The following is a 288,358-nucleotide window of genomic DNA, read 5'->3' as shown; positions in this document are numbered from 1 at the left end:
CTTTAATTTGAAGGCTCAATAGCACTAATTTTAATGAGGTTCACTATATCTAATTTCTAATGAGGTTGGCTATCTCTAATTTCATAAAGTCATGTTCTCTTCCATTACTCTACCCTTAAAAGGTCCATGTTCTCTTCCATTACTCTGCCCTTAAAAGGTCCATGTTCTCTTCCATTACTCTACCCTTAAAAGGTCCATGTTCTCTTCCATTACTCTGCCCTTTATAAAGGTCCATGTTTTCGTCCATTACTCTGCCCTTAAAAGATCCATGTTCTCTTCCATTACTCTGCCCTTAAAACAAATGAGGCATCACAATGTGCAGAACAAAACTGGGTTTCTTTTTGTTATTATCTCGTAATTGGATAGGGTCATTTTTTCTCATTGAACTAGTTGATTGGAAATATTGCCATCGGCAGGGCTGCAGTGAGATAAAAAAAACATTGGGTGAGGGGGCAAATAAGATTTTGTGTCAAAATTAATATCATGGTATAAAGAAATATATAACAAATTACTCAAAAATTGGTGGAAGGTCACCCACTTGCTACAGCTCTGAACATCTGATTTGCTGAGCAATATATCTATTTGATACATTGGATGTGCAAGTGTCTTAAGTAAGTGCCAAATTCCTGGGAATTATCATGGATAAGAGTGTAAATCAAGTTCCTTCTTGAATTCGCAAACAATTAAATACTATCACACAATACATTGCAACAAGTATGCTTGTAATGAACTTTACTTATACTCGCTACTTGTCTCGCAACATGAAGTGAATGACCCCTTAACAGAATGCGGGCAGAACGCGCACGATGTAGTTTAGTTTGAAAACAACCAACACAAACCCTGGGATAATTAATCACATGCACGAAATCGATTATATCCCGCGATAAGACTCGCTTTTGGGTAATCTGATTGCAAATCGGGCTCAAAGTGTGTTTCATGGATTTGAGGTTGCAGGGTACTCACGATTGCAAGTGCCCTAGACATACCTATAAAGTCTGTTTGGGAGTTTGAGCTGCAGGGCGCAGACATGCTTATACCAGACTAGTGTGTTAGGTCAGTTTAAGGTATTTAAGCTGATAGGATCTATATTATGATTCACATTGGCACAAAATGAATGAGAGGATCTATAATTATGATACACATTGGCACAAAATGAATGGATTGTGTGTTATGCCTTCCATTATTGACAGCCATTATGAACTTGAATTGCCTGCTTATGTAATGTTATGTAACAATTTTTTACTGTAGATTTATAAACATATAGCACTAGCCCCACACGCTTCGTGCTTGGTCTTGCGCACACAATCGGGGCATCGAGATCAGTTCTAGTGAATATCATCACTTGCATTATGTTCTGATGAGGGTAGGTCGGCCTAGCCTGCTTGGTTGGCCTTCATGAAACAATGTTATAAACAACAATGCTTTAATAAACCACCAAGTTCATTTTAAATATAATACAATTTACTTCACGGACTATTAAATTTCAAACATTTTGCCGTAAAATGTGCATTGTATTGTGAATTAAAAAAAACCGAAATGATTTGATATCAGATGGACATTCCTCGTATTCAAAATGCAATTCGGTATGTCTGATGTGCTCTCAGATCCCACAAAATATATGTGAAAACGTCGCTATCCGAGCCCTTAACCAGTGTAAATTCTCAGATTCATAATTGAATTGGATTTAACAGAAGCATGCTATTAAAGCTATATTATGTGATGTAAAGTCTCACTATTACTTGATGTCAATGGCCAGAATAGAGTACAACTGAGTTGCCTTCCTCATATAGGTGCATGCAACACAACCAGATGAGGTGGATGTTGGCAAATGTGGCTTTTACGTCAAGGCGGAAATTTGCATGATAGATGCAAAATAATATCCCTTTTGTGGGGTAGGAGGGGAAACACATACCATGATACATCCTGATTCATGCTCAATATCTTGTTGTTCTTTTTAAAACTGATAATAAATTGTGGTTTAAGTTTGTGACATAAATAACTTTTATGTTTTTGCACTAGAAAAAAAAATTAACTTAGATTTCATAAAATATAACCTCAGCCCATAGATCCTGGAAATTGAGCTCAGCCTCATTTACTTGCATCATGTATGTCAAGAACTGGTTTAAAAAAAAAAGGATTGAATTGTCTACAACGAGATGTGATGAATGTTAAGGTGGTGAATTTTAGCAAGAAATATTGAATGTGGATCAACTGGACTTGGCAGCTTTGGAGTGGCTATCACATCCTGTCCTGAATGCATCAGTTACAGGATGCGATATTTCACCAAGATGTCTAGAAAACTGTCATAAATATTTTGACCTTCAGCGTATGACTCCAAGTCGTTTTGCTTGATTGTATTTCAAATCTACATTTCAAAATACATTTGTATGGTTCTTGCGCCTGCTGCTGCCACTGCTTCAGTATCTGATAACTTGACCAGAAAGGTCAACAGTCGGGTAGCTGGTGAAGCATGGTACCAAATATCATTTTTATAATTGCAAAAGTGAAAATCTGCCACCGTCAACTCACTGAATCAGCAGTAATTGGGTATGGTAAGTGATTGAAAGTACTAGGCAATAAGGTGAGCTACTTGTAAAAATATGGTTTAACTGTGAAAATATGGGTTTTGAGGTGTGAAATTATGATTTTGTATTTTTCAAAGTTGACATGTCTGAAATTGTATTCATTTGAATCCAGTGCGAAGATAATGGCAGGTTTTACATGTCACAATGCTTGTGTAATAACCATTCATAATAATTGCTGTAAAATGAAACATCAAAATTTAGATATTTTTCTTTAAAAACACTCACAGTGTTGCTAACATTGAACAACATTAGACGAATAGGATTATCAAAATGCGCGTAGGTAAACCATCATTCTTTTTTGGTTAATTAATGTGAATGCAATTTATAGTTCTGAAGCTATAGGCATATATATAACGGCTTCGTTACTAAAAAGAATTAATTGATTTTTCCACAATACCAAAAGTGTTTCAATTTCTAATTTAATCATTGATAACTATATAATAATAATAATATGGAAAAAAAAATCTTTTTTGAAAAGCTGTAGCTCTCTGCAGTAAATTCGAATACAGTTACAACCTCTTGTTTTCAAATTTGTCATCTGCACACATAAAGTGCCAATTGCAAACAATTATATGAAATAGTTTTCATATGATGGAGAAATAATTATTCAAAGAGACAGGTTGGGTATTATATCATATAGTCTATATTGTCAGCATTAATAGCACCTTAGTAAGAGCGTAAACCATCAAATTTTATTTACTTAATGCACAGAAAGTTCTTTCTTACAACTGCATTTTCGCCAGAGGGTGAAAGTACAAGAAATTAATCTTATGAAGTTCAGATTCTGATGAGAAGGCACATCTGTATGAACAATTTTGATAAAAATGCAAACTTGAGGTAACACAATCAAGGTAGTTTTAGATTGGAATTTTGACAAAGAAAACGGACATATATATTTTCGTCTTCCCTATCGCCTCTTCTCTTAATTTTAATTTCAAACAAGCTCATGAATGAAATGTATTATTGTGTGTGCCCTGGGTGAAGCACCATTTATTCATTTTATACAATTTATATTTCTGAGCTTTCATTTGGCATTAGCACCCTCAATGTCAACACACTAAGTTCCAATTTGTACAAAAATCTAGCTTGACGTAACACAATGCTTTGTATTTTTACACCCATCTTCTTCCCAATCATACATTACTCTTGCTTGTAATTTTTAAACAAGTTCATGGATACAATGTACTATTGTACTAGAGCCTTTCAGATACAATGACTCTACTAATACCATGAGCAATTAAGTTGTAAGAAATTGCTAAACTTGCCAGAAAGATATTTGTTTTGATGGCATTTGTTTTGATAGCATTTTGTTTTGATAAGGTATTTTTTGATGGCATTTGTTTGATAGCATTTTGTTTTGATGGCATTTGTTTTGATGGCATTTTGTTTTGATAAGGTAGTTTTTGATGGCATTTGTTTGATAGCATTTTGTAAATTGTAGCTTGAAATATCACCTCAGCCCATTAATCCTGGAAATTGAGCTCAGCCTCATTTACTTGTATCATGTAGCACAAGAAATTGTTAAACTTGCCAGAAGGTGGTTTGTTTTGATGGCATTTGTTTTGATAGCATTTTGTTTTGATAAGGTATTTTTTGATGGCATTTGTTTGATAGCATTTTGTAAATTGTAGCTTGAAATATCACCTCAGCCCATATATCCTGGAAATTGAGCTCAGCCTCATTTACTTGTATCATAGAGCACAAGAAATTGTTAAACTTGCCAGAAAGACATTTGTTTTGATGGCATTTGTTTGGATAGCATTTTGTTTTGATAAGGTATTTTTTGATGGCGTTTGTTTGATAGCATTTTGTAAATTGTAGCTTGAAATATCACCTCAGCCCATAGATCCTGGAAATTGAGCTCAGCCTCATTTACTTGTATCATGTAGCACAAGAAATTGTTAAACTTGCCAGAAAGATATTTGTTTTGATGGCATTTCTTTTGATAGCATTTTGTTTTGATAAGGTATTTTTTGATGGCATTTGTTTGATAGCATTTTGTAAATTATAGCTTGAAATATCACCTCAGCCCATAGATCCTGGAAATTGAGCTCAGCCTCATTTACTTGTATCATGTAGCACAAGAAATTGTTAAACTTGCCAGAAAGATGTTTGTTTTGATGGCATTTGTTTTGATAGCATTTTGTTTTGATAAGGTATTTTTGATGGCATTTGTTTTGATAGCATTTTATTTTGATACGGTATTTGTTTTCATGGCATTTGTTTTGATAGCATTTTGTTTTGATGGCATTTGTTTTGATAGTAGTTTGTAAATTGTAGCTTAAAAGTATTGAGTACCATTCTGGGTATAGTATTGAGTAATGAGTATCATTCTGGGTATAATGTGTGTTCGATGAAAAGTATTATAAAAGGTTAAATTCGATTTTTGTTGATGTAAATAAAAATAAATATTTATATTTTATATCTTGATGTTTGATATACCATACTTTTTATTTTTGTTATATTCAGGTGTGAATGTTTTACTTGCATAGTGTAATATTCATGCAATTAAGATATTGCTGATGGTGATTTTGTTTAAAATTGATTGAAGTTTGAAGTTTTAGTCCTTGAAAGATCCTTGGAGTTAGAGTCTTGCTACGGTGTTCATTATTTGTTAAGTTCATATCCTTGTGAATAATTAACTGCATACAATCCAATCGTATTTTTTTTATTTGTAAAGATGCAAATGCAGGTTATGGATATCTTATAATGATGGGGTTATGTGATGGGATACATTAAGGAATTGGATAGCAACGTTTTCACAGTATTTTTGTGGGACCTGAGAGCACATCAGACATGTTGAATTGCATTCTGAATGCTAGGAATGTCCTGATGATATCAGATAATTTTAATTATTTTGCAATTCACGTTATAATATCAATTTTATGGCAAATTATATGAGTCTCCATTCTGCATTAACATGCTTTTTCAAATTCAAAATATATATCAGCATGTAACTGTCTTCTAACTTTTTACAGATTACAGCATCAGTTACAGCAGCGAGCCAGTATGCAGCAGGTACAGCAGACAGTGAACCAACCGGGTATGCCAGGTGGACCTCAAGGTGGACAGCCATATATGACCCATCAGCTAACTCCCCAGCAACAACAGGATAGACACAGACAGTTACTGCAACAACAGAGATATATATGGGCATGCAAAGACAACATCCAAATAACCAGGTGGGTTGATAGATAAATTATTGCATGGCAATGATAGATAAATCACCATTACCGCATTTAGAAGCTTTCTGAGAATTGTTTGCTTCCAAATATTAGTTATAGGTTACAAATGGTGTTGCATTTGCTTGCTGAGAAAAAATTAATTATATAAATATATGTGTAGTGTACCATGGGTGGAGCTTGTGCATTTATCATCAACAAATAGTACCAAGGCATTTATTTCTCAAGCAACAAGTAATAGCCTAGTTAACAAATACCACAGAAAACCACACTGTCAATTTTATTGCCAAATTATCACTGAAAATATATTTGAAAATAAAAGCAATATAAATGCATCCACTTTTTAAAGTGGAATCGATCGTATGCCATGGGCACACTTTGAAAACACTCCACATAATATAGAGAATGCAATTAGACATTTTCAATACTCTCTTGAAATACTTGACTTGATTCTAGGTGTATTAATGTTAGTAAATCTACCCGATTGTGTTATTGCACCTGATATAGATCTACTTGGTTCTTCTTCATTTAGTGCTTATAATCAGGTGATGGTAAATAAATTGGATTGATAGAGGAGTTGAAGATATTAGTAATTAACTATGTTACTTGTGATAATTAACACCTCAAGTTGTTGCTTTAGTTTATACATGAAGCTCTATGGATTCATTGGTTAATGTATTAAACCACTGTAAACAGTATTTTACTGTAACTTTCTTTCATGAATAAAAAGAGCAAGACAATATTAATTACCTTGGAGACAATTTCTTGTGTAGCCTAATTAATGTTCCTATTTCCAGACTTGTCTGCAACATTACTTATTTTGTATACATATTTGAGATACATGACATTATATCAATTGAGAAAATCATAAGTGTGCCTTCATGATGTGGAAAAATATAAGTTAAAAATCAATGAATAGCTACAGGCTGAAAAGTGAGCTAATAATACTTTTCCATTGAGTTTTTTGAAACACCCTTTTACAACCATTCGCAAATAAAAATATGAGTTAATGAAATTTGATTATGCTGCTTTTTAAAGGTCACTAGTGGGTGTCTGGCTCTTACAGGTGTCTGTCCATGACAAATAATTATGTAGTATGCTATTGGGGAATTGGAACTTCCAGTGAAATTAAAATGAAAAGTCTGTGGCCGTAATGGGATTTGAACTTCAAAGATGGTAATGCGTTTTATTCGCTCTTGATTTATGGTTGGAAATGAGTTTTAACACTATTGCCACATGAAACAGACACTTTCATGCTAGTGTTGAATCAGTCCCTTCCAAACAAAACAAATCGGTTATGTGGAAACAAGCAGCATAACAGATACTGGATGGCAGGTGTTTTTTTTAAAGTAAAAATCAGTTGAGTACAAGTAAATAACATCAAGGTAAACTCAATATCTGCCAATGATTATGAGATACTACATTTTACTTGGAAAAGCATTTGAGGGTCTATCAGTCATGCAAGGCTTGGATAACTGATGAATATGCTTGTTACTATCCTTCCTGAGAAAAGTGATTTCTTCTGTTGGTCGAAAGAACGTGAGACTAAGGATATGTAATGCACCCACCACAATATCTATGCTTACTATGTTGTACAAAATATAAAACTGAAGTAACATAAGGCAAATTTATATAAAATATTAGACAAATCACATTATATGATATGATCTGATTTAATAAGAAAATTAACTTATAAAAATTCATAACATTACAAGCAAGTATGAACAATGGGATTTCGGTATCAGTAAGCATTGGTACTGAGCAAGTTAGAAATAGCAAAACTCAATTTTTATGCATCCACCTGGAGGCATACTGTTTTTGTAATGTCCATCCTTCAGTGCTTCCGTCCTTCAGTCTGGATACTGTATCTCGTGAATGGATGGGCGGATTGACTTCAGATTTTCGGGATAGGTGGGTCATGGTCAGAAACTCTGGCTACTATTTTTTGGGTGATGTTCAAGGCCATACTGAGATCAAAGGTCATTGAGGTTAACAAATTTGTAAGTTAAAATTTGGTCTCATATTGGTAAAATACTGTTATTTAAAACTTGTGGTTAAAATCTGGTCTCATATAAACAGTTTAAATCTTAATGCAATCAAATTTGGGTCATACCTGCATTTATGGGCACCTTCATGTGTTGGTAGTATCCAAGGCCACATACGGAGGTTAAAGGTCATTTGAAGTTATGTTTGTTTGTTTACACTCAAACAGTGTGATATTTAAATTTCTCTGAATTTAAATCGCCCCATGGTGGAGGCATCCCAATTGACGCCTTGCATTGAAAACCGCGATATTTCTCGTTAAATTTTTGACTTTGGTGGGAGTGGATCAGATCATGTCATATGAGAAAATAGCAAAGTATCGTATTCTTTTATAATCAAGTTATATATTTTGATAAGGAAATTCTAATGGTGTTTTCAACATATATAATTTAAATGTATTCAGGTGATATTAGACATTCTCATCATCTAAAGATGGCAAATTTATGAGCTAGCTACTGGGGCTGGCTATAAGTACTATATTGTGACCGACCACCACCTGGTGCTTGATCAATTAACTTCTTGATTACTGTCTTTTAGATTTATATTGAGAAAACAATAAAATCTTATATCCCTTGGTAGGAACACATTAAAACACTTTTAGGGAAAGCACTTTTTATACTTTTTTACATTCCTCTTAATATCTGTCTGATTTCTCTTAAGAACCATGCCTACTTTGCGAAGAATTATGTTTCTGCATTTATTGAGTGGAGACAATCAATTGTTTATAAGTAGTTATCAGAAAGTTATTAAATTTTGTGCTATTCTTTTTTCGCTACAGGCATAACAACACCACCAGCAACAGCAAACAGCAGATCTGGTTCGTCAGCTACAAAGTCAGATGTCCAGGGGCCCTTCAATGGGTCAAGCAGGACCACAACCACATCAACACAACCCATATCAGCATTAAATCTAAAATTGATGATATAACAGGAAAGAAAGAAACAATATCGTAAGATGAGAAACTTGCACCTACGCATGTTATTAAATATGAAGAAGGAATATCTTCTTCGGGACTACTACTAGGTGTCATTTTCTTATCCTATTTATATTTGGGTCATAGAAATGCAAGTGCTTGGCTCTCTAGGGAAGTGACAGTTTGTTACACAGTTTTACAAGAACATTATTGGAGGAAACTTTTATATATATTGGTGTAAAACTATAAGAGAGATATACTATTGCCCATGTATGTGTGAATATTAAATAAATAATCTGCCATATACATAATGCATCTTATACTTCAATATTGATAACAAGATGAGAATAACCAACTTATTAAAAGAATTAACACAAACCAACAAACAGATAACATTCTGACAAATATACAGCAATCATTCAGTGGCATTCGCTATGCAAGACTACTGTACCTAGCTACAATAAGTGTCTTTGGATATCTTCATCACACGTAAAAACACACACTTTTTGTAGTGGTTCTGTCTGAAACTCAATAATTTGGGGAATCATATGATAAAGTACTTCATAAGAAACAACTCTTATTGTCAAAGGTCATTTTGAGATCATTTCCCAAAATTGTAAAATGCTCCTTGGTCCACAGAATCAGATAGATGATTGGCCATGTCTGCTTCCAACAAAATTATGCCAACCAAATTTAATGATAATAATCTGTAAGTAGGGGGCCATTCAAGGTCAAAGGTCATCTGGGCTCCGATTGGGCTCCAAGTTGTGGACACGACCCGGGGACACGAACCTGGAAAGGATGGAAACTTCTTGAAATAAAACCCACCTACAAATATTCTGTGAATATAATAATCAATCACAACCCAAGAATTGTGAAATTCTAGTTATTAATTCTTTATTGAATCCTTGATTGCATGATATTATAAATCAAGTCTCTGCCACTAGGTCTCTCCTCGTCTGTTGTTTCTTGTAAAAGCGCACACAGAAGTGTTTACAGAATGTGTGTAGTGAAAGGAAAGTAGGTTATTTTTATTGGAAACTTTATGGATAGTAGTTTTTACCCTTGTTTTATTATTCATATCCTTTTAGCAAGTGTTTTTGTACAGCATTGACACTTTTGGGGGTCTGAGGAGGTGAGCGAATGCCAGAATAAAAGTAGCACTTAAACTAATAAGAAGCTTTACCGTAAAAATATTAACACTCCATTGTGATTCATACACACTTGGATATCATGCATATTGAAAAATGTACCTTTATGTCTATCCAGGAATTCATGAATGTGCACTTTTATGTTGTTAAAACAAGTTGGAAACAAATTATAACTGCTATTATGTTTGCTAAAAGCCATATTATAACATTTGCTGAAAAGAACGCCCTCAAAAAAATTTTTAATTAGTTTAAATTAAAATTATTTAAAAGAAAACCTGTGTCTTGTGAAAGTCTTTTCAAACATTGATTTTAAAGGTGAATGTTTCAGCTGGCATGTAAATGTGCAAACATTTGTCCAATCCTGTTTTCTTTGACCTAATTTTGTGCTTCATTAATGCTATAGAGAGTTGTGAGCATATTTTCTTAATAAATGGATTGATTAGACAATTGTGGCATAGACTTTAATTTATTTGAAATTCAAGCATAACTGATTTTTCATATTGCAAAGAAAGCAGTATATAATTAGAGCAAGAGTTGCATGTATATCATGTTACACGATGGCAGACAGATGGCCATTGGACAATTTGGATCTCATCATTCATAGCTGTCTCTACACTTCCTTGACCTACAGAAACAAAATCCACTACTAGAAATGTTGAGATAAATTGTACCTTGCATGCACGGAAGTGGTAAGTGCAATAGCAGCTGGGAGTGCTGTGTGCTGAAATATTGTGGAAGATTGTTTTTATAAGTTGTTTGGTTCTGTGATTTGTTTTCAATCCCTTTGTTTTTACAAATTGACTGTTAAAATATACAAGTGTTTCGGGTTGCATTTAGAAGTAAAAGTAATCACTATCAGGTATTTAACAATCCCTTTCTTGAATGTAAATTAGTTTGTCACGCTGCAAACGGAATTTGGTTATCGGAGGGGCTTGGGAGATTTTTGACAATTTCTGATACTAAATTGACAATCGTAAATGTGTATATAGAAGGCGGCGATTTTACTTACAGGTTTTTTCTATCTCAAGCAAATTTTAAGGCCAGCAGTAGTCATATTATCGTCTATCTACATATATAGCAAATTGAAGTTCATGATTGGGGATCAATAGCTGTGTGAGTAACGTATCTTGTTTTATTGAATTGATGTTATGATGTTTGTCAAAGACTTTGTTACCCATATCAATGGAGTTATCACCTTCTGGATGAGTGACAAACACTACAATGTACATTCGTGTCTAGTTGTTACAGATTTAAGTTAGACTTATGCAAGTAATGTGATCGGAAAATCATTTGAAGATAATCCATTACATGTGGTAATATTGATTTTCTTGACTTAATACAGGGAAAAGGTCAAAATGGTTTTCTGGAGCAAACAGATATTGGGTGAAGCTGTGGTATACCGTATTGCATTTTAAGAAAACATAATACATGAAAATGTAAGGTTGATTCAGATACACGGTCACCTTACCCAACCGTTATCTCTGTGTAGTGACTATGGGATGTCTGCTTGTCTGGAAGGGTATAACTGAGACAATTAATTGGACAATAGATATATTGCAAATTTCAGGTGTTCTGTTTAATATTCTGCACGTACATGCATTAGTCTCGCCAAGCAACTCTGAAAGCATTCAAAGATGTGGTTTTAACTATAAGTTTAGTTAAATTGTAATTTAAATTTGTTGTCGATAAGTTGATGTATAATTTATGTTCTTTCAACTGTTAGACCAGTTTGGATAGGGAGAGTATGCTTAAGGGCTCGGATAGCAACGTTTGCATAGTATTTTTTCTGGGACATGAGAGCACCTCAGACATATCGAATTGCATGCTGAATACGAAGGCTGTCCTTCTTATGTCAAATACTTTGGATTTAAAAAAAATTGTGATATAATACAAATTTTATGGCAAATTATTAAAGATTGATATTTTGATATTTAACATTCCTCGAAGTAAACTTTATAAATCTAATGATATGTACTTAAAGTGTATGTAGCTGGGAGGAAAAGCCAGCAATCATTTAATTAATAATTTTCAACAGAAAAGTATTAACTCAATCTGCCTGTGCAAGTAGTTTTGCTGCAAAAAGGCAGCATATATGATTACTACAGTCTATGGTCATGATCTATTTGTACTGTTATCCTGTTTAACCTCAAATCACTAGTCATGCTTTTAGTATCATTGTATGCTTGGGACAACACCACAGCACCACAGCTAGCTCAATTTATTGAAAACCAGTCATGTTCCATAAAAGAAAGCTTTGTAAATTAATACTGTGAGGAAACAGTAGTGTTTACTCAATTATGAATATGGCGGTGTGCAAGATACAAGATATTGAAGTAATATGATTTACATTTATCTAATATAAACTAAATGTACTGTAACTGGAAAAAATTAAGTTTGTCCCAAGACAAATCATGTTCTGTTGTAACTAATAACCTTGGACCATGTAAATGGAACTGTAGCTGTAAAATGTCACAGTGAAAGTGTACAACAATCTATTGTTTTGTTTGAGCATGCATAGTACAGGTTCAGGATAAAGTGCAAGTTATTCATTTTTCATTGGTAAGTGCTTAAACTGCTCAAACTTGTTTGAAGTACTTTGTTGAATGGAACACTCAATTTTTCGCCTCGTGGAAATATTCTTACCACTGTACTCATAAACATTCAATATTGTATTGTTAAATGGTAAAACTTTTTTATTGTAAGTATAATGACACATATAAATTGACAAATTAAATAAAATACTGGAACAGACCTTTACTTGAAGATGTTGTATCCTCTACCATTGGAAATCAGATGAAATGGTGTATGTGTGTGACTTCCCATATGACTCAAGTATGTTCCTGTATTTGATTCAATTTTTTCCATATGCATCACCTACACCGAGTGAACAATATAAACCAATATATTGTAAGATGTAGGTGTCATCGATGTGACTATAACTATTTGTATTAAATGATGCAAACTTTCACACTATTTAATTTCTTTTGTTTCTCAAGCATAGAATGACACAAGCTCCAGCATAAATAAGGGACAAGCAGTCATTGTAATGCACTTTATTTGGTTCTGATTAGTTTTACCTTTTCAAAGCTGTCCAGGGCAGGTTATATGTGGTGTGTAGAGGGGTACTGTTTAACAAGTTATGTTGAATTTACTATCATCCTCTTTAAATGCCAACTTTAATGTGCACTCATCGTATGTTTGAGACTCCCATCCACAAAGATTTGATCGTTCTCAACTTTACTGGTGTAGCTTCAAGTTCTCCCTCGTAACTACATACTACAGTATGACATTACCACTTCCCTGACCAAAGTTTGGGTATCCCTTAATTGCTTTATGTGTGATGGTCAACTGAAATATTTTAAATTGGTAAATTTATGTCTTATTATTTATGAAATTTAATATTTGTTTCCATTTACTTAAATTATGCACGATATCCTTGTACAAATATGCAGGCAGTGTATGAAATAAAAAACTTTATTATTTAGAGTTTTTATTATCGATTTTTAGAAGTTATGAAGGCCAGAAGGATATACAGCTTTGCTGAAGTTTGCAATAACCGCTAGTGTTGTCAAAATCTATCAATACTTCGAATACTTGCTATATAGAAATTGCTATGGGTATATTTCCAAAGAAAAATAGTCTACGGGTGTTTCAGATAACAAACAATATCACCTGTAGGTGACAAAGATTTTGTTGTAATAGAAGTATGGAAAAACAAATATCGAGCTCATCGATTTGCACTCTGCATGTTTTGAAAGAAAAAGCTTCAATGTTTTCTTTCAAGAATCATGATTTAATTTCAATGTTTTGAGTAGAATTGAACACAAGTGAAATTGAAGCTGGAATTCAAGGTCATCATAGATTATCTGTGGTCAAAGGAGTAAGTGTGTTAGGTTTGATTTCGATGCTTTTATTCATATTTAACCATAATAATCAGAATTCCTTGCGTAACATTCAAACTTACATAGGCGAGTCTTGTATTCCCAGAACTGCTTTGTTTCTTACATTGTTGGCAGGTGTCATACACTTGGATTTTTATTATATATCAGTATAAATGTTATTGATAATCCGAATCATGATGAAATGTGATAATATCATTATAATATTTTGAATTGAATAAAAACACAGACCAATGAAACACTGGAAATAAGTAAATAAATAACCATGAAAATATGTATGATTGTACAGCCTTTTTTATTGTGTATGTGGTGGTGTAGGGTGCGTACAACAGTGTCAGTGTGCGTATGCTTGTTACCCTAACCCTAATAATAATCTAAATCCTAATCCTAACCCATAAAACCTAAACCTAATCCTAAATCCTAATCACTTGGATTTTCAAGTTCTAAAGTCTTGATGATATTACATATTGCTTTTATATAGCAAATTTTGATTTTGATATCCTTCCAGGTACCTGATTGTACCATTTACTGCTAGTAAAACTAGCAGTACTAACAATTAGTAGGTTTTTAGCGGGTTCGCCGTCGGACAAGTTTAGAACTGCCAAGCTTTCGTCAGGAGTAGCTCTGACTTCTTCAGGACAAAGTACCTAAGAATGAGACATGTAGACCGCCCCTTGTCTACTGATGACTCTGAAAAGAGCCGTTTGCTGAAGACTGCCCCTTGTCAACAGAAACTAGCAGATCTCGCCTATCTGCTGATTTTGTAAGTTTTGGTGGCTCTGAAAAGAGCCGTTCAATGAAGACTGCCCTTGTCTACAGAGAACTAGCAGATCTCGCCTATCTGCTAATATAAAGGTTTTGGTGGCTCTGAAAAGAGCCGTTTGCTGAAGACTGCCCCTTGTCTACAGAAACAAGCAGATCTCGCCTATCTGCTGAATTTGTAAGTTTTGGTGGCTCTGAAAAGAGCCGTTTGCTGAAGACTGCCACTTGTCAACAGAAACAAGCAGATCTCGCCTATCTGCTGATTTTGTAAGTTTTGGTGGCTCTGAAAAGAGCCGTTCACTGAAGACTGCCCCTTGTCAACAGAAAACAAGCAGACCTCGCCTATCTGCTAAATTAAAGGTTTGTTCGCTCTGAGGAAGAGCTGTTCAATGAAGACTGCCCCTTGTCAACAGAGAACATGTAGACTGCATATACTGTAATAGAAGTATACGGCTTACCAGGAATCGTTTGGCCACTCATGGACCGTAAAAGCCCATGGAACGTAAAAGCCTATCCCACAATTAGCAGTACTAAATTTAAGGTTATTAATTATTTTAAACTGTTGTGATTTATGTCACAGCATATTACGAATGGTAGTGAGCTATAGCAAAAACTGCATTGCTCAATTCATAGCGAGCGTGTAGAAGAATTCAAATATAACAGATATACTTTTAAAGGTGCTGCGGTTCTTGAGGTACGTTTTAAAGAGGGCTGAAACAACAACACTTTTGTAAAACGTACATAACTCATTAACAACAATAAATTAAGCAAGTTTGCAAAGTATACGATCTGTAGAATGAACTTTTGCAAAACATCAGGTGTTAATTTTCAATAATATATTGATCTAGATAATGAAAATAGATTTTTAGGTTGCTTCGACCAACAATACCTCATCTACCCTTAAACATGCATGTGAACCTGGTCAAAATCCAAGATCCCTTGGTTTTGCATATTTATTGATTATACCTCCAATGTTTATTCCAATTCATAGCAGTAGCATTCCTAGATCATATTGAATGCATTTGCTGCCATAAATCCTCTGTTTGGTCTGATATTTATTTAAAGATTAAAAAGAAAAACACAGGTTTGATTTGAATGTACAAACTGCACCCTTTGAAGTGAGATATGGGCATTATAGGATACCAAGCCAAGCGAGAACAATGTCACAATAGTTGTTTTTGAGTTCTGAGGTGATTTCTCATTCAAATCTTAATGTTTGTTATTGCTTAAATTCCTATCACTTTCAATGATATACTTCATTAATATAGTCTTGTTCATCGATTGGTTAAAAATGGATCACATAACCAAAATAGTTACCGTAAGTAAATAGTACTTTTAACAATGACTTGCGTGTGTGTGCTTTCTATGTGGCGGAAGAGTTCACACACTCACAACTACCGTATTTGGACATATAGTTTGGCTTGTATTCGATGGGCCGTATAACATCACAGATTAATATCAATATATTTCATTTCGAGAATTGTCTTGTGACATCTTGGCAGAAGCATCACAAATTAATAATTCCCATAAGTCCCATACTTAATCTTCTTGATTTAAGACACACAATATAAACCAGACAGGTCAACTATATCACTCTTAATGAAGTATATATGAAACAAATATACAGTAAGCCAAATAATTAAGGTGCCAGTTTCATTCACCACCTGTAGCCTATATCCTAAACAAAGGCATATAATGTCATAATTGGAACTCGAATTTAAGACCTCATTTGTTGAAATTGTTCAAGAAATAAAGACACGACGATCCAAAAACCCAAGGAAGATGCAAATTTAAAAGTTACAGTTTGCCACATTGCATGCCCTATTGATTTGTACACAAAGCGTTCGCGAACAAGAGAACAAACGCCGTGTTTTCATTGATTAACACGAAAAACTAGCGTCGTGCTTTCATTGATTAGAACAGAAAAGTGCAACTTTTTATTTCGTATCTTTATTAGGTTTTTGATCACCGTGTCTTTACTCAACCAATTTCAACAAAAAGGTCTTTTAAGACCTTTTTTAAAAATCAGAGCTAAAGAGTACAGGCATTGACTGCTTGTTTTAATTTTGACATATGTGACGTGTCATGTCAAAAGGAGACACTTTTGGGCAGGATCGTAAATGGAGAAATAGCCAAAAATCTGCCCGGGTTGATTTTTTTCACAATTTGGGTTTGTTGCGAATTTGTGATGTTATTAATGTTCACAATATTGTCTGATATTTTCAGACCGGAATATAACTGGCATCTTGTATTTTTTTTTTTTTTTTAATTCCTACTGTCAACATTGTCAATGAAATTTTTAAAGGCCGATTTCTCAATTTCCAATTTTATAATACCATAACTTACGAACTCAATATATTCACTTAGGAATGCCCGATTTCATTAGAGAAAACGGTGTTGTGGAGCAAAATATCTCTATATTTAATATATGTAAAAACCTCAAAATTGATAACCTGCCCAAAAGTGTCTCCTTTTGACATGACACGTCACATATTTGTCTTTATTTAGGATATACAGGGGTGAATACAACTGGTACCATAATTCTTTTCCTTACTGTATACTGTCTTTATTTGAGGTTCTGGTTAAAGCTATGAGTCCCTCGGTGAGATCAATAGTACTATTTGCCTTTACGGTTGCGCCCCTCAAGTAAATAGTACTCATTATTGATCTCACCGATGGACCATAATTTAAAGCAAAAACCTCTCATGACAGTATATATATATACACTATAACCTTTCCTTTTTTGTCACGGTAGCATATAAATGGTCATCAAACAAAAGCTGATTAAAGTTCTGATGCAAATATATATGAAAATGGGCTTTTCATGACATTTTCCTCAATCTACTTGTTCAGGTCAAATCACAAAGGTTTAGTAAGATGGTGTACGCCTCTGATACGATACCATCCAGACAGAGTTTAATCTTTGAGGGCATGGTGGTGGGTGTAATTAGTATTTGTTAGGTAGGTTGTGACCATGGGTTCAAATCAAATGTAAAGTGCTTCACATTGCTTGCCTCACCCTAACATATGTATATCACCATGTAAATATACTTGCAATAGCCTGTGGTGAAATGTTCGCTCATACTTCAAATCAATCATCTATATTTTGATCTATTATACCCTTTAAGTTAACACACCAAGGTAAAGTAGCCTCCAGGTCATACCTGCTATTTTTATAATTTTCCACACCAATAGGGTGACATGTTCTTTGAATCCCTTGTTGTTGCAATATTCTCCCTATGGGCACAACCTGCTGCACTGCCACACAGATGATGAATTCTGATCTGTTTTTCCTGAAAGATGAAAGTTGCAGACAATATTTAACTCTTTCCATACAAATCTATCGCAAGAATTTCGATTTTTGTAAAAACAAACTTTGCGTAGATTTTGCAGGTGGAGTATAATGTTCTGACAAGTACTAACATACCTACCTGGTATTTTAATCTAAAACATACTTTGAGTAGTACATTTAGATTCTATATTCCCGGCCTATATGATTGCTACAAGGATGTATTGTTGATACAAATGGGCGCACCATTAGATTTCAGGGGTGACATGGGAGTTTTTGAAGGAAAAAAAATTAAATTTTGCCTACTAGTAGGGATGACCAGCACAACAGCCCACTCATTTGGACATCTTTTGTGTTTACCATGCAGCACTGGACGCACACATATTTCAATGGGGTTGTCCATGCAGAGACTATATTACTGAACTGACCAATGGATCTCGCTTGAGTGCACACACAATGCATCCAGTATTATTATTATCAGGCTGTTTGTCAGATAGGCAAAAACATGTTTTGAAAAAGTCCAAATATGCACCCCTAAATATCAATCAATATATCTATAACTTGGCCAATCAGCTGACAGGAAGTCCCCCTCTGGTAAAACCGAGTTTCTGGTTTCAACTCCCCATAATTTTTCGTCCACAGCTAGCTAAAGTGAAATCTACAGGTTATTTGTATAAAAGAGTGATTTTACTGTGAATTTTCTCAAAATTCCAAGAAATATTAGGTGAGTAAACTTTTTGTATACTATACTATATATATTTATCTAATTCCATGTGCAATTTCATAAAATTTCATTACTATTTAGGGGTGCATATTGGATGATGAAATATGCACAATGTACTCTGCAATGACCATGGTAATATCTTAATATTGCACATGAAATTGGTTTAATATTATTATAATATACAAAACTTGACTCATCCAATATAACTTGTAATTTAGAGAAAATTTGCAGTAAAATCAAATTTTGATGCAGATATACTGTAGATTTCACTTCAGCTAGCGGTCATTAACATTCACATAGTTCATATGTCTAACACTCCATGAGAAACTGAGCGCATGGATGAGTCTCATGTGTAAAAAATGTATCCCCAAATTTTGAAAACTTTTTATTTAAGTAAAAAAACATGTAATTAAGTTGATCTGTAGTGACGAATTTTTATGCAAGGTTTCCGAATTTTGCACTTTTTTGGACTGATAATTCTTGGGCCTTGGATGCAAAATTCGGAAACCTCGCACAAAAAAATCGTCACTACAAATCAACTTTATTACATGTTTTGTGCCTTAAATAACAAGTTATCAAAATTTGGTGATACATTATTTTCGTCAAATTTGTTCATAATTTTTCTTCCATGACTGCCATCTTGGATTTGTACAAAGAAATATAGAACAAAAAGGCAATTTCACAAGACCAGATCTCCGAATGCATTCATGAAAACCCGTATTTATAAACGATTTCTTCTTGTGAGTATTTTTATAAATCATGTAATCCATTTTCAAGGGTTACTGAAAAGGTGTGTTTTGAAAATACTTAATTTGAAACTGGAAATTATTAAATTTTGTGCCATTTTTCCTTGGTGTCCATAATCTGTCCAAACTGCCTATTCAAAACATGCATATAAAATTGGCCATAACTTCAGAACCATTTATCCTATTGAGGTCATTTAAAGACTGAAATGCTCCATTTAATGAGCTCTTTAATATAAGGTATGATTCTACAATACAGGAGAAACTACACATTTTCATGGTCATCCCTACTACTAGTGAGATGAAAAAAAAAATTGCCTCCCTGATTAGTAAAAAAATTCTCCACCCAAATCTGTATAAAGGTATACATTGAAATTTAAAAAAAAAAGATTCGCCGCCATAGGCGACGAAAAATAAATTCCTCCAAAGGTAGCAAAAAAAACCAAACTTGTTGTTAAGTTGGTAAGTCAATATATTCGATCAATTGATGATAATTTGATTAATAGCGCTATTTAAAGTAAATTAATTGCTTCTGCATTAACACATTGGAACTGTATTTAATACTCCTGAAAAAACTGACATGTACTTCCTGCCGACACTTTATGCTGTAAACTGTGGCTAAGAAAATATGAGGAGGAGAGTAAGAGCAAAATTGAACCGTTCACAATTATATGTTCATATCTTAGAAAACTCAGCTGTAGGTGGTTCAGTGATGCTGTTCTGGCCTGTAGGGTGGGGGTAATGCACCCCATAAATCAGGAAGGCTGCAAAAATAGTAAACTTGTTGCAACAAAGTCAACATTTTAGATAGGCTATAAAATGTACCCCAAATCATGTAGGCTCCAAAAATCAATTGTAGAGGGGTAAAGGTCTGCTTTTTGGATATGTGGGGGCAAAGATATCTTCGAGATTTGAGATTAAACATGTGCAGGGTCTTTCAGAGCCAATTAGTTTCCTCTTTGTACAAGTAAGCAACAAATAGTAATGTGGGATGTACCCAAATTCTTTTTATTCATGTAAGCAATCATTGGGATCACCAGACTTCCTTTCTAACTGAAATTGTCACTGGTGTCAGACAGTGACATATGGTCTCTACTACTTTTTGGCTAAAAGCAACAGTTGTAATCCTTCTATGCAAGTTCAAGATATCCTGAGGTAAAAACGGTCTGATCTAGACTATGCTGATGATGTAGCCCTCCTAGAAGATGACAACTAAAGCCATCCCACAAGAAACGAGTGGAAAGTTTGGGCTTTAAATGAGCATCAAGAATAGAATTGAGGCTTGCAGCAACTTGGTCAACTAACCTTGATCACCTCTGTTCCAGTTAGAAATGTAGGTTACATCAATCAATGTTATGAATAAGTTTGAAGTTTTTATGAATATATTGTTGCATCAACCATAGAATTGGCAAAGCATCAGGTACACCATTCATGAAAAGAAATTGAGGAAGTCTAAATGTTTCATCAGTTGATACTCCAAGATAAAATTGTAAAACCCTAGATTCCTTTCACCCTCCATTATGCCTCTGAATGATGGGCTCTTAGATGAGACCATATTGATGCTTTTGATTGATATGAGGTACCAGAGGAAATTACTCAGCATCACATGGACACAACACATTACTACTGCATCAGGTCAAAGACAAAACATTCCATCATTTAGAAAGATCACAGTGCTTAGCCATCTGTTAACAATGGATATCTTTGGAAACACACTCACGTCATGGAAACAGGAGACACCATAATAGAGGACAACCTGCAGGGATGTCATTCAAAGAAGTTGTAAAGATTGTGTTTAAAAATGCCCGTCACAGTGTTGTGAGACTTTTTTTCTAAGTGCAATGCCCGAAGTATGAGGTATGGACTATAGCTGCAGATTGTTTTGTTTGCTACGGGCATGCATTCAAAGCTCTGCTACCATTTATTGAGCACTTAAAAAGGCCAAGTTTACATGAGTACCTTTTGAAAATTGATATCAAGATTCATGTTCTGATGTCATTGTATGCATGTTCATGCCTTAGGTTGTATGAAGATAACCACACATCAATTTTGAATTCTTGCTGTCTTTTTTAATGTAAAATAAATGTTTGATGCATCTTTTGAGTATTGGGTTTTGATAGTGAAAGACTGCCAGGTAGAAAAACATCTTTCTTTGTGTGAGAGTTGTCAAAACAAATGATGGAATGCATCTACATGAATCCTGTTAAGTAAACCTTGAGATGTTCAATGGCATGTCATTGCATCTGGACGCATAGTATTATTTTAAAGGAGTAGGGGGATTTGTTCATAGGGCTTTCTAATGTTATTTCTTCACTTTACCCTTGATAAAGTGCCTTTTCCTAGGGATTTCAAAGCGTTATAAAAGAAATAAATACACGGCAAACAAACAATTGTATGCTTTTAAGAAATGTCTTGAAGCTCACCACAGTGGAAACACTGCATATGTGACTTGGGAGCTCTTGGGAGAGTGTTCCATAATATAGGGCCATCCACTTAAATGGCTATCACCAGCACAATTACATGTCTGAAAGTTCAGACCGTGACTAGAACGGGTGGTTACTGAGCTAAGACGCGGCCTGTTCAGACGCTTAGACACTTTGTAATACACACCGGTGAGTTTTGTTTGAACCATCTTTAAGTTGGGCAATACTAGTCCACCAAGAGTGGATGCACAAAGATATATATAGTTAAATATCACCAGGTCATATTCTTAAGTTGCAGCTACATTCAGTAATCGCGATTACAATTGCAATGAACTTTGTCATACAAATCCAGATCAACAATACACTCCCTATATTTTCTAAACTCTTTTCTGATTGACTGCGTGGTTTTAGAGTGTATTTATTTTTTGTTTCATTGTTATGCAATAAAACATCTGTATAAGAAAAGCATCCGTTTAGGTATCGGTAAAACAGCCTATACCTAAATATTGACAAGGAGGTGAAGAACACAATTTCCTTAAACATAGGACAAGGTAACTTGGCTTACTTTATATCAACCAGCTTGTGCTAAAGCTGTTAGTTTAGTGGTGCAAAATTAGCCAATGCCCACGGCTTGGGTGCCAAATGGCTCAGAAACTACTTTCGCTTGCTTTTTTTATGAAGCTATTGATGATTTTACCTTTTTGTTTTTAAATCTCGTCATGGACTTGCCCAGCATATTTGTCTGATCTCATTCAAATTTACAATCCTCAAAGCTCTAGAATCTACTCTGCCAATCTCCACTTGCTTCATGAACCCACATCTCACAACTCACTTGGTTAAAGAGCATTTGCTATCTGTTTACCTGGAACAATCTCCAAAATTACATATCTTTTTAAGTACTTAATAAGACTACCTGGTTCAGATACATTGATCACCTCTGCTTTAAATTTGATTTGCAGTTGACTAAAGTATATCATTATGTTTCTGTTTATATTTTGGTATCGTGTCCTTGCTCATTGTGGTAGCTTGTTCAGTGTACATTACAATGAGCAGCTTTGATGGATGTCTGTGCTGAAGGTTCCATATTTATTTTATTTTATTCATTTTTTACAAGTGGCCGGCTGCTGCAGTATTTTTATGTAATTTTCCCTTTGTGAATCTCCTTTTTTCAAGGCTCTGAATTGCCATAACACACCATGGTAAAGTAGCCAATAGGGTGACATTGCTCACTAATCACCTGAAGTGTTCTTTTGTAATATTCCTTTGCTGGATTTAGTAAAACCTCTCAAAATCCATTTGGGTTGCTTTTTTGGATTTGGTAATTTTTTTTCTCTACTTGAGAAGCTTCGATATTCATTTACTACTCCCTGGCAATGCCGATTCCGTGTGCCCTTGTTGCTCAAGACCTTTAGCAATACCTTTTAGTCTTTGGTTAAGGTATTTTGATAACAGAGGATGATCCCATAGAAGTTTTTGTGTGGGAAATCTTCAAATCTCCAAGGGGGGAGATATGAAGTCAGCTGCTTTCAAGTACAATCATTATGGTTTGTAAAAGACAGGACAAGTAGCATGGCAGATGTGTGCTAAAATGAGCAGTTTCAGAAAAGCTCCAAATTTGATATTCCATGCCATTTTTTTCGTCCACCATAACAAATTACCCTAGTTTTTATTGATTTTTTTCTGTTAACCATGAAAAAAAAACCCAATTCTAATAAGTTTTCTAGGTACTGAAGTCTAAATTTGAATAAATATTACAATTGATTCATTTTTTGGTAAATTGTGCAAGAGATTAGCTCCTCAATGTTCTGCACTAGTTATAGTGGTGTATGGTCACTGGACCTGGTCCTGGGTTCAATGTTTTCAAATTAAAATAAAGCAGGGTGAAATTAAATAGGAATTTTACTGCTGTCAAGGAAAAAAAAAATCGCAAAATGGTTTGGCATAAATTTAAAACACTTTTCTTTCAAGATATTTTAAATAAAACTCCATTTTCAATAAAACAATTGAACCAAGCATGGAAGTTAATTGAAGAACAAATATTAGTTTTCTTTGCGTGTAACGTACTTATGATTTTACACTTTCATTTCTATAATGTCAATCCCAGAATAGACATAAGTTGTTTTCTGCTGCGAGGTTGAAAGTGTATACTATTGTCAGTTGAAATGGCTGTTTTTGTCTTATTGGATTCCTTTCATGTTGATCATTTACAAAATGTGCCAGCATGTGTATACTTGTGCCAATACTACCAAAATCTGAATTTTGATTATAAAAACTATGTGTGATTCTAACCATTTCGATGAATGATATTACATGTATGTGTATTTTTATTTTTCAATCAGTCAGCAGTTTAAAACCATTTCATGTTCTGATTTCTCTCTTACAACAACTTTCCAATGAATAACTTTCATTCTCATACAAATCTGATTTTCTCCTTTTATACAGTATAACATATGATTTTCCCAATTTAGTGTTAATAATAGTAGCATAATTTCGCTGGTTGCACTATCAAATCGTGCAAACCTAATCCCACAGAGCCTATGCACACACATACAAAGGTTGATTAGTCGGCCTGCTAGCGGCGCAAAAACGTAAAAGCACCAACATTGCTACCAAATTCAAGTTGAAAGGAAGTATAAAATCACAGAGTTGTCATGATTTGTGATATATTCAAACTCCTCAATGCCTTCCTGCTGTGTTTTTGTTCTCTTTAAAACTTGAATATTGACAAGTTTGAATGCATTAGCTAAAATTAACATGAATTGTCATGATTGGCGATACATTGGAACTCCCTACTGTTTTCCTACTATGTATCTTTTTACTCTTGCAGAAATACAAATTTGTGTCACTTTAACAAGTTTAACAATGCATTGACTCAGAAGTCACAGAAATATAAAAAGCAGCTGCTAAACTTGGTAATACATTATACATAGAAATCCACACTGCTATCGGACTATTTTAACTAATTCTGAGTTGTGATACAATCTTCCTTCCTTTCTACACTTTGATGTCTTCAATTTATGTTCCAAGACACCAGCAGTACTTTCATCAACATCAAGTCAGTCAGTTTGTGATGATTGAGCCCAGTAAACACCCCAAAGTTGTATTTTCTGTAATTGTTGCTTGTGAAATGGGAAATGAAATCCTGAAATTTCACCAACAAATACTGTAATTAAGGGCAATGACATGCATCAAAGAAACCCAGGGACACAATCACGTGCATCCAAAACCCATGCCAATACTGTAATTCTGAATAATGCTAGCTATTCAAACTAACCTGTAAAAGTTATTGGATATATTCCTGGGATTGAATTTGCCTAGATAGCGCTGCAAGCATACAAAGCTCATGGCACAATATGCTTTCTATGTACCAGGGATATGAGACATCCCTGTATGTACTAAGGATATGTTGAGAGATTGCTGTAGGCAGGTTGTATTATGAACAGAAATAAAGAAGGAGAGAACCCAGGCTCTGTATACTGCCGTTGAATACTGCCAGCTATGGGGGAATAATTGCAAGGTCCTTGCCGACAACATGCAGATACAAACCAAAACATTTCTATGTCAAATCTTATGATAAAAACATGTTTGTGCCACATCTTCGATGCTATCAGTGCGTCGCGCCAAACGCATTCATGACTGTGAGTGTTGCGCAGAAGCAGTGATTAGATCTGAATTCAATTTAGGTGAGCCCATTCCAAATACCTCCAATTATTCCTCAATGCCTGAATATAGGTGGCAGTCAGTCTTGATTCTTCTCAGTTTTTGTGGTATGAAAAATCTGCACAAAGTACCACACTTCAAATATATAGACCTACCTATTTCATAGATAGGGTTTCAGATTGCTGTGTAGAGCTTCTAATAATTCGGTGAAGTTTTGCAAAACTTGACAAATGTTCGCAAATATAGTAATATTCCAATAATTCTTTTGTATTTTCTTTATTTTGGAATAGCACACATTTCTTTATAGCAAGGACCAGGCTTCCTGAATTTCTCACTATCTGAAGTTGTGAATAAAAGTTTCAACATGTGATTCAGAATTCATGAAATCTATTTCCAACCGAAAAGGTATTTCGGCAGAATTGTCATCTCGCATTTTGGTATTCAAATTGATATAATAATTATGGAGAAGATTTATGTGAACGTCAGTTTCCTTACTTTGAATAATCCATAAATATGTAAGTTTGAACAAAGTTAAATTCAGTGTTACATTGTCAGATTAAATATCTAAGGTACATTGTGTGAAGACTCTCCAAAAATACAGTTTATATATCTTCAACATTTCATAATGTAACTGAATGATGGGATTGGTATTCATAAATTCATAGCACTAACTCGATGTAATCTAAGTTTCTAGATTACCAATGCCCAAATCGAATACACCCGTGCAATTCAAATCACTCAAGGAGAACTATTGAATTCTTAAACACTCAAATTATGCACTATTCAATTCTTTATTTTGCAAAATGTAGTACAGATACATGACAAAAACCCACACATAAAGAAATGTAATGGATATGACCAGAAGGCCTGAAAAAACCCACTATCATAATATATCATGATATAGCGGGCCACCCTCATAATACGCTAAAGGAGATCTCATGTCTCTGAGATTTTTTGTACAAAATTTGTCTAACTGAAATGATCAATAGGCCCTAATTATGTATATTCCAATTTGGTCATAATATCTCATGCTTATTTCATAAAACATTGCCAATAACTTGCTCTGTAAGTATAAATTGCAATCACCAGTGTGTACCGCTATAGTTTGATCAGCTCGTAATCGGCAGGCCTTCTAACATTGGAGATTAATATCGATATCTTTTATTTTGATAATTGTCTTGTGACATCTCGCCAGAAGCATCACAAATTCAAGTAATTCAAGTCCTATACTTTGTCTATTTTCTGAAACATGCACAATATAGCATGATAGGTCAACTATCTATAATAATAAACATTATTACGAAGAGCCTCAATGCGCTTTACAACAAAATAAACAAGCAAACATTAACAGAACCAACACGATTAAAATACAGTCAGAAGGAGAGCAGAAACAAGGGAAAAGACTGAACCTCAAACGTGTTGATATTGTAAAGCATGCAAGCAATAAATTACAAGTACAGAAACATAAAATATATGCAAGCAATAGAACATGATATATGAATGGTAAAATACAAAAATATCAGAGCAAAAATATTAGATCTACTTATCGGGTGTAGTGGTAAAAGCCTAACAATTCCTACCAATTACAAGATGATCAAGCAAGCTATAGTGTGTGTAGGTTAACCATGGTTTCCAAGTTCGACAGCCTCACTCACACAATAATAAAAGTACCCATACTTCATGTATTTTGATATCAGATTCTGTCTTCATCAGAAAAGTGTGAATTTTGAAGAATTTTAGGGTGCTCTGGTTTTGCAAATCACAGATAATATCTATAATACAAGAGATAGGAAATGGTCAAATGATGCAGCAAAAACATCAACAACCATGCCGCAGGAAGCTGGTGTTATGGACATTTCATTTGTAATCGGGGATAAGTTGGTTTTTTTTGTAATTTTAAGTCTTGCTTCAATTCATGGCAAAGCATTAATCCTTCCCAGTGCCATGGATAAAATTGTTCATCTATAGAGAATGTGCTCAGCTGGATGAAGATTTAGATTTTGATACCCCAGATGCAGGTATCTGATATGAGCGCAAGATGAGCAGGATTTATACTTGTAAGTGATTGATTATGGTTGGAACTATGACAGAAGTGGATGTAACATAGAATTACAGAAAGTGGTAGCAGGTAAACTTGTAAATCTACATGGGATTGTCCAGATACAGGAAGTTTGCAATCACACTACTGTTAAAGTGTTTATTTTGGTGCATGTAATCTTTTGCGCTTGACCCATTGCTTGTTTTTGTTTAATTTACAATTTTCAGTGTTCTTACATAGAGCTTTACATAAAGAACATATTCGTACACGTTTATAGACTTATGCAATAGAGGTAGTGCAAATGTAGTGTTAAAGTGGGGTGAAATTTGTATCTTCTCCAATTACACACAAGTCCACACTTGTTTCGGTGGTCAAAATATTGAATAGAATTGATAACAAACAATAAAATTGATATGATGAGGTGGGTACCGGTTTTTGTAGTATTATTACTGTGTAAAAGATGCGATGTGATGGGCACCCACAATGCACCCACAATACCTTGGCCAGAGCAGGTTCTTAACAAATGATGACATGTTAATGACTCATTTCAGGCGAGTAAAACATCTTCAGCAAAGCAATTTTAATGTACACTGGCACACTGATGATCTGATTGAACTTTCAGATCACACCAATTTTGACAAAAATTAGTACTATCTGGACGATTTGGATTTCATTGAAGGTATCAGGCTGCAGCTAATAATACTCTTTGCACATTCATATCAAGTTTAATGCCCTTAATCTTTTTGTTTGGTGTGTATTTCGTAGTTCGTTAATATGAATGGATGCAAGCATACCTTCCCCCTCTAGTTATTATTTACCACTGCTAATTTTGTGAGTAGATCGATATGCTACTTAACAGCAGTAAGTGTGTTGCTATAGTGTTGGAAATTCAGTACTATTTTAAGTTCAAAAGATTTGTGACTTTTCAAAGAACAAACCTAGTTTTTCCTGAAAACTGAGACGATAAAATAATTCAAATAAGTGCAAGATTGATGAATCAATAGTGGCACCTTTGTTTTGAGCACGTTTTATTGTTCAATATTGAATAATAATATCAAACACTTTCATGTGACTATGTATTCAGTTGCACATACCACATTTTCTTGTACATGAAACATGACTACGGAATCCTGCTTTGTGTATCATAATGTGGAATGGCAGTTTGGCACATACCTGTTTGCTGCATACGTGACACAATCAAGGTAGCCGAGTCTGATGTTTTAATACTGATTTTGAATTATAGATAGAAAGATGCTAAAATTCTTTTGTTTCTTACTGTTTTCTGCAACTGATAAATTGCTTATAACATGGTAAAGAGAAATTCATTATCCATGTTATTTGCATCCAATTGTAGCATTTTTGATGGATTAGTAACTGATGTAAACACATTTCATATTCAATTCATTCCTGGGGAGTAATTTTTCCCTTGATCATGTTACACCAGAAAAGATATCTTATACTTCCCATAATGCATTTCTCCCATTCCAATTGTCTGTACTGAAGCAGGCATGAGAATTTTCAGGTTATTGCCTGAGTTCAGGCGGTTTTGTTGTCCAAATTTACGCATTGTTATGTTTTCAGCCTGTTTTGGGACTTTTAAGGCCGAATTCACACACTTTTTCAGGCAGATTTTTAAAAGCCATTCCCATGCCTGACTGAAGTGCTATCTAGTGTGACATGGGTCAACAGCAACGAAATGTACCTCAATGAACAGAGCACATCCCATGTTTGTTTGTTTGTTTAAACGGTTGCTTTGTGCGGAGACACACTTAGGTCCTGATGGAACAAAATACTAAAGCCAATCTAAAAACCTATATACATAAAGCATGTTGACATATGTGGAAAGAAAAGAGAATCAGATTGGAAAAAAAATATATGGGAACAGAAGGCCATTCCCAACAATCAAGTGAACAATTCTACTGTCAGCCTCTGGGTCAAGAGAAAGGAAACTTCTTAATCCAAACTGAACTGCCATTTCGCCAGTATATTCTCAAAATGAAAAGAAAGGGAACTTGTACAATGGGGTGTGTCATTTGATGAAATGAGGTGATGTATCATGTTGCTGAGGATTCTGGGAAAGGTAATATAACTTCTTTGATGTTACATAATGCTGTAGATGTTCCCTTTTAAAGTGACTTGTACGACTGGTACCATTCATACAAGTCAATACAAATCAAAGTGAGGTGTTATGCAGTGGCAGAGGTTGTATGAGATCAGGGTTGCCAACACAATTTCAGCACAAATTGCCAACAATTCACCCAATAATTGAAAACATGGTTGTTTTCCGTGGGTATATATGACTTAGGCTGATTGTGTTATAACATATCATGAGATGCATGCATACGCAACAGTTTTCCTAGTGAGCTTTAGTGAGATTTAGTGTTGTTAAGGTTAACCATTGGTTTTATGGTATAGAAAATGGTAAAAGCCGCAGCTTCTTCTTTCTTAACTTTGGGACAGGAAAATGGTCCAAAGTAGTAGGAAAAAGCTTCAAAATCACCCAATTGGGCTACCAAATCGCAGGTTTGGTAATTGTGCATGAGATATGTTGTATGGTTGTCTAATTTTGTTACATTGATTTACTCTGCTGTATGTCACTTAACATGACAAGGAATTTATGAGATGGGTAACTCTTTTGTCATCATGTGATTTCCTTCAAGGTCTTATCACTTGTAACATTCATTGAAGAAAGGATCTGTACAGGCAGCACTGAAAAAAACCCATTTTCATTCACCCTAGAGCCCGGTCCTATAGCTCATCAAAAGCACTTTCCAATCTCTTAATTTACTCCTGGGAAATGTTACAATTTTACGCTTACCAGTTACATACAAAATGTTTGCAGACAACCCAAAAAACTGTTTCAGAGAAATACTAACCCACTTGCAGCCCTTGAAAAGGTATCTCGAAGCACATTTTGTACAAGTTTTGATCAAAGTAATTAACTTTGTTTATCAGAGGGGCTCACTTTTGTCAACTGAAAGAGTGGAAATGTTTTCATAATGATAGTAATGTGTCAAATGGCATAGGTTTAATGTTCAGGAAGTAGTTTAATATAGTCTCTACTTCAAGCATATCGTAGGATATACTATTTTTTATGAAACCAGATTTTGCACATTTGCACATACAAAGGTTATTAGTTTATCCTGTAAAATAGTCCCTGGTGTCTGCATTAGTTCAATAGAAATGTCAACCCTGAGGCTGAAAGTTTCTGGCTTTTAGGTATAAACATGATGCAGTCATGTCTACAGTAGAATTCATCTCGACCTTTGCAGGACTTAACCCCATTAAAAGCTATTAAACCAAGATAACACTCATTGAAACAGCTCAACTGATGAAATCGGATCTTCTCTGGCTGTGCACATGTGACTGTTTTCATGTGCGATATCGCAATAAAGTTTGCGTATTATAGCTTCAGTTGGGTAACCGATTATAAAGGAAACGAAAGGAAACAATGGTATGTGTACTTTTGTTCACGAAATGAGACAATGGCGTGCTTTTTGCAAACCAGCATTCTTGAAAATGAGCAACATAATGATTGTTGACTTAACACGGTTTGGAAATAATTTCTTCATATTTTTGGTGTTATCTGTCGTTTACATATCCTACCTAAAACACAAAAGTACGACCCTCTCCAAACACCTAAATTAGCTAAAAATTTAGGACATGTTACAAAACTATATTGTCTAGAATTTTAGAAGAGTACTTTTAATATTGGCCGGTTATTTTTCACACAGCGACGTTAACTAGGCAATGTACTATTACCTATAACATTAACTAAAACACCAAAGTACGAATATTTCCAAACATCTAAATTAGCTAAAAATTTAGGACATGTTAAAAACTATATTTTCTAGAACTTTAGAAGAGTACTTTTAATATTGGCCGGTTATTTTTCACACAGCGACGTTAACTAGTCATATCCCCATACTTTTAACGTAGGGCTATTTGTAGAGGTCACGCGTCAATGGGAAAGAGCACTGTGTATTGTGTATAGGAAAACGGACAGTAACTGCAGTATGAGAAGAAGAAAATGAATTAAAAAAGAGCACAAAGTAGACATAAATCTGTATGAACAAAGATGTTATCAGTCAATAATATGTGGCTTTATGAATCATTAATATAGAACATATAATAATGAGTAATGGTACTCCTTAACGCAGTGTACACCTGGGGGCTGCAACATATATATTTGTGTGTAAGACTACCAAATATGTTTCAAAGGATCTTCATTGTATGCTGATTGGTGGTGATTTATCTTGCATTGACAATCTGTTTCTGCTGCCTCATACAAGTTTGCATTATTATTGGCCTGGTTTTACAAAAGCTAAGTCATTGAAAATAATTGGGACATTTTGTCTTGGTGACAGTGAAGCCTTGCATAAAACTAAACATGTTTTAGCCCTTATAAGAATATTGACGAATCTGGTCAAATCAAATCACATGGATATACAAATATTTCTGAACAATCTTCTAGTCTACAACAGGATTCAATGTTACCTTGGTTACTGTTTGACATCTCGGAGAATGGCCCAATTGATGCTTTAAACTAACATTTGCTTCTTCTGTGACTGCATCTAGCAAGATTTAACATACACATGGGTCTAAATAAGTTTCTTCTCATAATATTCTAATATTCTATCTTGAAAGAATCTAAAAGAATGCTCCAGGTGCTTCTACAAATTTGGTAAGAAGTCTACCTGCTGCAAGATTCGTCTATAAATCTATATTACTGTATAAATTGATTTTTAAGTACTCTGACATTGCCAATGTCAATCTGTAAGCGTTATCAAAATATAATAGTGATATAAAGTGGAAAAGATATTTGAAATTTGCGGTTATACACAGCGGCAGTTTGCTAGCACTTTCAAAACATAAAGCCCTTAGATAAACATACACCTTTCACAGCCATTGCAAATCAAATCGCTATTACTTGTAACAAAATGACAATATGGTTATGGCAATCCCCAATTCCCAAGTTTATGGCCCTAGTTAAAATTATTTCTTTTATCAAATGTATTCTTTACCAAATGTCACACAAAGGCAACAAATTTACTGGTGAACATGCTGAAAATTACCTTTTAAGTACAATTTTACATGATACAAATGTGAAGTTAATAAGCTTACTATTAAACTATGGACGTTTTTCGGCCCTTGTCCATCTTTTTTACAAATGTGATTCAAAGTAGCTCATTAGCTATAAGTGTCTGTTCAGACAAACACCTTCAATGGTGACTACAATGGCAAATTACACCCTTATTGGTTCGACTTGAGTGTTTTCAATTACAGAGTATGTTGGCACTCCTTACTCCTTTAATGATTTTTTTTAGATTTTATGATTTGGTAAATTACAGATAGTGCCCTATCGTAGGACAAAACTGGAGTAGCAGCATGGAGAAAAAACGCGACTAGACAGGTTTATATGGATCATCAGCCGTGCTCACTACAAGCCAAGGGAAATCAACTCTGCATGGCTAAAATAGTGAGAAATGAGATCTCAAGTACAGCAGGGAATCACTGAATTGATCATGGATATAGATCCATATGCAATGATACAGAAAAACTTAGATTTCAAGATGATGTTTTTATTTTCAAATGCTATGTCACATGCTTGCATGTGCTCCAGTGCTCACTCCCTTAATTGTTGCTGTGCCTAATGTAGCAGGCATCTTGGTTTTGGAACACCTGCAACAGGAAATAAATATGTCAATTTTAACCTTGTAGTTTCTGTTGTTTATAGATCGCCTTCAATATAGTGATGTAAATGTGTATTTTTGCTGGTATGGAATTGTGCCCACAAAGTTAACTGCACAGAGCTTACATTCATACATCCAAAGAGTATTATCTTCACTACCAAACTTGAGGTGTACTAAAGTATAGTGAAAATATAGTCATATTTACTGATAGCAGTTTTTATAATAATATCACAGTCGCCAGACATATCTATATTTTGCTTGAAGATTCAATATAAATCCCGATAATCCTAGGTAGAAGGACATTTCATTTAACCAGTCTCTTTCCTAATTATCTTTTATTGAGTGCATGGGTGAAATCCCTTGCGGTTGTGATATTTTTTTCACTCAATTTGTTATATATGACACGATCTGATCCAATCAGGCCAAAGGAGGTCATTTAGAAAATTGAGTTATCATGACCAACATGCCCAGCAACCATGTGTATTATTCAGCATATTTGGAGGCAAAGTTAAAAGCTTTTTTCATTCCAATTTCTTATCTTTTGTTTTTATTTGCCCCATATTTTATTCTGTATCTCAGTCTGACAATTGTTGCCTAAAGCCTGATTGTATCAGAGTGCCACATAAGTCAGTTTGCCGGAGCTCACTTATTTATTTTGTTGTATAAAAAAAAGCAATTTCCTTTTCAACAATGGTCAACCAATTTTGTATTGCTTTGTTTCATTTGTATTGTACATTCTATGCTTTTGACTCGTGATATATTAATAAATACACCATACACATGATAATTTACTTACCATTATGTTCTTTTCATTTTATTCTTTGTCATTCCAGTACCAATTGATGCAAAAACGGTTAATAAAGGAGCACCTGAGACAGCGTACAGCCAATATGTGACCGTACAGCACGAATGAGCCGTAAATGTCCTCAATTGTATTTTGAGTTACAGTGTAAAATGGGCATGAAGGTCATATTCATAGGTATTTCAATTTGGTGCTACGTGTATCTCATTAAATGAGGTACACGTAGCACCAAATTGAGGTACCTATGAATACGACCTTCATCCCCTTTTTACACTGTAATTCAGAATACAATTGAGGACATTTACGGCTCATTCGTGCTGCACGGTCACATATGGAAGGCGGTAATCCAGGAATGTTTCAAGGTGGTTATAACCCAAGACAACAGGAAGGACCACCAATGAATCACATGCAGCCTGGTGGACAACCTCCAGTACGTAGCTATTCAAGGGGTTTATTAAGAGGGCTGTTGTTTGAGTGCAACAATATCTTAATGTACATAAACAAGCAATAGCTGCTGTTTGCATTATAGGAATGGTATCGCTTATTATGTATAATGGACCTCGTCATTTATCAGTTACAGGAAAATGGTCTGATTTCATTTCATGCCATCACCTTCATGATCTGGATTCCCATTCTAAGCTTGTGAGAAACTACTTGAGTTTATCCCACTCATGTATCCCACTCATGTTTATGATCGTTAATTCCCTATTAATATGCTGAGACAGCCCTGTTGGTGTTTAGTACTACTGTAACAAACAAAACATATTTCATTTCCATTATGTAACATGAATAATAAGAAAAAATACAAAAAAGTCCCTATTTTGATGGGGAAATGGAAGTGATGGTGTAGATCCAGGATGTAGAGTCTATTGACGATGCTTGTTGCCGCAGTGAAGGGAGGGATGTCAGACACTAATGGCTTAATTCATATGAAATATTGAAAGGAAATATAAGACATTTAAGATCATATTTTATTCATAACTAGTATCTATTTAAAGCTTATTTTTCTTTATGCATGCCCTGCCAACCCAGGGAAATTACTTGAGTTACATACAAGTTGTCAACAGGTGTGCAAAGACCTCTTTTTTTTTTATTAGTGGTTACTTGAGTAGTCAGTTCTAGAGTTTACTACAGTAACTTCATTCCAATAATTACTGAAGACCCACATATTTATAACTGATTAGTTGTTGAGGATTCCAGGGTTGTGTGTAGAAAAGCCTATGTAGAAAAGTGCAACTGTTTTTGGCCGAAAATTTCATAAATGGCTGTATTTCTCAGTGAAGATGGTAAAACATAGCAACAAAAACCCACTCACTTGATGCATAACTAACCAGTCTATATTCCAAACTTTAAAACAAGAGAATTGTTCAAGTTTTTTGTGGATTACACCAAAATGTCTGGGGGGCCTTATTATTTTGGAACCGTTTACTAGTGTTAGTAATTTTTATTGTTAAAGATAGCTTTTGACAGCCCAAAGAAAAGTGCACAGAACCAATAGCTTCAAAAGTCTCCCACCAAGGGTTCTTCATAATCTCCCCACCAACAAGGGGCTCTGCCTCATGGATCCCAAGACTCATTTCATCACCTCTTACCAACCCTAAGAATATACCACAGTATCCACACAGTTGTGACCATTTATTAATTTTTTCTAACAAAACATTATAATGTTCAATTCTAGACTTGAATAATACCAACAACTATCACACTAATAAACTGTATATGCACATATTAGGAAGCAATTTTAACATATATTTTGTTTCTGTATCAAATTATTCATCTTTTTCTGCTTGTTTGTGATAAATTTATTCTATAAACCGTACCTTTGTGTGAAAATTGAAGGCGCTATTTACATACGTATTTTTTAAATTTGAATTAGCCAAATAATATGAGTTGTACTTTACGTTTCATGATAAAAAGTTTTTCTGAAAATTCCCTTGTCATTTGTTAGTTTGCTGATGTTCTAATACTATTTTACAAGTGCCTTCCCCTTGTAAAGATGCAAACAAAATTTTAGATAAATAGTACTACCATTGTTCAACTTTTCTTCAAAATGACTCAGTTTTACATGCCATCAAACAACCGTGAGCACCACCAGTGTTCCTGCACCAGGCTAACTCTATCCTCCTACCCTCAAATTATCTTAATAAAATCCACAATGTTTATTTCTTAATATCATAGACGTCAAGCGGTTACAGTGGCTATGGCAACCAGCAGATGATGCAGCAGCAACCTCCAATGCAAGAACCAAGTGGTGCCATGATGTCTTCTAACTACAACCAACATTATGCCAGCCATCCACAGGAAGGACAAGGGGGCATGATGCAGCCAATGGCAGGCCAACCCCAACCAGGATATATGCAATCACAACAACATAGACCTATGGCTGCTTCGGCAAGGTAGGATATTCATCCCTTATTCTTAATCAAATATTTCTTCAAGCCAAGTTCAGTTGAAACACTTACAATATGGGACATTTCAATTTCAGGAGCTAACAGGTCGGCTCTCTTCCTCAGCCACGCTGTTGACGTACTGATCAACTTCAAGCTACTGCCAGCTGACAGTGATGTACAGCAGACTCAACACTAGAGGGCTTTGATATCGATATTGATTAAAGTACCTCTCTCTTCCATGGTATCATACATTAAATATCAATGGTATCATACATTAAATATCAACGGTATCATACATTAAATATCAATAGCATCATACATTAAATATCAATGGTATCATACATTAAATATCAATGGTATCATACATTAAATATCAATGGTATAATACAATAAATATCAATAGCATCATACATTAAATATCAACGGTATCATACATTAAATATCAACGGTATCATATCATACATTAAATATCAATAGTATCATACATTAAATATCAATGGTATCATACATTAAATATCAATGGTATCATACATTAAATATCAATGGTATCATACAATCAATATCAATAGTATCATACATTAAATATCAACGGTATCATACATTAAATATCAATAGCATCATACATTAAATATCAATGGTATCATACATTAAATATCAATGGTATCATACATTAAATATACAGTGCACAAGTTCCCCCTAATACTTTTTAAAATAAATCGAAAATTATTTAACGAAATGTAAAATTGTAAAAAGTTATGAGTAACCTTATTTGTTTTACAAATCTGGGCCAATTTGTAGTGTCATACATCATTGCGTTTGGCCACAATGGTTCATTATGTAAAAAAAGAGGGAGTTTTAAAAGTTGCACCTGAGTCCATAGGAGTCAATTGTCAAACAATACAGTATGTTAGGCCTGTCCATGTGTTTGTAATGGAAATAAAACTTAAAGTCTAGATGTTTAGTAGGGATGTGTCCTCCTGCACTATTAACAAGTGCATTGCAACGTTGCCACATGCTGTTTATTAAATTCCGAACCCGTTGCTGGTCCATGTTGTTCCATATATGTTGGATTGCTCGGGTTAGCTCTTGCAGTGTTGTGTTTTCATTGATAAGGTTTTTTTCTCAATTTTCGAATTGCATTAGGCGCAACTCCCATACGCCGAGCAATTTCTTTCACCGGTACATTTTTATCCAGCAAACCTCTCTACCGCGAAGAAATTCGGGCAAACGCGGCATTATTAAAATGTGACTTTTCACATGTGATGAACTACTGGCGATGTGGTCTATTCTCACCGCAGTACATATCCCTTCCATCTCAGACATTTATCATTAAAAAGAAAAGAATAAAACCGGGAATAAAACACCTGCTTTGCTTTTCAAGAAGAAGAAGAAGAATACCAAAGATTAAGTTTTCTTTTACAAACACATGAATATCCCTGGCCTACTGTATTGTTTGAGAATTGAGTCCTATGGACTCAGATGCAACTTTTAACACTGTTTAAAACGGTCTCCTTTTTTTACATAATGAACCATTGTGACTGAACGCAATGACGTGTGACGCTAAAATTTGGTCCACATGTGTAAAACAAATAAGGCTACCCATATCATATTACAGGTTTGCATTTCGTCAAATAATTTATTATAGATAGAAACAAAAAAATATATAGGGCTAAAATGATTTACTAAAATAGTTTAAAAGCACTTTGTAATTGTATGTAGAGATATTTTATAAGTTCAGGACATGAGGTGATGAACATATTTATGTACTTCATCAATTTGCAACAAAAAAAAGAAGAGGGGTACTGATGAAAATCAGGGTATTATACACCCTTAACCAATCTCGAGATTTTCAATTACTTTTTAAATGACCTTTTCAAGAATACTTAATTCTAGACACAAAATACACACCAAGGCTGCAATCAAAAACAATTGTATGGTATATTTGTCATGTGATACCATTTGAATTCACCTTTTAAGCATAGTAGAGGTTTTTGCACTTTCAATTTAATATGAAAGTACAGTACAATTGTTCTTACTGGGTATGCCCTAAAGTAAATTTGAGTTAGATGCCGTACATCGAACCTGGAACTTTGATGAACAATTTATTGTGAACTTTTATTTAGTACTGTAAAATAGGAACCATAATTAATTCTTTTTAAATATTTTTGAATGATTTTTGCTCCAATTCATGCACAGCAGCACATTTCTACACAAAATTGTGAGAACCAGTGCAAGGATATTTTAAGATATTTTTTATATAAAAGTATGCTATTCACACATTTTATACAAGATTACTTTTTCAAATCTGGGGGGGGAGAAACTCAGTACAAATGACCATACAGGAACGTGCCACAAACATGGATATCACTTTCATCTTTTGGTAAATCAGTGACACCTCTTTCTAAGCCAACTTTGGTATTGATGAGAGAAAAATTGGGGGAAAACTTGTGAAAATTACGACAAATTTGTGTTAAATTTGGCAGAAAATTTTGAGTTTTTTTATTATATCCATGGGTCCAAATTCCAAATTTGTATATTGATGTGTCCACTTTCAAATTCTCAGCAGCACACCCATACCCAAACCAAACTTGAGTATCCCCAGGCTTCAAATACCACTATTTTGTATGATGTTGTGGTCTGATGTGATCTCTGTGAAAAACACCCTCTGTAATGTCTTGTATGGGTGAAACTACTAAAATAGAGCTACTTTGGCGTGTCCAATTTTGATAATACATGTGCTTTAAATCAGAAAAAAGAATGATTAAATAAAAATAATAATAGCGCTAGCTACCATACGAATTAGCTTTACTTAAGCTTATGTTAATGGCTATTTAGTAAAAGAGGTTATCCATATTCTATAAGCTGCATATCCTATCAACGACTCCTATACCTTCAGGACATTTTAAAGAAGTACCTGCATGTGCAACCATGACTGTTTCAAAATAGCACGCCAAAGTCATGCAGGTAACTCCGAGGTTGTGCATTGAATAAGTTTGAATGAGGAATACTACGGGAACCAGTGCCTTTTGTTAGAAGTCACACATTAGTGAAGTGGATAACCTCTATTGGTCATATTGATCCTGAAAGCCGAAAAATGCCAAATATTATCACATAACTTTTTTGTTGTATTTCTAGTTACTTGATCCCATTTGTTGTTGTTTTGTAATGTGTACATCTTGTGTAAATTTTAAATAATTATGATGTTTGTATATAATGTACTTTGTATGAGGGCCTGCTTGGAAAGCAGTACTTGTCACTGAAGCTGTTTTACCCTCAATAAAGAAAGATTTCTATCTATCTATCTATCTAGTTCAATCTTCTTTTATGCAGATCTTTCAATTGTCTCTTTTGCTCTATCTCTGTAAAGGCATTGTGGCTTAGCCATGTCCCTTTAAATTCCCCATGGCTCCTAGCAATAATTTTGATATGATATTATTATTTGCTGAATAAACTCATGACTGATGAGTATTTCATTACCAGAAGCACCCCATACATGGAAGGCTCAAATGATGAAACCGTTGCATGGACAATCTTCTAAAAAGTATAATATTAGACATCACATTGTTTATTCAAGTCATCCTCCCCTGGTGTGTAATCTGCAAAATGAAACTAGTAAAAGTAATAGATGCACAGTCCATGAGTTCAATGACTTTCTACATAAACATGTCACAAAAAGTCAATTACTGCCCTTTATTTTGCAACAATAACTCAAAATCTATTTCTGCACATTTTGATACCTCATTTATTTGGATAGCTTAAAATTTAATATCATGGTATAAAGAAAAATATAATAGATTACTCAAAAATTGGTGGAAGGTCACCCACTTGCTATAGCTCTGAACATCTGATTTGCTGCGCAAGCAAAATGGCATCATGCGACCCAACTAGTTGATACATTGGATGTGCAAGTGTCTGATGTGCTCTCAGACCCCACAAAATATATGTGAAAACGTCGCTACATGATGCAGTCATGTCTACAGTAGAATTCATCTCGACCTTTGCAGGACTTAAACCCCATTAAAAGCTATTAAACCAAGATAACACTCATTGAAGCAGCTCAACTGATTAAATCAGATCTTCTCTGGTTGTGTACAAGTGTCTGTTTTCAATGTGCGACATCGCAATAAAGCTGGTATTACAGCTTCAGTTGGGTAACCGATTATAAAGGAAACGAAAGGAAACAATGGTATGTGTACCATTGTTCACGAAATGAGACAAAGACCTGCGTTTTGTTAACCAGCATTCTTCAAAATGAGCAACATAATGATTGTTGACTTAACACAGTTTGGAAATAATTTCTTCATATTTTTGGTGTTATCTGTCGTTTACATATCCTTCCTAAAACACAAAAGTGCGACCCTCTCCAAACATCTGAATTAGCTAAAAATTTAGGACATGTTACAAAACTTTATTTTCTAGAACCTATTTAGAATAATTTAAATGTAGCTTTTACCGTTTTTTTGTGGCATCCTTCAGAAGTGAGCGGTCCGATACCAATATTTTCGGTCAAATCTCCATTCAATTAACACGGGGAGTTGGCTAGCTATGCCTTGCCCTCACTCATATTTTACAAAAGTGCGACCATTTCTGAACATCTAACCTAGCTGTAATTTTAGGTCATGTTAGAGAAATATATTTGCTAGAAGTTTTGGAGAATAAATAAAATATTGGCTGGTTATTTTTCACACAGTGATGTTAACTAGGCAAGTGTCCATTCTCCCAACATACATCATTTGTTGAGGTCACACGTCAATGGTGAGAGCACTGTGTATTGTGTATAGGAAAACGGACAGTAACTGCAGTATGATCCGATTCATAATTGAATTGGATTTAAAAGAAGCATGCAATTAAAACTATATTATGCATGTGATATAAAGTCTCACTATTACTTGATGTCAATGGCCAGAATAGAGTACAACTGACTTGCCTTCCTCATTATAGGTGATGCAAGTTCATGCAACACGACCAGATGCTTTTACGTCAAGGCGGAAATTTGCATGACAGATGCAAAATGACATCACTTTTTGTGGGGTAGGAGGGGAAAAAACATACCATGATACATCCTGATTTATGCTCAATATCTTGTTGTTCTTTTCAAAACTGATAATAGATTGTGGTTTAAGTTTGTGACATAAATTACTTTTATGTTTTTGCACTAGAAAGGAAAATTAACTTAGATTTCATAAAATATAACCTCAGCCCATAGATCGTGGAAATTCAGCTCAGCCTCATTTACTTGTATCTTGTATGTCAAGAATCGGTTTAAAAAATAGATTTCTCATCAGGATTGAATATTATTGTCTACAACGAGATATGATGAATGTTGACAAGCATGTGGTGGTGAATTTTAGCTGGCAAGCAAGAAATATTGAATGTGGCTCAACTGGACTTGGCAGCTTTAGAGTGGCTATCACATCCTGTCCTGAATGCATCAGTTACAGGATGTGATATTTCACCAAGATGTCTAGGAAACTGTCATAAATATTTTGATTTGACCTTCAGTTTATGACTCCAAGTCATTTACTTGATTGTATTTCAAATCTACATTTCAAAATACATTTGTATGGTTCTTGCGCCTGCTGCTGCCACTGCTTCACTATCTGATAACTTGACCAGAAAGGTCAACAGTCGGGTAGCTGGTGAAGCATGGTACCAAATATCATTTTTATCATTGCAAAAGTCAAAATCTGCCACCGTCAACTCACTGAATCAGCAGTAATTGGGTATGGTAAGTGATTGAAAGTACTAGGCAATAAGGTGAGCTACTTGTAAAAAAAATGGTTTAACTGTGAAAATATGGGTTTTGAGGTGTGAAATTATGATTTTGTATTTTTCAAAGTTGGCATGTCTGCAATTGTATTCATTTGAATCCAGTGCGAAGATAATGACAGGTTTTACATGTCACAATGCTTGCCTAATAACCATTCATAATTATTGCTGTAAAATGTAACTTCTAAATTTAGATATTGTTCTTTAAAACACTCACAGTGTTGGTAGGCAAATGTTCTCAACACAGATCCAAATAGTAAATTAGGTACTTACTAGAAATATTTCGATTCCTATCAGGAATCTTGTTCACTCTGGTGTGGTGAGTGGTAGTGTTTCTAGATTTTATCGGCAGACTTTGTGACGGATTTTGATGACGTCACCTGGGTTGCTTGCCGATTGATGATCTGATCGTAGATCCGATCAAGTCTGTACGCCCCCTCGTCCTTGTTCATGGTGGTGTTGCCTCTGCTCCTAATCCAGATGGCCTCTTTGAGCCAACGAGTTGTTTTGTTAGCTTCTTGGTCAATGACTTTGGCCTCCTCCCACCCAATCACGTGATTATTTGTTGCAGTATGCTCTGCTATGGCAGACTTGAATGTTTCTGTAGTTGACGCTTTCCTCTGTGCTCTTGTGAAGGTTTTCTCACTAGCTTTTTCTGATTCAGTCTTGTGTTCTTTTAGCCTAGTGGACAGTAAGCGACCTGTTTCCCCTATATATGTTTTAGGGCAGCTCTTGCAAGGGATTTCATACACTGATTCGGCTGTTTGGAGGGGGTCTCGCTTGTCCTTCGGGTGAACAAGGGCTTTTCGGATGGTGGAATGAGGTTTTAATGTTGTTGCAAAACCGTGCTTTTTAAAAATTCTGGACACACGTTCCGATAAGCCTTCCACGTACGGTAGCACTACAAGGCCTTTGCTCTTTTCTTGACCGTCGCTAGGTTTGGATTGCTTTGGTTTCGGAAGATCTTTTTCCTCAACAACTTTCTTGATAGACCACTGAGGATAGCCGCATTGATTAAGTGCCTGTTCTATATGGCTTGTTTCTTTCTGGCGATCAATTTCTTCAGAAACAATGGAATCTTTTCTGTCGATGAGGGTCCTTACAACACCTAACTTGTGGTGTAACGGATGGTGCGATTGTAATTGCAAGTACTGATCCGTGTGCGTTGGTTTTCTGTAAATGCAAATTTTAAGGGACCCGTCATCTTTTTTGGTGATTAAAGTGTCCAGGAAAGGGATACTATTGTCTGATTCTTCCTCGTATGTAAATTTGATGCTATTTGTGGGATCGACTTGGTTCAAATGTGTAGTTAGATTCTCCGCTTCTCCTTTCTTGATTACTTCTAAGACATCGTCGACGTATCTTTTCCAGATTCTGGGTTTGCAGTTGTCAGGTGCTGTGGCTATGGCTTCATTCTCAAACCATTAAGATTTTGCCTAATTATGTCAGCCAGCGATCTCGACACATTGTAACCAATAGAACCTGTGTAGTCGATGATTGGACGTAACGGGGTGTCTTTCTTATGGATCTTGGGGCTGCCATATATGCGCACAGGGGGACTCACAGTGTTGTTAACATTGAACAACATTAGACGAATAGGATTATCAAAATGCGCGTAGGTAAACCATCATTCTTTTTTGGTTAATTCATAAGAATGCAATTGATAGTTCTGAAGCTGTAGGCATATATATAACGGCTGCGTTACTAAAAAGAATTAATTGATTTTTCCACAATACCAAAAGTGTTTCAATTTCTAATTTAATCATTGATAACTATATAATATAATAATATGGAAAAAAAATCTTTTTGAAAAGCTGTAGCTCTCTGTGGTAAATTTGAATACAGTTACAACCTCTTGTTTTCAAATTTGTCATCTGCACACATTAAGTGCCAATTTCAAATAATTCTATGAAATAGTTTTCATATGATGGAGAAATAATTATTCAAAGAGACAGGTTAGGTATTATATCATTATTTAGTTTTTTAATGTCAATCTATACTGTCCGCATTATAGCACCTTAGTAACAGCGTAAACCATCAACCTTTATTAACTTAATGCACAGAAAGTTCTTTCTTACAACTGCATTTTCGCCAGAGGGTGAAAGTACAAGAAATTAATCTGATGAGAAGGCACATCTGTATGAAAAATTTTGATAAAAATGCAAGCTTGAGGTAACACAATCAAGGTAGTTTTAGATTGGAATTTTGACAAAGAAAAAGGACACTTATATTTTCGTCTTCCCTATCGCTTCTTCTCTTAAGTTTAATTTCAAACAAGCTCATGAATGAAATGTATTATTGTGTGTGCCCTGAGTGAAGGAACATTGATTCATTTTATACAATTTATATTTCTGAGCTTTCATTTTGCATGGTAGCACCCTCAATGTCAACACACTACTAAGTTCCAATTTGTACAAAATATAGCTTGACGTAACACAATGCTTTGTATTTTTACACCCATCTTCTTCCCAATCACTATTACTCTTGGTGGTAATTTTTAAGCAAGTTCATGGGTACAATTTACCATTGTGTGGGGTCTGGGTTAAGCATTATTTATTCTATTTATATATTTGAGTTTTCTTTAGGCAGGGTAGCTCAATCAATGACAAAGCACTGATTTACAAGCAGGTTTTACAATACGCAAATGTTACAATGAAATACTCTTATGATTAAATAATTACAATATCATATACAGTTTCATACACAGCAAACAAGCAAGAACCCTACACAATAGAACTTTATCAAGATCTATGTTGCCTATACTCTAGTAATTCCTAAACAAGTTTTATCTTTTTAGAGTTTTTGCATTTAAATTACAGTTAAAATGTGTAGTAAAGTTGCTGGGTAGACGATTATAGTGGCATGGGTGGTTAATGGAATGAATACGGTACATTAAGGAACACAATAGAACTTTATCAAGATCTATGTTGCCTATACTCTAGTAATTCCTAAACAAGTTTGATCTTTTTAGAGTTTTTGCATTTAAATTACAGTTAAAATGTGTAGTAAAGTTGCTGGGTAGACGATTATAGTGGCATGGGTGGTTAATGGAATGAATACGGCACATTAAGGGTAGATGAGGTATTGTTTGTCGAAGCAACCAACATCTACTTCATCTACAAATCATATATTTTGAAAACTTGCTTGATTTATTGTTGTTAATGAGTTATATACGTTTTACAAAAAAAGTATTGTTGTTTCAGCCGTCTTTACAACATAACTCAAGAACCACAGGACCTACAAAAGTATATCTGTGATATTTGAATTCTTCTACACGCTTGCTATGAAATGATCCATGCACTTTTTGCCAATGCTCATTACCATTCGAAAATGATGTGAACTACCAAATCGCAAAAGTTTAAAATAGTTGCTAACCTTAAAGTACTTATCTCTGATGGGAAATGATGCAAAGGATTCTGGGTACATAATGAAATCAATATGGTACTTTCATATTATTCTTGTCTTGATTACTGTAAAAGATATGGTGAAAATTAAATTTCCTGACAAAGGGGATCCTGAGTGCATCCTTTACACCTAAATGAGCTGTTGATAATGATAAAAAGATGAAATAAATGTAAAGGAAATGAAATGTATACAAAAGTTGCCATTTGCAGGGAAATACCTGACTTTGAATCTATTGATTCAGCTGTCAGTCTTTTTTTGTGAGCAGCATGTCGATTATAATCGGCTCATATAACTCAAATAGGAACCAATGAGAATTTCACAAGGTTATAGATTATAACACATCCTGATGAGTGACAGGTACTAGAGCCTTTCAGATACACTGACTCTTTACTTATTAATACCATGAGCAATTACGTAATAAGAAGGTAGCACAAGAAATAATGCTAAACTTGCCAGAAAGATATTTGTTTTGATAGCATTTTGTAAATTGTAGCTTAAAAGTATTGAATACCATTCCCAGTGGGCACACCTGACATTGAAATCACATTCAAATTTCGACATCGAAATCAATTTCAACGTTGAAATCCGGTTGAAATCATGTTGTATTTGCAAATGGACTTCAACCTGATGGACTTCAACCTAATTTCAACCTGATTTCAACTAGATATTAGTTGAAATCAGGTTGAAATTTCAACGTTGTATCAAGATGAAATTTCAACCTGATTTCAACTAACCTCTAGGTTGAAATCAGGTTAGGTTGAAACTTCGACGTTGTATCAACGTTGATTCAACGTCGAAATCCTAACCTGTGCCCACTGGGAATTCTGGGTATAGTATTGAGTACCATTCTGCATATAATGTGTGTGATTAGATTAAGGGTTATAAAAGTTTTAACTTCAACTTTTGTTAATGTTGTAAATATATATAGTTTGTTTCTGACATAAATATTTATATTTTATATTTTGATGTTTGATATACCATACTTTCAATTTTTTATTCAGGTGTGAGATATATTTGAAATGTTGACTTGCATAATGTAATATTCATGCAATTCAGATATTGCTGATTGTGATTTCGTTCAAAATCCTTGAGAGATCCTTTAAGTTAGAGTCGTGCTTCATTATTCATTATTTCCTTGTGAAGTATGAAATGCATACAATCCAATCATATTTTTTTATTGGTAAAGATGCACATGCAGGTTATTAATCTCTTATAATGATGGCGTTATGTGATACATAAATGTACTTTATAATGACCTCTGCTTGTGACTTATGTGGTATTATTGATGTGCTCTAACCATTTACATACTAGTACATGCTGGTAGCTATGTACATGTATGGACTTTTATGATTGTGCTAGTGTAATTGATTGCTAGGGGTATGTCCCTCATCGGCTATTCAATTTTACAAGGAAACTGAAAAATCATGTTTAACTTGTGAAAAAAAAGTGAAAATGAGATTAATGATTTGCAACAATTATCTTACAGGTATCATGAAACATTTATAACTTGGCATATTCCTTGAATATCCCTAGGTTGCAAACCAAAATGTTTAGGTGTTTCACAATACCTTCAAAACAGCAGGTGTGCACACATTAAACTCTATGAGTCTCCATTCTGCATTAATGTGATTTTTCAAATTCAAAATATATAACACCATTATAACTCTTTTCCAACTTTTTACAGACTACAACATCAGCTACAGCAGCGAGCCAGTATGCAGCAGGTACAGCAGACAGTGAACCAACCGGGTATGCCAGGTGGACCTCAAGGTGGACAGCCATATATGACCCATCAGCTAACTCCCCAGCAACAACAGGATAGACACAGACAGTTACTGCAACAACAGAGATATATGGGCATGTAAAGACAACATCCAAATAACCAGGTGGATTGATAGATAAATTATTGCATAGCAATAATAGATAAATCACCATTACCGCATTTAGAAGATTTCTAAGAATTGTTTGCTTCCAAATATTAGTTATAGGTTACAAATGTTACAATTTGCTCGTTGAGAAAGAAATTAATTATATAAAATTTCCAGCCGCATTCTTCATTAACTTGTGGAATTCATCTCTTTTGATGTATTCCACAAGTTAATGAAGAATGCAGCGGGAAATTTGATTAATTATGGGTTTACTACTCAGAAAATCAAAATTGCAAATGAGAAACATGTAGTAATGACTTAAGCACTTTGGTTATGAGGGTGACGATATGTAGTGTTCCATGGGTGGAACTTGTGCAATAGATTTTCATCAGCGCATTCAGTGCAAACACATTTATTTCTCAAGTAATATCCTAGTTAAGAAATACCACAGAAAAACACAATGTCAATTTTATTGCTAAATTATATTTGAAAATGAAAGCAATATAAATGCATCCTTTTTAAGAAAAATAAATCAATCGTATGCCATGGGCACACTTTGAAAACACTTCACATAATATAGAGAATGCAATTAGACACTTTCAATACGCCCTGGAAATACTATGTTTGTTAATATCAGTAAATTTACCCGATTGTGTTATTGCACCTGATATAGATCTGCTTGGTTGTGCTTCATTTAGTGCTTATAATCAGGTGATGGTAAATACATGGATTGATAGATGAGTTAAAGATATTTGTAATTAACTATGTTACTTGTGATGATTAACACCCCTTTAGTTTATAGCATTAGATGCATGGTATATGAAGCTCTATGGATTCATAGGTTAATGTACTACACCACTGTAAAACAGTATTTTTATGTAACTTTCTTTCATGAATAAAAAGATCAAGACAATTACCTTGGAGACAATTTCCCGTGTAGTCTAATTAATGTTCCTATTTCCATACTTGTCTGCAACATTACTTGGTTTTGTATACATATTTGAGATATATGACATATATCAATTGAGAAAACCAAAAGTGTGCCTTTATGATGTGGAAAAATATAAGTTAAAAATCAATGACTAGCTACAGGCTGGAAAGTGTTGAAAAGTGAGCTAATAATACTTTTCCATTGAGTTGCCTTTTTAAAACACCTTTTTACAACCATTCGCAAATAAAAATATGAGTTAATGAAATTTGATTATGCTGCTTTTTAAAGGTCATTAGTGGTTGTCTGTCCATGACAAATAATTATGTAGTATGCTATTGGGGAATTGGAACTTCCAATGAATTTGAAATGAATAGTCTGTGGCCGTAATGGGATTTGAATTTCCAGTGAAATTAAAATGAAAAGTCTGTGGTCGAAATGGGATTTGAACTTCAAAGATGGTAATGCATTGTATTCTCTCTTGATTCATGGTTGGAAATGAGTTTTAACACCATAGCCACATGAAACAGACACTTTCATGCTAGAATTGCATCAGTCCCTTCAAAACAAACAACAAATCAGTATGTGGAAACAAGTAGCATAACATATACTGGATTTCTACTTGTGAGGCAGGTGTGTTTTAATCGGTCTGCTCTCCCCAAAGTGAAAATCAGTTGAGTACAAGTAAATAACATAGCACATACTGCATATTGATTTGGAGACATCAAGGTAAACTCAATATCTCCTCATGATTATGAGATACTACATTTTGCTTGGAAAAGCATGCACAGTAGAAAACAAGATTTGAGGGTCTATCGGTCATGCAAGGCTTGGATAACTAATGAATATGCTTGTTACTTTCCTTCCTGAGAAAAGTGATTTCTTCTGTTAGTCGAAAGAACGTGAGACTAAGGATGTACAATGCACCCACCACAATATCTACTTCAACATGTTGTACAAAATAAAAAACTGAAGTAACATAAGGCAAATTTATATAAAATATTAGACAAAATCACATTATATGATATGATCTGATTTAATAAGAAAATTAACTTATAAAAATTCATAACATTACAACCAAGTATGAACGATGGGATTTCGGTATCAGTAAGCATTGGTACTGAGCAAGTTAGAAATAGTAAAACTCAATTTTTATGCGTCCACCGCGAGGCATACTGTTTTTCAATCCTTCAGTGCTTCCGTCCTTCAGTCTGGATACTGCATCTCGTGAATGGATGGGCGGATTGACTTCAGATTTTCGGGATAGGTGGGTCATGGTCAGAAACTCTGGCTACTATTTTTTGGGTGATGTTCAAGGCCATACTGAGGTCAAAGGTCATTGTGTAAGTTAAAATTTGGTCTCATGTGGGTAAAATACTGTTATTTAAAACTTGTGGTTAAAATCTGGTCTCATATAAACAGTTTAAATCTTAATGCAATCAAATTTGGGTCATACCTGCATTTATGGGCACCTTCATGTGTTGGTAGTATCCAAGGTCACATACGGAGGTTAAAGGTCATTTGAAGTTATGTTAGTTTGTTTACCACTCAAACAGTGTGATATTTAAATTTCTCTGAATTTAAATCGCCCCATGGTGGAGGCATCCCAATTGACGCCTTGCATTGAAAACCGCGATATTTCTCGTTAAATTTTTGACTTTGGTGGGAGTGGATCAGATCATGTCATATGAGAAAATAGCAAAGTATGGTATTTTTTTATAATCAAGTTATATATTTTGATAAGGAAATTCTAATGGTGTTTTCAACATATATAATTTAAATGTATTCAGGTGATATTAGACATTCTCATCATCTAAAGATGGCAAATTTATGAGCTAGCTACTGGGGCTGGCTATAAGTACTATATTGTGACCGACCACCACCTGGTGCTTGATCAATTAACTTCTTGATTACTGTCTTTTAGATTTATATTGAGAAAACAATAAAATCTTATATCCCTTGGTAGGAACACATTAAAACACTTTTAGGGAAAGCACTTTTTTATACTTTTTTACATTCCTCTTAATATCTGTCTGATTTCTCTTAAGAACCATGCCTACTTTGCGAAGAATTATGTTTCTGCATTTATTGAGTGGAGACAATCAATTGTTTATAAGTAGTTATCAGAAAGTTATTAAATTTTGTGCTATTCTTTTTTCGCTACAGGCACAACAACACCACCAGCAACAGCAAACAGCAGATCTGGTTCGTCAGCTACAAAGTCAGATGTCCAGGGGCCCTTCAATGGGTCAAGCAGGACCACAACCACGTCAACACAACCCATATCAGCATTAAATCTAAAATTGATGATATAACAGGAAAGAAAGAAACAATATCGTAAGATGAGAAACTTGCACCTACGCATGTTATTAAATATGAAGAAGGAATATCTTCTTCGGGACTACTACTAGGTGTCATTTTCTTATCCTATTTATATTTGGGTCATAGAAATGCAAGTGCTTGGCTCTCTAGGGAAGTTATTGGAGGAAACTTTTATATATATTGGTGTAAAACTATAAGAGAGATATACTATTGCCCATGTATGTGTGAATATTAAATAAATAATCTGCCATATACATAATGCATCTTATACTTCAATATTGATAACAAGATGAGAATAACCAACTTATTAAAAGAATTAACACAAACCAACAAACAGATAACATTCTGACAAATATACAGCAATCATTCAGTGGCATTCGCTATGCAAGACTACTGTACCTAGCTACAATAAGTGTCTTTGGATATCTTCATCACACGTAAAACACACACTTTTTTGTAGTGGTTCTGTCTGAAACTCAATAATTTGGGGAATCATATGATAAAGTACTTCATAAGAAACAACTCTTATTGTCAAAGGTCATTTTGAGATCATTTCCCAAAATTGTAAAATGCTCCTTGGTCCACAGAATCAGATAGATGATTGGCCATGTCTGCTTCCAACAAAAGTATGCCAACCAAATTTAATGATAATAATCTGTAAGTAGGGGCCATTCAAGGTCAAAGGTCATCTGGGCTCCGATTGGGCTCCAAGTTGTGGACACGACCCGGGGACACGAACCTGGAAAGGATGGAAACTTCTTGAAATAAAACCCACCTACAAATATTCTGTGAATATAATAATCAATCACAACCCAAGAATTGTGAAATTCTAGTTATTAATTCTTTATTGAATCCTTGATTGCATAATATTATAAATCAAGTCTCTGCCACTAGGTCTCTCCTCGTCTGTTGTTTCTTGTAAAAGCGCACACAGAAGTGTTTACAGAATGTGTGTAGTGAAAGGAAAGTAGGTTATTTTTATTGGAAACTTTATGGATAGTAGTTTTTACCCTTGTTTTATTATTCATATCCTTTTAGCAAGTGTTTTTGTACAGCATTGATACTTTTGGGGTCTGAGGAGGTGAGCGAATGCCAGAATAAAAGTAGCACTTAAACTAATAAGAAGCTTTACCGTAAAAATATTAACACTCCATTGTGATTCATACACACTTGGATATCATGCATATTGAAAAATGTACCTTTATGTCTATCCAGGAATTCATGAATGTGCACTTTTATGTTGTTAAAACAAGTTGGAAACAAATTATAACTGCTATTATGTTTGCTTACAGCCATATTATAACATTTGCTGAAAAGAACGCCCTCAAAAATTTGTTTAATTAGTTTAAATTAAAATTATTTAAAAGAAAACCTGTGTCTTGTGAAAGTCTTTTCAAACATTGATTTTAAAGGTGAATGTTTCAGCTGGCATGTAAATGTGCAAACATTTGTCCAATTCTGTTTTCTTTGACCTAATTTTGTGCTTCATTAATGCTATAGAGAGTTGTGAGCATATTTTCTTAATAAATGGATTGATTAGACAATTGTGGCATAGACTTTAATTTATTTGAAATTCAAGCATAACTGATTTTTCATATTGCAAAGAAAGCAGTATATAATTAGAGCAAGAGTTGCATGTATATCATGTTACACGATGGCAGACAGATGGCCATTGGACAATTTGGATCTCATCATTCATAGCTGTCTCTACACTTCCTTGACCTACAGAAACAAAATCCACTACTAGAAATGTTGAGATAAATTGTACCTTGCATGCACGGAAGTGGTAAGTGCAATAGCAGCTGGGAGTGCTGTGTGCTGAAATATTGTGGAAGATTGTTTTTATAAGTTGTTTGGTTCTGTGATTTGTTTTCAATCCCTTTGTTTTTACAAATTGACTGTTAATATATTCTTGTTCATCGATTGGTTAAAAATGGATCACATAACCAAAATAGTTACCGCAAGTACTCCTAGCAGATGAGCCGTTAAGAGGGAGTTCCAGGCCATGTGTGCTTTCTATGTGATGTGGTGGAAGAATTCACGCACGCGCAACTACCGTATTTGGACATATAATTTGGCTTGTATTCGATGGACCATATGAGGACATATATATATAGGGTCCACAAGTTATAAGTTCCCCACAAATACTTTTTAGAATAAATCGAAAAATATTTGACGAAATGCAAACATGTAAAAGGGTATGGGTAGCCTTATTTGTTTTACACATATACGGACCAAATTATAGCGTCACACGTCATTGCGTTCAGTCACAATGGTTCATTGTGTAAAAAAATAAAACCATTTTAAACAGTGCTAAAAGTTGCACCTGAGTCCATAGGATTCAACTCTCAAATAATACAGTTAGGCAGGTCTATTCATGCATTTCGTAAAATATTTTTTGACTTATTTTAAAAAGTATTAGGGGAAACTTATAAGTTGGCTTGTATTCGATGGACCGTATAACATCACAGATTAATATCGATATATTTCATTTCGAGAATTGTCTTGTGACATCTTGGCAGAAGCATCACAAATTAATAATTCAAGTCCTTTACTTTATCTACTTTATTTAAGACACACAATATAAGCCAGACAGGTCAACTTTATCACTGTTAATGAAGTATATGAAACAAATATATACTGACTTTGTTTGAGATTCTGGTTAAAGCCATGGTCCCTCGGTGAGATCAATAGTACTATTTTCCGTTACAGTTGCGCCCCTCAAGTAAATAGTACTATTGATCTCACAGAGGACCCATAATATAAACCAAAAACCTCTCATGACAGTATATATATTAATTATTATATATTTATATATATTTGCCTTCTTTTTGTCACGGTGGCAGATAAATGTTCATCAAACTAAAGCCGATTAAAGTTCTTATCATACTAAAGCGCATCCCCCAGGAAATTCCAGGTGGTGATTGGACCAGGTGTAGCCTGAATGCTTGTCGGGGTTTCCAGGTTATTGGAATATAACTGGTATATCGATGTAAGTTTTCTGTTGTTTCAAATAACGATATAATCCTATGTTCTAATAGTCTTACTATATGTTCTAACATGTATATCACCATGTAAATATACATACAATAGCCTGTGGGGAAATGTTCACTCAATACTTCAAATCAATCTTCTTTATTTTGATCTATTATACCCTTTAAGTTAACACACCATGGTAAAGTAGCCCCCAGGTCCTACCTGCTATTTGTATCATTTTCCACACCAATAGGGTGACATGTTCTTTGAATCCCTCGTTGTTGCAATATTCACCCTATGGGCACTACCTGCTGCACTGCCACACAGATGATGAATCCTGATCTGTTTTTCCTGAAAGATGAAAGTTGCAGACAATCTTTAACCCTTTCCATACAAATCTATCGTAAGAAAATCGATTTTTGTAAAAACAAACTTTTGCGGGTGGATAATGTTCTGACAAGTACTGCTATACTTACCTTGTACTTCAGTCTTAAAAATGCTTTGAGTACCGTAGTACATTTAGATCCTATATGATCAGAGCTGTAGCCAGGGGGTGCAGAGGGTGCGACAAACCCTCCCCCCATTTTGCAAAAGTAAACAAAAGTCCCAAAATATAAGAATCTGCGAGCGTAGCAAGCATTTTTAAAGCTTTTTGGTCAAAAAAGGTCCAAATTTGGGGAAGAAAGTCCACTTTTCACAAAATTGCCCTCCCCCTTCAATGCCCTTGGAAAAAGTCCCCTTTTTCAAAATCAGCACCCCACAAAAAATCCTTGCTACCGGCATGTATATGATTGCTACAAGGATGTATTGTTGATCCTAATGGCTCATTGCATATGTCAAAACCAGTCCAGGAAAACAGATGGAAATTATTGCAAATATTGACTTGTTGTTAAGTTGCTAAGTCAATATATTCCATCAATTATGTATAAGCTTAAATGACAAAATGATAATTTGATTAGCAGCATTATTTAAAATGACATTATTGCTTCTGCTTTAACTCATTGGAACTGTTCGCTCGTATTGAATACTCCTAAAACTGACTTGTACGTCCTGCCGACACTTTATGCTGTATACTGTGGCTAAGAAAATAGGAGAGGGAGAGAAAGAGCAAAATTGAGCCGTTCACAATAACATATGTTCATATCTTAGAAAACTCAGCTGTAGGTGGTTCAGTTATGCTGTTCTGGCCTGTGGGGTGAGGGAAATGGATCCCCATAACTCAGGAAGGCTGCAACACTACACTATTTTTCGCTCACCTGGAACGTTTCCACTAGTTCGACTAGCGTCTTCAGCTGTTGCAACAAAGTCAACATTTTAGGCTATAAATATAAAATGTACCCCAAATCATAAACTTTTTGTGAAAGTTGTCGAAAATATAGGCTCCAAAAATCAATTGTACAGGGGTTTAAGGTTTGCTTTTGGCTAGAATAAAGATATTTCTGGGAAAGTCCTGCATTTGGAAATCCGCACCCACATGAAAAAATCCTGGTTACGGGGCTGATGTTGTATCTTTTTGATATTGATATGCACCAGAATCATAATAAGCACAGTGCAAATCTGCTCTTGTGTTGGGTGTCATTTTTAGGTATGAGAATAGATCTGCTCTTTGGATATATACCCTCCATTATGCCTCTGAATGATGGACTCTTAGATGAGATCATATTGATGCTTTCATCACATGACTACATTACTATTGCATCAGGTCAAAGACAAAAAAACATCATTTAGAAAGGCTTAGCCATCTGTTAACAATGGATATCTTTGGAAACTCACCTAAGACACCATGATAGAGGACAACCTGCAGGGTTGTCATTCAAAGAAGTTGTAAAGATAAAAGTATGGTGAAAACAATATTCTTATATGATTTTGATTTAAACTTTTGATCCAAATTAATTCCTACCTCGGAATTTTCAGATGGTAGTCCATCTTTCATCAGCGAGTGAGTGACTGTGTCAGGTCGTGATCTTTTTGACCTTTGACCTGATACCAGACTCGTAGACTCCTGAGAGTTTGAACCGGCCCCGTCTTTGTTGAGAGATGGTTGGTTGGCTTTGATGTGAACTGCTTCCTTGACTCCACGTTGAAACCACCAACTTTATCTAAGTCCAAGAAATGTCCACCTATCGGGTATGTGAACTTTATCTAAGTCCACGAAATGTCCAGGAAACTCGATGTGATTGTGGTTTGAGACCTCTGATGCTGTACTACTGGGCCTACTATGTTCTTGAAACCGTGTTTTTAAGGAGCGTTCAGTTTCACCAATATAAGCTAATATATAAGTGTTAACTTGAAATCATGACAAATTATCCGTCTGATGATCGGTATACCCAATGATCGTAAGTGAGGGTATGCTGTGAAACTAGTAGTAACGGTTGCCTTTTCCAGAGGTCTATACTTTGAATTTGTTTCTACGCTCACCTGTAATGGGTTTGAGCACTTTTAATTCCAAAGTTAGTCACCTGAAAAATAATACTTATATTACGCCCCCACTATTTATAGTGGTTGAGCACTTTCGACTACTTTTGGAGTAGAGACTGTGCTGGAATGGCTCAGTTTGTCCTGGTTTTGACACCACAGAATGTATATACCTGTATATGCATTTGTGTTAACTTGAAATCATGACAAATTATCCGTCTGATGATCGGTATACCCAATGATCGTAAGTGAGGGTATGCTGTGAAACTAGTAGTAACGGTTGCCTTTTCCAGAGGTCTATACTTTGAATTTGTGTATATATATATATATATATATATATATATATATATATATATATATATATATATATATTTACTATATATATATATATATATATATATATATACCTGTATAGTACATTATAGTTTTGTGTTTGAAAATGTCCGTCACAGTGTTGTGAGATATTTTTCCAAGTGCAATGCCCGCAGTATGAGGTAGGGATAATAGCTACAGATTGTTTTGTTTGCTATGGGCAAGCATTCAAAGCTCTGCTACCATTTATTGAACACCTAAAAGGTCAAGTTTAGATGAGTACCGTTTAAAATGTATATAAAGATTCATGTTCTGATATCATGTATGCATGTTAATGCCCTTAGGTTGTATGAAGATAACCATACATCAATTTTGAATTCTTGCTGTCTTTTTTAAATGTAAAATGAATGTTTGATGCATCTTTTGAGTAATTGGGTTTTCATAGTGAAAGACTGCCAGGTAGAAAAACATGTAGTTTGATTCATCTTTCTTTTGTGTGAGAGTAGAAGTTATCAAAACAAATGATGGAATGCATCTACAAGAATCCTGTTAAATAAACCTTGAAATATTCAATGGCATGTCACTGCATCTGGACGCATAGTATTATTTTAAAGGAGTAGGGGGATTTGTCCATAGGGGTTTATAATGTTATTTCTTCACTTTACATTAATTTACCCTTGATAAAATGCCTTTTCCTGGGGATTCAAAGCGTTATAAACGAAATAAATACACGGCAAACAAACAATTGTATGCTTTTAAGAAATGTCTTGAAGCTAACCACAGTGGAAACACTGCATATGTGACTTGGGAGAATGTTCCATAACCTAGGGCCATCCACTGAAAAGGCTGTCTCCAGCACATATTTACTTACGTCTGAAAGTTCAGACCGTGGCTAGAATGGGTGGTTACCGAGCCAAGACGCGGCCTGTTCAGACACTTTGTAATACACACCGGTGAGTTTTATTTGTACCATCTTTAAGATAGACAATAAGTGCACCAAGAGTGGATGCACAAAGATATATAGTTAAATATCACCAGGTCATATTCGTAAGTTACATTCAGTACTTGTGACTACAATTTCAGTACTATAATTACTGTGAACTTTGTCATGCAAATCCAGATCAATGATACACTCCCTGTATAAGTCTTTTCTGTTTGGCTGTATGTTATTTTAAGAAAAGCATCCATTTAGGTATCGGTAAAACAGCTTATACCGAAATAATGACAAAAGAGATAAAGAACACAATTTCTTATAACATAGGGCAAGGAAACTTGGCTTACTTTATATCATGATTTATATCTTGTGCTGAAGCTGTTAGTTTAGTGGTGCAAAAAACCTAACCAATGCCACGCCTTGGGTGCCAAATGGCTCGGAGAATCCTTTCTTATGAAGCTATTTTTTTTTCGTTTTTAAATCTCACCATGGACTTGCCCAGCATATTTGTCTGATCTCGTTCAAATTTACAATCCTCAAAGCTCTTGACTCAGCTCTGCCAATATCCACTTGCTTCATGAACCCATATCTCACAACTCATTTGGTTAAAGAGCATTCGCTATCTGTGTACCTGGAACAATCTCCCAAATCACATCTTTTTAAGAGAGTTTATCCGATAGACTCAGATGGTAGGTGGAAGATGGGGGTCAGCAAATTTTGTTCATATTTTGTCAATCAAACATGTGTCCATGAGTATTAACAGTGGAGGTATTAAAAAATTTTGAGGGCCCCCCACTGGGAGATACTGGACCCCCCTCAAAATGAACCCCTGGGATTGTCTTTTCAGACACAAAAACTTCGAAATTTGCGCTAACTTTCGACTAGAGCCACGTAATAACACCAATTTGCAGACAATTTATTTATACTTCACAGTAATTATGCACATTTTGTCTCGACAGAGCAATTACAAATTCTTTAGAAAAAGTTTGGATTGTTCCATTTTCAGAGAGGGGTGTAATGGCCTTTTCAGCAATTTTATAAATGTTAAAAATCCCAATTTTGAAGCCAAGTTTACAAGATGATTGTGAGAGTTCCCCAATATTTTTGTAAAAGTTATTGATATGTTGGATAAAGTAAATATAGGCCAAACAATTGAGCAAATAAAAATCATGGAGACTTTTTCTGTTTTAAAATGAGCACATCTTATTTTATGCCCTTTTTCAGAAAATGCAACCGCGATATTTCTAAGCTATAAACTCATGTTCGGTGATTTTCCATGTTTGAAAGAAATTGGATAAAAAGTGAGCATATTAGAAGTAAACAACATCAACAATACTGTTGCCTAATAAGTTTGGGGCCTACATTTTGCTGTAGAAATGCTTAGAAAAGGACTATTCCATTATTTGTTGGGTGTCAATACCCCGTGTTAGTACTAAAATTCCCTTTGTTTTGATTTAAAAATTGCATCATGCTTATATGCATCCTCAAATGAATATTATCTCTTTCTTCAAAGGTAGATATAGCCTACAATCATTTTCTATCACATGTAGTGAACAACAAAGACAATAGTAATATTGGAATGATACATTCATCAAGTAGGTGTGTTATTATGATTAACATGAAAATGCTTATCTATCTATGATTTTTAATTTTTGAAATACCAATCATGCTGTTGACATTCAATTGATTTTGGGATTTGTATTGAGGTTCCTATGAGTGCTCTCTCTCTCTCTCTCTCTCTCCTCCTCCTCTCTCCCTCCTCTCTCTCTCCATCATATTGCATAAAATCAACATTTTTAAGTGGCATTTTCTACCATGCGTGGCAATATTTTTCAATTTTTACATCCTCTCTAGTTGTATTAAATAAAGAATACCTTTTCATTTAAGGGCTCGGATTTTTCCCAAAAAGACCTAACCTGCTTTGGTGTTTTGGGAAAAAAATCTATATCAGATTAAGGTCAAAATTGTCAATTGATTGTCGGCCTTAAGGTGGTACTACACCCTTGGCCAATTTTGTGCCTATTTTTGCATTTTTCTCACAAATTATAGCGCATTGGTGACAAGTAAGATATGTATATTATAGGGGCAAGGAGTACTAACTACTGCACTGAAAATTTTATTTCAGCACAGACAACAGTTGTGGAGTTACAGTCAAAAATGAGGGAAACCAATATTTGATCAATAAATCAATAACTACTTATCTTGAGTCACTGAAATTCCAGTGTAGTAACTGGATTCCTTGCCCCTATAATATACATAACTTTTGTTACCAGTGTTTTATTAGTTTTTGAGAAAAATGCAAAAATAGTCACAAATTTATCAAGAGGTGTAGTACCACCTTAAGTACATATCATCATATTTATACACTTTACTTTGAGGACTGTTAAATTTTAAAAAAATGTATAAACTTTTAATAATTTGCCATAAAATGTGTATTATATTGCGAATTTAATTTATATATTTTACATTATTTAATATCAGAAGGACATTCCTCGTATTCAAAATGTTCTAAGGTCCCAAAAAATAATTAAAAACATCCCTATCCGAGCCCTTAAGCTTTAATTTCATGGATATCTTTACAGAATCAGATTTTTTATTGAAACTGTTGAAAAGTGACGCTACTATTTTGATACCAAAAGTATTATCAAAACTGGCTCCGTTCGCAGTAATTCGGAGAAGGTCTACCTTTCTTGTATTAAATAATTTCATATTCATATCCAATCCATTTGAGTGATTAATAAAATAGCATGTTTTATTTACCGGGACATTTGCTCAATTCACTGGGGAATTAAAATTAGTATAAATGGCTGTTGCCATGGAAACTGTCTTCTCTTTGAATTCTCCTAATATATGTAGCCTAAAATTAAAGAATCCATGTATATCAATAACATAAAGTGTAATACAAACGTTTGTAATGCAAGTAATATGAAAATGGGTCAAAATTCCCCAAATTACTAAAAACATGCATTTTATGCCTAAAGAGTACTTATGAATTTCAAGAGGTCATAGGGCACAGAAAAATATTGTTGCTGTCATCTGGAATAAGGGAGGCAACAAAAGATGGCATAGTGGGGTTTATCTTGATGATAATGGGGATGGAACCTTCCGAGTGGATCGAGCAGCAGATTATGCCTGCGCCTGTAGCAGTTTCCAGTTTCCATGGCAACAGCCATTTATATCCAAAGGGCAATTTTTTGGAAAATTTTAAAAGAAAATTTACCAAATGTTACTGGGGGAAATTCGCTTAAAAATGACTGAATGAGTATAAATGGTTGTTGCCATGGAAACTGCCTTCCTTTTATTATTATTCGAATAGCTTACACTGTATATCAAAATATAGAATAAACCAAAATATAAAATGTAAAAAAGAGCAAACAATTTATCTACATGTTTCATTTTTAACAGTATGTTATTTTTCTATTTCATCATTAATATCAATATTGTTATGTAATTTTAAAACTGTTGTCTAGCTTTTTTCTATAATATGAGGTTTACGGGCATGGTTCAAAGTGTAGAGTAAAAAAGGGTAAATTTGGTCAAAATGGATTTTTGCCCGGTAGGCCCACCCTTTTTGTGGACCCCAGACCATTTTTTCATTTCATGTTGAGATAGGCCTAAGTCAAATAAAACACATACACGCACACCCCCACACCTGCCCTAAGAAAAACAAGACATGACCAATTAAAACCCACTACTAGTATTATGATCCCCCCCTCCTCCCAAGTGTCATGGGCCCTTTGTAGGCCTAGTTCCAATACCCAAAGTGCTGATACATGTAAAATGATTAAAAGTCAGAATAGGAGCTTGTGATCATCATAATAATCGTGATAACGCTAAAATATAGGCCTATATTTTCATGGAGCATTATTTACTGGTGATTTTACCAATATGCTGTAAAAAAAGAAGCACCCATGTACTTTGTTTGTATTCTTAATGTGGTGCTCAACTCATCAAAGCAATAACTGACTCAAGATAACTGACTCGAGATAAAGGACTGATCAACAGTGAAAAGATCATACGTTTGATGTTTGTGTAATATACAGCATCATTATACCAATGCCATACCGGTTTATGGGGAAAATATATGTTTGTGTTTTCTGAAAAGTAAAGAAGTCTCCATAATTTTTATTGCATGATATAAATAATCTATGTACAGAGCTTCTTTCCTGTAATGAACAATATGAAAAAAATTGGGGAACTCTTACAATGACGTCACAAAGTAGAGGGATATTTCACTTATTTTTTCAAAAGTTGTAAAATGTGAAATATGGCCCTCCCCTGTAAATAAATGGAATATCCCGATATAAATATTTGTTGTTTTATACTTTTTTAAGAAGACGAAGGATGAAAGATTTGGTGTACAAAAATTTACTTTCATAAATGCTCGTCTTAGGTGCAAAAATATTGTTCAAAAATGGTATAAAACCGCATTTTACAAGTCAGGGAAATGCGCGTTTGGGAGTTCATGGAGCATTATTTACTGGCGATTTTACCAATTTGCTGTAAAAGAGAAGCACCCAGTTACTTGGTTTGTATTAGAGAGCTTGCGAAATGACGTTACTTTAACTTTAACTTTAACGTCTAGAGGATTATAGAGGATTATGTATTCAAAACCATTGTGGTGATCACCTCTTCAAAGCAATAACTGACTATTGACTCAAGGTAAGGGACTGATACAGTGAAAAGATCATACATTTTGATGTTGGTGTAATATACAGCATCATTATACCAATGCCATATATTGGGGAAATACATGTTTGTGTTTTCTGAAAAGTAAAGAAGTCTCCATGATTTTTATTGCATCATATGAATAACCTATGTACAGAGCTTCTCTCCTATAATGAACAATTTGAAAAAGATTGGGGAACTCTTACAATGACGTCACAAAGTAGAGGGATATTTCAGTTTTTTTCAAAAGTTGTAAAATGTGAAATATTGGCCCCCTCCCCTGTAAATAAATGGAACATCCCAATATAAATATTTATTGTTTTATATTTTTTCAAGAAGATGAAGGATGAAAGATTTCGTGTACAAAAATTTAATTTCATTAATGGTCGTCTTAGGCGCCAAACTATTGCTCATTTATGGTTTTTTTTGGTATTGTACAAGTTAGGGAAATATGTGTTAGGGGCATATTTTAGGGGGTCCCATATTTCCTAGGAGGGGTATACCAGATTTTTAAACCTGATTACTGTGAACACTTATCCAAACTTACTAAATTGCCAAAATATGGTTGAAATTTGCTGACCCCCATCTTCCGCCTTTTTCCCATTTCATCGGTATTTCTCAGAAAATCTCTCTTAAGTACTTAATAAGACTACCTGGTTTAGATACATTGATCACCTCCGCTTTAAATTTGATTTGCAGTTGAATTAGACTATGCCATAGTCGAATTTGGATTTAAATAAAAATATGTTATTATTAATCATGATGAACGCATCCTGTTGGAGCTCAAAATTATACTGATGTGTAATATAATTAATAGTCAAATGGTCATAAAGAGTTTATATAATTAGTGACAAAAAAGGTAAGTATACTATGTTATTGAATGAAACATATATCTTGAATAATGGCTCACTTTAATACTGAACAATTCTGATTTTGGAATCTACCAGTTTATTCGCACAAATTAATTAAATCAGAGTTTTAAGCTCTTTATTGCTCACTAATCACCTGAATTGTATTCATTTAAGTGTTGGTATAATTCCTTTGCTGGATTTAGTAAAACCTCTCAAAATCCATTTTGGCTGCTTTTTTGGATGTGGTAAAATTTTTCTCTACTTGAGATAGTCATTTACTACTCCCTGGCAATGCCGATTCCTTGTGCCCTTGTTGCCCAATACTTTAGCAATACCTTTTAGTCTTTGGTTATACAAGGTATTTTGATAACAGAGGTTGATCCCATAGAAGTTTTTGTGTGGGAAATCTTCAAATCTCCAAGGGGTGAAGATATGAAGTCAGCTGCTTTCAAGTACAATCATTATGGTTTGTAAAAGACAGGACAAGTAGTATGGCAGATTTTTGCTAAAATGAGCTTCAAATTTGATATTCCATGCCAATTTTTTTCGTCCACCATAACAAATTACCCTAGCTTTTATTGATTTTTTAAAAGCTAAAATTTGATTTTCCTGATAACCATGAAAAAAATACTAATTCTGATAGGTTTTCTAGGTAATGAAGTCTAAATTTGAATATAAATATTTCAATTGATTCATTATTTGGTAAATTGTGCAAGAGATTAGCTCCTCAATGTTCTGCACTAGTTATAGTGGTGTATGGTCACTGGACCTGGGTCCTGGGTTTAATGTTTTCAAACTAAAATACAGAAGGGTGAAATTAAATAGAAATTTTACTGCTGTCAAGGGAAAAAAATAGCTAAATGGTTTGGCATAAATTAACGCTTTTCTTTCAAGATATTTTAAATAAAAAGCCCGTTTCAATAAAACAATTGAAACCAAGCATGGAAGTTAGTTGACGAACAAATATTAGTTTTCTTTGCATGTGACGTACTTATGACTTTACACTTTCATTTCTATTATGTCAATCCCAGAATAGACACCTAAGGTGTTTTTGCTGCAAAGATGAAAGTGTACACTATTGTCAGATGAAATGGCTGTTTTTGTCTTATTAGATTACTTTCATGTGTATCATTTACAGAGTGTGCCAGCATATGTATACTTGTGCCAATACTACCGAAATCTGAATTTTAATGATAAAAACTATGCGTGATTTTAACCATTTCAATGAATGATATATGTTTATTTTTATTTTTCAATCAGTCAGCAGTTTAAAACCATTTCATTTTCTGATTTCTATTTTACAAGAACTTTCCAATGAATAACGGATACTAAATGAAAGTGTTATAGTGGTTAGAAAAACATGTTGTATTGTGGAAGCACTTAGTCTATCAGGGATAAATATGAAAAAATGTTGTTCACAGCATTGCTTGCAATCAGTCATTCTCATACAAATCTGATTTTCTCCTTTTATACAGTATAACATATGATGTTCCCAATTCAGTGTTAATAATAGTAGCATAATTTCGCTGGTTGCACTATCAAATCATGTTAACCTAATCCCACAAAGACTATGCACACACATACAACGGTTGATTAGTCGGCCTGCTAGCGGCGCAAACACGTAAAAGCATCAACATTGCTACCAAATTCAAGTTGAAAGGAAGTATAAATTGCAGAGTTGTCATGATTTGCGATATATACAAACTCCTCACTGCCTTCCTGCTGTGTTTTTGTTCTCTTTAAACTTGAATATTGACAAGTTTGAATGCATTAGCTAAAAATAACATGAATTGTCATGATTTGCGATACATTGGAACTCCTTACCGTCTTCTTGCTCATGTTTCTTCTTTACTCTTTCAGAAATACAAAAACAATTTGTGTCACTTTCTAACAAGTTTAACAATGCATTGACTCAGAAGTCTCAGAAAAATAAAAAGCAACTGCTATACTTGGTTATACATAGAAATCCACACTGCTATCAGACTATTTCAACTAATTCTGAGTTGTGATACAATCTTCCTTCCTTTCCACACTTTGATGTTTTCAATTTATGTTCCAAGACACCAGCAGTACTTTCATCAACATCAGGTCAGTCAGTTTGTGATGATTGAGTCCAGTAAACACCCAAAGTTTGGCGATATTGTATTTTCTGTAATATTATTGTTGCTTGTGAAATGGGAAATGAAATCCTGAAATTTGACCAACAAATACTGTAATTAACTTCCCGAAGGGCAATGACATGCATCAAAGAAACCCAGGGACATAACCACTCGCATCCAAAAACCCATGCCAATACTCTAAGTCTGATTAATGTATAGCTTGCTATTCAAACTAACCTGTAAAAGTTATTGGATATAGTCCTGGGATTGAATTTGCCTTCATATAGCGCTGCCAGTATACAAAGCTCATGGCGCAATATACTTTCTATATATTAAGGATATGTGGAGAGATTGCAGCTTACTTACGTGTGGAAGTAGGCGGGTTGTATAGACAAGGAGAGAATCGAAGCTCCGTATACTGCCCATTAATGCTGCCAGCTATTGGGGAATAATTGCAAGCAATCAGGTCCTTGCCGACAACATGCAGAAAGAAAAACAAAATCCGTTGTCAAATCTTTGCATTTATGACTGTGAATGTTGTTCAGTAGCAATGATTAGATCTGAATACAATTTAGGTGAGCCCATTCCAAATACGTCCAATTATTCCTGAATATAGGTGGCAGTTAGTCTTGATTCTTCTCTGTTTTTGTGGTATGAGAAATCTGTACAAAGTACCACACTTCATTATATAGACCTACCTATTTCATAGGTCATAGTTTTGCAGAACTTGAAAATTTTTCGCAAATATTCTTTTTTATTTTCTTTATTTGGAAAAGCACACATTTCTTAGCGAGGATCAAGCTTCCTGGATTTCCCACTATTTGAAGTTGTGAATAAGAGTTTCAACATGTAATTCAGAATCCAAGGAATTGATTTCCAACCGAAAAGTTATTTTGGCAGAATTGTCATCTCACATTTTGCTATTCAAATTGATATAATATGAAGAAGATTAATGTGACCTTTAGTTTCCTTACTTTCTTGGGTATAATCCATGAATGTGTAAGTTTGAACCAAGTTACATTCAGTGTTAATTGTCAGATTAAATATCTAAGGCGCATTGTGTGAAGACTCTCGAAAATTATTTTATTTACTAGCTTCAACATTTCATAATGTAACTGAATGATGGGATTTGTATTCATAAATTCATAGCACTAACTCGATGTAATCTAAGTTTCTAGATTACCAATGCCCAAATCGAATACACCCGTGCAATTTAAACAACTCGAGGAGAACTATTGAATTCTTAAACACTCACATTATACACTATTCAATTCTTTATTTCTCAAAATGTAGTACAGATACATGACAAAAACCCACACAAAAAGAAATGTAATGGACATGACCAGAAGGCCTGAAAAAACCACCATCATAATATGTTAAAGCAAATCTCATGTCTCTGGGATATTTTGTACAAAGTTTGTCTAACTGAAATGATCAATAATTATGTATATTCCAATTTGGTCATAATATCTCATGCTTATTTCATAAAACATTGCCAATAAGTCCTATACTTTGTCTACTGTCTGAAACATGCACAATATAGAGCAGATAGGCCAACTATATCACTCTTGATGTGAGTCTACTTTTCGGCGTGGTGGTAACAGCCTAACAATTCCCGCCAATTTAATACAAGCTGATAAAACTATAGTGTATGTAGGTTATACCATGGTTTTGAAGTTCGACAGCCTCCCTCACACAATAATAAAAGTACACATACTTAATGTTTGTTGATATCAGATTTTGTCACAATGAAAATGTAAAGTGTGAATTTTGATGAATTTTACGGTGGTCTTGTTTGGCAAATCACTGATAATATCTGTAATACAAAGGATAGGAAATGGCCAAATGATGCGGCAAAAACATCAACAACCATGCCACAGGAAGCTGGTGTTATGGACATTTCATTTGTAATAGGGGATAAGTTTTTTTTTGTAATTTCAAGCCTTCCTTCAATTCATGGCAAAACATTAATCCTTTCCGTGTCATGGATAAAATTGTTCATCTTAGGAAATGTGCTCAGCTAGATGTAGATCTAGATTTTGATACCCCAGATGCAGGTATCTGATAGGAGCGCAAGATGAGTAGGATTTATATTTGTAAGTGATTGATTATGGTTGGAACTATGACCGGAATGGATGTAACATAGAATTACAGAAAGTGGTAGCAGGTAAACGTGTAAATCTACATGGGATTGTCCAGATACACGAAGTTTGAAGTTAAATGTTTTTAATCAGTCATGTACAAATTTTTACCACTCAAAAAGAGTGAACTTTCTTTTTGTTTGGTGTGTAGTTCATTAAAATGTATGGATGCAAGTACACCTTTCCCCTCTAGTTGCTATTTACCACTGATGAATTTGTGGCTAGATCAAGACGCCACTTACAGCTGTAAGTGTGTTGCTATAGTTGTGGAAATTCAGTACTATTTTAGGTTCAAAAGATTTGTGACTTTTCAAAGAACAAACCTAGTTTTTTTGAAAACTGAGAAGATAAAACAATTAAAATAAGTGCAAGATTGATAAATCAATAGCGGCACTTTTGTTTTGAGCACGTTTTATTGTTCAATATTGAATAATAATATGTTCAAACACTTTCATGTGACTATGTATTCTGTTGCACATACCACATATTCTTGTACATGAAACATGACTACGGAATCCTGCTTTGTATGTCATAATGTGGAATGACAGTTTATATACGTGACACAATCAAGGGAACTAAGTCTGATGTTTTTTAATACTGATTTTGAATTATAGATAAAAAGATGCTAAGATTTCTGCAACTGATAAATTTCTTATAACATGGTAGAGAAAAATTCATTATCCATGTTATTTGCATCCAAATGTAGCATTTTGAAAGATTAAACTCTTTCGATATTCAACTCATTCCTGGGGAGTAATTTTTCCCTTGATCAAGAAGATATCTTATACTTCCTATAATGCATTTCTCCCATTTCAAATTTCTGTACTGAAGCAGGCATGAGAATTCTCAGGCTTTTGCCTGAATTCAGGAAGTTTTGTTATCCAAATTAACATATTTAATTTTTCAGCCTGTTTTTGGCTTTCTAAGGCCAAATTCACATGCTTTTTCAAAAGGCCATTCTCATGCATGACTGAAGTGATATTTGATGTGACATGGGTCGACAGCAGTGAAATGTACCTCAATGAAAAGAGCACATCCAGATCTTGCAATGTTTATTTCTTGACTATCTACTCATGTTTGTTTGTTTGTTTAAACGGTCGCTTCGTGTGGAGACACACTTAGGTCCTGATGGGACCAGGCTCAAACAGAATACTCAAGCCAGGCTGAAAAGCCTATAAGCATGTGTTGGCCTATGTGGAAAGAAAAGAAAAACAGATTTGAATAAAAAGATCAGGGAAAAGAAGGCCACTCCCAACAATCAAGTGAACACTTTTACTGTCAGCCTCTGGGTCAAGAGAAAGGAAACTTTCCAAACTCAACTGCCATTTAGCCAGTATATTCTCAAAATGAAAAGAAAGTGGGTACGTCTCATTTGATGAAATGAGGTGATGTGTCATGTTGCTGAGGATTCTGGGACGGTAATATATCTTCTTTGATGTTACATAATGTTGTAGATGTTCCCTTTTAAAGTGACTTGTACGACTGGTACCATGTATACAAGTCAATACAAATGAAAGTTAGGCGTTATGCAATGCCAGTGGTTGTATGAGATCAGGGTTGCCAACACAATTTCAGCACCAATTGCCAACAATTCACCCAATAACCGAACCCATGGTTGTTTTCCGTGGGTATATATGACTTAATCTGATCTGATTGCGTCATGACATCTCATGGGATGCATGCATGCACAGTGGTTTTCCTAGTTAGATTTAGTGTGGTTAGGGTTAACCATTGTTCTATGGTATAGAAAATGGCAAAATTGTGGGGCCAATTTCTAAAAGTCGCAGCTTTTTCTTTCTTAACTTTGGGACAAGAAAATGGTCTAAAGTAGTAGGAAAAAGCATCAAAAGTCACCCAATTGGGCTTCCAAATTGGTGGTATGGTAATCGTGTATGAGATCTGTTGTATGTAATTTTGTTACATGGGTTTACCCTCCTGTATGACGCCTAACATGACAAAGATTTTATGATGTGGGCAACTCTTTTGTCATCATGTCAATATCACTTCCTTCAAGGTCTTAACACTTGTAACATTCATTGAAAAACGGATCTATACTCTCAGGCAGCACTGAAAAACCATTTTCAATCACCCTAGAGCCCGGCCCTAGAGCTCATAAAAAGCACTTTCCAATCTCTTAATTTACTCCAGAGAATTGTACACTTACCAGTTACATTCAAAATGTTTGCAGATAACCCAAAAAACTGTTTCAGAGAAATACTAACCCACTTGCAGCCCTTGAAAAGATACATGTACCCGGAAGCACATTTTGTACAAGTTGTAATCTAAGTATATAATTAACTTTGTCTATCAGAGGGAGCTCAACTGAAAGAGTGCAAATGTTTTCATAATGATAGTAATGCGTCATATGGCATAGGTTTAATGTTCACGAAGTAGTTTAATATAGTCTCTACTCCGAGCATATACATGTCGTAGGATATGCTAATTTTTTTATGAAACCAGAGATTTTGCACATATGTGACCTGTCACGGCGAATGAGCCGTAAATTCCTCCCCCGGTCAAATTTTTTTTATTTCGTGTTTAGAGAATATACATCATAAGCTTTAAAATGGTATATTATTTGACTTCAAACGATATCCTGTAGCGGGGTTATGCTTTGTTGAACTTTGCTCTTTCCAAAAATGGTAGCTTTTTTCGTTTCTACGTGTGTCTCTTTTTCCACATTTCTGGTAATAAATATCAAACAGCCATAATTGGCGGTCATATCAAATCATCCCCAAGTCAACGAGGTTCAAGAAAGTTCTCTCATTGTTAATTGTTGGTTATACACACCTACACAAAATACAATGCATGGTAACCCACCACTTGAACAGGATTTAGCCAAAGCAAACAAAGACCAGAGCTATTAAAAATTCTATTGCCATCTAAGGTAGAAGCTTATTAGCCTCTTCAACAATAGGATTATTGATTGGTGTTTGACTATCAAAATGAGATAGATGTCGCGCCAGCTAGAGATACCGATGAATACGACCCGCATGCACATTTTACCCTATAACTCAGAATACAATTTAGGGAATTTACGGCTCATTCGTGCTGTACGGTCACATATAAAGGTTTCAATGACTTAGTTTATCCTGTAAAATAGAATGTCCCTGATGTCTGCACGGGGTGTCTGCATTAATTCATTAGAAATGGCATCCCTTTGGCTGAAAGTTTCTGGCTTTTTAGGTATAAAGAAGGAGAAATGAATTTAAAAAGAGCGCAAAGTAGACATAAATCTGTATGATGTTATCAGTCAAGAACCTCACCTCACTTCCACCTCAGGTACCATCCTCATCATGGGGGTGGGTTGCAGCCAGTCTTGTGATGAGCCTCCATTTGCATCTGTCTTGTGCTGCTTGGGTCGCAGTGTATGTGGTCATTCCCGTCCAGGATTTGATATTTGATTCCCATGAAGTATGTGGACGTCCTCTGCCCCGGTTACCTTATGTTTTTCCTTGCAACAGGGTTCTAGCAAGATTTCCTGCACTGCCTCTTGCTACGTGACCAAAGTACTGTAGCTTGTGTTTTCTCACTGTGTCAGGAGTTTTACTTTTGGATCAATCTGGGCAAGAACCCATTCATTGGTGTGTTTGTCTTGCCAAGTGTCACACAAGATACGACGGTAGCACCACAGTTCAAAGGCTGAGATCATTTTGGTGTCTGCCTTCTTCAGCGTCCAGGCTTCACATCCGTAGGTTGCTATGGGGAATATGAGTGCCTGAAGCAGTCTGGTTTTGACTTTGATTGTGAGTGACCGGTCTTTTAGTAGGTTTTGGATTTGATTGAATGTGTTTCTTGCTATTGCAAGCCGTCTTCGGATCTCCTTTGAGGTATCATTGTTGTTGGAGCAGGTAGTGCCTAAATATGTGAAATCGTTAACTTGTTCCACTGGTTCACCATTTAGCTGCATGTCCATATTTATTTGCTGCTTGGAACATACCAGGAGTTTGGTTTTCTTTACATTCATTTGGAGGTGGTATGTTTGACTTTCCTTGCAGACGTCTTGCAGCAGCATCTGTAGGTCATCTTCATTTTCACTCCACCAATGCTGATGCCATTGTGTTGTTCAGTGATTGCTACATGTTCAGTCAAGAACATGTGGCTTAATGCATCATTATAGACATAGTTATGAGAAATGGTACTCCTTGAAGCAGTGTACACCTGGGGGGGCTGCAACATATATATTTGTGTGTAAGACTACCAAATATGTTTCAAATGATCTTCATTGTGTGCTGATTGGTGGTGATTTATCTTGCATTGACAATCTGTTTATGCTGCCTCATATAAGTTTGCATTATTATTGGCCTGGTTTTACAAAAGCTAAGTCAGTGAAAAATAATTGGGACATTTTGCCTTGGTGACAGTGAAGCCTTGCATAAAACTAAAGCATGTTTTTAGCATTTTTAAGAATATTAATGAATCTCGTCAAATCAAATCACATGGATAAGTAACATTTCTGAACAATCTTCTAGTCTACAGCAGAATTCAATGTTACCTTGGTTACTGTTTGACATCTTGGAGAATGGCCCAATTGATGCTTTAAACAGAACTAACATTTGCTTCATCTGTGACTTCATCTAGCAAGATTTAACACACATATGGGTCTAAATTAAGTTTAAATAAGTTTCTTCTCATAAATATTCTCATATTCTATCTTGAAAGAATCTAAAAGAATGCTCCAGGTGCTTCTACAAAGATGGTAAGATGTCCCTGCTGCAAAATTTGTCTATAAATCTATATTACTGTATAAATTGATTTTTAAGTGCTCTGACATTGCCAATGTCAATCTGTAAGCTTTATCAAAATATAATAGTGATATAAAGTGGAAAAGATATTGGAAATTTGCGGTTATACACAGCGACAGTTTGCTGGCACTTTCAAAACATGATTGTATGCACCGCAAAGCCCTTAGAAAAACACGCCTTTCACAGCCATTGCAAATCAAATCACAGTTACTTGTAACAAAATGACAATATGGTTATGGCAATCGCCAATTCCTAAGTTTATGGCCCTAGTTTTAAAATGATTTCTTTTATCAAATGTATTCTTTACAAAACATGTAAACATTTGGTGAACATGCTGAAAATTACCTTTTAAGTGCAATTTTACATGATACAAATGTGAAGTCAATTAGCTTACTATTAAACTATGGACGTTTTTCGGCCCTTGTCCATCTTTTTTACATTTGTAAAAAAAGATGGACAAGGGCCGAAAAGCTTGATTCAAGTGATTCAAAGTAGCTATTTAGCTATAAGTGTTCGTTCAGACAAACACCTTCAATGGTGACTACAATGGCAAATTACACCCTTATTGGTTCGACTTGAGTGTTTTCAATTACAGAGTATGTCGGCACTCCTTACTCTTTTGATGATTGTTAGATTTTATGATTTGGTGAATTACAGATAGTGCCCTATAGTAGGACAAAACTAGAGTACCAGCATGGAGAAAAACCAGACTAGACAGGTTTATATGGATCAGCAGCCATGCTCACTACAAGCCAAGGAAAATCAACTCTGCATGGCTAAATTAGTGAGAGATGAGATCTCAAGCACAGCAGGGAATCACTGAATTGATCATGGATATAGATCCATATGCAATGATACAGAAAAACTTAGAAACAAGATGATGTTTTTATTTTCAAATGCTATGTCACATGCTTGCATGTGCTCCAGTGCTCACTCTCTTAAATGTTGCTGTGCCTAATGTAGCAGGCATCTTGTTTTGAAACACCTGCAACAGGAAATGAATATGTCAATTTTAACCTTATAGTTTTCTTTTGTTTATAGATCGCCTTCAATATAGTAATGTAGGTGTGTATTTTTGCTGGTCACAGTATGGAATTGTGCCCATAAAGTTAACTGCACAGAGCTTACATTCATACATCCAAAGAGTATTATCTTCACTACCAAACTTGAGGTGTACTAAAGTATAGTGATATATAGTCTTATTTACAGACATATCTATATTTTGCTTGAAGATTCAATATAAATCGCGATAATCCTAGGTAGACAGTGGACTTCGGTTGTATATATAAATGCGCATATATAAATGCGCACGTGACATCTACAAGTCGCCATACCGTATTAAACGATATAAGGTACCCGGATGTACATAAACTCCCCGTGCAAAAGTATAGGGGAAAATGACAGGTCGCAAGGAAAATTGCTTTTGCAAAATAGTGGCATTGATTGCAAAGGGTAAAATAACTTGACCCGAAAGATAAACTCTTTATTAACGTTTTCCATCACGGAAAAAAATTAACTACGGAAAAGCTAGATATAGCTGACTTACAAAGTTATATTTCATAATTTCCGTGCTAAATGGACGTGCCAATTGGCCATATCTATGACGTAGTGCTGGTTTCATACTATCATGCTGCTTGCCGCAGAGCGGCGTGACACACGCGCATTGTAGACAAACAGACACAATCAAGACTTGTGAATGGCGGATAAGTCATGCCTCTTGTCGCAACGGCATGAAAGTATGAAAGGGGACAAGGTCAGAACTGTGCAGGCGGCGGATGACATGATCGAGCCGGCAACTTATTTTCCAATATAGAGGGTATTCATTACTACGTCATTGGTGTGATTGTTCATGCATACAATTCCTCCACATAGGCTGTTTAGCTTATTCATGAAAGTGGCCTCTTGACATGATATAACAGTAACCTTTATGTCATTAGTGAGGCCCACTTACAATGTTGAACACAAAGTGAACAATGCTATAACTTGGAGGACAAACAAACGAACACCGCCAAATTCGACTGACGTGTGTACAACATGGGAAGCTATGGGGAAATTGAAGACTCGCTCTCTGATCATCATGCATGTGTTTATGGTTCGGTTAGCGGTTACTTAGCAACTCTCGTTCCGCTTGGGTTTATTGCATAGTGCATACACTCTATAGTCGAGTTAATTTTGTGGGGTTCATTATCGAACCCCAACGGTTTTAGCTTGTATTTATATTATTTATCAACATAGGCCTATTTGTTTGTGATATTTCAAGCGTTTTAAAATTTCAAAATAATCCCATTCAATTACACGGTTGACGATGAAAATTTACTGAATTTAGAGAATGCAATGCGGCCACCACCTGGAACTGTGGTCGCAATTTCAGTGATTGACAGTGAGGTAACACGAACATGGCACTGGCCATCTGGTCACGTGCGCATTTATATATGCGCATTTATATATACAACCGAAGTCCACTGGTAGAAGGACATTTCATTTCACCAGTCTCTTTCCTAATTATTTTTTATTGAGTGCCTGGGTGAAATCCCTTGCGGTTGTGATATTGTTTTCACTCAATTTGTTATATATGACACAATCTGATCCAATCAGGCCAAAGGAGGTCATTTAGAAAAAAATTTCATTCCAATTTCGTATCTTTTGTTTTTATTTGCCCCATATTTTTGTCTGTTTCTCAGTCTCACAATTGTTGCCTAAAGCCTGATTGAATCAGACCGTGCCACATAAGTCGGTTTGCCGGAGCTCACTTATTTATTTTGTTGCATTAAAAAAAAAGCAATTTCCTTTTCAACAATGGTCAACCAATTTTGTATTGCTTTGTTTCATTTGTATTGTACATTCTATGCTTTTGACTCGTGATGTATTAATAAATCCACCATACACATGATAATTTACATACCATTATGTTCTTTTCATTTTATTCTTTGTCATTCCAGTACCAATTGATGCAAAAACGGTTAATAAAGACAGCGTACAGCCAATATGGAAGGCGGTAATCCAGGAATGTTTCAAGGTGGTTATAACCCAAGACAACAGGAAGGACCACCAATGAATCACATGCAGCTAGTGGTGGACAACCTCCAGTACGTAGCTATTCAAGGGGTTTTATTATGAGGGCTGTTGTTTGAGTGCAAGAACATCTTAGTGTGCATAAACAAGCAATAGCTGCTGTTTTCATTATAGGAATGGTATCGCTTATTATGTATAATGGACCTCGTCATTTATCAGTTACAGAAAATGGTCTGATTTCATTTCATGCCATCACCTCGATGATGTGGATTCCCATTCTAAGCTTGTGAAAAACTACTTGAGTTTTTCCCACTCATGTTTATGATCTTTAACTCCCTATTAATATGCTGAGACAGCCCTGTTGGTTTCGTACAACTGTAGCAAACAAAACATAATTTCATTTCCACTATGTAACATGAATAATAAGAAAAAATACAAAAAAGTCCCTATTTTGATGGGGAAATGGAAGTGATGGTGTAGAGCCAGGATGTAGAGTTTATTGACGATGCTTGTTGCCACATTGAAAGGAGGGATGTCAGATACTAATGGCTTAATTCATATGAAATATTGAAAGGAAATATAAGACATTTAAGATCATATTTTATTCATAACTAGTATCTATTTAAAGCTTATTTTTCTTTATGCATACCCTGCCAACCCAGGAGATTACTTGAGTTACATACAAGTTGTCAACAGGTGTGCAAAGGCCTCATTTTGATTATTTTTTTAGTTGTTACTTGATGAGGAAGTTGTAGAGTTTACTACGGTTACTTCATTCCAATCATTACTGAAGACCCACATCTTTATAACTGATTAGTTGTTGAATATTCCAGGGTTGTGTGTAGAAAAAGCTTATGTAGAAAAGTGCAACTTTTTTTGGCCGAAAATTTCATAAATGGCTGTATTTCTCAGTGAAGATGGTAAAACATAGCAACAAAAACCCACCCACTTGATGGCGGTGTTAGATTTTTTAAATGATGTTACTAAGGCCAGTGATGAAGGCATGAAGACCTTAGGTATCTTCATGGATTTATCAAAAGCATTCGACACGATTGATCATGATATTTTATTGCATAAATTGTATCACTATGGTTTTAGGGAGTATCTAATGACTGGTTTCGAAATTATCTTTCTAATAGAAAACAATATGTTCTATATAACTACAGCAAATCTCCTCATGAAATCGTTTCTTGCGGTGTTCCGCAAGGGTCAATACTAGGTCCTCTTTTATTCATTTTGTATATGAATGACATCAGCAACACATCACAGATCTTAAATACAATTTTGTTTGCTGATGATACCACGGTATTTTATTCTCATAAAGATGTATCTGTATTATGTAAACGTGTAAACACAGAAATTCAAGAGGTTTCAAATTGGTTCAAAGCAAATAAATTGTCATTAAATGCAAAGAAAACAAATTTAATGTATCTTGGTACCCGTGCACAGACTAGTAGTGTAATAAATAACAAAGAATTTGATATCATCTTGGATGGGTGTAAATTAAGTAGAGTTAGTGAAGCAAAATTTCTAGGAATTACTATAGATGAACATTTGACTTGGAAAAAACATGTTCAAAATATTGGTAAAATTTGTACCAGAAATATTGGTGTACTAAACAAAGTTAAATTATTCCTACCAAGAGACGCCATGTATAAATTATATTGTACTCTAATATTACCTTATCTCAATTACGGTTTATTACTGTGGGGAAATGCAAATAAAGAACACATGAATAAAATGTACCGCCTCCAAAAACGTGCCATGAGAGTAATCTCCAATAGTGATTATCTTAGTCACACTGAACCAATTTTCAAAATGTTTAAGGTATTAAATATTTTTGATATGTTCAATAAGGAAGTTGCTATATTTATGTTTAAGTATAATAACAAAATGTTACCTAGATCTTTTGAAAATTTCTTCCAGACTCACAAAGAAAATCATAACTATAATACAAGGAATAGGAATGATTATAAAATACCTATCCACAAAATCAACAGTATCTTAACGGTTGGACCAAAAGTATGGAATGCATTGCCAAAAAATGTTAAAATGTCAGCAACCTTAGGCCATTTTAAGTCAAACTTGAAATCTGTTTTTGATATTTACAAGTAAAATTCATTGATATGGTAACATTTGGTTAATACTACTGAATTTTATATAAATAAATGTTTTACACATATAAATTTATTTTTATGTGCATACCTTTTATTACATGCCTATGACATTTTTGTGGTGGAGTGTGCCTGGTGTGAGTGTGAGGTGAGAAATCAAGTGTATTATCTTTTTTCCTTTCAGGCTTGGTATATTGTATTTTTTCATTTTGTGTATCTGTGTTTATATATTTAGGCTCTTTAAGTGTTTCAGGGGGCACAACATTTTACAGGCTTTTGCTTCTAGTTGTGTCTCCTCCATCGTTTTATCATGTTTGTTATTTGTATGTTTTAATTTTTGATGGAAATAAATTTGATTGATTGATTGATTGATTGATGCATAACTAACCAGTCTATATTCCAATCTTTAAAACAAGAGAATTGTGGATTACACCAAAATGTCTGGGGGCCTTATTATTTTGGAACCGTTTACTAGTGTTAGTATTTTTTGTTGTTAAAGATAGCTTTTGACAGCCCAAAGAAAAGTGCACAGAACTAATAGCGTCAGAAGTCTCCCACCAAGGGTTCTTCCGCCTCTCCCCACCAACAAGGGGCTCTGCCTTATGGATCCCAAGACTCAATTCATCACCTCTTACCAACCCTAAGAATATACCACAGTGCTAGCACCACCAGTGTTCCTGTACCAGGCTAACTCTATCCTCCTACCCCCAAATTATCTTAATAAAATCCACAATCATTGGTTTATTTCTTAATATCATAGACGTCAGGCGGTTACAGTGGCTATGGCAACCAGCAGATGATGCAGCAGCAGCCTCCAATGCAAGAACCAAGTGGTGCCATGATGTCTTCTAACTACAACCAACATTATGCCAGCCATCCACAGGGAGGACAAGGGGGCATGATGCAGCCAATGGCAGGCCAACCCCAACCAGGATATATGCAATCACAACAACATAGACCTATGGCTGCTTCGGCAAGGTAGGATATTCATCCCTTATTCTTAATCAAATATTTCTTCAAGCCAAGTTCAGTTGAAACACTTACAATATGGGGACATTTCAGGAGCTAACAGGTCGGCTCTCTTCCTCAGCCACTCTGTTGACGTACTGATCAACTTCAAGTTACTGCCAGCTGACAGTGATGTACAGCAGGCTCAACACTAGAGGGCTTTGATATCGATATTGATTAAAGTACCTCTCTCTTCTTCAGAAGATGCACTATAATCATTGCTTTATTGTTTCTTAGTAAAATTTCGTGGGATCCAGGTCATCTTATATGACATGATTTTCAAGTGTAAGGTTAGGTTTAAGGATTAGGATTTCGAGTAAGCTATTAAGGGTAGGATAATTGTTGCGGTAGTGATCACTATTCAGAAGTTGCTACAACTATAGTTGTACCAGCAAGGACAAACTTGCTACAACTCCAATCTTACCTATCCTTAAATTATTAATGGTATTTTGTTAGGTAGCCTAAGGAAAGCCAATGAATGGGGCATATACTAGGTACAACAAGGAGGAAGAGTTGGGTGTGACTACTGCCTTGTGTTATTTCCACTAATATTATGTTATTGGTAGTCTTATTTTATATTGGGCTATTCTGGTTGAAAATACACCCCTATGGAAGACAAGGCTTTCATCTTCCACACATGGGGTGTGAAATTCATACTGTGAATTTCAAATGGGTTACCTGAATGGATGATTCTATTTGAAATTCACACTCCCTGTGTTGGAGATTAAGGTCATATCTTCAATGGGGGGTGTATGGATTTAAACTGGAATAGCCCATTTAACTGTACCCATTTTTCTGAATGGATATCACCATTCAATATGTCAGTCTGTATACTCAACTCGACAAAATTAAAGGATTAGACACCAACAATCCTGATTCACAATCTTTCTTTTCTGTTCTGATGGTGTTGATACAAAGCGTCTTTCAATGTCATGGGACTTCAGTACTTAGTAGTACAAGTGTTATAATTCTTGCTTATTATGTAGTGTTTTGTACGTATGTTATCTTGATATACACTAGGCTCCAAATAAAGAAAGGATCTGAATCTGACAATCCTAATTTGCATTCTATCTTTTCTGTTCAATATCATGGGACTTCAGTACTTAGTAGTACAAGTGTTCTGTTGCCTGAACATTACTGAAGGAAATGACACTCATCTGATATAAATGTTAATGCTATTTTATGCTAATAAATACAATGCAGGGCTGATCCTTTTTAATTTATTTTAGTAGTGTAGGACTTCAATTGCATATTGTTTGTATTTACAAACCTTTGTTATTTACACATTTTTATATGGGGCCACCTTAATTTCGAACCGCGTAATTCTATTCTATTTTTATTAGTAGTGTAGATTTAGGCTATTGTCCTCCATAATAGACTGTATCAGTAATTCCCAAAAGCAACTTTGCAACTTAAACCAAGAATATGGTATCGCAGTGGAAAAGATAACATACAAACAACATACGCAGTAACTATGCCACATTGATGGTACATATTGATACTGCACAGTGCCGATATGCACATGATTCTGGGAATCACAGAAAAGTGAATTAGCTATTGTAAAGGTATATCATACAATAAATATCAATGGTATCATAAATTAATATCAATGGTATCATACAGTAAATATCAATATTTAAACAAGATACAAAAGGCAGCCTTTTATTAAAATAATCTTTCCATCTGGATGGTGTGATGAAGGAGTTTCCCTGTCATCAGGCACAATCAATCAACTTAAGTTTCAATTTACTTACTGTACATTATTTTTGAAACCTTACCATTTTGGTGCAGAAACCCCCATTTATTAGAATTGAACAAACACGTTTACAGATGTGAACATTCTGCCTCTGGAACAAAAATCCACATTAAGAAATCAATCTGGAATTATTCAAGAAGAGTCAAATTGCTTGTCTCTATGCAACAATAATAATACATATAATGGCTCATACCATAAAGTATGTGTTGTAATATTTTTTCCCACCTTGTAGAAAGCAAGCCTACTAATTCATTTGCTTTTTCTAGTCTGTTAAATTATGTACTGTGTAATTCTTATTTTGTCGAAATTTTTTCAGGACTTATTGAGAACACTGTTTGTGATGAGATGCACTATTCCATAAATTATAAGATTTTCATTTTTTCTGCTAAATGTTAGTTTTCACTATTAGATATGTCCACTTTTTATTATGAACCAAACAAATGAAGTAAGCAAATACAATTGCTATTTCAGTCCAGTACCTATATCATCAATGCATCGATCGTTAATGAGGTAGATGCTATGGACATTTCAAAGATTCACGTATGGAAGTTTGAATAAGATGTATATCCCAAATAATAAATGTCCATTTATGCTTCAATGATTGCAAGATATTTCATCGATAAGCAAGTTTGACTAATCAACGGTATGAATTAAACAACTTGTTCAGTTGTTTCAATTAAAAATCTCAGATTTTGTCATAAACACAACAACTGAAGTAAGGCCTTGATTTTTGCGAAGTTTATTATTTCATTTAAATACATTACAATTGTATAAAATTAGAATTTAAAAACAACTGGTGGCATCCTCTGTAGCAAATGTTGCTTTAATAAACTGTCATAACATGTTTTCAATTATGTAGCTAAGATTTTTTGTGTTAATAATAGCCTCAGAGCACTGCCTGAGCTTTTGGATATCAAATAGGAAGCAAGTGTATTAGCAATACTAAAAAATAAACCCGTCTGATCTTCAGAAGTAATATTGTGGTGAGGTAGTGATGTGCATGTTAACCTTCACTGAACACATTGTGATCCAGACATAACTTACAGTAAACTTGGATGTGCTTTTTTTTTGCCTAGAGCATGGTAGTCAGTCAGTAATGGTCTTAAAAGCTCTTTTGCAATTTTAAAAATTTGTTTATTTAGTTTATTCGAAGGGTGGGGGTAGGGTAGGGTAGGGGTAGGGGTGTGCCTCTGAGATTATTTGAAAGTTGACTGCCACCGAGAATTTGAAAGTGAACCCAATCAATAATTTTGAAAGAAATATGGTCCCATCAAAATTTTCAGTTAAACAACTTTTTCCCCAATTTTATTTTTGAAAAACCCATCCATATACCAAAATTGACCTAGAAAAGGTCGAAAATGCTTCTTATGTTTGCAGCACTTCACTGCATGGTCATTTGTACTGAGTATATTTTTGTAAAGTCAAAGAGTGTGTTGTGAAAATGTGCTCATAGATAGTAGTTTTAGCGAAATAATTATTTCAGCCATTTTAGCTTGTATAAACTGCTTTGCTTATTGAGATTTGAGAGCTTATTGAGATTATTGAGATTTTCAATGACTTTATAAAAGTCCCTTTCAAGAATACTTAATTCTAGAAACAACATACACACCAAGGCTGCAATCAAAAACAATTGTATGGTATCTTTGTCATGCGAATTGAATTCACCTTTGAAGCATAGTAGAGGTTTTTGCACTTTCAATTTAATATGAAAGTACAGTACAATTGTTCTTACTGGTATGCGCTAAAGTAAATTTGAGTTATATGCCGTACGTCAAGCATATCAGGGTGTACGTAGATATGATAAACAATCACACTGATTGGGTGACCAACAATCATGACGTGAAGATGAGGTAGGGTTGGACTGTAGTGATCAGACTGGACAGAGACGTCACCTCTACTGTGTGCTTGAAGATCGCCATTGCATACCTGGAACTTTGATGAACAATTGTGAACTTTTATTTAGTACCGTAAAATAAGAACCACATGTTATTCTTTTTAATATATTTGAATGATTTTTACTCTAATTCATGCACAGCAGCACATTTTCTACACAAAATTTTGAGAACCATTGCAAGCATATTACAAGATATTTTTTCATAGACGTATGCTATTCACACATTTTATACAGGATTACTTTTTCAAATTCAGGGGGGGGGGATACTCAGTATAAATGGCCATACGGGGACGTGCCGCAAACATGGGTTTTACTTTTGGCCTCTTAGTATACCAGTGACCCCTTTTTCTAGTACGGATGGGACAAAAATTGTGGTGAAAACTTTTTTTTTATTATATCGATGGGTCCAAATTTCTTGAAAAATTTGTATATTGATGTGTCCACTTTCAAATTCTCAGCAGCACACCCTACCCAAACCAAACTTGAGTGTCCCCAGGGTTCAAATACCACTATTTTGTATGTGTTATGGTCTGCCTGGGAAAATACCCTCTGTATGTGGTGAAACTACTAAATAGAACTGCTTTGGCATGTCCAATTTGGATAATATATACATGTTACATGTGCTTAAATCAGAAAAAAAGAATGATTAAATAAAAAAATAATAGTGCTAGCTACTATTATACGAGTTTATATTTTTTTAAGTTTATATTTATGGCTATTTAGTAATTGGCCATAATGATCCTGAAAACTGCTAAATACTAGTTTAATCTTTTATGAAGTTCCAATTTGTACAAAAATCTAGCTTGACGTAACACAATGCTTTGTATTTTTACACCCATCTTCTTCCCAATCTGATGGGAAATGATGCAAAGGATTCTGGGTACATAATGAAATCAATATGGTACTTTCATATTATTCTTGTCTTGATTACTGTAAAAGATATGGTGAAAATTAAATTTCCTGACAAATGCGATCCTGAGTGCATCCTTTACACCTAAATGAGCTGCTGATAATGATAAAAAGATGAAATAAATGTAAAGGAAATGAAATGTATACAAAATATCATTTGCAGGGAATTACCTGACTTTAAATCTATTGATTCAGCTGTCAGTCTCTTTTTTGTAAGCAGCATGTCGATTATAATCAGCTCATATAACTCAAATAGGAACCAATGAGAATTTCACAAAGTTTCTCAAAAGTGTTATAGATTATAACACATCCTGATGAATGACAGTTACTAGAGCCTTTCAGATACAATGACTCTTATTATACCATGAGCAATTAAGTAGTAAGAAGTTAGCACAGAGCCGTTTTGATAAGGTATTTGTTTTGATGGCATTTGTTTTGATAGCATTTTGTAAATTGTAGAATTGAATACCATTCTGGGTATAGTATTGAGTAATGAGTACCATTCTGGGTATAATGTGTGTTAGATTAAAAGTGTTATAAAAGGTTAACTTCGAGTTTTGTTAATGTTATAATTATGCATAGTTTGTTTCTGACACAAATATGTATATTTTATATCTTGATGTTTGATATACCATACTTTCAATTTTTGTTATATTCAGGTGTGAATGTTTTACTTGCATAATGTAATATTCATGCAATTCAGATATTGCTGATTGTGATTTTGTTCAAAATGGATTGAAATTTGAATTTTTAGTCCTTGAAAGATCCTTGAAGTTAGAGTCTTGCTACGGTATTTATTATTTGTTAAGTTCATATCCTTGTGAATAATTAAATGCATACAATCCAATCATATTTTTTTATTTGTAAAGATGCAAATGCAGGTTATGGATATCTTATAATGATGGCATTATGTGATGGGATACATTCAGGAATTGGAAAGCAACATTTGCACAGTAGTTTTGTGGGATCTGAGAGCACATCAGACATGTTGAATTGCATTCTGAATGCGAGGAATGTCCTGATGATATCAGATAATTTAGATTTTTTGAAATTCACGTTATAATACCAATTTTATGGCAAATTATATGAGTCTCCATTCTGCATTAACATGCTTTTTCAAATTCAAAATATATATCAGCATGCAACTGTCTTCTAACTGTTTACAGACTACAGCATCAGCTACAGCAGCGAGCCAGTATGCAGCAGGTACAGCAGACAGTGAACCAACCGGGTATGCCAGGTGGACCTCAAGGTGGTCAGCCATATTATGACCCATCAACTAACTCCCCAGCAACAACAGAATAGACACAGACAGTTACTGCAACAACAGAGATATATGGGCATGCAAAGACAACATCCAAATAACCAGGTGAGTTGATAGGTAAATCATTGCATGGCAATAATAGATCAATCACCATTACCGCATTTAGAAGCTTTTCATGAATTGTTTGCTTCCAAATATTAGTTATAGGTTACAAATGGTGTCACATTTGCTTGTTGAGAAAGAAATTGATTATATAAATACACATGTAGTGTACCATGGGTGGAGCTTGTGCATTTATCATCAACATATACAGCCTGTCAACATTCAGTACCAAGGCATTTATTTCTCAAGCAATAAGTAATAGCCTAGTTAATATATACCACAGAAAAACACACTGTCAATTTTATTGCCAAATTATCACTGTAAATATATTTGAAAATAAAAGCAATATAAATGCATCCACTTTTTAAAGTGGAATCGATCGTATGCCATGGGCACACTTTGAAAACACTCCACATAATATAGAGAATGCAATTAGACATTTTCAATACACTCTGGAAATACTTGACTTGATTCTAGGTGTATTAATGTTAGTAAATCTACCCAATTGTGTTATTGCACCTGATATAGATCTGCTTGGTTCTGCTTCATTTAGTGCTTATAATCAGTGATGGTAAATAAATTAGATTGATAGAGGAGTTGAAGATATTAGTAATTAACTATTTTACTTGTGATAATTAACACCTCAAGTTGTTGCTTTAGTTTATAGCATGAAGCTCTATGGATTCATAGGTTAATGTACTAAACCACTGTAAAACAGTATTTTCATGTAACTTTCTTTCATGAATAAAAAGACAATTACCTTGGAGACACTTTCCTGTGTAGCCTAATTAATGTTCCTATTTCCAGACTTGTCTGCAACATTACTTGGTTTTGTATACATATTTGAGATATATGACATATATCAATTGGGAAAACCATAGAAAAGTGTGCCTTCATGATGTGGAAAAATATAAGTTAAAAATCAATGACTAGCTACATAATATAGAGAGTGTAATTAGACACTTTCAATACTCTCTAGAAATACTTGATTCTAGGTGTATTAATGTTTGTTAATATCAGTAAATCTACCCGATTGTATTATTGCACCTGATATAGATCTGCTTGGTTCTGCTTCATTTAGTGCTTATAATCAGGTGATGGTAAATAAATTGGATTGATAGATGAGTTGAAGATATTTGTAATTAACTATGTTACTTGTAATAATTAACACCCCAAGTTGTTGCTTTAGTTTATAGCATAAGATGCATGGTATATGAAGCTCTATGGATTCATAGGCTAATGTACTAAACCATTCTTTCATGAATAAAAAGAGCAAGACAATTACATTGGAGACACTTTCCTGTGTAGCCTAATTAATGTTCCTATTTCCAGACTTGTCTGCAATATTACTTGGTTTTGTATACATATTTGAGATATATGACATATATCAATTGAGAAAACCATAAGTGTGCCTTTATGATGTGGAAAAATATAAGTTAAAAATCAATGACTAGCTACAAGTGCTGAAAAGTGAGCTAATAATACTTTTCCATTGAGTTGCCTTTTTAAAACACCTTTTCTGAATTCAAATCGCCCCATGGTAGAGGCATCCAAATTGACGCCTTGCGTCGAAAACCGCGATGTTTCTAGTTCAATTTTTTACTTTGGTTGGAGTGGATTTTTTAAGTATGGTATTTTTTTTTATAATCAAGTTATATATTTTGATAAGGAAATTGTAAGAGTGTTTTCAACATCAATAATTTAAATATATTCATGTGATATTAGACATTCTCATCATCTATAGATGGCAAATTGGTGAGCTAGCTACTGGGGCTGGCTATAAGTGCTATATTGTGACCGACAACCACCTGGTGCTTGATCAATTAACTTCTTGATTACTGTCTTTTAGATTTATATCGAGAAAACAATAACATCTTATACCCCTTGGGAGGAACACATTAAAACACTTTTAGGGAAAGCACTTTTTATACTTTTTTTACATGCCTACTTTGCGAAGAATTATGTTTCTGCATTTATTGAATATTGCTTTCTTTTAGCATTTGACTCTATATAGTATGAGTGGAGACAATCAATTGTTTATAAGTAGTTATCAGAAAGTTGTTAAATTTTATGCTATTCTTTTTTCCCTACAGGCACAACAACATAACCAGCAACAGCAAGCAGCAGATTTGGTTCGTCAGCTACAAAGTCAGATGTCCAGGGGCCCTTCAAACAGGACCACAACCACCTCAACACAACCCATATCAGTATTAAATCTAAAATTGATGATATAACAGGAAAGAAAGAAACAATATCGTAAGATGAGAAACTTGCACCTACGCATGTTATTAAATATGAAGAAGGAATATCTTCTTCGGGACTACTACTAGGTGTCATTTTGTTATCCTATTTATATTTGGGTCATAGAAATGCAAGTGCTTGGCTCTCTAGGGAAATGACAGTTTGTTACACAGTTTTACAAGAACATTATTGGAGGAAACTTTTATATATATATATATTGGTGTAAAACTATAAGATCAATATACTATTGCCCATGTATGTGTGAATATTAAATAAATAATCTGCCATATACATAATGCATCTTATACTTCAATATTGATAACACGATGAGAATAACCAACTTATTAAAAGAATTAACACAAACAAGCAAACAAATAACATTCTGACAAATATACAGTAATCATTCAGTGTCATTTGCTATGCAAGACTACTGTACCTAGGTACAATAAGTGTCTTTGAATATCTTCATCACAGGTAAAAACACACACTTTTTATAGTGGTTCTGTCTGAAACTCAATAATTTGGGGTATCAAATGATAAAGTACTTCATAAGAAACAACTCTTTTGTCAAAGGTCATTTTGAGGTCATTTTCCAAAATTGTAAAAGGCTCATTGGTCCACAGAATCAGATAGATTATTGGCCATGTCTGCTTCTAACAAACCTATGCCAACCGAACTTAAGTAGGGGGCCATTCAAGGTCAAACGTTGTCTGGGGTCAAATCCTAAAAGTGCTCCGATTGGGCTCCAAGTTGTGGACACGAACCTGGAGAGGATGGAAACTTCTTGAAATAAAACCCACCTGCAAATATTCTGTGAATATAATAATCAATCACAACCCAAGAATCGTGAAATTCTAGTTATTAATTCTCTATTGAATCCTTGATTGCATAATATTATATATCAAGTCTCTGCCACTAGTTCTCTCTCCTCGTCTGTTGTTTCTTGTAAAAGCGCATACAGAAGTGTTTACAGAATGTGTGTAGTGAAAGGAAAGTAGGTTATTTTTATTGGAAACTTTATGGATACTAGTTTTTACCCTTGTTTTATTATTCATATGCTTTTAGCAAGTGTTTTTGTACAGCATCGATACTTTTGGGGTCTGAGGAGGTGAGCGAATGCCAGAATAAAAGTAGCACTTAGACTAATAAGAAGCTTTTCCGTAAAAATATTAACACACCATTGTGATGGCATGCATATTGAAAAATGTACCTTTTTGTCTATCCAGGAATTCATGAATGTGCACTTTTATGTTGTTAAAACAACTTGGGAACAAATTGTAACTGCTATTATGTTTGCTTAAGTTTAAATTAAAATTATTTAAAAGAAAACCTGATTCTTGTGAAAGTCTTTTCAAACATTGAATTTAAAGGTGAATGTTTCAGCTGGCATGTAAATGTGCAAACATTTGTCCATTTCTGTTTTCTTTGACCTAATTTTGTGCTTCATTAATGCTATAGAGAGTTGTGAGCATATTTGCTTAATAAATGGATTAGACAATTGTGGCATAGACTTTATTTTATTTGAAATTCAAACATAACTGATTTTTCCATATTGCATAGAAAGCAGTCCAAATAGAGTGAATATAAATAGAGCAAGAGTTGCATGTAAGCCATGTATATCATGTTACATGATGGCAGACAGATGGCCATTGGACAATTTGGATCTCATCATTCATAGCTGTCTCTACACTTCCATGACCTACAGAAACAAAATTCACTGCTTGAGCTGTTGAGATAAGTTGTACCTTGCATGCACGGAAGTGGTAAGTGCAATAGCAGCTGGGAGTGCTGTGTGCTGAAATATTGTGGAAGATTGTTTTTATAAGTTGTTTGGTTCTGTGATTTGTTTTCAATCCCTTTGTTTTTACTAATTGACTGTTAAAATGTTAAAATATACAAGTGTTTAGGGTTACATTTAGAAGTAAAAGTAATCAGGTATTTAACAATCCCTTCCTTGAATGTAAATTAGTTTGTCAGGCTGCAAACGGAATTTTGGTTATTGGAGGGGCTTGGGAGATTTTTGGCAATTTCTGATACTAAATTTACAATCGTAAATTTGTAGAAGGCAGCGATTTTACGTACAAGTTTTTTGTTATCTCAAGCAAATTTCAAGGCCAGCAGTGGTCATATTATCTTCTATCTACATATATAGCAAATTGAAGTTCATGATTGGGGATCAATAGCTGTGTGAGTAACGTATCTTGTTTTATTGAATTGATGTTATGATGTTTGTCAAAGACTTTGTTACCCATATCAATGGAGTTATCACCTTCTGGATGAGTGACAAACACTACAATGTACATTCGTGTCTAGTTGTTACAGATTTACTCATGCAAGTAATGTGATCGGAAAATCATTTGAAGATAATCCATTACATGTGGTAATATTGATTTTCTTGACTGGTGACTCAATACAGGGAAAAGGTCAAAATGGTTTTCTGGAGCAAACAGATATTGGGTGAAGCTGTGGTATACCGTATTGCATTTTAAGAAAAAATAATACATGAAAATGTAAGCATGATTCAGATACATGGTCCCCTTACCCAACCGTTATCTCTGTGTAGTGACTATGGGATGTCTGCTTGTCTGGAAGTGTATAACTGAGACAATTAATTGGACAATAAATAGGTTGCAAAGTTCAGGTGTTAGTGCTTTAATATTCTGTACGTACATGCATTAGTCTCGCTAAGCAACTCTGAAAGCATTCAAGGATGTGGTTTTAACTGTAAGTTTAGTTAAATTGTAATTTAAATTTGTTGTCGATAAGTTATGTATAATTTATGTTCTTTCAACTGTTAGACCAGTTTGGATAGGGAGAGTGTGCTTAAGGGCTCGGATAGCAACGTTTGCACAGTATTTTTTCAGGGAAATGAGAGCACATCAGACATATCGAATTGCATTCTGAATACGAAGGCTGTCCTTCTTATATCAAATAATTTGGATTAAAAAAAAATTGCGATATGATACAAATTTTATGGCAAATTATTAAAGATTGATATTTAACATTCCTCGAAGTAAACTTTATAAATCTAATGATATGTACTTAAAATGTATGTAGCTGGGAGGAATAGCCAACAATCATTTAAACATTTTGACCTATCGAATTGAAGATACGGATTTATCCCCAAAAAGACCTAAAATTATTAAGTTTCAACAGAAAATTATTAAGTCAATCTGCCTGTGCAAAGAGTTTTGCTGCAAAAAGGCAGCATATGATTATTACAGTCTATGGTCATGATCTATTTGGGCCATTGTCCTGTTTAACCTGAAATCACTAGTCATGCAATTATCATTGTACGCTTGAGACTACACCACAGCTAGCTCAAAACCAGTCATAAGAAAAGCTTTGTAAAATAATACTGTGCGGAAACAGTAGTGTTTACTCAATTCTGAATATGGCGGTGTGCAAGATACAAGATATAGAAGTTATATGATTTATATTTATCTAATGTAAGCTAAATGTACTGTAACTGAAATCATGTTCTGTTGTAACTAATAACCTTGGACCATGTAAATGGAACTGTTGCTGTAAAATGTCACAGTGAAAGTGTACAACAATCTACGCTGTTTTGTTTGAGCATGCATGATAGTAAAGTGCAAGTTATTCATTTTTCATTGGTAAGTGCTTAAACTGCTCAAACTTGTTTGAAGTACTTTGTTGAATTATGGAACACTCAATTTTTCACCTCTTATCTCTACTCATAAACATTCAATATTTGTATTGTTAAATGGTAAAGCTTTTCTATTGTAAGTATAATGACACATATAAATTGACAAATTAAACCATTGGAAATCAGATGAAATGGTGTATGTGTGTGACTTCCCATTATGACAGTTTGCAGTTACATGAAAATGTCCAGTAGTAGATAGATCATTGTGAAGTATGTTCCTGTATTTGATTCAATTATTTCCATATGCATCACCTATACTGAGTGAACAATATAAACCAATATATTGTAAGATGTAGGTGTCAACGATGTGACTATAACTATTTGTATTAAATGATGCAAACTGTCACATTATTTAATTTCTTTTGTTTCTCAAGTATATGATGACACAAGCTCCAGCATAAATAAGTGACGATCAGTCATTGTAAAGAACTTTATTTGGTTCGGATTAGTTTTACCTTTTCAAAGCTGTCCAGGGCAGGTTATAAGTGGTGTGTAGAGGGGTACTGTTTTACAAGTTATGTTGAATTTTCTATCATCCTCTTAAAATGCCAAATTCAATGTGCACTCATCGTATGTGTGGCTATTGGCTTTTTGAGACTCCCATCTACAAAGATTTGGTCGTTCTCAACCCGGGTTCTCAACTTTACTGGTGTAGCTTTAATTTCAAGTTCTCCCTCGTAACTACATACTACAGTATGACATTACCACTTCCCTGACCAAAGTTTGGGTATCCCTTAATTGCTTTATGTGTGATGGTCAACTGAAATATTTTAAATTGGTAAATTTATGTCTTATTATTTATGAAATTTATTGTTTTTTACCATTTACTTCAATTATGCATGAAATCCTTGTACAAATGTGCAGGCAGAGTATGAAATAAAACCTCTATTATTTAGAGTTTTTATTATCGATTTTTAGAAATTATGAAGACCAGAAGGATATGTACAGATTTGCTGAAGTTTCCTATATCCACTAGTGTTGTCAAAATTGTCCATCAATGCTTCGAATGTTGCTATATAGAAATGGCTTTAGGGATATTTCCAAAGAAAAATAGTCTATGGGTGTTTCAGATAACATGGTAGATAGATAGATATTTTATTTTCCATGCCAATACATACATATTATTACACACATTTCATTGGTTAACATGTCACTAATTAGGCATGGCGGAGCTGTCCAAAAGGCCAAAGGAGGCCAGAGGTGGACAACACCTTCCATCTTACATTACATTACATTACACCTATGTTAAAGCAAAGTACGAGGGAACACAAGGACAGAACACATAAAATTATGCCGACAAACAATTGAAATTACCATCACATAACTTAAAACATGCCATAATAATAGTGTATTGATAAGTTTTTTGAATAAATATATGAAGTATATGAAGTAGTTTTAAATGATTTGAAAATTTGTACCTTAGGCCTACTCATAGAGACTTATTAAATCTGATTTAAGTTTGGATTTAAATATGTTAGTAGAATTAGAATTTTGTGTCTCATGAGATATTTTATTCCATAAAATGGGACCCGATGATCTTATTCCTCTGGATGAGAAAGCCGTCTTATTTCTAACCAACTGGTAATCGTTCTTTCGTCTTGTGTTTATGGTATGGACATTTTTTTTTTTTTTTTAATAACATTCAAATAATTTTGGTAATAAATTAACAGAATGCTTGTACATAAAGATTCCAAGATAATATTTATACATGTCAGAGACAGTGAGAATCTTAAGACTCTTGAATAGTGGGGCTGAATGAGCCCTAAAATCACTCTTAGAAATGTTTCTTACGACTCTTTTCTGTAATTTGAGTAATTTGTCTAAATAAATCATATGTGTATTTCCCCATATCAGAATACCATAGCTCAAATACGGCATTATCAATGAAGAATATATACAATACATTATTCTTTTAGGAATAAAATATTTTAACTTATGCATAATACCTACGTTTTTAGAGATATTGTTAGATATTGCTTCAATGTGATATTTAAAAGAAAGATTTTCATCCATTATAATGCCCAAGAATTTCGTTCTATTTACTCTTGGAAGAATACTTCCATCGAACATTACGTTTGTATTGCTTTTGAAATGAAATGTTTTTGAGGTGTACCCATAATCATAAAGTTTGTTTTTGAACATTTATTGATAGCTTATTCGCTCTAAACCAGTTTGTAACTTTTCTTAGTTCGATATTAATCATTTCTATTTTGTCTGTAAGATTTTTGTGAGAATATAGGATGGTAGTGTCATCCGCAAACAGAACGAATTTCAGAGTCGATGATGTAATAATAATATCATTTACATATAATATAAACAACAGAGGCCCAAGAATTGAACCTTGAGGAACCCCACATGTGATATTTTTCAATTTAGAATTACATGAATTATAACACACATACTGAGACCTATCACATAGGCAATTTTTAAACCATTCTAAGCATGTTCCTCTAAAGCCATAATATTCAAGTTTGCATAATATGATATCATGTTGAATAGTATCAAATGCCTTAGATAAATCCAAATAGATACCCAGAGTGGTTTCATTTTGATCAATGGCGTTATAAATATTGTCAATTAAATCAGTTATTGCCATTTCAGTAGAGTAACCTTGCCTAAAGCCAAATTGTCTATCGTTTAAAATTTTGTATTTATTCATAAACGACAGGCATCTATTGAAAACTAGCCTCTCTAAGATTTTTGAAAAGCAAGGTAATATTGAGACTGGTCTGTAGTTTGAATATAATTGGGAATCGTCTTTTTTATAAATTGGAACGACTTTAGCCTTTTTAAGGTCTTTTGGAACAATACCACGTGATATTGATGAGTTAAATATCATAGCAAGTGGGGAACATACTTCTTTGGCCATTTTCTTGATTAGCACATTTCTAATTCCATCATGACCTGGACCTTTATTACAATCAAGCTTGTCAATGACTTTTATCACTTCATGTTCTGATATAGGCGACATAAACATACTATTCTGAAGAGGATGTAGTAAATACTCATGATAGTCTTTATTACCATTTCCAATTTTTTCGGCTAATTTCGGACCAATGTGTACAAAGAGTAACAATATTACCTGCAGGTTACAAAGATTTTGTTGCAATACATTAGAAGTACAGAAAAACAAATATCAAGCTCATCGATTTGCACTCTGCATGTTTTGAAAGAAAAAGCTTCAATGTTTTCTTTCAAGAATCATGATTTAATTTCAATGTTTTGAGTAGAATTTAACACAAGTGAAATTGAAGCTGGAATTCAAGGTCATCATAGGATATCTGCGGTCAAAGGAGTCAATGTAACGGTTTTAAAAGTGAGAATGATCTTCACATTTGGATGCTTTTATTCATATTTAACCATAACAGTCAGAATGCCTTCTGTAACATTCAAACTTAAATAGGTGAGTCTTGTGTTCCGAGAACCGCTTTGTTTCTTACATTATCGGCACGTGTCATACACTTGGATTTTTATTATTTATCAGTATAAATGTTACTGATAATTCGAATCATGATGAAATGTGATGGTATCATTATAATATTTTGAATTGTATAAGTAAATAAATAATCATGAAAATATGTAACCATGATTGTACAGCCTTTTTATTGTGTATGTGGTTGTGTAGGGGTGCGTGTGACAGTGTCAGTGTACATAGGTATCTACCCTAACCCTAATACTAACCTAAATTCTAATCCTAACCCATGAAACCTAAACCTAACCCTAAATCCTAATCACTTAGATTGGCTGGTTCTAAAGTCTTCATGATATTTCATTGTGCTTTTCTGACAGTTAAAGGTAGACAGGACAAAATTAAAAAGTAAAAAAAAGAAAGAAATGAAAATGAAAAAATAAAAATAAAGGACATAATGCGCTTGCAGTACCTATAAAGATGAGATAAAATGACTCCGATTTCCTCCTAATTCCTAAATTTGTGCTGAAAGAAACTGTTTATTTTTTGATAACCTTTTCAGGATTTTTACCAGTAAATTCAGCAAATTTGATGTCCTTTTCAAACCTTTGATTTATATTATAATTTTGATTTTGATATCCTTCCCCGTATCAGATTGTACCAGTTTACTGCTAGTAAAACTAGTACTGGCCAAAATCCAAGATCCCTAGTTATTTTGCATATTTATTGAATTCAAATTCATAGCAGTAGCATTCCTAGATCACATTGAATGCAATTTGCTGCCATAAATCCCCTGTTTGATCTGATATGTATTTAAAGGTTAAAAAGAAAAACACAGGTTTGATTTGAATGTACAAACTACACCCTTTGAAGTGAGATATGGGCATTATAGGATACCAAGCCAAGCGAGAACAATGTCACAATAGTTGTTTTTTGAGTTCTTTTTGAGGTAATTTCGCATTCAAATCCTTATGTTCGTTATTGCTTAAATTCTTATCACTTTCAATGAGATACTTCATTAATATATTCTTGTTCATCGATTGGTTAAAAATGGATCACATAACCAAAATAGTTACCGTAAGTACTCCTAGATGAGGCGTTAATAGGGAGTTCCAAGCCATAAATAGTACTTTTAACAATGACTTCCGTGTGTGTGCTTTCTATGTGGTGGAAGAATTCACGCACGCGCAACTACCGTATTTGGACATATAGTTTGGCTTGTATTCGATGGGCCATATGAGGACATACAGTTTGGCTTGTATTCGATGGACCGTATAACATCACAGATTAATATCGATATATTTCATTTCGAGAATTGTCTTGTGACATTTAGGCAGAAGCATCACAAATTAATAATTCAAGTCCTTTACTTTATCTACTTTATTTAAGACACACAATATAAGCCAGACAGGTCAACTATATCACTGTTAACAATGGTTAATGAAATATATGGAACAAATATATACTGTCTTTATTTGAGGTCTTGGTTAAAGCTATGGTCCCTCGGTGAGATCAATAGTACTATTTTCCGTTACAGTTGCGCCCCGCAAGTAAATAGCACTATTGATCTCACAGAGGCCCCATAATTTAAACCAAAAACCTCTCTCTCTCTCTATATATATATATATATATATATACATAGAGAAAAGGGTTCGCTATGCCTAAAAAAGGTCCGCTACTTCTAAGGTTCGATATCACTAATTTAGAATAAGGTTCGCTAGTTCTAAGGTTCGATATCACTACTTTAATTAAATAAGGTTCGCTATCACTAATTTAAAATAAGGTTCGCTATCACTAATTTTGAATAAGGTCCGCTATCACTAATTTATTGAAGGTTCGCTATCTCTAAGGTGCATTATCACTAATTGCAATAAAGGTCCGCTATACCTAAGGTTCGCTATCACTAATTTTGTTTAGGGTTCGCTATCCCTAATTAATTAAGGTTCGCTATCTCTAAGTTTCGCTATCACTGATTTTGATTAGGGTGCGCTATACCTAAGGTTCGTTATCACTAATCTTAAATAAGGTCCACTATCTCTAATTTTAAATAAGGTCCGCTATCTCTAATTTAAAAAAAAAGGTCAGCTATCTCTAATTTTAAAAAAGGTCCGCTATCTCTAATTTTAAATAAGGTCCGATATCTCTAATTTCAAATAAGGTCCGCTATCTATACCTTATTTATAATTAGATTTCTGATACTAAATTGACAGTCGTAAATTTGTAGAAGGTAGCGATTTTGCGTACAAGTTTTTTGTTATCTCAAGCAAATTTCAAGGCCAGCAGTGGTCATATTATCTTCTATCTACATATATAGCAAATTGAAGTTCATGATTGGGGATCAATAGCTGTGTGAGTAACGTATCTTGTTTTATTGAATTGATGCTATGATGTTTGTCAAAGACTTTGTTACCCATATCAATGGAGTTATCACCTTCTGGATGAGTGACAAACACTACAATGTACATTCGTGTCTAGTTGTTACAGATTTACTCATGCAAGTAATGTGATCGGAAAATCATTTGAAGATTAAAGTCACGCGGTAGCCGTGACCAGCAAGTTTTTAAAAAAAAAAGACTGTTAAAGAAGACTAATAAGACGCTCCCGCGAGACTATATTTACACCTAACATTAAAACACTTGACTTCTATTGTTCTATGATATTTTTCGCTGGGTACAAAGTGTATCTAAAACCATGTTTAATGTTATTTAGAGTCCCAAATGTAATATCTTGACAACTCATTAATTCAAAAAGGGACACCAATCCTACTGTCAACCATTGTTTAATAATAAACAAACACTTTTGCTTCATTTCACCCGGTATTTCATAGCGAAAATTAGTGGAAAATAATGCTGATCCAAAATTTTTGGACAAGGCTACAGCACTAGCGGGCAATCACCTACACACTACTTTTTCAGATTTACTTCCAATTATACCCTAGCATTTTCTGAGATACCCTACATAAAAATTCTGAGCCCCATTCGCCAAAAAATCAAGTTTTTCACAATTCTTTTGTTCTTTCCGGACAATGCACCCATTCATATAATAAATAATGTACTTCGACACAGCAATTTATATCAGAGTCCCGTAGCTCAAAGGTTTCGGCGTTCGACTCCAGATCCGGGGATCCGAGTTCGAAACCCGATGACCAACTGGTTTTTTTTTTCAATATTGTATTAAACAATAATTTTATTGTCATTAATCAAGGATAACACAATTTTAATCATCCAGTGCTATTGTGATATTATCTTTTTTTTTTAAATCAAAGCAAGATGTTTGATTCTCAGGTTTATTATTTATTATATTAAGGGCCTATTAAAAAAAAACCTATAGTGCAGCCGCTAGCAGAACAAATAATAAAAGAAATCTCTTTATTACTTTCTTTATTTATTTAAATCTGAACAACACAACAATCTGAATAACACTAGATCAGGTTACCAATATTTTCTCATTTAAATAAAGTTCTGTCCTACCACGGGGCGATTCGCATGATAATAGGACAATAAAACATGTAATATGTATGAATGGTTGTTGAATCGATCTAGAGACCTGTCCCTCTGTCATCTTCAGCTATCGTAGAACTGTATTCCTACATGACTGTCATTTCAATTGTTAAACCGTTCCGGTTGGTTTGCATACACTCTATAGGTGTGAAAAATTGTTCCACTAATATGGGCCAGCAGGGACAAAAACGTATCCAAAAAGAGCCAACCAAATATGGAAGGCCATTAAGGGATCTAAAATGAGCGTTTATTGCGTTTCGACAGTATTTTTGTGGGACATGAGAGCACCTCGGACCTATCGAATTGCATTCTGAATACGAAGCATGTCTTTCTGATATCAAATAATTTTCATTTTTGAAAATCACAATATAATACAAATTTTATGACAAATTATAAAAATTTGATATTTTTCAAATTTTGATATATAACAGTCCTCGAAGTAAATTATATAAATCTAATGATATATTCTTAAAGTGTATGTAGCAGGAGGAAAAGCCGACGGTCAATTGAAAATTTTGACCTTTCATATTGAAGATATGGATTTTTTCCCAAAAGACCTTTTTTTTTGTGTTTTGGGAAAAAAATCCATATCTTCAATACGAAAGGTCAAAATTTTCAATTGATCGTCGGCATTTCATCCCACCTACATACACTTTAAGTATAAATCATCAGATTTATAAAGTTTGCTTCAAGTACTGTTAAATATCAAAAATATCAATTTTTAATGATTTGCCATAAAATGTGTATTAAATTGCGAATTTCAAAAAATCAAAATTATTTGATATCAGAATGACATTCTTCGTATTCAGAATGTAATTCGATATGTCTGATGTGCTCTGATGTCCCAAAATAAATACTGTCCAAACGTTCATACCTCAGCCCTTAAAGTCATACGTAAAGACAAATTAGCAAAGCGGCAAAAATACACAAAGGCCTATTGAAAGAAGGGACTGTCCCCACCACAGACACACAGAACAACTTGGCACAGCCTATAGGAATGTGCAACAAGATTTTCCACAGGGCTGCAAAGAACCACAAGCCGCGAAATTTTGATAGCCAACAAGCTTAAGCTATTTAATCAACCCTCGATAGAGAGCAGGGCTTGAAGAATGAGGGAAATTAAAATCACAAACCGCGAAAGACCGCCAACAACCGCCACTCAATAGGGATGTCAAACTAGATTGCCCCACATGGTTACAAAGAACCACAAACCGCGAATTTTGGATTCCACCTAAATTGCCCCGTGGGGAGGGGGGGCTACAAAGAAGTATGGTTATCCAACAAGCTTAAGCTATAAATTACCCCCCCCCCCCCCCGAGACTGCCGCTTAATCCAACTAGATTGCCCCGCAGGGCTACAAAGAACTATCAACCGCGAAATTAGGATATCCAACTAGATTGCCCCGCAGGGCTACAAAGAACCACACACCGCGAATTATAGTTATCCAACGAGCTTAAACTATAAATTAACCCCCGATTGAGGGTACGGCATGAAGAATGAGGGAATTAAAACTACAAACCGCGAAAGACCGCCAACGACCGCCGCTTAATCCAACTAGATTGCCCGCAAATCTACAAAGAACTATCAACCGCGAAATTTGGATATCCAACTAGATTGCCCCGCAGGGCTACAAAAGAACCACACACCGCGAAGTATAGTTATCCAACGAGCTTAAACTATAAATTAACCCCCGATTGAGGGTAGCGCAAGAAGAATGAGGAAATTAAAACTACAAACCGCGAAAGACCGCCAACAACCGCCGCTTAATCCAACTAGATTGCCCCGCAGGGCTACAAAGAACTATCCACCGCGAAATTTGGATATCCAACTAGATTCCCCGCAGGGCTACAAAGGACCACACACCGCGAAGTATAGTTATCCAACGAGCTTAAACTATAAATTAACCCCCGATAGAGGGTAGGGCATGAAGAATGGGGAAATTAAAACTACAAACCGCGAAAGACCGCCAACAACCACCGCTTAATAGGAAATCCAACTAGATTGCCCGCAGGGCTACAAAGAACTATCAACCGCGAAATTTGGATATCCAACTAGATTGCCCCGCAGGGTTACAAAGAACCACACACCGCGAAGTATAGTTATCCAACGAGCCTAAACTATAAATTAACCCCCGATAGAGGGTAGGGCATGAAGAATGGGGAAAATTAAAACTACAAACCGCGAAAGACCGCCAACAACCGCCGCTTAATAGGAAACTCCAACTAGATTGCCTGCAGGGCTACAAAGAACTATCAACCGCGAAATTTGGATATCCAACTAGATTGCCCGCAGGGCTACAAAAACCACAATCATTAAAACATAATTATCTTGCTAAGTCGTGGCACTTGGACGCTTCCGTAGTATAAGCCTTGCTACATAGTTTCAATTTGAAGTAAATCGAACTGACTCTGTGTCTCGCTGGCATCGTCAACATTGGGTATGTGTTGTTCATATTTACATTTTCTTAGTTGCCTTGAATAATTAAAGTATATTAAAATGTATAATGTATCCCTATTAGCATTATAGTCACGCGGTAGCAGTGACCAGCAAGTTTTCAAAATAAACGGCTGATAAAGTTTTATTAAATTATTTACTGTCATAAATCAAGGATAACATAATTTCAAACATCTTTTTTTCGTTTTATTCGTTTTATTGAGTACTTCGTAACCCGATGACTTTCCAAGCTTAGAGCTGCTTGGCTACATTCATAAAAAGAAGAAAATCACCAAAAAACGTTGACAACGTAAAGAAAGCAGCAAGTTTAAAAAGCCCCCACCTCGGCTCACTTTTTGAAACTTGGTCCCATTTGGAATACCAACAGCAAATCGGTGTTTTTAACGTTTAAACAATAGCATCATTGCCATAAACATGCCTACTTGTTATTCGTTTAATTCAATCATTGGTCATGAACTTAATAATTATTATAAAACAAAACATATAGGATATTGGCCAAGAACAACATAATAACCTTTCTGATCGTTCCAGAATGCTAACAACTTAATATCGCATCGGCACATTAAAGATACATAACACTTCTGGAAATGTTTTAAGTTGATAATTATGACAAAGATTAAATCAGTATCTTTTACAAATGGGACCAAGTTTCAAAAAGTGAGCCGAGGTGGGGGCTTTTTAAACTTGCTGCTTTCTTTACGTTGTCAACGTTTTTTTGGTGGATAATCCATTACATGTGGTAATATTGATTTTCTTGACTGGTGACTCAATACAGGGAAAAGGTCAAAATGGTTTTCTGGAGCAAACAGATATTGGGTGAAGCTGTGGTATACCGTATTGCATTTTAAGAAAAAATAATACATGAAAATGTAAGCATGATTCAGATACATGGTCCCCTTACCCAACCGTTATCTCTGTGTAGTGACTATGGGATGTCTGCTTGTCTGGAAGTGTATAACTGAGACAATTAATTGGACAATAAATAGGTTGCAAAGTTCAGGTGTTAGTGCTTTAATATTCTGTACGTACATGCATTAGTCTCGCTAAGCAACTCTGAAAGCATTCAAGGATGTGGTTTTAACTGTAAGTTTAGTTAAATTGTAATTTAAATTTGTTGTCGATAAGTTATGTATAATTTATGTTCTTTCAACTGTTAGACCAGTTTGGATAGGGAGAGTGTGCATAAGGGCTCGGATAGCAACGTTTGCACAGTATTTTTCAGGAAATGAGAGCACATCAGACATATCGAATTGCATTCTGAATACGAAGGCTGTCCTTCTTATATCAAATAATTTGGATTAAAAAAAAATTGCGATATGATACAAATTTTATGGCAAATTATTAAAGATTGATATTTAACATTCCTCGAAGTAAACTTTATAAATCTAATGATATGTACTTAAAATGTATGTAGCTGGGAGGAATAGCCAACAATCATTTAAACATTTTGACCTATCGAATTGAAGATACGGATTTATCCCCAAAAGACCTAAAATTATTAAGTTTCAACAGAAAATTATTAAGTCAATCTGCCTGTGCAAAGAGTTTTGCTGCAAAAAGGCAGCATATGATTATTACAGTCTATGGTCATGATCTATTTGGGCCATTGTCCTGTTTAACCTGAAATCACTAGTCATGCAATTATCATTGTACGCTTGAGACTACACCACAGCTAGCTCAAAACCAGTCATAAGAGAAAGCTTTGTAAAATAATACTGTGCGGAAACAGTAGTGTTTACTCAATTCTGAATATGGCGGTGTGCAAGATACAAGATATAGAAGTTATATGATTTATATTTATCTAATGTAAGCTAAATGTACTGTAACTGAAATCATGTTCTGTTGTAACTAATAACCTTGGACCATGTAAATGGAACTGTTGCTGTAAAATGTCACAGTGAAAGTGTACAACAATCTACGCTGTTTTGTTTGAGCATGCATGATAGTAAAGTGCAAGTTATTCATTTTTCATTGGTAAGTGCTTAAACTGCTCAAACTTGTTTGAAGTACTTTGTTGAATTATGGAACACTCAATTTTTCACCTCTTATCTCTACTCATAAACATTCAATATTTGTATTGTTAAATGGTAAAGCTTTTCTATTGTAAGTATAATGACACATATAAATTGACAAATTAAACCATTGGAAATCAGATGAAATGGTGTATGTGTGTGACTTCCCATTATGACAGTTTGCAGTTACCTGAAAATGTCCAGTAGTAGATAGATCATTGTGAAGTATGTTCCTGTATTTGATTCAATTATTTCCATATGCATCACCTATACTGAGTGAACAATATAAACCAATATATTGTAAGATGTAGGTGTCAACGATGTGACTATAACTATTTGTATTAAATGATGCAAACTGTCACATTATTTAATTTCTTTTGTTTCTCAAGTATATGATGACACAAGCTCCAGCATAAATAAGTGACGATCAGTCATTGTAAAGAACTTTATTTGGTTCGGATTAGTTTTACCTTTTCAAAGCTGTCCAGGGCAGGTTATAAGTGGTGTGTAGAGGGGTACTGTTTTACAAGTTATGTTGAATTTTCTATCATCCTCTTAAAATGCCAAATTCAATGTGCACTCATCGTATGTGTGGCTATTGGCTTTTTGAGACTCCCATCTACAAAGATTTGATCGTTCTCAACCCGGGTTCTCAACTTTACTGGTGTAGCTTTAATTTCAAGTTCTCCCTCGTAACTACATACTACAGTATGACATTACCACTTCCCTGACCAAAGTTTGGGTATCCCTTAATTGCTTTATGTGTGATGGTCAACTGAAATATTTTAAATTGGTAAATTTATGTCTTATTATTTATGAAATTTATTGTTTTTTACCATTTACTTCAATTATGCATGAAATCCTTGTACAAATGTGCAGGCAGAGTATGAAATAAAACCTCTATTATTTAGAGTTTTTATTATCGATTTTTAGAAATTATGAAGACCAGAAGGATATGTACAGATTTGCTGAAGTTTCCTATATCCACTAGTGTTGTCAAAATTGTCCATCAATGCTTCGAATGTTGCTATATAGAAATGGCTTTAGGGATATTTCCAAAGAAAAATAGTCTATGGGTGTTTCAGATAACAAACAATATTACCTGCAGGTTACAAAGATTTTGTTGCAATACATTAGTACAGAAGTACAAGTACAGAAAAACAAATATCAAGCTCATCGATTTGCACTCTGCATGTTTTGAAAGAAAAAGCTTCAATGTTTTCTTTCAAGAATCATGATTTAATTTCAATGTTTTGAGTAGAATTTAACACAACAGAAATTGAAGCTGGAATTCAAGGTCATCATAGATTATCTGCGGTCAAAGGAGTCAATGTAACGGTTTTAAAAGTGAGAATGATCTTCACATTTGGATGCTTTTATTCATATTTAACCATAATAATCAGAATGATACCATTCCTTCTGTAACATTCAAACTTAAATAGGTGAGTCTTGTGTTCCGAGAACCGCTTTGTTTCTTACATTATCGGCACGCAGCATACACTTGAATTTTTATTATATATCAGTATAAATGTTACTGATAATTCGAATCATGATGAAATGTGATGGTATCATTATAATATTTTGAATTGTATAAGTAAATAAATAATCATGAAAATATGTAACCATGATTGTACAGCCTTTTTATTGTGTATGTGGTTGTGTAGGGGTGCGTGTGACAGTGTCAGTGTACATAGGTATCTACCATAACCCTAATACTAACCTAAATTCTAATCCTAACCCATGAAACCTAAACCTAACCCTAAATCCTAATCACTTAGATTGGCTGGTTCTAAAGTCTTCATGATATTTCATTGTGCTTTTCTGACAGTTAAAGGTAGACAGGACAAAATTAAAAAGTAAAAAAAAAGAAAGAAATGAAAATGAAAAAATAAAAATAAAGGACATAATGTGCTTGCAGTACCTATAAAGATGAGATAAAATGACTCCGATTTCCTCCTAATTCCTAAATTTGTGCTGAAAGAAACTGTTTATTTTTTGATAACCTTTTCAGGATTTTTACCAGTAAATTCAGCAAATTTGATGTCCTTTTCAAACCTTTGATTTATATTATAATTTTGATTTTGATATCCTTCCCCGTATCAGATTGTACCAGTTTACTGCTAGTAAAACTAGTACTGGCCAAAATCCAAGATCCCTAGTTATTTTGCATATTTATTGAATTCAAATTCATAGCAGTAGCATTCCTAGATCACATTGAATGCAATTTGCTGCCATAAATCCCCTGTTTGATCTGATATGTATTTAAAGGTTAAAAAGAAAAACACAGGTTTGATTTGAATGTACAAACTACACCCTTTGAAGTGAGATATGGGCATTATAGGATACCAAGCCAAGCGAGAACAATGTCACAATAGTTGTTTTTTGAGTTCTTTTTGAGGTAATTTCGCATTCAAATCCTTATGTTCGTTATTGCTTAAATTCTTATCACTTTCAATGATATACTTCATTAATATATTCTTGTTCATCGATTGGTTAAAAATGGATCACATAACCAAAATAGTTACCGTAAGTACTCCTAGATGAGGCGTTAATAGGGAGTTCCAAGCCATAAATAGTACTTTTAACAATGACTTCCGTGTGTGTGCTTTCTATGTGGTGGAAGAATTCACGCACGCGCAACTACCGTATTTGGACATATAGTTTGGCTTGTATTCGATGGGCCATATGAGGACATACAGTTTGGCTTGTATTCGATGGACCGTATAACATCACAGATTAATATCGATATATTTCATTTCGAGAATTGTCTTGTGACATTTAGGCAGAAGCATCACAAATTAATAATTCAAGTCCTTTACTTTATCTACTTTATTTAAGACACACAATATAAGCCAGACAGGTCAACTATATCACTGTTAACAATGGTTAATGAAATATATGGAACAAATATATACTGTCTTTATTTGAGGTCTTGGTTAAAGCTATGGTCCCTCGGTGAGATCAATAGTACTATTTTCCGTTACAGTTGCGCCCCGCAAGTAAATAGCACTATTGATCTCACAGAGGACCCATAATTTAAACCAAAAACCTCTCTCTCTCTCTATATATATATATATATATATATATACATAGAGAAAAGGGTTCGCTATGCCTAAAAAAAGGTCCGCTACTTCTAAGGTTCGATATCACTAATTTAGAATAAGGTTAGCTAGTTCTAAGGTTCGATATCACTAATTTAAAATAAGGTTCGCTATCACTAATTTAAAATAAGGTTCGCTATCACTAATTTTGAATAAGGTCCGCTATCACTAATTTATTGAAGGTTCGCTATCTCTAAGGTGCATTATCACTAATTGCAATAAAGGTCCGCTATACCTAAGGTTCGCTATCACTAATTTTGTTTAGGGTTCGCTATCCCTAATTAATTAAGGTTCGCTATCTCTAAGTTTCGCTATCACTGATTTTGATTAGGTGCGCTATACCTAAGGTTCGTTATCACTAATCTTAAATAAGGTCCACTATCTCTAATTTTAAATAAGGTCCGCTATCTCTAATTTTAAATAAAGGTCCGCTATCTCTAATTTTAAATAAGGTCCGATATCTCTAATTTCAAATAAGGTCCGCTATCTATACCTTATTTATAATTAGAGATAGCGAACCTTATTTAAAATTAGAGATAGCGAGCCTCATTTAAAATTAGAGATAGCGAACCTTATTATAAATTAGAGATAGCGAACCTTGTTTGAAATTACAGATAGCGAACCTTGTTTGAAATTAGTGATAGCGAACCTTAGAAATTAGATAGCGAACCTTAGAGATATCGAACCTTTGAGATAGCGTACCTTACTTGAAATTAGAGATAGCGAACCTTAGGGATACCGGGATTGTTAAAATTAGAGATAGCGGACCTTATTTTAAATTAGTGATAGCGAACCTTAGAGATAGCGAACCTTCAATAAATTAGTGATAGCGGACCTTATTTAAAATTAGAGATAGCGAACCTTATTTAAAATTAGTGATATCGAACCTTAGGAATACCGAACCTTTTTCAAAATTAGTGATATCGAACCTTAGGTATAGTGGACCTTTTCGTAATTAGTGATAACGAACCTTAGGAATAGCGAACCTTAGAGATAGCGGTCCTTAGAGATAGCGAACCGTAACCGTTACAAATTTTGACTACTCAAAAAGTACGAACTTTCTTTTTGTTTGATATGTACTTCATAGTTCATTAATATGAATGGATGCAAGCACACCTTTCCCCTCTAGTTACTATTTACCATTGCTAATTTTGTGACTAGATCAATATGCTACTTAACAGCAGTAAGTGTTTTGCTAGAGTTGTGGAAATTCAGCATTATTTTAAGTTCAAAAGATATGTGACTTTTCAAAGAACAAACCTATTTTTTTCTGAAAACTGAGAAGATAAAACAATTAAAATAAGTGCAAGATTGATGAATCAATAGTGGCACTTTTGTTTTGAGCACGTTTTATAGTTCGATATTGAATAGTAATATCTTCAAACACTTTCATGTGACTATGTATTCTGTTGCACATACCACATTTTCTTGTACATGAAACATGACTACGGAATCCGGCTTTGTATGTCATAATGTGGAATGGCAGTTTTGGCACATAACTACTTGCTGTATACGTGACACAATCAAGGGAACTGAGTCTGATGTTTTTTTTACTGATTTTGAATTAAGATGCTAAAATTCTTTTGTACCTTTTGTTCTTTTGTTTTCTGCAACTGATAAATTTCTTATAACATGGTTAAGAGAAATTCATTATCCATATTATTTGCATCCAATTGTAGCATTTTTGATGGATTAGTAACTGATGTAAACACATTTGATATTCAACTCATTCCTGGGAGTAATTTTTGCCTTGATCATGTTACACCAGAAAAGATATCATATTCTTCCCAGAATGCATTTCTCCCATTTCAAATTTCTGTACTGAAGCAGGCATGAGAATTTTCAGCCTGAATTCAGGCAGTTTTGTTGTCCAAATTTACGCATTTTTTTAGCCTGTTTTGGGCCTTTTAAGGGATCTAAAATGAGCATTTATTGCGTTTCGACAGTATTTTTTGTGGGACATGAAAGCACCTCGGACCTATCGAATTGCATTCTGAATACGAAGCATGTCTTTCTGATATCAAATAATTTTCATTTTTGAAAATCACAATATAATACAAATTTTATGACAAATTATAAAATTTGATATTTTTCAAATTTTTGATATATAACAGTCCTCGAAGTAAATTATATAAATCTAATGATATATTCTTAAAGTGTATGTAGCAGGGAGGAAAAGCCGACGGCCAATTGAAAATTTTGACCTTTCATATTGAAGATATGGATTTTTTTCCCAAAAAGACCTAATTTTGTTTGGTGTTTTGGGGAAAAAATCCATATCTTCAATACGAAAGGTCAAAATTTTCAATTGATCGTCGGCTTTTCATCCCACCTACATACACTTTAAGTATAAATCATCAGATTTATAAAGTTTACTTCAAGTACTGTTAAATATCAAAAATATCAATTTTAATGATTTGCCATAAAATGTGTATTAAATTGCGAATGTCAAAAATCAAAATTATTTGATATCAGAATGACATTCTTCGTATTCAGAATGCAATTCGATATGTCTGATGTGCTCTGATGTCCCAAAATAAATACTGTCCAAACGTTCATACCCCAGCCCTTAAGGCTGAATTCACATTTTTTTCAGGCAGTTTTCCAAAAAGCCCTTTCTCATGCCTAACTGAAGTGCTATCTAGTGTGACAAGGGTTGACAGCAGCGAAATGTACCTCAATGAACAGAGCACATCTAGATCTTACAAAATATTTTTATTTCTTGACTATCGACCCATGTTTGTTTGTTTGTTTGTTTGTTTGTTTGTTGAAACGGTCGCTTCGTGCGGAGACACATCCTGATGGGACCAGGTTCAAACAAAATGCTATAAAAGCGTATATATAAAGCATGTTGAACTATGTGGAAAGAAAACAAAAACAGATTTGAATAAAATGATCAGGGAAAAGAAGGCCACTCCAAGCAATCAAGTGAACAATTTTATTGTCAGCCTCTGGGTCAAGAGAAAGGAAACTTCTTAATCCAAACTCAACTGCCAACTTGTACAAACTAATGGGTGTATTTTGATGAAATGAAGTGATGTAAGGGTAATATATCTTCTTTGGTGTTACATAATGCTGTAGATGTTCCCCTGGTAGACTGGTACCATGCATACAAGTCAATACAAATCAAAGTGAGGTGTTATGCAGTGACAGAGGTTGTATGAGATCAGGGTTGCCAACACAATTTCAGCCCAAATTGCCAAAAATGCACCCAATAATCAAACCCATGGTAGTTTTCGGCGGGTATATGTGACGTGTCATGTCAAAATAAGACACTTTTGGGCAGGATCGTAAATGGAGAAATAGCCAAATATCTGCCGGTGGGTGGTTTTTTCACAATTTGGGTTTGTTGCGAATTTGTGATGTTATCAATGTTAAAAATATTTTCTGATACAGACTTGACATTTAGTATGGAATATTTTGTCGCAGAATTCCAAGACTGGTCTGGAATGGGTCTGCATAAACCGCACGGGGTAAATATTAATTAGGGTGTGTCGGGAGATGGTGTAAAGTAATTGTTTGACAGAAAATGGACTTTCCATAAGTTTACATTATGGCGCTCATAATGTAGTGAATTAGCCTAAAATGGCGGATTTAAGGCGGCTGAATTTGAATTTTGTGGGGGTAAAATTTCTGAACTTGAGCAACATTATTCTGATATTATCAAATGTATTCAGGTTTTAGGTGATTTTGCTGAACCTAAATACCAATAAGTGTTCGTCAGAACTGAAATGCACTTGCAATCTACCAGTTTCGAAAGTGGGAGGAGCTTTACAAAATATGGCTCTGAAAAGTGGTACGCACTCAGAAAGTTTGAATGGCCCCCTGGGGCCAAATGTTATAAACTTACTGTACACAAAGAAACAGCATGAGCTCATTGGACAACCAAGAATCCGCGCAGTTGCTTTGTACCGTAAGTTTATAACATTTGAAGCAGTGTACATCTGGGGGCTGCAATATATTTGTGTGTAAGACTACCAAATTTGTTTCAAAGGGTCTTCATTGCATGCTGATTGGTGGTGATTTATCTTGCATTGACAATTATTGGTTTCTACTACCTCATATTATATACAAAAGCCAAGTCAGTGAAAAATAATCGGGACAATTTGCTTTGAATAAGGTTAAATCAAATCATATGGATATAAAAACATGTCTGAACATCGTCTAGTCTGTAACAAGATTCACTGTTACCTTGGTTACTGTTTGACATCTCGGAAAATGGCCCAATTGCTGCTTTAAACAGAACTAACATTTGCTTCTTCTGTGACTGCATCTAGCCAGATTTAATACACATATGGGTCTAAATTAAGTTTCTTCTCATAATATTCTCATATTCTATCTTGAAAGAATCTAAAAGAATGCTCCAGGTGCTTCTACAAATAAGGTAAGAAGTCTACCTGCTGCAAAATATAAATCTATATTACTTTATAAATTGATTGTTAAGTGCTCTGACATTGCCAATGTCAATCTGTAAGCGTTATCAAAATATAATAGTGATATAAAGTGGAAAATATATTGGAAATTTGTGGTTGTACACAGCGACAGTTTGCTGGCACTTTCAAAACATGATTGAATGCACCGCAAAGCTCTTAGAAAAACATACACCTTTCACAGCCATTGCAAATCAAATCACAGTTACTTGTAACAAAATGACAATATGGTTATGGCAATCGCCAATTCCTACGTTTATGGCCCTAGTTTTAAAATGATTTCTTTTATCAAATGTATTCTTTACAAAATATCAAAAATGTTACTGGTGAACATGCTGAAAATTACCGTTTAAGTACAATTTATTTTACATGATACAAATGTGAAGTCAATCAGCTTACTATTAAACTATGGACGTTTTTCGGCCCTTGTCCATCTTTTTTTTTTACAAATGTGATTGAAAGTAGCTCATTAGCTATAAGTGTCCGTTCAGACAAACACCTTCAATGGTGATTACAATGGTAAATTACACCCTTATTGGTTCGACTTGAGTGTTTTCAATTACAGAGTATGTCGGCACTCCTTACTCCTTTAGTGATTTTTTTAGATTTTATGATTTGGTGAATTACAGATAGTGCCCTATAGTAGGACGAAATCAGGGTACCAGCATAGAGAAAAACCAGACTAGACAGGTTTATATTGATCATCAGCCATGCTCACTACAAGCCAAGAGAAATCAACTCTGCATAGCTAAAATAGTCAGATGAGTTAGATGAGATCTCAAGCACAGCAGGGAATCGCCGTTGAATTGATCATGGATATAGATCAATATGCAATGATACAGAAAAACTTAGATTTCAAGATGATGTTTTTATTTTCAAATGCTATGTCACATGCTTTCATGTGCTCCAGTGCTCACTCCTTTAAATGTTGCTGTGCCTAATGTAGCAGGCATCTTGGTTCTGGAACACCTGCAACAGGAAATAAATATGTCAATTTTAACCTTATAGTTTTCTTTTGTTTATAGATCGCCTTCAATATAGTGATGTAGGTGTGTATTTTTGCTGGTCACAGTATGGAATTGTACCGCACAGTTAACTGTACAGAGCTTACATTCATACATCCAAAGAGTATTATCTTCACTACCAAACGTGAGGTGTACTAAAGTATAGTGATACTATAGTCTTATTTACAGATAGCAGTTTTTATAATAATATCACAGTCGCCGGATATATCTATATTTTGCTTGAAGATTCAATATAAATCCCGATAATCCTCATTCGAATCTTCATTTCGCCAGTCTCTTTCCTAATTATTTTTGATTGAGTGCCTGGGTAAAATCCCTTGCGGTTGTGATATTTTTTTCACTCAATTTGTTAGAGAAGGGGTAGTTCCCCCACAGTGGAAGCAGGCCATAGTGGTTCCCATTCCTAAGTCCAGTCCGCCAACTTGGAACCAGCTACGGCCTGTTTCCCTGACGGATCACTTTGCTAAGGTCGCTGAGTCTTTTATTATTGAATGGCTTATGACGGACATTGAAGATCAAATCGATCCTAACCAGTTTGGTAATCGTAAAGGGCATTCCACGTCTCACTACCTTGTCAAGTTGATTAATAACATCCTGCTGCATGCTGAAAAAAGCAAGAGTATGTCTAGGATTGTAATAACAGACTTCAGCAAGGCATTCGATCGTGTAGATCACAATGTAGCCATTCCAAAGTTAATCCAAATGGGTGCTAGACCTTCTATTATCCCGTGGATCTGTAGTTTCCTATCTCAACGATCTCAGTGTGTCAAATATCAGAATGCTCTTTCCTCTTGGCTTAAGCTTTCTGGAGGTGTGCCTCAGGGCACTCTGACGGGTCCAGCTACTTTTGTTGGTCAAGCAAATGATGCTGCTCTGACCACGGAAGAAAATAAAATGGTGCTCAAATACGTCGATGATTTGACATTAGTTGAAAATACTTTTGTTAACAAGACATCTACCATTCAAGGAGACTTGGATGATTTTGACGAATGGGCTACCACCAACAAAATGACATTAAATCCTCAAAATGTATGTATATGAATGTTTCTTTCGCTAAGCATCCACCAAATGTTGACCCATTGAGGTTGTCTGGGGAGGTTCTGCAGTCAACGAGTTGTGTCAAGATTCTTGGGGTTCAGATCACGAATGATCTCAAATGGGATGTGCATATATCAAATGTTGTTAAACGTGCCAGTGGGCGCTTATTCATGCTGACCACTCTCAAGCGCTTTGGTTTACCACTAGAAGACTTGAAAACCATATATATTGGGTTCATTAGGCCTCTTGTTGAATACGCCGTTCCAGCTTGGCATCCGGGGCTCACTGAGCATCACCATTCAGCTCTCGAGCGTATACAAAAGAGAGCGTGCAAAATTATGCTGGGATATAATAACTATGTTTCTTACCAGGATGCTTTAGATCAATGCCAGTTACTTCAACTCAGGTCTCGACGTGATCAAATATGCCTTCAATTTTCAAACTCACTTTTGGAGACTCCTGAATTCCGCAGCTGGTTGCCAGGTTTGCGTGGAGAGAATGGAAGAGCATTGCGCAACGCCAACCTCCTCTCCACTCCCAGGGTGCGAACCCAGAGGTATGCCAACAGTACAATCCCTTATATGGTTAAGCTGTGGAATCAGGAAGCTACAAAGGTTTGATTGAAGTTGCTTCGTTTATAGCATCTCTAGGTGGCACTCAGGCTCAGTTTTGTATTTTTTGCTTAATAGTGCATGTATTTAGTAGTTGGTTATTTTTCTTTATTTAAAGTGTTAGAGAGGGGGTTAGAGAGAGTGAGTGAAGGGGTGAGTTGGGACGTGTGTGGGCGAGTGATTGAGGGAGTGATTGAGGGAGTGAGTGAGTGAGTGAGTGAGTGAGTGAGTGAGTGAGTGAGTGAGTGAGTGGTGAGTGAGTGAGTGGTGAGTGAGTGAGTGAGTGAGTGAGTGAGTGAGTGAGTGAGTGAGTGAGTGAGTGGGGGGTGTGAGTGAGTGAGTGAATGGAGGTGTGTGTGGTGGTGTGAGTGGTGGTGAGTGGTGAGGAGTGAGTGAGTGGTGAGAGGTGGTGGTGGTGAGTGGTGTGAGTGGTGAGTGGTGGTGGTGGTGGTGGTGGTGGTGGTGGTGGTGGTGGTGGTGAGTGAGTGAGTGGTGGTGGTGAGTGAGTGAGTGGTGTGAGTGAGTGAGTGAGTGAGTGAGTGAGGCAGACTGTTTTCATTTGTTATATGCTATTGTATTTTTGCTTGTCAAATTGTATTATATATGCTATTTAATTGTTTTTATATTGTGCAATGTATGTAATTCAGCTGTTTGGCTGCGATATGCATTTTAATAAACCTTGAATAATAATATATATGACACGATCTGATCCAATCAGTCCAAAGGAGGTCATTTAGAAAATTGAGTTATCATGACCAACTTGCCCAGCAACCATGTGTATTATTCAGCATACTTGGAGGCCAAGTTAAAAGTTTTTTTCATTCCAATTTCTTATCTTTTGTTTTTATTTGCCCCATATTTTTGTCTGTATCTCAGTCTCACAATTGTTGCCTAAAGCCTGATTGAATCAGACTGCCACATACGTCGGTTTGCCGGAGCTCACTTATTTATTTTGTTGTATTAAAAAAAGCAATTTCCATTTCAACAATGGTCAACCAATTTTGTATTTCTTTGTTTCATTTGTGTTGTACATTCTATGCTTTTTGCACATGACTTATTAATAAATCCACCATACACATGATAATTTACTTACCATTATGTTCTTTTCATTTTATTCTTTGTCATTCCAGTACCAATTAATGCAAAAACGGTTAATAAAGGAGCACCTGAGATAGCGTACAGCCAATATGGAAGGCGGTAATCCAGGAATGTTTCGAGGTGGTTATAACCAGAGAAGATGAGAAAACCCAAGACAACAGGAAGGACCACCAATGAATCACATGCAGCCTGGTGGACAACCTCCAGTACGTATCTATTCAGGGGTTTTATTAAGAGGGGACAAGTTGAAGTGTGAGTGCAAGAACATCTTATCTTAATGTGCATAAACATGCAATAGCTGCTGTTTGCATTATGATTACCAGAAATCAAATCAAGAAAATCAAATCTTACAAATATGCAAAGATAATAAACACAGCCAAAATAAAAAGTCTCCATTAGTTCCATCCCAATTTAATCAGAGTCTGATGAGTTTATCGCAAAATAATTTATATAATAAATTCTATACACTTTCCTTCGAAGGTTGATACCAAATTTGATATTAAAAGTTTAATCATCGTGAGCATAGGAACCGTTGTTTGGAAATTCGTGCAATTTTAAAAATGACATAGGGAATTGTATCACGTAGCGGAGCCGGCAGGTTAAATGTTTACCCATGCATGTCAAAATACAAATCAAATACCCCGCTCTTTCAAATGTGCGCAGGAAAGTGTACAATGATTCCTGTACATGTTGCTTCGGGCCACATAATAAGCTGATATCATGCATTGGCTTTTGCGTGGTCAATTCGTAATTTGTCATTTTTAAAATTGCACGAATTGAACAACGGCTCCTATGTTCACGATGATTAAACTTTCTCTGTGAAAATGTCTTTGTTGATTTATGAGGCTGAAAATGTGCAATAATGTGGAGTCTAGTTATCAAATATATCCACTTTTGAAAAGATGGCTATATTTAAAGTTAATACATGTACCCAAAGACCAAAATCAAACTAGAAGGTAAATGTTTAGGTTATTTGCTTCATTTTCTTTCCATTTATTTTGTAATAAAATGATATAAATATAAACCTTTAAACAAAAGTCTCATATTAACACTAACAGTTAGTTCAAGTGCAGTTGCAACTAATGTATGGCAACCTTTAATACACAAAGCTCTTTTCCTTTGTTCGACAGTTTGAGTATTCATTGTATTTCATTTGTTCAAAGTAATGTGGACAGTGGCCACATTATCTAGGTAATTGGACAAGTCAAGATAATGTTGGACAGGTCAACAAAATGCCTCTTAATGGCAGTTGAGATTGGATTAAGAAATTAATATGAGAGACAACCTGTTGGTGTTTAGTACTACTGTAGCAAACAAAACTTAAAAATATTTAATTTCCACTATGTAACATGGATAAAAAAATAAAAAATAAAAAAAGTCCCTATTTTGATGGGAAATAGAAGTGATGGTGTAGAGGCAGGATGTAGAGGTTGTTGCCACAGTGAATTGCCACAGGAGGGATGGCAGACTAATGGCTTAATTCATATGAAATATTGAAAGGAAACTTAAGACATTTAAGATCATATTTTATTCATAACTAGTATCTATTTAAAGCTTATTTTTCTTTATACATCCCCTGCCAACCCAGGGAGATTACTTGAGTTATATACAAGTACTGTTGTCAACTGGTTGTGAAGTGGTTACTTGAGTCGTCAGTTCTAGAGTTTACTGCAGTAACTTCATTCCAATCATTACTGAAAACCCACCTGATTATAACAGATTAGTTGTAGAGGATTCCAGGGTCGTGCCATGGTCATGATCATTTTATTTCTCATATTTCTCATATTTTTCATACTAGTGTTAGTAGCTTTTGACAGCCCAAAGAAAGGTGCACAGGGCCAATAGCTTCAGAAGTCTCCCACCAAGGGGTTCTCCTGCATCTCCTCACCAACAAGGGGCTCCGCCTCATGGATCTCCAAACTCATTTCATCATCTCTTACCAACCCTAAGAATATATCATAGCACCATCACTGTATAGAACCGAACCACCTCATGAGTGTTCTTGTATCGTCCTACCCCCAAATTATTGTAATAAAATCCACAATCATTGATTTATTTCTTAATATCATAGACGTGGTGACATCCCGCTATCTCTAAGGACCGGTATCTCTAAGGTTCGCTATCTCTAAGGTTCGCTATCACTAACGTGTAAAGTCTATGGAGATCAGAATCCCGCTATCTCTAATAGACAAAAGGGTTCGCTATACCTAAAAAAAGGTCCGCTACTTCTAAGGTTCGATATCACTAATTTAGAATAAGGTTCGCTAGTTCTAAGGTTCGATATCACTAATTTTAAATAAGGTTCGCTATCACTAATTTAAAATAAGGTTCGCTATCACTAATTTTGAATAAGGTCCGCTATCACTAATTTATTGAAGGTTCGCTATCACTAATTTTGATTAGGGTGCGTTATACCTAAGGTTCGTTATCACTAATCTTAAATAAGGTCCACTATCTCTAATTTTAAATAAGGTCCGCTATCTCTAATCTTAAAAAAGGTCCGCTATCTCTAATTTAAAAAAAGGTCCGCTATCTCTAATTTTAAATAAGGTCCGATATCTCTAATTTCAAATAAGGTCCGCTATCTATACCTTATTTAAAATTAGAGATAGCGAACCTTATTTAAAATTAGAGATAGCGAACCTTATTATAAATTAGAGATAGCGAACCTTGTTTGAAATTAGAGATAGCGAACCTTATTTGAAATTAGTGATAGCGAACCTTAGAGATAGCGAACCTTAGAGATAGCGAACCTTAGAGATAGCGGACTTTATTTGAAATTAGAGATAGCGAACCTTAGGGATACCGGGATTGTTAAAATTAGAGATAGCGGACCTTATTTGAAATTAGTGATAGCGAACCTTAGAGATAGCGAACCTTCAATAAATTAGTGATAGCGGACCTTGTTTAAAATTAGAGATAGCGAACCTTATTTAAAATTAGTGATATCGAACCTTAGGAATACCGAACCGTTTTCAAAATTAGTGATATCGAACCTTAGGTATAGTGGACCTTTTTCGTAATTAGTGATAACGAACCTTAGGGATAGCGAACCTTAGAGATAGCGGTCCTTAGAGATAGCGAACCAAGCGGATACATTAGCTATGGCAAGCAGATAATGCAGCAACAGCCTCCAATTCAAGAACCAAGTGGTGCCATGATGTCTTCTAACTACAACCAACATTATGCCAGCCATCCACAGGGAGGACAAGGGGGCATGATGCAGCCAATGACAGGCCAACCCCAACCAGGATATATGCAATCACAACAACATAGACCTATGGCCGCTTCAGCAAGGTAGGATATCAAATCTTAGCTCTTCATCCCTTATTCTTAATCAAATAAACACCTCAAAAGAAATAAGTCCCCCTCTGAACATTTCGTCATAACATCGTAAGGTTTCGTTTTGTACCAACAAAACTAACTTTGAAATAATTATATGACTGTTTACTAAGTGCTGTGTGAAAATGAGAGATTTCCATGACTTCAGGGCTGAATGAGCCCAAATTGAAGACAAAAAGTGCCCTTTCTAAAAGTCACAAAGTAGGCCTATGCTTGTTAACTGCAAGGCGTATTGGGACAAGGAATGGAACTGACCATCTTACAACTCTCTGTGCTGAACTCTGCACCAAGGAGATTTGTATGGCTGAATGATCAAGAATCGATACACATTACAGTAAATGTTCACTTGGTGAGGATTTTAAACTGCACTCAAACACATGGGGTTCTCCATTAGTAACAAGCCATGCATCAAATTTTGTGACAAGCATAGGCCTACTTTGTGACTTTTGAAAGGGCAGTTTTTGCCTTCAATTTAAGCTCATTCAGCCCTGAAGTCATGGAAATCTCTCATTTTCACACATCACTTTGTAAACAGTCATATAATTATTTCAAAGTTAGTTTTGTTGGTACAAAATGAAACCTTACGATGTTATGACGACATGTTCAGAAGGGGACTTATTTCTTTTGAGGTGTTTATTTCTTCAGTTCAGTTGAAACACTTACAATATGGGGACATTTCAGGAGGTCTGCTCTCTTCCTCAGCCATGCAGATGACGTACTGATCAACTTCAAGTTACTGACAGTGATGTACAGCAGGCTCAACACTACATGTAGAGGGCTTTGATATCGATATTGATTAAAGTACCACTCTCATCTTCAGAAGATGCACTATTTTCATTGCTTTATTGTTTCTAAGTGAAATTTCATTGGGTTCTGGTCATCTAACATGACATGATTTTCAGGTGTAGGGTTTATGTTTGAGGATTATGATTTGGATTAAGCTATTAAGGGTAGGATAATAGTTGCGGTAGTAACCACTATTCAAAAGTTGGTGCAATTTGTAGAATCACTATAGTTGTATCAGCAAGGACATACGTGCTACAACTTCAATATTACCTATCCTTTAATTATTAATGGTACGTTGAGGAAAGCCAATGAATGGGGCATACTAGGATATGCAAGACTGTACAATAAGGAGGAAAGGAAGAGTTGGGTCTGATATAGGCCTACACCATGTACTGTTAGCTTGTGTTTTTCTCACTATTATTGTTGTTGGTAGTCTGCTTTTATATTGGGCTATTCCAATTGAAAATTGTTAACTAAACATATCTTGAGATTAAAAGAAGCAAATTGAACAGAACAAATGGCATTGGAGAGCTAAGACTACGCCCTTGACGTTGATGTAAGCATGTCACATCGGTATTTTCTAATTGCCAAAGAGGGCGCTTTTCACTTGCACAACTTTTTTTGAGAACAGGCTGTATGTACTGTGTAATTTTTATTTTGTCGAAAACTTTTCTGGACTTAGTGAGAACACAAAGGTCTGTGATGAGATGCACTATTCCATAAAATGTTTCCGCTTAATGTTAGTTTTCACTATTAGATATATCCACGTTTTATTATGCCAAACAAAATGAAGGCAGCAAATACAATTGCTATTTCAGTCTAGTACCTATATCATCAATGCGTTGATCGTTAATGAGGTAGGGTAAATGCTATGAACATTTCAAAGATTCACGTATGGAAGTTTGAATAAGATGTATACCCCAAAGAATGAATGTCCATTTATGCTTCAATGATTGCAAGATATTTCAGCGATAAGCAAGTTTGACTAATCAGTGGTATGAATTAAACAACTTGTTCAGTTGTCTTAATTAAAAATATCAGATTTTGTCATAAACACAACACCTAAAGTAAGGCTTTGATTTTTGCGAAGTTTATTATTTCATTTAAATACATTACAATTGTATCCAATTAGAATTAAAAAACAACTGGTGGCATCCTCTTCAGCAAATATTGCTTTAACAAACTGTCATAACATGTTTTCAATTATGTAGCTAAGATTTTGTGTTAATAATAGCCTCAGAGCACTGCCTGAGCTTTTGGGAATCTAATAGGAAGCAAGTGTATTAGCAATACTAAAAATAAACCCGTCTGATCTTCAGAAGTAATATTGTGGTGAGGTAGTGATGTGCATGTTAACCTTCACTGAACACATTGTGATCCAGACATAACCTGGATGTACGTTTTTGCCTGGAGCACAGTAGTCAGTAAGTAATGCTTTTAAAAGCTCTTTTGCATTTCTAAAAATGTGTTTATTTGGTTTATTCCAAGGGTGGGGGTAGGGTAGGGGTAGGGTGGTCCTTCTGAGAAGTTGAAAGTGGACTGCCACTGAGAATTTGAAAGTGGACCCATCAATATACCAATTTTTAAAGAAATATGGCCCATCAAAATGTTCAGCCAAATTTAACACACACAGCAAAACAACTTTTTCCCCAATTGTTTTTGAAAAACCCATCCATATATCAAAATTGGCCTAGAAAAGGGGATTATTGATATACCAAAAGGTCGAAAATGCTACCAACGTTTGCAGCACAAGATAAGATAAGATATTTTATTTTCCCATAATTCACATGAAATCACACAGTATATATTTTAAAAAACAAAGGCAATATCAAACAAACGAATTATGGAGGGATGACCAGAAGGCCAGTAAGGCCAGAGGAAGTCACCCCCCTTAACAAAGAAATGTTACCATCAAAAAAAGTAAAAAACAAAACAAAGCATAACAAACAAACGAGAAACACAATGCTCAAGAATTAATCATATTTTGAGATCAAGTCACGTTTATATATCTTACGGAAATGTTTCACTTCACTGCATGGCCATTTGTACTGAGTATATTTGTGTAAAGTCAAAGAGTTTGTTGTGAAAATGTGTGCTCTTAGCTTGTAGTTTTCAGCAAAGTAATTTCAGCCATTGTAGCTTGTATAAGAACTGCTTTACTTATTGGTAAAAACAATTTGCTACAGATAAACTTAAAATTTATGTATTCTACAAAATGTTTGTCCAATTTGCTTCAAACAAAATGAGATTTTCAATGACTTTTTAAAAGCCCCTTTCAAGAATACTTAAGGGGTTGTTTGGAATGACAGGTGAGTCAGGGGTCAAAAACAAATTTTTTACCTTTTTGACCTCAGCACATGTGTATGTATGATCTGCCATACAAAAATTAAAAAACAATACCTCAAAGTATCATTTTTTAATGTTTTTGTCATAATCACGCTTTTCTACAAATTTCATCTGTTTGTACCGGGGGCGTGTCTGTTGCCAGGTAGGCCTACATGACAGCATAGACACACGTTACAACCTTGAATAATAATACAGAATTGTGACGTTATATTCTTCTTAACCTATCTTAGAACTGCCTATTATTTCAATTGTTATACTGTTCTGGTTGGTTTATTGCATATACTGTATAGAAATTATGCAATATGACGTCGAGCATGACAGAGTCATCTTCATTCAAATAAAATTCAGGTACCCGTAAGGTACCACGGAGCAATTCGCACGATAATACAATAAAACAGATGAAAGGTATGAATGGTTGTGGAATCGAATTGCAGACCTGTCCCTCTGTCACCTTAGAACTGCATCTCGTAGGCAATGGTAGGTAATAAACCAATCGGAACGGTATAACAATTGAAATAACAGCATGTCTTGGTCTCAATTCAAGATGTGCAATTTGGACACACCTACTCGTTGGCTGATTTATACTTCAACAGTTCCTCAAAGTGATATCAGAAAAGCCACTATCTCATTGTTCATTGGCCCGCAGTATGCGCTCGCCCCGGGGCACTCAACTTTAGAATTGATGGGTATATGTGCCTACAAGCGTCGCGAAGTAGGCGCATATCAGTACAAAACGTTGGGTTTTTTAAAAAAAAAGGGTCATTATGTACAATCAAAATGAAAAAGGGGTCATTGGGTATAATATTTTGAAAACTGAAGGTGCCTGGTCATCGGGTATAGTCGGCTTCAAAAGAGGGGCATATATTGACAGGCACATACCGTCACCTCTAAAGTGCCCCCCGGGTGCTCGCATTATATTTTGTTCATGGCTCAGCTTTTAAAACTCCCACGCATCACAATAAGGCTATTGAAAAGTGTATAGAATAGCTAATGATAGACCGGTCCTGCGATTAGTCGCGGACCCGAGCGACAATATAGTAAACACATCGAGTTTATAACACAAGTGACATAAGTCGTGAATTATGGAGGGTTTCATTGAACTTCTACCAGCAAAATATGGAATAATACTAACACAAGACACCAATCGAGATGATGATACCAGCCATAATGGAAGGCTTGTATTTGACCTTCTTATGAATCCAATTTCGTGGCGAGAAGTTAAAAAGGTAATGTATATTTCAAGAAATTTGGGTTCAAAAATTCCGTATCAGCTCGTATCATCAATTCCGTAAATATGGCGTATAGAGGCACAACTTGACAATAAACTGAACTATTTAAACGTAAAGGACGCACTGGATACACATAAATTTGTGTTTCCTTGCTGGCGGAATAGTTGCAAAACTCTTTTTTGTCAAAAAAGTTGGACAATTTATGAATTATGATTGGCAAAATAGCGAAAGGAAATAGACTTTTCCAACCATGTAAAACTACACTGGGTTGTTGACATGGTCGACATACATTAAGGCATATACATGTTCCTAAAGTAGGAGGTAAGTACTATAATTAATTGTTTAAAGTGCTCAACATACCAGCAAAAAGTCATAGGGTCATCAGAGTACAGGGACTTTGTGAAATACTGGGTACAAAAAAAAAGTGCGTGAGCCGATATGCAACATCAAATATAAAAGCCGATTTACATAATTTCCCATGACCTTACAGAAGTGATCGTGCTCAAATATAAAACTATAGAGTTTGGTCCTTGATATGCACCATCAATTGTGTACTTGTGATCAATATTGCTAGGCAAACAATCACAGCAAACATGCCAAAATCCTCCCATTTCTCCTCCATTTACACACATACAAACCCATCCCTTAATTCTAGAAACAACATACACACCAAGGCTGCAATTAATTGAATTCATCTTTGAAGCATAGTAGACGTTTTTGCACTTTCAATTTAATATGAAAGTACAGTACAATTGTTCTTACTGGGTATGCGCTAAAGTAAATTTTAGTTATATGCCGTACGTCAAGCATACAAGTGTGTACGTAGATATGATAAACAATCCCACTGATTGGGTGATCAACAATCATGACGTGACGATGAGGTAGGGTTGGACTGTAGTGATCAGACTGGACAGAGACGCTTGAGGATCGCCATTGCATACCTGGAACTTTGATGAACAATTGTGAACTTTTATTTAGTACCGTAAAATAAGAACCACATCTTATTCTTTTTTAATATATTTGAATGATTTTTGCTCTACTTCATGCACAGCAGCACATTTTCTACGCAAAATTTTGAGAACCATTGCAAGCATATTTAAAGATATTTTTTCATAGATGTATATATGCTATTCACACATTTTATACATGAAAATACGGGAAAACTCGTGAAAATTACGACAATTTGTGTTAAATTTGGCTGAAAATTTTGAGGTTTTTTTTTATTATGTCGATGGGTCCAAATTTCTTGAAAAAATTGCATATTGATGTGTCCACTTTCAAATTCTCAGTGGCACACCCCTATCCAAACCAAACTTGAGTGTCCCCAGGGTTCAAATACCACTATTTTGTATGTGTTGTGGTCTGCTGTGATATCTGTGAAAAACACCCTCTGTAATGTCTTGTATGGGGTGAAACTACTTAAAGCAATATTATAACATTATCATACAAAATAGATTAGCAATTCTTTGACATAAAATGTTAGTTTTTACTGTCAGATATATCCCCTTTTATTTTTGAGCCGAACAACTACGGAAAGCAAAGAAAATTGGAATTTACTACCAGCGCGTATGTCGCTCCTTCGGTCATGTTATGGTACGACCCTTTGTTGTGTAGATCACCGTCCCACACGCCGTGTACGTACTGTGTGTTATGAACATCGTGTATGCGTTCGACTAATAATTCCATCGTAATAATAAGACGCCGGTTCCGGCGCTTTATTCAAAATCTCGGATTTTGACAAAACTACAACACCTAGAGTCTTGATTTTTGCAGGGTATATTGGTTTAATAAAGTACAATATAATCGTGTAAAAATGAATTTTAAAAAATCAGTGAGGGCGTCCTCAACAGCAAATGTTATAATATGGCTTTAATAAAACTGCTTTGGCATGTCTAATTTTGATAATACATGTGCTTATATCAGAAAAAAAGAATGATTAAATAAAAATAATAATAGCACTAGCTGTACTATACGAGTTAGCTTTACCTAAGTTTATATTTATGGCTATTTAGTAATTGGCCATAGTGATCCTGAAAGCTGAAAACTGCCAAATACTAGTTTAATCTTTTATGCAGATTTTTCACTTGTGTCTTCTGCTCTATCTCTGTAAAGGCATTGTGGCTTAGCCATGTCCCTTTAAGTTCCCATGGCTCCTAACAATAATTTTGATATGATATTATTATTTGCTGAATAAACTCATGACTGATGAGTATTCCATTACCAGAAGCACCCCCATACATGGAAGGCTCAAATGATGAAACCGTTGCATGGACAATCGTCTAAAAAGTATAATACTAGACATCACATTCAAGTCATCCACCCCTGGTGTGTAATCTGCAAAATGAAACTAATAAAAATAATGGATGTACAGCCTGTAAGTTCAATGAGTTTCTACAAAAACATGTCACAAAAAGTCAATTACCACCCTTTATTACACAACAATAACTCAAAATCTATTTCTGTACATTTTGATACCTCATTTGTTTGGATAGCTTAAAATTTGTAGCCATAGTGACTATTTGAATGACAAAAGATGCAGATTCAAAATCTGCAATAAAGAGCTACTTTAGGCAGCCACCCAAGTTTGTGTATCATCCCATTGTGTACATGACTAGTCAAGTATGACCTGCTGTGATCAGTGATGATGAGGCACAACATCCAGCTTCCTAAGGACCGCTATACCTTAAGGTTTGCTGTCGCTAAGGTTTGCTATCACTAATAACAATAAATGTCCTTTATTCCTAAGGTTCGATATCACTAATTACAAAGAAGGTTCTTTAATTGGAAGGCTCAATAGCACTAATTTTAATGAGGTTCACTATATCTAATTTCTAACGAGGTTTGCTATCTCTAATTTCATAAAGTAAGAAAAGGTCCATGTCTCTTCCATTACTCTGCCCTTACGACAAATGTGCAGAACAAAACTGGGTTTCTTTTTGCTATTTCAATTTTAAAATTTGATGCATAAATTTTGAGTTATTATCTCGTAATGAAGGGAGGGGGTGACAATTTGAATCTACTTACTATATTTATCATAATTGCAAGTGTATTATATTGTAGATGTAATGTGGGAAGGTGCATATTTGGATTGGGTCATTTTTTCTCATTGAACTAGTTGATTGGAAATATTGCCATCGGCAGGACTGCAGTGAGAAAAAAAACATTGGGAGAGGGGGCAAATAAGATTTTGTGTCAAAATTAATATCATGTTATAAAGAAAAATACAACGAATTACTCAGAAATTGGTGGAAGGTCACCCACTTGCTACAGCTCTGAACATCTGATTTGCTGAGCAAGGAAAATGGCATCATGCGACCAAACTAGTTGATACATTGGATGTGTCCTAAGCAAGTGCCCAATTCCAGGGATTCGTGGATAAGTGTGTAAGTCAAGTTCTTACTTGAATTCACAAAGAGACAATTAAATATACCCTTCACAGAATGATGTAGTTAAGTTTGAAAACAACAAACACAAACCCTGGGATAATTGATCACATACACGAAATCAATTAAATTGTGTTTCATGGATTTGAGGTTATAAGATACTCACGATTGCAACTGCCCTAGACTTACCTATAAATTTCTGTTTGGGAGTTTGAGCTGCAGGGCGCAGACATGCTTATAAAAGACAAGTGTGTTAGGTCAGTTCAAGGTATTTAAGCTGATTCAAAATGCAATTCGATATGCCTGATATGCTCTCAGAACCCACAAAATATATGTGAAAACGTCGTTATCCGAGCCCTTAACCAGTGTAAATTCTCAGATTCATAATTGATTTGGATTTAAAGAAGTATGCAATTAAACCTACCATTGTATATTTGATGTTAATGTAATGAAGCAAAACAATTTACGCAGTCTCACTATTACTTGATGTCAATGAGTACAACTGACTTGCCTTCCTCATATAGGTGATGCATCACAACCAGATGAGGTGAATGTTGGCAAATGTGGCTTTTACGTCAAGGCGGAAATTTGCATGACAGATGCAAAATAATATCACTTTTTGTGGGGTAGGAGGGGGGAAACACATACCATGATACATCCTGATTCATGCTCACTATTTTTAGTTCTTTTTAAAACTGATAATAAATTGTGGTTTTAGTCCAGTTTGTGACATAAATAACTTTTATGATTTTGCACTAGAAAGGAAAATAATTAACATAAATTTTTGTAAAAAATATAAGCTCAGCCCATAGATCCTGGAAATTCAGTCTCAGTCATCATAGATAATATGTGGTGTCATTTACCTGTATCATATAAATATATGCCAAGAACCTGTTTAAAGAATAAATCACATTTGAAATTCTCATTAGGATTGATTTGTCCACAACGAGATGTGATGAATGTTGACAAGCATGTGGTGGTGAATTTTAGCTGGCAAGCAAGAACTATTGAATGTGGATCAACTGGACTTGGCAGCTTTAGAGTGGCTATCACATCCTGTCCTGAATGCATCAGTTACAGGATGCGATATTTCACCAAGATGTCTAGAAAACTGTCATAAATATTTTGATTTGACCTTCAGCGTATGACTCCAAGTCGTTTGCTTGATTGTATTTCAAATTTACAGCAGTCACTGACTTAATTTTATAAGATGCAATGTACTCTCACATAAAAAGAACTACCTCCCTGGTCACTGACACTGTGCTCAGGCACCACAAGGCAGCACATGTATATTGCAGCACATGTATATTCTGCATCTTGCTCTACTTTGCATATGGAACACACCAGACTATGCAGAGAAAACTTGCAATAAAGTGGAGTGACTGCACTAGTCTTTAGTTTATAATCAGCACAAAACTGACAGGAATTATTTTTTTTTATTTCCCTGCATGCAAAAATATATATGCTACTGATCCACTTATGTGGTATTCTTTTTGGCCATCACACATGTGTGGGGCTTTTGTTATTATCCAAATGGTCGGCTGGCTGCCTGTTTGGCTTGCTGACTGCCTGTCTGTCCGGGTGGAAGCAAATTCATTAATCCACTGTGGAGCTCAAACACATTAACCGATCAACTTCAATTTGGTATGGTGATAGGATATGGTGGCCTGATGTGCTCTATAGTTTTGTGTCATGTTATTTTCATATTTATGAATATTAACGAGCTTATTTGCATATTATTTGTAAAAGCAAACTTTTTTTACACACCTTTGTGTAGGGCCACCTTCTAGTTTCAAAGAAGTTCTCAATTTAAAAGCTGCAGTAAATTGCAGACATGCCAACTAGTATGGTTGTCATATTTTGCTAACATTGAACAACACTAGACGAATGGGGTATCAAAATGCACGTAGGTAGACCAACATTAGATGAATGGCATATCAAAATGCGCGTAGGTAAACCATCATTATTTTTTGGTTAAATTAATGTGTCCTTTAAAGATTTATATGGTCGTAAACGTAATTGTTTGGGTATTTTAATGCCACAACTAAACATAACTAAATACTTGGTGTGGTTGAGGAATAAATCAGCTATCACATACTTTGAATTTTGACAATTGACCATACCATTCTTGAAATATAGAAGTTCTCGCCTTATTTTCAACCCTTTCCACGGATTCAAAAATCAATCGATGATCTAGCATAGTCAGAAGGTCATCTTGATTTAAAGTTATTAGTTATTTTAAACTGTTGTGATTTGGTAGTTCACAGCATCTTACGAATGGTAGTAAGCTTTGGCAAAAATTGCATTGCTCAATTCATAGCGAGTGTGTAGAAGAATTTAAATATCACAGATATACTTTTATAGGTGTTGCGGTTCTTAAGTTACGTTGTAAAGAGGGCTGAAACAACAACACTTTTGTAAAACGTACATAACTCATTAACAACAATAATTTGTAGAATACGATTTGTAGAATGAACTTTTGCAAAACATCAAGGTGTTATTTTTCAATAATATAATTATTGATCTAGATAATGAAAATCGATTTTAGGTTGCTTCGACCAACAATACCTCGTCTACCCTTAATAATTCCCGCTGTTTTATTTTTTTCCCAAACCACCACACAAAAATCTCAAAATGAGGGAGTTTCGTAAAATTCTTTTATTTCAAAAACAGAGCGGTCAATTGTCAAAATTCAAAATGCATGTGATAACTCCTAACATCCTCAGTTATTTAGTTACGTTTGATTTATGCGTTAATGAACCCAATAAAATCAGTTCCGACGATACAGTTCTTTCAGGGACACTCTGTATTGTGAAGTCTTTATATAAAACTAAAAAGAATTAATTGATTTTTTCCACAATACCAGAAGTAAATAAAAACAATAAATGTAGATATTTATATAGCGCTTTATGCCGTAAACAGCCTCAAAGCGCTTTACATTTATTCCCCCGTCATTAGAATAATCGGAACCACGTATGCAGCCTACAAATGGCGCAGGGTTCATCAGTACAACGACTGTGACTACCCCTAACAGCTTCCCATTGCACCTGGGTGGGGTGAGGCAAGCGAGGCAAAGCGCCTTGCCCAAGGGCACAACACGGTGGCGGGACGGGAACTCGAACCCACGCACGTCGAGCAAGCTCTCAGATTATGAGTCCAAGGCCGTATCCACTGAGCCACCGTGAAGTATTTCTATATAAAGGGTTCACAAAAAATAACTCCCCCCTTAAATTACAAAACATTTCTTTGCATAACTTGACATACATTTTGTTGATTTGAAAAATTTAAAAACCTGTGAATAAAAGAATCCTTTTTCTACCCTCCCAAAGTTTTTTCTTCTAAAAATCATTTTGTTTTGGCCAAAAATAATGACATTTTCCAAAAATGATGCTTTCAGAAAAAGTTGCACTTTTCAACATCCTCATTTATGTCAAAATTAGCTTCAACGAATCATTATTTTGCACTACATGATGGTTGCATGGGTGACTAAGGGATCAGAGACAGAAATGTGAAGGAAAATAAAACAATTAAATAAATCATAACATTGAAATCGAGAAAGTTTTGTACATTGCATGTATGGGATGCTGAAAAGTGCAACTTTTTTTAAAGCATCATTTTTGACAAATGTGATTATTTTTTACCAAAACAAACGGATTTTGAGAAGGAATAACTTCGATAGGGTAGCAAAAAGATGCCTTTATTCACAGGTTTTTAAATTTTTTAAATCAACAAAATGAATGTCAAGTTATGCAAAGAAATGTTTTGTAACTCCTAAATTGATTTCACCATTTTTGAAACACTGGCTTAATAAAACCTTCTAGAAATACCCCGTACATGTTAATGAATCATTGTATTATACTGCAAGATGATTGCATGAGTGACTAGGTTATCGTATACATAAAATTAAAGAAAACAAAAACACCATTAAATCAATCAAAACATTGATATCGAGAATGTTTTTGTACATTACATGTATAGGATGTGGAAAAGTGCAACTTTTTCTGAAAGCATCTTTTTTGGAAAATTTGATTATTTTTGGTTAAAACAAAAAGATTATTTTTTAAAGAACTTTGGAAGGGTAGGAAATTGATTCCTTTATTCACAGGTTTTTAAACTTTTCAAATCAACGAAATGTATGTCAAGTTATGCAAAGAAACGTTTCGTAATTTTAAGGGGGAGTTATTTTTTGTGAACCCTTTATTTGAGAAAAGATCTTTTTTTGAAAAGCTGTAGCTCTCTGCAGTAAATTTGAATACAGTTACAACCTCTTGTTTTCAAAATTTGTCATCTGCACACATAAAGTGCCAATTGCAAACAATTCTATGAAATAGTTTTGATATGATGGAGAAATAATTATTCAAAGAGACAGGTTAGGTATTATATCATATTTAGTTTGTCAGCATTAATAGCACCTTAGTAAGAGCGTAAACCATCAACCTTTATTAACTTTATGCACAGAAAGTTCTTTTTTACAACTGCATTTTTACCAGAGGGTGAAATACAAGAAATTAATCTTAACAAGTTCAGATTCTGATGAGAAGGCACATCTGTATGAACAATTTTAATAAAAATGCAAGCTTGAGGTAACACAATCAAGGTAGTTTTAGATTGGAATGTTGACAAAGAAAAAGGGCGGTTACAGTTTTGTCTTCCCTATCACTTCTTCTCTTTATTTTAATTTTAAACAAGTTTATGTATAAAATGTATTATTGTGTGTGGCCTGGGTGCAGCCTGTGAAGCAACATTGATTCATTTTATTCAATTTATATTTCTGAGTTTTCATTTGGCATGGTAGCGCCCTGAATGTCAACACACTAAGTTCCAATTTGTAAAAAAAAATCCAGGTTGACGTAAAACCTTGCAAGAGACCAAAATTCAACTGGAAGAAGTTGCAAGATCCGGTTACAAAGGAGGAATTTCAGCTGGAGCTATCAAACAGATTCCAGGTCTTGAGCATGGATGACACCAAACCCATCTCTGATAGGTATGAGACCTTCGAAACAGCTGTCCGTGAAGTTGCTGAGAAGGTTATTGGAAAGCAAGAGCCATGCGGACTACCAAGCTGGGTATCAGATGCAACCATCAGACTTAAACTTGAAAGGGATGAAGCTAAAAAGCGGTACTCCATTTCAAAGTCTCGTCAATCTAGAGAAAGATGGAGGAACTTGAACACCAGCCTTAACAACTCTTATAAATCTGATGAGCTTGCTACCCTCAATAAGCAGATGGAAGACCTGAAGCTGGCTGACGAGATGGGGAATTATACCACCACCTGGAAAATTATACACTCGCTTTCTGGGAAAAACTCAAGGAAAGGGGTGAAAGTCAAAAAGAGAGATGGATCGGCTCCAACCGGTGACCATGAACTGCTTGAGGAATGGAAGGAATATTTTAGCTCACTCCTTAACAACGACAGTGGCACAGCAGCGTCAGAACTTCCTGCACCAGCTGTTGAAGATCTTCCTATCATCACTGAGCCCCCAACTCGTGAAGAAGTAGTCAAAGCAATAGCAGCCATGAAGACCAACAAGGCAGCAGGATTGGACTGTGCTATAACTGCAGAAGCACTTCAGGGAGGAGGGGATATCATGATTGATATGATTCTCGAATTCTGCATGGAAGTATTCTCAACGCTGACACCGCCTCGTCAGTGGGTTACGAATGTAATCATTCCTCTTCCAAAGAAAGATGACCTCTCTCTCATGACAAACTACCGTGGTATTTCGCTTATGTCCATTGCCGCAAAAGTGTACAACAAGATCCTTCTGAACAGGATCCGACCCCACATTGATCCTTTACTGAGAAGCAACCAGGCTGGCTTTAGATCGGGTCGCAGCTGTGCTCCGCAAATACACATTTTGAGGAGGATCATGGAAGGCTTCAAGGAGTACCAACTTCCCTTAACAGTCACTTTTGTGGACTTCAAAAAAGCCTTCGACTCCATCAACAGGTCCGTCATGTTTTCAGTGCTGCGGCATTATGGAATACCAAAGTTTGTGGTCAATGCCATCCAGGTGCTCTACAAAGACTCCAATAGTGCCGTTATGGTAGATGGCAGTATCTCAGAGCCTTTCCAAGTAACAACTGGAGTGCTTCAGGGTGATGTGTTGGCACCATTCCTGTTCATTATCCTGGTAGACTACCTTCTGATGAAATCAAATTCTGGAATTGACGCTGGAATTGTTACCTACCCACGTCGGTCAAGCAGGTATCCTGCCAAGATGCTGAATGACCTGGATTTTGCTGATGATATTGCCTTGCTAGAATCTTCCATAGACCGGGCCCAGTCACAGCTTACTAGGACTGCAACTGCAGCAGCAGATCTAGGCCTTGTAATCAGCGCACCTAAGACAGAATATATGACTGCAAACTGTAATGCCCAACCAGCACTTGAAGTCTATGGTAATAAAATCAACCATGTCACAGACTTCAAGTATTTGGGTTCCAAGATGGGCTCTAGTGTTGGAGACCTAAAAAGAAGAAAAGCACTAGCCTCGGCAGCTTTCTGGAAACTGGAACGCCTTTGGAGAAGCCCGTCCCTACCAATTGAAACAAAAATCAAGCTGTTTCAGACAACGTGTGTTACTGTCTTTCTGTACGGGTGCGAGTCCTGGGTAATTACCAAGGACATGGAAAACAAGATCAATGCATTTGCAACATCTTGCTACAGAGTCATGTTAAACATCAAGCGTGTGGATCGGATTCCAAATGAAACCATCTACAACCTGACCAACACCACTCCACTGGTTGCCAGAGTCAAGATTCATCAACTCAAATTTATATTGCACCACATGGGAAGAGGAAACCGGGACGGCCACGCACACTGTACTTACAGTATGTCCAGCACCTCCTGGGAGATACTGAAGGGATGCTGCAGCCAAACAAAATTGTTTCGCTTGCCCAAGATCGCATCAGTTGGAGAAAGCTTGTAGTCGCCTGCTCCGCAGCCGACTGATGATGATGATGATGTATTTTTATACTAATCTTCTTCCCAATCACGATTGCTCTTGGTTGTAATTTTTAAACAAGTTCATGGATACAATGTACCATTGTGTGGGGTCTAGGTGAAGCAACATTTATTCTATTTATATATTTGAGTTTTCTTTAGGCAGGGTAGCTCAATCAATGACAAAGCACTGATTTCCAAGGAGGTTTTGCAATACCCAAATGTTACAATGAAATGCTCTTATGATAAAATATTTACAATATCATATACATTTCCATACACAGCAAACAAGCAAGAACCCTACACAATAGAGCTTCATCGAGATCTATGTTGTCAACAACATGTCATGTCATAGGCAAGTCTATACCCTAGTACTTCCTAAGCAAGTTTTATCTTTTCAGAGTTTTTGCATTTAAATTACGGTTAAAATGTGTAGTAAAGTTGCTGGGTAGACGATTATTCAAGATACTTAATGAAATGAATATGATACTTTCATATTATTCTTGTCTTGATTACTGTAGTATATATAGTGACAATAAAGTTTCCTGCCAAACACGATCTTGAGTGCATCCTTTGCACCTAAATGAGCTGCTGATAATGATAAAAAGATGAAATAAATGTAAAGGAAATGCAATTTATACATTTATTTGGAGGGAATTCCCCCGGGGAATTACCTGACTTTGAATCTATTGATTCAGCTGTCAGTCTCTTTTTTTGTAAGCATCAGGTCGATGTGTGACTGGCTGTCACATTATAATCATCTCATATGACTCAAATAGGAACCAATGAAAATTTCACGAGGTTTATCAAAAGTGTTATAGATTATTATATCACATCTTGATACATGACAGGCACTAGAGCCTTTCAGACACAATGACTCTACTAATACCATGAGCAATTAAGTTGTAAGAAGTTAGCGCAAGAAATTGCTAAGCTTGACAGAAAGATATTTGTTTTGATTGCATTTGTTTTGATAGCATTTTGTTTTGATAAGGTATTTTTGATGGCATTTGTTTGATAACATTTTGTAAATTGTAGCTTGAAATATCACCTCAGCCCATAGATCCTGGAAATTGAGCTCAGCCTCATTTACTTGTATCATGTAGCACAAGAAATTGTTAAACTTGCCAGAAAGATGTTTGTTTTGATGGCATTTGTTTTGATAGCATTTTGTTTTGATGGCATTTGTTTTGATAGTAGTTTGTAAATTGTAGCTTCAAAGTATTGAGTACCATTCTGCATGTAATGTGTGTGATTAGATTAAGTGTTATAAAAGTTTTAACTTCAACTTTTGTTAATGTTGTAATTATATATAGTTTGTATCTGACATAAATATTTATATTTTATATCTTGATGTTTGATATACCACACTTTCAGTTTTTGTTATATTCAGGTGTACGTATGAATGTTTTACTTGCATAATGTAATATTCATGCAATTCAGATATTGCTGATTATGATTTAGTTCAAAATGGATTGGTGAATTGATTGAAATTTGTGGATTGTTATTCATATCCTCGTGAATAATGAAATGCATACAATCCAATCATATTTTATTAGGTGTAAAGATTCAAATGTAGGTTGGGCGCAACTGACCACACAGTTAAATGGTTTCGTTCTTATTTACATGATAGAACACAACGAGTGTCTTTTAAGGAGCTTTATCAAATGAACTTCCTGTAAATTCAGGTGTTCCTCAAGGTAGCATACTTGGGCCACTATTATTCATCATTTTTATTAATAGCATGTGTAAAGTAATTGAGCATGGTTATATTTCAATGTATGCTGATGATACCACACTGTCTGTTAGTGGGGATGATGCTCGTGATATTGCAAGTAAATTAAGGTGTGATCTTGAAAAGCTTATGATTTGGATGCGTACGAATAAGATGTTCCTTAACTCTGATAAGACAAAAATCATGCTAGTTGGTACTAGTGCTAGACTTAATAATGTGCATGCAAATGATTTTTCTGTTAGAATTGATGGTAATGATCTTGAATGTGTTGATAAGTTTAAATGCTTGGGTGTTGTAATTGATAATCAATTAAAATGGCATAAGCAAGTTAATAATGTTGTTCGAAATGTTTTTTGTAAACTTGCTTTGTTACGTCGTGTTAAACCATATCTTAATGTTGATACTTTAAATGTTCTTTATAAAAGTATGGTTCAACCTCACTTTGATTATTGTAGCTTAGCATGGTATGGTCGTTTTAAAGAAGATTGTCATAGACTTGATGTAATTCAAAAGCGATGTGCGCGAGTGATCTTGGGTGTTAATTACTACACTCCATCTAATTATATGTTTCAAGAGCTAAGGTGGTCACGGCTATCAGATCGTAATGATTATTTCAAAGCTCTAATGATTTATAAATGTCTTAATGGTCTTGCTCCACAGTATTTAAATAATATGTTCAATTATGTGCGTGACAATCACGATCGTGTTACGAGGCAAGCTGCAGCTGATTTGCTAGCTCTTCCACCCATTGTTCATGGTACTGACATTGAGTCTTTTAAATTTTCGTTTAGCTATAGTGGCGTTAAGTTGTGGAATAATATTGACCCGCCTACTAGAAATGCTATTAATGTTCAGTCGTTTAAGACAATGTATAAAAGTAGCCATCTGAAGTAGATTGCATATTCACATGATTTGATGTTTTTAAAAGTTGTATATACCTACGTGCCATAATTGTTTGTATATCTAAATATGTTTTTATGTATAATTACTATAATTTATATGAGTGTCTTTTAATATTGTTGTAACTTAATTGTATATTGCAGGGCCCCGGTTAGAACAGCTATAAGCTGATTCGGGCATACCCTGGGTAAAGATAATAAATAATAATAATAAATAATTGATCCCTTATAATGATGGCGTTATGTGACGTGATACATTTAATGTTCTTGTGACTTATGTGGTAATATTGATATATTCTAACCATTTACATACATGCTGGCAGTTATGTAGGGCAGTCATGTGCTAGTGTAATTGATTGCCAGGGGTATGTTTCAGCGAAACTGAAATATCAAGTAAACTTGTATTTTGTTTAATTCAAAAAGAAGAAATGTGATGCAGATGGAATTTAAGAAAAGTGAAAATGAGATGAATGATTTTGTAGCAATTATCTTTTAGGTCTCGTGAAGCACATATAACTCGGTATATCCCTTGGAATATTCATAGGTTGCAAAGCTAAATGTTTAGGTGTCTTTTGTAAAAAAAAATAACCGAGGTATTGGTTGGGTCCTATTGTCGTGGTGGGGCAGTATTGTTTAAATCTCATTGTCATAATCTGATTGTATCTTTGCATTTATCTTGGTTACCGTAATTAAGATGGGGTCTGGTGGACCATGTGTGTATGTTCTTTTGTCCCTTCCACCAGGCCCAAGTACAGGTGAATAAAAATGGAAAAACAAAAATATTTAGGTGTCTCCATTTTGCATTAACATGCTTTTTCAAATTCAAAATATATATCAGCATGCAACTGTCTTCCAACTTTTTACAGGCTTTTTCAAATTCAAAATATATATCAGCATGCAACTGTCTTCCAACTTTTTACAGGCTACAGCATCAGCTACAGCAGCGAGCCAGTATGCAACAGGTACAGCAGACAGTGAACCAACCGGGTATGCCAGGTGGACCTCAAGGTGGACAGCCATATATGACCCATCAGTTAACTCCCCAGCAGCAACAGGATAGACACAGACAGTTACTGCAACAACAGAGATATATGGGCATGCAAACACAACATCCAAATAACCAGGTGAGTTGATAGATAAATTATTACATGGCAATGATATATAAATCACCATTACTGCATTTAGAAGTTTTCCACAAATTGTTTGCTTCCAAATAATAATTATAGGTTATAAATGGTGTAGCATTTGCTTGTTGAGAAAGAAATTAATTATATAAATACACATGTAGTGTACCATGGGTGGAGCTTGTGCATTTATCATCAACATAGTACCAAGGCATTTATTTCTCAAGCAACAAGTAATAGCCTAGTTAATAAATACCACAGAAAAACAACACTTTTATTGCCAAATTATCACTGAAAATATATTTGAAAATAAAAGCAATATAAATGCATCCACTTTAAGGAAAATAAATCAATCGTATGCCGTGGGCACACTTTGAAAACACTCCACATAATATAGAGAGTGCAATTAGACATTTTCAATACTCTCTGGAAATACTTGATTCTAGGTGTATTAATGTTTGTTAATCTACCCGATTGTGTTATTGCACCTGATATAGATCTGCTTGTCTGCTTCATTTAGCGCTTATAATCAGGCGATGGTAAATAAATTGGATTGATAGAGGAGTTGAAAATATTTGAAATGAACTATGTTACTTGTGATAATTAACACCCCAAGTTTTTGCTTTAGTGTATAGCATGAGATGCATGGTATATGAAGCTCTATGGATTCATAGGTTAATGTACTAAACCACTGTAAAACAGTATTCTAATATAACTTTCTTTCATGAATAAAAGGAGCAATACCTTGAAGACAATTTCCTGTGTAGCCTAATTAATGTTCCTATTTCCATACTTGTCTGCAACATTACTTGTTTTGTATACATATTTGAGATATATGACATATCAATTGAGAAAACCAAAAGTATGCCTTAATGATGTGGAAAAATATAAGTTAAAAATCAATGACTAGCTACAGGCTGAACAGTGACAAAAAGTGAGCAAATAATGATTTTCCATTGAGTTGCCTTTTTAAAACACCTTTTTACAAACATTCTCAAATAAAAATGTGACTTAATGAAATTTGACTATGCTATTTTTTAAAGGTCACTAGTGGGTGTCTGTCCATAAGAAATAATTATATGGTATGCTATTGGGGAATTGGAACTTCCAGTGAAATTAAATGAAAAGTCTGTGGCTGTAATGGGATTAGAACTTTAAATGCATTTTATTCTCTCTTGATTCATGTTTGGAAATGAGTTTTAACACCATAGCCACATGAAACAGACACTTTCATGCTAGAATTCCAAACAAAACAAATCGGTATGCGGAAACCAGTAGCATAACATATACTGGATTTCTACTTGTGAGGCAGGTGTTTTTTAATAGGTCTGCTCCCCCCAAAGTGAAAATCAGTTGAGTACAAGTAAATAACATAGCACATATTGCATATTGACTTGGAGACATCAAGGTAAACTCAATATCTCCTCATGATTTTACTTGGAAAAGCATGCACAGTAGAAAAGAACAATATTTGAGGGTCTCTCAGTCATGCAAGGCTTACATAACTAATGAATATGTTTGTTACTTTCCTTTCTGAGAAAAGTGATTTCTTCTGTTAGTCGAAAGAACGTGAGACTAAGGATGTGCAATGTACCCACTACAATATCTATTTCAACATGTTGTGCAAAATAAAATACTGAAGTAACACAAGGCCAATGTAAATAAAATATTAGACAGATCACATTATGTGATATGATCTGATTTAATAAGAAACTTAACTAATAAAAATTCATAACTTTACAACCAAGTATAACCGATGGGATTTCGGCATCAGTAAGCATTGGTACTTAACAAGTTAGAAATAGCAAAACTCAATTTGTATGCCACCACCGCGAGGCATACTGTTTTTGTAATGTCTGTCTTTTAGTGCTTCCGTGGATGGGCGGATTGACTTCAGATTTTCGTGATAGGTGGGTCATGGTCAGAAACTCTGCCAATTATTTTGGGTGATGTTCAAAGTTATATACTGAGGTTTAAGGTGGGAGTGGATTAGATCATGTCATATGAGAAAAGAGCAAAGTATGGTATTTTTTAATAATCAAGTTACATATTTTGATAATTAAATTGTAAGAGTGTTTTCAACATCAATAATTGAAATATATTCATGTGATATTAGACATTCTTATCATCTAAAGAGGGCAAATTGATGAGCTAGCTACTGGGGCTGGCTATAAGTGCTATATTGTGACAGACCACCACCTGGTGCTTGATCAGTTAACTTCTTGATTACTGTCTTTTAGATTTATATTGCACATTAAAACACTTTTAGGGAAAGCACTTTTTATACTTTTTACACTTTTCTTAGTTTCTATCTGATTTTTTTAAAGAAACATGCCTACTTTGCGAAGAATTTGGTTTTTGCATTTATTGAATATTGCTTTCTTTTAGCATTTTCCTCTCTATAGTATGAGTGGAGACAATCAATTGTTTATAAGTAGTTATCAGAAAGTTGTTAAATTTTGTGCTATTCTTTTTTCCCTTCAGGCACAACAACACCACCAACAACAGCAAACAGCAGACTTGGTTCGTCAGCTTCAAAGTCAGATGTCTAGAGGCCCTTCAATGGGTCAAGCAGGACCACAACCACCTCATGACAACCCATATCAGTATCAAATCTAAAATTAATGATATAACAGGAAAGAAATAAACAATATCGTAAGATGAGAAACTGGCACCTACGCATGTTATTAAATATGAAGAAGGAATATTTTCTTCGGGACTACAATAGGTGTCATTTTGTTATCCTGTTTATATTTGGGTCATAGAAATGCAAGTGCTTGGCTCTTTAGGGAATAGGGAAGTGACAGTTTGTTACACAGTTTTACAAGAACATTATAGGAGGAAACTTTTATATATATTGGTATAAAACTATAAGATAGAGATAGATATACTATTACCCATGTATGTGTGAGTATTGAATAAATAATCTGCCAATACATCTACTCGGGGAAGTCGATTATTGGAGTGCTATATGAATCAGTCATCCAAATTAGGATTATGAGCAGTAAGCACGTGGTGATGGAAAATAAGACGGTAGGTGGAAAAAAGCCCTCTGTAGATTCAGATCACGGATGAGACATTCAGATGATGTGATTAGGATCAGGGAACCTCTATTATTATCGGGAATTGCCTGTCACACATGATCGCACACAAGGTCGTAGGCAATTGGTGGGACCTCATCTGCCCAGAACATAGTAGAGAGATTGCGAAATTTACGTGAAACGTGACACGGGAACGCCAACGGCAAGCTACATTAGTCGAAAATCGGTTATTATGCCCTCTAGAGGGTGAAATCTATTGTGAATTGGTCAATCGTGGAATTACCATAAGGCGATTACGTTGCGGTTGGTAGCAAAAATGACGTTCCAAAATGACAAAAAAAACGCATTATAAAATGCAGAAAAATGTTATGTTTATCTTGTTATGAAGCGAATCAAAGTATCCTAATAGAACTAGTAGAGTCCGACATGTAATAAAATCCATTTGGGGGGTTAAAATTTGATCTCGTATAGACAAGAAGAAGTGAACAAATTTCGATTTTTTTCGATGCGAATTCGAACGGGCAGATTGCCTATTCATTTGTGTGTGGAAAATGCCGTCCAAAAATCAGCTTGCGAAGAGGCGTCTTAGGCAAGATTGTGTCGTGTTACGGCATAAATGCGGTATAATTGAATACATGAATACAAAAGCCACCTAAGTCCATGGGAAGTGATTTTGAGAGAAAAACCCGTGTATCATTTTAATTCCTTCAGTTAGATTTACCTGGACAATATAGTAAGTTTTACGTGCAAATGAGTGGATTAACCTGTATTAGGTATGACGATTAGCATTTCAGGGACTTCGTGGGGTTCATTTTAAATTTTGGACTTAGGTGGTTTTTTTAATCATATACAAAGACAACAATGTTAGAATGAGATTACCACTAGTAAGATAATACAAAATAAAGCGCACAGGTATGTATAATGTTGATAAGCATTCTGCCATGTAATATAAACCACACACTTTCTTTTATTAAACCCATTTTTTTTCAAAAGTCACTCTCTAGCAATGAATGTGTTACAAGTGGACTTTTATACATACTGGATTTTAATCAATGTGTTACAAGACTCAAATCATGGAATTGGGTGATTCTTTCATAGATGCTATTTTTCACATGCTCAATAGACACAGAGGATGAATTTGAGTTGTTCTTTCATACATATGACAGGCCTATGTAAAGCAACACTTTCCCATGCTTAACTCAATTTGGTTTAAGTATGGACTTAGGTGGCTTTTGTATTCATATATTCAATTGTCTGTTTGGGACGGGGAACAGAAGTTCGTGCAACGCTATTTTTTGCCTTGCTTTTTCGTTGTGCATTAAACAGCTGTTAAAGTGTTTTGCTTATGGATACTATTCAGCAAACTCAAAAATGTTTTTAAAACATGATAATGCATGTGTTTTTGGTTTTAGTTAAAACATTTTGATAACATATCGATGTATGTTTATATAAAAATCATGAAAACTCGTGTTATACTGAAAAAATAATACAACAAGATTTTAAGCCAAAAATCGAAATGCTATAGTAAAATATCATTTGGCAAACATATTTAAGTGTCTATTGTGTTAGAACGTTTATCAGCAAGTTTTGAACAAAAGGTTTTTTGAATGTTATTAAAACGTTTAATGCCCTTGACCCTCACATAACCTTTTAACCCGACATTTAACGTTTTCTGTAATATATTTGTGTTTGCTGGGTAGTAATCGAACTAGGCATATTAGATTATCTATTTTCATTTTGCTTTAGAAAGTAAACAGGGTATTATTTATAATGATAATGTAGTTTGTTTCTTGTTATTCGAATAATATACACCAAGACTTCCTAGGCATCCAACACCAAACTCTGTTTAGATTATTTAGACAAATAGCATACACGTGTAAACATAGGCCTTTACTCATTTTCCAATAGCCCGCAAAACTCAAATATCGCTAATCTGGACTGAATGCTTAGAACATTATAGATACAGCCAGTCGTATTTGCATATCAATACGGAGGAAAGTAGTTAGATGAAAGAAAATAATCTTCTCTGGTTCGATGCACCCAAGGTGAATCAATGGGTGCTTCCTATTACCTTTAGATTATTTGTTTCAGCATAGCGCCATCATGATTGCAATTGCGTTTACACGTTGTCTTGGTTCAGACTCTATGCGGCTATCACGAACATACTAGGAACGACGAGCGTTAGCATGGTTAGGACCGACACAAACTGGCTGTGTAGGAGGCTAGTTTGGATGTGAACGGGACTATGACGTTCTACCGAAAATGCAGAAATCCGTAACCCGTATGGCGTTTGCAGTGAACGCCTCTCCGCAATCTCTCTATTGACCCAGGTCAGCATACCGCCATATCCTTCCCGACATGCTTAGTAGCCAAGTCCGTAGAAGAGTGGATCCACACACTATGTACACAAATATACATTTGGCCACATTTTATTATACGATTAATACGAATTTATTAAACATGGTAACAAATATTCTCTAGCAAATCGGTTATACGGTGGAACTGGTAGGCATATTATAAATTCGGGATATTAAATATCTTCCTGACCAGCCAGATCTGCGCATGGTCAAAGACGAGGATAGACGAGTATCAGACCGACGCAAACTGGCTTAGTCTCCACAACAGCCAGTTTGGTTCCGCCCCTCCACAGGGAGCGTAACCTGTGTAGGAGACTCGGTCGGACCTGGTGGGACCTCATCTCTCCCCATCGATTCAATGAAAATTATTGTGTAGGCCTCCGTTTAATGAAGTGTACAATTCTCCTACATGTAGTGTTTTCTGCTTTTCAAAACTATCATATTAATCAGCGTGTTCGGTCCCTTGCTTCACCTGTACAGCTAGCGCTACTCGTGTTCTGTCCGCCATGTTTAAAGTGAAATCATATTATACCGAGCGATTTGTGCTCTTAATAAAAGTAGCCTCAACAAACATGTTGATAAAAATAGTGCAATGTTACTTCCTAGTCGATACGAACAAATATCATGAATCTAATTATTTATAAACAAGAAATGAATATCGGGTACAACTGTTTTCAAATTTTTTTAACATCTGCTATAATTGTATCCATTCTTGCACGATATGCACGGTTATATTTTGCCTGTAAATAAACTCATTTCTAGATGCGCCGTCCGAAATGTGCAGGTGGATAGCAAATTGTATTAGAGCTTAGACGCTGAGGTGGTATACGAAATTGCGGAACCCGACAGTCAGGCACAGCCGGACACGTAAACATGCAGGATATGGTATTTTACAACGTTTCTTTTAAATCATCGGTTTTTCAGACGAAAAATACATGCCATTTTTGGGAAAATCGCAAAAAAAACTTTTTGAAAAAAAAAGTTCTACGGTCGGGACTGCCGAGACGGTCGGTCGGACGAGGGCAAGCAAACAACTTTTTTTTGGCCTAATGCCCGTATCTCACTTCAAAGGGTGCAGTTTGTACATTCAAATCAAACCTGTGTTTTTCTTGTTAACCTTTAAATAGATATCTGACCAAACAGAAGATTTATGGCAGCAAATTGCATTCAATGTGATCTAGGAATGCTACTGCTATGAATTTGAATTGGAGATTCAATATGCAAAATAACTAGGGATCTTTGGTTTTGGCCAGGTTCACATGCATGTTTACAAGTAGTACTAGTTGTACTAGCAGTAAACTGGTACAATCTGATACGGGGAAGGATATCAAAATCAAAATTATAATATAAAGGTTTGAAAAGGACATCAAATTTGCTGAATTTGCCGGTAAAAATCTTGAAAAGGTTATCAAAAAATAAACAGTTTCTTTCAGCACACATTTAGGAATTAGGGGGAAATCGGGTCATTTTATCTTATATTTATAGGTACTGCAAGCGCATTATTTCTTTTATTATTGTTTTTGTTTTCATTTTCATTTTAATTTCTTTCTTTTTTTTTACTTTTTAATTTTGACCTGTCCACCTTTAGCTGTGGCAAAAGCAATATGAAATATCATCAAGACTTAGGAACCAGCCAATCCAAGTGATTAGGATTTAGGGTTAGGTTTAGATTTTATGGGTTAGGATTAGAATTTAGGTTAGTATTAGGGTTAGGGTAAAAACCTATGTACACTGTCACTGTCACACGCACCCCTACACCACCACATACACAATAAAAAGGCTGTACAATCATGATTACATATTTTCATGATTATTTATTTACTTATTTTCAGTGTTTCATTGGTCTGTTTTTATACAATTCAAAATATTATAATGATATCATTATTATAACACAGCGGTTTTGGGAACACAACACCTATTTAAGTTTTGAAAGTTACACCAGTTAAGTTGAGAACGATCAAATCTTTGTGATGCGGGTCTCAAAAAGCCAATAGCCACAAATACGATGAGTGCACATTAAAGTTGGCATTTTCGAAGGATGATAGTAAATTCAACATAACTTGTTAAACAGCACCCCTCTACACACCACTTATAACCTGCGCCAGACAGCTTGGAAAAGGTGAAACTAATCAGAACCAAATAAAGCGCATTACAATGACTGATTGCCCCTTATTTATGCTGGGCCTTGTGTCATCCTTTACTTGAGAAATAAAATAAAATAAATAGTATGACAGTTTGCATCATTTAATAGTTATAGTCACATCGTTGACACCTACATCTTGAAATATCTTAGTTTATATTGTTCACTCAGTATAGGTGATGCATATGGAAAAAATTGAATCAAATACGGGAACCTACTTCACAATGTTCTGTCTACTACTGAACATTTTCAGGTAACAGCAAACTGTCATATGGGAAGTCACACACATACACCATTTCATGATTTCCAATGGTAGATGGTGCAACATCATCAAGTAAAGGTTTGTTCCAGTATTTGATTTAATTTGTCAATTTATATGTGTCATTATACTTACAATAAAAAGCTTTACCATTTAACAATACAAATATTGAATGTTTATGAGTACTGTCAGTGATAAGAATATTTCCACAAGGTGAAGAATTGAGTGTTCCATTCAACAAATTACTTCAAACATGTTTGAGCAGTTTAAGCACTTACCAATGAAAAATGAATAACTTGCACTTTATCCTGAACCTGTACTATGCATGCTCAAACAAACCAATATTAGATTGTTGCACATTAGATTGTTGCACACTTTCACTGTGACATTTTATAGCAACAGTTCCATTTACATGGTCCAAGGTTATTAGTTACAACATACACAATATAAACACCGAATATGATTTGTCTTGGGACAAACTTAATTTTGTCAGCAACAGTACATTTAGCTTACATTAGATAAATATAAATCATATTACTTCTATATCTTGTATCTTGCACACCGCCATATTCATAATTGAGTAAACACTGCTGTTTCATCACAGTATTGTTTTACAAAGCTTTCTCTTGTGACTGGTTTTCAATAAATTGGACTAGCTGTGGTGTTGTCCCAAGCGTACAAATTTATTTACAATGATAATAAAAACATGACTAGTGATTTGAGGTTAAACAGGACAACAGTACAAATAGATCATGACCATAGACTGCAGTAATCATATGCTGCAAAAGCTTGCAAAGCCATTTACACAAGCAGATTGAGTTAATAATTTTCTGTTAAAACTTATTAATTTTAGGTCTTTTGGGGAAAGAAATCTGTATCTTCAATATAATAGGTCAAAATGTTTAAATGATTGTTGGCTTTTCCTCCCAGCTACATATACTTTAAGTACATATCATTAGATTTATAAAGTTTACTTTGAGGAATGTTAAATATTAATATATCAATCTTTAATAATTTGCCATAAAATTGGCATTATATCGCAATTTTTTTTAATCCAAATTATTTGATATATCTCAGATTCAGAATGCAATTCGATATGTCTGATGTGCTCTCATGTCCCAGAAAAATACTGTGCAAACGCTATATCCGAGCCCTTATGCACACTCTCCCTATCCAAACTGGTCTAACAGTTGAAAGAACATAAATTATACATAACTTATCGACAACAAATTTAAATTACAACTTATAGTTAAAACCACATCATTGAATGCTTCCAGAGTTGCTTAGCGAGTATAATGCATGTACGTACAGAATATTAAAGCACCAACACCTGAAATTTGCAATCTATTTATTGTCCAATTAATTGTCTCAGTTATACCCTTCCAGGCAATCAGACATCCCATAGTCACTACACAGAGATAACGGTTGGGCAAGAAGACCATGTATCTAAATACAAAATCTCTCATAAAATTCCCACCAGCTAATAAGGGTATGGAACCTTAATTCTTCTTGGGATTTCAGAGGAGGGAACTCTCTATAGTAATTTGCACATGAAATTTACCCCAGGGCAAGGCGAATGTTTATGGTATACCACAGCTTCACCCAATATCTGTTTGCTCCAGAAAACCGTTTTGACCTTTTCCCTGTATTGAGTCACCAGTCAAGAAAATCAATATTACCGCATGTAATGGATTATCTTCAAATGATTTTCCGATCACATTACTTGCATGAGTTTAACTTAAATCTGTAACAACTAGACACAAATGTACATTGTAGTGTTTGTCACTCATCCAGAAGGTGATAACTCCATTGATATGGGTAACAAAGTCTTTGACAAACATCATAACATCAATTCAATAAAACAAGATATGTTACTCACACAGCTATTGATCCCCAATCATGAACTTCAATTTGCTATATATGTAGATAGAAGATAATATGACCACTGCTGGCTTTGAAATTTGCTTGAGATAACAAAAAACCTGTACGTAAAATCGCCGCCTTCTACAAATTTACGATTGTCAATTTAGTATCAGAAATTGTCAAAAATCTCCCAAGCCCCTCCGATAACCAAAATTCTGTTTGCAGCCTGACAAACTAATTTACATTTAAGAAAGGGATTGTTAAATACCTGATTACTTTTACTTCTAAATTTAACCCTAAACACTTGTATATTTTGACAGTCAATTAGTAAAAACAAAGGGATTGAAAACAAATCACAGAACCAAACAACTTATAAAAACAATCTTCCACAATATTTCAGCACACAGCACTCCCAGCTGCTATTGCACTTACCACTTCCGTGCATGCAAGGTACAACTTATCGCAACAGCTCAAGTAGTGGATTTCGTTTCTGTAGGTCATGGAAGTGTAGAGACAGCTATGAATGATGATATCCAAATTGTCCAATGGCCATCTGTCTGACATCGTGTAACATGATATACATGCAACTCTTGCTCTAATTATATTCACTCTATTTGGACTGCTTTCTATGCAATATGGAAAAATCAGTTATGCTTGAATTTCAAATAAATTAAAGTCTATGCCACAATTGTCTAATCCATTTATTAAGCAAATATGCTCACAACTCTCTATAGCATTAATGAAGCACAAAATTAGGTCAAAGAAAACAGAATTGGACAAATGTTTGCACATTTACATGCCAGCTGAAACATTCACCTTTAAAATCAATGTTTGAAAAGACTTTCACAAGAATCAGGTTTTCTTTTAAATAATTTTAATTTAAACTTAAGCAAACATAATAGCAGTTACAATTTGTTCCCAAGTTGTGTTAACAACATAAAAGTGCACATTTATGAATTCCTGGATAGACAAAAAGGTACATTTTTCAATATGCATGCCATCCAAGTGTGTATGAATCACAATGGAGTGTTAATATTTTTACGGAAAAGCTGCTTATTAGTTTAAGTGCTACTTTTATTCTGGCATTCGCTCACCTCCTCAGACCCCAAAAGTATCGATGCTGTACAAAAACACTTGCTAAAAGGATATGAATAATAAAACAAGGGTAAAAACTACTATCCATAAAGTTTCCAATAAAAATAACCTACTTCCCTTTCACTACACACATTCTGTAAACACTTCTGTATGCGCTTTTACAAGAAACAACAGACGAGGAGAGAGAACTAGTGGCAGAGACTTGATATACAATATTATGCAATCAAGGATTCAATACAGAATTAATAACTAGAATTTCACAATTCTTGGGTTGTGATTGATTATTATATTCACAGAATATTTGCAGGTGGGTTTTATTTCAAGAAGTTTCCATCCTCTCCAGGTTCGTGTCCCCGGTTCGTGTCCACAACTTGGAGCCCAATTGGAGCACTTTTAAGATTTGACCCCAGACAACATTTGACCTTGAATGGCCCCCTACTTAAGTTCGGTTGGCATAGGTTTGTTAGAAGCAGACATGGCCAATAATCTATCTGATTCTGTGGACCAAGGAGTCTTTTACAATTTTGGAAAATGACCTCAAAATGACCTTTGACAAAAGAGTTGTTTCTTATGAAGTACTTTATCATTTGATACCCCAAATTATTGAGTTTCAGACAGAACCACTATAAAAGGTGTGTGTTTTTACCTGTGATGAAGATATCCAAAGACACTTATTGTAGCTAGGTACAGTAGTCTTGCATAGCAAATGACACTGAATGATTGCTGTATATTTGTCAGAATGTTATTTGTTTGCTTGTTTGTGTTAATTCTTTTAATAAGTTGGTTATTATTGTCTTGTTAAATTGTAATAATATTTGGGCCAATATTGAAGTATAAGTTGCATTATGTATATGGCAGATTATTTATTCAATATTCACACATACATGGGCAATAGTATATCTATCTTATAGTTTTACACCAATATATATAAAAGTTTCCTCCAATAATGTTCTTGTAAAACTGTGTAACAAACTGTCACTTCCCTAGAGAGCCAAGCACTTGCATTTCTATGACCCAAATATAAATAGGATAACAAAATGACACCTTGTAGTAATCCCGAAGAAGATATTCCTTCTTCATATTTAATAACATGCGTAGGTGCGAGTTTCTCATCTTACGATATTGTTTCTTTCTTTCCTGTTATATCATCAATTTTAGATTTAATACTGATATGGGTTGTGTTGAGGTGGTTGTGGTCCTGTTTGACCCATTGAAGGGCCCCTGGACATCTGACTTTGTAGCTGACGAACCAAATCCGCTGTTTGCTGTTGCTGGTGGTGTTGTTGTGCCTGAAGTGAAAAAAGAATAGCACAGAATTTAACTTTCTGGTAACTACTTATAAACTATTGATTGTCTCCACTCATACTTTATTATAGAGTAAAATGCTAAAAGGAAGCAATATTCAATAAATGTAGGCATGTTTCTTAAGAGAAATCAGATAGATATTAAGGGATCTAAAATGAGCGTTTATTGCGTTTCGACAGTATTTTTGTGGGACATGATATTTTTTGAAAATCACAATAGAATACAAATTTTATGACAAATTATAAAAATTTGATATTTTTCTAATTTTTGATATATAACAGTCCTCGAAAATAAATTATATAAATCTAATGACATATTCTTAAAGTGTATGTAGCAGGGAGGAAAAGCCGACGGTCAATTGAAAAATTTGACCTTTCTTATTGAAGATATGGATTTTTTTCCCCAAAGGACCTAATTTTTTTTTGGTGTTTTGGGAAAAAAATCCATATCTTCAATACAAAAGGTCAAAATTTTCAATTGATCGTCGGCTTTTCATCCCACCTACATACACTTTAAGTATAAATCATCAGATTTATAAAGTTTACTTCAAGTACTGTTAAATATCAAAAATATCAATTTTTAATGATTTGCCAGAAAATGTGTATTAAATTGCGAATTTCAAAAAATCAAAATTATTTGATATCAGAATGACATTCTTCGTATTCAGAATGCAATTCGATATGTCTGATGTGCTCTAATGTGCCACAATAAATACTGTCCAAACGTTCATACCCCAGCCCTTAAGAAAAGTGTAAAAAAAGTATAAAAAGTGCTTTCCCTAAAAGTGTTTAATGTGTTCCTCCCAAGGGGTATAAGACTTTATTGTTTTCTCAATATAAATCTAAAAGACAGTAATCAAGAAGTTAATTGATCAAGCACCAGGTGGTGGTCGGTCACAATATAGCACTTATAGCCAGCCCCAGTAGCTAGCTCATCAATTTGCCATCTATAGATGATGAGAATGTCTTATATCACATGAATATATTTAAATTATTGATGTTGAAAACACTCTTACAATTTCCTTATCTAAATATATAACTTGATTATAAATAAAAAATACTATACTAAAAAAATCCACTCCAACCAAAGTAAAAAATTGAACTAGAAACATAGCGGTTTTCGACGCAAGGCGTCAATTGGGATGCCTCCACCATGGGGCAATTTAAATTCAGAAAAGGTGTTTTAAAAAGGCAACTCAATGGAAAAGTATTATTATCTCACTTCTCAGCACTTTCCAGCCTGTAGCTAGTCATTGATTTTTAACTTATATTTTTCCACATCATAAAGGCACACTTATGGTTTTCTCAATTGTTATATATGTCATATATCTCAAATATGTATACAAAACCAAGTAATGTTGCAGACAAGTCTGAAAATAGGAACATTAATTAGGCTACACAGGAAATTGTCTCCAAGGTAATTGTCTTGCTCTTTTTATTCATGAAAGAATGGTTTAGTACATTAGCCTATGAATCCATAGAGCTTCATATACTCATGCTATAAACTAAAGCAACAACTTGGGGTGTTAATTATTACAAGTAACATAGTTAATTACAAATATCTTCAACTCATCTATCAATCCAATTTATTTACCATCACCTGATTATAAGCACTAAATGAAGCAGAACCAAGCAGATCTATATCAGGTTCAATAATACAATCGGGTAGATTTACTGATATTAACAAACATTAATACACCTAGAATCAAGTATTTCCAGAGAGTATTGAAAATGTCTAATTGCATTCTCTATATTATGTGGAGTGTTTTCAAAGTGTGCTCATGGCATACAATTGATTTATTTTTCTTAAAGTGGATGCATTTATATTGCTTTTATTTTCAAATATATTTTCAGTGATAATTTGGTAATACAATTGTCAGTGTGTTTTTCTGTGGCATTTCTTAACTAAGCTATTACATGTACTTATTGATTAAGAAATACATGCCTTTGCACTGAATGCTGATGATAAATGCACAAGCTCCACCCATGGTACAATACACATATATTAATATAATTAATTTCTTTCTCAACAAGCAAATGCCACACCATGTGTAACCTATAACTAATATTTGGAAGCAAACAATTCTTAGAAAGCTTCTAAATGCGGTAATGGTGATTTATCTATCATTGCTATGTAATAATTTACCTATCAACCCACCTGGTTATTTGGATGTTGTCTTTGCATGCCCATATATCTCTGTTGTTGCAGTAACTGTCTGTGTCTATCCTGTTGTTGCTGGGGAGTTAGTTGATGGGTCATATATGGCTGACCACCTTGAGGTCCACCTGGCATACCCGGTTGGTTCACTGTCTGCTGTACCTGCTGCATACTGGCTCGCTGCTGTAGCTGATGCTGCAGTCTGTAAAAAGTTGGAAAACAGTTATATGGTGTTATATATTTTGAATTTGAAAAAGCATGTTAATGCAGAATGGAGACTCATAGAGGTTAATGTGTGCACACCTGCTGTTTTGAAGGTATTGTGAAACACCTAAACATTTTGGTTTGCAACCTAGGGATATTTAAGGAGTATGCCAAGTTATAAATGTTTCATGATACCTGTAAGATAATTGTTGCAAAACATTAATCTCATTTTCACTTTTTTTTAAATTCCATCTGCATCACATTTCTACTTTTAAAATTAAACAAAATACAAGTTAAACATGATTTTTCAGTTTCCCTGTAAAAAAATTGAATATCCGATGAGGGACATACCCCTGGCGATCAATTACACTAGCACAATCATAAAAAGTCCATACATGGCTACCAGTATGTATGTAAATGGTTAGAGCGCATCAATAATACCACATAAGTCACAAGCAGAGGTCATTATAAAGCACATTTATGTATCACATAACACCATCATTATAAGAGATTAATAACCTGCATGTGCATCTTTACCAATAATAAAATATGATTGGATTGTATGCATTTCATACTTCACAAAGAAATAATGAATACTGTAGCACGACTCTAACTTAAAGGATCTCTCAAGGACCACACATTTCAATCAATTCACCAACCCATTTAGAACAAAATCACAATCAGCAATATCTGAATTGCATGAATATTACATTATGCAAGTCAACATTTCAAATATATCTCACACCTGAATAAAAAATTGAAAGTATGGTATATCAAACATCAAAATATAAAATATAAATATTTATGTCAGAAACAAACTATATATATTTACAACATTAACAAAAGTTGAAGTTAAAACTTTTATAACACTTAATCTAATCACACACATTATATGCAGAATGGTACTCAATACTATACCCAGAATTTCCAGTGGGCTCAGGTTAGGATTTCGACGTTGAATCAACGTTGATACAACGTCGAAGTTTCAACCTGATTTTAACCTAGAGGTTAGTTGAAATTAGGTTGAAATTTCATCATTGATACAACGTTGAAATTTCAACCTGATTTCAACTAATATCTAGTTGAAATCAACCGGATTTCAACGTTGAAATTGATTTCGATGTCGAAATTTCAACGTGATTTCAACTGGGAATGGTATTTGATACATTTAAGCTACATTACAGAGGGTGTTTTTCACAGGCATCACAGCAGACCACAACACATACAAAATAGTGGTATTTGAAGCCTGGGGACACTCAAGTTTGGTTTGGGTAGGGGTGTGCTGCTGAGAATTTGAAAGTGGACACATCAATATACAAATTTTTCAAGTAATTTGGACCCATAGATATAATAAAAAAAACTCAGTTTTCCAGCCAAATTTAACACAAATTGTCGTAATGTTCACAAGTTTTCCCCACAATTTTTGTCCCATATATACCAAAATTGGCCTAGAAAAAGGGGTCACTGGTATACCAAAAGGCCAAAAGTAAAACCCATGTTTGTGGCACGTCCCCGTATTACTCGAAATCCTAATCCTCAAACCTAACCTTACACCTGAAAATCATGTCATGTAAGATGACCTGGACCCCACGAAATTTCACTAAGAAACAATAAAGCAATGAATATAGTGCATCTTCTGAAGAAGAGATAGGTACTTTAATCAATATCGATATCAAAGCCCTCTAGTGTTGAGCCTACTGTACATCACTGTCAGCTGGCAGTAACTTCAAGTTGATCAGTACGTCAACAGCGTGTCTGAGGAAGAGAGCCGACCTGTTAGCTCCTGAAATGTCCCCATATTGTAAGTGTTTCAACTGAACTTGACATGAAGAAATATTTGATTAAGAATAAGGGATGAATATCCTACCTTGCCGAAGCAGCCATAGGTCTATGTTGTTGTGATTGCATATATCCTGGTTGGGGTTGGCCTGCCATTGGCTGCATCATGCCCCCTTGTCCTCCCTGTGGATGGCTGGCATAATGTTGGTTGTAGTTAGAAGACATCATGGCACCACTTGGTTCTTGCATTGGAGGCTGCTGCTGCATCATCTGCTGGTTGCCATAGCCACTGTAACCGCTTGACGTCTATGATATTAAGAAATAAACCAATGAATGTGGATTTTATTAAGATAATTTGGGGGTAGGAGGATAGAGTTAGCCTGGTACAGGAACACTGGTGGTGCTCACGGTTGTTTGATGGCATGTAAAACTGGGTCATTTTTAAGAAAAGTTGAACAATGGTGGCACTATTTATCTAAAATTGTGTTTGCATCTTTACAAGGGGTAGACACTTGTAAAATGGTATTAGAACATCAGCAAACAGACTAACAAATGACAAGGGAATTTTCAAAAAAACTTTTTATTATGAAACGTTAAGTACAACTCATATTATTTGGCTAATTCAAATTTAAAATATATGTAAATAGCGCCCTCAATTTTCACACAAAGGTACGGTTTATAGAATAAATTTACCACAAAAAAGCAGAAAAAGATGAATAATTTGATATAGAAACAAAAATATATGTTAAAAATTGCTTCCTAATATATGTGCAGTTTATTAGTGTGATAGTTGTTGGTATTATTCAAGTCTAGAATTGAACATTATAATGTTTTGTTAGACAACATTAATAAATGATCACATCAAACAACTGTGTGCATACTGTGGTATATACTTAGGGTTGGTAAGAGGTGATGAAATGAGTCTTGGGATCCATGAGGCAGAGCCCCTTGTTGGTGGGGAGATGAGGAAGAGCCCTTGGTGGGAGACTTCTGAAGCTATTGGTTCTGTGCACTTTTCTTTGGGCTGTCAAAAGCTATCTTTAACAACAAAAATTACAAACACTAGTAAACGGTTCCAAAATAATAAGGCCCCCAGACATTTCTATTGTTTTAAAGTTTGGAATATAGATTGGTTAGTTATGCATCAAGTGAGTGGGTTTTTGTTGCTATACCATCTTCACTGAGAAATACAGCCATTTATGAAATTTTCGGCCAAAAAAGAGTGCACTTTTCTACATAGGCTCTTTCTACACACAACCCTGGAATCCTCAACAACTAATCAGTTATAAATATGTGGGTCTTCAGTAATGATTGGAATGAAGTTACTGTAGTAAACTCTAGAACTGACTACTCAAGTAATCACCAAAAACATAAACAAAATGAGGTCTTTGCACACCTGTTGACAACTTGTATGTAAATCAAGTAATCTCCCTGGGTTGGCAGGGGATGCATAAAGAAAAATAAGCTTTAAATAGATACTAGTTATGAATAAAATATGATCTGAAATGTCTTATATTTCCTTTCAATATTTCATATGAATTAAGCCATTAGTATCTGACATCCCTCCTTTCACTGTGGCAACAAGCATCGTCAATAGACTCTACATCTTGGCTCTACACCATCACTTCCATTTCCCCATCAAAATAGGGACTTTTTTTATTATTATTATTATTATTCATGTTACATAGTGGAAATGAAATTATGTTTTGTTTGCTTCAGTAGTACTAAACACCAACAGGGCTGTCTCAGCATATTAATAGGGAGTTAAAGATCATAAACATGAGTGGGAAAAACTCAAGTAGTTTCTCACAAGTTTAGAATGGGAATCCACATCATGAAGGTGATGGCATGAAATGAAATCAGACCATTTTCCTGTAACTGATAAATGACGAGGTCCATTATACATAGTAAGCGATACCATTCCTATAATGCAAACAGCAGCTATTGCTTGTTTATGCACATTGAGATGTTCTTGCACTCAAACAACAGCCCTCTTAATAAAACCCCTTGAATAGCTACGTACTGGAGGTTGTCCACCAGGCTGCATGTGATTCATTGGTGGTCCTTCCTGTTGTCTTGGGTTATAACCACCTTGAAACATTCCTGGATTACCGCCTTCCATATTGGCTGTACGCTGTCTCAGATGCTCCTTTATTAACCGTTTTTGCATCAATTGGTACTGGAATGACAAAGAATAAAATGAAAAGAACATAATGGTAAGTAAATGGTAAGTAAATTATCATGTGTATGGTGGAATTATTAATAAATCACGAGTCAAAAGCATAGAATGTACAATACAAATGAAACAAAGCAATACAAAATTGGTTGACCATTGTTGAAAAGGAAATTGCTTTTTTTAATACAACAAAATAAATAAGTGAGCTCCGCAAACCGACTTATGTGGCCGTCTTTAGGCAACAATTGCGAGACTGAGATACAGACAAAAATATGGGGCAAATAAAAGCTAAAGATACGAAATTGGAATGAAAAAAGCTTTTAACTTTGCCTCCAAATATGCTGAATAATACACATGATTGCTGGGCAAGTTGGTCATGATAACTCAATTTTCTAAATGACCTCCTTTGGACTGATTGGATCAGATTGTGTCATATATAACAAATTAAGTGAAAAAATATCACAACCGCAAGGGATTTCACCCAGGCACTCAATAAAAAATAATTAGGAAAGAGACTGGTGAAATGAAATGTCCTTCTACCTTCAAGCAAAATATAGATATGTCTAGCGACTGATAATAAAAACTGCTATCAGTAAATAAGACTAATAGACTATATATCAAGTTTGGTAGTGAAGATAATACTCTTTGGATGTATGAATGTAAGCTCTGTGCAGTTAACTTTATGGGTACAATTCCATACTGTGACCAGCAAAAATACACACCTACATCACTATATTGAAGGCGATCTATAAACAAAAGAAAACTATAAGGTTAAAATTGACATATTTATTTCCTGTTGCAGGTGTTTCAAAACAAGATGCCTGCTACATTAGGCACAGCAACATTTAAGGGAGTGAGCACTGGAGCACATGCAAGCATGTGACATAGCATTTGAAAATAAAAACATCATCTTGAAATCTAAGTTTTTCTGTATCATTGCATATGGATCTATATCCATGATCAATTCAACGGCGATTCCCTGCTGTGCTTGAGATCTCATCGCTCACTATTTTAGCCATGCAGAGTTGATTTCCCTTGGCTTGTAGTGAGCATGGCTGATGATCCATATAAACCTGTCTAGTCTGGTTTTTCTCCATGCTGCTACTATAGTTTTGTCCTACTATAGGGCACTATCTGTAATTCACCAAATCATAAAATCTAAAAAAATCACTAAAGGAGTAAGGAGTGCCGACATACTCTGTAATGGAAAAAACTCAAGTCGAACCAATAAGGGTGTAATTTGCCATTGTAGTCACCATTGAAGGTGTTTGTCTGAACAGACACTTATAGCTAATGAGCTACTTTGAATCACATTTGTAAAAAAGATGGACAAGGGCCGAAAAACATCCATTAATTAAGTTAATTGACTTCACATTTGTATCATGTAAAATTGTACTTAAAAGGTAATTTTCAGCATGTTCACCAGTAAATGTTTTGCCTTTGTGTGACATTTTGTAAAGAATACATTTGATAAAAGAAATCATTTTAAAACTAGGGCCATAATTAAGAATTGGCAATTGCCATAACCATATTGTCATTTTGTTACAAGTAACAGCGATTTGATTTGCAATGGCTGTGAAAGGTGTATGTTTATCTAAGGGCTTTATGTTTTGAAAGTGCTAGCAAACTGCTGCTGTGTATAACCGCAAATTTCCAATATCTTTTCCACTTTATATCACCATAATATTTTGATAACGCTTACAGATTGACATTGGCAATGTCAGAGCACTTTAAAATCAATTTATACAGTAATATAGACTTATAGACATAAGTACCTGTAACATATACTAAAAAAACAAGCAATACCGCCTGTATATATATATATTTTGACCACTGAAACAAGTGTGGACTTGGAGAAGATACAAATTGCACCCCACTTTGACACTACATTTGCACTACCTCTATTGCATAAGATGTTGAAAATCTTATTCACAACTTCAAATAGTTGGAAATCCAGGAAGCTTGATCCCTGCTATAAAGAAATGTGTGCTTTTCAAAATAATGAAAATACAAAATAATTATTGGAATATTACTATATTTGCGAACATTTTTCAAGTTTTTTCAACTTCACCGAATTATTAGAAGCTCTACACAGCCATCTGAAACCCTATAATCTATGAAATAGGTAGGTCTATATATTTGAAGTGTGGTACTTTGTGCAGATTTTTCATACCACAAAAACTGAGAAGAATCAAGACTGACTGCCACCTATATTCAGGCATTGAGGAATAATTGGAGGTATTTGGAATGGGCTCACCTAAATTGCATTCAGATCTAATCATTGCTTCTGTGCAACACTCACAGTCATGAATGCAAAACGCATCATGGCGCGACGCACAAACATGTATTTATCATAAGATTTGACATAGGAATGTTTTGGTTTGAATCTGCATGTTGTCGGCAAGGACCAGATTGCTTGCAATTATTCCCCCATAGCTGGCAGTATTCAACGGCAGTATACAGAGCCTGGATTCTATCCTTCTTTATTTCTGTTCATATACAACCTGCCTACTTCCACAGCAATCCTTAGTACATAGAAAGCATATTGCGCCATGAGCTTTATGCTTGTAGCGCTATCTAGGCAAATTCAATCCCAGGAATAAATCCAATAACTTTTACAGGTTAGTTTGAATAGCAAGCTATGCATTAATCAGAATTACAGTATTGGCATGGGTTTTTGGATGCGTGTGGTTGTGTCCCTGGGTTTCTTTGATGCATGTCATTGCCCTTCGGAAGTTATTTACAGTATTTCTTGGTCAAATTTCAGGATTTCATTTCCCATTTCACAAGCAACAATTACAGAAAATACAATATCGCCAAACTTTGGGGGTGTTAACTGAGCTCAATCATCACAAACTGACTGACTTGATGTTGATGAAAGTACTGCTGGTGTCTTGGATTGAAGACATCTAAGTGTAGAAAAGAAGGAAGGTTGTATCACAACTCAGAATTAGTTGAAATAGTCTGATAGCAGTGTAGATTTCAATGTATTACCAAGTATAGCAGCCGGTTTTTTTTCTGTCATTTCTGGTACAATGCATGGTTAAACTTGTTAGAAAGTGACAGAAATTGTTTTTGTATTTCTGCAAGAGTAAAAAAGAAACATCAGGAAGACGGTAAGGATTTCCAATGTATCGCCAATCATGACAATTCATGTTATTTTTGGCTAATGCATTCAAACTTGTGAAGGCCTGTGGATAGTGTTATTGTTTCTTCAAGTTTTAAAGAGAACAAATACACAGCAGGAAGGCAGTGAGGAGTTTGAATATATCACCAATCATGACAACTTTGCGATTTTATACTTCCTTTCAACTTGAATTTGGTAGCAATGTTGGTGCTTAAAGGTGTTTGCGCCACTAGCAGGCTGACTAATCAACCTTTGTATGTGTGTGCATAGGCTCTGTGGGGTTAGCTTAGTGCGCACGATTTGATAGTGCAACCAGCGAAATTATGCTTGTATGTCACTATCAATCTCAAGGGGAAACACAGTGTAGATAAAGTATTCAAACTTGTCAAACATAAACAGGTATTCAGAAAGGGACACTGAAATGATGGTGCTTGTATTTCTTTTGTATTTTTTATAAGCACAAACGGTGCCTGTCACAAATTTTGGATATTGATGTTGAATATATGAGTCAGTATAAAATGAAGTACATTTTGGATTTATTGATGTAATTATATAAATTAACAAAGGAATAACAAATGAATGATGAATGGATGAATGAATGGAACAAACAAACAAGTGCACCAATAAACAACAAGCTAATGAAAGAATGGACTAACAAATTAGTAATATTACACAAACATTGAGTTTATGATGAACCAATGAACAAAAGAAGATTAACAAATCAATCAATCAATCAATCAATCCGAGTAATAATGGACAAAAATGAAACTTTTCACTCATTTCCAATTCTTTACCATAACTTGGAACTTCACACAATACTACTCTTGACTAAAATAAACCAGTAGATTATTAACACTGAATTGGGAAAATCATGTTATACTGTATTAAAGGGGGAAATCAGATTTGTATGAGAATGACTGATTGCAAGCAATGCTGTGAACAATATTCTTTGGTATTTATGACTTTCATCTCATATCCCTGATAGACTAAGTACTTCCACAATACAACATGTTTTTCTAACCACCATAACACTTACATTTAGTGTCTGTTTCTTGTTATTTTTCTTGCTTTTGTTGTATATAGAAATCAGAACATGAAATGGTTTTAAACTGCTGACTGATTGACAAAATAAAAATACACATAATATCATTCATTGAAATGGTTAAAATCACAGTTTTTATAATCAAAATTCAGATTTTGGTAGTATTGGCACAAGTATACATATGCTGGCACACTCTGTAAATGATAAACATGAAAGTCATCCAATAAGACAAAACCAGCCATTTCATCTGACAATAGTGTACACTTTCAACTTTGCAGCAAAAACAACTCAGATGTCTATTCTGGGATTGACATATAGAAATTAAAGTGTAAAGTCATAAATATGTAATACGCAAAGAAAACTAATATTTGTTCTGCAATTAGCTTCCATGCTTGGTTCAATTGTTTTATTGAAAACAGACTTTTTATTTAAAATATCTTGAAAGAAAAGTGTTAATTTATGCCAAACCATTTAGCGATTTTTTTCTCCTTGACAGCAGTAAAATTTCTATTCAATTTCCACTGCTGTTTTAGCTTATGATTTTACTTGAAAGCAGCTGACTACATATCTCAACCCTTGGAGATTTGAAGATTTCCCGCACAGATGGCTAAGCACTGTGATCTTTCTAAATGATAGTATGTTTTGAGAGAGTTATTGGGAAGCAAAAGCCATGCGGACTGCCAAGTTGGGTATCAGATGCAACCATCAGACTTAAACTTGAAAGGGATGAGGCCAAAAGCGGTACTCTATTTCAAAATCTCGTCAATCTAGAGAAAGATGGAGGAACTTGAACACCAGCCTTAACAACTCCTATAAATCTGATGAGCTTGCTACACTCAATAAGCAGATGGAAGACCTGAAGCTGGCCGATGAAATGGGGAATTACACCACCACCTGGAAAATCATACACTCGCTTTCTGGAAAGAACTCAAGGAAAGGGGTAAAAGTCAAAAAGAGAGATGGATCAGCCCCAACCAGTGACCATGAACTGCTTGAGGAATGGAAGGAATATTTCAGCTCACTCCTTAACAATGACAGTGGCACAGCAGCTTCAGAACTTCCTGCACCAGCTGTTGAAGATCTTCCTATTATCACTGAGCCCCCAACTTGTGAAGAAGTAGTCAAGCAATAGCAGCCATGAGGACCAACAAGGCAGCAGCATTGGACTGTGCTATAACTGCTGAAGCACTTCAGGGAGGAGGGGATAGCATGATTGATATGATTCTCAAATTCTGTATGGAAGTATTCTCAACGCTGACACCGCCACGTCAATGGGTCACAAATGTCATCATTCCTCTACCAAAGAAAGGCGACCTCTCTCTCTCATGACAAACTACCGTGGTATCTCGCTTATGTCCATTGCCGCAAAAGTGTACAACAAGATCCTTCTGAACAGGATTCGACCTCACATTGATCCCTTACTGAGAAGCAACCAGGCTGGCTTTAGATCAGGTCGAAGCTGTGCTCAGCAAATACACATTTTGAGGAGGATCATGGAAGGCTTCAAGGAGTACCAACTTCCCTTGACAGTCACTTTTGTGGACTTCAAAAAAGCCTTTGACTCCATCAACATGTCCGTCATGTTCTCAGTGCTGCGGCATTATGGAATACCAAAGGTTGTGGTCAATGCCATCCAGGTCCTCTACAAGGACTCCAATAGTGCCGTTATGGTAGATGGAAGTATCTCAGAGCCTTTCCAAGTAACAACTGGAGTGCTTCAGGGTGATGTGTTGGCACCATTCCTGTTCATTATCCTGGTAGACTACCTTCTGAAGAAATCAACCTCTGGAATTGACCCTGGAATTGTTACCTACCCACGTCGGTCAAGCAGGTATCCTGCTAGGATGCTGAATGACCTGGATTTTGCTGATGATATTGCCCTGTTGGAATCTTCTATAGCCCGGCCCAGTCACAACTTACTAGGACTGCAACAGCAGCAGCAGATCTAGGCCTTGTCATCAGCGCACCTAAGACAGAATATATGACTGCAAACTGTAACACTCAGCCAGCACTTGAAGTAGTACCATCAACCATGTCACAGACTTCAAGTACTTGGGTTCCAAGATGGGCTCTAGTGTTGGAGACCAAAAAAGAAGAAAAGCACTAGCCTGGGCCGCTTTCTGGAAACTGGAACGCCTTTGGAGAAGCCCATCCCTGCCAATCGAAACAAAAATCAAGCTGTTTGAGACAACTTGTGTCACTATCCTTCTGTACGGGTGCGAGTCATGGGTAATCACCAAGGACATGGAAAACAAGATCAATGCCTTTGCAACATCTTGCTACAGAGTCATGTTAAACATCAAGCGTGTGGATCGGATCCCAAATGAAACCATCTACAATCTGACCAACACCACTCCACTGGTTGCCAGAGTCAAGATTCATCAACTCAAATTTCTCGGCCATATACTGCGCCTTGAAGATGACGAGCCTGTGAAAGAATATGCCCTTTATATTCCACCACATGGGAGGAGGAAACCGGGACGGCCGCTGACACTGTACTTACAGTATGTACAGCACCTCCTGGGAGATACTGAAGGGATGCTGCAGCCAAACAAAATTGTTTCGCTTGCCCAAGATCGCAACAGTTGGAGAAAGCTTATAGTCGCCTGCTCCGCAGCCGACTGATGATGATGATGATGAGTATGTTTTGTCTTTGACCTGATGCGGTAGTAATGTGTTGTGTCCATGTAATGCTGAGTATTTTCCTCTGGCACCTCATATCAATCAAAAGCATCAATATGATCTCATCTAAGACCCCATGTAACATTTACACTTCCTCAATTTCTTTAAATGAATGGCGTACCTGATGCTTTGCCAATGCTATGGTTGATGCAACAATATGTTCATAAAAACTTATTCACAACATTGATGTAACCTACATTGCTAACTGGAACAGAGGTGATCAAGGTTAGTTGACCAAGTGGCCCCAAGCCTGAATTCTATTCTTGATGCTCATTTAAAGTCCCAACATTCCACTAGTTTCTTGGGATGGCTTCAGTTGTCATCTTCTAGGAGGGCTACATCATCAGCATAGTCCATATCAGACAGTTTTACCTCAGGATATCTTGAACTTGCATAGAAGGATTACAACTGTTGCTTTTAGCCAAAAAGTAGTAGAGACCATATGTCACTGTCTGACACCAGTGACAATTTCAGTTAGAAAGGAAGTCCGTTGATTGCAATGATTGCTTACATGAATAAAATGAATTTGGGTACATTACTATTTGTTGCTTACTTGTACAAAGAGGAAAATAATTGGCTCTCAAAGACCCTGCACATGTTTAATCTAAAATCTCGAAGATATCTTTGCCCCCACATATCCAAAAAGCAGACCTTTACCCCTCTACAATTGATTTTTGGAGCCTACATTTTAGACAACTTTCACAAAAAAGTTCATGATTTGGGCACATTTTATATTTAGAGCCTATCTAAAATGTTGACTTTGTTACAAAAAGGTTACTATTTTTTGCAGCCTTCCTGACTTATGGGGGTCAGCCCTCAAATTAACCCATGGCACCCATGGCATTTTGCCGTGGGTGCCCAACCCCACTGCCATAATGCTCTCAAAATATGTCCTTTAACCAAGGCAGTCACTTGCCGTGCCCTCTAATGAAGTTGCTGTCGGTGCCCCAGCCCTGCTCGTTCATTATAAAATTATCTATCTATGTTTGTGTGTGTTTTCTTCACTTTTGAGAAATTGCCCTGGTGCTCTTCTCAAATTTTCAACAGTTGCCATGATGCGCTCTTGAAATATTACAAACTGCTGTGCTGCCTTGCCTTTTCAGTGAAAATCCAAGACAATTATTAACTTGCCCTAAAAAAGTTGCTGTGCCCCTTCAGATCCTTAATTTGAGGGCTGATGGGGGTGCATTACCCCCACTCCTACAGGCCAGAACAGCATCACTGAACCACCTACAGCTGAGTTTTCTAAGATATGAACATATAATTGTGAACGGTTCAATTTTGCTCTAACTCTCCTCCTCATATTTTCTTAGCCACAGTATACACCATAAAATGTCGGCAGGAAGTACAAGTCAGTTTTTTCAGGAGTATTAAATACAGTTCCAATGTGTTAATGCAGAAGCAATTAATTTACTTTTAAATAGCGCTATTAATCAAATTATCATCAATTGATCGAATATATTGACTTAGCAACTTACATACATATACATATTTTATTTATTTCCATCATATCAAAATACATGCAAGCAAATTTAACAAAACGGCAAAATAGAATTTAAAAAAAAGATGGCGGAGATGTAACAAAAGGCAAAAGCCTGAATTGAGCGTTACACCACCTTAAAAGAAATATTAGGCTAATTAATATAATACTAGAATTACAGAAATTAAGAATTACACTCAAATACATTTACACACACACAAACAGATGTCTCAAGCAACAAAAGCAAGGTAATGTAGGAAAATAACTCACAAAAATAAATCATTTGATCAATAAGTCAGAATTTCGGATGTGATAAGAAAAATAGTTTCAACAAATCCTAAACCAATTATATACATGTACCACATACTGATTCATAATTTACAACAAAGATATATTATATGCTTAGATTTTTCTCCATGAGAAAAGACGACAAACGCTTTTTAAAAGAATTTAAATTTCGAGCCACTTTAATATCACGGGGAACGAGTTCCAAAGTTTCGTCCCAAAGTTAATACAGATTTAATTTTGTGTATTTCGAGTCTGTAATCAGTTTTGTTTCTCGTATCATATTTGTGAATACTTTCCAATTCCGTAAATAAATTATCAAATGATTGAGGAAGTAAACCAGTTTTATACTTATACATAAATATACCCAGTTCTTTGTTGTACAATTCGAAAATATTTAAGGTATTGTAGTTTTCAAACAAAGGCTTTGTATGGCATAGATAAGAGCTATTAGAGATGATTCTTAAAGCCCTTTTTTGATTTTTTTAAATTTTCACAAGGTACTCTTTGCTGGCATTACCCCATAACAATATTCCATAGGTCATATAAGGCAAAATTAGGGAGCAGTACAATTGATACAATGATTGGTTTGGCAAGAAGTGCTTAACTTTATTTAAGACACCTATATTTCTCGAACACACCTTATAAATTTCATTTATCTGTGATTTCCACGTCACATTCTCATCAATTGTTATACCTAAGAATTTTGCAGTAGAAACACGAGTTAATTTACAACCATCTAAGTGAATATCAGCATTTATTTGAGCGTGTTTTGTTCGATATGCTGTTCCTATAAGCATAAGGTTTGTTTTTGATGCATTGAGTGATAATTTATTGCATTTGAACCAATTGCATACTTCTTTTAACTCACAGTTCATTGTATCATAAAGCACATTTACATCACGATCAGTATGAAATACAGTTGTGTCGTCAGCAAATAAAATAAATGATAATAATTTGGATGTAAAACAAATATCATTCATATAAATTATGAAAAGTAATGGCCCCAGTATTGAACCCTGGGGCACACCACAAATTACATTTTCATTAGATGACACAACATTATTATACGATACATATTGTTTCCTATTAGAGAGATAATTTGAAAACCAATTGTGTGATACGCCACGAAAACCATAGTGATACAGCTTACTGAGTAATATATCGTGGTCTATGGTATCGAAGGCTTTCGATAGATCCATAAAAATACCTAGTGTATACATATCATTATCTATAGCCTCACTTATGTCTTTTACAAAATCCAGAACAGCCATATATGTAGCATGCTTGTTTCAAAAACCATATTGTTTTTTGTACAGGATGTTATTTTTGGTCAAAAAATCATAACATCTATTGTGCATAATACGCTCCAAAATTTTGGAAAAACACGGTAACACAGAAACAGGCCTGTAATTACCAAATATTTCAGGGTTGTCCTTTTTGTAAATGGGCACAACTTTAGCTATCTTTAAATCGTTTGGAACAACTCCACTACCAAGAGATTGGTTAAAAAGTATTTTTAGGGGGTAGGAAATTTCATTTGCAATTTGTTTTACAATATCAGATTTTATATTATCATGACCCGGACTCTTTTTGCTTCCAAGTTTACCTATTATTTTAGTTATTTCATCTTCGTCCGTTGGTTTTAAAAAACAAGTAGCACTGAAATAAGTTTTCTTAAGGTAAGTGTTATAATCGCTTCCAGTATGTTTGATACTAGAAGATAACGAAGGACCTATGTTAGCGAAATACTTGTTAAATTCATTAGCAATTTGTTTTGGATCTGTAATCGTTTTTCCATTTTGTACAAATTTATCAGAAATTGATTTTCGTGAAGACCTAATAATTGAGTTAAGAATTTTCCATGTATTTCTCATATTGTATTTTTCTTTTTTTAATAAGGTACTAAAGTAATTTTGTTTCGCCAATCTAAGTAAACTATTTAGTTTATTTCTGTACATTTTGTACTTTTGGATATTACCTTCAGTTGGTTTATTTAGTGATTTTTTATACAAAATATTCTTTCTACTGAATACACTTCAACAATGAAAATGTTATCCAAGGTGATTTTGGTTTGTTTTTTTCTAGTATGTTTTTTCAATTTCTTTTTTTTTATTTCTCATCGTACAATTGATTAAACTTATCAAGGAAGAAAGTGTATGATACATTGACATCTTCTGATGAGCAAACAATATCCCAATCAACGCAACTCAATTTGTTTTTAAAAACTTGTACATTTTGATCATTTATCTGTCTAACTTCTACATTGGTATGGGTTACATCTTTTTGATATATCGATAGATTTGTTGAGATGAAAATTGGTAAATGATCACTAATGTCAGTTAGAATAATACCAGCAATTTGCTTTGTATGGGAGTTAGTAAATATATTGTCAATAAGCGTTGCTGATTTTGAAGTAATTCGGGTTGGTTTAGTAATGCTAGGATACAAAGAGTGACTTGTCATTACACTAATGAAGTCAGAAGTAGGTGTATGGATGTCCTCATTCAACAAATTAATATTAAAGTCACCCATTATATACAGAAGTTTGTTTTCATGTTTAGTAACATTGGCTAATATGTTATCAGCAAATTGATTAAACTCATTTATATCTTGATCTGGCGATCTATATACAATGCCAATAATTACATTTTTTGATTTGTTACGCTCTATTTCAATAAACAAGGTTTCAGTATTTATAGGGTGCTTTACCTGGCTCAGATCAGTTCTTACAGTATATTTTAAACCATCTTCAATGTATAGGCCTACACCACCACCTCGTTCATGTCGATTGTTTTGTCGATTTGTGAGTTCCAAATTAAAACCATCTAATTGATAATACTCAAGAGGTTTATCTTTCAACCACGTTTCGACAAGGCCTATAATATTAAAATGAATATTACAACTATGTAAGAAGTCTTTGAATTTGTCGAAGTTTTTGTTCATGCTCCTTATATTTGCATTTAACATAGAAAGATTATTACCATTGATTTTCTTGTTTACTTCATCAATATTATCTTCTAAATAGTAATCCGAATTGCTATTACATAGAGTATTGTAAATATCACTTGGTATATCCTTTAATGGATTAAATACAAGATGTTCATATTTTTCTCTATAAAATCTGTCGATTTCACATCGCTATTTAGTGACATATTATACAATTCTAATAGATATTCTCTTTCATCTACAAAATGATTAAACGGGAGAGCAATTAGATCATTACATTTTATACAGTGCCAATATTTGGTATCTATTTTCTTACTAAATTCCTTGGCAGTCACATCACTACAACATTTGTGGACATATTTTTTACAAATAGAACATAGCAATTTCCTTTGATTTTTCTTTACAGTTTTGAGACACACTGCACAGAGACACGACATTTACAAAGTACAACAAGAAGAAAACTTAACAAGTTTGTTTGGTTTTTTCAGTCGCCTATGGCGCGCTAATCTTTTTTTATATTCCAATGTATACCTTTATACAGATTTGGGTGGAGATTTTTTTTTTTTACTAATCAGGGAGGTAACAATTTTTCTCACTAGTGGGCAAAAAAAAAATTTTAAATTTTTTTTTTCTTCAAAAACCCCATGCCACCCCTGGAAATCTAATGGTGCACCCATTAGTATCAACAATATATCCTTGTAGCAATCATATAGGCCGGGAATATAAGATCTAAATGTACTACTCAAAGTTTGTTTTAGATTAAAATACCAGATAGGTATGTTAGTACTTGTCAGAACATTATACTCCACATGCAAAATCTATGCAAAGTTGGTTTTTACACAAATCAAATTTCTTACGTTAGATTTGTATGGAAAGGGTTAAATACTGTCTGCAACTTTTATCTTTCAGGAAAAACAGATCAGGATTCATCATCTGTGTGTCAGTGCAGCAGGTTGTGCCCATAGGGAGAATATTGCAACAACAAGGGATTCAAAGAACATGTCACCCTATTGGTGTGGAAAATTATAAAAAAATAGCAGGTATGACCTGGAGGCTACTTTACCATGGTGTGTTAACTTAAAGGGTATAATAGATCAAAATAAAGATGATTGATTTGAAGTATTGAGTGAACATTTCACCATAGGCTATTGTATGTATATTTACATGGTGATATGCACATGTTAGAACATAAATGCAAGACTATTAGATCATAGGATTATATCTATATTTGAAACAACAGAAAACTTACATCAATATGTATACCAGCCATATTCCAATAACCTGGAAACCTGACAAGCATTCAGGGTAGACCTGGTCCAAGCACCACCAGGGGATGAGCTTAAGTATGATGATACCACACCATTCTATTAATATTTTCGTACATGTAGCACCCCTAAAAAAAATTCACCTTACAAGTTAACATATCCACTACGTTTTGCTCATTTTTGGGAAACAAAATTATTTAAAAAACAGAAAAAAATTATTTTGGACTCAATTAATCAAATTTTGAAAAATCACCCAGCATTTTTTCCCTATCAACATCAGATTTAAAGGTAAACATCAACAGTTCCTTAACTTCCTTGTATAAATGTGCTGTGGAATATTCTTTATAGTCTATATGTCTGACATATGCTCTTTCCACAAAAGAAATAATATGCTATTAAGAAACCCAGAGGGCCTGCTTGATTGAATTGAGCAGTGTTACAACTATTCAAACCGGCATTTAAAAAATGAATTCATCTGGGTAGAATGGAACAGGTGAAAATGATGGTAACAACAATAACAACAACAACAACAACAACAACAACAACAACAACAACAACAACAACAACAACAACAACAGGATTACAACAAGTAAACTCTGATGACATCTTCAAACTGAGGAATTATCCAATGTGCAGTTTTAAATTTGAAACAAATACATACACAATCAATTAAGGGGGCATTACACCAATTGCATTTTTTTTTGCATTTTTTTGCATTTTGCGAAGAAATGATAAAAAAATTGGACAAAGTGGTATGCAAAATGAAGGGTCAAATCTTCTCGCTCTATTGGTGGCATCGGTGTCAATGTAGCTTACATGCTTTTTAAGTTAGAAACCAAAAAAATGCAATGGGTGTTAGTAGTACCCCCTTAATCTTTTTGATTTAATGTGTACTTATACAGGGATCTGTGCTATATATATATAGTACCAGCACATTTTTATTGCCACTGAGATATATCAGAATCATACAATTCAACAAAGGGCACCACTGTAGCACAGTTCCTATCAGCACTTAGATTGTAATTACCCCCTATAAACTGCTCCCCAGTCCCTGTTATACCTGGGTGAGGTGAGGCAAGCAAGGTTAAGCACTCTACATTTGATTTGAACCCATGACCACAACCTACCTCACAAATACCCATTACACCCACCACCTTGCCCTCAAAGATTTAGCTCTGGGTGGTATCGTATCAGAGGAGTACACCATCTTACTAAACCTTTGTGACTTTTCTGAAGACATTTTGCATATAAAAATATTTGACCTGAACAAGTAGATTGAGGACAATGTCATGAAAAGCCCAGTTTCATATTTTTGCATCAGAACTTTAATCGGCTTTTGTTTGATGAACATTTATATGCCACCGTGACAAAAAAGAAGGCAAAGTTATAGTGTATATATATACTGTCATGAGAGGTTTTTGGTTTAAATTATGGGTCCTCTGTGAGATAAATAGTGCTATTTACTTGAGGGGTGCAACTGTAACAGAAAATAGTACTATTGATCTCACCGAGGGACCATAGCTTTAACCAGAATCTCAAACAAAGACAGTATATATATTTGTTTCATATACTTCATTAAGAGTGATATAGTTGACCTGTCCGGCTTATATTTTGTGTCTTAAATAAGTAGATAAAGTATAGGACTTGAATTATCAATTTGTGATGCTTCTGGCAAGGTGTCACAAGTCAATTCTCGAAATTGAAATATATTGATATTAATCTGTGATGTACGGCCCATCAAATACAAGCCAACCTATATATCCAGGGATAAAGTTGCGCATGCGTGAACTCTACCACCACATAGAAGCACACACGCGTTAACAGTACTTTTTATGGCCTGGAACTCCCTATTTATGGCTCATCTGGGGGAGTACTTATGGTAGAATTATTTTTGGTTATGTGATCCATTTTTAACCAATCGATGAACAAGAATATATTAATGAAGTATATCAATGAAAGAGATAAGAATTTAAGCAGTAATGAATGTAAGGATTTGAATGTGAAATCACCTCAAAAAGAACTCAAAAACTAAAGTATATTGGAACAAATACAGTACATCTCCTCTACACACACCCACACACAAATCATGTACCATTACGTCTCCCTTCAGACCACCTAAACTCAATCATTCCCAAATTGTGTAATACTGTCAACTATAATATTACATATGATATCCTTTTATACAACTACTGTCGCAGCCAACAGATCTTTTAAATACCCTCAGATTTATCTTAAATAAATTGCCGTCTTTAATTTCTCACAATATGCTCTGTCTGAGACTTTGTACGGATAAAAACATAATTCAAAACTGCCCATCACCATTGATCTCCTTCCAGCTATGTGACTATATGATTTCAGAAGATAACGTATGTCACTTGAATCCCGAATGTTATGAATTGATGTTATCATTGTAAGATGTACTTGGGGATCATTTTCTGATCTTCTTATTCTAAATGCAATCTTTTCCTCTATCAAATTTCAGTCTATAACCCTTTACAGCATCTGTTTACAGTAAATAGGCTTTATAATAGATACTACACCCTTGAAGAAAATAGCGTCTGTGTCAAATCAATCAGGTCTATTCATTCAATCTTTAATCATATAAAGAAAAGTACTTTCCTTGGTGCAGCTATTTTAAGAGTCTTGTAGGAATTGTAGCAATTCTTATGTTTTTCTTTATTTGTTGAAAATTCCCTAAATTTGGACAGTTTTTGATTTTTGTAGCCCACAGGGAAGGTGGGCTTTTAGTGGTGGTAAATAAGCTTAATATCTAAATTCAATCGCCAGGATTTTTTGATAAAGTGTTTACTTTTTGAAAAAAAAATTTCTTCAACTTTTTATTTTAGGGAATGTTAGAAACACTGCAGCTTAAAATAGAAACACTTGATTGGAAAAAAACTGGGAAGAGAATTTAGATATTAATCTTATTTATAAATTAAAGACAGAATTAAGAAGGCTAGTTTGTGTCTGATGTCACTGTCAATCAAACTCCATATGACCCTTGATTGGTTAATAGAGTGTAAAAGGAAGGTTGATTATCTCGTGAAAAAATATGTACTTTATCAAGGCAAATAGCAACTTGTTGACATGGTGCCTTCGGGGAAGAAAATGTCCTACTATGAAGAACTAACTTTTGAGATGGTTAATATATTTGAAGGTGCAAAATTAACCATATAGGTTATATACCACTAATAGGCCTGGGCGATACATGGAAATACGACGAGTAACTATTTGTTTGCATGGCATCTGAAAAGACTGCATTAAAATCACTGAAATTGATCAAGTTATATCATCATCACGGCACTTGTAACAAACCGTGCCGGAGTTTGATTGACAGCTGACGTCAGACGCAAGATTAATTACACTCCTGAAAGTTTGGTAACCATAGCACCTTTCCTGTTGGCTAATAAAATCCTAGAATTTGGGTAATTTAGTGTTTCTAGAAATAATCAACAAAACACAAAAATGTACCAACATTCTTTATATACTTACTTAATTAATTTTAAGATGGCAAAAAATGGCATAAGTCAAAAATCCTGTTTCAGGAAAAAACAAAAATTTGGCAAGTGGCAAGTAAGTTTTCTCACCAATACACACATCCTTATCATTTTCAAGGAATTATGTGCATGACACCATAGCCAATAAAGCCACCTAAAGTGGAAGAAACCACCACTTGGTGAAGTCACTTCATCAGCTGGCCTCACCCCATGTGATGTGATATGATATGATATGATATGATATGATATGACATGATATGATATGATATGATATGACATATGATTGATATGGAGATATTTATATATATACCCAGGAAGCAAGTAAACAAGAAGAAAAGAAAAGGGAGAAGGAAGAAAAAGAAAAAGAAAAAGAAAAAGACTGACACACAATTATAATACTAGAAGGTCCTTTCCTTCAACGACTAAACATCCAATGTTGATGCCCTAATGCCTACCACTTTGGTAACTTGTCAATATTTGTGAAGACAAGTTACAATACAGATTGCATTACGGTACACAGATGATTTTATATTGAAATTAGAAACACTTCATATGACACAAGTCTAAATCTTAAACCATTCCTGATTGCGATATATTGAAATTTTAAATTGAAAACCACTTCACAAAGTAACCAAATTTTGTATTATTTCAGATGCTTTGAATCAAACCCTTCAGAAGCTATTAAGAGAAATCTTATTTTAGAGGTAAGTGCTTTTGTAAATAATTGAAATGAAAAGAAATCCCCATTGGCTTAAAATTACACCTAATCATAGAAGATACTACTGAAATATTATGCAATAGCATATAGAGAGTGGTAAAATCTTTCCTTGCAGTTCAACTTCTTCAATGTTTCACTGATAAAAATTTGAATAATATACTCTTTTATTTATATTCATAGGTGTAATGGAGTGTCAAATATAACAATTTGTAATATGATTGGATCCACTTGAGCTAATAATGTAAATTGCAAATTTGTAATGACAAAATAAGGAGCAAAAATAGAAGAAAAAGAAGAAATGGGCATTTTGAAATATCATAGCTTCTTAACCAAGTACAGTATGTAGGCCCTATACTACACTTTGTTTAACCTTGAGTTTTAGGTGCGTCAGTGCAAACATGTCAATAAACTTCTACTGTACATGTGTATACAATTTGCATGATACATGATTCGGTACTGCAGCCAGTGGAATATCACCTAGACATCAATACCAAACTCAAGGTGAAACAAAGTATTGAGATACAGGGATATTGCATACCTGCCAAAATTGTAAAAATAAAAATCTGTACAGGTTGCCCGCGAAGCACACGCTCATCCGTAACACCGCATACATGCCAACCTTTGGAACTAAGGTCGGTGTCTACTTAGAGTGAAGCGAGAAGCAAAACAAAACTTTGGAAAAAAGAAGAAGTTATAGACCCTAAATTACTTGTTATTTAATGTTGCAAACCAGAGAAATACTACTAATAAAAAAAATAAAAAATTTTAATAGTTTTTGGCAACTTTAGAGAACCACTGGACCTATTTTGAAGTGCTAGGATCATTCACATGTAATTTGAAAAAGATTTGAAAAAAAATTATGAAAAAATTACAGTTTGTTATCCTTAATATGTAAACCATTAACTAGTGTTTACCTCTTCATGTATCACATATTATAGATGCATTTGGTTTTCCATGCATTTATAATATGTGCTACATGAAGAGGTAAATATTGGTTAATGGTTTGCATATATTAAGAATAACAAACTGTAATTTTTTTCGTAATTTTTTCCCAATTTTAAAAAAATTAACTGTGAATGATCCTAGCACTTCAAAATAGGTTCAGTGGATTTTTCCGATTTTTGAGACCTTTGACCTCAAAAAATTGGAACGAATCCGATTAAATCTGAATGGTTGGCAGGTCTGATATTGATGTATGCTGCTAGGCCATACAAAACAATGCATCCAAAACGATCCGATTGCATAATCCTGCCGAACTATTTAAGCAAAAAAACGCTGTCTGGGCGATGGTCACACAAATGGCTGCTGGTTGTCATCCAAGGGGTTGGTGGTTCAAAACCCGGGCGGGGAAAATAACTTTTCTTTTCATCTTCTTTGTTCCTTTATTCCTTCCACTTAGGCCAGAAGCAGAAAGGGAGTTGTAGTTATTTCAGACTAAAAAAACAATACAAAAAGGCCTCAACTAACCCTAAAGCTATTAGACCATATAAAACAATACGTGCTGAGTGACTGCTAGACAATAATCATCATATTGCGTAATCCTGCCAAAATCAGAGATGTAAATGGGTTGCTCTTCCATCGTTATTTGTTTTTCATGTTTAAGCGCTAAGGGACTTCGTGTAAAGCGCTATACAAGAGTCGTATTATTATTATTATTACTTGGGCAAAAAGCAGAAAGAGAATTGGGGTTAATGTACAATAATATACATTATTGGACTGACAAATTTGCTTGTTATATTTTTCAACCCCAGGCCAAGTCACATTTTTTCTCTCTGAAAATGTGAAGAATGTAAAACTGTGCTTGCATTCAAATCTACTGCTTCATCATCTTCCTTCTCTTTATTCAACAGCCCATCAATCTTGAGATCAATTCAAACCAGACTTTACAAGTGAGATCTGTGGCTATGTATGTTATATAGCCTACATCCAAACACCTTGAGCTGGATTTTGATGTGTGAACAGGATTATAACAAACATGTATGTGGGTGTTTGCTGCGACAATCTAGTTCATGATAATGAATGATGATGACCCAAATATGCAAATGAGCTTGTTAAATTCATTAACATGCATGTTATGTGACACAAAACTAGACAGAAATGTTAGATTAGTAGAAATGAGGCAAGTTTTTAGGTGTGTGCAGTGGCTAAACTTAAAAAGAAAACTTAAGAAAGAAAGAAAGAAAGAAAGAAAGAAAAAAAGAAAAGAAAGAATGAAGGAAGGAAAGAAGTATGGTTAATTGAAATTTTGCTTTGAAAAGTGAGTGACCATAAATCCCATTATTCTTCGTCAACATCCCCCATGTGTAAAAACAAATACCACAAGATGTGCGTAGATGGTGTGCAAGAAAGAAATCAGGTATACCACAAGGGCCAAATAACACATAGAACTAGGCTTCTTTAGAATAGGTCTGATATGCATAAAGAATATGCAAAACTTGAAGGAAAATCAAAACAATTGGTCAGTTTTGCATCAAGACTTTAGAAGAAGGGTTGGAATCTGGGATAAATGTTTGATCAGTTCCAAATAGGGGAACCTTTTTTAAAATGCTGAAGATGATATTACAAATATTAACCGTCTACGAGTGTAATGGCCTGGGAACAATACACCTTTCACCCCGGGGGTACTCAAGTTTGGTTTTGTTAGGGGTGTGCCGCTGAGAATTTGAAAGTGGACTCATCAATATACAAATTTTTCAAGAACTTTGGACCCATTGCTATACCAAAAGTCAAAATCTTCAACCCAAATTGTATTAGCATTTACAAATTTCCCCAAAATTTTGGCCAAATTTTGGGTAGATTGAGGGAAAATTGGGTTATTTTCCAAACAAATTGAGGATTTTGAAAAAAGGACCCATCCAGATACCAAAATTGGCCTACAAAAAGGGGTCATTGATATACCAAAAGGCGGAAAATGCTATCAATGTTTGCGGCAAATTTACTACTAACTTAATTGGTAAGTCAATGAGGTAACACAAATCTCGCTATGGAGCTGACTCTTCCCTGCACGTCAAGCCTACCTAACCAAGGTGCGGAGGTTTGTTACATATTGCATGTAATAAGTAATGTTGGAATGGTAAAAAATATCAAACGGGGGTGGTTGATAGCAAAAATATACACCAAGGAACTGTCTAGAATATATGTATGAGTGATATAACATATTTATAATGTTGATATGGTGATATTGCTGATTACAATATTGCAATTGCAAGATATGGGACACAATATGTATGCAAGAATGCAATATGTAACAGAAAGCATCACATATCCCACCTATATTTGGTGCTGATTACAGTAGACGGCTAGGTTGGATAAGGATAATGGTTGAGGTTAGGCAGAAGGAATAGGCAGGATTTTGGATTGGAAAGAAGGAAGGAACAAAGAAACACGGGAAGAACTCAAGAATACAGAAGAAACAAAGAGAAAAAACAAAAGAAAGAAAGAAAGAAAGAAAGAAAGAAAAAAAGAAAGAAAGAAAGAAAGAAAGAAAGAAAGAAAGAAAGAAAGAAAGAAAGAAAGAAAGAAAGAAAGAAAGAAAGAAAGAGCGCAAGCAAGAAAGATAGGTAGTCTTATGCAATTAATAAATAAATACAAAAGAAAGAAAAGAAAACATGACCAAAAAGAAAGAAAAATGAAAGAAAAGAAAAAAAGAAAGAAAAAGAACAAACAAAAGAAAGGATAAAAGAAAGAAGAAAAAATAAAGAAATAAAATTCTTCCAGTTCTGTCCACTTGCAGCAGGAAATAAAACCAATTTTATGTTGATTCGAAAATTGTGACTTTTTGGAGACTGATAGGACTCACAGAATGCATATTGATTGTTCAGTCAAGTAATAAAGTAGTAAAACATATATATTCAATGCTGGGTGAATTTTGTTTCCAGATTCAGTAGAAAGCCCAAATTACAATGGTTGAAGCCTGTAAATTTGTGGCAACCCTTATAGAAATGAGAGAATGATTGATAGCTGATGGACAGATAACACACTCACTTTGGTTTTGTTTCGATCACCAACGCCTGACTCTTGCATCTGATGGAATAAAACACATCATTATTCATATGCATGGCAAAAATGCTAACAATCAATCCCAATATACCAGTGATGCAATTATTCATTCAATGAAACAGAAATAAACCAATTAATTGCATTATTTGATAGCAATTTCAATTACACCTTTACTATCTTCTCACATTTTGTTAGTGTTAGTAAGCAAGCTTGCTATATCACATTTGGCATTTTGGTCTGCCGCATCAGTGTCACCAGACAGATGCGGATGTAGCTTGACAATGTGATGCTGGGTGATTTCTGCTCTAATGAATTGCCTCATTTTGGGGGGATGTAATGCCTTGTTAGAGACAGTACTGTCTGTTCAAAGTCGTACACCAACAAGTGCCATTTTGAATTGAATTTGATCAGCATTTACTTCTTGCTGTTGCATCTGATGATAATAACGTGACTATACAATACACTTTGTAACTCTAGCCACATGGATCAGTAATTCTAAAAAGTTACTAGATTAAACTAAAGAACAATTACCCGCTTGATAGTGACAATAATAACAGCCATATAAAAGCTAAAGGATTCAATGGTGTCATGTGACAATTCTATCTTCTGGAGAGGATTTATTGAAAAGCTGAGTTATAACATAAGGCGGAATCATCATCCTTATATTCACCATCCAATATACTAGTATTTGTTCACTCTGTTTCAATCAATTTTGATCTTCTAAAAAATTTTTTTAATTAAAACATTAATTGGGAAATTATGACACAATGACAATGATAGTTATCACCAGAGAAGATGTAAGAGTTTTATTTGGCAATTATAGGCCAAAAAAGTTTGTCTCAGACCCTCATGCACATAGCTTTTAAATTTTTAGTTATACCTCCTAAGTTGGGTTTCTATGTTCTGAGAATATATATTTAGCAGTTAGGGAAAAATCTGAAAATTTGGCCACAAAATTAGTTGCCATAGAAAGTTGTAGTAGAATAAGCTGCATCTATTTGGTACCAACTAGTCGTCTACTAAAAAGAGCCAAAGTCGTACAGCCCAAATTTTAGCATAAGAAATATTTATTTAAACACTATATTTACTAGAAACACTGTCTAAGTACAAAACGGACAAGTCCATATTGTAACGTATAGGATCATCATCATACCACTGATGATGAAGAATTGTTTTAATGTGGGCGTTGTTGATCAGTTTGAAATTGCTTTTGGTGTCTATTACCAGCCAGTACAAATCACTACATTAAAGGCTTTATGATTTTTATTTGATTGAAAACTGGGTAGTACAACTGCCACTACTTCAGTAGCATGCTCCAAGGAGGCAAACTTTTGAGACTTGAAAGTTATTGTAACATTATTCTGGGAATATAAAGCTTACATTATTAATCTAGGACACAGTAGTGATAATAAATACGAGACTAAAATCCAAAACCAACATCAGAACGTAGAACAAAACTGCTCTATCCATGCACCTGAGAGCTAATTGATTGAACCAACAACTGCCTTGGATGTGTAGATGCATTCTAATACAACTTATTTATTCTTTTTCAAATGAAAGAATGACTTGGTATAGTACAGGTGGGAGTGAATCAGGGATTCATGAAGTCAGTAACCTCACACATTATTATACAGGTGGTTAAATAAAAGGTCTCATTATGTTACTGTCTTCTCTCTGGTTCTTCACCATACATAAATGCATACATATAGGGACATTAACCACAGAGTACAAGGTGCTGCAAAAAGGATAAAGGGCAGCAAAGAAGGAAAACAGACAGGAAATAACACACACACTAGATAATATATGAGGTTTTATAACCTTTTCGAAAGAAACAATGCTGTTGGAATTGTTAATCCAACCAGACAGGTTGTTACATAGGTGAGGATCTGCAATGGAAAAAGCCCTATTGCTTGCCTGTATAATACAAGACTTGAGACATGGAGTCCTTTGGCAACAGAGGAATGTTAAAGCATTTTGGATGAAAGGTAGCTGGGTGGGAAATTGTTGAGCATAGGTGTAGATCTGGAGGGATAGGGGATATATTCCCCAATATTTGGCAAGGGGATAGCCTGTGTACTCATGCCTAAAATGTTGGCATATGCATATTATTATATACAGACATGGTCATTGTGCTCTCACTAAACAAAAATGATGGAAATTAGTCAAACATTCATTTTGTGATAAAATTCAACAAAACATTGCCTTAAAGTGCATCTGGTATAGTCAACGTTTTCTGGCTATGCCAACAGATGCTCCACTTCACCCCATTCAAAAAGTAAGGATACAGCCTGTGCTGTTCTGATAATGGGGCAACTTGATAAACCATCTGGCTCAATATCGGGACAAAATCAATAAAATTCATTGCAGTGGATCTCTTCTTTTAGACCCATTTATAACCAAAATTCAATTTAGTTATGGCCAAATTGTTGAAGAAAAGGCTTAAATATGGCGAATGCACATCTTTCCTCAACTTGTTCATGGTAAATCAATTTGGGAGCTCCTTTAAAGACTTAATGAAAAACTCAAATGTCTGTGCTTTGAGCATATTTCAACAAAAATAGACAATATCAGAGTCTATTTAAGGTGCAATTTTTTTTTGCAATGAAAGACTAATTCGTATCTGACATCAGAGCAAAGGCACGCCGTGATTGGTTGCTGACCTGCACAGTGCTGCATCTTCTGTCTACTTGTCAGAATTTCAGACGTGAAAATCTTTCATTACAAAAAATACCATTCAGCCTGACGGACTCCATGCTGGCTAAAGCATTAATCCTAACCTGCTACTTGGCATTACCTGTTACTGAATGTGAGTCTCAAGTCTCAGAACATTAAAATCTTAAACACTTCCTGTACACAACCCATAAATGGGAATAATCCCTTCCCTGCATATTCAAGATGGCCGCCATGGCATAAGCGGCCATCTTGGATGTATAATAAAGGTCAATTTAAAACTGTTTATGAGGAAAGAGGAATAATCATTTGAGTAATATTTCTGAGCTAATTGTAGTATAAGTTTGTTTAAAAGTTTAGTACATAAAATATGATACATTATGTTTGTTGCTTTACAAAGTGCACTTGGCGAAGATGAGCTTTTTTGCAAAGGCATTTTTTAAAAACCAAAACAAACAGTGGAGAAAATAATTTGCTTGCTTTAATATACCTGTGTGTCTCCTACCAAATTGAATTCATACTCCATTAAGGAATCACTTCATCAACTGAACACTTTAATATCACACCAGAATCAACAATAATGGTGGGCTTTTCTTTTCTGTCATTTTGTCTTTTGAAATAAATCATCTTTTAAAATGAGAGTGTGCAAGAGAAGATGGATGAAAAGGAGAAGACATGTTCAAGCAGAGATAAATGAAAACTAATAAGTCTGTCTGAGATAGTGTAGGTGTAAGTGAGAAATTATGGTACAGGACAATAGTGCAAAGACAGGCAGAGAGAGAGAGAGAAAGTTATGAGTAAATCATAAGATTAGTTAGTCACATCTACACTACCAGATTCCTATTGGGGCCGTCAATGTATTTGGCGTACTTTGCAGTACCAGGGGAGTGCCAGTGTAGTACCAGTGCAGAACAGGTACCACTGCTTTAGGGAGAGAGAGAGAGAACAGAGGGAAGGAGACAGAGGAAGACAGGAAGAGAGACAAAGAGGTTGACAGAGAGAGGGAGGGAAGGAAGGAGAGAGAGAGAGAGAGAGAGTGTGTGTGTGACTGAAAGTATTGAGTTGATATAAAAATAGTTTCACACAGCTTCAGTTTCTAATTGATTTAACAAGTGTTTCATTAAACACCGTGACATTTCAGATTGTCATCAAGAAATACAAGTAGTACTTTGTGTCAACTTTTGGCATTTGATTTATGAGTTAGCTGGCAATGAAACAAATTGCTTCACTGAATTAACATGCACAAGATTGAATCTGATAAACCTGCGAAGCCATGGGCATTATGTAATTCAAGAATTTATTTTCTGGCCAAATGTAATATATATTGAAGACAAAAAGGCAATAGTTATCCAGCTCAGGAGTAATGTCCAGTGCCTTGGGTTACATATGCATCCTATGCTTTACGCATTTGGCAAAATGAGATTTGTGATTTGGAAGAGACTGAAATTCAATAAAGTAGTCACTTAAATTCCCTAATTTCTTCTCACACATTGCCTACGGCAGTTAAGGGTTACCAAGCTTGAACAAATAAAAAATAAGTGCAAACTTCCAAACTTTCAAGATGTAACATGCAATCTAATGCAATTAATAATTAAATTTTAAAAACATTTTCCCCATAGCTAAAAAAAGGACGGAAGGAAGGACAAATTGAAAGAAAGAAAGAAAGAAAGAAAGAAAGAAAGAAAGAAAGAAAGAAAGAAAGAAAGAAAGAAAGAAAGAAAGAAAGAAAGAACAAAAATGGAAAGAAAAAAGAAAGAAAAAAACAAAGGAAAGAAAGAAAGAAAGAACGGAAAAGAAAGAAAAGAAAGAAAGAACGAAAAAAAGAAAAAAGAAAGAAAGAAAGAAAGAAAGAAAGAAAGAAAAAGAAAGAAAAAGAAAGAAAAAGAAAGAAAAGAAAGAAAGAAATAAAGAGAGAGAAAAAAAAGAATGAAAAGAAAGACAAGACAAGACAAGACAAGACAAGACAAGACAAGAAAAGCAAAGAAAAGAAAGAATCAAATGTAATTCCTTTAATTCAATAACCATCAGATTTAGCATAATGCAGTCACCAATCAATATACGGGCCTTCAGAGCAGGCTATAGTCCGACATCTTTACAGGGATTTCCCACTGGGACAGTCATCACGTTTCCACAGTGACTTTCAGTTCTTAATTTTGATCTTCCACCATAGGATTAGCTTTGTTCAGGACTTTGGTCTCCTTCTCAATGATTTCTGCAGTACAAGATGCTGTGTTAAGTTTTAGCCACTGCAGAATGTGTCTGTTGCAACAGAAAAATGCAAGCAAGACATCAGATTATGTGTATACCAACCTGGCCTTTATACTTTTATAGTCCTATTTAGAATTCAGGTGAAATATAGAATCAAACTACAATCCCGGAAAAAATGTGTTCGAACACCCACTGTAATTCCCATGTTCATCTTAGTATAGTGCGCACGCTATATGAGTCACTGGAAACTAAGATTTATAATAGAGTTCTCTCAATGTTCATCTTAAGCATATCCCTCCCTTTCCCCACCAATCAATGTTGGGAGAAGATATGTGAAGATGAGCATATTGGGTATGCCAACATTGTAATGGGGGTAGAAGGGGACTATTTCCAATAAGGCCTTTAAAGTGTTCGAACAATATTTTCTGAGATTGTCTGAGGAATTCTAAAATCAGTGTTTGCTTTTTCACATTTGGGACCATAACTTCAAATCCAGTAGAGCGATTCAAATGAAACTTGGACATGTTAGTTTATATATAATAAGGAACACATGAAATAAATAATATTACATTACATCCACAAATATTTCAGGGATCGGTCACTTTAAACATATATTTTCATCAAATTTTGAATAATTTAAGTCGAATAAGACGAAAAATACCTGATACATATCCCCAAACAGTTTAAAACATAGCAATTTGAATAGCTAAAAAGTTGACAATGTTTTTGGACAATCATGGACCATCTTTTATATTTGCTATAACACTAAGGGCACTCATTAATCAAACATCACACGGATGTGGGATGCAATTTATCAATGCTATCTGCAGTAGATAGCAAAATAAGGCAACGACATCTACCACCCTATGTCGGCATTGCCAAACTTCTCCTACCAAACCAGTAATTCCTGACCCCACAAAAGTAAACTTCAAAGATTTCAAGCAAAGAAAACGAAAAAGAAGTCATTAAAGACACAACAAAAAAAAAATAATAATGAAAGATATAAGAAACAAAGAAACAAATCCAACACAAAATAGGAAAGAAAATGCCAAAATTAAATAAAAGAAGATAAAACAAAAAATCTAAGTAAAAGGAAAATAATGCATTAAAAAAGAAGGAACAATAAAAAGTGCAAATGTCACTTGCTGTTCAATATGTTTCAAGTTCAAGTCCAATTTTACATTAAAAGACACATGCGCAATGTATAGGACACATCAATCAATAATATTTTAACTAACATGGTCAATGATTGGTGTGCAAGTTCAGGGTTATTTCATGATTGTCATTATTTTGATCGAAAAAGAAAGAAAATATAAACAATTCAAAAATGTTGTTTTTCAGTTAAACAAACACCGATCATTATGAGCATTATAGATAATGACCTTTATTATTAGGCCTATGCAATCTCAAATTGGCACATTTCATTAAACATGATTTAGGTTGTCTCTTCAGTGGGTATAACTGTGTACACTGAAAGTGTGAAAGCCTATTCATGGTAAAGGTAAATCATTGCAGATCTCCCCATTGAAAACACACATTATGCACGGTTGACCACAAAACATAAAGAATAATAGGATTTACTTTTCTATTATATGGTGAATCGTTGGAAATGCGTGCTTGTCTATGTGTGTAAATCGTTATGATTCACCATTTGACCATCCTAACCATGGTGTATTTAAACTGTTTAATGGACACAATTTCACACATTAGGCTGATTTTCTTAATGTTGGTCAAGTAATGTTTTTAAAAACAATAAATGTGCATAGCCTGTGCGTATCTCTCCCTTCCTATCACTCGCTCTCTCTCTCTCTCTCTCTCATCCCCCCCCCGCCTCCGATTTATCACACAGTGGTAAATTTGTGACATTTAAATACATAACATTAAATTACGAGTAATGTCTGTTTTTATCTGAATATAAAATGTTAACACCTTCTCTAAATTAATTATACCACATGTACACATGCTCAATAAACATGGCACATAAATAATTTAGGCCTGTATTTGTGTGTACAAAACGCTATGTTAAATCTATACTAACAGAACGCTATCAAAATATTCATTGATTTCCTCCATATTTTGTGGGATGATAGCAAATTATGTTTCTAACATGGGTGCCAAATTGCATTAAAATCGATGGCGTAACTGCAGAGTTATTGTCCAAAAACTAAAATCAGATGATTTTGCTAAGCAATTTTGTAGACAATCCCGGAAAAATGTGTTTGAACACCCACTGTAATTCCCATGTTCATCTTAGTATAGTGCGCACGCTATATGAGTCACTGGAAACTAAGATTTATAATAGAGTTCTCTCAATGTTCATCTTAAGCATATCGCCTACCCTTTCCCCACCAATCAATGTTGGGAGAAGATATGTGAAGATGAGCATATTGGGTATGCCAACATTGTACGGGGGTAGAAGGGGACTATTTCCAATAAGGCCTTTAAAGTGTACGAACAATATTTTCTGAGATTGTCTGAGGAATTCTAAAATCAGTGTTTGCTTTTTCACATTTGGGACCATAACTTCAAATCCAGTAGAGCGATTCAAATGAAACTTGGACATGTTAGTTTATATATAATAAGGAACACATGAAATAAATAATATTACATTACATCCACAAATATTTCAGGGATCGGTCACTTTAAACATATATTTTCATCAAATTTTGAATAATTTAAGTCGAATAAGACGAAAAATACCTGATACATATCCCCAAACAGTTTAAAACATAGCAATTTGAATAGCTAAAAAGTTGACAATGTTTTTGGACAATCATGGACCATCTTTTATATTTGCTATAACACTAAGGGCACCGTCAATCAAACATCACACGGATGTGGGATGCAAATTTGTCAATGCTATCTGCAGTAGATAGCAAAATAAGGCAACGACATCTACCACCCTATGTCCAATGCATTGCCAAACTTCTCCTTCCAAACCAGTAATTCCTGACCCCACAAAAGTAAACTTCAAAGATTTCAAGCAAAGAAAAAGAAAAAGAAGTCATTAAAGACCCCCCCCCAAAAAAAATAATAATGAAAGATATAAGAAACAAAGAAACAAATCCAACACAAAATAGGAAAGAAAATGCCAAAATTAAATAAAAGAAGATAAAACAAAAATCTAAGTAAAAGGAAAATAATGCATTAAAAAGAAGGAACAATAAAAAGTGCAAATGTCACTTGCTGTTCAATATGTTTCAAGTTCAAGTCCAATTTTACATTAAAAGACACATGCTCAATGTATAGGACACATCAATCAATAATATTTTAACTAACATGGTCAATGATTGGTGTGCAAGTTCAGGGTTATTTCATGATTGTCATTATTTTTGATCGAAAAAAGAAAGAAAATATAAACAATTCAAAAATGTTGTTTTTCAGTTAAACAAACACCGATCATTATGAGCATTATAGATAATGACCTTTATTATTAGGCCTATGCAATCTCAAATTGGCACATTTCATTAAACATGATTTATGCTTGTCTCTTCAGTGGGTATAACTGTGTACACTGAAAGTGTGAAAGCCTATTCATGGTAAAGGTAAATCATTGCAGATCTCCCCATTGAAAACACACATTATGCACGGTTGACCACAAAACATAAAGAATAATAGGATTTACTTTTCTATTATATGGTGAATCGTTGGAAATGCGTGCTTGTCTATGTGTGTAAATCGTTATGATTCACCATTTGACCATCCTAACCATGGTGTATTTAAACTGTTTAATGGACACAATTTCACACATTAGGCTGATTTTCTTAAATGTTGGTCAAGTAATGTTTTTAAAAACAATAAATGTGCATAGCCTGTGCGTATCTCTCCCTTCCTATCACTCGCTCTCTCTCTCGCCCCCTCCGATTTATCACACAGTGGTAAATTTGTGACATTTAAATACATAACATTAAATTTACGAGTAATGTCTGTTTTTTTTTGAATATAAAATGTTAACACCTTCTCTAAATTAATTATACCACATGTACACATGCTCAATAAACATGGCACATAAATAATTTAGGCCTGTATTTGTGTGTACAAAACGCTATGTTAAATCTATACTAACAGAACGCTATCAAAATATTCATTGATTTCCTCCATATTTTGTGGGATGATAGCAAATTATGTTTCTAACATGGGTGCCAAATTGCATTAAAATCGATGGCGTAACTGCAGAGTTATTGTCCAAAAACTAAAATCAGATGATTTTGCTAAGCAATTTTGTAGACAATCCCGGAAAAATGTGTTCAACACCCACTGTAATTCCCATGTTCATCTTAGTATAGTGCGCACGCTATATGAGTCACTGGAAACTAAGCTTTATAATAGAGTTCTCTCAATGTTCATCTTAAGCATATCCCTCCCTTTCCCCACCAATCAATGTTGGGAGAAGATATGTGAAGATGAGCATATTGGGTATGCCAACATTGTAATGGGGTAGAAGGGGACTATTTCCAATAAGGCCTTTAAAGTGTTCGAACAATATTTTCTGAGATTGTAGGTCGCAAGAGCAGCACTCTTCTCTTCTCTTAGCTTTTTAATTATTTATAGTTTCAAACAATATTATTTGTGTTAGATTCGTTGCCTACATGCTTTCTCAACTTTTTTTCCCAATTATCATGGAACTGCTCAAATTACTGTTCTTAACCACTGGCACAGACATACAAGCTATATGAGCAATTTTACTTTAAATGTGATACAGTATTGTCAGGCAAATGATACATGATAGGTTTGCTGCAATTAACAATAGTTTGACACCACATTGAACACATCTATAGAATTCTGTCTGCAAAAAGCCTCTGGCAAACATAAGGAAATGTTTAAAAATAACCTCATAAAAATAAATGCAATTGGAATCCAATATACGTTCAAACATAATGAAACTGGAATCAAATATCCTCAGAAAACTTCCTATACAATTACTGTAAAAACTCGATAGTTAGCATACGTGCTTACTATCAAGCGCTTTTGAAAACATGAAATTGTACCACCAAGTCTGGCGCTTTACCAACTGAGCTATTGGGTTGAGCTAATTGAGACAAACATTTGCAAATTTACTTGTTCGTATATAACTATGCATATGGATGATTTGCTCAAAAGCATCTACACTTTTGTGGATGAGCTCTTCATGTTTGTATGTTTTGAAAGCGCTCGATAGTAAGCACATATGCTAACTATTGAGTTTTTATGGTAGTGTTGGCAGATCCAGATCGGCAAGTGAGAAATCAGGCTCATCTGAATTGAATCATCTTTGAATCAGGATCAGGGAAAATTAATCTACTTGCCAATCCACTTGCCTATCTTTGAAACTCTAATTCAAATCTGAAAACCACACCAAAATACAGCAGAAAATTCAGATATGTAATTCCATGTTATAGTTAAAAGCTTAAAGCCATATTATAACATTTGCTGAGGAGAACGCCCTCAAAACTTTTCTAAATGTACTTTAGTCAACAAAGATACTCTGCAAAAATCAAGACTTTAGGTGTTGTAGTTTTGTCAAAATCCGAGATTTTGAATAAAACGATGGAACCGGCGCTTTTATTATTACGATGGAAATATTAGTCGAACACGTATGCACAGTATGTACACAGCGTGCGGGATACACATACATACACACCCCGAGGATCGTACCGTATTACAACTGCGGGAGTAACATGCATGGGCGCTAGTAGTAAATTCCAATTTTCTATGCTTTACCTCACTTGTTCGGCTCAAAATTAAAAGGGGACATATCTGACAGTAAAAGCTAACATTTTATGGAAAATACATACTAATCTATTTTTACAGAAATGTTATAATATGGCTTTAAGTTAATAGCTCACATCTTTATAATGATAAAGTAACAAAGCACTCGTTGCTCCATGAACTTCATGATTTATTTGCTTTTATACATTCAGCTAATCATAACAATAAACACTGAAACACCATAAATAGGCAAATTTTTCATCACTGTTTGTGAATTTGATGCAGAATTAGACTGAAAAATATTAAGAAATGAACCAAAAACAATGAAATCACTGAACCCCTTAACGATAAAATTTCACAAATTATTATATTTGTCAGTGAAGATGATTGAGGGCAGCATTAAAGCCACTCACTTGATGTGGGCAGATGTGTAGTTGATCAGTCTGTTAAAAAACAAGAGACTACTAGTGTATGGTTTCTGAGGGGGAACTTAGACAATAAATATGATACAAAAAATTTGCAAAAAGATAAGACCTTGGCAGTTATGAGATACCAACATTTTATGGAGCATAAATGCAAAAAAAAATCTGTAAAAACATTAAATATTATGAATGCTTCTTGTTGCCAATCCACAATAAACCTAAGTTGATGAGTACAGCTTGTAATGATCAAAGGTAGACACATTGTTTGGTTGAACATATAAACAATACTTCGGATGGCAGATCTGGAAAGCTTGTCCAATTTATAGAAGATGTGGTTGATAACAGGTGCAATGGAGAAGAATAGCGAGTAAAATATGAAAATGAATGTATTCAATATTGTGTCTACTTTACTTGATTACATCACATTATACGGTATTCTAGTGAAGGTAAACCACCTATATATCTCATTGATGTATACTGAATAGTCTTTGAAGTACCATGTGGCATTGCATTACACACACAAGTACGGGAAGATTATCATTTTCTTGTGCTCAAGTTATACCAAAAAAAAGATATCTTGATTATTGAGAAACTAATACAATATAGAAAACGAACTTGAGATTACTATAACGCTCATTATTCTGAGGATCAGCTGCAGTATACATGTGATATCCACTCCAGGCTGTACTCACACGAAATTGTTTTAAACTAATAGAGAAAATAAACTTGATATTACTATAATATTCATTATGCTGAGGATCACCTGCGGTATACAGGATATATCCACTCCAAAATGGTTTACGCAGAAAATTGATTTTGATAACGTTTCATGCGGTTTCAAAATGATCATTTTTCTTGATTTTCGAAGTGTTCATCTCCTACACCGTCATACAATCCTACCTTTAAGGTTTTGGTCTTAGCCCCTCTTACACATCTATCATCTCATATGACACAGGCAAAACTATTATTTTAAATTGAAAGAGCCGAAGGCTGATTTGCTTAACACCAAAAATATATCACAGGTGTTAGATATGAGAGGATAACCCATAGGCATTGGGTGGTGCTTATCGTATAAGCAGCCAATCAGAGCAATACTTACTGGACACTCTCAGTACACACATTTTGTAAAAGGAATCTCACATCATAGTTTTAAAATCTTTAAAAAAGTAAAAAATTAATTTCGGATTTATATAGATAAAAACTAAATTTCAGATTTAAATACCTTTGTTCTTGCTTTTAAAATATGAACAATATTTTATACAATATGCAATGCAGTCATCACCAAGGAAATTACCCAGGGAATTAGTCAGTCAATCACTAAAGAAACATCTCAAGAGTATTATAAGTATGCTTTCCCAACTGGATAACTTTGACACACTCTCAAATTGTCATCATGAAATAAACTATAAATTGTTTTCTTTTTTAATAGATATGAAGGACTTTCAACAACTCTACAAGAGGAAATGAAAATGAATAACTAAAACGTACACTCGTATTAATTAAATGGCACTCATTAGGTTCCATTGCTTCAACAGAATTGATCATGTCTCACCTCCTTTTTTCAACCAAATTGATGGTAATAACTCATGTAGTGCTTGTCATGAGCTGTCAACATTTGACCACAAATAGTCTCATGGAAAACTGACTTGCTGTGAACTTAACACAACACAAGGTCATTTGGTGTAATTCATTGACATATCTGTGTTATATACTGACATGGTGATCTTGACCCTTCAACAGAGATTTCAAGTTGTGATCATCTGAAACGACAGTGATACCTAATGCTTACCACGGGACAACACAATGGGCTATTCCATTTGAAATCCACACCCCCCCTGTGGAAGATTTACAATGCTACCTAAATTCCAGTTGGGCCAAATGTACAATCCGGTTGGAAATAGTCCCACGTTTCATTGTAATTCCAGCTGAATCATGTAGAAGATTTACAAATTTAACGCAATTCCAGCTGGATACCCTGTGGAAGATTTGCATTTTGACCTCAATTCCAGTTGGAAACATTTACATGTTTTGTGTGGAATTCTAACTAAAAACTTCATTCCAGTCAGATACCCTGTGGAAGATTTTCATGTCGACTTCAATTCCAGTTGGAAACATTATCGGTGGAAAATTTAACTTTCAGTCGGATACCCTGTGGAAGATTTGCACTTCTACCTCAATTCCAGTTGGAAACATTTACATTTTGTTAGAATTCCAGCAGAGAAGGTCTAAAACAGGGTAGAAATTCCCGGGGTCACTCCCATTGTGGCCTGTACACCAATTCACGATAATCAACTTTTGAAAAGCACCCTAAACAAGGATTTAACCCTTGGCTAAAACAATATCCTAAACAGGTGTTTTTACACCCTAAACAGGGATTTTATTCCTTGCATCAAATTTCATACCCTAAATTTCATTTCCGCGTATAGCAATTGCAATTTTGCTACCCTTTTTTCCAATATTTCATGTTTTTGACACCATAAACGCGTTACGCGCGAATCATGCTTACCCACGAAAAACTACCCATTTTACGCCTTTTCATTATCGCGGATGGTGTACAGGCCACAATGGGAGTTGCTTGTTTTCTGAGTATGGTGGAAATTTAGAAATAATAAAAACTGTTGGATGCAAAAAACCCGGGGGGCCACTCAAATATGACAGTGTACGCATGCGTGACCAATTTTTTTCCAAACACCCCCTAAACGAGTTTTACCCTACCAACAAATTTAGCCCCTTAATAAGGTAATTTAGTGTAGAATTTACCCCCTAATGAGTTTTTGGCTGGTGAAAATGCAACAAATGTACCCTTTTTGGACTCATAATTTACCAAAAATTTGAAAAGGTACCCTAAACAAGTTGTCCAGTTTCAGAAAACTACCCTTATTCTTGAAAATCACTGTTTTCTAGACCCTAAACGCGTCAAGCGCGTTACTTGCCTTGCCTAAAAAAAACACCCCCTTTTACTTGTTTTTTTTGTTCACGCATGCGTACAGACCATTTATGTGAGTGATCCCCCCGGGGCAAAAAACATGTTTGCTTAAAATATTATCATGCTGAAATTTCCAACAATAACTGACACATTTTGAGTTGGACCATCATGGGGAAATCCCCCCCCCAACCCATTGGCTCATAATTATTGCACAGCCCCATATGAGAATTTTTGCCCCAATTTTATTTTGTTGTCCAAATTTACGAATTTTTTATAGATAGAATTTTTGACAGTTTCTTCAGATTTTTATTTTGCTATACATTCATTCATTCAAATACCAGATAGACTTTATAGTCAACTTTAATAGACCTCAAGTGACAAGAAATCTATTTTGTCTGCATTGTGAAGTTTTTGTTTTAAGAACAGATAATTGCAAAAATATAATGCCACATAAATTAAACCATTAACATTCTAAAACCTATTTTTAGGATGGGTGTCCTTGGCCCAGTGGAATAGTTTTGTAAAACCACTACAAGTTTGTGCACAGAAGCTGTGGACCCAGACTCTGCTGTGGACCACAGTGGACAGTGTATGGAGCATAATTTGATTATGATCTTTAGTCTGGGCTTTTCTCAGGATAGGCCTTGCTTCATGTTTTTTTCTACCTGGTTACAGATTTTCACATAACAAATTCAAGTTTTATATTGACATGTGAATTAACCCTTTTACTGAAGTTCAAGTATAACGAGTCGTCTTTTTTACTGAAGTATAATGCGCCTTCTAACCTCAAAACTGATTACCACTTCACTTTTTTGTATTGATATTTTCATACAGATAACAATATAATTTAATTATTATAATTGCCCTGGTTGCTTATTTCTATTCTCGGCTTTCTAGAGTTCAAAATCGTAAACATTTTCAAACAAAATTGCCTGTATTTTTATACCCAGGGCATTTTAATTTTAAGGTGTCATTTTGGTGTCTAAAGGTGAAATTCCAAGTTGGTTGGACAACATACTTTGATGGACAAATTAAATTTGGCTACAATATAATTTTGAATTGATTTCTAGGCTGATTCCTATATGTATTGTGCCAATGTCTCAGATTCAAATGTCAAAGAACTTGCCCATATGAAAAAATAAACACTTAAAAATTTCACACTACATGCTCATTTTCTGATATCAGAAAGATGAGAATTAAAAAACTCATTCTTAATTAATTATAAATCAAGATATTGGAGATATTGAAATGAGGGGATTTTTTTTTCAGCTTTGATCGTTATCAAAGCAGATGGACAAGAAAATTTTATACCAATTACCTTTTCCAAAAAGTCATTGATATATTAGATGGGTAAATGGTATTTTGTACTGAGTACCCCCTAGCTGTTTATACAGGCTATTTGAACCATCAACCATGCCCCCGCATATTTCATTATAGTCTATTAGAGCATGACAGTCCCGATGACAGTATCCTACTATGACTATCACCTTCCACTTTGTCATATCATAGGAACTAATATTTTCCCCTGGTCTGTTTTGAAGGGAAAAACCTCGGCCCTTCTTGATTTTGAGTTTACTGTTTCCTGCCTGCATCCAAAATGATTGAGAATTGCAAAATATTTAGGCCTAATTATTTGATTTTTTATTTGATATTTTGATTACATTTAATAGCTATGATGCTGAACAAACAAATAACATCTCTGCATTTGTGTGAAATCAACCATAATTGCAAAACCCAAGAGTGCCAAAATGTACCGTTGATATTGCATATGTGAACACTCATTTCAAAAGAAAGAAAATGATATATAAAATTAAGAATAAACTTTTTGCAGTTCACATTGTTAATTTATTCATTCAAGGTTTATTTTGATTCTCATTTAAAATGTATACTAACAGTTATAAATATGCTCTTGTAATGTTTTCCGCTTGATTCGTCAGTTTACTCTTTATTCATTTGCTTATTTGGAAGACAAATGGCTCGTTCAGAAAATGATTCTTCAAAAACTTGTTCTGTTATCATGCTCCCACTTAATAAAACCCAACAACAATAAATAATTATTTTGCCCTATAGGTAATTTTATCCATGTTTAGCCATATCAAGCATTTATAAAATGTCTAAAATTTACATTTTAATATTTAATTACATTCTCTGTTAAATTTCTTGTTTTGACTAATATAAATTTGTTAGTTTACTTTATTTGTACACCAAGCACATGAAGTATAATTAATTCATTATTTAACAAACAAAATATGGCCATACATACTGTCTTAGTTGAAAAATTTGTCATGCATGCGCAAATGACAAATTTTAATTTATCGTGAAAAAGTTCCTTATTTGACAAATTCAGAAAATTTCAGAAAATTAATTTTTATTGCAAACATTTTGATTTTAATAAGATTGTCACTGAAGTTTGTTAGGCTTATGTGTGCAATACCTTGTCATTTTATTGTCTTCTGGCATTCTACATTTGCCTATGAATGCATAGTAGATGTGTCAATCAATCGAATTGGACGTTCATTTTAATTCATTCATTAATTTCAATCATTTGTATTATATTTGTTTTAATATATCAATCCTGGAAATATTGTCAACTGCGGGAGTAGGGGCAATTCACTTGCATGACTTATTTCTGCCCAATGTTTGTTGACTTTTTCATCAAAAGTAATATTTTCAATGCTAAAAAATATTCATTAAATTTTAAATAAATTTAAAATAATTAGTAATGCAAGAAAATGAATTTTTAATGCAAACATTTTGATTTTAATAAGTTTGTCACTGAAGTTTGTTAGGCTTATGTGTGCAATACCATGTCATTTTATTTTATATTTTATTGTAATATTTGTCAATCAATTGAATTGGTCGTTCATTTTAATGCATACATCAATTTCACTAATTTGTATTGTATTTTGTTTTTGTCATAAGCCTATAAATATTGTCAACTGAGAAAAAATGGGCAATTCACTTGCTTGACTTATTTCTGCACAATGTTTAATGACTTTTTCATCGAAAGTAATATGTTCAATGACAAAAAAAAATATTTAAAAAAAAACTTACTTATTTTAAAAGTTGTATTTCTAAACATTTCAATATGATATTCTTTTAGACTTAAAATGAATGTCAATAGCCTTTTCAATTAATTAGTTATCGCCAAGTGGATATTTGATGAATATCAATGCCGTCATAAGCAAATATTTTGAGTTTCTGTGGCTGCAATATTTTTGGAATTGGAATATCTTTTCACAATATCAATGACAAGTGCGGAATTAACTAAATTAATCAAATATTTCATAAAAACAAAGGCATTATGAAGATCATTAAAATAAAATGAATGCCTTTGATTTTCAAATTGTTTTGCAGGTTGTAACAAATATGTCACATTTTGTTTTGTAGCCAGCCATATTTCTGAAAGGAGAATTTGTATCAATTATTCACTCTCTTTCTCACATTCATTGGCATGTTTGAGAAAAGATTGTAAATAAAAATATATAAATTGGGACTCATTTCCACAAAACCCTGGACATGTTGACAACCCTTCTGTTGAAATAAAAAGATATGTTGCACTTTATCATGTCCCTTCCTGTATTCTACAGGGATCCCTTAAAAGGGCATTTCGTGATCCACAGCCTCATCCCCCCACTTTTCCCAAAAAAAGTTGAGATTTTTATATTACTGGATACCTCTGGCTGCATAATGTTTATGTACAAAATATATCTTGCAGATTAATTCGCTTAGCAAAGATATCCTGAATTTTAATTTCGTTCTGGTGCACCAGAACGAAATTACAACGCATTGTCTATGGAGCAGTGTAATACACATAATCATGCATAACTCGCAAATGCAAAATCAGAATCAACTGAAATTTTGGGAATAGAATAGGCTGTTTTCGTTGATATCTACTGAAAAAAGTCATAAAAAGAGGATGCTAGGATCACGAAATACTCCTTTAAGATTAGTTTACTATTTGGGTATGCTGTTTTCTATTGTCTTTGTACGAGGGACAATGCAGTCAATATATTCCCATAACTATTATTTATCTCCCCTCAAGCATGACTTTGATGACTATTTCTTATGATAAATACAGGTTTGTACTTTTGAATTACGTAATCTCATTTGTATCAAGTCATTGCTATATGTACACAGACAACTGTCAACGTTGGTGGGACATTTGAATTGCAGTTACAGAACATGGGAGAAGGATAAGTAAGTACCAAAGCAGTTTGCAAGCCCTGTTTTGGTATGAGGTAATCTGAGTATATTCACTTCATAATTGTGAAAGAAGAATTGAACACACAGACGAGGAAAGGTGCAGTCTTTGAAATTCATCAGAAATAGGCCTTAATGACAAATAAAAATGGTGTGAAAATCATGACAGACGACCATACAAGTTAGACACAAGAATAAAAAATATCTCCAAAATGAAACCAAAACAATTATGATTATTGGTATGAAAGATCATAGTCAGGACAATAGAAATTACTGCAATAAAAGAAATAAATATCGCATGTTGGTGGTAGGCACACTTAAAAGTACCAAAAAAGTATGAAAAAAGGAAAATTTAGGCAAAAAAGTGCTATAAATATGACTAAATACAATGCTGCTGGACGTTGTGTGTTAGTTGCTATACTAAGTCTCAGAATGCTGAAATTTTAAAGACACGGTTTCAGATTTGAAGCAGGTTTGACTGCCAAAAATGGCAAAATATAAAGTTTCAAAAATATTGTTTTAAATATGTTTTCTAGACTGAAATTTTGTGCAGAATTCATTTCTGAAGTCAGAAATGCACAATCTGTCATTGTTTTCCTGATATGAGCATTACAGTAGAGGCATATGCTTTTGACGGAAATAAAAATATGAGATCCATTAAGTGACAACATCATCACAACATATTTGAACTCTATTGGCACACATAAAGGCTCTGCAAGGCTCACATCATGTTGTAGTGCAAGTCTTACATCTGATTGGGGCACACACATTGAATATAGGTCACATGATTGCACAATATTACAGGTACTAATTGTTCCCGATTTTGCTCAAAAATGAGGTGGCGAGTCAATTTGATAAAAAATTAGAACTCAAAAATATGCATTTTAGCACAAGTTTGATACTATATACCTGTAGTACTGTATCATAGGAATAACTGATTAGTTTTTTACACATGTCGCCTCATATTTTTTTTGTTGCGATTTTTCAAATGCCAAATTTTACGTAATTTACAGATGTCACAAATTGTTAAAAATTGTTATACCCATGTAGGAACTTATACTGTGCACAACTGATTAGTTTTTCAAGCCTATAGCTCTTGTAGTTTTCTTGTAATCCCGATTTTTATAAATGGCGGAATTTTTACATATCAAAATTTTAAGGGGTAGGGGAAACATTTTTACATTTTGCAAGTCTTTTCCTTAGTTCAAATGAACAAAGTTAGGTATCAAATGAAAGCCCATTCATCACTGCATAGACTAGTAGGTCAACCATCACTGTAGCACCTTCCTATCAAGAGTTATGATTTTTCAAATCAATTTTTTGCCGAAAACAGCTGATTTTGGCATGTCAATTGTCACAAGGCATGTCATATTTGAATGATTCTGGTGCGCAAATGATTAAGTCAATCACAAAACAAATGCCTGAATCCATCAAATAGTACCCTCAGCTGATATGTTAACATTTTAAAGGGCCATATCTATGTATATTGTAGACTCTATGAGTATACAAAGTTGGCATGTGAAAATTTTTTTCACCCATAAAGTGTGTTTTTCGGGCAAAATCGGCCACAAATCAACATTTAGTAGCAAAACGATGTGCGATGCACACGTTTTGACAAAAAATCATGTTCTACAAACAATTTTACCCTAGAAAAGACACCTTAGAAATTAAACATAGCTATTTTCACTCTTTTACACACTTTGGCAGTGAAACCTGCTTCAAATCTGAGACCATATTTTAAACACATTTGAAATTCAAATTTCTTTTTCAATTCAGAGCCTCTCTATGGTGTGCTGCTTTGATTACATAAACATGACATTTTGAAAACAAAGGGTTTAAAAAGGAAGAAATGTTTATGCAATTCCCCACGGGACCTCCCATTTTACCTTATCGAACCAGGTACCATTTTAATCTTGCTATTTCTTATTATGTAAGAACAATGTGTGATAACGCCTACTCAAAATTGGAGATATTCAACATGATCCCCTATCTCTAATAAAAATAGTATAGGTCTAAATAGAGTATAGCATGAACCCTGTGTTATCAGTCTACCAAATTGCAAAACCGCACTAGATTCCATACTTTTATTCTCGAGATATTTAGAATTATGTAACAATACCTCAATTTGACTCATTATTTTCTCCACTATTTTTCACCACTATGATATATCAGGCAGTGTCCATATGCTATTGTGTTTATGCTAATGTCATTACGTAATCAAGGATTCGACTTGGCTAATACGCATTTGTTTTGAAAGACAAAGGTACAAACTGAACTACAAACTAGTCATCAAAGTCATACTTGGCAGAGATAAATAATAGTTGCAGGAATATATTGACAGTCCCTCGTATGTTGTTATTTGTGATGGCAGAGAAATTTGAATAAATAAATAAATACATGTATACATGTAGGCATATAAGAAAACCATGCCAATAGTTTGTGAAAGCAATCTGATAAAGACCAAATTTGAAAAGCAGTTCTAGGATAAGTAGTGCAATTGAAGTTGTTGCATTTTGAAGCCAATGTTCAAGATTATATAAACATTTTGGGGATTGCTATATAATTTTATCATGAACAATTTTCCAACTGTGCCGAAGGTTGGTCAGTTAATTACCTTCCCTCCTTTTTTGTGGCGCCCTCTACGGAGGGGCCACATATAGGCATCACTTTGTGAAAGGCTTCTAATTTCACTCTTGCTAGATTTACTCCTTAATTGTTTTGCTAAAATTATGCCCAGCTCAGAAATAAAACCACAATATGCTAGGATTTTATTTTATTATTGTTTTCTGATATGCACGGATAAAATGATGTGTGTATATTCTTTGTTTAAAATACAAAATTAATGGACTTATAAAAACACCAAATAACCCGTGACCTTTGTATGGTGTAAACCAGTTTACCGCCTCTTAGAACCCGATAGACGGTGACATTTGACCATTCTAATTATGTATGTTTTGAACATGTTTGCACATGAACTAGTTGTTTACAGTGTGAAGAATCTACAACATGCTAAATCTATCAGGGCACAGTTCTTTAACCCCAATACATTTGTGCATTCATTGAATGACCTTTGAAAATGTGAGTACAAAAACTCATACTTTGCAACTTAAGGTCAAATTTTGCACTATGATTGTTTAATTGAGGTTATTGATAATATGCCACTGGAATGAGGCAAATTGTGGTCCATTGTGATTGCACACAGTGCACCTAATCCTTAAACCAACACCAATTAATTATAGTTGACCAACACAACCACTGACCAAACATGAAATCACTAATTGGTTTATGTGCTTGAATACAGCTCAGTATCTTTGTGGTGACTATCTCTGATAAAAAACAAAACATTAATTAACGAAAATCAATCCTGGTCAGCAGAGAAAGGAATAAATTTGGAAGACATGACTGTGTTGAAGGTCAGAAGTTTATTTGCAAAAATAATATTTTTGTGGCGCCCTCTACGGAGGGGCCACATATAGGCATCACTTTGTGAAAGGCTTCTAATTTCACTCTTGCTAGATGTACTCCTTAATTGTTTTGCTAAAATTATGCCCAGCTCAGAAATAAAACCACAATATGCTAGGATTTTATTTTATTATTGTTTTCTGATATGCACGGGGTAAAATGATGTGTGTATATTCTTTGTTTAAAATACAAAATTAATGGACTTATAAAAACACCAAATAACCCGTGACCTTTGTATGGTGTAAACCAGTTTACCGCCTCTTAGAACCCGATAGACGGTGACATTTGACCATTCTAATTATGTATGTTTTGAACATGTTTGCACATGAACTAGTTGTTTACAGTGTGAAGAATCTACAACATGCTAAATCTATCAGGGCACAGTTCTTTAACCCCAATACATTTGTGCATTCATTGAATGACCTTTGAAAATGTGAGTACAAAAACTCATACTTGGCAACTTAAGGTCAAATTTTGCACTATGATTGTTTAATTGAGGTTATTGATAATATGCCACTGGAATGAGGCAAATTGTGGTCCATTGTGATTGCACACAGTGCACCTAATCCTTAAACCAACACCAATTAATTATAGTTGACCAACACAACCACTGACCAAACATGAAATCACTAATTGGTTTATGTGCTTGAATACAGCTCAGTATCTTTGTGGTGACTATCTCTGATAAAAACAAAACATTAATTAACGAAAATCAATCCTGGTCAGCAGAGAAAGGAATAAATTTGGAAGACATGACTGTGTTGAAGGTCAGAAGTTTATTTGCAAAAAAAATATTTTTTTGGCGCCTCTACGGAGGGGCCACATATAGGCATCACTTTGTGAAAGGCTTCTAATTTCACTCTTGCTAGATGTACTCCTTAATTGTTTTGCTAAAATTATGCCCAGCTCAGAAATAAAACCACAATATGCTAGGATTTTATTTTATTATTGTTTTCTGATATGCACGGGATAAAATGATGTGTGTATATTCTTTGTTTAAAATACAAAATTAATGGACTTATAAAACACCAAATAACCCGTGACCTTTGTATGGTGTAAACCAGTTTACCGCCTCTTAGAACCCGATAGACGGTGACATTTGACCATTCTAATTATGTATGTTTTGAACATGTTTGCACATGAACTAGTTGTTTACAGTGTGAAGAATCTACAACATGCTAAATCTATCAGGGCACAGTTCTTTAACCCCAATACATTTGTGCATTCATTGAATGACCTTTGAAAATGTGAGTACAAAAACTCATACTTTGCAACTTAAGGTCAAATTTTGCACTATGATTGTTTAATTGAGGTTATTGATAATATGCCACTGGAATGAGGCCATTAGCTGCCATTGTGGTCCATAGTGATTGCACACAGTGCACCTAATCCTTAAACCAACACCAATTAATTATAGTTGACCAACACAACCACTGACCAAACATGAAATCACTAATTGGTTTATGTGCTTGAATACAGCTCAGTATCTTTGTGGTGACTATCTCTGATAAAAAAACATTAATTAACGAAAATCAATCCTGGTCAGCAGAGAAAGGAATAAATTCGGAAGGCATTACTGTGTTGAAGGTCAGAAGTTTATTTGCAAAAATAATATTTATTGTAATATGCCTAACTGCTGGCAAGGGTTCCTAGCAAGGTAAAGTGAAAGAAACCCCAATGGCTATTTTGTCTGTTTAAAATCATGTTAAAATAGAGTTCTATGGCCGATTTAAAGTCATAATTATGACGTAATTTTGTTATTTATTAATTAATTTTTAGCAGAATTAATAACATAAAAATGGGCTGTGCCCGTTTCATGAAGAATAACGATCGATCTTACCCTTGATTTAACAGGCCTGTCAATTTCTTGGTATTGTTTGATATGAAAGGAGGGTATGATTGTTTTGTATTAGTTTAAGTATTTCCTAGCCTCTCATAGCCACATGGTTGGCTACAAAAGACACAGAGTAGCCTATACCTTAGGATAAACTGGCATGAGTGCGCCGACCCCAAGTTTTCAACATTTCAGGATTGTTTCTGGACGGAGGTCGGGTGAAAAACTAAATTACGTTTACATGACGTTGTCGAAATTCGTGGTGTGACAAGAATGAGTGTATAGATGACTAGGGGAAGCTTACTTATTTGTGTCTTCTAGTTATCCATCATATACCCTAGGCCCTGCATAACGAAATTCAACAATATTCAATATCCAAAGCAATATCCTCACTACAATAGGCCCCCAAAACAGAACTCCCACCCCACATAATCAAGAATTGATAATTTAAAGCTTCATTCCATGAAGCATTTCTCTCAGATTTGATCATCTTCTACTCTTCCCTAAAAAATCATTATAATACCAAATCTAATCACCATGGAATTCACCATATCCCGTCCAGCTCACATTGGGCGCCACATTCCTTTTTTAAAGGAATTTTTATTTAGCATTATGTGTAACTTTCAATATTATGATATTGTGGTTTCTCGGAAAAGTTCTTTGAAGAAAAATAAATTATCTCGCTATCTGAGGGGGAAAATAAATTAGCTCCACACCTCCACCTCAGACTAAAAAATATTTTAAAAAATTGCTCCACGCCGGGTCAACAAAAAGATTTGGTGTCAAGGGTGAAAACAAATTCATTTTCATCATTTATAATATTTTAGCTTCAGTACATGTATAATTCCCCAATATTTTGATAAGAGGGTATGATCTATACAATCCTCCCCATGCATCATGTTGATATCTGTATGCGGCTTTTTGGCCTAAAAATAGCCTTTATGCCTATTTATTCTATTTTTGTATAAACCATATTTCACACAATTTAGCTTCAATATGGCAAATATTAGGTGCTTCGTGCAAATTTGTACCATAACTTTATTCTGTGGGTAGGTTTAGTTTCACACTTGAAGAATTGTTTTCCAACCCCAGCCCCCCCACCATGTCAAATACAAATCTATGCCACTGACTTGAAGGCCCTGCATTCATGTCCCACATTCTCCCCTTTTCACTAAATTTCCACAGCTTTATATTTTTAGATCACATTAAAATGGCAAAAAAATATATTTAAAAAAAAATGGATTGTTTTTGTTTAATATAGTCTCTATTCAATTTCACTATTTTTTTTTTTCTTTTGCAATAAACTGTAGTGATTGTATCTGTTGACTTAAATATTTACAATATTATACCAAAAAATAATTTAGGCCAAAACATTAGGGTGACATCCCGCTATCTCTAAGGTCCGCTATCTCTAAGGTTCGCTATCTCTAAGGTTCGCTATCACTAACGTGTAAAGTCTATGGAGATCAGAATCCGCTATCTCTAATAGAGAAAAAGGTTCGCTATACCTAAAAAAAGGTCCGCTACTTCTAAGGTTCGATATCACTAATTTAGAATAAGGTTCGCTAGTTCTAAGGTTCGATATCACTAATCTTAAATAAGGTTCGCTATCACTAATTTAAAATAAGGTTCGCTACTAATTTTGAATAAGGTCCGCTATCACTAATTTATTGAAGGTTCGCTATCTCTAAGGTTCAAGTTATCACTAATTCCAATAAAGGTCCGCTATACCTAAGGTTCGCTATTACTAATTTTGTTAAAGGTTCGCTATCCCTAATTCATTAAGGTTCGCTATCTCTAAGGTTCGTTATCACTAATTTCGATTAAGGTTCGCTATACCTAAAGTTCGTTATCACTAATCTTAAATAAGGTCCACTATCTCTAATTTTAAATAAGGTCCGCTATCCCTAATTTCAAATAAGGTCCGCTATCTCTAATTTTAAATAAGGACCGCTATAGCGAATAGCGGACCTTATTTTAAATTAGTGATAGCTAACCTTAGAGATAGCGAACCTTCAATAAATTAGTGATAGCGGACCTTATTTAAAATTAGAGATAGCGAACCTTATTTAAAATTAGTGATATCGAACCTTAGAAATACCGAACCTTTTTCAAATTAGTGATATCGAACCTTAGGTATAGCGGACCTTTTTCGTAATTAGTGATAACGAACCTTAGAGATAGCGAACCTTAGAGATAGCGAACCGTAACCAACATTAGAACATTATAATTAGGTGTAGGCCTAAGTTTAACTCTTTAAAACTGTTACTCATATTAAAATGAAGCTTGTTTGACACTATGCAGCAACAATAAGTTTTGTATAACAGTTTAGTCAAGAAATGGCAAATTTCTTGTCTTTACTTAATTATGTCTAGTAGTTCCTTCGAAGTTTCATTCAAGACATAGTGAAACAAAAGTCAAAAAATTTACCACTTCTTGACATCATTTATAATAGTTTAGCTTCGTTTTTATATAATTCAATAAAAATTTTGATAAGGGGGTATTGACAATCCTCCCCCATGCATCAAGTTGACATCTATGTAGCTTTTTAGCATAAAAGAGCCTTCATGCCGCCTATTCTATTTTTGCACAAACCATATTTCACACAATTTTATATAGCTTTAATATGGCAAATATTAGGCACGTCGCACAAATTTGTACCATAAACTTTTGTTTAAGGGATCTGGAATGAGCGTTTCTACAGTATTTTTTGTGGGACATGAGAGCACATCAGACATATCGAATTGCATTCTGAATACGAAGAATATGTCTTTCTGATATCAAATAATTTTAATTTTTTGAAATTCACGATATAATACAAATGTTATGACAAATTATTAAAATTATGCACGTATCGTGTTTAGGGTGTAAAAGCATGAAAGTTTGGAAAAAAGGGTAGCAAAATTGCAATTGCTAATATGCGGAAATGAAATTTGATGCAAGGAATAAAATCCCTGTTTAGGGTGTGAAAAAACAGGTGCGTGTTACCTGTTTATGGTAACGTTTTAGGCAAGGGTTAAATCCTTATTTAGGGTGCTTTTTAAAAGTTGATTATCGTGGATGGTGTACATGCTACAATGGGATTGACCCCCCCCCCCTCAGGTTTTCAGAGCTAAATGCTCAAACAAAAAAACCTGAAAGACAGCGTCAAATTGGTGATAAAATAACTCAAATTAGGCTGAAATTTTTTTTTAATTTATGAATTTGAGCAACAAAAGTAACTGAAAAGTTTCAGGTCTGGGTTTCCAAATTTCACAACTACCCATGGATACACAGAGTGCGGGGACTGGGAGCATGCAATCTCATTAGATCCAGCATTTGATGGTTTGAAACCATGATTACTAGCAAATAATAAGATCAGGTATAGTGATTTTATACCAATACTAAGGTACTATGAAATGCTGGAATTCCAAACATGCACTTTTCATATAATGAAAATCTGGAAGACTCAAATTGATGATTTTGGTTGGATTTCCAAAATCTTCCACACCCTTTTCAGAGTCAATCTTCAATTCCAGTTGGAAATTTACATGTTTTTGGGTTGAAATATACATGTTTTTGAATTACCCTGTGGAAGATTTGTACTTTGACCTCAATTCCAGTTGGAATATTGACGACTCAACCTGTTGATTTTGGTACTATTTAGATGTTTTTGAGTGGGAAATTTAACTTTATTTAACTTTCAGTGGATACCCTGTGGAAGATTTGCATTTTGACCTCAATTCCAGTTGAAATGTCGACTTCAATTCCAGATCTGGAATGACTCAAACTGTTGATTTTGGTTGGAATTCCAAAATCTTCCACACCCTTGCCGTACTATTTCAGATGAAATCTGACCTCAATTCCAGTTGGAATGTCGACAACTCAAACTGATGATTTTGGTTGGAATTCCAAAATCTTCCACAGGGGGTGTGTGGATTTCAAATGGAATAGCCCAATTAAGTGATGACTTGTAAGATAGGTATGAACTTTTTAGAAACAGCGTCATCATGGATAAATAAAAATAAGCCGATTTAGAAAGAGGTGATGAAGAGGAGCACAAATTGAGGAGCAACTATATAAACACAACAAGATGAACCATTGAACTGGAAAAATTAGATGTACAATTACATTTATTTTAACATTGCATTAACCCTAACCCGCCTGAATACTACAAAATACTACTTGATATATGCGCTGTTCGTGCATGCATCCCACGTGGTGTGATGACGCAATCGCCCTAAGTGATATGTAGGCACGGTTTTGTTGGCCAGCGAAGCCCAAGACCCGTGGCAAAGTGTCGCCGACCGAGTGCTTGGCATGCGAGGGTCTCGGGTTCAATCCCACCCAGAGCAAACAACTTCTTTCCTTCTTTTCTCTCTTTATTCTTTCCTTCTTTCCCTTCCGTCACGAAAAGCCCTTAGGGCGTTAGGGTTAGGTTACCACTATCGAAACTCAGTATAGGCTTCCTTAACCCTAACAGCCCTGAATACTACAAAATACTACTTGATATATGCGCTTTTCGTGCATGCATCCCACGTGGTGTGATGACGCAATCGCCCTAAGTGATATGTAGGCACGGTTTCGCTGGCCAGCGAAGCCCAAGACCCGTGGCAAAGTGTCGCCGACCGAGTGCTTGGCATGCGAGGGGCCTCGGGTTCAATCCCACCCAGAGCAAACAACTTCTTTCCTTCTTTTCTCTCTTTATTCTTTCCTTCTTTCCCTTCCCGTCACGAAAAGCCCTTAGGGCGTTAGGGTTAATCACATTGTGATTCTTACAAGTTAAGTAAGGTCTAGTCAAGCACATGAAAACTGTTATCAAACCCCCAAGATATACCATACAAATTACAATGTATACAGCTATATGCTACATGATTAGAGAGGCTGAAACTCCTTACATTGGCATATAGAAGATTGAGAGTTCTCATCCAATTCTTCAGTATTACTTGACAGGTGTTCAGTCCCACATCTTCTTTGATATGGTAAGAAGATGGAAGCATTAATGGGATACCTGAGGCAGATAACCTAATGGAAAGCCTGAGGGGACATAACCTGAGAACCAACAAGATGAGAGGTAAAGATAAGGTAAAAAGAAACTCTTTTGTACTAAAAGTCACTTATGTGTGGAATATAGACTTCCAAGAAAGCAACAAGCTACTTCAAGAATGGCATTGACTCCTTGACTAAGCAACACGTCAACAATACGTGGGAGCACTACCCTGGAGCAAATAAACTTCAGTGCGCAATAACAATTCTTTTTCCATATTGCAGTCAAGTAATATTGAATTTAGATGGGCGCTATTCGACTAATTAGCTTTCCCAAGAGTGTGTGAGAGGAACGGGGTAAACAGATAAATAAAGCATTGTGTGTTAATAGATGCAATTAACCAATGCTTAGCCACACTTACAGCCATATAATGCAAACAAAACATTTCAAGCCTAATAAATCACTTGCTGAGTGAATGGAATAAGCTTTCTACTGCTATCACACTATCCATTTGAAAAACAGGCAATGTGTCAGAGCATGATGAGGCTTGATGCTAGTTATCAATACCTAAACATCCGGACAAACATCCTCAATGCAAAGAGTGGCTACAATACTAACAATGTTGCCAAAGCTGCACTGCAGTCATCATATTGAAACTTGTTCACCAGGACTTGGATTCACATTCAGATTTTGAAATCATGTGATTTGAATATTAAGAATTTGAATAAGAATTATTTCATTTCACTACCTCCTGGTTGAAATTAGCAACCTACTTGACAATAAATGAAATATAGAAAGGAAGGAACAAGTATACCCAACCAAGTGATGATACTGTTCATTGTTGCATGCAAGGGTGTGCACTACTGTGAATTATATGCTTCTGTAGTGTAATGCAATAAAGCAGAGTACAGGCAATAATCATGCACATAAGCTCCTCTATGACAAATAGGTGCATCTTTCATTAGGCTTTCCTTCTGTTATATCCTTTAACAAAGGTTTCCATCACAACTATTCATGGTCCCAGCCACTAGGTGAGAAAATCAAATATTTCCCTAACTCCTTATTTTCAAAATTGTATGTTAACCAAAATCAGACAGACATGCATGCATGCATGCATGTATGCATACAAACCCTAAGTTTTATTTCAGTGATTAGCAGGGGAATACTTTTTAATAATTTACTTTCTTTTTGTCGGAGTGGGGAAATAATCTTCACTTCAATGCAATATACATATCTCAGCATTTACTGGGCTATGTTATTTGAAATCCATACACCTTTTGGAAGACCTGCCTTAATCTCCCACACAGCGAGTATGAATTTCAAATGGGGTTTCCTGAATGTGTGACTCCATTTGAAATTTACACTCCTTGTGTGAGAGATAATGGTCATGTCTTTCATACGGGGTGTATGGATTTCAACTGATATAGCCCAATAAAACAGAAAGCATCCATATAATATTATTATTACAGTAACAAGTGTAACACAAACAGTATTACATTAGCATGTAGGAAAGTGAATTCATAGAAAACCTTATTCATAATGTTAATCTTTGTCATAACTTACATAAGCTTCCTGGACTTTCCATAATCAATTCCTCAGTGCCATTAACTGTGTATCATTACCACCAAAGTACTTATTCCTATCAGTATCAGTATTAGAATACATTATTCAATATATTATAAAATTGCAGCCTGGGAAATTTAAGGCATTATCACTCACTCAGTAAATCAAAAAATATTCCAAAATGTTTCAATTTTTATGAAGAGAATGGTGCAAGTGATACAGATAATAAGGGTGAATGTCTTATTTGGCTCATGTTTAGTCCATACAGACACTTGTATCTGAATGGAGCTTCATTTCTTCCGTTTTGCCAATTTTTTCAAATGAAATGAAATGGCAATTTTATTGACTTGTTTAACTTTTCTTATTTCTCACAAACTTGAAATTGCTTACCGAGAGGACGCTTTCATCCAGTATTCTCTTGGAGGTCTTCAGCCCCAATATTTATTGACTTATCCTTCAGGTTTAAGCTATTCCTACCAATTTTAATTTTGGTAACACTTTTGCTAGGAAGAGAAACTGACAGAGCTTTTACATTTACCTTTAGAATGGGGCCAAATCCTAATACCTCATCTCTCTATATACAAGGAAATCAAATTCTATTCATACTATAAGAAAAAACATTGGTAAATTCTGTCATTGGATGTTGTGTATCTACACTTGGCCTGATGATCGCAAAATGTGTGAAACAGTGTGAAACACAGTGTTGCAAAATCCAATAACATGTGTGTTTAATATATTCTACAAGTTTATAATAGCTCTACCAAATTTGGTAATTTAAAATATATATGCATCTCTCTCTCTATATTTACACATGAACTTCCACAAAAACAATATCCTTGTGACTGTCACTTCATATGCCTATTAGTTGAACGTAAATTGCATTTGACGATAAGTAGTTAAAATCTCAACAAGATTGAGCTTACAAAATGAACAAAATAATAAGTTACTCAGGTCTCGTGTGCAGGCATGGTTGTGTAAGCTAACAATTCTTATTACATAATAAAGATTCTGTTTCGGGTCCTAGTCAGGACTCGTCATCAAATTCAGAGTCCAGGAGAGGACTCACAGTCACCATCCTCAAGATTGAAACCTAGTCTGGTTTCATCATTCGGTATCAGGTCCTAGTCTGGACTTGATATCTAACAAGCTTGACATTTATTTCAAGGTTAGAGTCCAGTAAAGGACTCGTAGTCGCCACACTCAAGATTAAAACCAAGTCCGGTTTTCATCAATCGGTATCAGGTCCTAGTCTGGACTTGATATCAAACTCGATTCCATGAAAGGACTCACAGTTTTACCATAAATAAGGTTGAAATAGATTTTTAACCATAATACTAAAGTTTCTATAAAAGAGACAGAAAAAGGTTTTCGAACCAGAATGAACGGCTCTTTTCAGAGCCACCGAACTTTACAAAAACACCGATATGATTGGTATAATCTTTTGCTTTAATATTCACAGTTTTGAATATTATTAACCAAAAAGCGTGACTTTGGTTATGTATAAATACTTCTCTTTAGAAACCAAGATAAGGTTTCACTATATAGGCTATTAGTATATAATTAAGAATTTCTCAGCGGAAGAATTCCTAATTTTATAGAGCAAGGTTTAAGTTTTATAACAAGGTTATTACTGGAAGCAGGTACCTTCTGTGCCCTTCATTTCTTATTACATAATGCTGCTCAGTTCAGCAGTCTCAATCCTTCCTTATCTGCCACTACATCAAACTTACAAATTACTTATTTTGTGTGTGTAACAATTGTTACAATATTAAAGCAAACCTTTAGATATGGCGGAATTTATTGCCTTAAAAGAACAACTCTAATTGCTTATAAATACAAAATAGGTTGGAAACTGCATACAAAGATGGTAGGAACCCTCATCATAATTCTGCATGTTGGTTCCTTCAGATGGCACAGAAGTTTCACTAAGAAACTTTATCTTTTCTTGAAGTAAAAACAGATGGGCATGCTCAGAATCCTTCAACGCCTGGGGCTGAGTGGCTCAAATGTGCCCCAAACAGGCCAATTTGTCATGTTTTGGGCATAAAACCAGGGGGACTTGAGCCACCAAACCCCAAATCTTGTTTCTTATGCATGCACCCCAATGTGACTGTCCCGTGATTGTTCAATGGAACTGTCATGAAACATGGACAATGTCCATGTGGCACACAGTTCTTCTTTATTTACTGAACTTTCATTTTGCCACACGTTTGAGCAATATACATGTACTCCAATTTGCGAGTTGAAATAATCATCATCATACACACAAACTGACATACAACAATTGGGTGATATGTACACTAGTTAGTTATCATACCTGCATGGGATGCACTTGTCCAGGATGCTGTTTGGTGTTCAGCAAATTACGTAGCGCCACTTTAGAATTGCCTGCCATTGGTCTCTGTTCTGGAATGCCACGTGATGGACCAGCTATGGGGAAAAGATGGTAACAAACAGAAATTGTCAGTAATTATCATCATAGAATCAAGGATGTCAAAGCGCACACAAAAACTACTAACATCACAAACCATTCCCTAAAGAATACATCATGCATAGTTCTTTTTAGGGCAATTGCTATCATTCCTCCTTCTCCCTTGTTTTTAAATTTTATGTGCAATGATTTAAGCATGATGATGTTGTCCAGAAGAAGTCTGAGCATGAAGAAAGAAAAGTCTTTTGTCAATTGAAATACCATCTTGCACTATAATTTACCCTTCAATGAACATGAACTCTGTAATTTCACTGGTCAAACACCACTTAGATAATCTCTGTATTAATTATATTCCTTACATGTGCTCGTATTCTTAATGTTACATGTGCAGTATCATAAGATACATGTACACCAGAACTTCACAAGCAGCATGGTTGCACATTACTGTTTTAAATGTTAGGTAGACAGTGGACCACTCTTCAGGAAGATTTTCAAACCAAAATTCTTCATCAAAATTTACCAACAAGTTAGAAGATAATGAATTCATGTTTTCGTCTCGTCACTAACTTAAAAATCAATACCCCCTGCTTGTTCTCACAAAATACTGAAACTAGTCTGACGTCATATTCCATGAAGATGAAAATACAGTATCAGAACGTCAATATTTTCCCATATTATGTGAACAAGCAAGGTTAACTAACTAACAGTAGTATTCCATCATAAAACCACACACAAAAAATGAAAAGAAAAAACAACATGGATCCATTGCATTGTAATAATCCAGTTATAACACCCTCATTAATTAGAAAGTCCCACTTGACACTATTTTTTAAATGGTTTAATTTTTACAAATCAAATTTCTGTTTTATTTGACACCCTTGACTGAAATATATAAGGTTGTAATGCAATTAACACAGCTTCCATGGGTCAATGAACCTGATACAAATTACCCCAAGGTTTAGATTGACACATAGGGTGACAAATATAGATATGGCCTTAAAGACATTACTTGTCTCCCTAATAACAAAGTGGCACTCTACACAGGAGTGAAGATCTGCATTAATGCGCATAAATGTATGCTTTGAATTCCGTTCTAAATTGCGTACTAAATGGCGCCTGTAGTGGTATCAATCAGTCGTGAAAAGTGGGGGGCCATTTGGTCTGACTTGTCAAAAAGTGGTTTATAATAACAAGGGTAATTTTGACAAAAAGTTGGAGGACACTACCCCCCCCCCCCGATTGATGTCTAGAGGTAATACAATACTACACTCTATTTGGAATGTGTATAAAATGTTACATTCTCTCATTCAGATATTTACATGTCTTGTTATGCAACATGCAAGTGCCATTATGTGTTGTGTAACATGTTTAATGTACTGTTGCTTCTGTTATTGCCAGAAATTAGCGCTAGATGTAAACAACCACTATGCAAGTCCAGATTGATGCGGATTCATTATTCCATGTAAAGTGCCCCAGAGTTTTTGACTTAACAGCTTGTTCACTTCTGTCAAATCATAAACTCAATTTGACAAGAAAAGAATAATAATTTAGACTTTTTTTAGCATATCAGATGAATTCATCCTTTTGACAGGTAAGTGGCTCGATATTGCTACTTACTGCATTCAATTTTACACATTAATGCTACAGATGGATAGAATTCATTCAATTGTATTAGCAGGTATTACCTAATTACAATTCAAACTAATTACAAAACAACTCCATGCAGATCAATGACCGCAAATAATAACAACCTGTTTAATACCAATGTATTTATTTGCAAGCTGGGTGCCAACTTAATTTGACAGAAGTTCCTCAAGTTTGAATACAAATAACTACTAATTGCAACGCACGGCCCTGACATTTTCAAACTAATGCTTGCACTTTCAAGTGTACACTTTACAAGCATTTTAAAATTCAAATTTAAATCTTGATTTTTTTCAAAACATTTAACTTGTCAATGCTTGATCATTGAATATATGAATATTTTGATAGTTTGATGATGAAGCCTGGATATCAATTTGTGAAAAATATAGCAAATAAAAGTTGCAAATCCCACCTGAAAAGTGAAGGGTGGATCTCACACCACAATGCTGGACCCTGGGGCTTGAACCGGATTTGATGGTTCAAAAAAATATAATAACAAAACAAAAAAAGGAAAGAAAAAAACATATTTCAAAAAACTTATAGAACTATACATGTGCCATTGAAAATGAGGAAATGTTCAGTTGTATACAAAATCCCTCATTTCAACCTTCACTTCCCTAAGGGGTACTTAGACTTTTGTACTTATTTTTGTATACATTTGATACAGTGCAAACAAATCCACTGTAATGCATAATGGGATGGTCCATACAGCTACTGTGGGCCCTGCAACACCTTACAATGTTATAATGTACCCCATATGGATCATCAGATATTGAGAATGAAACACACATCCATACAGATAAACACGCAAACAAAGAAGAAATACACTAACGCAAGATCACCCTTCATGGCTTAAGCCAGGGGGATAAAAATAGAATATATTACACCTAAGTTTAATATATTTTTCAACTCCTTTAGTTCAATTCTTAATTTGATTGATAGCTCCCTATTTTGGACTTTGATTGGCTCAACACTGTCCTTTTCTTGAAAACAGAATCGATTCGGTAAAGTTCTGTTATTTAAAGGTAGGTGGTCAGATTTATTTGTATTGCGTTTTGTACCTCACAATAAGGTCTGTACCAAAATAATCCAAGTACCAAGTTTTGAGGTAAATTGCTGTTTTGATATTTGAAGTAAAATTGTGTTTCACAATGGCCAATATAACGGCATGTGTGGTATACCACAATTGGGGATGAGGCCATCACTTTTTCGTTCATAACATCTCAACTGAATATATTTTAGGCCTGAAATTTCACTGGAATAATGAGAGAAATATGAGCTTTCTTCTGATGCCAAAATTTGATAAGAAAAAGTGGGGAGATGAGGCTGACGATTGGGTTACACATCTTTATATGAGGCAAGTTATCAAAGCCTTGAACCAAGCCACTACTAGTATACATTGGAGTGAAGAAAGAAGTTGGGTCAGAATCACACAAGAGCTCCTAGAAATGTATCAGTTCTTTCAATAACAAATATCATTGGTGGAACACCCAAGTCTTTCATATCACACGAATATCAAATCAAGTATTTGACAACCAGGCAACCTTAGCACAAAAAGCAATCACATTAGCTACTTCTACTTCAACGAAGAAAGAAACAATACTGTGAATTTGATGTAACTAAATTTGTCACAATAGATGAGATTGCTTGCCTTATGAAAGCATTTAATTTCCCCTTCAACTGACAGTCGAAGATCTGCAACCTTTAAAGCATTTTTAATTTATTTTTGCGTATCATTTGTTTCATTCTTTACTGGATAATGACAGATGAACACAGCTAGGAAGCCCCTTGAGGCACGCAACATAAGGCTTGTTCTTCCATCAGAAAATTAATTTATTTTCTATATATATCTACCTTTAAAAGTGAGTGAAGTTGAATGCTCGATCGAAAATGAGGAAACCGGCAGCGGCTGGCATTGCCAGGCACACAACAAAGATTATGTAATTGCTGCTCAATGAGCCATGTGAGTTGACAACAAAAAAAATGAACCTGTCGTAGAAGTTGGGAGATATGTTTTCTTGAAATAATGTTAGGCAGGGTATTTCCCCCAGTTAGTTGGGTTACAGCAAACAATTTGTTAACACCTAATCCAAATTGATCTTTTTTCAATATGTATGCGATGAGATCAGACAGAGCAAGCCACTTTTCCAGGAAAATTCAAGCTTTTCCATCAAATATTCTTGTCCATTTTTCAGGTTACGTAAACTGAGATCTCATAAAAATTTGACTTCAAGTTAAAATTAATTAAATGCATCTTGAATAACATACTGTAAATGTTATACAATTTGAGATAACATTTAAAGGGACATTCAGAGACCTGTCAATTACAAACTACACTATTCCCCACAAACATCTTTTTTTTTGGTATTTTTATAATATATTTACTAAATGTAGTATGGGCATTATAATTCCACACGTGTGACTTCCAGGAAATTGATTCCCATTCACTATCACCATTCCTCTGTTACTAGAATTTGGATCTTACATTCAGAATGGACAGTAAAATGTGCAAGTACACTTTCACTTAAAAGTCAATGAAATTCAATGGGTGTGTCAGGCTTGTAAAAGGTGGGTGAGATGGTTTGGTTGCACACACACTTCGATTGACAACAAATTCCATAAAACATTTCAAATGTACAGGCAAAGGTTCAACATTTTAGAAATTCTGATTTCTTTCCCCCTTGCAATGTATTATCTATGCAGCTACTTTAAAGTCTCAAAAACTAAACATTTTGACATGTTCCCAGGTGTGTTGGAATGAGTCATAATGCAACATGTGATATATAATTCTCTTCTTTGTTTGAGATGATGTGAAAATAGTACACATTTTTTAAAGCAATAGTCTTTTGTGTCTCAATAGGAAATTGCAAGACCTAAAAGCTCAAAGAAGATACTCACGTTGCTTTCATTTACTTGTATTCAATTAACTCTACGACTCGGTATTAATTGATTAATTGGAAATTTGCCCCCAGAAATTGCCTTGTTATTACCTTAAGAGAAAGTACTTCTGTATCACAGAACCTTTTACGCCAATAATAAATGTTACCCTATCTCTGAGGTTCAACAACCTATTTCCAACAAATGCAACTGTACCTGACACTGTGGAGCTCACTCTCAATACCGAACAGTTTTGGATTCAAATACAAAATTATTTGACATGCAAATATGTAGAGTCCAATTGTGTTTAAAAAAAGGGCCCTGGGGCTTCCAGTTTCAACAAAGCTACGGAGAGCAAAATGTATTCATCTAAATGTTTTATTACGAAAATAAAATACCATCTTCCTGCCACATAATGTTTTAATTGTTGGCAATCTTTCACTATTCAGTTACCATCTATCCAATCATTTTGCTTTCACTGTCACTACACACCAATCAACATTGTTACAACAGGTTTGTTCAAAATGGTGCCATTTAGCATACCGAAGACAAAATGAAATCAACTACTGCAAAAATATGTACCACTGATATCTCAATTTTACACACTTTATCAATGGAACTGGCGGGAAGCTCTATATTCACAACAGATCAGAGCTATAAAATATTCTGATTTGGCAGCTGGAAATAAGAGTTGGTTGGAAAGCAGGAACTAACGAATATTTTTATTTGAGATTTGAGTTGGGGTATCATTCAGGAAACCAGAACCAGAGATTTATTATTTGACAGCTAACTGTATATATAACTACATTCGATATGTACACCTACACATAACTTTTAGTACAACATTGTGTAATGGAATGTATTTGTCGCATGAATTTCAGCTGAGATACAAAAGCAACATTGCAGCTCTCTTATAATAGTCTGGATACTAACACTACGTCAATGTGGTAGGAAATTCAGACAGAAATTCAGACAGAAATTCAGATCAATGTGGATTTGATGTAGTACACTTTGACCATGAGATGTCTACACAAGTGTAAACTTCACATAGTAAAAGCACAAGTACTATTACTACAGTTTGCACTGTCTATCATGCTTCATTAATGACAAAATCCGGCAATGGTCAACCACTATTGCAGCCTATTGACCACAACTTATTTTGTAATGTTTCCTAGGTAACAGAGCATTCTAGATGGTGGTAACTTTCCTTATTTTCACTTGATTTTACATGACGAGCAATTCGAGACCAGTTTTGTTGATATTGGAGCATTTAAATTTTTGACCGGTGTATGACCAAAAAAAACTAACCACCCTTCAGCTTTGACCATTTTACAAACCAACAGGGATTTTGCGAGGGTGTCCCCTATGACAGACATAGGAAATGGGTAAGTGCAACAGATAGAAGAACCCCAACCGAGAGTATACCAACTGATAATGTAGTAATGTGGATTTAGCTTTAGGTGATTACAAAACATCCAATTCCATTTGACTAGTTGTATCTGAATATTTAGCCTTCACCAAACACTTTTCGTCATCTTTGAATGGCTATCAACACAGCAGAGTATAGGAAAGTGCATTGGAATCAGATACCACGCATGCCATTGACACACCATATTGATACACATCAGTGCATATCTGTTCGTTGCCCTGGTGTTACTTCTGATGAAATAACACTTCATTCTTGTATCATATTAGATAGTTTAGTGTAAATTTTTAAAATCTTAATTTAAATGTTAATCCCAACAGAGTTCAACCAAGTTTCAAGTAAGAAATAATATATTACAACATACATCAAACAAAAAACATTGGTATGAGAGTGGTAACTGACACGGGACATTACCAAATATCATCTCAAGAAAGTAATACTAAACTTGCAACAGTGTTTTAAATTCAAATTATTTCATCAACCTAGTTATAATTACTTAAATTAATTAATTTAAAATCAGAAATGTTTATACGTAATCAAATTCAAATTTTCGTCTTGATTTTACAAACAATTACATAAAAATGCATCAGTTATGTAACAGTTTTACCAATCTGCATTTATGTTGTATGCACACCAAATGACCAGATACAAAGGGTTACAAGTCCCTATGTGGGAAGTAGCAACCACATGGTCAATACAATTTGCACATGGAAATAGGCATAGACCAGAGTGTCAGTATTGCCCTCGAGTGAAAGCAATTTAATATAAATGGAAAATGTTTCAACGAAATGAATCCCATTTGTATTCCTTGTAATGTGATCTCTCCACTAGGATATTCAACATATTCTCAAGTAGAATTGTCATTTAAAGGTGACAAAAAGGATTTCTTTAATATAAGCTTGCCACATACCAACATTTCCTGATTTCCTATGTAGACTTAAATGACATTCTCATTTCCACCAATTTCAAAAAATAAATAAATCCATCTTGAATGTAGTAAAGCATGAATTCTTTCATTTTTACATTTATAGAAACTGTAGATGCTTAGTGCAAGGAATATTCGCATATCAACGTAATTAGACAATATCAGGTTTTTTGCTGTGTGTGTGTGTGTTTGTTTGTTTTTGGTGTGTTTTTTCTTCTTTTAAAATTTTTATATTGGGATGGATCATAGTGGCAATGTAGAATTTGCATAAGGGAAAACTAATTGCTTCTTAGTAGCAACACTTGGCAATAACAACAAAAGTCAAGTATTACCCATTTATAGTGATTATTACTACTGATTAATGTGAGAAAACCTCAATCATCTCACATCTCAAAAACAACTTCAACAACTCTCTACAGAGTTGACTTTAATCTGATCTTATTGCATTTTTTTCTGCTTGTTAAATTATTGCCTTGACAATTTGTTTTATCTTATCAACTCTTTGAGGTCATCGAATTTGAAATATATCTTGGGATGGATCTTGAGATAAATTTTGCACCTGATATGGATCATAACAAGTCGACTTTTCTAACTATGATATCAAGTGCTGGTATTATTATTATCTACTCATCTAACAACAAACACTGATTTGAACCAAGACACTCCGTAAAATCACATAGAAATCCCCAACTTAAAGGTCATAATCCAAGTCTTGCTTTACAAATGGGGTTTATTTAAAAAATATATCACTGGAAATAATACCATTGACTCAATACCACAATGCAGATTGCCAAGTTCAATCTAATCAGATAGGAACCACAATTCTCCCAAATCACACAAATACCAAATGATACCTATGACTGAGTATAAATCATGAGTTCACCAGCCAAGAACCACTGGTTGCATACATTTAGAGAAAATCCAATCTAATCTTCTTCACTGACCAAGTTCAGTGACACAGAAGCTAGTCAGATCACATAGTGTACCCAGTCAAAAACAACATGAAGAGCTTCCTTGATGTAATCTACACATTACACACTGGGGATGTTTTGTCATTATTCCGCTACTCAATTTCATCCCTACTGACCAAAAGTAATGACAGCGTGAATAGGTCTTGTCCCTCATGATGTGTATAATCCTTACGCTTTAAATCAAATTCACTATCAGGAGATTTGGGATTTTTTTCTCTTTTATCGCTATAGCAAATACTCTTAAAGGCTCAATCACTGATATCCCTGATTGCCTGACTCAAACATCCTTTAAATATGTGCAACTTCAGATTCTTGCATTTTTGAGAATAAATCATACACAAAATCTTAATATTTAACATTAGTTAAGAATCAAATTAAGCACTTTAACCACACACATTCAAAACATGATCCAGTTTATCAAGTAAGTATTTTCATTCTCTATGACTATGGTCACAACTCCTGAATATTAACCAGCTAATTAACCTATTAAAAGCATGGTTTGAAGTTGCGCTTGATGATGTGGTTGATGTTGTGAGGAAGATTTTAGCCAATCAAGAAGGACTTGTGTGTTATCATTGGCAGTGAGTGGAATCAAACTAGCAGTGCATGGAGGAGACTACAGAAAAAAAAGATTTTGGCTTTGAACATAGCTCTGACATTATCGTTTGGCATTGATTACAAGCACTCTTGAATATTGCCTGCCTGCCTGCCTGCCTGCCTGCCACATCATTAGACTACTTTTCCAACACAAATTTTGTTAGGCTTCAAATATGTGACGTGCCATGTCAAAAGGAGACACTTTTGGGCAGGTTATCAATTTTGAGGTTTTTACATATCTTAAATATAGAGATATTTTGCTTTATAACGCCATTTCCCCCAATGAAATTGGACATTCCTAAGCGAATATATTGAGTTAGTAAGTTATGGTATTATAAAATTGGAAATTGAGATATCAGCCTTTGAAAATATTATTGACAATGTTGAGAGTAGGAATTACCTTGAAAAATGTCTCAAAAATACAAGATGCCAGTTATATTCCGGTCTGAAACTATCAGACAATATTTTAAACATTAATAACATCACAAATTCGCAACAAACCCAAATTGTAAAAAAATCACCCCAGGCAGATTTTTGGCTATTTCTCCATTTACGATCCTGCCCAAAAATGTCTCTTTTTGACATGGCATGTCACATATAACTAAGTGGTCTTACACACATCTTGGGTTTCACATTTCCTTCAGGATTCAGAGGGCAGCATTGAGGTTATCTTTCTGGATTTCTATTCTATGGCAAACAAAAATCAGTTGCCCAAAAGGTGGGTCAAAGTAGTCACAGGTGGTTATCCATTTAATTGAACACTTCTATAATATTACTTTTGGTTGAAATTGTTAAATTAATTAAGAATGTGCCTATCTGTGATCCAAGATATAAAAAAATATTTAAAGTTGGATAACCCAATTGACTGAAGGCCTCATCCCCACATCAAAATTGAGATTATAACATCAGAAGAAACTCATGTGTTTCTCAAAACTCAAATAACTTTTTAGGCATGAAATATTTTTCATTTAGAGGATATGAACAAAGTGGTTGGTAGCAGGGGGAACCTGGTGAGAAAAACTTGCATGAATTTAAGATAAAATGCCCCAAATGGACTAGAAATAAATAAGGACACAAAAATTTGAAAACCCCACTAAACTTTAAAGGTGGGGTGGCATGTATGATTTAAATGTAACAATTATGGACATAGTTTACACCTTCATACATACCAAGTAAGGTTAACGTTCAATAGATATATAGTCAAGAAACATTGCCTAAAAACATATATGGAAAGTCTTTTTCTACTTTTCTTTAAAAAAAGTTGTTTTTTCCACACTCTTGACACAGATATGGTGAAAGCATGCCGCACATGGGAACATGACAGGTGAAAACATGATCTCTCGTCTCAAGAAACTGTCAATTTCCGCTCATAAAGTAGGCTGTGTTGACACCATTTTTCAAACCATCATAACATGATAATGGCAAAGGGTATTATTAAAGGCAAAGAGAAGTCAGCTTGCCTCTAGCGGTGCATATCTACTTACATAATTTTCTTTTGATCCACAGCTTTGGGAACCTTTTATGAGGTGAGTCAGTGGCTTACTTTTAATCTATGGCTGGGTCTTCATCCTCTGGTGTCATACAGGTGCCAGTTTCTTAACCTATATATACAACTTGCTAAAAGGTTGTATCCAAATGTACTCCCTAACAATATGCTTCCATTAGCTTTTGCAGCAATGTGTCTATGACCTTTACACAGGAAAATAAATGTATGCCAGTGTTTTACTTCTTTATGTATTTGTTTCAAAGAACACCTAAATCTTCATCCGTGTTGAAAAATAAATATGTAGACAGTAGCTTGCACTAGGTCGCTAACTTTAAAGGATGGGATATGATTGTAACAATTAACAACAGAAATGCGATATTGAGAGAGATTACCAGCTTACTAGAAGTCCCCAATGGCTTATACCTGACATCTTTTGTCATATATTACCCAGAAATTCAATTTACTTAGTAAGTAAATCTTTATCTTTTGTATCACTGTCAAATCATCTCGCTCACTCTAGACACAATTGGGAGATTATGATTGTTGTCCGAGCATCATCTTAGCTACGTGATGTACGTGAGTAAATGATAAACATTTCGCAGCAAGTTTAATTTCAGTCAATTCTACACCGATTTCACACTTTTCATCAATGTGACAAAATTTTGGAGTGAGTCCTCAATATTCGACGAGGGGGATGGTCCATGTAATCATACCCTAATGTTAAGCAACTGCATATTTTCTGACCAAACTTTAGCTTATATTATTTTAAAATTGTAGTCAAAAAAAATTTCTCACACTTTTTAACATTTCCTATTATTTTGACCATTTTAGCTATATAACTGCACATTTGTGCCCGCTTTGCACTGAATTTGTTCTGAGAAAGTTATTCTGGGAGCGAAAATTGCTACTTTCGTTCCGCTCACTTTAAAACATTAAGTGTTCAAAGATATTACATCAACTTCAATCCTGAACTTCTATCCCCCAATATAAATAAGCCACTGCATCCCTCACTTATGAAATCCTGCACGTCATTGCTGTTTGCAGGGAGCCTGTGTGTTCATCATTACCCCCGGGCCCATAAAGGCCCTGGATTTACAGTAGTGATCTACCTTCACAAAACCAAAAGTAGTTTAAAGAGGTCCAAGATATTATGCACTGGCTACCCATTGAGAGAAGCGTACACAACATAATGGCAGATGTTATGGATCCACTTCCAAGTAATGAGTTTATCTCTCTACTCCTGATACAATGTGATCTCATAATTCCTTTCTTTAAATTGCTTTTGTAGCTAATACAGGCCTGATTGTGGTCCTAAAAAAAAAATCTGTTTTTGTTTAAGTTGGCGAACGGAGGGAGCGGAGCGAGGGGGCAAAGCCCCCCGAAGCTCCTGGGTTTTAACCATATCAGAGGGTAAAAATTGGGTTTCTGAGGCATATAATTGTATGGGTTTTTTCTAAAATTGTTTTTCATTTTTAATGCATGCAACCACTAAAAAGTTTATAATTAACACTTTCTTAATTTCCCCACTAACAAAAATTTTCTTGCTCTTTTATGATGAAATATCACCATCTACTTCCGGAAATGTAAAAAAAAAAAAATAAAAAAAATAAAAAATAAAAAACTGATTTAAATCGGGAATAATCAGGCCTGAGCTAATAACATTTGGAAAGCGCTTAGTTTAAATCATTTGAATGCAAAAGTATTGATGGGTTGGTACTTGGAGTTATAGTTTTGTAGATGGCATGTGGGATGGCCAATTATTTTCAGTTTCAGCCACTTAACTAAAAAAACCTGCAATGTACTTCTTAATATCCATATACATTGATCTTATAGGAAATGAGTTAAGGAAGCCAATAATTGCATTTATATTTCTTTGGTTTTTGTGGGTCTTGATTCAAGGCCAATGAAACCAAAGTTTAAGCCATTTCCCCACCACCAAGAAACATCCAAATGGGGTGAAAATGACATCCCTTTTAGAGGAAATACATCAAAGTGATTCCAATCCTGAATTTAAAGTAGGATCCTTGGTATCCTTGACATACTATTTATTCACTGCAAGCAACAGGACACACTTTATGTCATGTCAATTCATGTAAACATAATATGTTCACCATGTCTAGTCAGGTGTCTAATTTCCACTACATGCAACACTAGCCCTCGAATTAACCGATGGCACCGACAGCATATGCCGCCTGTGCCCTCCCGACTGCTGTACTGCCCTCAAAGTATGTCCTTTACCAATGGCAGCCACTTGCCGTGCCCTCTGACAAAGTTGCCATCGATGCCCCTGCCATGCCCCTTCATTATAAAATCATTAACAAGTTGCGAAACAAGTGGAAAATACAAACATTTGGCACAAATTCTCGGTCCAATTCACTCAATCCTGGTCAAAAATCCATGCCAAATACACCTGAAGTGTGGTCTGCTGAGATTGATCTTGCTAAACCACAACTGGAGTGTGGTCTATCAAGATCGCTAAAACCAGGAAGTAAGATTGCAAACTCTAGCGAGCTGAACAGTTTGGCTGGTTTGGGGATGTAAATTGATGTAATAAATCTTCCAAATAAACAGGGAAAAATCAAACAAATGAAACTTTTTAACAAGAATCATGTTCAGGACATGTCCAATTCATTCAAGGCAAGGGGAATGCTGTAGGATACATTCTGCATCATGTGTGCAGGTCATGCTATTTTAGGGTTGCAGAATTTGTCACCTTTGGCCATCATAAAGCTTAAAATTGCAAAAACAATTCATGTTGATGTGTTGTTAACATGTCAAAAGGAACATTTCTGCTTACATGTGTTTTCTTCACTTTTGAGAAATTGCCTTGGTGCCCTTCTTAAATTTTCAGCAGTTGCCATGATGCCCTTTTAAAATATTACAAATTACTGTGCCGCCTTTATTTATCAACTTGCCCTCAATGCTGACTTCAACTTCAATCCATGGCATTACCTATTTTTGATTTGCGAATCTGAAGTCTTACAAAGTGTCACAAATTGTGGACCAGTTTGACATTAAAATTTTACAATTTTGAGTTCTGATTCGTGAAACTTGATGAGTGTCTGTATGGCCCTTAAAGATGTAGGCTTATTACAAACACTACACCTGATGTACTATAAAGATCCGGCATGTGACATAGTTTCCCGCAATCATAGCCGAATGCTCAACTCTGTTCAGCAGAAGCATACCAGTATCTCTAATACACACCGGCCAGTTTCCACATATGTGGCACACTCTCAGGCCTGGTTAGAAGTCTCAGTCAATAAAAGTAAGCAGGATATCTTTACTAGATTCCAAACAATCTTAGAGGTTTAGAAAAATGTTGGAGGACATTGGAACTCAACCACAGTTACTGCCAGACATAGAGGGCTAATTAGTGGAATGATCAGTTGCTAATGGCACAACAGAACTCTTACATCGTGTGGAGTTGATAATAACAATTTTAAAGAAGTCCCAATGCATATTATTTTTGGCTTGGTCAAACTAATCAAGAGTAACAAAATCAGAACCAGTGAGGATCCACCCAGCAAACTGCTAATTGTGGGTCAGGAGCTACCCCATTGTGTCACACAGAACAGTCAAATACTAGTGTGTGTTTTCTTACAGTAACATGAATATAATCCAGAATTGGGGAAAGTCTTTACATGTTCATTATCTTCAGTAATCAATGTTAGAATATTACTCTTTATTGCCCTTACTTTCATGACTGGTTATAAAAGAAAATGAGAAACAAATTTGTCAGAATTCAGAATGAATTTTGCTATACAAAGGATCAAGATTAGGCCATGTTTCACCTGACAAAACCTAAGAAAAGAAATGGTATGCTTGTATGGACTCATCATAAATACAAAATAGTGGTTCTTAAACCACACATCCCCCTGGTTGTCACACTGAAAAAAGCATCTAAAATATAAATTACAATATATAATTTCCCAATAAATCCCCAGTATATAGGCCTATATAATAAGCTTTAATTGATTACTACAAGATGGCCAACAGGAATGTGCTTCCTCTCTGTCATGACTGGCATGCCACATTGACCAAACAACTAGCAGATATTCTGACTGGGAAGAGGATTCTAGACATGGGTTGGTCCAGAAATGTGTTGTGTTGATATGAAGCTTATGTTTGCCCTTATTTACCCTATAATGCACAAGTTGTTTACAAACGCACAGCTTTTTTTTTCACTGGCACCCAACTTCGTTTTGCCCTTGCCTATACATTGATTTTGCAGTGGAATTAAGAGAATCACTATCAACTGAATAGGAGAATAAGAGATTGGAAACCTAACCAAAATCAAACACACATTATGGACATACACACAGAACACTAAAACAACATCCTCCTTTATGGCTGAAGCCAGATGGATACAAACTCAACACTGTACTTACCTGGAGGTAGAGGTTGTTGATATGGGAATTGATTGGGCATTTGATATGGCTGAGGTGGCTGCATGAATTGACGCTGCTCCCCTGGAAAATTCATATTTTGATTGAATGGGAACTGCTGCAACAACAAACAAGATGGAACAAAAAATATGATCTGATTAAGTCATCCAGGAATAAGTACACAGCATGCAGCCACATGGAAGATTTAGCTGAGACTATTCAAAACTATATTTCATATTTTACTGGTCGCAGTATCAAATTGTGCACACTAAAATAATCTGATAGAGCATGTACACACATACAAGGGCAGTTAGTTGCCATGCATGTGCTGCAACTGCACAAAAGTACTAAAACATTACAACCAAACTCAAGAGAAATAAAATGTAGATCAAAGTCCTTCAAAAACTAAACCTGGAAGTTGACAGAATTACTTGACATGCAAGTTTGAATATACAAGGCATGTATTCTGTTGAGGAAAGGTGTAAATGATGGGCATGAGCCAGGAACACTTCTTTGCCTTAAATGCTCATTCCCTGGATTGTACAAAAAATCCCACTCAGAACCTGAGTCCACTGAAATTGTACAGATCTTTCACTTTCATCATTTAACATGACTTAATATTCAAATATGTTGTGTTCTATTATCACACATTTCATTGTTTTTTCATGTTCATTCCTTTATCATTTTATGGGGAGCCCATCTACCATTTTCTTTTGTTTTTGTATGCTGTTATTTGCAATGACAGAAAAATTGAAATAAATGAAATGAATAAATGTATTATTTATTCAGGTGAGTAATAGAGATAGAAAACTGAATTTAAGCTAAGAAATAGACCCTCCATCATAATAAGTGACCTGTGTAAGCTTACATCTCTTATGACAGCCTGACTTGGATTTGATTTCTGTCTCCTTGGTCTCTTGCGCTTCTTTGTCTGTGCAGGTGCTTCCGGTCCACTGCTTGAACTGCTATCCATCTTGCTCTCCTGAGGTGCTGGTACCTCCTGAGGTGGCTTCTCTGCCTCTTGTGGCACCGGCTGGGGAGGCTCCTCCTCGTCCGGAGGCAGAACAGGTGGACCAAAGAAATAGTCATCGTCTTTTTGTCTGCCATGAGTGTGGTACAGAGTCATACGGTGCTGTTCTTGGTACTTAAGAGGCTTGCGTTCCATACGCACTGCACCGAACCATGACCAGGAGAGAGGAGCTGGATTTCTGTTGGCTTCTAGTGTGTCCCATGGATTGACTTTTTGCTTCGATGCAACTTGTAGACCCTAGAATAATAAAGATATTTAAAAAAATGGTTTCTTTTTTTTCTTTCAGCTGAAACATAATTTTAGCATTTGCTCGTAGTTATCATCTTAAGGTTATTACTAAACTTAATTTCTGACTTGTTCAGAGTTATGAGCCGACCGTAAATGAGCATAAATGCGGAAATAATACACAAACATGCCAATTGGCTGCTCAACAATCATAACAACAAGACACAACTGTTTGATTTTTTTCTGTTTGCACACAATTTCAATCAATCATTATTTTCTTGATTGTTCAGATTTATTTAGACTTTTTACTGCAGCTACCAGACATCTCATCACATTCATCATTTTTTGTTGCTTTTAATTAATTGTGCTCAAAGTTATGACATATCAAGCAAGTAGGGATATCTTTTAATTTATTTGGGTGTTTATCTTTCAGTAAATGTTTCATTTCATGCCATTAATGTACCTGTTTCTTGTCAATGGAATCAAATCCAGCAATTTTGTTTCCTTTGGTGTCCACTAGAGCTCCCATAGGTTCACAGGTGATCACTTCACATGGTTTCTTTGGCACTGGAAGTAGCTGCCTTATCCTGTCAATGCCGTCAGAATGTTTATCCCCTAACTCTTTCTGCACACAAATACAATAGAATCATTGTTAACACATTCAAATAATAAAACTAACTAGTTTTTTTCTTAAACAGCCAGGATTTATAGTAAATTGAAGCATGCATGATAAAATAAATAAGGAATACAGCAAACTTGGGTTACACCTGGGCCATTAGTGAATGCAGGGCCATAGCAAGGTTGAAAAATATGGGGTGGCCATCAAAATGTAGTGCAGCCAAAATAAAAATATGCCAAATGAGCGCCAAAATTATATATAAAGAAACACAACAAATTTCTCAAAAAGTTGTTAGGACCCAGAGTGAATTCTGGTATGTTATTTGCAAGTACCCTTCATATACTTAATTTGCGACAGTTTTGTACAATGTATTACAGTGCAGTGTTGATACCTCTTTTGATGGTTCACTGCCTCAAGTAAGGTATGTTGGCACTAAGGAATTTTAGCTGTACTAATTTCTCACAAATTTAGCATTTTTGTGCATTTTTGTAGATTGTGTTATTCATAGTTTGAAACACATTAATCTTATGGAGAAAAAGAAATTGAGGGCTTTCACATTTGTGGTTTTAAAATTGATGCAGAGAAGTTGAAAATAAAAAACGTCCTGCTATACAAAATGTACTTATGCGCAGTTGTGCAATACTTTTTCTGATTTCTTACCTTAAGTTTTTTAATCAGTGTCTGATGTTGTCTTCCCTTTTCTTCACCACTCCCTGGACTGCCACCGCCATCACTATTCAGTGTACTATTGATCAACACTGATAGCATATCTAGCACCGTGGTAAACAACTCACTAGAGTCAAAACAAGAAAGATATAACTTAGTAATAAATCCAATTTGTTGCTCTCTGATTCCCAAGATTTGTAGAAAGTGTATTATTGTAACTTTAATGGACTTTACATAGAACTTGGAAAAGAAGCAAAACATTGAACTACACAAGAAAGTAGGTGACCATATTAGTGCCGCTTTCTTTTGTGATGTCTGTGTGTACTTACAATCTTACAATGAGTTACTGTACACAACTTTAATGGACTTTAAATACAACTTGGAAAAGCAAAACATTGAAGAATTCAGGAAAGTAGGCCACCATATACTACATAGTGCTGCTTTGTTTTGTGATGTCTATATGTACTTAAAGTCTTACGATGAGTTACTGAACACAATCAACCAAAGTGTTGATGTATTGAATGGCCCACCTGAACAGGGAGAAAGCCAATTTTATCATCTTAGAAGGGTGGCCTTACCAGGGAGTTAAAAACCTAAATCCCTGGCCTCAAACCAGTAATACTTTACCTGTTGGAATGGATATCAACTGTCCCAGTGGTTATTAGTTGTAATAGTAGTAGAGCAAACTCTGTGGTCCATTGGTTACTTCTCAGAATGGTGTCAAACATGTTGCCCACCTAAGAAAAGCAAGAAAAGCAGGTCAATTGGATTAACTCTTTTTGTTTTGTTGTTGTTGTTGTTTTGTATCAACCTGTGTACTGGTACTGTTATAATTCTACACTCTTTTTTTATTGGAAAATAAACAGAAATTGCTTTTAAGCAAGATCTACTAGACTTGCGTCAAATCCTTGGGCATCCTTGGTTTGCGAATGAAAGTTATATGTAGGCCTTCTCAGAAGTTGTGTCTTCCTTTCCCAGATCTAATTAAGTTACCCAAGCACTATATTATACGCCTATATATAATAGGCTGTGCAGTTAACTCTCATTGTTAATGAATGTCCTATAACACACTGTGCCCCTATAAGTTCTTCTATTGTTTCAATCTGATTACATCTTCACCCTCTTCAACCTGTAAAGATTGGCTGCTACAAGTCTATATTTTTTATATTACATCAGTGAAATTTATCTATTTTCCTAGCTTATTGTAACTCCATTATATTATCACACTCTTGTAAAGTTAAAAAGCAAGCTGTTGGAAACTGTTTATCCACAAAAATAACCTTTCTAGTAAAATTAAGTTTTTAGGGGCCTGAACTTTCAATCTAGCAGGATCTTACCAATAGCGTACTTTTGCAGTATGAATTGAGATCAAACAAATAAATAAACTTAATCCTACACCAAAAGTTTGGCTCAAACCCAGTAAGTTCGATCACAATTAGTGCAGGGTTTTGGGTGCATTTTGAGCATTTTGAGCACATATCAGTAAGGAGGAATAATGATATTATAAAAAGCAAATTTGAAGTTAAACTTTTCTCAGTTTATGTTTGCCTATATATTAACACTATTGTCATCAGTGGCACATTTTTACTTCATAATATTTTTCATAAAGGCAGTAAGCCTATCATAAATACAAACATAATTGCTTTTTAATTCTTCAGAAAATCATGACCAAGGTTAAGAGAGTGCGGCTTTAAAATACTGGTAACTCTTTGATTGACTGGCAAAATCACATCACATACCATATCTCTTACTGATCAAATTATACACATCAGAACTTAAGAACCACAAGGCCTATAAGAGTGTAACAATAATATTTGAATTCTCTGTCAAGCCAGCATCAAAATAACCAAAACAATTTTCTCCAAAGGTCATTATTAATTCACATAATACCATGATTCGACCAGCTCAAAACAGCTAACTATTCTGACTGCTCAGCATTTGTGGTGGCACTTTGTATTATATCCTTATTCTTGTAACTCATAGCAAACAGTCACGTTCCTAATCTGACCTACATAGAGGGCCACTCAGAGATTGGTAGCCATGGACGCTCACATTTTCTACACTTTCCTTATTATAAGCATGTTTTTTAGGCTTATACATCTTATTTCTCATCCTTAAAAGAATAAGCCGGAAATGATATTTCTACATTGAAATTAAAGGACTTAGAATCTACTGAGTATCTTGATGCATGCAAGGCAAAAGGCAATTGAATTCAAAATGCTAGCAGACAGCTATTCAAATAATAGCCAACAGAGACTAACAAAGGCATTACTGAAGCATATGTTATCTATAACATTTCTTTCTACTTCTACACTTCTGGACCAATTGGGGCTATTCCAGTTGAAATTCATACACCTCCTATGGAAGACATGCCCTTAATCTCCCACACAAGGGTGTAGATTTCAAATGGAGTCACTCATTTGGGTAAACCCATTTGAAATTCACACTGCCTGTGTTTAAGATTAATGTCATGTCTTCCATCAGGGGTGTATGGCTTTCAAGCGAAATAGCCCATTCTTGTAGCAGTTATATCTCTGCCAGCACCTTTAAGTTTCAATTTGTTTTCTACATCTTAACTTGCTCCCTTACCAAGCTGAGTCTGAGTTGTAAAGCTTCGTGCATCATTCTTCTACTCTTGGGATCTTCCCATCGATCCTGCACAAATAATCAAGAACATTAATGTTAGCTATCTACCTACTTCCGTCTCCCCTGTGAACAGATGAATATCGAGGCAAGAGTTGCTACACAATGTGGGTTTACTTACTTCCAATATAATCACTACATTTGACCTACTTATTATTCAAATACAATTATTAGTAGAATCCATCAGAGAGACCATCTTCAAAAATTGTTAAAAGACATATGAGTGTCTAAGTTTGTGCATTTTTGCTTTTTGTGTATTTTTCTGCCCTACGGCAGTAATTTGTTTGCGCAGTGATTCCTTTTGACAAAGCACACAGCAAATTTAGTATGTATGCATGTTATTTTGAGTCTTATCTTTTACCACACGCATTCCATACAAATATTTTACTATATAATGGAGTGTGATACTTACATCTTTAGGTGACTGTAGAAACTGAGTGAGTTGTGTTTGTAATGATGTTAGTAAACCTTCCCTTTGTTCATCTTGCCCTTTGAGACAGGTCAGGATTAGAGATAACAAAGGCTGGTGGTTCACCATTGACATTTGACTGAAGAGAGAAAAAAAATAGTCAAAAGTAATAGTTGCATATCATATATTAGCAGTTGCAGTGATTGAGACATAAATCACTGGTGATATGTCGTGTATGGCGACTAGGGATTTAACAATTGTATGCTGCTGATTTACAATGAATATATTGGTGAATCACTTTCTGATAAAGCAACTGAATGTAGATGTGAAAAACAAAAAACACTGCACTGATAACTACTACTTAGTATAATACGGTCATGAGTTACAATAAGAGCAAATTATAAAAAGGCATGGAATGCACCAACATTGTCCAACAATGCGCAAATTTGTGCCAAGTTCATATTTTAAGTAACCAATGTAAGTTAGGAAGTACAAGATGACTTACCTTTTACCTTTCTCCTTATCTTTGGTCCCTTTAGATGACCATGTTTGACCTACACTCTCAAGTACATTTCCTGCAGCTCTCAGCACTCTTCCTTGTACGGAACTATGCAGTTTGGAGATAAGTGGAGCCACAAACCACACTCCACTTCTTTCTTGGTCCACTCTGTAGAAATAAGGCATATTTGTATGGTATCACAGATCCATGAAATTGGTTGCAATTTGATTTATTTATCATGTTATTGCAACTTATTCCTGTTAAGGCCAGAGTAATGGAAGACACATTCGTTCACGCCCGAATTTGAGATTTCTTGATATTTATCAACACTAAGATGTATTCTTTCACTTGAAACTGATAAAATACAACTTGCTAATATTTACTCATATTTTTGCTTGATTTGTTTCACTCTTTTCAACTCTAAAAAGTCACATGGCTCAAGACAGCTGAGTAAATTGGCGGGAAATAATGAGTCAGAAATGCGCGAATGCGAAATATTTTGATTACGCGCGCGATTCGCTTAGCGTGACGCGGCGCAACTCTGCGCGTATGTCCAACGCAGTCTAGGCGCATTTGGTTTGTTGTTCACGCCAGCAAACGTGGTGTAAACAAAACAAAAATTTGCAGTCAAAATGCCACTCAGATTTTTTAATTATTTTGAATTTTGGCGCACTGAAAGCAGACATTGTAGATTTATTGGTGCAAAAAGGTGCATATTTAGACCATGCACCAGATACAGCTTTTACAAGCATGAAAGTCTTACCGTTTTAAAATATAAGGACGTTTTGGGCATAATTTTGAAATTTTTTTACTAAAACGTCGATTTCTCAGAGTTCACTTTTGACAATATTGCACGATTTTTGTGACAAGATAACTCGAAAAATATGCAAGCAAAAGGTAAACTTTTTTGCACTATCGCTTAGAGTACATCAAAGCCTAGGGAAGGTTTTCTCATTTTTTCAAAATATTTGTTTTAAACAAAAATATACACCATTCTGTGCAATTTTTAGCTTAAAGGGGGGTAACCCTATCGGTTTAGGATATGGATTCTCTTCAAACTTACATACAATGTCAAATATTGTCCCTTTATCCATCTATGTGAGAAAACGGAACAATTTCAGCATAAATGTGAATAATTAGCATATTAGCAAGCCAATACACTGGTACGCGTGAATTGCATTCTGGTCAGGCATCCCAAACAACGGCCGGCGCATGTCCCGGTGGAAACAGGAAGTGTTCGCCTTGGCACTGAAAACCGGCTCGCCTCTGTACACTTTTATACCCTCTATTCATACTGATTAATCTTAAAAAACATTCCATATCACTGCGCCATTATCATTCTTGACAAGATAGCCCATGCTGTATTTACTTCGCTTAATTATTTCTTTATTTTTAGCTATATGATGCACATTTTCACATATTTATGATTTTTCTTTGTTTTATTTTTAAACTAATTTTTTAATGGGGGAGGTGCTCTCATAATTTTTTCATATTCCTCGTATCATGCTTGACAATATAGGTCATGTTTCCTTATTTATTTCGCCTCTTATGTATTTCTTTATTTTTGTTTTTTGTTTTATATCATTATAGCGCCATCTATAGTTTGACATTAGGGGCCTATTTGATGTATTTTTATGACTAATTGGTACTGGGGTGAAGTCTTCCGAATCTATTCCAATTTCATTCTATGACTACCCAAAACTCCCGTGTCGTGTAAAATGCGAACAACTGGTAACCTGTAAAACCGCTGTGTTTCATGATTTCTCCGAAATACATCGACTTGGAGCGTCAAATTTCAGGATAGTAATGAGAAAAATAGTATCTATTATGTGATACCAAAACCTCATCAACAATGAAAAAAATCGGGGATGATGCTGTCGATCGGGTTACGGACCTTTAATAGAGTGACAAAATTGCTTTTTTCACATGTTTTTTTTCAATATTTCAAAAAAGAGACGAATTTCAAAAAATAAAAAACCTTCCCTAAGTTCATGTCTCTTCTTTATGAAAAGCTAACTAATGTTTTTTTTTACACCGAACGGATTTTTTTCTAAGTTGTCACAAAAAAATTGGGGTAAAAAAGTGAATTTTTGTGATTTTTTCAAAAACTCAAGATTTTTGAACAAATCTGACGTCACCATGGGATTCCTTGACTCATTTCCTTTCCAAAAATGTATAGTTTTATATACTTTTGACATACAATTCAGAAATAATGATGCTCGAAAAGGTCCATGTTCTCTCCCATTACACTGGCCTTAAGTTTGTCACTAGTTTGACCAATACTGAGCATCTTATCAACTGTGTAGGGAATAAGCTTAGATTCCATGGCTACATCCTCTCTTCTCGAGGAAGACCCTCGAGGTATGCTTTTAACATACCACCTCTTACATTAAAAGTTGTATCACGACAGGCATACATTGGGGTGCAAATTGCGGTGTTATAAGCCTCAATTCAAGGTCTGTACACAAGCCAGTAAATGTTCTCATAAAAATGTTGTAATCTTCATTACACTATAAGATATTTTTATTTACTTTATACCCCTTTAATATCTTGTACATTTCAATCCTTTTTGTATCTATAATCCATAGCTTGCATATTATGCTGTTTGAATACTCTAGTTTTGTCCAGTTTATGACAAATGGCAATGGAAGCAGCTTAATAATGGCCTTGAGTCTAGGGGCTGCCTGATAATTGCAGATAATTTCTACAGCCAACTCACTTGTTCTGTTGCAGACTTCTTCTTGATTGCCTGCCTCCATTTGACCCATTGTTACCACTGCTTCGGTCACTGCTATCTTCTGTTTGTTGCTGAAAGACCTCAATGGTTGCCTTAGCTATGTTGTCTAGGAGAGAACTGGGAGACCCATCCTCTTGGCTTCTTTGTTTCAGCATGAGTTGTAACTCTAGCCATGATACTCTCAAACCCCACTGGTCCAATGTCTAGCAAACATGAAAAATCACATTCATTTGTTACATGTCAAATAGTGGGAATATGATATATACTACAACAACAAAATCAGGTTTTGTATGTTTGTGAAGAGAGGTTCACTTTTCACAAAACTGCCCCACCCCTGAAAAAAGGTACACTTTTTCAAAATCTGCAATCCCCCGAAAAACATTCTGCCTACCAGTCTCGCCCTACAAAGTGGACAAATTAATGTACTTCTGATATTTTTCTGATAAAGGCCAAAATCAAACAATAATTACATGATATTAACATTACAACACATGACATACATTACATGATTCTAGCAAAATCTAGCAAAATTCTGGCTGCATTTAGAATGCATTTCACACACATTCTCAACACAAATATTGCATGGACATTGTGAAGCAATACAGTATTATACTGTTTTCTAATTTACAAAATTCATCATGGCAGTCCAACTTGTCCATTCGTATTCATTGGTATTACCTTTAGTATCCTAGTGATGGTTTGTTTCTGTTCATTGTCTGATGTATGCTCAACTGCAGGAACACCACCTGGATAGCATATTAGTTGAAGAAGATACTGAGCCTGTCAAGAGAAAAGAAAATCAGTCAGCACATTCATTTCAAGCCAAACAATGTGTGTCTTTTCTTCTAGTTTTATTGTTCATGCTAATACTGATACTGCCGTTTAGTAAAATGACATATTTTATGACACAAAACAAAGCAATGTCTATTATAAGAGAACAAAACAATTTGTGAGCTAGATTGGTCAGTGAGGGGTTTAAGATATGGATTACGTTTTTCTTAATAATTCGATAACAACTATGCTATTGTTGCGCTAAGACCAATTGATGGCAGTTAAAAGTGGATTACCATTTTCTTAATCATTTGATAACTCTGCTATTTTTGCTCTACTGTCAGTTTTGAATCACTAAACAAGTTATTACCTAGAAGCTCTAGAAATGGCTTTTGGGGCAGCTCACATACGTGAAGAACCAGCTCAATATCAATAGCTTTAATTAAGCTTTTATTAAGATAAATTGACTGCAGTTCCTGGATTTTTCTTTAGGTTAAACAAAAAATCTGACAGTTAATTATTGCATCTTAGCTGTACAAAAACGACAGCCCACCTTGTCATTTCTAAATGTTAGCCATTTTGATTTCAATTTGTAGATTTCAATATAACAAGATATAACATAACCAGAGAATGTCAGCATTTCAGCATTTTGGGATTGGATTGAAACTGAGTGATTAAATGCTTACCTGTTTACAAGTCAACACTTCATCCAATAGCACTTCAGGAGTCCATAGCTTCTCTGGATCTTTCAGGAAGATTTCCCTCACCCATTCTTGGCTACATATAGTCTTGAGTGTATATCTAGCATATTCACTCAGACTAGCTGATTCCATTGTACCAGCTGAGGCACTGGTAGTCCCTCCTGCTGCTGCTGCTGCTCCTGGTGCTGCTCCTTTCGTGTTAGACCTAAACACAGCTGGTGGTTCATCATCTTCTGCTCCGCTTCCATTGGAGCCACCTAAACCAGCATCACCTGTACAAATAAGAGCACAAATCATAACAGGTTTTGGTTGCTAACTAAGGAGCTCTAGGGTAATTTAATGTCTTTCAAAATTTCTCTGTTGTCCTATAATCCCAACACATTTGGCCGATTCCAATGAAGTGTTGGAGATGAGTAAACATTAAGAATATGCCAATAATTAACCAAATTGTTTTAAAAAGGTTGCACATTGTGGCTTTTATGCAATTTTCAATGACTTTCAATGATTCCCGCATGGATGCTGATGATAGTCAATTACATGCTTACAAATTGACAAAGGATGATTGTTACACCTGTAGTCAATTTGGCTGCCTCGAGGCATTGATGTCTGTGCGAGCACAAGTGGGCTCAGCATTAATCACTTGCATTGATTAAATAAAACTGATGTGTTTACACTCAAGATCAAAGGCAGTGACTCTGTACACGCACAAAGTACCTGCAATAAAGTAGAGGCATTACTTCCTTGAGGAAGCCAAAAGGACTGTAGTGTATATTTACCTAACAGGAGTAAAGCCTTCAGAACTCCCAATAAAGCCTCCACACTGATACTCCTATGAGCTGCAGCAAGTAGCCGTTGATTGCAGGATGATTTGATAATGGTACTTCCACTGCTTGTCTCGGACGTTGCAATAGAATCATTGGAAGCCCAGAAGAGACGTAAGAGAAGATGACACATGAGACGAGCACCTGGCTCTGCATCTGGATCCATTAGGGTGCCACCTAATAATCATTAAAAAAAATATATATATTAGCTTTGTATATGATCAGAAGGCAGAAGGAAAGTTGGTCCAGACAACCTGGAGGTGGACAGGAAAAGAAAGGAGGAATCTGGGGTGGATGTTATGGAATGAAGCCAGGGTTCGCAGGTTTTTGCCGCAGGTGGAAAAAAAAAAAACGCGGTTTTAACCGCGGGCTTGCAAAAACAGTTTTTGCCAGTTTTGCCGGCAAAAATGGCAAAAAAAAAAGTGATTTGAAGTTCAGTTTTTTCATCTCAAAACAAATTATTAAGTTACAAAAATAATTTCCTGAGTGTAAACAAGGCCAGATTTTTTTAATTATAAGTAACATTAAGTAAAATTAAAGGCATGCGTTTTCATTGCTCAAGTGCATTTAACCGAAATGTGGCATATATCAAATTCAAAACTTTATCATTTTAAGGACTTGATGAGACAAAAAATAAGTTGAATGATTCATTAAAAGTTGTGTGTTAATGTTTATGAGCTTTCTGTGTTACTTTTTAATATTTGAGTGACTATAAGTGAGTTTTTGCTAGTTTTTGCCATTTTGCGGTTTAAACTAGGCAAAAACTGGCAAAATAGAGTTTTGCCAGTTTTTGCCACCCTTGCCGGCAAAAACAGGTTTTTGCCAGCAAAAACCGAACCCTGAATGAAGCCAAGCCAATAGCCAGAAACAGGGACAGCTGGAGTAGGATATATATATATATTAGCTTTATATATAATCAGAAGGCAGAAGGAAAGTTGGTCCAGACTACCTGGAGGCAGACAGGGAAAGAAGAAACAGGGACAGCTGGAGTAGGAGACTTGCCGCCTTTTGGGCCACAGGGCTACAGAGGATAGGTAGGGAAGGCATATGACTATAACAATAAAGTGTGATCAAAAAAAGAACTCCACTCACTCTCAAAGGTTATTTTCTTATCCTTTACAAAATACATTTGTATTACTTTTGATACATTACCTGATAAGTTCTTGAGTGAATATGGCCCAATATATAGTCTGACATGTTGCATGCGGTTAAACAAATAACACTAAGAATTTAGCTGCAGTGGGAAAATACTGCGGCAAAGTTGTGTTGTTGCGAGGGCGTTTCAAGAACAAGGCTAATCCTTTGAGTGGATTTGCAGGAGAGAACCACAACAACAGAAAAATGCAGAATAAGATGTCATGCTAAATATTGACCTTTATCTGGATTGAACATAACTCTCTCAAAATGTTAAGCAACAGACTGCCAATAAACAATAAATCCTTACCTGATACGGAGGGTGTAGCAGCAATAAGAGATGCCAGAGCCACATGTTCAACAATATCCTCTAATGAGAAGCAATGTCTAGCTATCAAGATGGATGTGAAGACAGCAATGGAATCATGGATGGACAGATCACCAACCTAGGGGAACAAAACATAGCAATTCAATTAAGATTTCAGACATTTCACATGATTTGTCACATATGTAAAAACTGTTTAAAAATGTAGGAGGAAATAGCCCAAATTTGTCACTTTTGCTCTTTTTTCCATTCAATTTCGTATAACTTTGAATCGTTTCAAATGAGGTATCAAAATACACAGAACAAACTTATCCATCTATTGATTACTTTATTTGGTAATTTAGGTTGAGTATTTTTAAGATTATTACTTTTGTATTAAGTGTTCAGATACTTTTTGTACACAGTATCAATGATACACATTAAGTACACTTTTAAAACTGAGCATTCAACAAACATAGTAAATGAACCCATAAAACTATGGCAAATATCCTAATCATATGAAAGCCATTAATATATTGATTCCGTCTTCAATTCAGGAAAATCCTTACATCAACATTCAACAGGAGATCATTGAAGCCACAGCTGTGATGAGATGAACAACACAATGCCTTCAATACACCTAGCCATTCTGAACTCAATGAATTACAGGTGGCAGTTAGCTCAGCACATAGCACAGATGTATCATTCAACCTAGGAGAGAAACAAAAGAATTACAGATGGCAATTAGCTCAGCACATAAAAGACAGATGTATCATGTATTCTTAAACACTTGAGAACGTTCCTGCAATCCTATTGGTTCTTACCCAGCTTTACCCGTGTGATATGACACGATATCACACGGGTCAGCTGCATAGGCGACGCCGACACGCCAGCACTCGCTTATATGGACCAATCGGAGGCGCACAGCAACAACGGGACTGATCGATTTTAAGCCCTAGGTAATTCCGTGCAAAATGTAGGATCTAATTTGATTAAAACTTGTATAATATTTTATTTGAATTGAAGTGTTTAAGAATGAGAATAAAGGTATTGTTTTTAGTTTATCGTACATCTATCGTCTCATATAACACGGGCGACATCATTATTTTTAGCGTTGTTTTACTTAAAATAATGATGTCGCCCGTGTTATATGAGACGATAGATGCACTCCAGGGGCTAAAAACAATACCTTTATTCTCTAAACCTAGGATGGAAACAAAACAAGTGAAGGAATTGTTAATGACTTTCACAAATCCTTTTCACTTTTTTCCTTTCACAAAATATGACTTGCAGCTTTTATAAAAGTGATTAAGTATCCATGAACTGATCAATCAGCATTACTAAGGCAATTTGATGATCATAACTCATGCTTATTATAAAAGTAAGTATAAAAGGCTATTCCAAGCATAAACTGCTCACTCGTATGCTAACCATAGTTTCAAAATTCAACATCACTTGTGTGAGAATAAATAAGGGGTGTCCACCTCTGGCTTCATTGGCCTTTTGCCCATCTCCTCCATGATTGGTTTGTTTAACAGTATTATATGTATTATATTGTGGCATTTTTTTTCAATATGTAAATTATGGACATAAATTTACATACATGATTTTACCACCTTCATGACATTTTTTAATGTTGCCTTTATTGGATTGCTTTCATGTCATTTGCCATTTCCGTACCTCCTTCATTTTGGTAAATTTAAGGATTTTTTAGTTTAGCAAATCCCTGATAGTCCCTTTCAAGTGCATGCATATTTTTACAGATTATTTCAACTTACTGGTCCAGATTACTGATGCTACATATCCGTAACAATGCATTGCACACAAAGCTGTATCTGTCATTGGCGATGTCATTCAACTGACGACCAATTACTGAATGTTGAAATGGCTTCCTACTGCAACAAAAACATAAAGCAATTTAGTACAAGAAATAAATACTGGTTACTAACAGTTGCCACTATGTATTTCGAAAATGTGATTATGTTATTAACCCTGATATACCGCATCATCCAAACTACTCCTGGCAGTGTTATAGTTAATGAGGATCATATGGTCAAAAAGTGACCACTAAAAATTTGGCCAAAAACACCATGCAATTCGTATGCACATGGTTTTGGGGATATTTAAATAGTGCTAGTCTGATAATCAAGGGGGTATATTCACAGGGCTACCACATGGGCCACTGTCTACCTGCCCAGACCCAGAGAGCCTCCCAATCCCTCTCAATATGCCATGCCTGCTGTGTGCACGCCCTCATTTTTGCCCCTCACTACACCCACAACACATGCGTACCAACTACCCTCCTCTTCATTATGCACACTAACTCTGACACCAGACAATGCCCCAAATTACCAAACTCTGGGTACCTCCCCTGGAATGGAACGTGAGCAGGCAATGTAATGAAGCACCCTGCTCATACTGCCCCAGCAGAGTTAGCGTTTAGATATCAAGAAAAAGGTTTTCTTTTATCGCTGGACTTACAGGTTTTCTAGCTAAAGATTTCCTAGTTTCGATGCATGTATCAAAATCTATTTAATTTGAATGAGATTTAGAAATTTACTGGTGTTGTAGAAAATGAGAAAACATGTGATTTTTTAAAGAACCAGATTTGTCAATAGAACAAATAAAACGTAGCGTGTGAGTGTACACATAGTAAGACTAAACAACTTACTTTGGATTCTCTATGTATTCTTGAAGTAAATTACTATTCCACATGACATTAGATTCTGATGGGGTGATGCTGGTATATAAAGTCTGTTTAACTTTGGATGCAACACTACTGAAGAGCTCAGAAAACTTGTTCTGTAAATGAAATGAAAGATATATAAGATAATTGACAAAATAAATTATTCTTGTCAACAAGACACATACCTTGTTGGTGCAACCAATGTTGCAAGCATAACCTACCATCGCCAGTGCTGTAAACCTTGACTTCTGGTCACATTCTTGGGAGATTTAAAATGGAGTCCTTGTTCAATATGAGTCCAGTCATGCATGAAAGTACTTGTTGAGTTCAAATTCTCAGTGTTGGTATGATATGACTGATGATGTCCACCAAGACCCATTTCAATCATAATTATTTTATGAAGATATAAGGTTAATGTAAAGGGGAACTTACTTTTTTGAATTGTTTATAAGATAATCTTTTTAACAAAATGTCAGCAACATACAACAGGTGTGAAACAGTAGCATGCATGTGGGTAATCATGTTGAAGTAGCTAGAAAAGAAAAAATCTGCCGATCATCTGAATTTATATCCAAATTCTTGCCTGTACTCGTCAGACCCTATATTACAACATTACTCTGGTCCGTATTTTATTGGGTAAGGAGAAGTTAAATCCAATTCAGGATTACAAATAAATGGAGATACTCCTGACGGATATGCTTAGCAAACCTTTGAGTAATCTTGTGCCTAGCAAATAACCTTCAACATGCCACGCAAAGTACAGTGTAATTGCCATGCTGTATTGCCAACCCCAAACTATACAATATGGCAATATATTGATTGGTTCTTAACCAATAGGATTAAAGCATTCCTATCTACTAAATGCTGATCTCAAACTGACATTTAGTGAAAACAGCTGAAAATGCTAAAAAACCCTGAAAAACAGTGTGGAATTGGGGTAAAATAGCTCAAATTTGGCTGACAATGAAAAAAAAACCACAAACTTGAGCAACCAAAAAAGATAAAATCTGCAAAAAAAATGCTGAAAAGTTTTGGGTCTGCAAAATGATATTTTAAAAGTTCTTATTTCTTACCCGTAGATGGCTACAAGATATGTAGAGGTCATAGAGGTAGGCAAGGATACAACGCTCTGCTGATGAACAAGACGTCACATTATTCACATGTTTCACCACACCGCATAGTCTGTCAATAAAATAATAAGAGTTAAGTTGTATGGGTGCTAGCACTTTTTACATTAAACTCTTGTCACCAAGAGTCTAAAGGAATCACAGTAGAAAAGAGATAAAGACGGTCAGACAGACAGAGACAAACATACACACACATTATACTCACAGCTCAAAGACATTGGCTGTTTGCTCCAGGGAAACCAGTAGACATGGTTGATACCTCCTCAATATGGCCACTATACAAAGACATAGACTTGTAGTGTAATTGCCAGCTAGTGAGGAAGATTTACTAGCGAGTTCAGTCTCGACAGCATTCATGAAGTTCAGTAGCTGTGAAAGAATGAAACAAGGATATATTTCGAAACAATTTTAAATTAAAAAAAACCACTCTATCCCTCCCTCTCTCTTTTCTCAGCTTCCATTTGTGAAGAATTATGAATGTACATCTATTTTCATCTCCATTTGACTCTGAAACAATCAGTATACTTCAAGCACAAATGCAAGTACATGTATATATGTGACCTTACAGCACGAATGAGCCGTAAATGTCCTAAATTGTATTCTGAGTTCAGTGTAAAATGTTCATGAAGGTCGTATTCATCGGTACCTCAAGTTGGCGTGACATGTATCTCATTTTAACCAACCAATAATCCTATTGTTGAAGAGGATAATAAGCTTCTACCTTAGATGTCTATATAATTCTTAACAGCTCTGGTCTTTGTTTTCTTTGGCTAAATCCTGTTCAAGTAGTGGGTTACAAAGCATAGTATTTTGTCTAGGTATGTATAACCAACAATTAACAATGAGAGGATATTCCTGAACCTTGTTGACTTGGGGATGATTTGAAATAACTGCCAATTATGACTGTTTGATATTTATTACCAGCAATGTGGAAAAACAAACACATGTAGAAACAAAAAATCTACCATTTTGTTGAAGGAGCAAAGTTCAACAAACCATAACCCCGCTTCTAGATATCGTTTGAAGTCAAATGCTATACCATTTTAAAGCTTATGATATATATTTTCTAAACACAAAATAAAACTAACTTGACAGAATTTACAGCTCATTCATCGTGTACGGTCACATACCTACTTTCTTCAAAAAGAACTTCCTATCACTGTAAAATATAGGTAAAAATTCTCTTGATACCATTTTTTGTATTTCTAGAACATGAAAGGATACTGTATGCTTTAAACGAGCAATGTAAAACACCCTGAGGTTAGATTATCTCCAATTCCCACAACCTAGTGTAAGATATCCAGTCTCATAACTCACCTGTAGCGCAAAATCTAACAGATGATTGATGCTGAGGGCGCTCTCCATCATATCAAATGCAAGGGTGATTTGCTCAATTGGTGGTAACTGTTCCACATTCCCTTTACTACAACTTTCCACTCTCTCTAACAAGCCTCTTCCAACCATTGCAGTCACTATGTGCTGGTCAAAATGTGTCAACCCTTCAAACTTCTCCATCACACGTAATGTCTCTACATTAGATGCAAATTCCACTTTGGTTCGTTTGACACCCTTTGGATTCTCAACTTTCTCCCCTGGGGACGGACTGTCTTTCTTCCCTCTCACTACCAACTTGACAATTTCTTTTTGAATTTTTTTAATGGCATGTCTTGCATCATCTCTTCCTCTCCCAAAGCCATAGAGCAACACTAATCTTTGATTGCACTCGTGCGCTGACATTTCATCTTGTGGAATTGGAAAGTTCTTTGCGTACAATAAGTGTCTATTAACTTTGATATGAGTTGGCGTACGTAATGCACTGATGTTGGGTTTCTTTTCAGGCGGACTGTCCTTATCTTCTTCAAAGTACTCTGATTGTGATTCCAATTTCTTGGCTTGGAGAGCCTCCAGGAATTTTTCTTGGAATGATGAGGATTCTTTTCTTGGCGGGGCAGGAGGTGGTTTGGTGTCAAATTCATCATAATTGTCAGGATTGGAGTCATCTTCTGGCTCTTGTTTGATTTCAACTTCATCCTTGGGCTGAAACAGAAAGGGAAATATGCTTAAACAGGTGGCAATTATCTACAGAAGTGCAAGTACAATTTTCACAGGTGTGCAAGTATGCAAGTAATAAAACTGGTCATAATTATTGTAGCTAGAGTTACAATAGGTATCTGATATTCATAAATCATAAACTGCTTATTCAAAAGATGCACGCATTGGGTGTTAAAGATAATGAAAGAAAATGGTTTGAAACATATCTCACCAAACGTACCCAATATGTCTCTATTAATAATTCCATTTCTGTGCCCCATGTTATATCATCAGGAGTTCCACAAGGCTCTATACTTGGGCCACTTTTATTTCTTTTATTTATTAACGACATGCCAAATGATCAAAAACATTCAGTTGTTGACATGTATGCCGACGATACCTTGATTTATGTTTGTAGTAAAGATGTTAAGGAAATAGAGAATAACCTAAATGAAGATCTTAATACACTCTGTAAATGGTTTGATAATAATCTTATGAAAGCAAATGTGAAGAAAACAAAAGGTATGTTACTTGGTACACCTGTTAAAACTAGTAAAATTAATCATGTTAAAGTGTATATGAATAATGTTGAGATTGAAAATGTCACATGTTTTAAATATCTTGGTGTTCAAATTGATGTTAACTTGAAATGGAAAGAGCAGATCAACAATATTTGTCGTAAAGTGTGTACAAGTCTTGCAGTCATGAGAAGAGTTAAGCCGTTTGTCCCGAGAAGTTCACTGATTACTATATACAACACTATGGTTTTACCACATTTTGATTATGCAATTACTATTTGGAGTAGCTGCAGTGTAATAAACTTAAATAAGCTTCAAAAACTCCAAAACACGGCAATGCGAATTATACTAAGTGTACCATACAGAACTCATATAAACGACATGTTACGTACTTTACGCTTCATGAATATAAGAGACCGTATTATTTTCTTAACTGGATGTATGATGTTTAAAGTTAAAAATGAAATTGCACCCTCCTACCTCAATGATCTGTTTCGTCCAGTTAATATCATTCATTCTGTTAACACTAGAGGTAGTGTAAATGGCGATCTATATGTTCCAAAGTGCAATACAAATTATGGTAAAAGCTCTTTCCAATACAAAGGTAGCGTATTATGGAATGTTATTTCGAAAGATATTCGCAAGTCAACTCACTAATGCAATTCAAAAAGAAACTCAAAGAAGACCTGAAATTGTAGCACAACTAATTCTGCAGCTCATACATGTCATATGTTTTAAATACTTAGTGTATAGCTTTTGAATTATTTTTAATTACAAAAACTTGGTTTTCATGCTGTATAATATTTATATAAGGTATTTTAATGCTGTGTAATATTTATGTAAGCTCAATTTTTATGGTTTTTAATAATGTATAATCTACGTGTATTTAATGCTTTTATATGTTTGTCTCAGGGCCCTACTGAAAATCAACATTGTAATATTTGTTGAGTAGGTTACCCTGTTTAAATATGGTTAATAAATAAATAAATAAATAAATAAATATTCCAGATTTGTGAGATTTTGAGCAATAAGGAGTTGACAACAATCCGTCCAAGTATCGGGCTCACCCAGTGTCCTACGCTCAACATAACATAACATAACATACCAGAAAACTTTTAGTGCGCTGTTCCTTATGACAAGCTCAAAGTAAAAATAAAAACATCTTAAGGTACACAAAGCAAAAGCCATAAATAAATAATATTATAGAGTACAAACCTTAAATTTACATAATACAAGTCATAAAATATACAGATCAACAAAGTAAAACACATCATGGAAAAAGATAGGTTTTAATTGACTTTTTAAAACTCACGATGTCAGATTCCTGCCCAGGATAATCCTGTATGCCCAGGACACCCACTGTTGCCTAACTGTTTAAATGAATATATAATACTATTCTTCTTGGTTTGATCAATGAAGCAAAAACAATCTTGTCATTTGGATCCAGAATAATCTAAATGGGATACAATCTAAAATCACAAACAAATTAAATTGTCATTTAAACATGGTGCGACTGTTGGAAAAGTTTGGTTTTGATGAGCAACAATTGGTCACTGTTTATAAAAGGTATATTTGACCAAATGTATGTATTCACAGTTTGGTAAACATCTTTGAATGCTGGCCAGTCCAAAATTCTTGAGCAGCTGTAGAGAGGGGCATACAGGATTATCCTGGGCAGTAATCTGACATGTCCTCTGATGCACTGAAGGCTTGTCAGCTCAAGACACTTGCTGAAAGAACAGATCAGTGTGTTGGGTTTGCAATAGCTCCAAAACAAATGATCCTCTCCCCATGCATCTAAGAACTATTTTGATTCGTTACAAAAAGGGCTATATCATGTATTGAGCCAATCAAAGATATGGTAAGTAGTCAATAGGGCTGAAGGGGATTAGGCTTAAAATTGGCAAGAGATTTAAAAACTCACTTGTGATTGGTTAAAGAGATGATTATATCAGTACTTAACCAATCAGGGACATTGTAAGAAAGACAAAAATGGCCATGGGATTAACTCAACATCTGTGAATGTAACTATAATTGAAGATCGAATTACAAAAACTAGTTTGCGTATGACGTCCTGTCAACCAGGCTGAAAATGCCTTACTGCGCAGGTCAGTAACCAATCAGACCGTGCTTTTGCCCTGACGTCAGACACAAACTAGTCTTTTTAATTCAGTCTTCAATTATATTACCTCTTCCTTGACAGTAGGTTCATCTTCCTTGTCTCTCACTGACCCAGGCTGCTCCACAGATGGTGGTGCACTTGCTTGAGGTCCAGGAGGTACTGTATTAGCAATGTCACCCCTGGATATGAGAGTGCACATGTAACTATCATGTGAGAAGACATCGCAACGGATGAGCTCACTGAAGAGGAGGACCAAGTTCGCAAAAGCATTTTTTTCCTCATGAGTGCTGCTTTCATCTGTAGAAAAATGAAAAATGTATAATCACATTAACTTAACATCATTCTGAAAGTGTTACAACCAACTACCTAAAATTTCTAGGTAATTAAAAGATACATTGATTAGTATATCTCTTTTCTGGTGTGCCATTTCACTGATCCTGCAGTCAGTTTATCAACCCGTTTTTGAACATAAGTTTTCCAACTTTAATTACATCACTCACTTATCACCTTGAAAAATCTTGTCCTAGTAAGCCATCAATCATATCAGAAACTACCACTTTTCTCAATAATTTGTCATTTGCACTTCAATCTATCATCATGAAATGTGCTAACAAAAGTTGTAGCCTTGATGTTCTTCCCACTCAGTTGGTGAAAAGCAATACTGATGTTGTGTTACCATGCATCACAAATATTGTTAATTCCTCCCTCAAAGAGGGCACTTTCCCTGAGGATCTTAAGCAGGCCATATTTACCCCAATCTTAAAAAAGACCACTTTGGATTGGAACAACTTGAAAAAGTATAGGCCTGTTTCAAACATTGGTTTCATTGGCAAGGTAACTGAAAATTGCACTTACCAAGCTCTGGGGCCTGCGTGTCCAAGAAATGCAACAACAATCCCTGGAATATTGGTGTGGCCTGTGGCATAGGCATGGGAGATGGCACTGCAGGTGGCATATGTGGAGGTGGGGTATGCTGCTGCTGTTGCTGTTGCTGCTGTTGTTGTTGTTGCTGCTGATCTTTGTCTTCCCCTGCAGCTGCTGGTGTTGCTGGAGGGGAGACATTCTCTTGTTCAACATCAACTTCCTTCTGTAATAATAACATCATGTAACAGAAATGTTTTGTCAGCACAACACTGCAACATTTGTAATGAATAACTACCATGATATTGGCCATAAATAGAGGCATGCCCAACCGTGTGCATCACACAGCTTAGGGAAGCTTTTGTCAATTACATGCTACACAGCCTACACTACACATCCGCACAGTCCTTGACAAAGAGTTAAATACACACAAACCATCACCATGATTTAAGTCTGTTTTGCATGTCAGGCAGTGTAAATTAAAACATGGCTTGATGGATGGATATTAATTGAGCGGCTTGACACTCTGAAACAAAGACCAATGCATGTTGTCGATCGCAATACATAGTGGCGTACGTGAAGGACAAAATATGTCTCTGAGAAAAAAGTGTTTGAAGGATATGTACTAATAATAACCTTGATATTTCTTCTCCACTGTTATTTCTCAGTGACCCAATTCCATTTAAAATTGAAGTTTAAGGTTCAAGCTATTAAACTGTATCTTTAATAGTTAAAAAGGAATAACTATTATAGGACATAGCTAGCTCTAAACCGTAACATCACTATACACAAGTTATATATTTCCAAAATCTTTCAATATCCCATGTGCACCTGCTGCTGATCACAGTGAGCTAACGAAAACAAGAGCATCTACGCCAAGAATGTACTGCTCACATACACAGCACAAAAAGGGTGCATTCATAGACAAATTCAACTTCTTTCAACCCTTAAGTTTATAATAACATGGCATAAATGAGACAAATCTTACCTCTGCTTCCAAATCCATGACACGTCTCTCTAGTAGATGAGCAACCACTAGAGCTCTGTACTCTCCTGATCTCTGTGGGCATACAGCCCATTCACATAGCAATAGGATAGTTGGGTCATCAGCCAATGGAAACTTAAGGGACAAAAATAATTAAGAAGAATTTAATATCAGCTGTTTAATTTTAAGTGATTAGGTTACAGCTATACTTTAAATCAGTCATTTTCAGAGTTTTAGGTGTGAAATCACAAGCCAGATGTGAGCAAGATTCTCAGCATCAGATTTATATACAACAACATGAATGCAAGAATCACATGTGGTGCTACTATTGTCATTTAATTTGGGGCCAGAAATACACTATTTGGGTCCCCATGATTTATAATCCACCTTATATCAATGTCTCCACCCAAATTGTTTTTTACTTAACCTCTTTTTCTCACAGTCTGCACAGACAACATATTCTTAAGTATTGGTTTTTATTTATGTCCTTTGTTAAGTCTGCCTAGTTTATGGACAACCACTTAAAGTAATTTGTTCATTATGGTATTCAACCAAGGACCATGCCAGCTATATATATTCATATATTTTCTTTAGTTGTTCACCATAAATAAGTTAAAGTATATAATTACTTGTCTATGTATGTGCATATATAACCTGGATAATAAAAAAATATTTGTTACACATCAAAGCTCCATTGTATTCTTTATTCCTACCTCGTTTGCATCTCTATTCTGTGGTCCACAGAATATCTTGTTGTAGAGAGCATCAAGAGAATTGTTTGCATCCACACGATCAAAGCTGTGTCTGTCCAAAACTTCCAGTGTATGCAACACCCTACTTATGGTATGACCTATATAAAAATAACAATTCAATAGTGGTAAACGAGGCTGATGTTATTTGAGAACAAATGTGACGTGTCATGTCAAAAGGAGACACTTTTGGGCAGGATCGTAAATGGAGCAATAGCCAAAAATCTGCCGGTGGGTGATTTTTTCACAATTTGGGTTTGTTGCGAATTTCTGATGTTATTAATGTTAAAAATATTGACCGATAGTTTCAGACCGGAATATAACTGGCATCTTGTATTTTTTGAGACATTTTTCAAGTTAATTCCTACTTTCAACATTGTCAATAATATTTTTAAAGGCCGATATCTCAATTTCCAATTTTATAATACCATAACTTCCGAACTCAATATCTTCGCTTAGGAATGTCTGATTTCATTGGAGAAAACGGCGTTGTGGAGCAAAATATCTCTATATTTAAGATATGTAAAAACCTCAAAATTCATAACCTGCCCAAAAGTGTCTCCTTTTGACATGACACGTCACAAATATGCCACATGGTCACAATTGGTCAATTCTATATTAATAATACTCTTAAAGACCCATCCTGTTGACCAGGCAAACTTACAAGGGCAACTCAATTAAGTAGGCTTAAAATATAATCAAGTCAATGTTCACCTCTACCACCAAACCTCCAACTTAATATGTTTTCCAGATATTTGGAGTAGCCTTTAAGGGAACTGTACACTCTCAGAAATGCATTAACTAAAAATAATGCAACTTCTTAGTTATTCATGCAAGATACATAAAAGTATACAATTTTGGAATGGAAGTTAGTAAAAGAATCTGAATATAAACACAGAATTGATGTAAAAACAACAATTTTGGAAAAAATCACAACAAAAACCACATACCTCAACATTTTGTCAACACACTATAGAAAAAGTGAAGTCAATTTGTATTCTGTGTATTTAATGTAATCTAGACACTCCATTACAGCAAAGGTTTTTTTGTTTCATCTTATTAATATTGGCTTTATTTTTTAATTATTGACAAAATAAGACAAAAAATTGGGGCAAAAAACAAAAACAAAATCTGTGTTTATATATGGATTCCTTGACTAATACTACTAATGTATAATGGCTCAATATCCTTACCTGCAGTAGATTCTTGGCATTTATCCGAGGACCACCTGACTTCTGCTGCTCTGCTTCTCATCTTGATCTGATGCTCTGCATGACGTAAGGTGGCTCGAATCTGCAAAAACATATGCATCAGAACACAAAATGTAAACACAATGTAAACACTAATTCTGTAACACAAACCTTCTTATTCCAAGATTTGGATTAAATTGCTCCAACGGTTTGGATTCTAAAAGCTAACATGTGTATCACAATGGCCGACAGAACAGTACATGACTTCCAGAGTGGTGTACCACTTAACTACCATATTCATGCTCATATCGCCTAACGCCTAAACATATCTCAAATCTAATATTTCCACTGCAATATGAGAAAATTATGACCTTCCACTTTATACTCAAATATCTGCATTTTGATGGTTGAAAAAATGAGAATATGGAATGAAAAGTTGTCTCACCTGGTGGTTCTGCATACTTGGTGGTCCTGGAAGTGGGAGCTGTGATGCTGCACATGGCAAGATATCCAATGGTGAACCGGGTACACTAGAGTTCTTAGTCTCCCCAACATTGATCCATACCAGGGCACTGGCACATCTTAAAGTGATGGTCTGAAGGATGCAGCTAAGTCCTATCATAATAGACCGATGCTGTGGACAGCTGGTGTATTCGGCAAATACAGATGCCAAGGTGTGTGGTTGGGATGGCTGGCCTGGCTGCATAGAAAAGCTTTATAGCAACAAGGATAGCATATTTGTTAACATATTACTATGGACTCACAATAGAGTAAAATCAAAATAATTGTGCCCATAGAATATATTTATCGGACTAGCGTTTTGTGTAAGCACTTGGAGCTTGAAGTGGTTGTGAACTTTATTTTTGTATTAGGCAGCTTTCTTAAATTATTGCCCTCCATGAGCAACAGATGCTTGATGAAAATTGAAGATTTTAACTACCAGCCACATTATTAGCCTCTAGAACTATTTTGATTGGTTACAAAGAGGGATATATCAGGTATTGAACCAATCAGTGATATGGTAAGAATAGCCAGTAGGGCTGAAAGTGATTACGATTAAAAGTGCCAAGAGATCTAAACGCTTTGTTTTGATTGGTTAGTCAGATAAGCATATTATGTTATTAACCAATCAGAAAAAATGGCGGTAGTGCTGATGGGATTATCCTACCTTGCTGAGTTGTTGCCCATCGCATGAGGTGAGTGCGGTGGAGGAGTACTGCTACAAGCTTCATTAAACATGGCCATCAATCTTCTAGCACAAACATATGCAAGGCGACGAGAAAGCATCTGGCTCTTCACAAACTCTTCCAGGAACTAGCAAATGAGTACACAAACATGTCGGTTATTTGGAATGCAATGTGCATCATTCCATGAAGCTGAGGCTGAATGGAATACGGCACCAGAAAGTAGATATTTTCCCATATTTCGTAAACAAACAGGGGTAACGATTTTATCCTTATAGTGAACATGAATTCTATTATCGAATTTTGCTGGAGGAATTTAGTTTGATATTCTTACTGAAAGGTAGGCCAGTTTCTTCCTTGCTTTTTAACAGTGCAGCCGCGCCGCGCTGAAGCATGTACGCGAAATCTTAGGATACCGTGTGAGTCATGTTACGCAAATGCCCACGTATTAGGACTACGCAGGCAATACAGGAAATATTACCTATGTATATTAATGAAGAGTACGCAGGTAATACAGAATTTTATCCAAAAGGTGTTTGACCTATGAGATTACAGAATTCTTATCAACTAGAGGATAAAAGATAGGATTTTGTCTATCCAATATAAAATGTGTTATAATTGATTGATGGGCTGGCCAATGTTTTTATATAATTGCGCCAGCATCCACTACTCATTATGACATGGATAGACAAAAGACAAAATCGTATCTTTTATTCTCTAATTATTTGCCTTCCTTACCTGTGTAACAAGAGGTAAAACAAATCTCAGTGTGTGATCATCATGAGCTTTGATCTTCTCCATGACTTCAACTAGCCATGATAGGAACTCATGACATTCCAACATACCCTCCTGAAAAACAATACAATACAGGTGTGAACAAATCTTTATGCAAATGTTGGTCTGTGTACCACTCATCTTCTTACAGGATTTTTGTTCATGTGAAAATGGAATTAAAAGTTAACATCAAATGTTTTTGAAATGTGAACTGTTTGAAAACAGAAGCTGAGAAAGAAAGTGATACATGTAATGCAAAAATGAAATGCTTTGATAGGATTACACTACCTGCTTCCAAAATCTCAGGCCTTTTGTGGTTACTCACATATAATTTGATAAGTCACATAGATATCTTTTTGAGTTCAAATTCCATATAAATGGGACTGGGATTATAGCACAGGAAAATTGTGATTGAAAAATACAACTGACCAAAATGAGACCTGACCTTTGACCTAGCACAAGGGCCCTTTGGTTCAAATCATATCCATCTAAATGGGAATGGGATTTGCTACAGGGTCAAGCTTAATTTGCACTCAGTACTGACATGAGAGTAATTTTTGGATAATCAATTTTTCAATCAGCAACAATTGCGCTATTTATTGGTCAAAAATTGAGCGTTCTCCACTCTGTGATCAGCTCGGGTTATGTAGAAACAGACACACTCACACAGTCGCTACCAGATTGCAATAATTTTCTCAATCCTAACTTATGGATAAAGCCAGGAGAATACATTTAAGATTATCAAAAAGAAATGGGAAGAGGATAAGAGGGGTTTCACTGACCTGGTAAATGTATCTTGTTAACTTGGTGGTGAACTGCCATAGTTTGATAGCTTTTTGTTCTTCTTGTGATGGTGCTGGGGTCTGTATGGATTCGGAGCATAATCCAGCTTGTAAGGCTGTGTTGGTAGCTTGTGTTAAATTATGATGGTACTCCATCACACGTGTTAGCTGCTCCTTCAGGAACTTGCACAAGATTTGGCAATATTCTGCAAAGGAATTTGTAAACAAGATCAAAATCACAAAGAACAACAAAGATCTACCATTTTTCTTAGGCTGATAGCTTACACCACAACAAATAAGTAATTACCGGGCCCTAATAAGTATCTTACAACCTACTTTTAATGATAATTGCACTTAGCCATATTCATTAAGCCTAAGGGTGAGGCACACTCATGTATAAAACGTTAGGTTTGGTCAAAAATCTTCCTTGAATGCCCATAACTTGATTATGCTGGAAAACACTGTAGGACTAGGTATATTTTAAAACAAAACACTTGCCAAATTGACCTTGAACTCTTTTGAAGTGTCCCTGACTGAGGATTTACCTTATAAACCCTCACAAGGTTTGGTTTGACCTTCTGCAAATAACTAATTTTTATTTACTACTCAGGTTAAGTGTTACCTCAAGCACTTGACTTCTGATTCCCTGAATGTAGATCCTTGCTGTGCTAAAAGAGACTCATAGTCCTAGTTATTTTTCATTGTTATGACGGGTAGCTATGCTTTCAAGGTATTGCCTAAGTACCCCAACCCCCAGGGTTTTTAACATAACATGGAGATCTGATTCCATTTGACATTTCAACTTAGTACAAACCCCTCATCTAATGTGAAGCAACTCACCTTGTGATGGATCAATTGGTGCTCTTCTCTTCATGGTCTTTGTTTCTGCCATGGTAGCAGATATAGCAGCTGTCATCTTCAAGTACCATGCTGCCCTCACCATTGGTACCATATAATCACATAGTGTGGAGAAAATCTGGTTCTCTTCTTTCTTGCTGAACATTGGTACCTAAAAACACAAACAAACATACATACCTTTTGAACAATGATAATATACATACTTCAAAATTATACAATTTACAAATATATATGTGACACGATCTGGTCCATGGGGCCAAAGGTGGCAAATTTGAAACTGAGATAAAGGCAAATGGAGTAAAAACATAAGAAAATACATAAGAAAATAGACATCAAAAAACTTCAAAACTTTAGAACCAGGTATGCTGGGCCTTAAGTGTTTTCAGTAAATGATAGCCTATTGTATGTATTATGTAATAATTACAGTAACTCAATTTTAAAAAATGCCTCCTTTGGCCCCCGTGGACCAGATCGTGTCACATATATAATAGACCTGTGAAATACTGTCAGGGAAAAGATATTGAATTTCAGTTCAAAATGATCTGAAGTTTTATTACAGACTGTGAAATACTGTAGAGATTGAATTTCAGTCAAACAAAACATTATGACTCCCCTATATTTGATGGATTAATGTATGACACATACCCTTTTGGCAAGGTGCACCAATGGTTTACTGCCAGCCAGATCTTGAAACCAATTTTGCAGTGATGCTCTGGACTTGGTTGTTGGAGTAACCTGACAAAAGAACAATAAAAGTGTTGTGAATTATGTTTCTATAAAAGCTTGCCTCATAACAAGTTATTATCTGTTAAAATATTTGATAGAACTTACTGGCAGGTCTGCACAATTTAGAGGTTGTACAAGACCATGCAATTGTGGATGCTGTGTATCTGTATATAAACATTCCATACATTAATTTCACATTTTCGGTTCACACAAATTGTATGCTAATGAAATATACCCCACCACCCAACAACTCCAGACATAACAGGAGTAAAAGTCCTCAAAAAACATGTGCTTTCAAGTTTAAATTCCTCAGAGGTAAGCACTAATGTGCACATAAACAATCCCCTATGTGTAAGCAACAGTAAACAAGGATATGTGTGTCATTGTTTGCTGGTGTTAACACACATCCCAACAACCCTCACTCTCTCACACACACACCCACCCCCACACATGCAGCATTCTTACCAGCCAGTAGTTGTCCTTAGAGATTGTAAATTTCTTTTTCCCAGTATCATGATGGAATGTGTTGACTTTCTGCTTCTCTGCTACAATGGCACTGAAGTTTTGTCCAAACTGATATTGAATAAAATAGAGCAGTAAATAGCAATGAATAAAAAATAATACTCCATAAAATTATATTTGACAGCATTTCCTGTTTCCCCAAGAAAAATTACTTTCCATATAACAAATATACCATATTCACAGGACCAGTATATAACATGTGACCACATGCATGTGATGTGATCCAGTTTTGGCTTCTTGCACAACGGGGTATAAGAAAAGAAACTGAAAAGACAATAGTACATACATGTATTACTACATCAACTTTTTTTACAAATAATGTTGCTATCCTGAATACCAAATTTAATTTAGAGATATGCCACACATGAAGTTGATCTTGGCATCACTGAAAAATTAAACTGATAGGCCAACAGGGTCTAACTTATGATAACCTGTACGTTTTTAACTACCATGAATACTTGGGTAACTTCCTATAAACGTAAGTCCTTTTGTTAGGGGGAAGGGGTCCAAGTATTATAATTGTAAAAAAACATCAGTCGAATTTGATCTTTTGAGGTTGGAATTTTCAATATTTCACACTTACATTATCGTACAGGGAGAGAGGGAGGGAGGGAGGGAGGGGGTCAGCCTCCCAACAAAAGAACTTTTTTATAGGATATCATCAAACCTTTGGGTTGTTCCCTTAAAAGGTTGAGCAAAACTGTTTCCATATTTGCTTAAATTTGTTTTCAGTGATTTCTTACATAATCAAAAATTACATTTAGATTATGATTTTCACATTTTTAATAAAACCAAGGTCAAGGAGCGGGGCTTCAAAAAATGTTAATTTCCCGAGAAGCAAGCTAAATTTCCCACAGTTTATAGCATATTTTTATATACACAAAAAACACAATTTCCCCCAAAATACCAGAATTTCCCTCCAAATGCCAACATTTCCGGGAAGGAGCTTCCCAAATTCCCCACTTTTTCAAGCCATGCCAAGGAGGTTGATGGATTGTACATAGAGCACCCAGCTTGTGTGAAATAGTGAAGCCATCTGCTTGGAGACCTATGCAATTGGTGGTTGGGGCGTAAATAGTAGCCCCTAAATGACACACTTTATAATGAAGAATTTGAAACAACCCCTAAATTACATACTTTATAATGAAGGATTTGAAAACAGCACCAAAAACAAGCAATATGCATAATGTGCATCATTCATTAATCATTATACAATCTTCTTTATACACACTGCAGTAAATTCAAGTCCTTTTTTGTTATTTGGTGCTGTTTATTGTTATCAAACTTCGGGTCCCTCCATGGTGTCATTGTTCAGGGTTTGATTCTCAAAGCCCTGGCAATGTATAGACGAATCCAACGAGCCAAGTCATGGTCAGGATTTGGTCGGCCATTATTGGGACCCCGCATGCACCAAATAGGTGTTGTGAGTGCCCAATTGGGTGGATTAAACCCGCATGAAATTCGATGTTAGATTCTTTTGTGCTGTAAACAGTCATCATTCTTTTGTCTATGTGTAACACGGGTGATAGAATGCAGTTTAAATTACCCTTCAAGGCTGCATCATTTCACATTTTAGGTGAGATAGCTGGGTCCCCGTTGCGGCTATGGCTGCCATTGAGGTGTAGGAATGTGTGAAATTAGATTCGTCTATACTATCTCTGTACAGACCTGTGTAGGTATCTCAATCTTACTGAATTCAACTCACCTTGTTTTGATTGATGTGGCTGAATCTAGCTGTGCCATACTCATCAGAGAATGTGGGGTGGTTGTTGAAACCTTGCTTAACATTAGTTGTTGTCAACTCATCCTGAAGGAAAAAAATCATATTTAATATAATGTTAATAGCAACAAAAAGCTTCAGCTGGCTCCAGTCTGTCCATTGGCATGGTTGTTACCCAGATTTGACAGATTTCAAAATTTGAACCTGTATAAGCAGCCAATTTATGCAAACTTGATCTAGCATTTTCATTAGAGTGTACTGTGGGCCTAAAGGCAAGAAAAATAAAGGAAAAATTTGAAGAAAATATCATAAATATAATGACCTTTTGCTGAATGTACTTTCAAAATACGGTAGTCAATATTTTAGATGTAAATAAACTTCTTTTTTTCTGTTGTCCGTAAAATGGAAAACTCCCCCACTTTAAACTCTAAATGGATTAATACTACATGTATATACAAATTTCTACTAGGCACCAAAGTGCATAAATTTTATCAATGCACACCAACTTCCCATTGGATATAATTATACAGAGCAGCTTCCAGCTCCACCCCTGATTAATTAATTTAATTAAGCTGTTGTAATTAAAATTAATTGATTACAAAAATTTGTTCAAATGTATTTGTTATTAATTTATTAAATTAATCATTTATCTTTCAAATAAGACCAAAACCATTTGTTTATGATGGATTTTAGCAAAAATATCCACCTATTTTATGTGCCCTCCTCAAAAAACATGATCATTACTCAATATGGCTCCTAGATGAATTTGATGCTACACAGAGAAACTGCAGAGAAAATCATGTTATTAACAGTGATTAAGGTAATTTCATGATCCACAGCCTCATCCCCCACTTTCCTTTAAAAAGTTGAGATTTTTATACCACTGGAAACCTCTGGCTTTATAATATTTATGTACAAAATATTTCTTGCAGATTAATGTGTTTAGTAAAAATATCGTGAAATTGATAACCATGCATAACTCGCCAATGCAAAATCAGAATCAACTGAAATTTTTGGAATAAGCTTTTTTCGTGGAAATCTACCGATAACTGTCATAAAAAGATGATGCTAGGATCACAAAATACTCCTTTAAGGTTAGTAACTATTTTCAACTTTTGCAATTTGGTCATTTGTAGCATCCTGCGAGCGTGTAGAAGGATTCAAATATCTCAAGAAACATTAGAGATGTCTTTTAGAGAAACGGAACTTCTGACAAACATGTCGGGACGGGAAATATGTTTACTTACTCTCCAATTGCACTGTGTCGTGTTATTTTAATTTTTTGCATTATTCCTTTTACAAATTAAGTGTACTGTTAAATATCCAGCGCATATTATTTTCCACAAAGGTCCTATACACAAACTTGACGTTGCATGCGTATACATGATATGGTTAACACCTTGAACAGATTATAGTAATAAAAGTTGATTCTTAGTTTCCTGTCACCTGACCGCATCACCTTTTCAATTTGAACAAAACTTTCACTATTTTCATAAAAAAGTCAATTATCTGAAAATTGAGATGTAAATAATCAAAATTGAAACTCTCCAGTCAAAATGTCTGACATCCCCTGCTGATCATAATCAGCAGTTTTTCTTAGTTGTAGGGTAGAGGACGTAGTAAATAATGGAAATTTAAGGATTACCTCATCATGTTTCTAGTGATTAGGCCAAATTAAAAAAATGTTTGTCTCAGCAGTTTATTCACCCGCATTAGTGCAAAAAAAATTAAATTTTTTTTACAAAACGTGTAAAAAATATGATAAATTTAATTTTTTTTTCAAACCTCCGGAATTCATTCGACACAACTGAATACGTCCCCATCTGATGATTTTAACAATCTCTGCGACATACTTTGACTGTCGCCTATAGGGCCTACTATATATTTATTTATTTAGTATTTCTTTATTGAGGGTAATACTGCTTCAGTGACAAGCACTGCTTTTCAAGCAGGCCCTCATTGTATACATGTTATAGCAACAAAATATATTACGATACACAATATTTACAAAAATAGCATACATAATATACTAGTATTACAAATAAGTATAATGGTATCGTCAACTTCAAGAAAATTATAAATACCATGATTCAAAATACAGAAATACAATAATTATATTTATACAAAAATTAAGCAAGCAAATGAACAAAATGTAGATAAAGACAGGCCTAAATTTCTTTAATTTTTGACTGAAATTGGCCTAAAGTCATATTTTCCATCTGCGCTCTTACTGTCGGTGGCAAAGAATTCCATGCATAGGCTGCCCTGACGTGAAAAGTATGTTGACCTGAATTTGATTTAAATTTTGGAACAATCAATGTATTAGAAGTATGATTTCTAGTTATATGATTATGGTTATCATGAACAAAATCAAATTGAGAAGATAAGTATGATGGATATTCATTCTTTAAACATTTGAAAACAGTCATTAATAGAGTATTATGCCATCTTTGATCAAATTTAACCCACTGCAAAGTATTCATATAATCATTAGTTGGTGTCCTTATATCTGCTGAGAGAATTATTCTAGCTAAATTATTATGAAGTACCTGAAGCCTATTATGGTAGGCCTACTCTACACTAAAATTTGACCAGACCATGATGCCATAATCAAAGTGGGGAATAACAAGAGCATTGGATAACATTACAGTGGTTTTGTATGGAAAGAAATATTTTAGGCGTTTTATTATGCCAGTTCTTTTGGAAATAGTTTTACTAACATTATCAACGTGAGCTGACCAAGACATCTTGCTATCAAATTTTACACCTAGATATTTAAACTTATCTACTCTTTCAATATCATTGTTGTTATATAATAAATGTACATTGCTGAACTTTTCAAGCATTTTGTTTGTAGTGTAGAGCTTTATAAGAAAGCAAACGATTACTTGTGCAAGTGATGCCTCGCATATTGTATACGACTCCCCCATAATATTTACAATGCATCAAAGTTTTGCATACTGCTGTACGAACATGTACGTTGAGTTGACTTCATGACTTGACATCCAACATGGATACCGATATGTATGCATTCTGAAAGATTGAATCAAAGGCTCTAAAAGCAGCGGTTTTTGAATAAAAAAAGTAGACCAGAAATCCGACAATACAATCTCATCCATAGACAACCATATTAAACATGTTTACCGTGCATGTAAATTAAGTAGTCCACTTAGGAAACCAACAAACAGAGGGAGTACGGTGACTAAAAAGTTCAGATCAAACATGAAAATCTATGCACAATGGGCAAGTGAACTATGGAGAAGTCTAGTTGCAAAATGTCTGTAATGATGATCTAAGCATGTATCTGTTTTTATGGTCTTTCATCAACAATATACAGGTTTAGCAATGAAAGTTTTGACAATTTCACTGAAAAAAAAGTGACAGGAATTTCTAATCATTTCATTTCATTAGCCTTATTGTAGGATGCCACATACTAGAAGTCCACAAGACCAGACAATAATAAATTACACTTTACAGAAAATTAAAAATACGGTACCTACATGTAATGTACAGTGTATAAAATGATATGTCGTCAGATCTCAGTTATTGGGACTTTGCTTGAGAAGTCTAGCCACAAATTTGCTCACCGAGAGCTTCACATTCGAGGCTAGAGACCATTGCATTCAAAATTTAGTCGGATTCGCTGAAGCATGACACCTTGTAAAGCAATGGAAGTTCAGAAGTAAACACAGCTGATCACAACAGGCGACCGCATCAAAAATGTTGCTAAAATTGCCCTTCAACAAAATTTTAGACTGTTCAAAATAGGCACAATATATGTTACTAAATAGATGCATTCAACTCATCAAAATAACTTTCATCCAAATATCAACATTAAACAGAATAAATAACAATTAACATTCATTGGCATTGCAAAAATTGTCAACAACGCTTTCCGACCAAAAAACGATAGCATTTTACATTGTACTCTAGCATCGATGCGTAAAGTTGTGTGCCAATTCAAGGCTAGATAGAGTTCTTGAGTAACTGGGACTATAACTAAAAAATTTAATTAAATGAACACAGCCGACATAGTGTGCCAATTTTCGATGTACACTGCACGCCGCGCCAGTGCCAGTGTCAGACTGTGCGTACGTAACACGGAAGTTAATTCAGCCATGCACTCGTGATTTCTAAGTGTGTGCATTCGCGTTGTAATTTGAAATATGCGATACACGATCGTTGTTGGATCGCGTACAGCTGTTGAAAGCTGTGTTCAATTCAGTCAATTGAAATTCCTAGTAATAAAATTAGTATGTAGATATGTTTGTAGCCATTTTTAGCTAGACTAGCTAGGTAAGCTTAAAAAACATGTTAAATGAATCATCCCATTACTAGCAAATAACCTAGATTATATCACGGATGTCCGATGTACTTACCTCTTTTTGTTTTGGATCCTGAGGGTACACATCAGGGCATCCAAGACGAGGTTTCTTGAGGGGCCTGTTTTCCTGATGAACGAATTGGGCCATGACATTGACGGATCACAACCAAGCCAGACAAAACATTAACATCAGGATATTGGACAAAATAACAATGACCATCCGGTGGCGAAGAGGGCACACTTTTTGAGTGTTGCCAAGTCTATCTGTCTAGTGACACTAAATTTAGAGATTTTCCAGGTTTGAATTAGCCAATTCAAATTCAAACAGCAACATTTTCAAGTAGTTACATTTTCAAGTTTGGTGCTGTGATATAGCTAGATTAAACATGTATTTATAAAATAAGATAAACATTTTATAAAAAAAGTTAGTGGGAAATAATACAGGCACTATCACTTAGTAACAGCATGTCCGTCGTCCGTATGAAACACTTCGAAAAACACTTTTGAAAGTTTTTTAACTATTTGCAAGCAAAGGGTAGAAAAATAATTTGATGCTAAAGTATCATCAATCTCATTCATGTCCTTTCCCATGCAGGAATGATATTTAACAAAAGCACCATTAATTAAGATAAATCTTCAATTTAAAATTTGTCACGGACGGACAAAATAAGTGTCACAGATGGACATTTTAATTTCACTACTGAAAGTGGTACTTTGTGTCAGGAATATTGGTCCCCAGCCATTTTGGGGGGCGGGGGGGGGGGGCTATTTTAAAGATGTACAATCTCTTGATGCTCAATCTTTGCAAAGCTACTAACAATAACTAATTAAACATTATATAAAGCAACATATGCCTTTAGTTCACTTTCATTGTTGCTTGATTCATTACTGAAAATGATACGTTACTCTATGAGGACTGTGAATTACCTTCAATATTGGTACACCTGTCATTTTGGGGCCATTTCAGGGGGGTCTATTTTAAAGATGACTATATCACTTGATGCTCAATTTTTGCAAAGTAACTAAAATTAACAGGTTGAACATATAACCAAAAGATGCCTAGAATATATTTCACTTTTACTGTTGATCAGGCCCGTATGCAGGGGGGGGGGGGTTGCGGGGTGCGACCGCATCTCCCCAAATTTACAAAAGTATCCCAAAATTTAAGAATTTGTGAGCGTAGCGAGCCAAAAAATCAAGGTTTTTACGCTTTTTGGGTCAAAAAAGTCCAAATTTGGGGAAGAAAGTCCACTTTTCACAAAATTGCCCCCCCCCCTTGGAAAAAAGTCCACTTTTTCAAAATCAGCACCCCCCAAATCTTGCGTACGGGCCTGCTGTTGATTATTCAGGGCTGATGGTACATAGTGGAGTGAAGTTCTTTACACAGACTTCAGCCATATGGAGCAAGTTTAGGGGGGTCTATCTGAAGAATTAAGGGTCCCTTGTTGATCAACTCTTGAGGACAAATTTAAACACACATGGTCAACACAAATATAGTAAAACCAAGTTTAGAGTTCTTTTGATGTTTTATTTATAAGCTGTCAAATATAGGACATTGTAATAAAATTTGTAATGAAATGTCCATCCGTGTCAAAAATTCTGTCCGTCCGTGACAAAAATGGATATTTCTTGTCATAACTCAGAATTGCAAGATAATTTGTCCATGGCAATGTGCAGCTGCTTCAAGGGGTAAATAAATGGCAATTTTAAAAGTTGCTCCTCTGGTTAGCATTTGTGTCTGTCCGACGTCCGTGACACCCAAAAGTGTCCGTCCGTGACAAAATGTGTCACATTCTCCTGCAAAAGATGAAGCTTGTTTCCAATATCTGTGTATCACTGCATCAGCTAATTTCAGTAAATTAGGTAAAGTGTCAAGAGTTTCAAACTGGATGGCAACACTGTAATCAATCAGTGCATAGTAACGTGCAGTTGATGCATAAATCCATCGGATCAAATTTTGCAAGTTTTATTATGTTTTGTGTATGTAATTTACTGAAAACAAACATCGAGAATGTTTTATACAAGATTTTGATATGATAGGGAATAAAATAACTGGCGCTAATTTCAGTTACGCGGTGCTTTTGATGTTATTTTTTATCCCGTTCGGTGGATTTGGATTTTCAATTTGACCTTTGACACCCATTTCCTTACAAGCCGGCGAAGCGCTGTTTTTGTTTTCATGGTTTTCATGTTTAGCTGATTGGGTTCTACACTTTTACTTTTACTACACAGACATAATTCATATCTTTCTTTTGTATTATACCACTTGGGCGATTTGGAATTGAAGAGAAAACAAAGCAGGATAAGATGAGTTCTGCACAAAAGGTTAGTAAAATATTAAAGTAACACTGACATGACTAAAATTAATTATTAAAAATGAAGTAGAGTCCTACTAAGTCTAGATTTTTGGTTTTCCCTATAGCCGTGTACTCAATGCGCAGTCCCTAGCCGCCTAGTGAGTAGATTTTCTTGCAATAGTTGGCCTATTTACCTTCAAATTTGATCCTTACATGTACTTTGATTCCAGAACAATATCCAGCGTAGTAAAAAAATTTTTTTTGGCGTTTCCGATCGTCACGATGAAGCATTTTTCAGGACAAAAATGGTTGCTCAGTTCTTCGTCTCATTTGTTTTTGTCGTAGGCAGGTGGTAGGTTAGTCTCGGCACCGGGCTCGGCACACACTGTATGTGTCTATAGGAACGACGAGCGTTAGGACCGACGCAGTGTTCGATTTACCACCTGCATACCTGCACCAGTGCATGTAACATTCCCTTTGTGCATGCAGCTTTTCACTACCTGCCTGCACGCGTGCATGTACGATTTTAGCGCTAGCGATATGACAAGGCCAATATAGGCCTACAAAAGTAAACAAGCAGTCAGTCCGATTTGGAAAAACCCAATCTATTTTTAGCGCAACATCCTGACTTCAGGGCTGACGCAATTGACAATTCCCGATACCCCTATCACGTGAGAAGTGTCACTTTTTTTCATTGACTTCCCTAGTCTTCTACACAGCCAGTTTGCGTCGGTCTGATACTCGTCGATCCTAACGAACATTCGTGATAGCCACATACAGTCTGGTCCGAGACTATGACTTCCCTTAGAGGGGCTAGCGTAATGTGACGTCATCCACCAATTCCCGATACCCTCGCACATGTCGAAGCTGTCATTTTCATTTAATTGAAAAAAAAAGAACCGGAATTTAAACCGTGGGAAACCGTGGAGAGTGTCAAAGGTCGCGATCACGGGAACACCTATTTTCGAAATCCTCTTCATCGAGATCGTCTTTTTTGTCCTATTTTGATCTTCTGATCGCTGTTTTTTGCCAACTTTTTCACATCAATGCTCGTTCAAACTATCGTGATTCGTATTTTGGACTTGTTTCTCCACGTATTTGATATCTAGCTCAATTATTTTGAGCATTTCCTGTGACTACTTTCGCGGGGTTTATCCACCATCTTGGATTTTTCTGGATCAATGTTTACATTCACCATCGATCATCATCATTTTAAATTCGATGCTGTCCGGAGTTTTAACATGCATGTATGCATGGTATGACAGGTTTGATGCCCATACTACCCCTTGCTACCGGAACTAAGGTCAGTTACCAGTTATTTTTGACTTGTATTAGACATTTGCAGTGCCACCTTTTGTGCTCTTTGTGGTTATTTTTTGGCTACCATCATTTTGTTATGTAAACTTATGAAGTATGATCACTGCCATACTAGCTCATACTACAGCCTCTACAATTGACTTTGCTGTGTCTGCATACTCTAATGACTCTTGCCTATAGATGTCATCCACCAATAAGCTTTTTGTTGTCACGTGTGAACTTCTGTGTGGTGACTCAATATGTATCACAATATTAATAGTCGTAAGCTACATGTATTGCAAGTCCCCTGGTCATTCTCAATATGTCCAGTTGCAAATGATATTCAACCAAATAAGAACTTAGCGTTGATGTACCTTGCCATCCTCTTGGCTACTCAAGCAAATGACATTGAAGTAAACCCGGGGCCATATACCCCTAAGTACCCCTGTGGGGTCTGTAAGAAAGCTGTTCGCTGGTCAAAAACGAGAACAGCTGTAGCCTGTGACACGTGCGATACATGGTATCATACTGATTGTATGGGAATGTCATCTGAAGTGTATGAAAGTATTAATAGATCTGATATTAGCTGGATTTGTATGTCTTGTGACACCCCAAACTACTCCTCATCAATCCTTGATACTTACCTGAGTGAATCTGACAATAAATTTCAAGCGTTATCAATCATTGACAGTTCATCGGATGCATTTACATGTAGTTCAGTTAATGCCAGTAACCTTGGAAGTCCGTCAACCAGTGGCCCTACATCGCACAGTCGCTCATCCATTGACTCTGAGCCCAATCCTGGCTCTCCTCTTCAACAATCTTCCCCCATTAAGTCCAAGAAAAGGAGGAAAAATGATCCTAGACCCTTGAAGGTCCTCTCAGCCAACTTGCAAAGTCTGCATGCCAAAAAGGAAACATTTTGGGAAGCAGTTGAAAGTTGCCAGCCTGATGTGTTAATTGCAAATGAAACCTGGCTGAAATCATCCAAGTTAAGTTCTGAAATGATGCCTCCTGGATACAATCCCCCCATCAGGAACGACCGTGCCGATGGCCATGGAGGTGTATTACTTGCTACCAAAAATGACATCATTGATGGTGAAATCAAAATTAATGGTAATTGTGAGCTAGTTGCAACTAAGATCCAGCTGTATGGTCAACAACCTCTCATTGTTATGTCAGCGTATCGACCACCAAATCGTGATCTTGCCTACGCCCAGTCCCTGTGCCAGTCTATTCGACATGTCGTCTCTAGCAACCCATCAGCTGTAGTCTGGCTCAGCGGGGATTTCAATCTTCCGGACATAGATTGGGACACATCAGCTATTGTTGGCCACCAATACAGTCTTGCAATGAACAATTGCTTTCTTTCTACATTCAGCGATTTGGGTCTAACACAAATTGTCGACTTCCCGACCAGAGAGGAAAACACCTTGGACCTGTTTCTTACTAACAGACCAGCCCTCGTCAGCAAGTGTTTGCCTATGCCTGGTGTAAGCGACCACGAGATGGTTCTTACATTGTCTGACATCCGTGCCAAAAGACAAAAGCCAGTCCGCCGCAAAATCCTCTTATGGAAGAAAGCTGATATGAGCAACATCAAGTCAGAAATCAACACCTTTGGCAGTCACTTTGTCGCTTCCAATTCAACTGACACAGATGTCAATGACCTCTGGGAGCAGATAACAACCTTCCTCCTCAACATCTTGGATTCGATGGTCCCTTCCAAACTGTCTTCTACAAGATTCAATCAACCATGGATCAATCGCCACATCAAGGCCTTATCCAGGAGGAAGAAGAAAGCTTATACAAGAGCCACCAGATCAAAGGATCCAAAAGACTGGACCCGATATAAGGACCTCAAGAAACTCCTGCAAAGAGACTGCAAATCAGCCTACCACAACTACATCAGTGACATGCTGTGTGGAGAAGGAGATAGCAACCCTAAAAGGTTCTGGTCCTACATCAAGAGCAAACGATGCGAGAATTCGGTGTTGCGCCACTGATGAAAGACGGTGTCCTGCAAAGTGACAGCACAACTAAGTCAAACATGCTGAACGATCAGTTTGCTTCTGTCTTCACCAATGAGGATGCATCTGATTTACCAGATCTTGGCATCAGCCCACACCCACCAGTACCATCTTTCTCCATCGACACTGAAGGTGTTAGGAAACTCCTTGCCAACATCAAACCCCACACAGCCAGTGGTCCTGATAACCTGCCTGCCTATCTTCTTAAAGAAGCAGCGGATGAGCTTGCACCAATTCTGTGCCTACTCTTCAACGCCACCGTCCATCAAGGAAAGATCCCTCTTGCATGGAAATGTGCTGGCGTGACTCCTATCTTTAAGAAGGGTGACAAACACAAACCTGAAAACTATCGCCCAATATCGCTCACATCAATTGTCTGCAAAACAGCTGAGCATATCATCCACAGCCAGATCATGCAACACCTCGATGCACACAACCTGCTAACTGAATGCCAATTTGGATTCAGGAAGAAGCGTTCCTGCGATTCACAGCTCCTGATAACAATTGACGACCTGGCCAGAGGACTTCGAGACAAGCAGCAGATCGATGCAGTTCTCCTTGATTTCTCGAAGGCCTTCGATCGTGTACCTCATGAACGTCTTCTTTTGAAGCTCCATCACTACGGGGTCCGAGGCCAGCTACTCTCTTGGATACGAGACTTCTTATCAGGGCGTACCCAGAGTGTGATTCTTGAGGGGGAAAAGAGCAGCGTCGCCAGCGTAACTTCAGGGGTGCCCCAAGGCACTGTTCTGGGACCCCTGTTGTTCTTGGTCTTCATTAACGACCTTCCCGAGTGTGTTTCGTCAAGTATACGACTCTTTGCTGATGATGCCCTCCTGTATAGACCAATCCAATCTCAAGATGACATCACTGCTCTTCACCAAGACCTCACCAACCTTCAGGAGTGGGAGAAGAAGTGGTTAATGCAATTCAACGCTGACAAATGCGAAGTTCTCAGAATCTCCAACAAGCGAAGTAACATCTTGGGTGCAACCCAGTACTCAATCCATGGGACTGCACTCCGAACTGTTGATGAGGCAAAGTATCTGGGTGTCACTATCCACCGTAACCTCAGCTGGAAGCCGCATGTTCAGAACATCTGCAACAAAAGCAACAGCACCCTTGGCTTTCTCCGCCGCAATCTGAGGAAATGTTCCCCAAAGATCAAGGAACTGGCCTACAAGACATATGTTCGTCCCACACTGGAATATTCATCTACGGTGTGGGATCCACATACGCAGGACCTGATTGCCCAGATTGACATGGTCCAACGGCGTGCTGCTAGGTTTGTGACGGCCGACTACAACCAACAGAGCAGCGTAACCCAGATGCTACAAAGTCTACAATGGCAGACACTCTATGAACGTAGGGCCCACAGCAAAATCATCATGCTGTACAGGATAGTACATGGTCTTGCCGCCATTCCTGAATCCTGCTGCTCCACCATACTTGTTCCCATCTTCATCAGACCAGACTAGAGGCCACAACCAACAGTTCAAACAACAACACTGCAGAATCCTGTCTTATCAACACAGTTTCTTCCCAAGTGCCATCTGTATCTGGAATTCTCTACCAATCACTGTGGTGTCAGCTCAGTCACTGGATATTCTCCGAACCGTCTGGGACCACTCACCCTCCGATAGTCTGCCACAGGGTCATCTTTTTACTTGCACCATGTTTTTAGTTATCTGCACATTTCGTTGAAATTTGTTCCCGTGACCAAGCACCTTTTGCACCCAAGTGCGACTATACTCCACTACGGAGGGATGTACTCAATGGAAGAAGAAGAAGAAATATTTGTTTACGTACAGAAAATAATCATAATAATGTCCAGCCATCTTTGGGACCAGGAGCTCATTTTAGCTCCTGGTCCAGGCATACTTAATATAAGGCCTGTTCCTGCTGCTCCACCATACTTGTTCCCATCTTCATCAGACCAGACTAGAGGCCACAACCAACAGTTCAAACAACAACACTGCAGAATCCTGTCTTATCAACACAGTTTCTTCCCAAGTGCCATCTGTATCTGGAATTCTCTACCAATCACTGTGGTGTCAGCTCAGTCACTGGATATTCTCCGAACCGTCTGGGACCACTCACCCTCCGATAGTCTGCCACAGGGTCATCTTTTTACTTGCACCATGTTTTTAGTTATCTGCACATTTCGTTGAAATTTGTTCCCGTGACCAAGCACCTTTTGCACCCAAGTACGACTATACTCCACTACGGAGGGATGTACTCAATGGAAGAAGAAGAAGAAATATTTGTTTACGTACAGAAAATAATCATAATAATGTCCAGCAAAAAAGGAAATAGCTCAAAAAACACTTGCATCATTCTGGAAATTGTGCACCTCGTCGGCGACTAGTTCTAGAACAGATGAAGCCACAGCATCCAGTGTTTTGGCTAAGAAATCGGCGAGTGATCGGCATAAAAATGACACTGACAGTGGAGCCGATAATATTATTACAAGCTTAACTGACAATGATCGTGATTCAATGTGATTTTATGTTTGCTTTAATTTTGGTGCATGCACACTTTTTGCTGTGCATGTAGAAATTTTGGGCTACATGCACCAGTGCAGGTAGGAAAAAATGTGTAAATCGGACACTGGACCGACGCAAATTGGCTGTGCAGAGATTGATGCTGATCAATGACGTATTTTCACGTAACTTAATCAACCAGTCCTTCAACTGCTTACGCACGGTCATCGGGTTGTGCTTGTTCCGCCATGTTTATTGTTTTGAGATCGGGGCCTTGGGATTTAGGCTCTTTTATTGGAACCAAAACAACAGCGGGAATCGTGTGTTAAATTGACATTGAAAAGAACAGGAGGGATCAGCGAAATTTACTGTCAGCCCTTTGGTCAAACCTTTGTGCGCACGCGCAGTGTAATTGGTCATTTTTCATTCGTGATCATTTTTGTTGGACACGGGGAGAGAGGCGGCTTCTTAAATCATCTTTATTCGCCAAATTCCAAATGATATTATGCTTTCAAGAATTTGGTAAGAATCCTAGTTAAGTTTCTGATTCTTATATGAGTACAGTTTTACATGCATCGTCCAAATTTCAAAGAAATTTTTTTAAATGCCACAGCGGCGCAAAGTCTTAAGCGTGTAAATCACATTCACACACAAAATGGGAAAAACGAGTCTCAGTGGACGAACGGCGTCCATGAGACTCAGCGAGTCTAACTAAACATGACACTCTGACATAGTCACAGTTGCTCGAGAAGTCTAGCCAAGAATTCGCTCACCGATAGCTTCACATTCTAGGCTAGAGACCATTATTGCATTCAAAATCTAGTCAGATTCGCTGAACTGAAGTATGACACCGTGTATTGTAAAGCAATGGAAGTTCAGAAGTAAACACAGCCAATCACAACAGGCAATTGCATCAAAAATGTTGCTAAAATTACACTTCAGCGAAATTTTAGATTAGACCAAAAATTTTTTTTATTTTCCCAAAACAATTGTCGACTGGAATGCCCTGCCCCCCTCGGTCATCGAGGCACCTTCTACACCATCCTTTAAAGAAAGGCTTAAAGAACATTTAATCCAGCGTATCTAAACAGCTGACCCAAACCCCCATTAGCGTGATCCTCCAGAGGAGGCGGTGCTGATTATCAATCCAAATCCAGATCCAGATCCAGACTGTCCAAAATAGGCAAATCTTGCTCAAAAGTTACAGTTGACTTATCGAAATATAACTTTCATCGAAATTTCAACATTAACAGAATAAAAAACCTACGTGCAAAAAATTGCACTGCTGTCCGACCGAAAAACGATAGTAACAGTCTAGCATCGAATGCGTAACTATCGTGTGCAAATTCGAAGCTAGAGTTCTCGAGTAAGTTGTCAATTATCATATTTTTATTTTGCGACATACGAAACAGTTACACTCACTGGCCGACTGGTATAATTTTAGCCTCTTTAGGGGGTACCGGTAAGGTGTATCTGTGATGGGGGTGATAAAAGTTGCCGAAATAGGGGGGGGGGTCAATTTTATTGATGCCGACTTTTTGTAAATTTGGGAGCCCCCTTCCGAAGAAAATGATAGCCCCCCTATTCAAATGAACATGTATGACTAACATTTTGTTTTATGTTTTCTGATACAGATTCCAGCTGTGACAGAAAGATGGAACCACAGCGACACAAAATGCAAAAATAAAGAAAAACTTATTCAAAAAGATCAAATTTGTGTTCAAGTGTCTTTTTTTTAAATAATTCTCATGGTTTGATACTACCCACCTAAGTAGGTCTACACCTTTGCACTGATACAAGGGGGGGATAATGTGTTTGAGCAGGCACCCTTTAAAATGTTTAAAGCATAAGCACTAGCTGATACATGCACCCTCACAGCAAAATGTTTTTGAGTGGGCACCCTTTGGAGCACTGGCTGGCGCATGCTCCCTATTCCAAAGATCATTGCGGAAACTCGCGGGCCAGTTCACTTGATCATCAGAATGGGTCACTCCTGCTCAAGTACAACCCCCTGCCCCTTCCTCTTCCCCCAGCTAAATGTCTTTGAGCAGGCACCCTTTGGAGCACTGGCTGGTACATGCTCCCTATTCCAAAGATCATTGCGGAAAATCAAAGGCCAGTTCACTTGATTACCAGAATGGGGTCACTCCTGCTTTAAGTATGATCCCCCCGCCCTTCCCCCAGCTTAAGTTATGTATTTGAGCAGGCACCCTTTGGAGAACTGGCTGGCGCATGGTCCATATCTAAATATGCGCTGCATGACGAGAGGCCAGTAAATGTCAGCATGCTGGCAGGTCTACTAACACATAGGACATCTCTGGTAAAATGACCATGTCCGAGCTCATGCTATAAATGGTAGACCTTGATTGGACCAGTTTTCAATGGTTCCAAGCCCTCCATAATTTTAATAACGTTTATTTTTATGCTGCTCTTATGTTGAAGGTTGGAGAGATTTTCTCTGAGGCAGGAGCAGCATTCAGTAGATTAGGGGAACTGACTATGCAGCTTCATCCTGTGTCTGAACCATCACCATCCAGGTAGGTACATGTAGGTCACAACAACTGGGCTCTGGGCTATAATAAGCCCAATCGGCATTGGAAGTTTGCAATGCATTGTAGGACAGTTTTTGCAATTTTAGGACACCTTGTCCTTTGACCTTTCAGAAAATTCAGAAATATTGGGTTTTTGTACGTACAAAATATAATCTAAAATGTTTTACAATATTTAAAACAAATATAAACAAGAAACGTCTTTAAAAAGACAACGCCATGGATGAAGATCATGTTTCATAATTTTGCATGCAAGTACTTGGAAAGCTAGTAAATTTGCATGTTTGGCACAACTAACTGGGTGCGAAATATTGGCATTTATTGGTAAATAAATACCGAAATATTGGCATTTATTGGTAAATAAATACCACCAATGACATACTAGGAAATACTCAAATTTTCATGTCGAAAGCTGAATTGGAAAATGTGTGCTAAATTGGTCTACATTTCATTCATACTTGTAACAAACGGCTCAATTGAAATCACATCTGAGTTTTACAACAATCCAACAATCTATATTCAGATAACCTTAAGAATGTTTGCTGCTAAGGGATTTCATATCAACCAAATTTCATGACAATCATCCAACTGTCTATTATCAGTAACTGTTAACCTTGATATGACCTTGATGGTTTTGACCCTTAGGGCCTAATTGTGATTACATGCACCACGTTTTATGAAAATCAGACTATCGATGCTCTGTTGACATCAAATGCGCTTGACACCACTTTGAACATTCTGACAATCCAACACAATATATACTTAGTCGACCTCAAATGACCTTTAACAATTTTGGGCAGAATTGTTATCCACAATCTGACAATACTCAATTCACCTCGGGTGACCTTGACCTGCATGACCTTCAACATTTTCCGGTTACTAACCCACCATGTCCATAACAACTCCTTCGAATTCCTCTCAAATCTTTTATTCATAATTGCTGTCCTTTATTACCTTTTCTCAGTGTTTTACTATTTACCAATATTTAGTATAAAATCCATTAAAAGCAAAGTAATTAATTTTAGATATTTGTATTCACAATGTATAGTTTACTGGTAGTTACAATCACATTATAAGGCCACTAACAGTCAATTTTGAGTTTCCCGTCATAATTTCTGAAAACAAGTGAGGTAACTTTTTCATTATTCATTATTTTTCTGCCTTTCATTATATGACCAACACGTATGTAAAATGTGTTGTTATTTGCCACTCACTCACTTGAAGATGGATGTTTAGCCCTAATGAGATTATTAGGTATAAGTATATTAAAAATAGTCACAATAATGAATTCAAGTGAGGGTCAGAAAATGAAGTGAGGGCGGTGACGGGAAACTCAAAATCGACTTTCATTGGCCTAATCAAAAGACTGATTACTCAATCCCAGGGATTCCCGGTTGCTCTACATGTACCAAAAATGTATAAAACCAAAGCCACTATTATCTACCCCAATTACTGGTACCCCCCCCCCCTAGACGACTAGTGTCACTCCCAACATCAATTAGTGTTGGTAGTAGGCACCTGCACTATTTATACCCAGCTCTGGTCAGATCAGGGAATGGTCAGATAATGCTCATTATTATTGTTCAATTAGTGGTCACACTTTTCATACTTGTCAATGCTTGTTGACAGCTTATCAGTAGTCGGATCAGCAGGGGTGCAATTGTATCCTTTTTCATAGAGCAAAATTGTTCAAAATTTTATTGTCGAATGGTTCCAAAAAACCTTATTTCTGAACGGATTTCCGTCGTTAACAAAGCAAAATGTATGTTTAATATATTAATTATTTCATTAATAGCAATTTCCCAAGTTTCCATCCATAAATAACCACAGAGCATTATCTGTTTACAAAATAAGTGTTTATTTTCAATTAGCCATCTTATCAGTAAAACTGATAGAGACCAAATTATAGTCAAAAAACAGATTCTTTGTCTGGTAGTCCCGGCAACCCAGCCTGTATGTGGCTCAGTTGTAAACATACACAACAGACACCGACTGTGAAGGAGCCTATATGCACGTAAACAACTCTCTAGTACATGTATAATAAAATCCGTTTTTGAGTATAATAAAGAAAGTCATGCATTGGCAACATGAAGGAAATACCTATTGCTAACTTGGTAAAATGCATACTCGTAGCCCAATCTTGTACATCATAGCACCCAGTTTGGGTTTGTAGTTTCGAAATGTTGCAATTAAACATTAATTCTTTCAAATATGAAACGCTAAAACACCAAATCTAGAACAAACAATCATTATATTTAGAAAGATATAGCAAACTTTCCATGATAGAGATTGGATCCAAGACAAAGTACACCCAAATTAGGTGACAATTCAGAATTAAGCCATGGCTGGAAAAAATATTAGTGTTTTATAAATTAATTATTTGGTATTTTTAATGATCAAAATTGTGACAATAATAAGAAAATTTATAATAATTACGTAAATTTTCCCGACATGTCAGAGGTCAAAGTGTCCCAAAACTGCTCTCAAAAACCGGAAGTTAGAATGGCGATTGGGCTTATTCCATCGTATGTAAATTTGATCAAAGAGAAAAGGAAGTTAAAGCTGGAGTGGGTTTAATCCACATAGCTCTGTGCATGAACTGTCTGTGTCCTTTGCATGACATGTACATGTATCCACTCAACATCTGAACCTTGATGTGTGTATTTAACATGAAGTAAGCTGCAGTTACTGTCCATCACTTGGGAATTCGGCAAACTCTGGCAATCATTGCCTATAGTATGCTGACGGGTGTCTATATTTGCATGTAGTTTGAGTTTGGTAGTGACCTTGGTGTATATTTTGGTGGTTGCAGTATCAAATCACATGCTAACATAATCCTGCAGAGCGTACAAGTTAATCGGCACACTTTATGCGCAAGCACTGGTAATGTCACTATCAAATTCAGCAATTATGACAATGTATAGGCAAATATTTGTATGTTGTACATTGTACAATTTAGCTGTCCACCAGACGTGGGCAAATGAAAGCTGAAGGTACTGCATTCAATGCCTCTGGTGCCTTGGCATTTTACCCTGGGCCTGTCATGGGCGTGGGGAGTATTATTCAGGACCAAAAGATAAGCACAGTAGTCCTACCAAATCTGGACAAACAATAACTGGACTGCAATCCTTGAATGTGAATGCGATACCACTGGTTTTTGTGGCACCATTGCCATGGTTCAGTCATGGGGTTGGTAACATCAATGTATTACAAAATTTGTAACCTTTGGACCATTTGATTAATGCCTATCAAACCTCGGCAGATGAAGCAATTTTAAAGATGTGACATCAAAACATACAGTCTGCTGGTTTTGCTTTTGTGATTTCCCCATTTTCAAGCATTGTTTTTGTTTTTAATCGCTCTTTCACCATTGCTTAATATTTGCTACATAGTGGTAAATGGACAGATGAAGAACTGGAATTGTTAAGAGCAGCAGTGAAAAGATTTGGTGAAGACCTCCATAAAATAAGTGATGTCATCAAAACAAGGACAGTGTAAGTAATACACACTTTAAGCTATAAAGCTATAATATATGATTTGAGCACCAGGATGTTGTGGGAACAGTCAGGCGTTACACCCTATTCTTCTCGAAACTGACTGCAAGCTTCATACAGGTATGGCTCTTTTGAATATGGGACCAATGGCTTAATGTCCCTCCTAAGGACGGAATTCTCTCACGGTTCATAAACCCAACTCTTAATGCACCACGGGAGAGTAGAAGTCTGAATTAATCTACAGATGTTGGCAGTAGAATTCAGACTTTTAATGTTTTTAGTTTGCCTGAAATGAAAAATTACGAGAACCAAAACCTGTTGGAAATTTCATGTTTGCCAACTTAGAGATTAAGCATCTGTGGCATGTACAGGGTGAGTCAAAAAAAGTGCAATAGAGCAACGAATCGATATTTATGTAAGAACCAAGTTGAACTTTCCCAGTATTGAAAGTGTCTATAAATGCCACACTCAATAGTCACCTTCTGTGAAAAAATGAAGTGACTCGCTTCTACCGTTTAATTTTTAGTCCTTTTGCTGCGATACCCAATGTCATTAGTTGTCCACGAGGTACCGTGTATTTTGAATGGGAGCACACAATGCACGATAAATGCACCAGCTCTGAAACTGACTTTAACTTAAATAAGGTTGATTTTTGCGTTATTTTTATTTCTTTTTTTCTGTTCAAACAAACTTTCTAACATTACTTTATGTCCTTCATACCTCACTCGACTCCAACTCCAGTTTTTTAATCCCAATATGTCCAACTTACTGGATGTTTTGTAATTCACTCCACTCCAATTTGCGCCAAGCATTTCATTTCCCGACATTTGAAAAACCCGCCTAAAAATTTATATGGTTTTGATAGAGAATAAACATCTTTAAAATAAAGGGAAAATGAAAAGAACAACAAATAATGTTTCTTCTCCTTAAACAAGACCAAGGGCAATAACACTTTAGGGGCTCCATTTTTTTTCAATGCCAATGAGGTTAAGAAACTGGCAGTTGTTCCAAATCTACCTTACACGGAGTGGGCTGACATTCAAATTTTAGGTGTCTCTTGGACAAACGTTAAAATTGGGTATCGCTATAAAATGTGTCATAAAAACAAAACGGTAAATGCTAATTCCTTGATATTTTCACACAAGATCACTAATGGATATGTTATTTATAAAGTGTTTTTAAACCTAAAAGATTCAACTCGGTTTTTTAATAAAAATGGATTCTTTTCTCTATTGCACTTTTTTTGACTCACCCTGTATTTCAACATGAATAGGAAACTTGAGCAGGAAAAGGATCTAATTTTGCAAGCTGAATTTAATTAGTTTTAACAAAATAATTGCAGTTGATGACAATGTATAAATTCACAATGTATAATATGAAATTTGTTAACTGGAAAATTTAATATTCCAATATTGCTTAGTCATATACATGCTCGTACAGTATGTACATGTAACATTTGTTGCACATCATCTTTTACAGTAATCAAATTCGGTCTGCCTTGAAAAAGAAAGTAGGTGCTGATTCAGAAAAGAGGAAACAAGCACAGCATACATCCATTATAGCCAAGTCACCTGTGGATAGCTCAACATCAGTATCAGCAGATGAGCCACCTTTAAAGAAACCCAAAACAGGTAAAACAGATGGAAGTTACTAAATGATCAGTAATAATGATGACATTTGGAGTAACAATTTAACCATCAACTGGTATATATGCAAGTGAGACAAAAATTTAAGCCTGCAATTTTACTGTTTGAAAGTTTAAAAAAATTGAGAAGCTTCTGTAGAGGGATATTGCATGTTTTTTGTGTTATAACTAGGTCAGGAGGGGGGGGTGGCCAGGGTGATAATCATATTTAAAAAACTATATCATGACAACCTTTTTCAAAGTAAAAACAACTATGACCAGTTTTGGATACAAAATGTTTTCCAGAATTGTTGCCTTAAAGTTTGTTAAAGAGGACTGCCTTTTGAAGTAAGCAAGACATTTTCTTTACATATACTTTTTGTTTAAATTCATAGTTACTATTCATTAGTTCAATGGTTGATTCATACAATTTATTGATAATTTTAACCAGCTTTATAGTTTTCAGCAAGGTTTTGCAGCGGTCTGCTGATTTGATGCTATTTATACCATAAACCACAGAAGTGGTGTTCTGATTGACTAATATAATCACGTCATCATTACATCGGCACCTGATTTGCAGATCAAGTTGCATAGCATCGTGTGACCTAGTTCTTTTTACACGATAATCAGGAAGAGCAGCGGACACCACTGAGGGACCTTGCTGAATACTATAATCAAAAGCAACATTAATAAAATGATTACTTTCTTATAGTTTCTTATGCTTAAAGGGGCACTTTGTGATCCACAGCCTCATCCCCCAACATACTCCAAAAAAGTTGAGATTTTTGTACTTTTATAATCTTACCTACCGATTCGGTTGTTTGACAAAGACATTTTCAGTATGTATGTCCTGGCTATCAACAGCCCACAGTTACAAGACAGTGGGCTGAGGCACAATGATATATATACAATTTTATGTAACTCACAAATTCAGTGTCTGAATTAACTGACATTTTGGAAATGAAATTGTTCCATGGATATATATTGAATCATACCCTAAAAAGAAGATGCTGGAATCACAAAATATCCCTTTAACTGACTGTGTTTATTTGTAATACTTATGTTTTGATTTATTTTCTCTTACCCTTCCTTTCTGACATAATCACACTCACTTTGAATGAACCTAACCATTTCCATACTTTGGCCCTGCTCTCTCTGTACTGTTATCATTTAATAACATCATGCACACTAACTTCAATTATCCATCGTTTTGCTGAAAATCAATCCTATTTTTGCACTCTGACCTTTGCACTCCATGAACGTTGCACTCTGTACCCTTTGTGCACTCTGACCTTAACATTCCATGACCTTTGTACATTTGACTTTTTTGCACACCATGACCTTTGCACTCTTGACCTGTTCCCTTTGCACTGTGAACCATTTGCATCCCATCATCTCAGAGGTCACCCTCAACATGCTCAACTCCACAGAGACACATACAGGAGATTCATTAGTGGACATCGAAGGTCTTGAGGATGCTTCACCCATGAAAAAAATTAGACTTTGGTTTAAACGAGACTTCCACGTCAGAACAAGGTTGGTTTTATATTATTGATTCATTAACTGTCTGTCTGGGTGTGGGGGTGTGTGTTTGTGTGTCTGTCTGTCTGTCTGTCTGTATGTAACACTTTGAGACTTAATTGGGTATTGCACTTTATAAGCATGATTATATTATTATTACTATTATTATTATTATTATTATTATTATTATTATTATTATTATTATTATTATTATTATTATTATTATTATTATTATTATTATTATTATTATTATTATTATTATTATTATTACTACTACTATTATTATTACTACTATTATTACTACTATTATTGTTGTTGTTGTTGTTGTTGTTGTTGTTGTTGTTGTTGTTGTTGTTGTTGTTGTTGTTGTTGTTGTTGTTATTGTTCTGTTTTTGCTCTTGTTCATCCTGGCATTTTATTTTTGTGGAGCACCAGCTTAGGCCAAGAAAAAAATTGTTTGGTTGTCATCGGCGAACAGACCTTACTTCCAGACAAAACCGAAAACATTTTCGTATTTATATTTGTTAAATTCTGAAACATCAAAACCAAATGGCAAACATTTCCTTCCATATACAAGACAACATAATTTGAAACAGGATTCAAACTGTGGGATTCAAAGTAAGGAACCAAAAGTCCAAAACCATGGGTAGCTGTCTGTTTTAAAAAACCCTTTTTTGTAAATAAATATAGAAATGATGTTCCAGTAAAATCCTGGGTTATGATTATAATTGTCTTCTCACTAAGTCAGATTATGTTATTTTAGCTCCTGTAATGTTGGTGACACAAGTGTTAACATTAGACAAGTTAGTCAAATGTTAACACTTGTGCTGGAAACTAGAAACACTGATCAAGAGATGTGATCGACTTGATTTGAGCTCCGAAAACCACATCAAAATTCATCTTTTCATATCCATTATACCATCTTCAACCCAATAATCTATACATCGAAGCCACCAGGAAGCATCTGGATCAACTATGACGACCAGATCCCAGCAATCAAGGAAGAAATCTAAGCAAAATATGCTTGATTCTACCGAGGAGGCAAATTCTGCACCTCTACCAATCAATACCAGCCAGGGAAACACAGCTGCTGGATCAGATGGCGTGTGTGAGCCTGAAATCACCGGCGAGATGAGAGATACAGTCAAACAAGTTCTCTCGGATACTAATCTACTTCAGCCACTTATTTCATCTGTTGTATCTGTTGTGCTATTATCGCCGAGATTTTCAACCCTCTTGTGGATGCAGTAACCAAGGCTTTGACTGTAAAGATCACTGAAAAGCTAAAGCCTGAAATTGAACAGAGTATCTATGAATCTGTGTCCATGGATATCCAAGACACGAAGAAAGAAGTGGCTACACTCCGACAAGAACTGAACAAGGTGAGAAAGGAGAAAACTCAACTAGAAAACCGAGTTGAAGAGGCTGAACAGTATAGTAGACGCAACTGTCTTCTGCTACACGGTGTCCCCGAAAAAACCAGAGGAAGATACCACAGCTGTCGCCATGGGAATCATCAAAGACAAACTGGCCATTAACTTTGAATTCTATGATTTCGATCGTACCCACCGGTTGGGAAAACCAAGAAAGCAGACCAAAACACATCCATGAAACCAAGACCACGTCCGATAATCATGAAATTTATATCATACTCAGACAGAGCAGAAGTCTACAAAGAGAAAAGCAAACTTAAGCGATCGGGAATGCTTATCACAGAGAACTTAACGGCAACACGTATGAACATTTACCGGGAAGCTCAGCGAATGGTAAAGATGAACGCATATCCAGTACCTGGACTCAAGACGGCAGAATAACGGTGCTTACCAACATGGACCGAAGGTAACCGTCAGTAGCCTGGCTGAACTAGATAAAATGTAATTTTTGCCGATAGCATGTTCGTCATTGTTCACTACTGTTTAATACTGCGGTTAGTTTTCATATTATTAGTTTGTTTGTCATTTAATATTGAACGCTTTTTTTTGTCATACCTGATTAGTTTATTATGTTATTGGTTTTCATGTACTCGACATCTCATTTAATTATGCATGGTTACTCAAGTTTCATTGACCTAGCAGACCATGGTCTACATGTAGGCCTACTTGGCACACTTGTCATTTCATGCTTGCCTCCCTTGCCCTTGGTCAGTATGTTCTTTCTCTGCCTTGCTCATGTTAGTCCCCATCTATACTGAGCATTCATTTGACATGGTCTGCCTTGGTCAATGATTTTGGTTTTCCCTGTTTATATAAGTCTTTTAAATTTGATTTGTATCCCGTGTTCCTCAATTCATTTTGTTGATAGTAATGTATCTTGTTGACTTGAGTTGATACACTAATATCGATCTTCATTTGCTTTGTTACTTGCTTTTTTTAATGCTTTACTTGTTTGCTTGTTTCATCTGTGTTCTTCGACCTATCAGACACGGTCTGATTCTCATGGACCGTTTGTCGATCGCTCGTTGTTGTGCTCATGGTTCACCTCATTGAGCACCCAACTGACCTTGTCTGACTGGTTCGATGGAACCTATTTACCATCATTTTTCCAAGACATGCTTTTTTTTCATATGAAAATGCTATATAGTTTTTTTCATTATTAATCTGGTGGAATATTCATTTGTTTTGTCTCTTATATTACCGTATACTATTCATGATTTTCATGCTATTGCCAAACCATATTTATCTGGGTGTTTGCATTACTTTTTAATATTTTGCATTTTCCCCAGTTCACCCATTTGTATTTGTATCCCATGTTTCCGAGTAAAATAAAAGCACAGATGACCGAAGCGTTGTCATTCTGTGGAATCACTTTGCTACATTGTTCACCAAACTGGTTCTCTTGTTCTTATGCTCACCTCGCCAGCTTTTTAACCGTTTGGTGTCCAATGTTGCATTCTCCCATTCCCTAGCCATTATATTATGTTTTATTTAACTAGTGCCCTCACTATATCATTTTTTGTTTAACTGTATCTATGTTGGTTGGGACTGTATTGATTAGTTATTGTTTACTCATCAAGTATTATTTATTTATTGTGGATCCTGGAGTGCTCTATTTTTCACATTGTTACTGATATTTACTTTGTTGCTATACTGGTAATTCTAGATCTGTTATTTCTTATTTCCCTGTTTAGTCAAAATAAAAGCATGGGTTGACTATAAAGCATGTCATTCTATGGAACTTAATTGCCTCAGTGTACACCAAAATGGTTATTTGTGGTTCTTTTGCTCGCCTCATCATCTGGCCTCTCGTTCCTCTGGCCTATGGATTTTGTTGTACACTGTTGCAGTTTCCTCATTTGACTATTTTGATATTTTCTTTAAGTTTGCCATAATTTGTGTGTTCACTATTCATGTATTTCATGCAACTGCCAAACTTTATCTGGGCTTAAGCAGTACTTTATTATTTTACATTGTTCACCAAACTGGTTCTCTTGTTCTTATGCTCGCCTCGCCAGCTACTCCTCGGAGTCTTCAGCATTCGTTTTAACCGTTTGGTGTCCAATGTTGCATTCTCCCATTCCCTTGCCATTATAGTATGTTTTATTTTACTAGTGCCCTCACTATATCATTTTTTTGGTTGTTGTTTAACCGTTTATATGCTGATTGGGACTGCATTGATTATTTATTGTTTACTCACCAAGTATTATTTATTTATTGTGGATCCGGGAGTGCTCTATTTTTCACATTGTTACTGATATTTACTTTGTTGCTATACTGGTAATTCTAGATTTGTTATTTTGCATTCTTTGCAATTGTTTCCCCTAATGTTTTTTATTTTCCCTGTTTAGTCAAAATAAAAGCATGGGTTGACTATAAAGCATGTCATTCTATGGAACTTAACTGCCTCAGTGTACACCAAAATGGTTATTTGTGGTTCTTTTGCTCGCCTTATCATCTGGCCTCCCGTTCCTCTGGCCTATGGATTTTGTTGTACACTGTTGCAGTTTCCCCATTTGACCATTTTGGTATTTTCTTTAAGTTTACCATATTTTGTGTGTTCACTATTCATGTATTTCATGAAACTGCCAAACTATATCTGGGCTTTCGCAGTACTTTATTATTTTCATTTTCACCATGTCACCCTCTTGTTTTTACATCCCATGTTTCCGAGTAAAATAAAAGCACAGATGACCAAAGCGTTGTCATTCTGTGGAATCACTTTGCTACATTGTTCACCAAACGTGTTCTCTTGTTCTTATGCTCGCCTGCCAGCTACTCCTCGGAGTCTTCAGCATTCGTTTTAACCGTTTGGTGTCCAATGTTGCCTTCCCCATTCCCTTGCCATTATATTTTGTTTTATTTTACCAGTGCCCTCACTATATCATTTTTTGTTATTGTGTAACTGTATTTATACTGATTGGGACTGTATTGATTATTGTTTACTCATCAAGTATTATTTATTTTTGTGGATCCTGGAGTGCTCTATTTTTCACATTGTTATATTTCCTTTGTTGACATGCTGGTAATTCTAGATTTGCTAATTTGCTCTCTATGTTTTCCCTATGTTATCGATCAGTGCCTGTGGAATAAATTGCCTCAGTGTATACCAAATTGGTTCGGTTCCATCTCCTGCTCGCTTCACCACCAGCCACTCTTTTTCCAATGGCCATCCGACTTTTTTTGATGTACACTGTTGCAGTTGTCCCATTCCATTAACTGCTCCAACTTTATTGGTCATAACATATTGGCTCTCAATGTTATTTTGGCTTTGCATTTGGCATCGCGAAATTTGTTTCACCCAATTCACATTTTTTTAAACTATTTAATTATTGTGTGTGGTTTTGGAGAGCTCTATTCAAACTCTCCTGATTTTGTACCATTCAAATCTCTTGATTTGGATTTAAATTGTAATCTAAGTTAAAATTTCTTTCCTATAATTATTTTATTTTGATATTGTTATTTGTCCCTATTTGTATGCACTATGTCTGATTTTGTATCCTCCTTAAGATTTGACCCATTTCGTTTTAATAGTACCCTCAATACCCACTCTACTGAAACTGACGATGATTGTAATATTGATCAAATTATGCAATGTGACTGTAACTATTATAACAGCTTATCTATTAATCAGGTTCATAACCCAAATCTCTGTAAGCTATCACTGTTTCACATGAACATCCGTAGTCTCAACAAACATGCCAATGATATAATTGATTATCTATCGACATTTGATCATCATTTCAATATCTATGCCTTCACGGAAACTTGGTTTAGATCTAACTGTGACGCAAATCTCATTGATTTGGAAGGTTACACTTCTGTTAATTCTCATAGAACCGATCAAAGAGGGGGAGGGGCTTCTCTTTTTATCGATAACAACATTGAGTTCATGATTAGAGATGATCTTACTATCAAGTGTGATAACTGCGATTCCGTTTTCATTGAATTCAATAACCAGCAAACTCCTAATTCTATCATAGGGGTCATTTATCGCCCAGACACAGTTAATTTGGATAGCTTCTTTTCTGATGTTGCCAGAGTTTTTGATATCATCAATAAGGAACGCAAGATTTGTTACGTAGCTGGAGACTACAACCTTGATCTACTTAAACATGGTTCTAATAATAAAGTGTCTGAATTTGTTAATCTAATCTATTCTAATAATTTCTTTCCCTGCATTGATAGACCTACACGGATTACTGAAAATAGCGCAACTCTTCTTGATAATATTTTGACCAACGATATAACTGCTAAGATCAATTCTGGTGTCCTAGTTGTTGATATTTCTGACCATTTCCCAATTTTTACCTTCACATCAAATATAAACTCTAGCAGCCATGTGAATCCAGTCACCCAAATATTTGAGAAGCGCCAATTGAAGACTGATAATATCAAAGGTCTTAAGAATGGTATATCGTTAACTAATTGGAATGAAGTTTATAGGGAATCTAACCCTAACATAGCTTATAATATTTTTGATACTAAACTTAAAAAATTACTAAATACCCATTGCCCGATAAAAACATCCAAAGTTAGTAAGCGCAAAACCCCCAAAAAACCTTGGGTAACACCTGGCCTAATAAAGTCAATCTTCACTAAAGATAAATTATATAAACAATACTTGGCTAAACATAATCCTGAAAATAAACTTAAATACACAAAATTTCGCAATATACTAAACTCCCTACTACGCACATCTAAGAAAAACCACTTTAGTTTTCAGCTTAATCTTCATAAGAATAACATGAAGAAGACGTGGCAAACTCTCAATAATATTCTAGGCAGGAATAAAACCACTAAACCTCCTAGCCACTTTACTGATGATGATGGCAATGTAATTAAAGATCCCAATAAAATTGCTATGAAATTTAACGATTTCTTTACTAATATAGGTCCATCTCTTGCAAGTAAAATCCTCCTCCTAATATCTCCATTTTGGACCAAATTAAAACTTCTAAGTCCCCGTTAAACTCCCTTTTTCTATCACCTTGTTCTACCCAGGAAGTTCTAGAAATTACGCATTCCCTTAAGACCAGCACCAGTTGCGGTATTGATGGCGCCAGCTCAAACCTTCTTAAGCAGATCATCCCCGAAATTCTTGATGTCATCACACATATTTTTAATAGCTCCTTGTCAACAGGTATTGTTCCATCAAAATTGAAAACGCCAAAGTGAATCCGGTTTTTAAATCTGGTGACAAACACACGTTTACTCAATTATCGTCCTATTTCTATCTTGCCATCTATTTCAAAATTGCTTGAAAAGATCATTTATAACCGGATCCTTGACTTTATTACTAAGCACAAAATTCTCAGTCCAAACCAATTTGGCTTTCGCAAAAACCATTCCACCTACATGGCCATTAATAACCTGTATGACACTATAACCACTGCAATTGACAAGAAACTATGCACAGTTGGTATTTTCCTTGATTTAAGCAAGGCTTTCGACACCCTTGACCATTACATTCTCCTTCAAAAACTTTACCACTGTGGCATTAGAGGAACTTCCAATTTGTGGATTAAAAACTATTTAAAGGACAGACAACAATTTGTTGTCTTCAATGGGAAAAAAGCCCCCACTAATACCATCCATTGTGGAGTTCCTCAGGGTTCGATCCTGGGTCCTTTACTTTTCCTCCTTTACATAAATGATCTGCCCAACTGCTCTTCTACACTTAAATTTATACTTTTTGCAGACGATACTAATATAATTTGTACCAATAAAGATCCTATTAGCCTTGAAACTTTACTAAATAAAGATCTTGAAATAATTTCCAATTGGTTTAAATTAAACAAGCTGTCACTAAATGTAAGTAAAACTAATTACATGATATTTAAAAATAAATATAATCCAAATCCTAACATTGAGATCAAAGTTAATATTGATAACAAACAATTAGGTCAAGTAAACACTACTAAATTCTTGGGGATCCTAATTTATGATAATTTAACTTGGAAGTCCCACACCACTCACGTTTGTAACATCATCTCTAAATATAATGGCATCATCAGAAAAGTTAGGCAATTTCTCCCAATTGAGTCATTACCAACCCTGTATAACTCTTTGGTTTATCCTTACCTAAACTATTGTGCAATTATCTGGGCTGATAAGAACAATTCACACCGTGACTCTGTTCTCCTGTTGCAAAAGAAGCTTGTCAGAACCTGCACTAACTTCGCTCTGGTTAGCACATTCTGACCCACTTTTTCATCTCTGAAAACATTAAAATACATGATTTATACATTCTCCAACTTGTGATTTTTATGTATCAGTTTTATCATGGTCTCCTTCCCAACGACCTACTTGATCATAATTACTTTATTGTTAACAGTGATGTGCATAATTACAACACTCGCCATGCCGGCGATATCCATATTGATCAAACCAACACGTGCCTTGCATATAACACCATTAGAATCCAAGGTGCATTACTTTGGAATAATTTACCATCAACTCTGAAAATGCACCCTCGGTTGCTGTTTTCAAGCAGCACATGAAAAATATCTTCTTGGAAAATATATGCCAAGTGATTCGTAATTTCCCATCATGTTTCACAATTTACTACTATTCATTTGGGTCTCTATCGTATTTTGCTATCATGTAAGCAAATTTTGTTGTCGGCACCCTCATTTTTTGGTATTATTCAGTATAGGGCCTATTATCATAGGCCCACTATTTCTACATTTCCATTGAGCAGCATTTTGGCTTTAACTTTTTGCTTTTCACTATTTTGTACATTATTATGCTGAGTGCATGAAGTTTGTACCACTCTGAATTTTTACCTTGTATAATTTATTATTATTTGTAGTTCTTTGTTTCCAGTTGTAACTTTAGGTCGAGGGCACTGCACCTCACGCTCTGCGTTTAGCAGTGTCCTCATCCATCATCTTGCCCATGTAAGTTTTTCATTGATATTTACCTTTTTCAATGTACACTGTGTATATATTTATATTTATAATTTTCATAATTGTACAATTCATTGTTTATTGTAGCTTGATGAATATTGTTGCTTGTTGCTTGATGAATGGATAAAAATAAAATTGATTGATTGATTGATTGATTGAAGTTAGAGTTTGAGAAGATGTTTTAACTACTGTAAAAGCTGATCGTTTTACTTCTGGTGTTTCGCCTGTACTGCCCTTCTCACCGATAGGTCCAGGTTGACCGGCAACTCCTGGAATTCCTCGCATTCCTTTTGGGCCAACCTTTCCTGGTAAACCTAGCAGTCCAGGAGGGCCAGCTTCTCCCATTTCACCACTTGGGCCCTGGGGGCCGGGAAAACCCCTTTCTCCCACAGGTCCAACACTTCCTGTATCGCCTTGATCTCCTTTCAATCCGTCTCTTCCGGGTAGGCCGTTGTTACCTGGGGAGCCGTTGTTTCCTGGAGATCCGGGAATTCCATTACCAGGTAGACCCGGAATGCCTGCAGGGCCTTGGCAGCAGGAATTACAGGTCTGTGATTGGCTGGTTTGTGAGCTGACTCCTAACATGAGACTAGGGATAATTAGGATCAGGGATGCAATGGTTGGTAGATTTGTGTACATGATGATGCTGTGGAGATTAAAAAGAAAAGCAAGATGTTTAGATCCTTGGAGATACATGTAACAGTTGGACCACATACAACCACAAAAAACATCACAAAAATAACTTTCCATTTGAGGAAGGAAATAAATTCAAACCTTTACTAATTTTAAAACTGGAAGAGAAGATAAGCTCAATTATGTTCTGTCCATATCAATTGAAACCTTATTTGTTTAAATGACCCAAATGTTGTTTCTATTGTGAACCTTTCAATGAAAAGATATGTAAATTCCAAAGTTGCACTCAAGCCAAAGCAGCATGGCATTCCCTGGATGAATGGTTAACTGGTTATGGTCGACAAGGTGTTCTGGCAAACAACAGTTTCAGTAATTTAAGTCCAACTTTGAAATTAACTACCTTTTTATGCAAATGATAACCATGACAACAATGTTTAGGCTTTAGAAAAAAGTGTGGTACCAATATGTGAGTCAATGCCATCTCATAGAAGTTATAGACCCTATTTACTTGTTATTCAAGGTTGGAACCAGAGAAATACTGCAAATTTAAAAAAAGAAGGAAAAATTCTGAGGTTTTTCTTAAGCTGGATAAAGTTGTACATTATAAATTACTGTTGCTTCTATTGAACAGCCAGGGACATATTGAATTGACATTTGCATTGTTAGCTGTTTAAAACAAATATTTATCTTTTTTTTTTTTAATAGCAGTATTTCTCTGGTGAACCTTGAATAACAAGTAATTTAGGGTCTATACCTTTAAAAAATATTTCTAGGAAATCACATTTTTTTGTGTTTTTTTGAAAACCGTAGTGCATTTTATGGCTTCCCAAATTGTGTTTTTCTCCGGTGCTTAGGTAATTGTATCACAGTAATAACATGAGTAAATAATACTTCAATATCTGTAGCATTTAACATTCACCTACATGTATAAATTATGGCTGGGCAAAGGGCACACTACTATGACACCATAAAAATCAGACAGACACCACACACATTTCATTATTCTTACTCAATTTTAAGTACCATAGCAAACAGCAATTATTTTACACTCTGTATACCAAATGTGACAAAAATACATGTAGAACAGACATTGCACTTTTTAAGTAAAATCTACTTTTGTGCCAGTTTGCAACTTCCTGGATTTTAATTAAAAGAATGCGGAATATTAAAGTAAAACACAGAATTCCCTAATCAGCTGTTATCATTGGTGTCATGAATAAATCAAAAGTGTAGATAATCAAAAAGAAGATATCAAGGTATATGTTTTTTTTTGTAAAAGAATGATTAATTATTTAACAGCAGTCATTCATATGTGGTACAATGTATGTCACCCTTTGCTGCAACATCTGCCTTATTTCAGTTATATGGCCACACATACATTTGTGCAAAATAAAATTGTTTCTCTTTGCTATTTAGAGAATAAAAGATAGGATTTTGTCTTTTGCCTATCCAATATTGTGTCATAATGGATGGGTTGGCCAATATTTTGAGTCTAGGATGCCGGCGCAGCTGTTATCCATTACGAAAAAATAAAGTTACTTTTTTCAGGACATCTCCGTTGTTTTAAATGAACAAAACCGTCACAAACATCTAAGCCACCAAACCGTGTTCTTAATTTGTGCACATGTATTATTACGCTAACACATTATCGCATACGATCATTAAGGATCTACAAGCGTGCCACCTTTGCTTGTCGGCACGCTCACTGTCTTATATGACTATCCACTATTGATATAACACTGGATCGATTGAGCCCATATTTATTGGTTGAGTTATGAGTTTTAAATATTGGACGAGACGTAGTAGTCGAATAACTCATAGCGAGACCAATAAATATTGGGCGTAAAACATCCAGTTTTATAATTATTATGTTTTAGTTCCAATATTTTTTACACACTTTGACTTACCACTGTGATGTCAAGTTTAACTCTGAATCTCTCTTAACACAAGCTCTCTTAAAATTGTCACCTTCTGCAAAACTCAAGTCCCAGTTTGAAGATCGTTTCCTTTTTCAAAAGTTCACACAATTCTTATGTTTGTGTTGGCGATTTTCAGTTTCAGTTGCAGCACATATAATAATACCCAGTTCATTAAGATTTGTGCAGAATAATGGCAAGTTGTATTCAAAGTAAAGTTGGTTAGTAAGATGGACCAGCTGTTATGAAATAACAGACAGGGCATCAACTTGATCAGGAATGTGAGATATGATTTGTATCCACCAACAGCCAAGCTATATATCAGACTGGCAGTTGACAAAATATTCAGGTTTTTTAAAACTTAAGAAGTATGATTAATATAAAGAGTATCATAATATTGACTATCAATTTGTATCATGGAGACAAGTAGTCTTGTTAACAAGGTCAACATTTTATATTTTTAAAGCCATGTACAAATAAATTTACAACTTGAAATCTCTGCATAAAGCAACCAAAGCTCTGATTGGTTGTGATATTAATGTCCCTCTCCTTAGGTTGAATCTGAAAACATCAAACAGGGTGCAGATGTGAGATGCATGAAGGGAACCCTTTACTTTAAAGTCATTTTAGTGCCTGTTTTGAACTTCCGATGGTGAGAGTAAAAAGAGTATAATTGCTGTAGAGCGGATCTTTTGCCACTGCAAGTAATATAGCAACTGAAACTTTGTTTAAGATCAGGAAATGTTGACTTATTTTCACTTTCTGCATGACTGCATATTGTAGTTATTATGAATTCACAAAAGTAGGTTGTGTCAGTTTGTCTTCTAAATCTAAAATAAGGCCACAAATATTAATTTTGTAAAAGATGTATAATTATTTTCATTTTATTTATTGTTAGTGACTCCAAAAAGCCCATGGTCTTTCCATTGATACTAAAATCTCAATTTTGTTTCAGAAAAAGTGGGGCTGAAATGTTGATTGGACCATCCTTTTAATTTTTGTATGTGAATTGCCATGGAATTCTGCAATAAACTTACAGACAGTACCACCAGGCAAAATTAAAATCAGTTTGACACCCTTCACATCTTAGTTTTGATGTTCACTTTTCAAGATTCTTGTTGAAAATTATTAATATATTGAAAGCCACAATTTTACATGGTCATTTCAAAGTGTTCAAATGTCATCTTAAGTCAAAAAGTATAAAGATTGTTTGATTTCATGACATGTTGTTTTCAACCTTATTATAAAACTTACTTGTGATCCACCTTTTATTATTAGAACCAGCCATATTGTATTTTTGTTGTTTTCATCATTAACAAAGTTCTTCACTAACCAGTACCTTAAGGGTTTCCGTTAAAGCCATAATATATGATCCAATAACTATGAAATTGTTGTTTTGTTTTTTTTGGTTTTTTTCAAACCTGATTTTTTGGGCATATTTATAATACAAACATCCCAACTTACACCTAAATCAAATCAGCCAAATTTGTTTCAAGTGTCTGTCAGGACAGAGCAATTTTGACATATAATGTTGTATTTATATACATGTATTCAGACATTAAGTCCCCTGTATATCCTTGTTAACTCCAAAATAGCCAGTGTGGCTTATTCACCTTGCCTTATAACTTCAGCTTAAATTGGACGCAAACCTTTCCTGACAGTTATTACTAATATTATTTCAGCATTTTGAGTAAAGAATAACAAAACTAAATTTTCAAGACATTACTGTTGTCTTACGAATGTGGATATATTTCATTTCTTTGGCAATATAAACAATTCAGACTGATGAAATGTCAAATTTAGGGGTGGTGAGCAGATAAAAAAATCTGAATTTACGTAAATGAGTATGTGGTTTATAGAAGGACATCGCATCAAATTTAAAGGAATGTGTCACTGAAAGGAGAGCCCCCTACATGTTGTACAGTGTTTGTTCTTGAATTCACATGGCTAGCAACAAAAACATTTGAAAAGCTCCTTTATGGATCTTCTACTGTCGCACTTGAGTGCCATCTTTACTTGTCGCAATAGGATCAAGTACCGCTAGGTGAACCTCCTCTCGGACTAACCTAAAACAATTCTGATTACTTTTTCAAACATCTTTTTGTTCTTTTCAGATGAAATAACATTAGACACATCATCGCTAATGACAGCCAATGCAGAAACAGAAATCGAGGCACTACAAAGATGAACATTGCATTCTGTCTACATTTTTATATTGTGTGTCATATTGTATTAGGCTAGCCTGAAATATCTGCCATAAATGCTAGTGGCATGCAGGTGTCTTTGCTTAAAGCCAGGTGAAGGTTCATCTTCATGTTGGAGTGGCAAGTAGTGATGAGTGGAGGAACTACGGTAAATTAAGACCCAGGCTTGTTGTAACTCAATGTGAATTGATCACACTACTGCATCACTGCATATGTACAACAATTTTATGAATTATGAAGAAATGAACTTGTCAGTGATTTGTCAGTCATTTTTATGTTGCAATGTACATTTTAATGCATGTCATCTAATTTGAATTATGTGTTCAAAACTTCAAATGTATAAAATAGTTCATGTCTATATACCTTTTCACAGCATAAGATGTCACTGATCAAATGATATATATTAGGCTATCACAAAATCATGCAACATACCCAATGTAGCATCATTAGCATGCCATGTTACAATCATGTGGGTACACTTTGTTGCACTTCAAGTTTGGTAGTGATGTCAGTGCTTCTATGTGGTTGTGCTGCTGCAATCGTGCCAACAAACCACCATCATACATGCCGATAAACCACCATCATACTTGCATGTATATTCGCCCTGTTGGATTATGTTAGTGCATGAGTTTCCAATTTGCAACCAGCAAAATGCGCACATACATCACAACAAAACACAAGGTGAAACAAAGGTTAGTGCCACTGTGCAATTAGGCCAAAGAAAAGAAAAGTTTGTTTCTAGTAGCCCGCGCATTGCATTCTGGAGTCCATGTTTTGCGCATTCCATAAGCAACATTAATGTTTATAATCACAGGGTTAACTAACATAGCAGTGACAAACAAACAAATTGTGAAGTGCTTTCCTGTTGCCCATTGCAATTTTCTGTGTTTAAATAAAAATTTAAAAAATGCATTGCTCACTAGTCACAAACTTGTTATTTTTATGATTGGACATAATGTTATTTTATATCACTTCATTTGAAACTAGGCTTGCAAATGATGAGTATCATATTTGACCTCATTATTGTCGCTTACATGAGTCATTTTAAATCCTATGAAAGAGTATTATTATGACGGGTTTAGGTTTTTGATGATGATTTGTGAAATGCACAATTGTTTTTCTGTCATATAATTGAGATGTTTGACCCACTTTTGGCAAATATTAGACATTGGTCTTCAATGGTATACTCATTAGTTTGAGACAGCCTGTATCATGAGAGAATAAATTTGTCTCTGTGAGACATTAATTTAGGGTTTTAACTTATTTTACAGAAGATTAAACTTTTTATTTATTAAGGTTTTGATTATGTCAGTTGAATGCAAGAAGATAGTGCTTTGTTACTGTAAAAAAAGCACTTCAGAAGTGGGATGGCAAGAGCCATATTTTAACCATTTTGCCATCACAAATGCAGCATACTTAAAAAATTAATACATTGATTTTAAAGGAAATGAATCGAGGAAGCCAGTAATCACTTTAATATTCCATTGTGTAGTTCTTGAGGCCAATAATATATCAAAATAAAAGTTTTAAGCATTTATCCCCTCCCAAGAATAATCATGCACATGGGGTTGAAATAACACCCCTCATAGACCAGGCTGTAGATGAGCTAGGTGTCACTTGGAGCGTAAACCTATCCCATATGGTTTTTCTAGATCAGAATTTCATGAGGAATAAGAATATCTTGGGTAACAAGCCCCTATCCTGAACAGGCTCCCCCACAAGGGGGGCTCTTTCCGGGGGGTCCCTTTTTAAGGATAAAATATCATTAGTTACGTTTAAACACAATAGTGTAGAGCAAACTCTTATAAATCTCATAATGTACACCCAATTAGTAAATTAACCCCAACATATTTGATGTGGTAACAATCTGGAGGGTGGAAGAGTAGTAGGGGGGTCTCTAAAGGACCCCTATTTCCGGGGGGTCCATTTTAAAGGAAAACATACCCTAAGTTACGCTTAAACACAAAATAGTAT

The 288,358-nt window shown here is 35.2% G+C and overlaps 6 protein-coding genes across 9 annotated transcripts in view; 5 read left to right on the top strand and 1 right to left on the bottom strand.

The window, feature by feature from the left end:
• Positions 1-5,726, top strand: part of LOC140154330 (uncharacterized) — a 21,976-nt gene extending 16,250 nt beyond the window's left edge. Inside the window, exon 3 of the mRNA XM_072176902.1 lies at positions 5,564-5,726. The gene's annotated coding sequence lies outside the window, so the exon portion shown is untranslated. The remainder of the gene's footprint in view (positions 1-5,563) is intronic.
• A 28,512-nt stretch (positions 5,727-34,238) lies between these two features.
• Positions 34,239-50,729, top strand: LOC140154755 (uncharacterized). The gene is made up of 4 exons (XM_072177321.1): positions 34,239-34,337; positions 36,086-36,303; positions 47,156-47,357; positions 50,434-50,729. The coding sequence occupies exons 1-3, from the start codon at positions 34,239-34,241 to the stop codon at positions 47,334-47,336; spliced, it is 498 nt and encodes a 165-aa protein (XP_072033422.1). The 3' UTR covers positions 47,337-47,357; positions 50,434-50,729.
• Positions 50,730-74,715: 23,986 nt separating this feature from the next.
• On the top strand, positions 74,716-87,211 carry LOC140154754 (uncharacterized). Its single transcript, XM_072177320.1, has 4 exons — positions 74,716-74,820; positions 77,617-77,834; positions 83,590-83,792; positions 85,883-87,211. The coding sequence occupies exons 1-3, from the start codon at positions 74,716-74,718 to the stop codon at positions 83,726-83,728; spliced, it is 462 nt and encodes a 153-aa protein (XP_072033421.1). The 3' UTR covers positions 83,729-83,792; positions 85,883-87,211.
• Positions 87,212-115,496: 28,285 nt separating this feature from the next.
• On the top strand, positions 115,497-136,841 carry LOC140154753 (uncharacterized). The gene is made up of 3 exons (XM_072177319.1): positions 115,497-115,675; positions 133,967-134,168; positions 136,653-136,841. Exons 1-3 carry the CDS (start codon positions 115,497-115,499, stop codon positions 136,785-136,787), a joined length of 516 nt encoding a protein of 171 aa, XP_072033420.1. The 3' UTR covers positions 136,788-136,841.
• A 7,191-nt stretch (positions 136,842-144,032) lies between these two features.
• On the bottom strand, positions 144,033-256,185 carry LOC140155994 (mediator of RNA polymerase II transcription subunit 12-like protein). 3 transcript variants are annotated; one of them, XM_072179049.1, is made up of 39 exons: positions 256,049-256,185; positions 251,655-251,756; positions 249,893-250,000; positions 249,347-249,436; positions 248,684-248,852; positions 247,844-248,049; positions 247,026-247,136; positions 246,272-246,417; positions 245,549-245,816; positions 245,107-245,206; positions 243,878-244,014; positions 243,168-243,299; positions 242,174-242,405; positions 241,386-241,615; positions 237,965-238,684; positions 236,853-237,016; positions 236,594-236,702; positions 235,506-235,636; positions 234,613-234,729; positions 233,404-233,545; positions 232,841-232,976; positions 231,352-231,573; positions 230,561-230,847; positions 229,782-229,883; positions 229,086-229,306; positions 226,373-226,534; positions 225,871-226,006; positions 225,405-225,470; positions 223,443-223,552; positions 222,810-222,942; positions 221,994-222,155; positions 221,144-221,542; positions 220,279-220,393; positions 205,848-205,960; positions 173,574-173,612; positions 152,392-152,547; positions 150,457-150,674; positions 148,386-148,587; positions 144,033-146,212 (listed from the first exon to the last, which is right to left on the bottom strand). In XM_072179049.1, exons 1-39 carry the CDS (start codon positions 256,139-256,141, stop codon positions 146,084-146,086), a joined length of 6,615 nt encoding a protein of 2,204 aa, XP_072035150.1. In that variant the 5' UTR covers positions 256,142-256,185; the 3' UTR covers positions 144,033-146,083. The 3 variants fall into 3 exon arrangements, with proteins under 3 accessions (XP_072035150.1, XP_072035152.1, XP_072035151.1); XM_072179050.1 differs by having other exon boundaries at positions 144,034-146,212; positions 220,279-220,390; XM_072179051.1 differs by lacking the exon at positions 173,574-173,612.
• Positions 256,186-257,922: 1,737 nt separating this feature from the next.
• On the top strand, positions 257,923-287,966 carry LOC140155992 (BPTF-associated chromatin complex component 1-like). 2 transcript variants are annotated; one of them, XM_072179048.1, is made up of 6 exons: positions 257,923-258,318; positions 266,542-266,636; positions 270,041-270,142; positions 271,622-271,773; positions 273,197-273,302; positions 286,295-287,966. In XM_072179048.1, the coding sequence occupies exons 1-6, from the start codon at positions 258,301-258,303 to the stop codon at positions 286,296-286,298; spliced, it is 477 nt and encodes a 158-aa protein (XP_072035149.1). In that variant the 5' UTR covers positions 257,923-258,300; the 3' UTR covers positions 286,299-287,966. The 2 variants fall into 2 exon arrangements, with proteins under 2 accessions (XP_072035149.1, XP_072035148.1); XM_072179047.1 differs by having other exon boundaries at positions 257,928-258,318; positions 273,167-273,302.
• The last annotated feature ends 392 nt before the right edge of the window (positions 287,967-288,358 follow it).

The sequence above is a fragment of the Amphiura filiformis genome, chromosome 6 (assembly GCF_039555335.1).
Source record: "Amphiura filiformis chromosome 6, Afil_fr2py, whole genome shotgun sequence".
In the NCBI taxonomy this organism is placed as follows: Eukaryota; Metazoa; Echinodermata; class Ophiuroidea; order Amphilepidida; family Amphiuridae; genus Amphiura; species Amphiura filiformis.
The sequence above is the reverse complement of the archived record's forward strand: the minus strand, read 5'-3'. Positions and strand labels throughout refer to the sequence as shown.

Excerpts from the sequence above, each read along its gene's own strand:
- LOC140154755 (XM_072177321.1), top strand. The coding sequence starts at position 34,239 with ATGGAAGGCGGTAATCCAGGAATGTTTCAAGGTGGTTATAACCCAAGA. Across the intron at positions 34,338-36,085 it reads AGCCTGGTGGACAACCTCCA|ACGTCAAGCGGTTACAGTGG; the intron begins GTACGTAGCTAT and ends TTAATATCATAG. Across the intron at positions 36,304-47,155 it reads CCTATGGCTGCTTCGGCAAG|ACTACAACATCAGCTACAGC; the intron begins GTAGGATATTCA and ends AACTTTTTACAG.
- LOC140154754 (XM_072177320.1), top strand. The coding sequence starts at position 74,716 with ATGGAAGGCGGTAATCCAGGAATGTTTCAAGGTGGTTATAACCCAAGA. Across the intron at positions 74,821-77,616 it reads TGGTGGACAACCTCCAGTAC|ACGTCAGGCGGTTACAGTGG; the intron begins GTAGCTATTCAA and ends TTAATATCATAG. Across the intron at positions 77,835-83,589 it reads CCTATGGCTGCTTCGGCAAG|ACTACAGCATCAGCTACAGC; the intron begins GTAGGATATTCA and ends AACTGTTTACAG.
- LOC140154753 (XM_072177319.1), top strand. The coding sequence starts at position 115,497 with ATGCAGCAACAGCCTCCAATTCAAGAACCAAGTGGTGCCATGATGTCT. Across the intron at positions 115,676-133,966 it reads CCTATGGCCGCTTCAGCAAG|GCTACAGCATCAGCTACAGC; the intron begins GTAGGATATCAA and ends AACTTTTTACAG. Across the intron at positions 134,169-136,652 it reads CACAACATCCAAATAACCAG|GCACAACAACACCACCAACA; the intron begins GTGAGTTGATAG and ends TTTTCCCTTCAG.
- LOC140155994 (XM_072179049.1), bottom strand. The coding sequence starts at position 256,141 with ATGGCCCAATTCGTTCATCAGGAAAACAGGCCCCTCAAGAAACCTCGT. Across the intron at positions 248,853-249,346 it reads TGGTGCACCTTGCCAAAAGG|GTACCAATGTTCAGCAAGAA; the intron begins GTATGTGTCATA and ends TTGTGTTTTTAG. Across the intron at positions 232,977-233,403 it reads ATCTCCTGTTGAATGTTGAT|GTTGGTGATCTGTCCATCCA; the intron begins GTAAGGATTTTC and ends TTGTTCCCCTAG.
- LOC140155992 (XM_072179047.1), top strand. Across the intron at positions 266,637-270,040 it reads TCTGAACCATCACCATCCAG|TGGTAAATGGACAGATGAAG; the intron begins GTAGGTACATGT and ends TTTGCTACATAG. Across the intron at positions 270,143-271,621 it reads GTCATCAAAACAAGGACAGT|TAATCAAATTCGGTCTGCCT; the intron begins GTAAGTAATACA and ends CATCTTTTACAG.